The sequence below is a fragment of the Chiloscyllium punctatum genome, chromosome 1 (assembly GCF_047496795.1).
Source record: "Chiloscyllium punctatum isolate Juve2018m chromosome 1, sChiPun1.3, whole genome shotgun sequence".
Lineage (NCBI taxonomy): Eukaryota > Metazoa > Chordata > Chondrichthyes > Orectolobiformes > Hemiscylliidae > Chiloscyllium > Chiloscyllium punctatum.
The window spans coordinates 14,201,476-14,489,833 of NC_092739.1; the positions used below are offsets into that span (position 1 = coordinate 14,201,476).

The 288,358-nt window shown below is 42.5% G+C and overlaps 1 protein-coding gene across 1 annotated transcript; it reads left to right on the forward strand.

The window, feature by feature from the left end:
- The first annotated feature begins 76,086 nt into the window (after positions 1–76,086).
- LOC140482116 (uncharacterized) lies at positions 76,087–195,445 on the forward strand. The gene is made up of 6 exons (XM_072579107.1): positions 76,087–76,202; positions 82,462–82,941; positions 120,079–120,164; positions 125,921–126,014; positions 129,604–129,741; positions 191,802–195,445. Exons 1-6 carry the CDS (start codon positions 76,160–76,162, stop codon positions 191,891–191,893), a joined length of 933 nt encoding a protein of 310 aa, XP_072435208.1. The 5' UTR covers positions 76,087–76,159; the 3' UTR covers positions 191,894–195,445.
- Positions 195,446–288,358: the final 92,913 nt, after the last annotated feature.

Sequence of the window (288,358 nt, forward strand, 5' to 3'; positions counted from 1 at the left end):
GAATGTGTGAATTATGAAAATTGCTTATCCTGTCTGACGCAAGAGTGCAAAGAGAACAGTGGCCAAATCATGGCTTATAAGGGAGGTGATAGAAATTGTATTGGCAAGAAAAAAAAAATAGATCTGAGCATTGGGAACAGTTTAGAAGTGAACAAAGGGGAAATAAAGGAATTTATTAGGAAGGGAATAATACAGTGAGAAAGTAAGCTTGCTGGGAACATAACTGACTGTGTCAAAGTTCCTATAAGTATATAAAGAGATAAAGATTGGTGAAAATTAATGTAGGTCCCTTGCATTCAGAAATGGGGGAATTTGTGAATGGGAGCAAGGAAATTTGGTAAACCCTTTGCTGCACTTCCTCGATTGCAAGAACATCCATCCCCAGATAAGGAGAACAAACCTACACACAATAGACCAAGTGTGACCTCATAAATGCCCCTTATAACTTCTTTCTTCGCAACAGGGGGATAGAAATAATGTACCAGAAATTATGCGAGCACAGGATCTAGTGAGAGGAACTGAAGCAAATCTGTGTTTGTAGAGAAATGGTGTTGCATAAATTGATGGGATTGAAGGGTGATAAATGTCCAGGGCCTGATAATCTATATCCCAGCATACTTAAGGAGTATAAGTAAGGTGTATACTTAAGGAGTATACTTAAGCCCTAGAAATAAGGATGCATTTGTTCTTTGGACTCTGCAATAGTTCAAATAAATCAAAGAGTAGCTGATGTTACCCCATTGTTTTAAAAGGGGATTAGCGATAACACTGGGAATTATAGACCACTTAGCCTGACATTGGTAGTGGGGAAGATGCTAGAACCTATTATCAAAATGTTAGAGCAAAACACTTCAGCAACAGCGGTAGAATCAGTGAGCATGGATTTACAAAAGGGAAATCAGGCATGACAAGTTACTGGAATTCTTCGAGGATGTAGAAGATGACCATGGAGAGCCAGGGGATATGGTTTATTTGGACTTTCAGAAGACTTTCAACAAAGTTCCAAGACAGAGATTACTATTAAAATTCAAGTGCTTGGGATTGGGATTGTGTATTGAAATGGATAGAAAATTGGATGGCAGAGTGGAAGCAAAGATTAGGAAAAATAAGTCTTTTCCTGAATGGTAGGCAATGACTAGTGGGGTACTCTAGAGATCGCTAGTTGGATCCTAGCTATTCACTATAAATATTCATAAGTTTGAGGGAACTGAATGTAATATCTAAAAATTTGCAGGTTACACAAGGCTGGGTGGAAGGGTGAACTGTGAGGAGCATGCAGAGATGTTGCAGTATGGTTTAGACAGGCTGAGTGAGAGGGGAAAATGCATGCCAGATGCAGTATAATGAAGATAAATGTGGATAACCATTTACTTCAGTTGCAAAAACAGGAAGTCAGAGTTTTATTTGAATGGCTGTAAATTAGGATAGGGAAGTGTTCAACATGACCTGGGTGCCTTAATGCACCAGTTGCTGAAAGTGAGTGTGGAGGTGTAGCATCCAATAAAGAAGGGTAAGTATATGTTGGTCTTCACAGCAAAAGGATTTGAGTGTAGAAACAAGGATGCCGTTCTGTAATTATGGAGGGTATTTGTGAGGTCAAACCTGCGCAATTTTGTCCTCCTTATTCAAAGACTGACATTTATGATGTACAGAAAATGCAGCAAAGGTTTACCAAATTGATTGCTGGCATGGTGTGTGATGATTCTGCTCCTTTAACAAAGTTATGTTCTCTTTGGTTTTTATTTAAATTTCAGAGGTGTCATATATGCAGCGTTGTTGATTGGTCTGGCTTGGATGGGTTTTAGGGTCAATTTGATGCGAGCTGACAGATAGTGCTTCAGGCCGAATGCTTTCAAGTTTAAAAAAATGCTTGCATAACAAAAAGGGAGTGGCCAGTTCTCCCAGCTCAGCTTTCCCTTTGGTTTGGTTTAGTTTTAGCAAGCAGTCAGTTTTGAGGCCGTTGGCTAAGAATTAGCTGCGTGGAAGAAAGTGTTCTGTGCTGAATCTCTCACTCTCTCTCTCCTGCAAGACCCCTTGCTTGATTTTGCTTTTCTTTTGCCAAAGGGTATTTATGGGGGTTGTTGCAGGAACTTGGAACAGCATCATTAAGTTGGGATAGTCTGTTGGGTTTTCGGACAGGTTAAGTTATTCTATATTCTGTTCTTTTTTGTTTGTCTTTCATTCAATAATTAGATTCCCTACAGTATTGAAACAGACCATTCCGCCCACCGACCCTCCTAAGAGTAACCCACCCAGACCCATTTCCCTCTGACTAATGCACCTAACACTGTGGACAACGTAGCACGGCCAATTCACCTGGCATGCACATTTTTTTGAGACTGTGGGAGGAAACCGGTGCAACGGGAGGAAACCCACACAGACACAGAGAGAACATACAAACTCCACACAGACAGTCACCCAAGGCTGGAATCAAACCTGGGTCCCTGGCGTTGTGTACCAACCACTGAGCTACCGTGCCGCCCCAGTACTCTTGCAAATAAATTCTGTTTTGTTTAAAACTAAGTGGTTGGGCTAACTGCATCACTCCTGGAATATTTGCTTAAAGGAACTAGCAAAGTTAGGGTCCACACTATTTTCTTGGAATGTTTTGAGGGGGGGTCTGGCCTGGTCCATAACAGGTGTAACTGATATATGAGGAAAAATTGAGTTGGTTAAGATTGTATTCACTAGAATTCAGAAGAGTAAAGAAGGATGTCACAGAAACCAATAAAATTCTAACAGGACTAGACAGGTTAGATGCAGAAAGGAAGCTCCCAATGGTGGGTGAGTCTAGCACCAGGGATCGTATCTAAGGATAAACTCATAGTTTTAAGAGTGAGATGAGAAGAAATTTCTTCATGCAGAGGTTGGTAAGCCTGTGGAATTCATGTGTATAGAAAGTGGCTGTGGGCACAACATTGTGTTTTCAAGAAGGAGGTAGATATGGTCATTGCAGCTAAAGGTGTCAAGAGGTTTGGTTGATGGGATTAGGGTATTGAACTCAATGATCAGCATGACCATATTGAATGGAGGAGCAGGCTCAATGGTCCAATGGCCTACACCAGATTCTATCTTTTATGTTTCTATGTGACAAGGCTGAGCAGGATTGATTGGAATAAGAGGTTGGCTGGAAGAACAGTAACTGAACAATGGGTTACCTTCAAAAAGCAAATTGTTTGGGTAAATTCCTGTGAATGGAAAAGTTAGGACAAATTGAGAGTTCCCTGGATAACCAAGGAGGTGGAAATTAGCATTGGAAAGAAAAGCTTTTCTTATGTCAGGTGGGAGAACAGAAAATACAATCGACAGAGTCAATAGGAGTACTGAGCACGTTGGGGAGGATGGGTGAGAAAGCAAAGAGGAAAGGGACAAAAAATGATGAGAAAAAGTTATCAGCTAAAACGAAGGGAATTCCTAAAATGCTGCATTAAATCTTCAAAATTAATGAGGAAGATTAGCACTGCTGCCTCACAGCGCCAGAGACCTGGGTTCAATTCCCGCCTCAGGCGACTGACTGTGTGGAGTTTGCACATTCTCCCCGTGTCTGCGTGGGTTTCCTCCGGGTGCTCCGGTTTCCTCCCACAGTCCAAAAATGTGCAGGTCAGGTGAATTGGCCATGCTAAATTGCCCACAGTGTTAGCTAAGGGGTAAATGTAGGGGTGTGGGTGGGTTGCGCTTCAGCGGGTCGGTGTGGACTTGTTGGGCCGAAGGGCCTGTTTCCACACTGTAAGTAATCTAATCTAACCAAGATGTGTGGGATTGACTGTTAGTACTTAAAGTGGACAAGATACTGGAATTGGAAAAGGACAGCAGATCAGGCAGCATCTGAGGAGCAGGAGAATCGATGTTTCAGGCATTAGCCCTTCATCAGGAAGTCCCCTGCTCCTCGGGATGCTGCCTGACCTGCTGTGCTTTTCCAGCACCGCACTCTCGACTCTGATCTCCAGCATCTGCAGTCCTCACTTTCTCCAAGGTACCGGAATTGGATGAGACACATCCAAGGATTTCGAAGGGAGTGAGCGCACAAACATTGTAAGAATAATCCCAGCAAGTACAGTTCAGTCAGCTTCGCTTCATGGTGAGGGAATATGGGCAAGCTGTTGCTACTCATGAAGGGATGGACTTAAAGTGATCTGTAAATTAAGCAATTATGATGTTTGAAAAATCTTTTTCACATTAAGTGTTTAAGGTGTAGAATAGATTGCCTGGAAATATGGTAGGTGTGTTAGGTTCTTTTTCTTGAGATTCTTATACACTTGATGCAACTGCAATAGGCCAACTTCTGTCAAAAGCCAAAGTTTATTAAGTAATTACAAGCTTTGGCTGATTACTTAACACTCTTCACAATGCCTGCGAAGCGTGGCAAGAGAATCTCCCTGAACAAAGGAACAGTCCTTCCTTTATATAAAATCTTTACATCACAGTCAGTAATGCTCACAAGACAACCTCCAGCCACTCCCCCACAGTCACATGCCATTCAAGACACAATGCAGTGACCTGATCATCTCCAGAAACAATGTAATGTAAATAATCTTTTAATGGCAGATCTGTTGTAAATCGCTTTTCAACTACAGAGAGGAGTCAGAATTTTAATTGCAATGTTCTTATTGATTTCTGAATAGGAGATGATGGTGTAAGTCTTTTACTCTGAATAACTTGGAAATTATCATGCAAATAGCTCTGATGGCAAGGAATGGGAATGTAAATTCCTTACATTCTACCTGTAAGTCAGAGACATACCACCCTCAGACTATCCTACCCCTGGGACATACAATTTCCTGCAGGTCAGCAGAGCAAATATCTCAGATGCCGATTCAATTGAGGCATTCAAGAGGACATGGATAATTATTTGGTTAGAAATAGTTTACAGGGATATGGGGAAAAGGCTAGGTAATAGTACTTTACAGGCATGACAGGCCAATGGCCTCCTCTTGTGCCATAATAATTCTGTGATTCTGAAATATATCACAGGCTGCTGTAGGAGAGAGGGGGTTAGATTACAGGGGCTCCGACATTCATTTTTAATTCCTCCCTGGCCGTAAGAAATGTGCCAGAGGACTGGAGGATATCTGATGTGGTATTATTGTTCTAGAAGACTTGTAAGGATAAAGCAGACAACTACAGGCCCATGAGTCAAAATTCTGTGATAGGAAACCTGTTAGAAAAAAAATTGCGGAATTAAACTCCAGTTAAAAAAGCAAGGATTAATCAACAATCCTCAGCATGACTTTGTGAGGAGATAATCTTAACAAATTTGATTGAATTTTTCCAAGAGCTGACTACAGTATAGCGCAGTTGATGTCATCCATGTGGACTTCAGTAAGGCATGACAGACTGGTTAAAAAGTTCAGAGCTCATGGGGTCCAGTGACATTTGTAAAATTGGGTCCACAATTCCTTAATGGCAGGAAACAGAGGGTGATGGTGGAAGGGTGTTTAGTGATGAGAAGCTGGTATCCAGTGGCTACCACAGGGTTCAGTGGTAAGTCCTTTGCTGTTTGTTGTGGGCATGAATGAAGAATGTTTGATCATTAAGTTTGCAGACTACTCAAAAGTTGTTGTGGAGTAAAGCCTTGTTGTGCAGTACATTGGAGGACTGGTTAGATGGGTGATGAGTAGCAAATGTAATTTAATCCTGAAATGTGTTTGGTGATGTATTTTGGGAGAACTAACAAGACAAAAGAGTACACATTAAATGGTGGGAATCCAGGAAGAATAGAAGATCAGGGGGCCCTTGGTGTATATGTCCAGAGATCCTTTGAGAGAGAAGGACAGCTAGACAAGGTGGTTAAGAAGACCTATGGGACACCCCTTTATGAGTCAAGAAATTGAATACACAAGCCAAAAGGTTACAATGCAGTTAGGTCACAACTGGGCTATTATATGCAGTTCTGGTCACCACACAATGTAAAGGATGTGATTGAATGGGGGAGGTTGCAGAGGAGATTCATCAGGGTATTGCCTGGGCTGGAGCAATGCAGCTATTAATCCTTCTTGAATAGAATTGAGACTTAACTGAGACATATAAGATAATCAGAGGGTTGGATAGGGTAGACAGTGAGAGCCTTTTCCTTTGGATGGCAATGGCTAGCACGAGGGGACGTGGCTTTAAATTGAGGGGTGATAGATATAGGACAGATGTCAGAGGTAGGTTCTTTATCAAAGAGTAGTAAGGGCATAGAACACACTGCCTGCAACAGTAGTAGACTCACCAATGTTAAGGGCATTTAAATGATCATTGGATAGGCACATGGACAAGAATGGAATAGTGTAGATCAGATGGGCTTCAGATTGGTTCCACAGGTCATTGCAACATTGAGGGCTGAAGGGTCTGTACTGCGCTATAAGGTGCCATGTTCTATTTGCTAAATTTCAATGCATCAAAACCATTCTAGAATCATAAACAGCGCATCAACTATCCCAGAATCTTCAGTTATTCAATTTAGAACCGTACACTATATGCCGTCAGATTTTGGGGCTTTATGAGGTTTCAGTCCACTAAGCTTCTCCAACACATTTTCTCTGCTGAAATCAACTACCTCAGAATCCTTATTTTTTGCCCCTTGTTTACTCTCTTTTTCTTGGATATGGTTTGCATCTTCTGCTGAGAACACAGGGACAAAATATTTGCTCAAAGTTGGTCATTTTCTCATTCTGATTTAGTAGTATTTTGAGTCACACCCTATTGAATGTCTTTCCTCATTCCTCAGGATAATTCCTCCTGTCTCTGTCTCAAAGGTACTGACATTTACTTTAGCTATATTCTCTTTTTTTAAAAATACTTACAAAAGCTCTTAAAATCTGTTTCACATCCTTGACTATTGTTTCCTTTCCATTTTAATTAATCATTTTTGCTGGCCTTTTATCACCTTCCAGAATAGTTCAAACCTTTGAGAATTATGACTATTTTTTGCAACATTGTAAGACACTTTTTTGAATGTAATACTACCCTTATTCTTCTTATTACACCGCAGGTGAATTGGTTTTTGCTAAAGTTTGGATGTTTGATAGAATGTAAATGTGTTAACCATCTTTGATTTTTTAAAAAGAATGTCCACTTTATTTATGGTCAGATCTTTAATCTTTGCACCCAAACAATCTTAGCCAGCTCTCTATCAATACCATTTAATTAACGTTGTTAATCTTTGAGAGTTTTGTTTAGGACTTTCAAACTTAATTTTGAATTCAATAATTATGATCACTATTTTCCAATACATTTTTTAGCATGAGATTACAAATTGACCTCACTTAATTACACATCATTAGATCTAACATATACAGCCATAAAAATTACAGCATGGAAACAAATCTTTCAGTCAAATCATCTGTGCTGACTAAATAAATCTAGTTCCATTTATTAACACTTGGCCCATATCCCTCCAAACCCTTCCTATTCATATACCCATCCAGATGCCTTTTAAATGTTGTAATTATACCAGCCTCTACCACTTCCTCTGGCAGCTTATTCCACACACTTACCACCCATGAAAAAGTTTCCCCTTAGGTCCCTTTTATATTTTTCCCCTCTCACCCTAAACCTATGCCCTCTAGTTCTGGAGTCCCTCACCTCAGGGAAAAGACCTTATCTATTTACCCTATCAATGCCCCTCATGATTTTATAAACCTTTATAAGGTCACTCCTCAGCCTCATCTTTTATCCCTAGTTGGTTCCATCATAGATTATTCCAAGAATCAGTCACAAAAGCACCTCGATTCATCATCTAAATTAAATTTGGCAATTTGATTAATGTGGTCTATCAATATTAAAATCCTCCATGAATATTCCATTGCTTTCTTACACATTTTATAACTTCCAGTGTAATATTCCCTCCAATGGGGTGCTTACTGGTATGTGGTTGATGACTTTTTTCCAAGTGAGTTTTCTGCCCTTGTTATTTTTAATCGTCATCTATTGATTATACTCCACTGCTGTCTGAGCTGAGATTTGTTTTTCTCACTACAGTTGGCTTACTATCCTTTACAATGAGACCGACTTCTCTTCCTTTTTTATTCCATCTTTTCAAAATATTGCACACCTTAGAATGTATATCTTCCAACCTTATTCACATTGTACTATTTCTGTTATGATGATTAGATCCAAACAAATTCTCTCCCTGTGCGCCACTAGTTCATCTATGTCATAGAAAATGCTTTGTGCATCCATAAAAAAGACCCTTTACATTTTATTTTTAGTGATATTATTTGTGTGAACTGCATTTATAGCTGTATTATTACTGTTAAACTATGTTCCTTTCTGTTCCACACTGTCTTAACATAACTCATTACACTGTTCTATCATCTTTTTTTAGATTAGATTAGATTACTTACAGTGTGGAAACAGGCCCTTCGGCCCAACAAGTCCACACCGCCCCGCCGAAGCGCAACCCACCCATACCCCTACCCCTTACCTACACTACGGACAATTTAGGATGGCCAATTCACCTGACCTGCACATCTTTGGATTGTGGGAGGAAACCGGAGCACCCGGAGGAAACCCACGCAGACACGGGGAGAACGTGCAAACTCCACACAGTCAGTCGCCTGAGGCAGGAATTGAACCCGGGTCCCTGGCGCTGTGAGGCAGCAGTGCTAACCACTGTGCCACCGTGCCATCTTGATCCTTGTCTTTTGGGTTTCTAAATATCCCTTTACTTGAACGTTTCAAAATGGCATTTTATGAAGGATTGACCTGGATCCAAACTGCACACACTTTAATTTAATGACAGGTAGACTTTATGAGCACCATAGTCCTATCAGACGATGGGCTGCTCTCTCATCACAGAGAGATAAGTGGTGGTGGTTTCACCTGAAGGTTGGGAAGGAGAGTCCTTCATGATAACCTTAGACAGTGTATTGTAAACTGGCCGTCCAGCCAACTGATTAAAATGACCTCCTTCTCAATACATACCTCCTCTCCCACCAACTACTTTCATGCTGTATCTATTACAGGGAATTCCAGTTAAATTCCACCTATTACATACAAATAAACACCTGGAATGAGCTGCCAGAGGATGTGGTGGAGGCTGGTACAATTGCAACATTTAAGAGGCGTTTGGATGGGTATATGAATAGGAAGGGTTTGGAGGGATATGGGCCGGGTGCTGGCAGGTGGGACTAGATTGGGTTGGGATATCTGGTTGGCATGGACAGGTTGGACCGAAGGGTCTGCTTCCATGCTGTACATCTCTGTGACTCTGTGACTCTGTGACCACTGATGTACAATTCACACAATGTAGAGGTGCTGATGTTGGACTGGGGTGGGCAAAGTTAAAATTCACACAACACCAGGTTATAGTCCAACAGGTTTATTTGGAAGTATTAGCTTTCAGAGCGCTGCTCCTTCATCAGGTAACTTGAAAGAAAAGGGGCGGCACGATGGCTCACAGCACCTGGGTTCAATTCCAGCCTTGAGTGGAGGTCTGTGTGGAGTTTGCACATTCTCCCCACGTCTGTGTGGGTTCACTCTGGGTGCTCTGGTTTCCTCCCACAGTCCAAAGATGTGCAGGTTAGGTGAATTGGTCATGCCAAATTATCCCATAGTGTTCAGGGGTGTGTGGGTAAGGTGCATTAGTCAGGGGAAATGGAGAGTAACGGGGGAATGGGATACTCTTTGGAGGGTCTGTGTGGATCGAAGGGCCTGTTTCCACACTGTAGGGACTCTATATATTAAGTAACTAGTTACATGATGAAGAAGCAGTACTCTGAAAACTAATACTTCCAAATAAACCTGTTGGACTATCAACTGGTATTGTGTGATTTTCTACAACTATCACAACACGCTATTTTTTTAAAATCAAAGATGATTTTTGTCTTTTTTTTGTTTCATTTGTTTCCTTTATGATTTTTAAGGCCTCTGTTCCATTAAGATATCCAGTTTTGGTTTTGCTATAATCCTAACTCTTCTATGTTGTTGCATTATAGGAGGTAACTCCTTCATTAATCCTGATTTGGTGACTTGCTCAGAATCAAACTAATATTTGAACCATTCACTAAACAAATAAAATACTCAACCTAAAATTCAGACTGAAATCAGGATTATATTAATATGGTTTGTCGGCCACACAAGGATTTGCTACTTTACAGAAATGGCACAGATGGTAATAAACAGTTTTTGGGTCTTTTTTTAAAAAATTGGTGAACATCGCTGTATTTCCTACTTTGATCTAAGTTCGACTTGGCTGTATAAGGAATGTCAACCTGAGGCTACTCTCACATTAATGCATTTTACTACGATCCCAGCTTGAATGGAAGGTAGTGTTTCTAAAACAGATTAGATTTGCCCTAAAAGCAAGGACGGGAATTGATTCTTGCAGTTTAGAGTAGAGTGATCAGCAGTTGCTAATAGACACCAAATCAACACTGAGAGCTCAGACTCAAATTTTACATTCACTACATTAATATCAATGCTGTTTTGGCATTTCAGGATTAGATCTGGAGTGACTCTACTATTATGTTCCAAAAAGAGTGAAATTTAAGTACCACAGGCACAGTGAGCTCACTCAAGCATTATGCAATCACTAATATTTTACAAGTAGAAACACAGAATGCTGGAAAGCTCAGGTCTGGTAGCAAATGTGCAGAGTATAATAGAGTTAATATTTCAAGTCAATGATATTTCATCAAAACTGGAAAAAAATTAAAGATATAATAAGTGATAATGCACCTGGTTGCACTGGTAGGATGGAATGTCAGTGTTGAGTCCCAATATCACATGTTACATTTGTGAGCGCATCTTTGGAAATGGACAAATAAGGGTGCCTTTGAGTAAGTTTGCTATTATAATTCATGAAATGGTCTGCTTTTTATTAACATTATTCTAAAAACAAGGTATAAGTGCTTCAGCTAATATTGAAGAATGGTTTTCTTTGAGATAGTAATAAATAATCCTTTGATAATCTTGCATGCTTTAATATCTCTATATCTCAACCATTTTGGTTATGCTATTATTTTAGTGAGGAAGGTTTCCTCTACACATGATGAATCAGTTAAAAATGTTGACAAGGAATCCATTGGAAAGCTCCTGTAGTCTCTCTGATTTGGATGAAGAAATCAAATTAATGAATAGAACACATTCAACGTCATTGACACCTCAGGCATTATGTCCACTGCTGTCAGTAACACAGGATCCATATTCACAAATCATGACACATGCACCTGGATATGTCAGAAGAAATCTATTTTCACCATCTCTGCTTCACTTGTTACAAGCTGACTTCCAGAACATTTCAAACACAGACATCGTGTGGGGTAGTATTTCCTGCATTGCCACGGTAGTGATCTGGGAGAGTGGACTGCCCGTCCTATGCAGAGACCATCTGGTTCTTGATCAATCATTTACAAAGGTACCACAATGGGTGGATGAACTGCTGCATTGGATTATTGATTTTTCTTAAAGCATTGGAGCTCCTCAGCAACTTTCCAACAATTTGCCTTTTTTTTGGAACACCTCGATAGCATCTGCCTCCACCTCACTCTGAGGCAGTGGACTAAATGTCTTTCCTCATGTTGCCACTGCTTCTTTCACTGATAACCTTAAAATTGGTGTTCTCAATCCTCTAATAGCAGGATCAGTTTCTCCCTCTCTAATCCGTCCAGATGCTTCAAAAGGCTCCCCGCATTATTTGAAGATCCTGAATAGACTTGCATATGTTGCTTTGATCCCAAGTAGAAAATCATGGCACAAGAACAGACCACAGGTACAATGTGGCATTTGACATGATCTGTCAACACCAATGTTGGAGCTGTAATGGAACAGTTTGGTTTAGGGGATGGGTGGGTGGTCAGCAGTTTCTGGTGCACAAGTTTTCAGTTTTATTGCCAGATGTTGTCGGCGTCCATTGACCTCAGCCATGTCTTGATGTCATGATGAATTGAATTAGGTGAAGTGATGCTGGACACTTCTGGAGAGACCGATATGGACCACCCACTTGACACTTCTGACTGAAGTGCTGTATCTTCTGTAGTGGTGTGCTGCGCCCCCTTATAATTGAGGATGGGAGCTCCAGTGAGTCGTTTAATTGTCCACCATCATTCACAACAAAATGTAGCAAGAGCTTAGGGCTGATCCACTGGTTGTGGAGCTATTTAACCTTGTGCATCACTTGCTGTTTTGCATGCAGGTAATCCTGTAATGTAGCCTCACCATGTTGTCAGTGCATTTTTAGCTCCATCTGATGCTGTTCCTGATATGACATCCTGCACTCTTCATTGAACTAAGCAAAAAAAAAAATGCTTTTGTGATGGATTGGATGTTTTTAAGTCAATTATTCTAATGCTTGGCTTTGTTACAGTCACTTCATGTTTAGGTAAGATTAGTCAAGCATTTTTTGGATCTGAAGTGGGTAAAACTTCTAATTCTTCAGTGCTGAGCTGGCTATAATCAGTGCAGCATAAAATGAATATATTAAAGAACTGAAAATTCAGTTACTGTCCAATCACAAATATTTTGGTCATGTTCTGCTTTGATAATTTGATTGTATCAGCATATGTAACATTATTTGTTGTTACAGCTTTACTTAGCAGGACCTTAAACAGATTTGTAATGACTTGGCAGTAGTCTCACAAAATGAAATTGTTTTAATTGAATATTCAAACAGTTTTTTAAAAATTGTAATGAGAATGCAGTTATAATAAGACAATATCTTAGATCTGTTTTGCGACACCAATATTTACCATAAAGCCAAAATATTGTAAATATTGAGAGCTGCAAATAACAAACATTGATTTAACTCAAACAGAGCTATTTTTGTGTTTACAGCTTTCTTAAATCTGAAAGTTCACTGTTTAAACAAAATGCATTTTCATAAACACACTTTACAGAACACTGTCTTTGGTCTTTGAACTAAATCAAACCTTATTAGAATGCTATTAGCAAAAGCAGATGCTTTCCTCATTCTCCAACAATGGACAAATGATCAGGTCTACCATAGCTTACTCATTCCTTTTCATTTCCAATGGTCATTGGTGAAGGTTTTACAGAAGAAGCTGGAGATAGCCTCATTTACTACAACAAACAACTTGATTGAAGAAAATCAGAGTGAACTACAGCACTTAGAAGATAAATTTGTAAAAGTGGATCTTTAATTCTACGATCAGTGTAAAACAGCTAAACTTCATGATGGAAAAAACAGGGAAGTTAGGTGATAATCTCTTGAATACTGAACTAAGCGAGTGTGTACTTGCCATACTAAGCAGCTAGCAAAAGCTAATCCACAACTTCCAAAAAAGCTGACATTTGAAAAATGCTCCTGACATGCGAAAACAAGTAATTCCTTGAGCTTTGTAATTTGATTTGTAAGTACATTAAATTCTCCTTCACTTATATTGGAGGAAAACAAATAAAAATCCGTAGATGCCTCAAAGGGAAATCTAAATGTTGAAGGAACAAAATGGGTGGCTGACTGTGGAGTTGTGTGGGGGCAAAGACTGAGGGAGGTGTGTGGTGGGAATTCAAAGTTTTGCGCTGCAGAAAACATATCAGGGATAGAAGTTGCAACTTATCAAGGCAGTTTTAAAATGGGTTCAATGAAAGCAAATTTCAGACATGAAACCTCAATAGAATTGCACTATTTTTCAGGGATCTTGGCAGTTGCCAGCAGTTATTGGGTACCTTACCTTTATAAATGAGGTAGAGGAGGAGTGCTCACCATCGACTGTCTCTCTTGCAGAAGTTGGATTGTGACAAATACAGCAGCTCTGCTCTGCTCAGCATTGTTTAGATGCTACAGCAACTATCTTCCCCAACAGGAATTACTGAAGAGTCAAGAGCGATGTGAGTGTTTCTCCTGAATCTGTGGAACTGCACACTGCCCTCTCCAACCCCACTTTCTACAGCACACAAGCACATTGCACATTGGTGGAAGTGCCCAAAATTGATCCTTTGAAATGGTTGATTTACCCGTGGATGCCTGACAGCTCATGTAAAGTCAGTTTTAGACAAAAACTTGGATTTCCCAGCTCGTAATCGTTTTCCGTCTTTCACTTTGATACAAAGTGCTCTGGTTCGTGTGAAGTACCTTTTATGAAAAGCCATTAATGGGATAAACTGTAGGTTGAGCCCCTTGTTAGGCCACATACAGTGTACTCAACAGAGACATACCAAGTATCACCTCCAGACCGCATTTGCCTCTTAATAGCAAGTGCCTCTAAATGTGGCTTACTGGAAGACAAGCCCATCAGCAGCTCTCAGCTACGTTTGGTAGTGGAATTGAGTTAGGCAACGTGGAGGGTGATCATCACGATTATGGAGTCAGGGTGAGAACGGGTGTGACGCCTAGTTCCCTTGAGTCACGAGTGCTACTGAAAAATCCTGACCAATACTGGCTCCAGCATCCATCGGAAACAAATAGATTTGTTTCAGCAGCTCAAGTGAAATTAAGGTTGGGATGCAAATATTAGCTTTGCACATGAATCACAGAATTATTATGGGTCAGAAGGAGGCCGTTCGACCCATTGTGCACACTGCTGTTCTATTACCTATGGCCAATCTCCTGTCTTTCTGCACATCGCTACTTGCACATGCTATTTCTATGTCATAAATCATCACCAGTACCCTCCTGAGTACCTGATGATCCCCACACAGTGTGACACTGCATGGAAATAGACCCTTCAGTTTAATCAGTCCATGCTGAACATAATCCCAAACAAAACTAATCCCACCTGCCTGGTCCTGGCCCATATCCCTCTAAACCTTTCCTATTCATGTATCTGTTCCAAATGTAAATGTTGCAATTATACCCACATCCTCATCCAGTTCATTCCACAATGAGCCATCTCTTTATAAAATAAATTTGCCCCTCATGTCTTTGTTAAGACCTTAAAAGTGCATCGCCAAGTCTTGAAATCCTCCCTCTTAGGGAAAAGACAACTATCGTTAACTCTATCTATGCCCCTCATTTATAAACTTCTATCAGGTCACCTCTCAACCTCTAATGCTCCAGTGAAAGAGGTCCCAGTCTATCCAACATTTCTTTATAACTCAAATCTTCCATACCTCAGCAAGGGCTGGTGAAGGGCTCTTGCCTGAAACATCGATTCTCCTGCTCCTTGGATGCTGCTGGACCTGCTGTGCTTTTCCACACTCTCAACTCTGATCTCCAGCATCTGCAGTCCTCACTTTCTCTGAGCTGATACGCCAGCAACATCCTGCTACATCTCTCTTCTGAACTCTCTCCAGCTTAATAATATCCTTCCTATAACTGGGTGACGAGACCTGGACACAATATTCCTGAAGAGGCCTCACCAACATCCTGTATAATCTCAATACGACTTCCCAATAAACAATGATGTACCTGAAGCCCTAGGTCTCTCTGTTTTACAACACTACCCAACTCCCTGCCATTAATTGTGTAAACCTTACCCTTGTTGTCGAACCAAATGCAAAAATATTTCTTAAAAACACCTCTGTTGGGCAACAGAACAGTCTATGTTATGCATCAACTGGGGCCACCTAACGATAACTCTCACACCCAAATCACTCATTCGCTGCCCATCCATCCATCACTTTAAGCGTTCACTTCCTTCACCACGGCACCCAACAGCAACAATGCTCACATATACTGTACTGACTGAAGTGGTTTAAGAAGTTGCTTATCACCCCCACCATTAGGGCAGACTAGGGCTAGGAAGTAAACGCTAGTGATGTCCACTAGCATTTGAGGTGCAGTGGAGGGAGAGGACATACTACATTTAATGGGTTTGTCAGTGAACTCTGAAAATGATTTGGCTATCAATTGTTAATGGATAATTAGCAAAGCCAATAGGTGGCATGGATGCAGGTATAAAACGTATAAGTGTCTCTGGTTTGTTTTGCTTAGTACTGTGCTGCATGAGTGGATGAAGTACAGTGCACTGAATGGAATAACAATTGTCTCGTGACCAATTCTGCAGGTTGCACTCAGTGAATACATACAGGTTGTGTCTCATACATTCTGATTTCCCATGAGCCATTTGTACGCTGTAATTCTGCAGAGTTAAACCTTGTCCTCAATGTAACTTTGGTGGAAGACTGGGTCAAAACCCCAGAGAAAAGATGCAGGCAATTGTTTTCAGTTGACTGTGGTATTGTTTCAGGGCATCCACTAATCTTTGACAGATGGAGTTCATTATGCGGAAATGCAATTTAATTCAATATGGACTTAGGAAAGATAAAAGTGAGTGTTTTCTCAATGATGAGAAGTCAAACTGTAAAGAAACAGTATGAGTTAGGCTTCCTTCTTCAAAGGCTAATAACCAGGTGTAAACATTATGGAAAAGCTAATGATTGTTTGTTTTTAGAACAAAGAGAGTGGAATCAAAGAGGGTGGAAGTCCTGTTGCAGTTTGTCCAAAGTTTTCATTAGACCCCATTTAGAAAACCGTGCGCATTTTGGGCAACGTCAAAACATAATTTCCCCTCAGTGGATGTGGTGGTGTAGATTAACCAGAACGTGACCGGGCCTAATCTCTGAAATGAAATGTCACCCTGTGAGGAACGGTTGAGCATGTTGGGTCTCGACAGTTCGAAGAAAGCAAAGTGTTCTAATTGAAATGTACAGATCTCAACAGTCGTAGAGGTATATAGGTATTTCTTCCATAACCCCTGAATTGTGTTCCAGTGTAACCTTGCTCAATAGAAAATCGCTGAATAGAAATAACGGAGCCGATGGGAAAAGTGGGGTTAGGGGCTGACCAACAAAAAAAAATCACTCATGATCGCTCAAAAATCACCCAAAATTCGAACACAAAGTACAGCACAGCCTGAATGAAGGTTGAAAACGTATTTATTAACGAAACAAAAGTAAATTTAACACACCACATTTAAAAGCTGCTCTCTGGACAGTAGCTCTCACAGAAAGCTGCTCTCTCGGCAGCTGACATCACAGAACAGCATGAAGACCAGCACTGACACCGCGCAGGCACAGGACCATGCGGAGACCTTGGCGTGGACTCGGTGCATGTGCAGAATGGCACAAAGAGCAGCATCGACGTCTCACACGCGCAGAACATCAGCTCCTGTGCAGAATGGCATGGAGATTTCAGCAAGCACATTGGCACATGCACAGAATGAAGTGCACAAACCGATCCCCTGCTGGAATCGCACTATTGCTAATAGAGGTGAGCGTTCTCCAAAATACCGTTCCCTAGTTCTTCAGCAACATGCTGTTGAAACGCATGTTATCCCAGAAGTATCTGTACAGGATGGGTACAGGCCCTTTGGCCCAACTTGTCCATGCCGACCTGGTTTCCTAAACTGAACTAATGTTTGCTGTGTGTGACCAATTCCCCTCTAAACATTTCCTCTCCATGCACCTGTCCAAATGTCTTTTAAATGTTGCAATTGTGCCACCTCTACCACTCCCTCTGGCAGCTTGTTCCATCAACCCTCCACCCTCTGTGTTAAAAAGTTGCCTGTTTTAACTCTTTCCCCTCTCACCTGAAACCTGTGTCTCTAGTTTGGACTCCCCTACCCTGTGGAAAAGACCTTGGCCAATCAACTTATCTATACACTTCATGATTTTATAAACCTTGCAAAGTTCACCACTCAGCTTCCTAGACTCCAGGGTAAAAAGTTGCTGCCTATCCAACCTCTCTCTATAACTCAAATCTTTCAGTTTTGGTAACACCCTGATAAATTTTCTTTGCACCCTTCCTTGTTTAATAACATCCTTCCTATAGCAGGTGAACAGAATTGTATGCAGTAATCAAAATGTGGCCTTACTAATGTATTGTACAGCTATAGCATTGTCCTGCCCTGGTTTGCCTTACCTAAGTGCAAGATCTTGCATTTATCTGCATTAAACTCCATCCGCCATTCCTCAGCCCACTGGCACAGTTGAGCAAGGTCCCATTGTATTCTTTGATAATCTTCTTCACTGTCCACTATGCCACCAATTTCGATATCATCCACAAACTTACTAACCATGCCTCCTGTATTTTTATCCAAATCATTTATATAAATGATGAACAACAATGGACCCAGCTCCCTTCCTTGTAGCACACTATTGATCACAGGCCTCCAGTCTGAACAACAACCCTCTACCACTACACTCTGCATCATCGCGTCAAATTTATATCCAATTAGTTAGCTCTTCCTGGATCCTATGTGATCTAACTTTACTAACCAGTCTACCATGCACTACTTTGTTGAAGGCCTTGTTAAAGTCCATGTAGACAACATCTGCTGCTCTGCCCTTATCTATCTTCTTGATCACTTTTTCAAAAAACTCAATTAAACTTGAGAGACATAATTTCCCATGCACAAAGCCATGCTGACTATACCTAATCAGTCCTTGCCTTTCCAAATACATGTTGAACCTATCTCTTAGAATCCCCTCCAAAACTTTACCTTTCACTGACATTCTGCTCACAGGTCTGTAGTTCCCTGGCTTTTTCTTGCAGCCTTTCTTAAATAATGGCACAACATTAGCCATCTTCCAATCTCCTGGCATTTTACTGTGGCTGTTGATACAAATATCTGTGCTTAGGATCCCGTAATTGCTTCCCTTGCTTCCCACAATGTCCTTGGATGCACTTGATCAAGTCCCAGAGTATTATCTACCTTTATGCTTTTTAAGACTTGCAGCACCTCCTCTCCCATAATGTGGACTGTTTTCAAGACATCAGTATTTACTTCCCCAAGTTCCTTATCTTCCATGCTTTTCTCCCCTAATGAGAAATATTTATTCAGGATCTCATCCATTTCCTGTGATTCCATGCATAGGTGACCTCATTGATCTTTAAGGAGCTCTATTCTCTCAGTTGTTACTCTTTTGCCCTTAATATACTTGTAGAATGTCTTTGCATTCTCCTTTACCTTATCTGCCAAAGCTTTTTCATGTTCCCTTTTTACCCTGCTGATTTCCCTCAGAGAAAATATTTTCCCTTATTGAGGAATCTAGAAAGGGACAGCACAATTTCACAGTAGGGATCTCTAATTTAAGTTGAAAAAGAGAGTGGAATTTCCTCTGTCAGAGAGAGATTGAATTTGGAATTCTCTTCAATGGAAGAGAAGCTGGGTCAAATGAAATATTCTTGCTGCTCATTAAATGAAAAGGACAGGCTTAGCTGTCTCCCAAACATGAGATTTAGAGATGATGCATTTGAGATTTTTTAAAGGCGTGATCAGTTTTTGAAAGTGTGACTGAGAAAGTAAATGAGGGCAATATGGTAGGCATTGTCTACGTGGACCTTAGCAAGGCCTTTGATAAGGTATCACATGGTAGTTGTTGAGTAAAGTTAAATCTCATGGCATCCAGCAAGAGCTAGCCAATTGGATTCAAATTGGCTTGATGGTAGAATACAGAGGGTAATGGTGGAGGGTTGTTGTTCAGACTGGAGGACTGTAACCAGTGGTGTGCCATCGGGATCAATGCTGAGCCCAATGTTATTCATCATTTATATAAATGATTTGGCTGATAATCTGGGAGATATGGTTTGTAAATGTGAGGATGACGCCAAAGTTGGTGGAACAGTGGACACTTCGATCCTAGCCTCGGGTGACTGCCTGTGTGGAGTTTGCACATTCACCTCGTGCCTGTGTGGGTTTCCTCCGGGTGCTCCAGTTTCCTCCCACATTCCAAAGATGTGCAGGTTAGGTTGATTATCCATGCTGAATTACCCAGAGCATCCAAGAATGTGGAGGCTAGGTGTGTTAGCCGTGGGAAATGCAGGGTTGTAGGGATAGAGTGGCAGAGGTGGGTATGGCTGGGATGCTTTTTGGTGTGGACTTGATGGGCTGAATGGCCTCCTTCAACAGTAGGGGTTCTATGATTCTGTGGATATTTTTAATTCAATCATCCTTATGTCTAACTTTGTCAGAGTCATTTCGTGTTTAAGAATAGCCAGCCATTTTTTACATATGAAGCTGGTAAAGTTTTTAATTGCAGTAAGAGATGCCCTGCTTTCCATGGTAACAATCCTCATTGATAAACTTGACAGTGAAATCAATACAATGGTGTGAAGTTGAATTACCTATCCCACCACGTATTTCAGTAAAAATACTTGGGAAGATTGAGAGCTCCAGAGTAAGTGAATTTTTAATGAAATGATAGGTGAGAATTATTACCAAACAACCCCCCTGTTCTGACAATAATATTTCATGTGTAGAATCTAATTCTTTCAGGAGTTAATTTATGCTGGAGATTTAAAAAATACAAGAGCAACCTTTCTTGAAACTGAGTTGTTTTCTATTTTTCTTTTAATCTCACCTGTCTTTTCCAATATTTATCTTTCTTTCTATATGTGATATAAATTTAATTCATAACTCCTGCGGCCAGGTTAGGGTTTGGCTTGGACAATGGTGCAAAGTGCCTAATAATGTCAGGTGCCCATTATACACAGTACCAGACATTTAATTAAAATGCAATTAAATGTTTACATTTTACTAACTGCAATGGAACTAAATACCAATTGTTGCATATAACATGCAGCTGCTAACAAACCAGCACAGTATAGCACAGTCTGAGATAAATTTCTATCTCTATCTGTCTCAGTAAAGGTTCTTCAATTTTATTGAAGATTTCCTTGCCCTTCTCACATCGTCTACAGATTCCCTGTAGAGGGTGCCACACAAGTCCAGACATCAGATTAATTGGGTTTTCACTCAAAGGTCCTCAAACTTTGTGGGCAGCTGTCAGCATAGTGAACATTGAGTGCCGTTCCTTCGTCGCTGACCACAAAATCTGGGCAGCAGTTTCACACATTTGATGGTTTGTGGTTATGCTGACATTCAAAACTGGGAAACATCACCTTTCTGAATGCTGTTGAGCAAATATGATAGCGGTGAATCTTCAGTCTCGTGGGTCAGAAACTAATGTGGCACTATCACAGCGAAAGCATTTAAATTATTTATTGATTTTAATGTTAAATGGTGAGGTTAGCACTACAACAATTCTGCAAGTCCATATAAAATTGGATTCTAGTTGATGAGCTTGCTGTGTAATAATCTGATAGCTGCAGAGGAAAGTGCTAATTCCACTATAAATGAATGTAGTATTCTTCAGAATTGTCTGAATTAAATCTGGTTGTCAAAATAATTATGGAGGAATCCTGTTCTGTTCTGAGAATTGAACTGCCGTTTATGATTAGAAATACCTGCTTTGTGTCCTCAAGTAATCAGGTATTTTGAGCTTGATATTTCTTGATTCTGACTAACAAACTAAGCTCTTGGTTTTGGCAGGATACTATTCCATTACCTAGCTATAGTAAAAGACATGGTTATAAATTATTTTAAGATCCATAAATAAGGACATGAATATATGCATGTGTGAATGCACCTCACTGCCTTAGGTACCTGGTAACAAATAGACTCTTGTAAGATGGTTTATAGAATTGTCTAAGCTTCTGAGGTAATGTCAATTTGAAAAGGCATGAGCTCATTGTTGAAGGTCGAGGCAAATCTCTGAAAAGATTCACAATGAAGAAGGAGTGTAGGAATTTTAACATGGCTATGTCTGCAAGTAAATTGAAGATGTGAACAAATGGGCTAACAAAATAAGGGTTCGTATTGTGATGTCAAGGTTTCTGTTGGACAAAATTTATTGCCTATTTTCAGCATTTTTTTGTAGCAGTCTGTCTTTGAAAGACAAGTTGGGTCTTGTACTGCCTAACATGGTAGCGAGTACGATGTGCAGCTGAGAACATTAAAGTCAGTGCTATGGAAACAATTCGCTTTGGAATTTCAACCTATATTAAGTTTCAAAGCTGGAGAGAATCTGTTTCAGTTTGAATCTCGTCTCATTGGTGACATGGCTAATTCAATTAGCACAGCAAATTATAGGTTCAGTAATCAATTTGATCCATTCCCTTTATGATATATAAGCAGCTGTAAGCCTCTAAAAGCTTGGATCAAGTATTCATCTCAATAAATAACCCTTATTTATTATGATATGTCATACATTTAGTGGAAAAGGGTGTTAATGTTTGTTTGTCAGCCAACCAGTCACTGGGTGTAGCTCGATGAACTGTTCATTTGCTGAAGTGAAACCATACTGTTTCACACACACACACACACGCACACACACACACACGACGGTTTGTGGTTATGGCACTACTCAAGACAGTTTTCAATGGAAAGCCACATTCATGGTGGTCTACAAAGCCATCAGTAGTGCTAGACATTAGTTTACATGCCACTTTGTGGCTTGGTGATTTATAGTGCTGTTGACATAGAGTTACGTACTTTTAATTTAACCCTTTCATCAGCACATTTGGCTGCAGTTTTAATGACTGCATCACAAATTTGGTTGTAGCTTTTCTTTTAGTATAACTATTTATCATGTTCAAAACTTTTATTTGACATACTCCTCTTTCTTAAACTACCATGTTCAATACTTAGCAAAGTATTGATTTAAATATTTTAAATTTGTGAAATACTGGAATTTATACATTATGTTGCCAAATATATGCGACAAGAAAGGATTATCTTTTATTTAGGGGTAGCACGGTGGCTCAGTGGTTAGCATTGCTGCCTCACAATGTCAGGCACCCAGGTTCGATTCCAACTTTGGGCAACTGTGTGGAGTTTGCACGTTCTCCCCATGTCTGTGTTGGTTTCCTCCCACAGTCCAAAGATGTGCAGGTTAAATGGATTGGCTATGCTGAATTGCCCATAGTAACTAGGGGTGTGCAGGCTTGGCGAATTAGCTCTGGGAAATACAGGGTGACAGGAATAGGGGAGTGGGTCTGGGGTGGGATGCTCTTCAGAAGGCCAATATGGACTTGATGGGCCAATGGCCTGTTTCCAATCTGCAGGGATTCTAAGAAAACCTAAGAGTTGAGCCTCCTCATCCCAGGTCTGGCATGAGTAATGGAGAAAGTTAGAACTATACTGTGAGAATGAAAAAAAATCAGCTTCTTGACGTTGAGAGAAATAATTTTGAATTTTCCATTCAAGCCATAAATGGTGACTTCACAATCTCGACATTGAATGGCAATGATCTTATTTATCTGTGTTTATATCTCATTAAAACCCTAACTCAGATCACTTGTGTATCCCTTCCAGCTTTCGTCTCCTTCACTAACAAAGTAGACAGAGCAAGTTCCCGACAAGTAAATGCGAAAAGGTACCTGATGGCTGCAGTGCACCCAATACTTGTTATATTCATCATTCAGTTGTTTCTTTAGAAAAATGTCTTGAGATTTGCCATAGCCACCATTCTCCTCAAAGATTCAGCTGCATGAATCAACCAATCACCAGCCTCAGCACATCATCATGCTTACTCCCAGACCAACTCAGACAACACTACAGCCTTCAGCACTTCACTCTGCAGTACAGGAAAATCTTGGGCATTCATGCTTCGGCCAAATTGTTTTGCACACACAGACCCAAACATGGGGTGGCACGGTGGCTCAGTAGTCAGCACTGCTGCCTCACAGCATCAGGGACCCTGGTTCAATTCCAGCCTCGGGTGACTGTGTCTGTGTGGAGTTTGCACATTCTCCCTGTGTTTGCGTGGGTATCCTCTGGGTGCTCTGGTTTCCTCCCACAGTCCAAAGATGTGCAGGTCAGGTTTAATTGGCCATGCTAAATTGCCCGCAGTGTTAGGTGCATTAGTCAGAGGGAAATGGGTCTGGGTGGGTTACTCTTCGGAGGGTCGGTGTGGACTGGTTGGGCCAAAGGGCCTGTTTCCACACTGTAGGGAATCTAATCTAAACATGCATGTACACAGGATGCTTTTGTGCTCCCAGGGACACATACATTTTATGGTTCTTATTTGTTTTCTTAGCACTCTCTTACTTTAGCACTTAATTGCAAGTTGCCAACCTCTACCTACTCGTTATTGTTTTCTTAGTGTACTGTCACTAACTTACAGGCTAGGAGAAAGTGAGGACTGCAGATGCTGGAGACCAGAGTTGAAAAATGTGGTGCTGGAAAAACACAGCAGGCCAGGCAGCATCCGAGGAGCAGGAGAATCGAGGTTTCGGGCATACGCCCTTCTTCAGGAAAGAAGAATCCCTTCTTAAAGAAGGGCTGATGCCCGAAACGTCAATTCTCCTGCTCCTCGGGTGCTGCCTGGCCTGCTGTGTTTTTCCAGCACCACTAACTTACAGGCTGTCAGCCTCTGTGCCTTATATTACTTTTTAATGCTGAGGGAGAGGCCTGTTGTCTCTGAGAATAAAGAGCACTGGGTAGTCACACAGGAGTGGACAGTGGAGCAATGTCTTACATCAATGTCAGAGATGCAGCATGGGACAACAGTTTACAAGGTAAATACACTATATGTGCTTTGAACAAATGGCGATCTATAAAAGTTAAAGGTTCGTGAGGTTAAGTAAGACTCCAGTCAGTCAAGATGTATTACCACAGTCAGTCAAGGGACGTGTCCTATGCAAATCCAATGTTAGCTAAGGTTAGCAAGGAGCTTAGTCCGAGCAGACTATGGAAATGCATATCCTCGTAGTCCAGGGATTGGGTTATGGTCTGACACGAAGGTCAAGGGCCAGCACTCTGACGATTATAGGCAGGACAAGACAGACAGTGACATGTTCTGAATGAGTGAGTAGAGTGCAGAGGGCAGGAAAGGTTAGTCGTTTTGGAGGATGAGATGGGTAACACCATGCAATAACGAGCATTTTAGACCATGAGTCATGGTGAGAGAAGAGTGAAGTGGCAGAGATAGAGTGAAAATGAGGTCGCAGAGAGAAATGGCGGCGCTGATCCTTGAAAAATGCAAGAGGAGCTTCTTTCTACACTGCTAGGACTTCCTTCTTACCCAGGACACAGCACTGAACCACACTGTGATTTGTGCCCAGGTTGGCTGTGGCTGGTGATGTGGCCCTCCCTTCCAATGCCCCATTCACTAATGCCTCCGGATACACGGCAGCAATGCAGGACAGAGCATATCTATCCTCTGGTCCACGTGTTCATTAATAACAATGCAGCCCGACGGTGTGAGGGCCGGTTCCTGTCTTGTAGCATCTGAAGTGGTGTGCAACTCAATGTTAAATATGGTGACAGTGAGAGGAAACTTAGAAGGTCCTGGCAGCAGTGGAGCCCTTCTGTTTTCACTGACGTGACTCACTAAAAAAAGGCACCAAAGAGCCTGGCTGCAAAATTACTGAGTGAAGAGTGAAAGATTGAGGGAAAATAAATCACTCTGAGTCATGGTGGAAGGGGTACCATGAATCTCAGTTGACAAAATATTAGAAAAGGGGAAAATTCCATCCTTAAGTTTCTGCAACAACACTGAACAAGTGACCAATTTTGTAAAGTAAGGACTGCTCAGTTGGCGACGAGGCTATATGAAGATACCATGTAAATTCAAAGAACAAATGTCTCTTATTTTACGTTGTAACTTGGTTGATTGAGAATTTGATTTCCCGGCAGAAGGGAACTTTGTGTTCAATTTCCAGATTAATGTGGTCAAATGGTTCCTTGGGTTATCTGTGCCAATGTAACAGTCCCTATTATTATTCTTGGGTTTATTTATACCTATGTTTATTCATCGAATCCCGACAATGTGGAAGCAGGCCGTTTGGTTCATCAAGCCCACACCAATCTTCCGAAGAATATCCCACCTAAACCCACATTCCCCCCTCCCCCCCACCCACCCCTTCTCTATCCCTGTGACCCTGTAAATCCCATGGCTAATCCACTTAACCTGCACGTGCCTGGACGTAATGGGCACTTTAGCACGGCCAGTCCCAACCTAACACACATCTTTGGACTGTGGGAGGAAACTAACCCACCTGGAGGCGTGTGCAGAACCACACAGATACAGGAAGTATGTGCAAACTCAACACAGGTAATCGCCCCAACGGTAGAATTGAACCTGGGTAGGCAGTAGTGCTAACCATTCCCCATATTATTAACTTATGTGTATACTTTTGAATAGTACAAGAAAAGGTAACAAGTGGTAATTAAACTACCTACACATACCTTGGCAACCCAAGCCCAATTAAATTAGTTCTACTTTGCAACATTTTTTTCTGTGTTTTTAAGTCAGTGATAACTTACATGTAGGAACAAATGACATATTTGAGTGAACACATGTTTTCTGGTCTGCCTTGCTCAGCTTGTTGCTGACGCACAAGGAGATGACAAGCAACCAACTGAACTTCCACCAAATGATTAATAGCTCAGTTCATAAAACACTCGACTGACTCTAATGGGCAATGATGAATTCTAATTTTTGGATGAGGGCTGTCATTTCTCAGCCACAAAGTGAGTTCCAGGAAGATGTGAATGGCCTCACAGTGCCTGTGTTATGCTGACTGCCATCTGCACCATTGATATGCACTTAATGCAAAAGATATCATTCAAACTGTGCAATTTTTAAAATAATAGTGCCAAGGAGAGGGAGTGACTGCAGTGGGAGCAGTTTTCAACAGCTGGATGTTTCTTTTTTTGGGGGGAGCAACATGGTAACTGAATGGATAACACTGCTGCCTCACAGCAGCACAGGTTCGGGTTCGATTCTGCCCTCAGGTGACTGTGTGGATGTGGTTTCTCCAGGTGCTCTGGTTTCCTCCCATAATCCATAGTTGTACAGGCTAGGTAGACTGGTAATTGCCCGTAGTGTCCAGGCTAAGTGAAGTAGCCTTGGGAGATGCATGGTTACCAGGAGAGGGTAGAGGGGTGGGTCTGGGTGAGATGCTCTTCAGAGGGTTGAATGGCCTGCCTCCACTCTGTAGCAATCCTATGATCCTCATTTGAAAAATTGTCTATCAGTGGACAATAAGTTGATCCAGACAATGTGCAAATGTGTGACCATTTGCCAACCTGATCAAATTTGCAAACAAGCCTTTAATCGAAATCCCCAGACCTAAAACAAGTAGAGTCTTTTTAAAGAAAGAAGTTTAGATCCTACACCTGATCTGAATTCGTCAGAAGTCACACGACACCAGGTTATAGTTCAACAGGTTTATTTGGAAGAACAAGCTTTCGGAGCGCTGCTCCTTCATCAAGTGAAGTGGAGGATAGTGCAGAGGCACAGAACTTAAGGGCGGAGAGACCATTGCAAGATAATTCTGGTTAATTAAGAGTCTCTAAAAGATAGAACAGATGGTGTGAGTGGAGGCTGAATAACAAGCCTTTGCACGTGATTAAAAGTGTCAAAACGTGTGCATAAAATGTCAACAGCCAGTGAAGGGATGACCTATGATCTGATTAATTGAGTCAGAACGATAATTACAAAAAAATCACAAATAAGGTGATGCAGGAGGCAAACCAATTGTCTGGAATAACATGACGGGTATAAAAGTCACATGACGAAAGTCCATCCAAAGTAAGGAGTAATCCAAAACTGTGCAAACTAATTAAGATGGAGAGATTATAACAAGTTTTCGAGGTGATGGTGTCAAAACAGGACAGTAAGGAAGATTTTACAAACACAGAACAGTGCAGTGGGGTTACCTGTAGAGCGACACAAACTCAAGATCACAATTAAGGCCATTTTCATGGGATACTGAGCTTGGTGATCAGTTTCTGCTCAGTGATTCCGTGTTGTTGTGTATCACAAAGGCTGCCTTGGAGGCTGAATGTCCTTGCCTGCTGAAGTGTTCCCCAACTGGGAGGGAATAATCCTGTCTGGCGATTGTTGCGCGGTGTCCATTAATCCATTGTCACAGTGTCCACATGGTCTTGTTGATAGACGATGTCTCGGAGCATCCTTTCCTGCAGCGTATGAGGTAGATAAAATTTGCCACGTCACATGAGTACTTCAGGGCAACAAATGCTGGAGATCATAGCTGATCAGATGGTTTTACACTGGCCCCCTCTCAGGACTCTTTTTTCTGATAGTTGTTTTTTTTGATAACTGCTACAGTGCCACTTCAAGCTCCCTTCAGGATCTTGAAAACTCCATTCATTTTTCCTCTAATTTCCATCCCTCTACAACTTTCATTTCATCCATTTCTGACTCTTCCCTACCTTTCCTTGATCTCTCGTCTCTACTTCAGGGAATAAAGTGTCCACTGCCATCTACTAAAATGCCATGGACTCCCATAACTACCTTCACTACAACTTGGCACACCCCATGGCCTGCAAGGACTCCATCCCATTCTCCCAGTTCCAAACACATTTTCCCCTCACTCCCCCTCTCTGTATTTCGCAGGGATCGTTTCCTCTGGGACACCCTAGTCCCATTCAGCAATCACCAACACCACCCCCCTAAACCCCACCCCTCCATTGGCACCTCCTCATGTACCTGCAGAAGGCTCAACACCTGCCCCATTCACCTCCACCTTGCTCCCCATCCAAGGGCCGAAACAGGGCTTTCCAGGTGAAGCAGCATTTCGCCTCTACCTCTTCCAATCTCGTGTGTTGTATTCGCTGTACCCAATGTGGCCTACTCTACATGAGAGAGATCAAATGCAGACTGGGTGCCCGCTTTGCAGAACACCACTGTAACTGGTCACTTCACACAGCGTCCTGCTGTCGTGCCCACCTGTCTGTCCTCAGCATGCTGCAGTGTTCCAGTGAAACACAGCTCAAACTGGAGGGACAACACCTCATCTTCAAACTGGGCACTTTACAGCTTTCTGGACTTAATGTTGAGCCCAACGTTTTTAAATTGTGACCATTTCTTCCTTTTCTTTTAGCTTGTTATCATGTCATCCCATGCCCCATCCTTGCCAGTCTGGCAGGAGGCAAACCATTGTCCTGCTATTCTCATTTGCTAGTCACCTAGGCTGAACTATCTTTTATTCACCGGCATCCACTACCCCCACCCCCCCCCCCCGTCACCACCTCCACCCCCACCTACCCAAACCTATGGCATAAATGCTGTCCCCTCCACATCTTACTTCAGATCTGGTGAAGAGTCATGTAGATCCAAAGCATTAGCTTGCTCTCTCCATGGAAAGCTGCTTGACCTGCTGTGACCCTCAGTATTTCTTGTCTTCAGTACAGATTCCAGCATCTGCAATAATTTGTTCTCATGCGAGTACCTACCATGTACGTGGTGGGCGGTGTACCCATGTGTGATGGGAGTATCCGCATCGATGACCTGGCTGTGGCGGGGTTGCGTGGTGTTGTGGTTGCTGGCTGGGTAGTTTGCTATGAATGATGGGCTGTTTAAAGTTTGGCAGTTGTTTGAAGGCGACAAGTGGAGGCATAGGGATGGCCCTGGCAGAATGTCTATTGTCATCCAGGGTACGCTGAAGGCTGTGAATAACAAGGTGTAGTTCCTCCGCTTTGGGGAAGCACTGAAGGGTAATCAATCAGTCATACCCCATGACTATCTCCTGAGGAGGCCATTACGGTTTTTCGTGATGGCATGTTGGATGAGTTGAACATCATATCCTGATCTTATGAGAATGTCTTTCAGCCTCTGTAGGTGTCTGTCACCTTCCTCTTCATCTGAGCAGATCCTGTGTGTGTATTCAGGGGTTGATCGTAGGGGATGGTTTCGTTAATATGTTTACGATGGAAGTTAGAGAAGTGAAGCATTATGTGGTTATTCGTTGGCTTGCAGTAGAGTTGAATCCTGAGGTGTCCGTCCAGTCAGGGAACACTTCAGCTGTCAAGGACGTTCAGCCTCCAATCTTCGGGTAAGCGTCCTCCAAGGTGGCCTTCAAGATAGACACATCGAATACTACAGCGCAGTACAGGCCCTTCGGCCCTCAATGTTGCACTGACCTGTGAAACCAATCTGAAGCCCAGCTAACCTATTCTATTCCATTTTCATCCATATGTCTGTCCAGCGACCATTTAAATGCCCTTAAAATTAAATGTCAACAGCAATGCAGAATTCTGAGCAGAAACTGGTGGCGTAATTCTATACTCATGAAGACAACCTCAACTGTGATCCTGGGTTCATGTTGCACTACAGGTAACCCCACCACACTGCTCTGAAGCTGTAAAATCTTCCTTACTGTCCTGTTTCGACACCAGCAACTTGATAACCTGTTATGATCTCTCCACCTTAATTAGTTTGCACAGTTTTGGATTACTTGTAACTTTGGATAGACCCTTGTCATGTGACTTTAACACCTGTCATGTTATTCCAGTCAATTGGTTTGTCTCTTGCATCATCTTATTTTTTAATTTTTTTGTAAGTATTTCTCTGCCTTAATTAAATGGATCATAGGTCGTCTCTTCATTGGCTTCTCAGCTCTTGACACTTCACTCACACTGTTTGGCACTTCTGACCACCTGCAAAGACTTGTTATTCAGCCTTCACCTGCACCACTTGTACTATCTTTTAGACACTCTTAATTACCCGGAATTATCTTGCAGTGATCTCTCCACCTATAAATTCCGTGCCTGTGCACTTCCCTCCACCTCACCTGATGAAGGAAGCTGGTGATTTCAAATCAACCTGTTGGACTATAACTTGGTGTTGTGTGACCTTGACTTTGTCCGTCCCAGTCCATCATGATCTGAATTAGATTAGATTGGATTAGATTACTGACAGAGTGGAAACAGACCCTTCGGCCCAACAATTCTACACCGACCCGCCAAAGTGCAATCGACCCAAACCCATTCCCCTACATTTACCCCTTCACCTCATGCTACGGGCAATTTAGCATGGCCAATTCACCTGACCTGGACTACATGTAGAGCATGTTCCATTTCCACTTTCTGCAGGTTTTGAGCAAGCTAAACCTAATTTCAGTGGATAGGTATGGAAATTGGTAATGTATGTGGTCTGGTCTGCTATACAGCCTGCATTCAATCACTTTGAGAAGTGAAAATCCCACTAATGCATGATTATGAGGAAAAATGTAATAAGTTATCTTGAACATCTAAAAGGAAAAGATGTCAAATGAAGGCTGTGCGACTGTGCTCATTGGTACAGCACAGCGAGGCAAGGAAAGGCAAGGCCAGAGATGCACGAAACAAGCCGATAGGCAATATATGAGGGAGTACGAAGAGAGCAAGCAAATGTCTTTGAGATGCAACCTGCTCCAGTCCGCAAACTGGGTGCCTGTCACTCTGCAAAGTGGCATGGCTGCAGCTTCAATGCTTGTAGCTGGTGCGCCTTCCAATGCAAGTGAGTGCCGCTAGGTGGTAGTGCCAATGCCACGATGGCCAATATGGACTGACAGATGTCAGACACCAACGTCCGTGGAGGAGGCATGTATTCAACTGGTGCTCATGTACCATGCCCTGAGCTATGGTTTGATCACAGGCTTTGGGCAAAATCCTACAGAGGTCTAGGTGAAGTGGCCTACGGTGAGGTGCGTGGCAGAACTGGGGGATAAGTGCGGTGAGGCCCAACTTGACATTGAGAGCAAGTCTCAAAATGTGTGGCATGGAAAAGCACAGCTGGTCAGGCAGCATCTGAGGAGCAGGAGAGTCGACATTTCCAGCATAAGCTGTTCCTGATGAAGGGCTTATGCCTGAAGCATTGACTCTCCTGCTCCTCAGATGCTGCCTGGCTGGCTGTGATTTTCCAGTGCCACCTGTTTTGACTCTGACCTCCAGCATCTGCAGTCCCCATATTTTCCTAATTGACAGCAAGTCTGTCCACCTCTTATGTGTTCCGTAAGCCGTGTGACAAAATTCTCACTGGGCAACAGGGGAGAATGGCAATTGAAAAGGATTAATGTGTGTTAAGCGCCTTGCTAATGGCTCGACTCCCCTCAATAATCTTCAGACATCACTCACCAGACAAGCTGTATGTATGAAACATTAACAAGGAAACCCGAACATGTACCTGGAGGATCCAGCTCACTGCTTGCTCCATGTTACCAGTGATCAAACTGTAGGCCTTGACAAGGTACACAGACACATGCTTCCTCCATGGACATCGGCATCTGACATCTGTCAGCCCATTTTGACCATCATGGCGCTGGCATTGCAGCCCAGAGACACACACTTGCATTGGAAGGCACACCAACAACTAGCGTTGGCGCTACAGCTGGAGCACTTTGCACACACTGGCATGCATCCTACGTACAGGCTGGAGCAGGTTGCATCTCAAAGAAGCGCGCTTGTTCCCGTAATGCTCCCTCACACAGTGCTGGTCTGCCTGTTTGCCTTGCTGTGCTGTGCTGTGCCAGTTTGTACAGTCACACAACCAGGAAGCTAGGCTTACTGCTCAACAGTTTCCAGCCTAGGGGTGCGCATTTGGCTCTACAGAGGTGTTACACGCATCTCACATCTGCACCACATGCTAGCAGCTTATGGAGAAAACACACTGCATGTGCAGAAAGCAGCTCTATTTCCACCTCTGATGGTAGCCAACTCTTTGGCAGCTATACCTTTGCGCACAACGAGAGCTGAACGTTATTGTCCAGGAGAGCATCAGTTCTCTGCAGCAAACAAAGCTCCAACGTACATATTGTTCCCCTGATTGTAAGTAATGCTGTCAGCCCTGTACACAGACCTCGACCTATGAAACCTCTTCTGTGGCCAGGAATTGCTGCCAGATAGTGCAACAATGTGCTGAGTACCTGGACAGAGAGACATGAAAGCAGATCCGTGAAAACTACAGTTAGCAGCAATTATGCAGATTTTGAAAAACAAGATAGCCTTCTCCACCTGTGTTCTTAATGCATTTTCTCCTTTCTCTGCTCTCACTGCAGCCAAAGGCAGCACAGTGGCTCAGTGGTTAGCACTGCTGCCTCACAGCGCCAGGGACCCAGGTTCGATTCCAGCCTTGGGTGACTGTCTGTGTGGAGTTTGCACATTCTCCCTGTGTCTGCATGGGTTTTCTCTGGGTGCTCCGGTTTCCTCCCACAGTCCAAAGATGTGCAGGTTAGGTGAATTGGCCATGCTAGATTGCCCATAGTGTTAGGTGCATTAGTCAGAGGGAAATGGGTCTTGGGTGGGTTACTCTTCAGAGGGTCGGTGTGGACTCGTTGGGCCGAAGGACCTGTTTCCACACTGTAGGGAATCTAATCTAAAGTGCACTCCCTCGTTCTGCAGTTGGTGTGGAGGGAGACTGCTCTGATGTGGACGTCATTGGCCCCAGAGGCAAGTTGACTTTTCTCAGCTTCAATATCAACTTGGCAGGGCAAGCAAGGGGCAGAGGTGGAGAGCTTGGCTACCTCTGGAGTGTCCTGCCTGGAAACTGCTGAGAAACATGGATGGGGTTGATCTTCTGGCCAGTGCCACCAGTTTCCTTGGAAACAGGAGGAAATGGGTCTAGCGTCAATGCTCCCCATAACTCTGTGGCCATGCCTTTGGTACTGAGGACAAATGAGTGGGGCGGTGGAGTGCAGGTCTGTGTGCCTATCCGGCACCCCTTGAGGATTTGCTATACTCCTAAAGCCTCTGGGCTATGAGGGCCACCGCTTGCCACATACCTGCCTATTGCTCCTCTTTCCTTCCTGTGCATGTGGATAGAAGTCTCTGATTGCTGACCCCACAGGGTCCTCTCCTACCTGAGCCTGGTCTCAGCACTTCTTTCAGGACCAACGGTCTGGACATTTGTTACTGGACCAACTGCCCAAGCTGCCACGATGAGCACTCATCAGACTGTGCTCCCACATTCTCTAAGGCTAACGTTCCACCAAGGGGCCAGTACCCGGGTTGGTTTGGGGTGAGAGATGCAATCCTGCCAATGCAGGAGCCAGGCTTTTCTCTGCAGAAGCAATGAAGTGACTGGAGGAATCTGCAAGGCAGCAGAGAGAGAGGCATATGGCTAATAAATGAGAAGTGGCATGCAATATTTGAAACAGACAGTGGGGTGACTGTGAGAATTTCAGTGGGAAGAGAGTGGGACCAACACATCTGCTCATTCAGGATGCTGCCTGGACTGGAGGGCATGTCTTACAAGGAGAGGTTGACTAAGCTCAGACTTTTCTCTCTGGAGAGAAGGAGGAAGAGAGGTGACCTGATCGAGGTATGCAAAGTAATGAGAGACATAGATAGAGTTGATAGGCAGAGACTTTTCCCCAGGGCAGAATTGACTAGCACGAGGGGTCATAGTTTTAAGATATTAGGAGGAAAGTATAGAGGAGACATTCTTGACGCAGAGAGTTGTGAATGCATGGAATGAATTGCCAGCGGTGGTGGTGGAAGCAGAGTCATTAGGGACATTGAAGCTACTGCCGGACATGCACATGGGCAGCAGTGAAGTGCAGGGTGAGTAGGTTAGGTTTTTTATTTTACATTAGGATTAATCCTCAGTGCAACATCGTGGGCCGAAGGGCCTGTTCTGTGCTGTACTTTTCTATGTTCTATATTCTATCGGGCAGGACCTGTATAGTTCTGCATTCCTGAAGTAGTCCTAGACTTTTTCTGTCAAGTCAAAGGTTCTGTCTCCACAGGGGGATAAGGAGCTCGATGTTGGGCACACCTCCACCCATACAGACTCTCTCTGGCCTGTCATTGGCTGCATTCTCCTGTAATGAGAAAAGACAAGAGGGAAATGCATGAGATGCAAATGAGTAGCATAGGTGATACTACCGGCGTATGTGGTGGAAAGGTGGTGAGCTTGACTGTGGAGGCAAAACAAAGTGCATGCAGGGATGGGAGGTTGAAGTGGAAGAATGAGGGAGGGAAGGGTTTTTCAGGCAGTAGTGACAGCAGCATAACTTGGTGGGAATTGGGTGCAATGCCAGAGTTAGAGTGCATCTGAGGCAGCTGAGACAAATGTAGCCTTTACCTTGGCAGAGCAGCGAAGGCCATTGGTCATGTCACGCCACGTCTGGCCATTCCTCTGAATGCTGGAGATGGCACTAATCCATGCAATGACATTAGATCAGGCTAGCAGGTTGTGCTGGCGCAATGTCCTCCAGCTGTCCTCTGAGAAGGGCAATGACCCTTCTCTACACTATTCCATCCTCCAGGATTTCCAGGTTCCTGTCAGTGAATCGTGGTGCCATCATTTCCTTCTGTGACCTCTTGTGGACACATCATTCAATAAGTAGGACAGCTTAAAAACACCCGTATTTATTAGGGTACACTGTGGTGTCTCGGGTGCATAGGGTGCCAATTTTATGTTGGATATCTGCTCCATGGTGAGTTATTCCCACAAAAGCATGTGGTAATCTGACGGAAATTGGATGTGGGAGATGCCATAGGATGGGGTAAGTAGTTAGTGAAGTGCGTCGAGATTTTCCTGCTCACACTTAGCCAAAAAAGCTGCCAGTTTCATCAGTGCTTACAGCCAGTCCCAGTCAACCCAGTGTAGAGGGAGCAAACACACTTTCAAACTCACCATACATCTCTTTTTGAGCCAGGCATTTTTAAGCACTTATAAAATGTGATGAATATCCCATACCATTTTGCAAATGTATCCTTTGAACCAATGAACTAAAAATGTGAAAATTTGGGACAGGACTTTCAATGTGAAGGAAGAAAAACTCATGCCTGGATAATTTCCAGTTCTTGATCCTGTGTGTCATCTACCTCACTGACATGACCTTACTTTTATGTTGAAAGACCCAGAGGTGAACTATGTTTGGCACTGGGAGCAGAGGCTGATTCTGGAGGACAAATAGGATAGGATTTGACAGAATGGGGCAGGCAAAACACCAGGCCACTTAAGGCCAAAAGGTCAGTCATGACATTCTAACTCTGCTCTGCTCTGACAATGGCAACTTAGTGCTACTGTCAGTTAGAATTTCCCTTTCTTTCCAAAGCTCTATATCAATTGCAACCATTAGACAGCTGTGCTTCGAACAGCTCTTAGGTGAAAGTGAGGACTGCAGATGCTGGAGAGTCAGAGTCGAAGCACAATGGGTCAGGCAGTATCCGATAGGCAGGAGAGTCGATTCTCCTGCTCCTCAGATGCTGCCTGACCTGCTGTGCTTTACCAGCGGCACACTTTTCGACTTCGAACAGCTGTGCACTCTTTGTGCCCCGAATGTTTGCTCCTCTCATCGCTTCCAGCCAGATAACAAACTATTCGAGCAGTTTAACGGACGCTTAATTGGAGGCTTGCGAGTTGTCGCTTCCTCCCTAGCTTTGAAAACTGCAGTGTGGTCTGGAGGTGTTGGAAGACTGACTGCATCTGGGAGTGCTATTTCCAAAGTGCATCCACTCGGCCTTTCCCTCCCATTGGCTACTGAAAATCCAGTCCTAAATTTCTGCTGATAACAGAATGAAAGGCAGCTTAGCAATTAACTGCTATTTGGATCTACACAACGTCCACTCCATTCTGAAGGAAGGCACATACTCTTGTACCACCAAATCACAAAGTAATGTCATGTCTGTATATAGGTAACCAGCACATGAGAAATTAACCTTCAAATGGATCTGAATAAATGCAATAATTAGTCGTAATAGCAGATCGATTTAATATATAGAATATTCACTCATTTATCTTGGTACCTAAAGGGTAGCATTACATCAGGGGAAACTCTTGCTTATTGGTTACTGCATATTTCCCTCAACTTTCTGTTTTCTTTACATGTTGTCTTCAGGGAGAAGAAGCAGGGTGGTCTGATTTCAGAGGTTTATGCTGAGTGTAGTGTGACGAGCTGGCACTAGCATCAGTACAAATGCAAGAACAAAAGTTTGGGTCTGACAGAAAGTTGGAGAAGGTAAAGCATTTTGTGGAGATTGACAACTATTCATGGAAATTATCCAGATGCTGTAAGGCCATTGACAACAATTTAAAACAGATCCAGGAATCAGTGCAGTCGGATTGTTAAAGCAAGGTAAAGCAATTTTTTTTTAACTCTTTAACACACTCGATGGTACGTCTTTGAGTTTCTCCACATCAACCAAATGATATTCATTCCCAATGCAAGATACATGAGGCTCCTTTGCAACCAAATCTTCAACATCGCAAGAGTCGGGGATGACAGGATCTCAAGTTGTAAATTTTATTGTATATAAAGAAGAGTTCTATCTGTATGCAAGCAACAGAGCCATGCTATGGCAACATATAGTATTCAAAAATGTTTTGTACAAAAAAAACTAGTATATAATGTAATAATCTTCAGAAACAATAAATTGCATTTATGTAGTGCCTTATATGACATCTGGTCATTCTAATGTACTTTCAATACTTCTTAATAATGTCAGAAATGACTCTTGTGAAAGACAACATTTTGATAGTCCTGAATTCCATTGGTCTTGCAACCTAGATCCTGTGCTTTAATCCCCAGTAAGGACTTAAATCCGTAAACATCTGCCTTAGAGCTGAGTATGGTATTCACAAAGTCACACTGGCACTCTGAACCAAATTTACAAATGAGTCTGGGATGGGATCAGAGCAGGCAGGACGCGCAATTTTGCACAGCTGGCCTTGGTGACACTTTGCCAATGCAATCCTGACCCTGATCCGTTTTCAAAGGGAGTGGCTCAAGAACAATCCCATCAATTTTGGCAAATTGCTGTCAGTTACTGGGGCTTTAAAAGCCCCGTTCCCATCCTTACTGGGATTTTCAGCTGGCCCAGTGGGCATCCCGCTTTCAGGCCAACTTGGGTTGGAATGGGAGAAATGTGAGGGGGAGGGATTAAAGGCTCATACAAAACTTCCACCCCCTTCCCTCCCATTCTCTGGAGGCAGGAAAGAGATGAATGCAGCTGCTAGCTCTCTCCTGGCGGGGAAAACCTTCTGTAATCAATACTGACAAGCTATGGAATTTTAAAATGTAGCAACAAGATTTTTGGCCAAATAATCAAGGCATTAGAGCACAGGACTTCCAGGCCTGATCTAGGGCTCATGAACCTTTTCTGAATTTCCCGCAATGCCTGTTTATCTTTCCTTGAAGAAGGGACCCAAAAATGCTTAGAACATTCCAAGTCAGCTATGGAAGCACTGTATTATAGGACAGACTGAGTACTTGTTGGGATATATATGGGCTTGTACTTCTTGGAATATAGAAGAATACAAAGCAACATTATTGAAACATTAAAACATTCTTCAGGGTTGTGACAGGATAGATGCAGAAGTTTGTTTCACCTTCCAGGAGAATCTAAGATGAGAGGGCATAATCTCTGAATAAAACGTTGCATGTTTAAGATAGAAATTAGGAGGAATTTCCTCTTTTAGAAGGGAATGAGTTTCTGGAATTCTTTACCTCGGAAGGTTGTCGAGGCTGGAGCACTGCAGGCTGAGATAGACTTTAAGCTGTAAGGGAATCTAGCATTATGGGGAAAAGGTAGGAAAGTGACATTGAAGATTACCAAATCGACCATGATCTTGTGAAATGGTGGAGAAGACTCAATGGGCTGAATGGCCTACTTCATCCTTATTGGTCTTCATTGATCTCCTTTTCTGTGCTCATGGAGCAGGGGACTTGAATTGAACTTCTCCCTCTGGTGTTAGAACTCAGCGTGTAACCCACACAAACCCTGTGTCTGCATGGATTTCCTCCCACAGTCCAAAAATGTGCAGGTCAGGTGGATTGCCAATGCTAAATCGCCCATACTGTTAGGTGCAGTAGTCAGAGGGAAACGGGTTTGGATGGGTTACTCTTTGGAGGGCCAGTGTGGATTTGAAGGGCCTGTTTCCACACTGCAGGGAATCTAATCTATTCATATAGCTTAATTCGCAAGTAAACAGATTCAGCGACAGGCATAGACTTTATTTTCTCAATTATAGCCAGCATGGTGGCTCAGTGGTTAGCACTGCTGCCTCACAGTACCAGGGCCCCACGTTCAATTCCAGCCTCGGGTGACTGTCTGTGTGGAGTTTGCACATTCTCCCCTTGTCTGTGTGGGTTTCTTCCCACAGTCCAAAGATGTGCAGGTCAGGTGAATTGGCCATGTTAAATTGCCCATAGTGTTAGGTGCATTAGTCAGAGGGAAATGGGTCTGGATGGGTTGCTCTTCGGAGGGTCAGTGTCGACTTAGAGTCATAGAGATGTATAGCACGGAAACAGACCCTTCGATCCAACCTGTTCTTGCTGAACAGATATCCCAACCCAATCTAGTCTCACCTGCCAGCACCCGGCCCATATCCCTCCGAACCCTTCCTATTCATATACCCATCCAAATGTCTTTTAAATGTTGCAATTGTACCAGCCTCCACCACTTCCTCTGGCAGCTCATTCCACACACGTACCACCCTCTGTGTGAAAGACTAGACAGTGCATCCTGCTTTCTGCAGGGCACTCTCTATGGGACATTTCCCAAGGCTGCCTAGGGGTTCTGTTGGCTGGGCATCCCTTGTTAGGCTTCGACGCAAGAGAGTAACATGATCTGGGGACAGTGTCTGAGCATGAGCTACAGCGAAGGGCAGTGTCAGTTGTCCAGGGCACAGGCTGAAGAGGGTCAGAGCCAGACTACAGATGGTGAGAACAGCAGTAGGCACAAGGGGGCAGGAGTGATAATGTTTGAACAGGCCAATTAAAAACATTGAATGCTGTGAACCATTGAAAAATGCTAGTAAGCCACAGCACACAAAGAGCCACTATTTCCAGTTGCCAATTCCTGATCGAAACTCCACTAGCTTGAATATTTGAAACAAAAGATTTTACAACCCAATATGTTTGCATTTGCCAAAAGAGTTCTGAAAGCACAATTCGAAATTCCAGGGAGGAGCTAACTATTGAAGTCAAAACCTGTGTCTTCAAGCAGCGCTGATTTGTCTGGACGTCACAGAATATTCTACGTGCCAATTTTGTCAAATGAAGGTAACAACCTGGGATAACAGCATCACAATATCAGATGATTAGCAATAGGTTCTTGTCTGACAGCATTCAGGAGGAAGTTAAAATTACCTGAAATTCACAGTACATAACTTTGAAATTATACATTCTTACAAAAGAAAAGACACATCAAGATGTAAAACTGTTAGAAATCATTATAGATAGTTTTCTGGATGCATGGAATGTGTTCCTACTGATTATTGTCAACCTTCCTGTTATTCTGTGAATAATTTCCTGTTCACTATAAACACATCAGTATGACTATCCATAAAAAACTGTAACAACAATATTGAATCAGATTTGGTTTAGTGATGGATTAAATATCATTCTGGATGGTTTCATCCCTAAGGCTGATGAGATATTTTAGAGATGATCTTGGAATTAGAGAAAATTTCAAGACTCACAAATTTTACAATTGATACAGAATGACTCCTATACTTACAGATGCCATTTATGTTTGTGTCGGCGCTCACCGTGCATTTCATAAACAAATTTGAAATATGGGACTTCTTTTGAAGCGAAATGATTTAAGTTCTTTTTAGTTATGGAACTAATATTCCTTGAGCCTCTGCAATCAACAAAACACAAGTGATTTTTAGGATTCTTACAGCACAAGTTGTCTTGTTACATATCAGCTTAAAGGATTTTCATCACAGTGATCAAACACCCAGAGAAAGGCCATGCTAATGTATTGGTATTTCTATGGTTACAGTGTTTGAAGCTGACTATCTTGCTTGAACCACATTTGATGTGAGAACAGAATCAAGGGTCAGTACAATGATTAATTTTAATCATTGGAAAATTGGGAACAGCTGCAAATTGGTCGCAGTGACCACCACGCCCAGCTTTTAGATGTCTGCAGTGATTGAGACTTCATATTGAAAATGTTGCTTTAAGAAGTACTATATAGTGCTACCATTGGAGACTTTAGAGTAATATTTAAGATGCTGTAAATATAGGTAAGCTCGTTGATCCCATTCTCTGATAGAAAGAACAGCTGTGCTTAAAGCGAATGGGGGAACAGTAAATCAGAACAACAGATTTGCCCTATTTATAAATAGTGGCCCTGTCTCATTTGGGAGCAAGGGATCAGTGAATTTGTTTTGTAACCACACAGTATGAAACATTACCCTCATTAATTACATTATTCCCCAATATTTGTCTCAGTTTGTATTTTTTGGATCATTGACAGTAAATACAGCTGAATTAACCTAATGGAAAACGATTCTTTAACCCAACAAGATGAATGTTGCTACCAAGATTATTTTCTCCTGAAGAAATCATTACATCTTGATGTATCCTTTTTTTTGGAAGAATATATAATTTCTGAATGCTGTCAGACAAGAACCTATTGCTAACCATCTGATATTGTGATGCTGTTATCTCAGGTTGTCAAGAAGAAGGAAAAGATATGTTTTACACCACCTTATCACAAATTAAAACATATCTTTTCCTTCTTCAGGAAAAGGCAGATCAGACAAACAGCACGATGACCTTCGACACAGGTCAGGCAAGAGAGCAGGCCTTGACCTGACACTAATCAAAATGGGAACCAAAACTGTGAAATTGGCATCAATCTGATCTACACTAGCCATCCAACCAACTGAACCAACTAATTCCCCAAGGAGTCTAGGTTGCTGGGGCAACATGTGTCCATTTTGTAGCCTGGAACTGTGGATAATAACAGTAGAGTCTCCATTACATGGCTGTTCAGAAACTTTTCCCACTTACTACAAATGGTATTTGTCAGAAGGATTTACAAGTTGATATACAACCAATTCAACCACATTATGAACACATCTTCTGAGGTGCTAGAGCAGGACTTAAAATACTCTTATGGCACAGCGATAGTGTCCCTACCTCTGGACCAGCTGTGCCAGAGGCGTGTGATAACATCTGTAAACAGGTTAATTAGAAAATATCTCTTGGACCAGGACTTGAACCCAGAGTCTCTCGTTTGGACAGGGATACTACCCACTGCACTGTCAGACCTCTTAAAGTGAACTACAACCCAGAATAACTGCCTGCTTCTCCATCACATTATAGTTAAACATAATAAGCATCTTCCGAGATTGCGTAATAAAAGAATTTGAGCTACAGGGAGTGGTTGAATAGGCCGGGGCTATTTTCCCCGGAGCGTCAGAGGCTGAGGGGTGACATTATAGAGGTTTACAAAATCATGAGGGGTATGGAAAGGATAAATAGACAAAGTCTTTTCTCTGGGAGGGGGGAGTCCAGAACTAGAGGGCATAGGTTTAGGGTGAGAGGGGAAAGATATAAAAGAGACCGAAGGGGCAACTTTTTCACGCAGAGGTTGGTGTGTGTATGGAATGAGCTGCCAGAAGAAGTGGTGGAGGCTGGTACAATTACAACATTTAAAAGGCATCTGGATGGATATATGAATAGGAAGGGTTTGGAGGGATATGGGCCAAGTGCTGGCAGGTGGGACTAGATTGGGTTGGGATATCTGGTCGGCATGGACAGGTTGGACCGAAGGGTTTGATTCCATGCTGTACATCTCTATGACTTTAAGTGTTTGAAGATTGAGTGTACAAGCTTACTACTCAGTTTCAGAAGGCAGTGCAATGTCCATCAGCCTTCAGTTACTTCGCCCATATGATAATAGTCTGGATTTATACCAGATTCATCAGTAATTACAGTATAGACACTCTGCCAAATATTACATGTATTGGGAGCACACATTGCAAACTTATACATTTTCATCAAGTTCATTAAAGCTGATAAATGGGAAATCTTGGAAAGGGTACAGATAATTTTGTGGAATGCATTCTTAACAAATGCATCCATATGCAGAGATGTTATTTTACCCCATGTGTTTGGTGTAAGGTAGAGGCCGGGTTTGGATGGATGAAATGTTTTTACTCTGTGTTCTGTTAATACAAAAGACAGATTAATTGTTTCTAATGAATTTAGTATGGATTTGTGCCAGAGTGAACTTCTGCTGAAATATTGATACAACATTTAATCTTTTGTTGTTCAGATTTTCTAAATATGTAAACAAATTTGAACCTAAAATTGCCATTATTGCTTTCATCAGCCTTTTCATACACCAGCACCTATTGAATTTGATGATGCAGTAAATTCTCGAATTCATGCTTTGATGTTAATGTATTTGCCAATTTCTGTCATATCTCTGAATTGTCTCTTAAATCTGAAGGCAATAGTTTAGCGGCTTTGCTAAACAAGGTTGAATTTATACCATCCCAACAAAAGGTTGATCATAATTAGAAATTCTGTACAGTATGATTACAATCTCATTCTCTGAATTCCAGCCAATGCACACCTATGGAATGCAATATACTGGACCAGATTTTCCAATGTTAGTAACACTGGAGCTACCACAATTGGAGGTGTAGTGGACAGCGAAGAGGGTTACCTCACATTACAACAGGATCTTGACCAGATGGGCCAATGGGCTGAGAAGTGGCAGATGGAGTTTAATTCAGATAAATGCAAGGTGCTCCATTTTGGGAAAGCAAAACTTAGCAAGACTTATCCACTTAATGGTAAGGTCCTAGGGAGTATTGCTGAACAAAGAGACCTTGGAGTGTAGGTTCATAGCTCCTTAAAAGTGGAGTCACAGGTAGATAGGATAGTGAAGAAGGCATTTGGCCAGAGTATTGAGTACAGGAGTTGGGAGGTCATGTTGCAGCTGTACAGGATATTGGTTCGGCCACTGTTGGAATATTGTGTGCAATTCTGGTCTCCTTCCTGTCGGAAAGATGTTGTGAAACTTGACAGGGTTCAGAAAAGATTTACAAGGATGTTGCCAGGGTTGGAGGATTTGAGCTATAGGGAGAGGCTGAACAGGCTGGAGCATCGGAGGCTGAGGGGTGACTGTGTAGAGGTTTATAAAATTATGAGGGGCATGGATAGGGTAAATAGGCAAAGTCTTTAGTCCAGAAATAGCGGGCATAGATTTAGGGTGAGAGGGGAAAGATATAAAAGAGACCTAAGGAAAACCAAGTACTTACCTGATAGATCCATTACACACCCTTCCGCATCAGCACATTTAACCCAGACTGAAAGCTTACGCAGTCCAAAGACTTTGTCCAGGCACTGGGTGCAGCAAGTGGGAACAGCCAGCTGTACTTCAAAATTGTGTTTTCCTCAGTGGTGAGCTTAAACTCCGAAGACCCCAAAGTTTGTAACCTAGCAACAGGGAGGGGACGGTGGGTGGTGACAGTGCATGGGACCCCTGGAAGCCTGATTAAAGTTCCGATAATTAAAACCCTTGTTTTAGTTTCAATAGAGTTTAGTTTAGCTAATAGTATATTTAATAGTATTACTGCCCTCTGCATAATTGTTTGTGTTAACTTTACTGTTCATCTTCTCTGCATTTATTTCTTGTATTATACTTACCTTTTGTATTGTAAATAAATACAGAGATTCTTTTGCCCTGAGACACCTGTCTACTGCCTTCTTCATTTCACATTCCCTGAATAAGTCCAATCTCTAGAATCAGGAATTTGGGGGTAATGTGAGGCACCTAAAATTGGCAAAATACTGATGGCAAACCAGAATCCAACAAGGCTTTAACCCGGTAAATTTGTTTTGTTTAATTGAACATAGCCGTTGTTTTAAAAATTACAAAAGCTAATAACAATACAACACAGATTTTATTGTACAAATAAATGATGTGCAGAAAGACATTAAAACCCAAAATTACAGATTTTCTATTTGGATGTCAGAAAAGGAGAATGGAATGGAATGTACTGGTTTTATATGTGTTGAGATTTGGCATTGTATCAAATGTTATAGCATTTGGAGGGTGGAAGGGAGCAATTTAATAGATTTTGGAAAGTTTTTAACATGAAAGGGTGTTTTTGTAAGATTTTTGAGAAATGAAATATTCACCAGTGGCATTTTCCCTTATGGTGCTGATTAAAAAAATTGTCTGACAACATTTTGGGTCCCACCCTAGATGACCAAACCATCTGTTTTTGGTCAACTTTAGAATATTGCAGTGGGGAAGGCATATCATTTCATGTAAAGAAAGTAAGCTTGGAAGACATGATATGAATTTTCTGTTATCAGTCACATCAATAATGTGGCGTAGGTTTAGGAAGAAAATGCCCTGAACTTCCAGAATGTCTTGGAGAGTTAAGTATTGAGCTTGCTTTAATGTGAGTTGCTTCCCTTAGATCATATATTGTCATTTTCAGGGATTTGCTGCCACCTGGAAACCTTTTTGAGTTATTTTGGATGAATCTCTGCAGCACCACTGGATATTTCTACTTCAATGATAATGAACTATTTCTTAGTGGCAGGAATTGACCATGAAGCCATACCACGTTGTTATAGCAACATATGCAGGAGAACTGACACTGGGGTTTGTATAATACTCCATCTTAATTCCACTGTGTCCCTGAAAGAGAAAACAGTCTGTTGCTTACCCTGTGAGCTTGTGTAATTCATGTGTTCCATTATGTTTTGGATCCAGTGCCTGTGAAAATGGGAGACAAGAAAATTCAAGTTGTAACAGCCGGCCAAATTAAATGCAATCATGCACTGATCCAAGTAGACAGGTTTTGAGGCAAGCTTAAATTGAGTCAAGTGTAGACTTGTCATCATTTACAAATGAGTGTGAGACTGAGCAATGCAGTGTGGTGAATTATTTGCAAAGAGCAGGCAAATTGCAGAAATGTAGACTGGAACTTTGATGTTCGCAATTTAAATTTTAATTTAACTACATTGTTAAAAATACAATAGAAAACCATTGTCAAATTAGTAAAACGGGTTTGCCTACAAAATTCAGGAAGGCCCAATTGAGGTGTACTTTAATCGTGCATCACAATTCTCGTACCAAAGTACTGGAGATCTGAAATTTTATAAATGCATAAATGCGTTGGAACCAAAATGTTAATTCTGCTTCTATCTTCACAGACGCTGCTAGACCTGCTAAGTTTCTACACTATCTTCAGATATTATATTAAGCCATACATCTTGCTTCTGATGTCGGCAGCTTGCAAGCTTTATGCTGCCAGCCCATTTACATTTGATATTCAGGACTCTGAGCTGATGCAAACCACCCCAAAACACCTCAGCCTTTCCCAAGCTCTCCATAGCTACTGAAAACCAATCGGACACCTAACTGGCCAGAGTCAGACTTTCAGATCCTTCCTGATCAAGATTGATAAGACTTTCGTCAGGCCATACTTGGAGTATTGCATTCAATTCTGGTCACCTCATTACAGGAAGGATGTGGAGGCTTTGGAGAGGATGCAGAAGAGGTTTAATAGGATGCTGCCTGGATTAGGGGGTATGAGCTCTCAGGAGAGGCTAGAAAAACTCAGGTTGTTTTCTCTGGAGCGGTGGAGGCTGAGGGGAGGCTTGATAGAAGTCTATAAAATGATGAGGTGCATAGATAGGGTTGATGGTCAGAATCTTTTTCCCAGAGTTGAAACATTTAAAACTAGGGGGGCATACATTTAAGGTGAGGGGGGGAAAGTTCGAAGGAGATGTGAGGGACACGTTTTGTACACTGAGAGTGGGAGTAGTCTGGAACGTGCTGCCAGGGGTGTTGATGGAGGCAGATATGATTATGGTGTTTAAGAGAATTTTAGATAAGCCGGTGGATATGCAAGGAATGGAGGGATATGGACCAAGGGCAGGTAGAAGGGATTAGTTTAATTTGGGGTCATGTCTGACACAACATAGTGGGCAGAGGGATCGGTTCCTGTGTGGTATTGTTCGATGTTCTCTGGTGGATGATTCACCTCCACAAGCTGCTGGTCGAACACAGGCCATAGTATTCCAGTGACAGAGCTGCTGCCAGGACTGGGTGTCATTCCTAATACTGCAGAAGGATTTGGAGGAGGCTGCAGAACCTAATTAAATACAGTAGGGGGGGAGAGGGTAAAGTCAAGGTGGGTAGTATCCCATGGGGCCAGGTCATGGCACCGATGACCTTCATTCATTACACTGTGCTACAGCAGTAGAAAGGCTCCATCTCCAGGCAAGCCGGCCCCACCCTGTGCCAACTCACCTCCGAAATACTTCCTCGAGTATTTTGCTTTTGACAAAGTCTTGTGATTCTTAAAAGGTCCTTCTCTGGCCATTTAATGGAGGGCCAACTCCAACTTTTCCTTCCTTCGAGGTAATTCAGAAGAATCGGGCAGGCAAAGTTCTGTCCACCCCGCACCATCTTGAACGTGCCCACTGCCTCACAGCCATTATTTAATTAATCATTCACTTCAGCCAAACTTGCACATTAAAGAAACATCCTCTTCCCTTTTTATCATCTTCTTTCACCTCAAGAAATAATGAAAATAACAACTTGTTTCTCTCCCTTCTGTTAACGTATCTCATCATAAGACCATTAGAATTACAGCAAGGTATGCTACTAAGGCCATCCAAGCGTACTTTGCCATTAAATGAGGTCTTTATTGGTCTGACTGAGGCCTTACTCCACTTTCTGGCTGGTCTTTAAAATTCTTGACTCCCCTTGCAATCAAAAACTTAACTTGGACCTTAATGTATTAATTGATCCCTTCACTAGTTTCAATGGAAGAGGATTGGAAACACTAATAAGCTTCTCAGGGAAGAAATGTCTCACCTTAGGTGGGACACATTTTACTTTTAAACCATGTTTCCTTGTTCTAGATTTCCCCGGAATGGAAACATGCTTCCATCTAATTACCCTGACCAGTTCCCTCAGAAACTTCAAATCAAAGCAGGATACTGTGGATGCTAGAAATTTGGACTCCAAACGTTAACTCTGTTTGTCTTTCCACAGATGGTGCCAGACCAGCTGTTTTTATTCCCCTCAGGATCTTTTTTTAAAAGTTTACTTGTGGGTTGTGGGTATTGCTGGCTGGGCCCAGCATTTATTACCCCACCCCTAGTTGCCCTTGAGAATGTGGGGCTGAGTTGCCTTCTTGAACCACTGCAGTCCATCTGTTGTGGGTTGGCCCATAATGCCTTGAGGGAAGGAATTCAAGGATTTTGACTAGTGACAGTGAAAGAATAGCAATACATTTCCAATCAGTGACTTGGAGGGGAACTTACAGGTGACGGTGTTCCCAAGATTCCACTGGTCTTATCCTTCTGGATGAAGTGGCTGTGAGTTTTGAAGGTATTATCTAAGGATATTTGGTGATTTTCTGCAATGCATCATGTAGATAGTACACACTGTTGCAATTGAGTGTCATTGGTGGAGGGGGTGGATACCTATGGGTATAGTGGCAATCAAGTGGGCTGCTTTGTCCTGGACGGTGTCAAGCTTCTTGAATGTTGTTGGAGCTGCCTCCATCTAAGTAGGTGAAAAGTTTTCCAAATTTCTGACTTATGCCTTGTAGATGTTGGACAGGCTTTGGGGAGTCAGGAGGTGAGTTATTTGCCACAGTATTCCAAGTCTCTGACCTGCTGTTGTAATGACTGTGTTTATGTGATGAGTCCAGTTAAGTTTCTGGTTAATGGTAACCTCCAGGATATTGATATTGGTGGATTCGGTGATGCTAACACAATTAACCGTCAAGAGGTGGTGATTAGATTGTCTATGATTGGAGATGATCAGAGCTCGGCATTTGTGTGGCACGGATGGTACTTGCCACTTGTCAGAGTCGAAAGGGGTGGTGCTGGAAAAAGCACAGCAGGTCAGGCAGCATCCGAGGAGCAGGAGAGTCAATGTTTCAGGCATAAGCCCTTCATCAGGAATGTGGAGGGGAAGGGGGATGAGAGATAAATAGGGGCATGGGGTGGGGATGGGAGGAAGGTAGGTGGGAAGGTGATAGGTGGATGCAGGTGAAAAAGGGTAATTGTGATAGGTCAGTGGGGAGGGTGAAGCCAATAGCCCAAGTCTGGATATTGTCCAGGTCTTGTTGCATTTAAACATGGACGGCTTTAGTATCCTAGGTGCCGCAAATTGTGCTGAACATTGTGCAATCATCTGCGAATGACCCCACTTCTGACCTTATGATGGAGGAAATGTTATTGATGAAGCAACTGAAGATGGTTGAACCAAGGATACTATGCTGAAGAACTCTTGTGATGATCTCTTGCAACCGCAACCATCTTGTCCGTGGGGTATGATTCCAACCAGCGTACAGTTTACCCCCTTACCTGTTGATTCCAATTTTGCTTGAACGTCTTGATGCCACAGTCAGTTGAATGTCGCCTTGATGTCAAGGGCTGTCGCTTTGACCCCACCTCTGGAGTTTAGCTCTTTTGTCCATGTTTGGGCCAAGGCTGTAATGAGGTCAGGAGCTGAGTGACCCTGGCAGAACCCAAACTTGACACCAGTGAGCAGGTTATTGCTGAGGCAGGTGCTGCTTGACTGATGATCAAGAGTAGACCGATGGGGGCGGTAATTGGCCGGGTTTGGATCTGTCCTGCTTTTTACGTACAGGACACACCTGGGCAACTTTCAGCATTGTCGGGTAGATGCTCGTGTTGTCACTGAGGCTGAAAGATGGAAAAGAAGGGTGTGATCCCTCCTGGTCCCAGTCACAATGATAGACAGCTGCCTGGACAGTAAAGGCAGTCAATGGAGTAAAGGGCGTTTAGGCTGGGATTTCAAGCTGTGAGTAGGACGGGGTCTTGGCCACTGCCTTTTTCAAAGCCCCTGTGTCCCCTCAATCTTACCTTGTTAAACGTCATGACAGGTTAAATCCCAAGAATCAAGGAGGGTCAGATATGTAAAGCTTCTTCCAGTTCAGCAGTCTGCATGGAGCCATGGTCTCATCGGCAGGACTCTGCTCCCACCCTGATACCACCTCGGCCAGCCTGGCGTAAATCTGACTTTGTTTCCTCGGAGTAGAGTAGGCAGAGCAACTGTGTGCGAAACCGCGCTTTAACGAGCTTGATAACTGACAGTTTCAAAATGGCAGCCAGGCTCCCGCTTTCTGTCCCCACTCACCTTTCCTAATATTGCAGAGTGTGATGACAACAGGTTGGCATCCAAACGTCATCACATCATATTTGATGTAAGTTCAGGAGGGAGGAAAGTGTGGGATTGAGGGGAAGCCTACCCAGTTTCTGGCCATTAATCCAGTCCTTGGAGTGTTTGGAATGATTAGCTTAGATGCATCCAAGGGAAATCAGGAAAATGTTCAGAGAAGGTTTTTACACACTCAGTGGGATTTGAACTCAGGCCTCCTGGCTTGGAGATAAGGATGCTACCTCTATACTATGAGAGCCCCAAGGACAAAGGGCAAATTGATTTCTGGTTGGAATAGGTTTGTAGAGAACAGATACACTACAGTGGATTACTAGAGCCCAATGCCTGTGAATCCACTACACCATCAAAACAATGGCCTCACTTGGGAAAACAAAGCTTCCTTCATTGTAAGAATCTTTTCCTTTAATAATTAAAGGGAAAGGGCAGACCTCAGTGATGGATATGTCCACTTGGATCTGAACCTCTCAGTGGACTGCACTTCCTCTTTAACAGTGGAGAGGAAATGGGGCTGTGGGGGTGTGGGTTTAATTTTCTGCTGCTTGTTGTCTCTCAGAAACCTTTGTGTTAGCCTCATGGTGCTGTATGGAGTGTGGACAGATCTGACAAGTCGTCATAGGTGGCTGCTGTCCCTCATTCATGTCCTCACGGTGGTGGTGATGGTGGGCTAGGTCATGAGTATATTCTGGGGAATGCGCATGGTCATCCTAGCCAGTAAGTGGAAGCTGTTTGTCACCAATTCCCCTCTCTGATCTTTCTGGCCCTACAGTTGCCGAGGGAAGGGGGTTCATGGTGGAACTTGAGGGGCAGTGTTGAGCCGGGGTGGAGTTGCTGTTATCAGATTATTATATGGTTACACCCCCTTTCTTTATCAGAGAGGGATCTAGATCAAGCTCCCAATTCGCTCTCACTTAATCTTGTAGGCTGCACAATTCAATCCAAGGTGTAGGAAGTGTCTTAAATGATTAAATCACATCCACATAATTATCCAAAACTGTGCTTTGCTTTTCCCAATGTTGAATCTCCCATGACCGTACCTTTCCTGAGCTTTTCCCCAAATCCTTTTCTAATATCTGCACTCTACTAACTCTGGCATCATTCCCAATTTTAATCCATTGCTGTCCCTTTCGGCTGGTCTGTCTGGTTTGTTGAGACTTGTCGCCATTCATACAAATGAATGGTTTGCTTGGTCATTTCAGAGAGTAGTTGAGAGTCAACTACATTGCCGTGGGTCTGGAGTCACATATAGGCTTGACCAGATGAGGATGGTAGACTTGGACGGCTCAGTGGTTAGCACTGCTGCATCACGGCGCCAGGGACCCGTGTTCGACTCCCGCCTCGGGCAACTGTCTGTATGGAGCTTGTACATTCTCCTGTGTCTGTGTGGACTTCCTCTGGGTGCTCTGGTTTCTTCCCACAGTCCAACGATGTGTAGGTTAGGTGAATTGGCCATTCTAAATTGTCCATAGTGTTCAAGGATGTGTAGGTTAGGTGCGTCAGTTAGGGGAATGGGTCTGGGTGGGTTATTCTTCAGAGGGTCAGAGTGGACTTGTTGGGCCAAAGAGCCTGCTTCTACACTGTAGGGATTCTAATTCTAATTTCTTTCCCTGAAGGACATTTGTAAGCCAAATTTTTTTTTTGGTCAATGAACAAGGGTTGCATGGTCATCAATCAATTTTAAATTCCAGATTTTTAAATTGAATTCAAATTCCATCATCAGCCATGGTGAGATTCGGACCTGGGTCCGCAGAGCACGAGCTCAGTTTCTCAATTAATAGTCTAGTGATGATGCAGCAACCTTTGTTTTAATTGGCACTTCATGAACTGGCACTCTTGATAAATCGGCAAAAATTATATACCTCAAATACCACAAACTTTTCTGAATTATCATGATCTCGGCGATGTCTGAGCAATTACAGGTGGCACATGAGAAGACTCCCCTCTGGTAAGTTTTATTTAAGGCAAAGTTGCATTATTATTTAAGTGACTTATGCTGTAAATCACATAAAACAGCGATGCGTATACCCTCTGCGTTACGTTTCTATTACTTAATGTGTGATTTTACACTGATTACGTGGCCCTTTTGATCAACTGGAATATTTGATCAATTAGCACATTCCTGATCCCATGGGTGCCAGTTAATAAAATGTTTGCTGTATCACTAGGCCATTACCGCTGCCATTATATGTTTCAATTGTCAGCAGTCACATGACACCATCACAAGCTATCGGAGCGCTGCTCCTTCGTCAGGTGAAGCTTTCATCAGGAGTGCTCCGAAAGCTTGTGATGTCAAATAAACCTGTTGGACTATAACATGGTGTCATGCGACCTCTGACTTTGTCTGTCCCAATTCAATACTGGCGCATTACGTTTCAATAGGACCACCCTTCATTTTAAAAAGCTCCATTAGGACAGGTTCAATCATCGCAACTTTTCCTCGTGGAAACCCCTTCTTCCCTGGAATCGGCCTTGTGAAACTTCTTTGATCTGCTTCCAATGTAAATTAATGTCTTTGTAACTAAGGAGATCAAACCAGTACCCAGCACTCCAAGTGTGGTTTCACCAATGTGTTTTATGGTTGTCATAAGAGTTTCCTACATCCCCTTACCCCTTGCGATAAAAGCCAACATGCCATTTCCTTTCTGGATTATTTGCGTATCTGCATGCAAGGTTTCACTGGCCATTTGTAAAGAAACACATTCTCCTCTGTATTGTAGCATTCTGCAATATCTCATCATTTAAATTAAATGTTGCTCTTCTAAACTTCCTGCCAAATTGGATCTGATCTTTGCATGGTCAACAAATCTGGCTGCAATACCGAACGGTCCTTCATTCAAGTCATTTACATCAATCAATTTTGAGGGACCAGCACTGATCCACATGGCACTCCACTAATGATAACTTATCAATCTGAAAATACCCATTTATCCTGCTCCCTGTTTCCTACAACTGAATCATTTTTGTATTCATACAGTGGTTAGCACTGCTGCCTATCAGTGCTGGGGATACAAATTTGTTTCTGGACTTCGGTGACTTTCAAGGATGCCTACCATGAAGAAGTTCTCCTCCTCTCTCCACAACTCCACCCCTCTCCCATTTACTTCTCAGCCCCCCATCCCACAAGTCTCATTCCTAATGAAGGGCTTATGCCCAAAATGTCGATTCTTCTGCTCCTCGGATGCTGCCAGACCTGCTGTGCTTTTCCAGCACTCCACTCTCAACTTAGGTGACTGTGTGTGTGGGTTTCCACTGGGTGCTCTGGTTTAGGTGGGTTGGCCATGCTAAATTGCCTCATAGTATTCAGGGATTAGCCATGGTAAATGCAAGGTTACAGGATAGGGGACAGGATCTGTGTGGGATGCTCTTTGGAGGGTCATGCAGTTTCAGTGGACTGGACTTCAGGGTTTCTATGATTCTAATGATTCTATGATTGGTGTTCGAGGCAAGGCACTAGCATGGATAGAAGATTGTCAATCTGGCAGAAAGCAAAGAGTGGGGATATCAGCGTTGTTCTCAGGTTGGCAGCCTGTCACTAGTGGTGTTCCACAAGGGTCAGTGTTGGGACCATAACTTTTCATTTGATACATTAATGACGTAGATGAAGGAACTGAGGTGTTCTGGTTAAATTTTCAAACAACACAAAGATAGGTAGAGGGACAGGTGGCATTAAGGAGATGGGAAGGCTGCAGAAGGATTTGGACAGTTCAGGAGAGAGGGCAAAGAAGTAGCAGATGGACTACACCATGGGAAAGTGTGAGGTCATGGTGGGAAGAATAGAGACATAAACTATTTTCTAAATGGGGAGAAAATTCAGAAATCTGAAGTGCAAAGAGACTGAGGAGTCCTAGTCCAGGATTCTCGCAAGGTTACATTGCAGGTTGAGTCAGTGGTTAGGAAGGCAAGTACAATGTTGGCATTTATTTCAAGAGGACAAGAATATAAAAGGGCTGTACTTCTGAGACTTTATAAAACTCTGTCCAGACCACATTTGGAGTATTGTGAGCAATTTTAGGTGTAATACTTCAAGATGGAAATACTGGCCCTGGACCATGTTCAGAGGACGTTCATGAGAATGGTGCCAGGAATGAAAAGCTTAACATATGAGAATGTTTGAGGACTGTGGGTTTATACTCGATGGAGTTTACAAGGATGAGGGGGGATCTAATTGAAACTTACAGAACATTGAATGGCCTGGACAAAGTAAATGTTGGGAAGATGTTTCCCATTGATAGGAGAGACAAGGACCCGAGGGCACAGCCTCAGAGTAAGGGGAAGACCTTTTAAAATGGAGAGAAGGAGAAACTTCTCCAGCCAGAGAGTGGGGAATCTATGGAATTCATTGCCACAGAAGGCTGTGGAGGCCAGGTCATTGAGTATATTTAAGACAGAAATAGATAGATTCTTGATTGTCAGGGGGATCAAGGGTTACAGGGAGAAAGCGGGAGAATGAGGTTGAGAAACTTATCAGCCATGATTGAATGGCAGAGCAGATGTGACGGGCTGAATGGCCTAATTTCTGCTCCTATGTCTTATGGTCTAATACTTTACTATGAACAGTAAACTTTTATGTTGCATCGTATTGAATGTGTTTTTAAAATTCAAATCTCTCCTATATCCACCATTAGTTGCGCGCTCCAAGAAGTCCATTAAATTTATTTTACAAAATTCCGCTTTCATGTTGACTCTGCCTGATGTATTCTGATTTTCTAAATATCCTGCAAGCATTTCCTCAATAATGGATCTTCGCATTTTTCCAAATGACATGATAAACTAGCAGATGTATACTTTGCTGTTTTAGGTCTGCCCTTTATTGAATTTTGATATCATATACAGTTTTTCCAATCCAGATGGACCTTTCCAGAATCTAGGGAATGTGAAAAGATTACATCCAGAGCATCCATAATCTTTGCAGTCACATCATTGAAGATCCCAGGATGCAGGCCAGGTAGTCCAGGAAATCTGTCAGCCTCTGGTCTGATTACTTTTTCTCTAGCGGTGGTGATGGTTTAAGATGTCCCCTTCCCCTTGGCCTGTGCTTTTCTTCCATTCATGGGATGCATTCTGTTTCTCCCACCGTGAAGGTACAAAAACATCCCAAGTCTTAATTGATAAAACTTGACTCCGTTATGAATTCTGTCTTAATGGCAAGCTTTCACCTTCTTTGTGATTTCCACTCCCTGTCTTTCAGTGAGAGGAGTAAGAGGATCAGACAGAGGAGCAGAAATCGGCTGTTCAGGTCTGCACTGCCATTCAATGAGGTCATGGCCGATTTGATAATTCTGCCACTCTACTTTCCTGCCTTTTGTCCGTAACTGATTAAAAATCTGTCTATCTCAGCTTTGAACGCACTTGTCACTGAGCCTCAGCAGCCCTCAGTGGTAAAGATTTCCACCGATTCATAACCTCACAATCTTAGGGGGATATCGAAAGATTGTGATTGATAAATTTCTACTTTGTTCCTCTGAACTTGTAACTTTCAAATATTGTCATCTCTTCAGCCTTCCTACTGCAATGTATTATATCACGTTTGTCTGTATTGAACTTCAGCTACCAATTATGTGCTCAACTCTGCAAGTTTGTCAGTGTACTCCTGCAATTAAATTGAGTCTTCCTCAGTATTGACAAGACCCTCCAATGTAATTTTTGCGTGCAAATTTAGATGAGTGTTTTGCTTACAAAGTCAGGACGTTTCCCTTTAATCACACAGTTCTCAGTCATGTCTGTAGCTCTTCAGATAACAAAGCTGTCTGAGAGGGAAAATAAAAGCAAAACATTATTCTGGATGCTGAAAATCTGAAACAAAACCAGAAATTGCTGGAGAAACTCAGCAGATCCAATAAAGCGGTTCATGCTACCAGTCAACAAGACCTGAACCTTTCCCAGCTTGAGTTAATAAATGTCAAGTAATATTCACACAACATTAGTCCCAGGTAACGATTACCTCCAACAAGACTGGATCTAACCATCCCTCACCATCACCATTCTGGGAGTTACCACGAACCAGAAAATTAACTGGATCAGTCATAAAAATATTGTGACCACAAGGATGCAAGTCAGAGACCAGACGTTTTAGGGTGGGTAATGGAACGCCGGACTCACCTAAGTCTGCCCATCATTTACAGTGTACTGTACAATTGAGGAGTGTGATGGAATATTGCCCACTTGCCTGGATGAGACCAACAACACTCAAGAAGCTCGACACCATCTGGGACAAAGCAACTTGTTTCATTGACACTGCATTTGCCACTTCAAGCATTCAGTCCTCCACTACCGATCACCGGGGCAGCAATGTGCAGCCTCTGCAGCAACTAACCAAGACATCTGCAACAGCAGCTGCTAACCCATGACCACTGTCACCTTGAAGAACAAGGACAGGATGCACATGGGAACACCCCTCACCCATAAGTTCCCCTTCAAGTCCCATATCATCCTGATTTGAACTATACCATCTTTCCTTGGCTGTCAGTGGGTCAAAAATGTGGATTTTTTTTTTCCCAATCAGTACTGTGGGTGTAACTACACCATGTGGATTGGAAATGTTCAGGAAATGGCTCATGGGCAAATTAAAGACATAGTGTATTCCAATGGTTGGATTCTAAAAATGTCAAGAATAAACTTCAGGATAACTCAAAAATTCAACTTCACCAATAATACTATTAGATGTCCAAACATTTGTATTAATTGTAATATTTAACAATGCATTCAGTAATATATAATCGAATTAGATTTATACACCAACTGAAAAGAATACCTTGTAATTTCATTCCAGGATATTGTCTGACATCTAATGTATTATTATTTAACTCAGCTTCTCCATCTGAGATATCATGTTGGAATTGAATTAAATGCTTCAGATTGGTGGTTTCAGTGTTTTATAGAATAATGTGACTTGTGATGATTTGTGAACTGCACTGATGTGTGTCAGGGTATTGGTTTTGGTGTTAGAACTGGTCTTGGATTTGGTAGGGTCAGGCTGTGGCTGGAAATTTGATCGGGAGGGTGTCAGGTTGATGTGGGAGGTAGATGCTACAGCTGGCAGGGTTAGGTTGGGTTTGGGAGTGAGGCTGGGGTGGGGAAGGTGGGGAGTGATGGGGAGGAGTTGGGACTGTGAGTGAGTATTGGTTCTGAGGGGTTTGGTGTAGTGTGTAGTTGGCAGGGGTCAGTTTCATAAGTTTCACAGTTGCCAGGGAGTGAGAATACACTTTTAAACTTCCAACCTTTCCCAGGTACCTATTAAGCTTTAGTGAGCTGAAACTCTCTGAATTCTCTGACTCTGAGGGACTTTTTAGGAATATTCCAGATACAAGGGACTTGACCATCAGAAGCTCCAGTTTCCTGGGTAATTCCCACAGAGTCAGCTGCGTCAGAAATTCTGCATGGTCCCACCGTCTAACTCCTGTCTACTCTGCTTCATCACCTCTCTGATTATCACAGTATCTGGGCAGATGTTTGAGCTGTACTCCGCTCCACAAAGTCTAATGATGTCATGCAGCTGGTGTGAGGCACCATAGTCAGACGGAGGCCATGCGTCTTTTCAACCAGTTTGTTAGTAACAGTAAATATGCCTAAGACTTAATGTATCCCATACATAGTTACTGAGACATAATAAATGAAAACTTGTTATCTAAGTCAAGCATCTCTTCTGCCTAGATTTGCTTATGGTATATCCTGCATGACAGACAACTGAACAGGCCATTCATTTGCAAAGAAAGGAGGATTGGTGCTAGCTCTCTACCCCAACCATTAACCACCAGGAGTAGGTCCCTGAGCTCCATATCACAGCATTCAAAACAAATGCAGATTTAAATCTGGTATTTTTTTTTGGGTTTCTCAACAACTTTGGTGCAACCCAAGGCATAGGTCCATTCTGAGTTTTCTCAATAATTTCGAGGTCGAGTGGAAACTGAAGTGCTTTCTCTGGGTGCTATCTTTCCAGGTCCTGTCTGACACGGGCATTGGTGAGAAATTTGGGAGATTCATGTGAGATGTTGAGTGAGGCCTTTTAGAGTCGTAGAGTAATAGAGATGTGCAGCACAGAAACAGACCCTTCGGTCCAACTCGTCCATGCTAACCAGATATCCCAACCCAATCTCTTCCCATTTTCCAGGACTTGGCCCATATCCTTCTACACCCTTCCTATTCATATACCCACCCAGATGCCTTTTAAATCTTGGAATTGTACTAGCCTCCACCACTTCGTCTGTCAGCTCATTCCACACACGCACCACCCTCTGTGTGAAAACGTTGCCCCTCAGGTCTCTTTTATTTCTTTCCCCTCTCACCCTAAACCTATGCCCTCTAGTTCTGGACTCCCACACCCCAGGGAAAGTACTTTTTCTATTTACCCTATCCATGCCCCTCATGATTTTATAAACCACTGAAAGGTCACTCCTCAGCCTCCGACCTCCAGGGAAAACAGCTCCAGCCCATTCAGCCTCTCCCTTTAGCTCAAATCTTCCAACCCTGGCAACATCCTTGTAAATCTTTTCTGAACCCTTTCAAGTTTCACAACATCTTTCCGATAGGAAGGAGCCCAGAATTGCATACAATATTCTAAAAGTGGCCTAACCAATGGCATGTACAGCCGCAACATGACCTCCCAACTCATATACTCAATTCTCTGTCTAATAAAAGAAAGCATACCAAATGTCTTCTTCACTATCCTATCTACCTGCAACTCTACTTTCAAGGAGCTATGAACCTGCACTCCAAGGTCTCTTTGTTCAGCAACACGCTCCATGTCCTTACTATTAAGTGTACAAGTCCTGCTCTGTTTTACTTTCCCAAAAGGCAGCACCTCGCATTCATTTAAATTGAACTCCATCTGCCACTCAGAGATTCATAGAGTCATAGAGATGTACAGCACAGAAACAGACCCTTCAATCCAACCCGTCCATGCCGACCAGATATCCCAACCCAATCTAGTCCCACCTGCCAGCACCCGGCCCATATCCCTCCAAACCCTTCCTATTCATATACCCATCCAAATGCCTCTTAAATGTTGCAATTGTACCAGCCTCCACCACTTTCTCTGGCAGCTCATTCCATACCTGTACCAACCTCTGTGTAAAATGTTGCCCCTTAGGTCTCTTTTATATCTTTCCCCTCTCACCCTAAACTTATGCCGTCTAGTTCTGGACTCCCTGACCCCAGGGAAAAGACTTTGCCTATTTACCCTATCCATGCCCCTTATAATTTTGTAAACCTCTATAAGGTCACCTCTCAGCCTCCGACATTCCAGGGAAAACAGCCCCACTCTGTTCAGCCTCTCCCTATAGCTCAAATCCTCCAACCCTGGCAACATCCTTGTAAATCTTTCCTGAACCCTTTCAAGTTTCACAACATCTTTCCGATAGGAAGGAGACCAGAATTGCACACAATATTCCAACATTGGCCTAACCAATGTCCTGTACAGCTGCAATATGACCTCCCAACTCGTGTACTCAACTGTGAACAAAATACTGTGTTCAAATTGTATTGAACACAGTTCTGTGTGTTCAATAGACTGTGAACAAAATACTGCATTGGGGGCTGGGGAAACGGAAGTCTTGGAGGAGGTGGAGGGCATGGGTGGTGTCTCGAATGTATGTGGGGAGTTCCTGGACTAGGGGGGATAGGACAGTGTCAAGGTAGGTAGAGATGAGTTCAGTGGGGCAGGAGCATGCTAAGACAATGGGTCGGCCAGGTTGGTCAGGCTTGTGGATCTTGGGAAGGAGGTAAAAGTGGGCAGTGCATGGTTCCCGGACTAAGAGGTTGGAAGCTGTGGGTGGGAGATCTCCTGAGGTGATGAGGTTCTGTATAGTCTGGGAAACGATGGTTTGGTGATGGGGGGTGGGGTCATGGTCGAGGGGGTAGTAGGAAGAGGTGTCCTCGAGTTGGCGTTTGGCCCTGCCCACAAAGCGGGGCACCAACTTCCTCTTATCATCCATGTCCCGCACAAATGTCACATCTGGTGCAGCTCTGGACTGACAGTGATTGTCCGGTGCACAATGAACTTCTAGAGATCGTGCCAGGAATGCTGAGACATTCCAGCGGTGGTATGTTGATCCAGCAAGTGTGAATGGGAGAGTTAGGCTAGCATCAGACAAGTGGAGCGCCAAGAGGCCTGATAGGTAGTTAATGAGGCGTGTTTGGGACGATTGCATGATAAAACATGTTAGGCCTTGTGGAGAAAAGCGCTCCATGAAACCTGATGAAAATGACACTTAACCAAAATATGTGAAGAATTATCCCTCTGTCTTCTTCCTGACATGAAATGGTATTGGTTGCCATCGATGCATGACTGGGTGCACGTTTGGTTCTTCATGTAGCTTGTTTGTAATAACATTCAGTTGACTGGTACCAGTACAATTCAAGAATGTTATTGGAATGTGTGGGGATTATGTTCCATTACTACAATCATTTAGATCTGTTGTTGTGTAGAAAGTGATAAGCATATTACATTCTCCAAATCTGACAGTCAATACAGCATTCATTGTCGTGTTGTTCAATGATGCTGGCATTTCAAATGTCTTGAGTGCTTTCATTGTTTCACTACTGTTTGTAAGAGGGAATTTTCTTTCTCCCCGGTTTTGTAGAGAATGGGGAAATCTTGAAGATTGTTGAATGCTTTGTCTCGCTTGACAACGATGATGCTGTTGTATCTATGAGGGTATCGACAATCAACGAGTTAATAGTGACTGTCATGCATGGTTGGTTGCTGTGTTGAAAAGACAACACAAAACTTAGGATCTGCTACCTCCTACGTGAGCTACGTCCCCTCACCTTTTGTTGCAAAGCACCCTTTTGATGGTGTTGGTCTTTGCTGTTCAGTTTGCTTATGAGCAATAAATACAAGCAACTGGATTGAGATTTCCAGAGGTTTTACACTGATTGCCAGTTAGCAGCACATCCTGTCTGCCTGCTGTGGGTAGGCACCATCACAATGGAAACTTCAGCTGGACAAGTTGCAATTGTGAGAATGCTGCTGTCTTACTGGCCCATGAGAAATAAACACTGCTCACAGGAGTTGAATTTCGAGTGAGGTAGTTAATTTTGGCAGCCTCGACTTCATTAGCCCTTGATTGCAGAATATAAGAGTGACCTTGCTAACCTATAGGAGCTCCTATAGCTTTCTGTCTTTCTCAAGTGCTTGTTAGTGCAGATAACTCAAGATATAACCTTTCATAATTTGTTTTTTTGGATTTCCCCTGAAAACGTCCAATATCACTGATGTCACAGTCATTGGCATTGCAATATTGGTTCACCATAAATCTGCATTATGCATCAGAAAACAATCGCATTTTCTTTTCACCTATCTGCCAAATCCATACTGGGTCTGCCCCGTACTGTTTAAAAAAAAGTTGTATCCTGTAACTTTCTTTACCACGAACAATGTTGTTTGTGTTTTTTCGTCATTTTTAGCTTGTGCAGATGTAAATGTCTCAACGATGTTTGTAATACTTCACCACCATAGTCAAGAAAAAAGGCCTTTTCTTTTCCTGTATCTGTGATTGTAAAACCAGTCACTAAGCCGTTGCAATATTGTAGCTGCTTTAGCTATTATGGGCATACAAGCAATGGCACTGAAGCAACAGTAGGTTAGGCATAGAGTAGTGTATTATAGCATAGATTCCAGACCACACAAGCACGTTAAAACAGCTACGTGACATCATGGTACATTACATTTCAAATTAAGTTTCACCAACTCACCTTCAGATATGCTCTCTTTGTCATGGAGTCAGCGTAGGTGTGTTAAGTCAATCAGCTGTGTAACTTGTCCAGTAAGGGTTCCATCAGGCAGATGCTGCATGGATTCAGAAAGGGAAAGTCGTGTTTGACAAACTTACAGGAGTCCTTTGACGATGTAACGAGCGCGGTGGGTGGAGGGGAACAGGTGGATGTTGTATGCTTGGATTTGCAGAAGGTGTTTGATAAGGTGCTACATAAAAGACTCAGCCATAAGATAAGAATGCACGGAGTTGTGGGGAAGGTACTAGCATGGATAGAGGATTGGTTAACCAATAGAAAACAGAGAGTTGGGATAAATGAGCGTTTCTCTGGTTGGAGATCAGTGGTGAGCAGGGTGCTGCAGGGGTCGGTAATGGGCCTGCAACTGTTCATGATATATATATATAAATGATGTGGAAGAGGAGACCGAGCGTAACGTATCCGAGTTTGCTGATGACACTAAACTGAGTGGAAAGGCAAACTGTACAGAGGATGTGGAGGGTCTGCAGAGAGGTTTAGACAGGTTAGGTGAGTGGGCAAGGGTCTGACAGATGGAGTACAATGTTGGTAAATGTGAGTTTATCCACTTTGGAAGTAAAAAGAGTGGGTCAGAGTATGATTTAAATGGTGAAAGATTGCAGCTTGCTGTTGTGCTGAGGAAGTTAGGAGGACAAATGGAATATTGGCTTTCATTGCTGGAGGGACTGAATTTAAGAGCAGGGAGATTCTGCTGCAATTGTACAAGGTGTTGGTGAGGCTGCATCTGGAGTATTGTGCGCAGTTCTAGTCTCCTTACTTGAGGGAGGATACCCTGGCAGAGGTTGATTCCTGAGGTGAGGGGGTCATACTATGAACCAGTATTTGCTAGAATTTAGAAGAATGAGAGGGGATAGAAAGATACAAAATTATGAAAGGGACAGATAAGATAGAAGCAGGCAAGTTGTTTCCGCTGGTGGGTGAGACTAGGACTAGGGGACATGGCCTCAAGATTAGAGACAGTAGATTTAGAACAGAGTTGAGGAGGAACTGTTTTTCCCAGAGAGCAGTGAATCTATGGAATTCTGTGCCCAAGGAAGCAGTAGAGGCAGCTTCTTTAAATATATTCAAGAGACAGTTGGATGGGATTTTGCATGGTAGGGGAATAAGGGTTATGGGGATAATGCAGGTAGGAGAAGCTGAGAAGATGGATATTAGATTCGATAGATCAGCCATGATCTTAATGAATGGTGGAGCAGGCTCGACGGGCCAAATGGCCTACACCTACTTCTGTCACAATGAAACTATGAAAGTATGAAACATCAATAAGCACCGAACTCAGTCTATGTAAATCAGAAAATGAAAGGATGAGAGAAAAGTATAATCACAACAGAAACAGCACTAAGTAAACTGATGGAGCTATGAGCTGTAAAGTCTCTGGTTCCAGATGGAATTCATCCAAGAGTGTTAAAAGAGATGACTGATAAGACAATGGATGTGTTTAAGTGAAACTTGTTTGATTTAAGTAAAGTTCCATCGGATTAGAAAGTAGAAAATAAAATCCTTCTATTCAAGAAAGGAAAACCGGAAACTTCTTTTTCAGTAGCAGGGGCAGTAAGAGCGAGGACCGGGGGCTGCTGGGAAGGTAAATGAATCCTTTAATAATTTACCTCATGAATAGGTGGAGCGCACACTGAGCAGGAGCGGACATGGGACTGCTGAGTAAGTGAGGTAATATATTTGGGTGGTTGCGTTACCCGAAACACTATTTAGCTAGTGTCTCCCCCCATCCTCCTCCTCTAACCAAAGAAAAAGTTCTGTGCACCAAATCGATGAGATTACTAGATTGTTTTAACAGTCTCCTTGGGAACTCAGAACAGTGGGAATAGATGTTAGGGCAGTTGCATACTCCTCCTGCAGGACGTAGGAGGTAAGGGTCACCACTAGCGTCCCCACTGACTTCACCTGCGGGAGGTGCACCCAACTCCAGCTCCTCGGAAACCGCGTCAGGGAACTGGGCCGGAGCTGGATGAACTTCGGATCATTCGGGAGGCAGAGGGGGTCACACCTCAGGTAGAGGTAAAAGGTAGATGGGTTACAATCGGGGAGGAAAGGGAATAGGCAGATAGTGTAGGCATCCCCTGTGGCTGTTCCTCTCAATAATAAGTATACTGTTTTGAAGACTGTTTGGAAGTGGTGACCTACTAAGGGAAAGCCATATTGGCCAGATCTCTGGCACTGAGCCTGGCTCTGTCACTCAGAAGGGAAGGGGGAGAATAGAAAAGTGGTAGTAGAAGGGGACTCAATAGTTAGAGAACAGACAGGAGATTCTGTGGTTGTGAATGGGACTCCTGGAAGGTATGTTACCTCCCAGGTGCCAGGGTCCGGGATGTCTCTCATCGAGTCTACAAGATCCTGAAGGGAGAGGGTCAGCAACCAGAAGACATGGTCCACATTGGCACCAATGACATAGCCAGGAAAAGGGATGTGGGTTTAAAAAGTGATTTCAGGGAGTTAGGTTGGTTAGTGAAAAAGCAGGACAAGCAGAGTGTAATCTCAGGATTACTACCAGTGCCACATGCTAGTGAGGTGAGGAACAAGGAGAGAGTGCAGCTATTCACATGGCTACAGGGCTGGTGCAGGATGGAGGGCTTCAGATACATAGATCATTGGGGTACTTTCTGGGGAAGGTGGACCCTGTATATGAAGGACAGGTCGCACTTAAACTGGAGGGGAACCAATGTCCTGGGCGGGAGATTTGCTAGAGCAATTCGGGAGGATTTAAACTAGATTGGCTGGGATTGGGAACCAGAGCTACAGATCAGAGGAGAGACTAGTTGTTGAATTGGCAGAAATAGAATGCAGAGAGTCTGTCAGGAAGGATACACAGTTGATAGAGTAAAGGGATGGATTAAAGTGTGTCTGTTTCAATGCAAGGAGCGTCAGGGATAAGCTTGCAGCATGGATCAGTACTTGGAAATACGATGCTGTGGCCATAACAGAGACATGGATTTCACAAGGGCAGGAATGGTTGCTGGATGTTCCAGGAAGAACAGGGAAGGGAATAAAACAGGAGGTGGGGGGGGTAGCATTGTTAAATAGAGAGTGCATCACAGCTGCAGAAAAGAAGGTTATTGAGGAGGGTTTGTCTACTGAGTCAGTATGGGTGGAAGTCAGTAACAAGAAAGCAGCAGTTACTTTATTGGGTATTTTCTGTAGACCCCCCCCCAATAGCAGTAGAGAGATGGAAGAACAGATTGAACAGCAAATTTTGGAGCGGTGCAGACATAACAGAGTTGTTGTTATGGGTGACGTCAGCTTCTCCAATATTGATTGGAACCTCATTATTTGAGATGGTTTGGATGGAGCTGATTTTGTCAGGTCTGTCCAGTAAGGATTCCTGACTTAAAATGTAGATGGGATGACCAGGGGGAGGTCATATTGGATTTGGTGCTATGCAACGAGCCAGGCCAGGTGTCAAATCTTTTGGTTGGGAGAGCATTTCGGTGACAGTGACCACAACTGTCTCACCTTTACCATAGCCATGGAGAGGGATAGGAGCAGACAGTATGGGAAGGTGTTTAATTGTATTTAACGGGGGGAGGGGAAATCATACTGCTATTAAGGTGGAGCTACGGAGTATAAATTGGGAACAATTATTCTGCAGGAATGAACAACAGAAATCTAAAATTATGAGGGGCATGAATAGGGTAAATAGACAAAGTCTTTTCCTTGGGGTGGGGGAGTCCAGAACTAGAGGGCATAGGTTTAGGTTGAGAGGGGAAAGATATAAAAGAGACCTGAGGGGTAACTTTTTCACGCAGAGGGTGGTACGTGTATGGAATGAGCTGCCAGAGGAAGTGGTGGAGGCTGATACAATTGCAGCATTTAAAAGGCATCTGGATGGGTTTATGAATAGGAAGGGTTTGGAGGGATATGGGATTGGTACTGGCAGGTGGGACTAGATTGGGTTGGGATATCTGGTGAGCATGGATGAGTTGGACCGAAGGGTCTGCTTCTGTGCTGTACATGTTTATGGCTCTATGACTTGAAATGTGAAGGCTGCTAAGGAGCACTTGTTGTGCACTTTGGATAACTTTGTCCCACTGAGACAGACAAGGAATGATAAGGAGAAAGACCCTTGGTTGACAAGAGAAGAGAAGCTTCTCATCAAGAGGAAGTAGGAAGCTTACTTAAGGTTGAGGGAGCAAGGATCTGGCACAGGCTTTAGAGGATTACAGGGTAACTAGGAAAGAACTCAAAAATGGACTGAGGAGAGCTAGGACAGGGCATGAAAAAGCCTTGGCAGGAAGGATTAGGGAAAACCCAAAGGCATTCTACACTTAGGTGAGGAATAAGAGAATGATCAGAGAGAGGGTAGAGCCGATCAGGGATAGTGGAGGGAACTTGTGCCTGGAGTCTGTAGAGGTAGGGGAGGCCCTAAATGAGTTTTTTGCTTTAGTATTCACTCGAGAGAGGGACTTTGTTGATAGTGAGAACACCATGGACCAGGCTAATAGGCTTGAACAGATTATTATTAAAAAAGTGGATGTGCTGGAAATTCTGGGAAGCATCAAGATAGTTAAGACCCCAGGGCCAGACCAGATATATTCAAGGTTACTACAGGAAGCAAGGAGTGAGATTGCCACACCTCTGTCGATGATTTTTGCATCCTCACTCTCCAGCAGAGTAGTACCGGATGATTGGAAGGAGGCGAATGTTGTTCCTTTGTTCAAGAAAGGGAATAGGGAAGTCCCTGGGAATTACAGACCAGTCAGTCTTATGTCTGTGGTAAGCAAGGCACTGGAAAGGATTCTGAGAGGTCGGGTTTATGACTATTTGGAAAAACATAGGTTGATTAAAGATAGTCAACATGGCTTTGTGAGGGACAGGTCATGCCTCACAAGCCTTACTGAGTTCTTTGAGGATGTGACAAGACAAATTGCGGGTGGCATGGTGGCTCAGTGGTTAGCACTGCTGCCTCACAGTGCCAGGGACCCAGGATCGATTCCTACCTCGGGTGACTGTCTGTGTGGAGTTTGCACATTCTCCCTGTCTGTGTGGGTTTCCTCCGGGTGCTCCGGTTTCCTCTCATAATCCAAAGATGTTCAGGTCAGGTGAATTAGTCATACTAAATTGCCCATAGTGTGAGGCACATTAGTCAGATGTAAATATAGGGTAGGGGAATGGGTTTGGGTGGGTTACTCTTTGGAGGGTTGGTCTGACATGTTGGACTGTAGGGAATTTCCATATTGTGGGGAAGCTAACCTAATCTAATCTAAAATTAACGAAGGTCAAACAGTGGATATGGTGTATGTGGATTTCAGGAAGGCATTTGATAAGGTTTCCTTCAGTAGGTTCTTTCAGAAAGTTAGGATGTATGACTTACAGGGAAATTTGGCTGCCTGGATACAGAATTAGCTGACTGAAAGAAGACAGTGAGTGGTAGTGGATGGAAAGTATTCTGCCTGGAGGTCGGTGACCAGTGATGTCCAACAGGGATCTGTTCTTGGGCCTCTGTTCTTTGTAGTTTTTATAAATGACTTGGATGAAGAAGTGGAAGGGTGGGTTAGTAAGTTTGCCAACGACACCAAGGTCAGTGATGTTGTAGATAGTGTCAAGGGCTGTTGTAGGCTACAACAAGACATTGACAGGATGCAGAGTGAGGCTGAGAAGTGGCAGATAGAGTTCAACCTGGATAAATGCGAAGTGATTCATTTTTATTCTGAATACACAGTTAAAGACAGGATTCTTGGCAGTGTGGAGAAACAGAGAGATCTTGGGGTCCACGAACAGGGATCCCTCAAAGTTGCCACCTGAGTTGATATGATTATTAAGAAGGCTCATGGTGTTTTGACTTTCATTAACGGGGGGATTGAGTTTAAGAGCCTCAAGGTTTTACTGCAGCTCTATAAAACTATGGTTAGACCACACTTGGAATATTGTGTCCAGTTCTAGTCGCCTCATTATAGGAAGAATGTAGATGTTTTAAAGATGGTGCAGAGGAGATTTACCAGGATGCTGCCTGGATTATAGGGCTTGTTTTATGAAGAGAGGTTGAGTAAGCTAGGGCTTTCCAAACTGGAGAGAAGAAGGAAGAGAGGTGACTTGATCGAGATGTACACGGTAATGAGAGGCATAGATAGAGCAGATAGACAGAGACTTTTCCCCAAGGCAGAAATGACTGTCACGAGCAGTCATAATTTTAAGGTGATTGGAGGAAGGTTTAGGGGAGATGTCAGAGGGAGGTTCTTTACACAGAGAGTGGTGGGTGTGTGGAATGCACTGCCAGCGGTGGTAGTAGAGTCAGAGACATTAGGGACATTTAAGTGACTGCTGGACAGGCACATGGATGGCAGTAAATTGAGGGGTGCGTAGGTTAGGTTGATCTTAGATTAAAATAAGTGCTTGACACAACATTGTGGACTGAAGGGCCTGTACTGTGCTGTACTGTTCTATGTTCTTTAGGGCAGTGAGCTTGACATCTGTCTCGGGGAAGGTGTTAGAATTAATCATTAAAGTGTCTGTAGCTGCAAACTTTGAAAAACCCAATGTGGTCAAGAAGATTCAGCATGCTTTCGGCAAAGGGAAATCATTTTGAACCTATTGTTAGACTTCTTTGAAGGAGTGGATGCTGGGAGATGTACTGCACTTGGATTTCTTCAAGGCTTTTGACTGGAGCAGGCATTAAAGGTCATTGTGCATAATAAAAATTCAAGCTGTCGTGGGTGACATAGTAATCTGAATAGAAGCTTAGCTGGCTAACAGGAAGCAGAGAGTATGTATGAGTGGGTCTTTGTCAGACTGGTAGCCTGTGACAAGCGGATTCTACAGTAGTCTATGCTGGGGTCTCGACATTTTGCAATTTACGTCAATGACTTAGATGAGGGGAGTGAAGGCGTGATGGCTAAATCCACAGATAACACAAAGATAGGTAGGAAAATGGAAGATGGCTTTGCAGAATTATAATCATATCATAATATAATAATTGCAGGTTGTGTCAGTGGGTGTAAATCTCGCAGGTAGACTATAATTTGGAAATTGCTCATTTTGACAAGAAGAAAAAGCAGATTATTGCTTAAACAGAGATCGACTGCCTAAATCCGAGGTACAGAGGGATTTAGGTATCTCTCATAAGTCACAGAAAGTTAGTCTGCATGTTCAGCATTGCAATCAAGAAAGTTAATGGGATTCTAACCCTTATTATGGGAAGAGTTGAATACAAAATTAATATTGCATTTCAGTTATACAGGGCATTGTTAAACCCACATCTTGGATTTTGTATGTAGTTACAGAATATAGAACATTACAGCGCAGTACAGGCCCTTCTACCCTTAATGTTGTGCCGACCTATGAAACCAAATTGAACCCCATCTAACCTACACTATTCCATATTCATTCATATGCCTATCCAAAGATAATTTAAATGCCCTTAGAGTTGGGCACTACTACTATTGCAGGCAGGTCATTCCATGCCCCTACTAGTATCTGAGTAAAGAAACTACCTCTGACATCTGTCCTGATCTATCACCCCTCAACTTAAATCTCTGTCCCCTTGTGCTAGCCATCAACATTCAAGGAAAAAGGCTCTCATTGTCCAACTTATCTAATCCTCTAATTATCTTATGTGTCTCAATTAAGTCACCTATCAACCTTCTCTCTAACGAAAACAGCCTCAAGTCCCTCAGCCTTTCCTCATAAGACTTTCACTCCATACCAGGTAACATCCTGGTAAACCTCCTCTGCACCCTTTCCAAAGCTTCCACATCCTTCCTGTAATGCAGTGACCAGAACTGTATGCAATACTCTAAGTGCGGCCGCACCAGAGTTTTGTACAGCTACAGCATGACCTCATGCCTCCAATACTCAATCCTGCTATCAACAAAAGCTAACACACCGTATACCTTCTTAACAACCTTACCAACCTGGGTGGCAACTCTCAGGGATCTATGAACATGGACACCGAGATCTCTCTACTCATCTACACTCCCAAGAATCTTACCATTAGCCCAGTACTCTTTATTCTCATTGCTCCTTCCAGAGTGAACCACCTCACACTTTTCTGCACTAAATTCTATTTGCCATCTCTCTGCCTAGCTCTGCAGCTTACCTATGCCCCTCTGTAACCTGTAACATCCTTCGGCACTATCCACAACTCCACCGACCTTAGTGTCATCCGCAGATTTGCTAACCCATCCTTTTACGCCCTCATCCAGGTCATTTATAAAAATGACAAACAGCAGTGGCCCCAAAGCAGATCATTGCAGTGCACCACTAGTAATTGAACTCCAGGATGAATATTTCCCATCAACCTTTCAGCTAGCCAATTTCTGATGCAAATCACTAAATCACCCTCAATCCCATGCCTCCATATTTTCTGCAATACCTTACCATGGAGGACCTTATCAAATGCCTTACTGAAATCCATATACACCACATCAACTGCTTTACCCTCATCCACCTGTTTGGTCACCTTCTCAAAGAACTCAATAAGGTTTGTGAGGCAAAACTGTGTTGACTATCTCTAATCAACTTAGTCCTTTCCAGATGATTATAAATCCTATCTCTTATAAAGTTTTCCGACACTTTACCCACAGCCGAAGTAAAGCTCATTGGTCTATAATTACCAGGGCTGTTTCTACTCCCCTTCTTGAACAAGGGAACCACATTTGCGATCCTCCAGTGTTCTGGTACTATTACTGTAGACAATGATGACATAAAGATCAAAGCCAAAGACTCTGCCATCTCCTCCCTGGCTTCCCAGAGAATGCTAGGATAAGTACCATCCATCCCAAGGGACTTATCTATTTTCACTCTTTCCAGAATTGCTAACACCTCCCCCTTGCGAACCTCAATCCTGTCTACTCTAGTAGCCGTATTTCAGTATTCTCCTCGGCAACGTTGTCTTTTTCCTGTGTGAAATATGGTCTCCTTATTTAAGGAAGCTTGCAAGCGCATTGGAAGAAGTTTAAAGATGTTTTATTAGACTAATTCTTGGAGTGAGTGGCTTGTTTTATGAGGAAAGGTTAGACAAACCTTGCTTGTTTTCACTCGTGTTTAGAGAATAAGAAATGACTTGATTGAGTTGTATAAGATCCTGACGCTTTTCACAAGGTTGATATAGAAAACATGTTTTCCCTTATGGATTATTCCAGAACTAAGAGTCACTGTTTTAAATTAGGGGATGCCTTTTGAGGACAGAGATGAGGAGACTTATTTTGTCTGAGTGTTATGGGACTTTGGAACTCTTTGCCTGAGAAGATGGTGAAAGCACATTGGATATTTTTAAGGCAGAGGTTCAGCAAGGGAATCAAATAATTTCAGGAGTAGAGAGGAATATAGAAATTAAGTCGAAACAGATCAATCATGATCTTATTGAATGGTGGAGCAGGTTCAAGAAGCCAAATCATCCATATCTGTTCCTATCAAGTCTATGTAATTCTGCAATATTAAAGAAATATTACTGGTTATTATTGTTAATAAACTTCAAGATATCTGTTGAGTTTCTCTGAGTTTTTCTTTCTTTTTCTTTCAGATCTCCAGCATCAGCAGTATTTTGCTTCAACTTGAGTTTACATCATGTTGCCAATAACCAGGTGAAATGATCAACCAGTTCCTAGGCAGTTGTCAAGCCAAATGTAACGAATGTGAATTCATTGAGGCTAACGTGGCTGTTGGCATTTGGAATTGATCAAAGACCCTTCCGAATGAACCTAAGGAAGTTAAGGTCAGATATGGCCGCAAGAGTCCTACCAAAGCATAGGGCTACCCTCCCATTAGAGAGAGCTGATTGGTGGTGAGGGTCACCACCTCTCCGATGAGGGGAGAAGTGGAGAAGGAGGGTCATCCATTATTACCTTAACTGGGGTGGGAATTGAATGTGGAAGAATATACTTTGATGCTGTATGAAAAGAAGGATAAAAGCTTGAAGCAGTTTGAGCAGGCCAGCAGGATGTGGAAGTGCTTGACTCTGTATCAACTATTACAGCTGTCCACAGATTGAATGGGACATCCAAATCTTGTATTAGGTGCATCCTGTCTCACCCACCTAGACAGTACCCAGAATTAAATGTCATATGAAAGTTAGGTTTTACACAAGAACATTGGACTAAAATGTGTAAAAAAAAATTCAGTCACCCACAGAAACCCAAGGTCCAACACGACGCACCACAGCATCATGTGAAGAAGAGACAACCAAGGAAAAATACCAAAGAAGCTTCCAGAGTTCTCTCCATGGCATACAAGCTTGTTAACAAATCCTCAGGAAGTAGCCACAAGGTTCTAGCTTGTACACCCCAGTCAGACAGTAAACATGGTAAACCTGACATACACAGACACCGTCAGAAAAGTTAAATGAAGCCTTTACCTCCATCCAAATGATTACATCCTAAAACGAGTGAACAACATGCACTATATATCTAAATCAACACTGGTCTAATGCAAATTCATCCTTTAATGAATCTTAAACAAGATGTTTTCCAGAGGCTGACACGTCATGATTTAATTCACGCTACATTTCCTGCAGTATGGAAACAGGCCTTTCGGCCCAACAAGCCCACACCAACCCTCCAAAGAGTAACCCTCCCAGACCCATTCGCCTAGCCTATATTTACTCCTGCCTAATGCACCTCACATTATGGGCAATTTAGCATGGCCAATTCACCTGACCTGCTCATCTTTGGATTGTGGGGGAAACCCAACGCAGACACGGGGACAATGCGCAAACTCCACACAGACAGAGGTAGGAATCAAACCCGGGTCCCTGGTGCTGTGAGGCAGCAGTGCTAACCACTGGGCCACCAAAGAAAAGCTAGCTACTTTCAACAGATCTAGATAGCTGTGTGCTTTGGCATTGCCTACAATAAGTTGCAAATGTCAGTGAGCACTCCCTTATTGAAATGCAGATATCAGAAGTAATACTCCTCAGTGAGGCTGAGACAGAAGAGTTGTTTCCTTCCTCCTCCCTCTTTGAGCAGCTGCCTTCCTTTGAACTGTCTCAATTCAGTCTTCTTATTATGTAGCAAGTCAAGGTCATTTCAGGCTGTAACAATCACTGCCCTGGGAACTAATGACTGGGAACAAGAAGTGTGTCTTAGACTGTGAAAGCAGAATCAATGCCTTCAATGTGTACCATATACAGGGGAGATAATGGCCTAATAATAGAGTAGGCATACTTAAAAGTGAAATGACAACCTGGTGAATCAATAAAACAGGACAATTTGCATGCCATATAAGGTGAAAGGCATGTGATTGACCGAGGTAAGCGATGTCAAAACCAACAGATCAGATCTAAGCTCTGTAGTCTTGCAATATCCAGTTGTGAATAATGGTAAACAATCAAACAACTCATTGGAGGATGAGATTTTAACAATATCTCCATTGTTAATCATAGAAGAACCCAGCCCATTAGTACAAAAGATAAAGCTGAACCAATCTTCAGCTAGAAGCACCAAGTGGTTGATCCATCTTGGCTTCCAGAGATACCCAACATCACAGACAACAGTCTGCAGCTAATTTGATTCGCTTCCCATATCATCAAGAGATTGTTGGAGCCGCTGCTTACTGCAAAAGCTATGGGCTCTGTCAACATTCCAGTAATTGTACTGAAGGGTCTTGCTACACAAACTTATCGCCCAGCTGTTCCAGTACAGCTACAACACTGGCATCTACCTGACAATGTGGAAAATTGTCTAGATATGTCCTGCAAACAAAAAGCAGGACAAAACCAATCCAGTCAATTACTGTCCCATCAGTCTATACTCAATCATCAGTTAAGTGATGGAAGATGTCACTATCCATATCTTTGCACAGGATGTACTCAGCAATAATGTCCAGTTTGGATTCTGCCAGGGCCATTCAGCTCCTGACTTCATTGCAGCCTTGGTTCAAACATGGACAAAGGAGCTGAATTCCAGAGCGAGGATGACAGCCCTTGATATCAAGGCCACTTTCAATCCATTGTGCCATCAAAAGGGTCCTGAGCAAAATTGAAACAAATGAGAATCAGCAGGTGGACTCACCAGTGGTTGGAGACATACCGGACCCATCGGAAAATGGTTTCGGATATTGGAGGTCAGTCATCTCAGTCCAGGACATCTCTGCAGGTGTTCCTCAGAGGAGTGTCCAAGGTCTAACTATATTCAACTGCTTTATCAATGACTTTCCTTCTATCATAAGGTCAGAAGTGAAGATATTCACTGAAGATCGTACAATTCCACACCATTTGCAACTCCTCAAATACTGATGCAGTCCATGTCCAAATACAACAAGACAATATTTAGGCTTGGGCTGTCAAGTGGCAAGTAACATTCACACCACACAAATGCCAGGCAATGACCATCTTCATTAAGAGACAATCGAATCACCAACCCTTGACACTCAATGGTATTACCATCACTAAATCCCCCACTATCAACATACCATTGATGAGAAACTGAACTGGACTTGCCATGTAAATACATTGGCCATGAGTATACGTCAGAGGCTAAGAATACTGCAGCAAATAATTCACCTCCTGACTCCTCCAAGATTTGGCCATCATCTACAAGACACAAGTCAGGAGAGTGATGGAATACCGTCCACTTACCTGGATGGGTGCAGCTCCAATAAAACTCAAGAAGCTTGACACCATCAAGTGTCAAAGCAGACTGCTTGATTAGCACCACACTCACAAGCATCACTCCACGTCAATGTTCAGCAACAGCAGTGTATAGTATCTACAAGAATCACTGCGGAAGTTTACAGGCAAAACAGGCTTAGATGTGGACCCCCTCGCAGATACAGGTCCAGTGCTGGTCGGAGGAGGCAGAGGATCAACTCCGATGCTGTGTGGAATCAGCTGATTGGGCCGTATTCAAACAGGCCGCAGGTACCTTGGGCGAGTACACCACCACCCTCACAGAGTTTATCAGCAAGTGTGTGGAGGACTGCATACTAAGGAAGTCAGTCCAGGTGTTCCCCAACAGGAAACCCTGGATTAATCAGGACATACCGAACCTGCTTAAAAGGATCAGGAGACCCACTCAAATATAAGGAATCGAAGTATGACCTTCGCAGAGCCATTAAGACAGCCAAGGACCAATACTGATCCAAACTAGAGACCCAGACAGACACCCGGCGACTATGGCAAGGACTGAATGACATCACAGATTCTAAAAAGAGACAGTGCAAGATAGCAGGCGATGACACATCCCTCCCAGATTGACTCAACGCTTTCTATAGCGCTTTGAGCAGAATTTCAGCAGAGAGGTAACACCTATTCTGACAAGTCCTGACAAACCTATCACAACAGTCCAACTGATTTAGGGTGAGTGGGGAAAGATATAAAAGAGACCTAAGGGGCAACATTTTTACACAGAGGGTGGTATGTGTATAGAATGAGCTGCCAGAGGATGTGGTGGAGGCTGGTATAATTGCAACATTTCAGAGGCATTTGGATGGGTATATGAGTAGGAAGGATTTGGAGGGATATGGGCCGGGTGCTGGCAGGTGGGACTAGATAGAGTTGGGATATCTGGTCGGCATGGACGGGTTGGACCGAAGGGTCAGTTTCTGTGCTGTACATCTCTATGACTCTAATTACTAAAGATCCTTAGAAGGACTTTCCCAACCCACAACTAATTCCATCCACAAGGACAAGGGCAATAGATACATAGGTATATACTACCAGCTGCAATTACCTCTCCATTTTATTCACCGTCCTGGCTTGGAAATCTATTGCCGTTCCTTCTGTGTTGCTGGGTCAAAATTCTGGACTTCCCTCTCTAACTGTATTGTGAATCTACCTCCAGTAGATGGGCTTCAGCAGTTCAAGAAGGCAACTCACTACTCCCTTCTGAAGGGTAATCAGGAATTGGCAATAAATGCTGGTGAGCCAGTGTTGCCCACATCCCACCACTGAATAAATTTTAAAAAAACACAACTCCCCGTAGATTTCACTAAGTTTAAATAACAGTATAAACATCAAAACACTCCTGCTAACAAAGCAGCAACAGCTAATAGAAATCAGTCAGAAAGTAACTTGAAAACAGTTGATGGTCTCTTTGAATTGCGCTGCTTGGTTCTTCATACTGAATTCATGTTCAGCTGGCTGCAAAATGTCATTGCTAGTTTCAAATGAGCAGTAAACACTCACAACCGCCCTACTGGCGGTTCCAGAGACTGACACAGATGTATTCACGAGAGAAAGTTGTTCATGTGCATCCGACCAGTACATCGTAAAACCATGACCTACATTTTAACTCAGAGGGTGAGGTAAAATATCTTGTCTCATTAATTCAGCAACATCGTGGCGAGTGACAACACAATATCGAGTCACTATGGATGAGCTTAGTCAGCAGTTAACTTGCATTAAAATGTACCTGGATGTGCTTAATTTTGACACAGAGCAAAAATGAATGTAAAATATTGATCGATTGATTTAATTGTCACACATACTTGTTACACGTATTCGTGAAAAGTGTTGCAAAATGTCGCCACTCTCTGGCACCATCTTAAAACACCGAAAATAAATCAAGGCATAGAATGGAAAGGTACAAGATAAGGAAATGAAATTAAGACTTCAACTTTACAGTTGTTCTGGTGAAATGCAGAATATGGGCCTGGATTTTAGGCTGCGCCACCCTAATGTTGAGACCAACATCAGCATGATGCAGTTTGGCAGCCTCGAGTCCCTTTGCCACACTGCTGCCACGGTAACAGAGTTGCATTTCTTCAGTGCCATCTTGCTGCTGCTGATCTCAGCAATGTAAAGTTCAATGTTACTCAAGTCAGGATTTATTGAGAAAGAAAACATGTAAAATTTGTGAAATGAAGTTCATTTTGAGACATTGAGTAGCAGTGGAACAAAGGTGCAGAATATATATTTCTGAGTGAATATTATGGTACCAGGCAGTTAAGATCCTGTTGTGGTTTTTGGTGAACAGCAATGCAGAGCTAATTAACATCGAGATAACCTTTGCAGTGTTCTAGTTGGCTGTTTTTAGCAATAAAAGGAAATGAGGCAAGCAAGGATAAAAGAGGTTAGTTGACATGTTTTAATCTACTTTAAAGTCTTAACGGTGCTCAAAGGCCACTTTTATTTGTTTCGTGACTTAAGTAGCTGCCTACAAAAAATTCAAACGGACAAAATAATCATGGCATATCTGACATTTCTTTCCAAACTACTCATCACTATTGGTAAGTTAATTCTCTTTCTTTTAAATTTATTACATTATTATTTCCTTGATGTCAAGTAAAGGAATCTCTGTGGGTTTTTTTTTTAAACTGAGCTAGTTTTGATGTTGTAATGTGCAATTCTTTGATTATTTGCTAAGTGTTATGCTCCTTATTGGTGCTCCTTGTGCAACACCATTGTGAGCACATGACCTTCTGAACTAAAGTGTGATATTGGCATTCTTTCTAACTTCCATGCCTATTACTATTCAAGAACTAACCAAATAGTTCTAATTTGTAGCTGACTTCAAGATTCTTGCATCCATTATAGTACAATAAAGTATAGTCTGGTTTCCTCCCACAGTCCAAAGATGTGCAGGTTAGGTGAATTGGCCATGCTAAATTGCCCGTAGTGTTAGGTGCAGGGGTAAATGTAGGGGAATGGATCTGGGTAGATTGCTCTTTGGAGGGTCGGTGTGGACTTGTTGGTCCGAAGGGCCTGTTTCCACACTGTAAATAATCTAATAATTACTTTGCTCAAATGTTTGGCTTAAAAATGATAAACTAAGAGGGACGCTCCAAAACACACATGATTTTTTAGATTACTTACAGTGTGGAAACAGGCCCTTCAGCCCAACAAGTCCACACCGCCCCGCCGAAGCGCAACCCACCCGTACCCCTACATCTACCCCTTATCTCACACTATGGGCAATTTAGCATGGCCAATTCACCTGACCTGCACATCTTTGGACTGTGGGAGGAAACCGGAGCACCCGGAGGAAACCCACGCAGACACGGGGAGAATGTTCAAACTCCACACAGTCAGTCGCCTGAGGCGGGAATTGAACCCGGGTCTCTGGCACTGTGAGTGCTAACCACTGTGCCACCGTGCCACCCACGATCATCTTGATCATCATGAGCATCTTGAATTCATTTAACCACTTAAGCCCTTGAATGATATTCAAATGTTACTAGTTTTTTTCTGCTTTTAATGCCCATAATGGATTAAAGGTGATAAATGACTTCGTAACTGGAGGACATGTGTTATTCAGTGAAATTTGTCGTTCCAGAGAAAACTGTACTGTAAACCAAGATTTGTAACACCTTTGTGGTTTTTTTAATATCAGAAATCATGGTAAATTCAGTATGCAATCAATATGCATAATTTGAATTGTATTTTGGTCGCAGCCTCAGGTTTTGCCTTGATTATTCAGTAGTGGGTATTATGCCCCTCATTGATGTTATTTTGTGCTGTAGATCTGTAGATCAGGAATTGTGTTCATTTTTGGAAAGACAGATTCCAAAAGCAGTAATTCTGAGGCCCAGCTACCAGTGAAGGCAGTTTTTAAATCTGTTAATATTAAGAAGTAATGAGCCCTGGATAGTGGATGCATCTCCTTTTGGGACACACACACACACGGTTAGCGAAAAGGTGCATCTCATCTTTTTTCAAAACTACGAACTTACTGGAAGGCAGAAATGTCTTATCATGCCAATTTCTTCTTTTGGCTAAACTTGAAACTGCCTGAAGATCTGACCAAAAACTCCATGCTATATTGTCAGCTAATATACATGTTGTTAACGCAAGTTTCTAGTATATCCTTAAATGCAATTGTTTTCAGATTGATAATCATTTTACGGTCCGAAATCCTGCTGCTAAAGATAACACTTCTGGCACCTCCATATCCTCCGATAACAAAATGCAAACTGTTCAAAGCATTTTGGGCTATACCCTTGTTTATGTCTTCAACAAACTAAAGCCTGAGAATTTTTTTTCAAATTTTTTCTGGAAATGTTTTAGCTAAGATTGTCGCAATAATATTATTTTCGATGTGGCTCAAATGAGCTGGGGCACGTGCATGATTTTTAGCAGCAAGATGTTATTGCCATATAATTAAATAATATCGAAAATTATTTGATTAAACAAAATGAATCTATTTGATTAGACTCTGGATCAGATTTTCGTTAGATATACTGCCAATTACATGTGGAAACAATATTTTTCAATATGTTTGAGTGAATAACCAAGAAATCTGAGGTTTCTTTTGAACTGCACATCCTGTTTATTTCTTTAAAAACAATCAAAGAATACATGTCCGCAATACAGTAAAGGAAGGCCAAGTGCTTGCTTTATTCAGTATGAAATGCCAATTCTTGTAAAATAATCTAACACATCAGGTTAAGAGGGTGTCACATCATTAATACTTCATTTACAAAACCTAATGATTACAAAGAATTGTCACAATCTTCTGTTTTGTTCACTTTTGCCCTTTATCAATAAATCTATGTTTTATTCAAACACGAGCGCTGAGGTCTCATGAGATGCTTTTATTTGCAGTCCATCAACTATTTGTCCATTTCCAATAATACCTTCTCTGCCAGCTCTGTCCTATTTCGAAAGCAAGTCAATATTTGGAAGTGTTAATGCGGAAACATACCCCTCAGCCGAACTAGTCTGTGTGAAACAAAGAAAAAGCGTCACTGAACTCGAAACATTGACTCTGTGTTTTTCTCCATAGATGCTGCTGGACCTATTGAGTTTCTAGGTCAAGATTAAATTGGTGCTGGAAAAGCACAGCAGGTCAAGCAGCATCCGTGGAGCAAGAGAGTCGATGTTTTGGGAGAGAGTCCTTCAGTTTCTTCCAGCAATTTCTGACTTTGTTTCCGACCTTCAGTATGGGCAGTTCTTTGTTTTATTTTAACATTTAATCGTCTCACCTCTTTTATCAAAATACATTACCTCATGCTTTTCTGTAGAAAATTCCATCTGCTACTGAAAATATCAATTCTGTCAGCCTCTCCATGCCCTACTACAGTCAGTTGATATGAGTCTTACTCTTTGCTACCCTTCCAAATTCACATCTCGGGCAAAATATTAAAAGATTACTCTGCACTCCAATATTCATGTTGCAGATCTGCTTCAGTGGGCGTTGATAAATCTACATAATGAACTTACCTCCATAGAGATATGTATGAAATTTCTCTTATTCATACATGACGGCAGAATGCTGTCTTTCCATGTTGCCATGTCCAGCCTCAGCCAAGGTGAGAGCCCTGGATGTCCATAGTATTGGCTTTTCTCCTTGTACTGGCTATTCCCAGTCCTTTTATAGTAGTATCTACCTGCAGAATGACACATTTCTTTCTGTGAGAAAGTGAGGACTGCAGATGCTGGAGATCAGAGCTGAAAATGTGCTGCTGGAAAAGCACAGCAGGTCAGGCAGCATCCAAGGAACAGGAGAACCGACGTTTCGGGCATAAGCCCTTCTTCAGGAATCCTGAAGAAGGACTCATGCCCGAAATGTTGATTCTCCTGTTCCTTGGATGCTGCCTGACCTGCTGCGCTTTTCCAGCAACACATTTTCAGCCCACATTTCTTTCTGTCATAATATGACAGAATTATCTCCTGGTATATTACCTTTCTGTGTTTTTCAAAATCCTTGTTGTATACTTTCTCAAGTAAGTCCAATAAAATGGGTATCATGATTTCCCTTTTATAAAATCATGTTGACTCTATTTGATTATTTTGAATTTTAATATTCCCTGCCATAATATCATAAATAATAGTTTGAAACATCTTTCCTATTACAGATGTTAAGCTAACTAATTAATTGTTTACTGCTTTCTGTCTCTGTCCCTTTTTGAATAAAGGTGTTGCATTTACTATCTCCTCCAATCTAGGGAATTTTATCAGACAATTATTTTAAAACTCTACGCTAAAGTCCATCAGGATCTAGGGGTGTATAAGCCCACAACTCCATCATTTTGCTCAATATCACCTCCCTGGTGGTTGTAATTTTCTTGGATTCCTTCCTCCCTTCCATTTCTTGGTTTATAACTAATTGTGGGATGTTTTTTATAACTTCAAGCATAAAGCATGATGCAAAATGTCTGTGCAATTAACGAGACTTCTTTTTATTTTTCTTTATTAATTCCCCAGACAAAAATTCACTTTGTAAATTTTTCTTTTTGAAATATCTGTAGACACTCTTACTATCTATCTTTATATTTCTAGCTAGCTTTCTTATATTCTAATATTTGTCCCCTTATTAATCCTCTGTTGATTGTTATTTAATATTCTGTTCAATATTTAGTTCTGCCATCTGTCTTTGGACAATTATATAACTTCTCTTTACGTTTGATACGAACTTTAACATTTCTCGTGAACCACAGGTGGCGGCTCGAACATTTCCTGCTTTTACTTGTGCCTCCACCTTGGACCCAGATATCATATGTTGTTCCTTTATATTCTGTGTGTGTCATCACTAATTCTTACTGGAATATATCCTGCCTTACTTTAAGGCCCAGAGGTAGATATAGGAACTTGTACCATCCAAAGGGTTTGGGGAATAGCACCAGCAGTGGGTATCTCACATCCCGTTTTATACTTCTGGCATTAATCTTTCTGAAAACGTTCACTCCCTGACAGTCCTGGTGTGATCTATTCCAGTGTTTGAATAGGGAGATGATCCCCCTTTTTTGTCTTGAATAAGATCTTTGGAATTCAGGTAAATTCCCGGCCCCATCCATGTGGCTTCCCTTCATCATGTTGTAATCTACTCGATCTGTTGTTTCGAATTCTGGAGGTCGCCTGCTATGTTTTCCATTCCTTGGAATTCTCTTCCAAGCTTTTCCTTCAGTTCTAATGCATTTTACATGGGAATAAATCACTGAACTCATTGCTCAGTCAGTATGATTGTCCTCAAAACGATCAACGCATCCAACCATTTTATCGAAACATTCTGGGTTCATTTGCAACAGATCTTCTCTGCAGCTGAGGTACTTTTCAATTTGTTAGCAATCTTCAACTCTCAGTAAAATTTACCTCATGATTTGCTGAGATAACTTGCATCTCTCTTCAACTGTTCAGCCCCAGGATAGCAGGAACACTGGTTTCAGTAATGCAGAATATCTCATAAGCATCTTTTCCTTTGTGGATCACCCTGATTTGAGTTGCTCCTCTTTATCAAATCAGTTCCTCAATATCCAGCTGGCATCATATAGTTTAGATTCAGGACACCTTTCCTTGGATAATTATTTTTTTCTGACAAATGTTCAGAAAAGAACTTGCAGTATTGTCTGAGGAGGGTTGACCTTACTCTGTGCCCCAGTATCAAGCTTCACCCACTCCCACTGAAGTGGGCTTTTTTTTTTCTCGCTATCGTCCTGATCTGAACAGTTGTGAGAATTTCTTTTCTCCAGGAACAGTCACAGTCATATTCAGACACTAATATAATTTCAATGTCTAGTGTCGAGAGTACAGTGCTGGAAAAACACAGCAGCTCAGGCAGCATCCGAGGAATAGGAGAACCGACGTTTTGGGCAAAAAGTTCTTGATGAAGGGCTTTTGTCCGAAACGTCGATGCTCCTGCTCCTGGGATGCTGCCTGACCTGCTGTGCTTTTCCAGCACACTCTCGAATCTAATCTCCAGCATCTGCAATTTTCACCTTTGCCTGATTCCTATGTCTACCCTGTTCTCAAATCCACTGGCATCTTCCAGGTTACAGGATTTTCCCTGTATCTCCAGCTCTGGTGATTTGTCTGTTACCCTCTTCCCTTTGTTCTACTTATACTTTCCCAGTAATTGGCCTTTCCATCAACTCTGCTGATCTGAGGCTATGTGAAGTACATCTTTCTGTCTGTGAGTTCACGTGGTCATCCATAGCTTCAGTACATCTTTCTCGTTAAGCAAAAAAAAAAAAAAATTGAAAGAACTACAAATGCTGGAAATCAGAAACAAAAACAGTAATTGTTGGAAAAACTCAGCAGGTCTGGCAGCATTTATTTCAAGAAAGCAGAGTTAATGTTTTGGGTCCAATGACCCTGCTGAGTTTCTCCAGAAATTTCTGTTTTCATTTGAAATAAATGAGAATTGGCATTCACTTGTTCCTCCCATGGTGGTCATTCATTAATGGACAATGAATCGCCATTCTATTGTTGGAAGCTGTTTTAGTAGAGAGCATCATAAACCCAAATGGTCCTTACCCAATGTCTACATATATGTACAGGAGTCACTTGATAACACTTCTAACAATCCAAGGTCAATTCGAGTTGCCAAATTCGCAGTCTACTTAAAATCAGCTCTTGCATCATGGACTAGAAAGTGGCATTGGTCTGAATGGTTTAGTTTCTCAGCATGTAGGGTCTGTTACCATGCTGTGTGACTCTGTATGGTGACATGTAAGTAATTGGTAATCGGGTCAGCTCACGGCAGAAATTATATTCTTGGTCTGAAGAGCTGTTCGAATAAATGGCAAGCTAATTAGTTTTCTTTTATTAAAGGTATCCTGGATGTGGTAACTGATGGTGAAGCCATAACCTCAAGTCAAACAAATGTAACAGAGTTTTTTCACTCTGCTTCAGTATCTGATCCTGAAATGAATTTCAGCACAGTTTCACCCAGTGGAGAGACTTCGAATCCTAAAGGGACATTGGATCTTGGAATCATAAAAGCTTCTGACTACCATGCATCTGTAACTACTGAAATATCAAGTAATCTAAATACTAGTGACAGTCAAAGTCTTAATCAAACAGAAGAATATGGCAACAACTCCTTCCCAGTTGACAGCTCCAGTGCCAGAACCACAGTCCTATCTAGCTCAACAGTGTCACAAAAAATACCAGTAAATCAAATGCCAGACAAAGACGTGTCTTCAGCAGCCACCATGACTTCGATTGTCAGCACTTCAGGTTTCAAAGGAAGCAGCTCTCTTTCACCTTATAGCACTTCAGCTATTCCTGATAGAGCAGCAAACATTTTGGGTAAGTCCTTTCCACATTGTACCAATTAACGTTGCACTAAGACCATGGATCAGTGAAAAGAAAAGCAACCAATGGAAATCAAATCTAAAACAAAAATATGTCTGAACAGAATTTTGTGTTGCAATTCCAGAAAGATTGTCAGATCTGACCCTGGGGTGGGGCTCAGTTATCCACTCATGTTGATTATTATGATGGGTCAATGGAGAGAAGATGAACAGAAGCAGTTTGCATGCAACTTTATGAGTGATGCTGTTTTTTGCTGCTATAGTTAGGCACCACCTATTTTAACATTGCAGAGCATAGTCATGCCAATATGCCTGAAAGGGCTTGATAAAGGATGTTGAAATATTTTTATGGCTTGGATAAGCATTCCTTCCCGTGATGCCGGAGCAATGTTCCAACCTGCTTACTCACCTTCCACTGCTGCCGACCACACATTGTTCTGATTTTCTCTTTGAGTTTGGAACTGTCAGCCAACTCCAGCAATGGGCACCAGGCTTTCTTCCTCCCAGTTGTAGGTCGTGCTGCAAAGGCACAGGCAGCATACCGGTCCAAACAAGTGGAAACCTGACCATCGAAAGAGTTTGATCTCTGCGTGGGGACATTGAGCAAGCATCTTAGTTTTTCTTCCCACTACATCTCACATCAAAATCACCGATCCTCAAACAAATTCTTCATCACATAATTATGAAAGTGTAAACAAAACCAGTCTCTGTGGTGCAAATAGTCAGCGTGTTCGGCTGTTAACCACCCAGGGACACACCTGTCACTGTTCTAGGGTGACACGGTGGCTCAGTGGTTAGCACTGCTGCCTCACAGCACCAGGGACCTGGGTTCGATTCCAGCCTGGGGTAACCGTCTGTGTGGAGTTTGCACATTCTCCCCATGTCTGCGTGGGTTTCCTCTGGGTGCTCTGGTGTCCTCTCACAGTCCAAAGCTGTACAGGTTAGGCCGAATTGGCCATGCTAAGTTGCCCGTGTTGTTAGGTGCATTAGTCAGGGATAAATGTAGGGGACTGGGTCTGGATTGGTTACTCTTTGCAGGGTCAGTGTGGACTTGTTGGGCTGAATGGCCTGTTTCCACACAGTAGGGAATCTAATCTAAAATATACGGAGGAGCTAAGTTCATGCTGTCACTGATATCTGTTGGAGTTGGAATTCCATGGAGGTTCTCCCAATTGCCTGCCTTAAGTTTAAAGGAAAAACAGCAAGCATCAAAGAAACAGCATGACCAATGTGCCAAGGGATTTCCACTGATGTTTCATTGAGATTATAATGGGTGGTCAAGAGAAATTCCTACGTAAATGCTAAACCTCAAGGGTACCTCATTGGTAGGCCGTAAACCAGGACCATCCTTCAAACAATGAAATTTACCATTTCTATTAGTTTCAAGAGCTTCCAACTCTTGAATTAATACAGAAACATAGAAAATAGGACAAGGAGCAGGCTGTTCAGCCAACTGAACCTGCTCTGCCATTTAATATGATCATGCTGATCCTCTATCTCATTGCCATAGTCCTGCTCTCTCCCGAAATCCCTTAATGCAGTTAGGAAACTGTTCCTTTCTTATTTATTTTCAGTGACTTGCCCTCCACAGTCTTACGTGGAAAAGACATCCATAGGTTCATGACATGCTCAGTAAAGGCATTCCTCTTCATATAGAATTAGTAGGATAATACGTCAGACTCTCTTTGAATATTTTATGCACCATCAGTTAAATCAAAGCTGACCCTGATAGGGTTTGGAAGATGCCATAATCCAATTTGACCCTGTTTTTAAAGTTAATCAAGCTGATGTATGAATGTTTATGGTTGTTGGAAAGAAAATAATATCTAAGACTGCAGGTGTACTGTAGTTTCAGTGTAATGTCCTCAAAAGTACAGTGTTATCTTACTTCACAGGAATCATGAGTTTAAGTGTTCCTTTTGAATGTTTAAAAATGCCAAGGTGGATTGCTGCTAATTCCTGATGGCAGAAAATAGCTTTCTACTCTGTCAACTCTTCAATTGTTAAAAGTTACATCTACAGCAAAGGCTGGGAATCAGCACTTTGTCCGGACTGATTGCACATTGAATGGAGCTCTGTTTTCTCTCATTCAACACCAGTGCAACTGAACCACATAAACATGGTTCCTCACTCAAATTACTATGAGAAGGGTAATTGGTCTGTAGTAGTGAAATCAGAGCTTAAAAGAAAAGCATAAACTTAAATTTTATGCTCATTAACCATTTTAGGAACCAATTTTTTAAAATTGCTATAAGACACTGATTACATTTTGTAACCATGTTACTTCAATCTAAATTATGTAGAATAACAGATACAATGTGATAAAAATTAACAGATAACAAGCTTTACTGTAGTAATAGACAAAAGATGAATATATCACATATCATATGAATATATTAATGTATTTAAACTCATAGGACTTCTGATTATATTCTGTTTTATGCGAAGTAATTACTGTTGAAGTGCTTATACCACAGAGAAAGGAAGAAAAGCTTTAAAAGAAGGCAAACCAGTTCACAGTAAATTCTAAGCTGAACTGTACTGAATTAATTTGATGTCATGCATATACATATAAATCAATGCACAAGGAGAAAAAATGTGATTTAATTGAACAGAATTGTTCCGTAATGTGTATTGAGTACGTCAGTGGATATTTGTTTTGGTTTAGTATCCAGTACCTTAGCAGCAATACATCATCAGTCAGATGCCATTCACATTGGCAAAACTGTCTCACAGACATTTAAATTGATGACAGTTCCAGCCAGCATGGAACTGTACTTAATACCAGTGGACACACATGCTTGAACCATGATCTCACGTTGAAATGTTCTAACAGTTGCCCATTATGATCTCATGTCCTTTTGGGTATAGGTCTCCTTCTCTCGGAAACACTGGGCATTGCATTCTTACTGTTGTGAGGTCATCGACTACAAGACTATTTTGGTCCAGGAAACATACCCACGTTTTGATCCTCAGCCCATATCCTTAGATGTAGTCCTCTAATCTAGCACATACCGGCCCCCCTCTCCCAATAACCAGGTCCTTCTGTGACTCTCATATGCTTCCTTTGTGGAAGTGAAGGACGAGCTAAGCTTCCTCTTGCCATTATTGGCCAAAGTATTCCAGATGCTGGTAAAACGAAATGCAAAATAAACAAAATAGGGAAGTTATGATTAATGTCTACCAAATTGTGCTTTGATGAATACATTTCTTCCATTGCCTTGGTCTGCATAATGAACATACTGTAGAAGAAAATATCACATATTTCAGTTGAATTATACACTTTACAAATATGTGTTTCTGGCATCAAAAGAGAAAATGCTGGAAAATCTCAGCAGGTCTGGCAGCTGAGATTTAAAAATCACTGCTATTGAAATTATATCATGTTAAAATAAAGAGTTTTTAAATTCTCCTTGGTTGCTGGATACAATAGAAAACATTTCTCTTCTTTAATGTTCTAATAATTAGAATTAAATGAAACTTCCCTATCTAACAACATTCATGCCAGTTATAGATACTGGTCAAATAACCACTCAGGGAGCTATTTACTTAATATGCAATTTACTTGACCATCCTTAATCTTGAGGTCTAATCAAGTACAGTCAGAACTTGTCATTACTCATTAAATCTTGAACTGAACTCGACTATTCCCTATTTCTAATTACCAGAAGGAATCCAGCAGTGCAATTTGGGAAAAAAAACTTTCAATTTCTCTAACCCTCCCTACCTTACCCCATACTTCACTGTTAGCAGCAAACCTAAGAAGTAACACAACAATGATTTGAGGAATGGCTCTGCACTAATTCTATCTTGTGGGGGAATCTTTTCTCTGATTGTTCGCTCCCATTATGGGACTTGTCCTTTGAGTTTTGGGACTTTCAGGAGCAAATTTGCTCCCTACCCCTATCTCAAACCTCACCCCCATGTAACTTGAGTGTTGAGTAGAACGCTTCATTTCACTAACGAGCAAATAGAATACTAATTTTAGCATGCACAGATTACTTGGAATGGAAGTTGGCGTCTCGAAAGGCAACAAAATTTCTGGTGGCTTTCTTTGTCCTTGCTACTTGAGAGGTTTACATCAATGAATGGAAGCATTCTTAGATTAATTAAAAGGACAGACCTGAATAAAGCTTCTGGTGAATCTCTAAAGGTTTAGAGAAACAACGTCAATCGACTATTGAAATTCAGCAAAACCATCATTGTTGGGTGAGGAGATCATCATCGGCACGTAAAAACAGGAGTTTTTCTCAGTTGGAACATTGTGGCCATATCAAGGAAAGTCTACATTGATTGAACACAAGAGCAAAGCAGATAAGAACACATGGAATGGGAGATAAGAACACTTACTCAGACCGACTGTAATTTGATATGATCAGGGTTGATCTTCTACCTCAATTTCACTTGACCTTTCGCTCCCCAAATACATGATTCACTAAGAGACGAAAGCTCAATTTCTTTACAGCTTTATATAAACCCAACGATGAAGCATCCAAAACTCTCGTTGGTATGCACTCCAGTGGTGGCCTCTCATTGAAAGCAATAGTTCCTCATTTTAGTCCTAAAGTTCCCTTATTCTAATACTCTGTTGCTATGTTCTAGATTCCCCAGCCAGCAGAAACCATCGAGGAGAAGGTGAGGACTGCAATTGCTGGAGATCAGAGTCGAGAGTGTGTTGCTGGAAAAGCACAGCAGGTCTGGCAGCATCCGACGAGCAGGGGAATCAATGTTTCAGGCCTAATGAAAGGCTTCTGTCCGAAATGTCGATTTTCCTGCTCCACGGATGCTGCCTGACCTGCTGTGCTTTTCCAGCACCACACTCTCAAGCAGAAACCATCTCTCAGTTTCTACCAACTCCAGACCCTTTAGCATCTTGTCTGGTTCAATGAAACCACCTCTCATTCCCAGAAGACATTGACTTAATTTATTCAACATTCCTTCACATGATAACCCCCTTCATCCCAGGAATCAATCAAAGTAAATATTGCCTTCAAGAGAATGATATCCTCCCTTAGATGTGGATACTAAAATTCCACACAGTATTCCAATATCACCAAAGCTGTGTACAACTATAGCAAGACTTACTCACTCTTGTAGTCCAAGTCCCTTGCAATGAAGGTCATGTGTTGTTTGCATTCCTAATTGCTTGCTGTACCTGCATGCTACCTATTTATTTTTCCTATATTAGCACACTCAAGTATCTCTGAACATTAACAATTAGTAGTGTCACGCTGTTAAAAACACATTGTTGTATCCATTCTTGCCATCAAAATGAATAACTTCCTCTCACTCACAGGCAGACCTTCAGCCTTTAGAGAGGCAGTAATAATTATAATATTCTGAAATCAGCCCCATGAGAGAGTGCAACATGATAAGGATTAGAAAAGACAGAATCTGGAAGGAGCTGTGTAAGAGATGCCGTCTAAGGCCAAATTTCTATGATGAGTTAATGAAGCGACCCAGAACAGCAAGGGTCAGACATGAGCAGTCACATCATCTGAGCTGGTACAACAGAGAGTCTTCTGACATACTGCAGCAGTGCGTCTTCTGAGATGGTACAATGGAGCTTGATTTCTGAAAGTCAGAGTGAGAACGTTCAGAGAGATGGCATCAGGAGCAAGACTGTGTCAGTAGGATTTTAACTTATTGTTGAAATGTAGACTTTACTCTGGAGTGTTACCTAACCATCTTGATGAAACATGAAGTTGGTGGGGTTTAACTTGAAAAAGAAGTTCACAAGGAGAATGTTGTAATACTTATGAAGAATGGGTTGGAGAAGCAAGCAATGTTATCTTATATTAAAGAGAGATTGGTACTGATGTCATTTGATTTTTTTATATAAATGAAATAAGATGGTATCTGCTATGGCCCACGTCAGTTGGATATGAATGAAATGATTTTGTTATTGCATCATTGCTGCTGATTTTGCTTGGGGATAGTCCCTGAACTCTTATTTTTCAGATGTTGTGAGTTACCTAAATTATGTTGTCTATGTGTAAAAATAAATCTGATATGTGATTACATCCATTCTATGCAATGAACTTTTATTTGACACTGATGATGGTCATGGTGTTCTGTTGTTACAATAATAATCACACAATGTTATGTTATTCTTAGTCGTGAACTTGATGAGTCGTAGATTGTGGAATGGTTGTCTGCACAGCTCACTCTCAAGTGAAAATAATGGTCATAGTCAGACACTAATATATTTATTCAGAACTGTTGACATATAGATCTGCCACAGATAAACCGCACTCTGATCTGACTCATAGTTAAAATAAAACTTGCACTGCGAGTTTATATCTGCTAACAGGATGATACTGCAGACTTATACATGTCTGCCAAAAGTAAGCTGTATGGCAATGAAATGAGTAAAAGAGAAAAGTGCTCATCTTTCTTAAAAGTTAATTAAAGTTTCTAACATTAAGAAGAGACTGTTGGCACCAGCTACCTAAATTTCTTCTCTTTTCAAAATACAGAATAATTTTCCTGTTTCTTGTGTTCAGCAAATTACTTGAAATTTCAGACCCATCTTAAACTCTAGGTCCCCAATTCATCACAAGCAGCTCATAAAAGTAATACAATTTTGAGAGTTGCTATCAACGACAAAAAGGACTCCGCAATTTGAGTCTGAAGTTAACATACATTATGCTGCTCAGAACAGCTATAGTACTCAGTGTCCTCTTGATTTCTGTCTGCCATTTTTACCAGCTCAAGGCTCATATGGCTGTCATGGTACAAATTTTGTTGACTCTGCCAGGAATAATTGATTTTCTGTCATGAAGCCACTTGAGATTGCTTCGTGAATGGATGCATAATGCAGAAGAAAAAGTCTTTAAATTAAGCTGATTAACTTTACCACTCCCATCGAGTTAGTTCATATGGCACTCAAATCATGACTTCTCTCAGTTGCTCCTGCTCTGTTGTTATTAATTAAGAAAATGGTTTTCTGTTTATGTTAAGGTGGCAGTGTAGGAAAGTCCCTGAGAAAGTTGGCCCACTTACATTTCAAAACTATTTTCTTCCTTGCTCTTTCCCTTGGATTTTATTTCCCCACAACGTTCCATCACTTGAATGACCAACAGCTCTCAGGCCTCCTCAGGTACAACTGCAAAACACATTTATTTGGATGCTCATGAAAGACAACTCAAATGTTTTTTTTTCTCTCTGTCTCATGAAGGATTGCTCACATACACCATTTAAGTTTAACATATGAGCAATGATTACATTAAAGCAAATCCACACTAATACCACCCGCAGTGATAACCACAAGGGACAGATCATTACTTTTAGTCATTTTTCAAAATAAATAGTCACTGAATAAACAAATTGCCCTCTGTGCATGAAAGCTTTGTAGCTGAACCAAAGCTTAGCCATTTGATAACACAAAGATTATTCTTTCAACCAGCCAATTGTTTCCAATCATGGACGTAGGATGCTATGTAAGAATAAAGTTGCTATAGTCTTACCCGAACTTAAGGTTGCTCTCTCATTGGAGAGAGAAAACTTGTGGAATTTAACCTAATGGTCACAACACCTTCAGTGAGGAGAGAGATTTAGAAGTGGAATTGTTCATGGTAACCTCAGCTGGTGTTGGAACTCACCCCATGCTATTAACATCACTAACTAGTTGTCCAGCCAACTGAACTAAACCAACCCACATGCAAACAGATAGACAAGACATATGAACTAAAAAAAGAAGCTGGATTAGCCCACACATCCTCTCAAGCTTGCTCCACTGAGTATGATTTGATTTAATTTATTATTGTCACACGTATTGAGATATAATGAAAGGTCTTGATTTGCATGCTATCTAGACAAATCACAATTGGATAAATACATCAGGGTAATAGAACCAAATGCAAAATATAGTGCTGCAGTTGCAGAGAGGGTGCAGAGGAAGATCAACTTTAATGATAACAATGGGGAAGAAGCTGTTCTTAAACCTTGGTAGTTTTTTTCAAACTTTTGTATCTTTTGCCCGATGGAAGATGGTGTAAGAGAGTATAATTGGGTTGGGAGAGATCTTTCATTATGTTGGTTCCTTTCTTAAGGGAAGTATGGACGGAGTCAATGAATGGAAGGCTGGTTTGCCTAATGAACTGGGCTGTGATCACAACCATCTGTAATTTATTGCTGTCTTGGGCAGAGCAGATCTGAGATCTTTGCAAACAGGGCATCCAACTGTGTGCCTCTTTTGTCAATCAGATTGAAGGATTCTTAATTACTACTGCGAAATATATGAAAACAAAGTAAGTTAGAATGTATAGTTGAATGCTTCTTCAATATTTAAGAAAGAAACCTTAACAAAATAGGGAAGTGTTAAGCCAGGGATAGAGAAAAAACACATAAAGAAAAAGAGAGACAGAAATTGACACTCTCCTCTGTGGCAAAGAATGAAACACCTGAAGGCCCCACAGCAGGAAGTAGCACGTCTGCTCAGGACTGGAGAGGAAGTTACAGTGTCATCATGGAACTAATGACAGTCAAGACAAAGAAAGGTCTATGAGAAACTAGGAACCAACTTTTCTTTTGTTGTTAGTTAATTTTGCCACAGTGTTTAACACCAAGTCGAGTATAGTTTGAATGAATAAGTGTCCCCCCTAAGAAAAGTTAATGCTTAAAGCGTTGTCATTTAGGAGTAATTAAAATTTCTCAGACTATGAAAAATTCATTTGCATCAGAATGGACAAGGGCCAGCGTTAACTGACAAGTTTAGTTAGTATCCATCAAGTAAAAGCAGCAACTTGGTACATTTATTGCTTGGAAGCTGAATCTCCTAGCGAGGTACTCGATAATCGCTGTGAGGAACTGGCAAATGTGGAGAACAATTTTCTTCTATTTGTGAAATTCCTAGAAGTTGCTGTCCAACTTAATCCACAGTAAATCTGATAGTCTCGTCATTATTTTTAACACAAAGGTCAGGCCAGTAAGTTTTTTAGGATTTTGAATCAGATTAGTTCCTTGTGCTCAGATCCAAAGGTCACCCTGACTTCTGAACTTTGTTGCCCTGTTGATCCAATTTTGTATGTCATGTAATGGTTAAATTACAAGTTCAGGGGTTAAAAGATGCACTGTTTTTAGTTCATGCAAAACATCACAAGCCATCTCAAGACCTCTTACACTTTGCAAAACGGTAAACACTCTGATTCCATGGTTTTGGCTACACGTTATGGAATAGGATTATTAATAATAACAGATAAGCCACAGCAAAGATAATACTGCAGCTTTTTTTTTGATATATAGAATTGCGCTTTCCCTTTGGTTTCCAAAAAATAAACAAATGCAATATTTTGCTATCTCTACTGATACTAAACCTGCAACTGGGCAGTGCTAAGGGTTACTTGAGTCAAAAAAAGTCTTGATTTTCTAAATGGCCATCGTGATCTTTGCAAATGAATCAGATAAGGAACGATTATGCCTATGTTATTTCTCATATTAAAGGGAATGTGTACTTATTTCACAGTGATTACACTTACAGGAAATAATGCACCAATCCAGTGCTCACTCATTTAACTCAATGAAAACCATTCACCTATAAAGTCAAAATTTGGTCAGCACTGAATCAGATTATGGAGGTTTACATTGTCACGTGTGGTCAAAGCACTTCCATTTGGTTGTCACATGGCAGTCAGGTATAAGTTGCACTCAAATTTACATTGATTTTTCCTCAAAGTATTTGCATCATTAAAGCAAAATATTCCTGTGCCATAGGCCAAAGTTTTTTAATAAATAATTTATTACTTTTTTCTTAAAACACTTGAAATATTTAAGAGGACAAACCTGGTGCAGTTTTATTAATGTAACTGCAAATTGTTTTTATCACAAAAACTGTATTTTATATGTCATAGTCTTGTCTATCATCTCTGACTAAATCCAGCATGACTTAATGCAAAATCTAGGTCAGAAATATGCAGTCCAGCTCAACAGAGTTCCATCTCACCACTGTAACCCACACCTACATTGGACTATGAAATAGAGCTGCATTAAATTACACAGGCTACAGATTTTGGTCCTCATTTGGCACATATACTGTTAATCTAGAGGACTTCCTGCTTTTATATATGCTGTGGTTAAAAAGGCTGACCGCCAACTTAAGACTTTTTTAACCTTGGTTTTTCTTTTGCCTGAACATCCTTGCTTCTTTGGACAGTTAATGCCCTCTAATGCAGGAAATGTCTTAGGTTTAGCTGAGCATCCATTCATAGCGATATTGGCAACAACCACGTACTAGACTGAGTCCAAAATGTTTATGCAAAATGTTGCAAGACTTTGGGATTTTCTACTCTGGAGGGTTGTGAATATGGTGAAAATAGTCAAAGCAGAGATAGAATGGATTTTTGCCTATTGGGCATTTGGAGAGTATTATGAGCAGCTAGGAAAGTGAAGTTGAAGACACAGCTCAATCGTGATCATGTTGAATAGTGGGTCTGGCTTGATGGACTGTATGATCTTCTCAAGCTCCTGTTATTGCTCTTACATTCTTCCTCAACATATTATACAGGAGCAGAGGTTGTTTTCTCAGTAGGTTCCTGAAGCTTTGATTTGATTTGATTTGATTTATTGTTGTCGCGTGTACCTAAGTACAGTGAAAAGTTTTCCTTTGCGTGCAGCAGAGTCAGATCATGACATGCACGACATACAGATCACAGGGTGATTTCATAGAATGAGACATACAGAGTCATGACTACACAGGAGGTACACAAAAACAAGATCAACATTAGATTTGAAGTTTGAGGGGTCCATTCAGCAGTCTGATAACAGCGAGAAAGAAGCTGTTCTTGAACTGTTGGTACATGTATTTAAGCTTTTGTAACTTCGGTCTGAGGGAAGAGGTTGGAAGAGATTATAACCGTGGTGGGAGAGGTCTCCAATAATGTTGGCTGCTTTTCCGTGGCATAAAGAAGTGTAGGTGGAGTCAGTGAATGGGAACTTGACTCGCATGATGGTCTGTGATGTGTTCACAACTTTCTGTAGTTTCTTCTGGTCCTAGGCAGAACAGTTGCCATACCAGACCGTGATGTACCCAGATGGTATGCTGTCTATGGTGCATCTATAAAAGTTGGTGAGGGTCCTCATGGACGAGCTGAATTTCCTTCGACTCCTGAGGAAGAAGAGGTAATGTTAAGCCTTCTTGACTGTCGCATCTACATGGGTGGTCCAGGATAGATTGTTGGTTATAATCACTCCCAGGAACTTGACGCTTTCGACCCTCTCCACTTCAGCTCCAGGGCCATGTCCTCCTCCTTTCTTCCTGTAATTGATAATCAGTTCTTTCATTTTGCTGACATTGAGGGAGAGATTGTTATCTTTGCACTATAACACCAAACATTCTATCTCCTTCCTGTATTCTGTCTCATCATTATTTAATATCTGGCCTATAATGGTGGTGTTGTCAGCAAACTTGTAGGTAGCATTTGGATGAAATTTGGCCATGGGTATACAGAGAGTACAGTAAGGGCCTGAGAACCCACCTTTATGGGGTGCCGGTGTTGAGGGTTATCATGGAGAAGGTGCTGTTATCTAACTTCACTGATTGCTGGCTATGGGTGAGGAAGCTGAGGATCCAATTGCAGAGGGTGAAGCAGAGACCTCGGTCTTGGAGTTTGGAGATTAGTTTTGTCAGGATTATGGTGTTGAAGGTGGAGCTGTAATTAATGAGTATTAGCCTGACATAGGTTATAATCTAGATGTTCTAGGGATGAGTGATGGGCTAGGGAAATGGTGTCTGCCCTGGATCTGTTGAGCTAGTAGGCAAATTGCAAGGGTTCAAGATAGGTTGGGAGGCTGGAATTGATATAGGCCAAGACTAGTCTGTCATAGCACTTCATAATTATGGAGATCAGACCTGCAGGGTTGTAGTCACTGAGGCACGCTGCTTTGGTTTTTTTGGTATTGGGATGATAGTGGTCCTCTTGAAGCAGGTGGGGTCTTCAGGTTGTAGCAAGGACAGGTTATAGGTGAAAGATGTCAGTGAGTACCAGCTGATCTGCATAGGATCTGAGTGCATGACCGGGGACTCCAACTGGGCCAGTCGCTTTCCTTGCGTTCCCTCTCAGGAAGGCCAATCTGTCTGTAGCAGTGACTGAGGGAACAGATGTGCTGGGGCTGTTGGGACAGGTGACACCATCCCACTGGCATTCGGCTTGAACCAAGTGTAAAAAGTGTTGAACGCATCAGGGGGGATGAGTTTTTGTCTGTTATTCTGTTCTGCTTCATTTTGTATCCTGTTGTGTCATGTAGATCTTGCCGCAGTTGACAGGTGTCCGTGTAGTTAGGTTGGGTGTCTAACTTGGCCCGGTATTGCCTCTTGGCATCTCCAAAGGCCTTGCAGAGGTTGTATGTGGATTTCCTGTAAAGGTCTGGGTCATTGGATTTGAACACCACATGCTTGGTCTCCAGTAGGCAGTGGATTTCCCAGTTCATCCATGGCTTCCGATTGGAGAATATATGGATTGACTTCTTTGGCACGCAATTGTCTACGCGATTGCTAATAAAGTCTGTGACATTGGTGGTGTACTCAGCTAGGTTGTCCACTGAGCTCTTGAAAATGGCCCAATCCACTGATTCCAAGCAAGCTCTTCTGCTGCCTCAGACCAGTCTTGTACTTCTTTGTGTGCTGGGTCCTCACGTTTCAACTTCTGCTCATAAGCGTAGTGATCTGACTTTCCAAAGTGCGGATGGGGTATGGAGCCGTATGCACCTTTGACGATTGTGTAGCAATGATGTTCGGCCCCCTGATGGAATAAGAGACATGTTGATGGAATCTTGATAGCATCTTCATCTGACTGAAGGGCTTTGATGGAAAATGGCTTGACCTCAAGAAGGTGCATTGTGTAATACATCAGTTTGATGAAAGCTTTTAACAATTGGCAGGTGACATATCAAAGGCTCAAATTAATATCAATAAGCTGTCATTTCCTAACGTGAAAACAAATTTTGCCGATATGAACATTATCGGTATGCACAATAAATCAGGTTTCAGCAACTCCGCAGATAATATTGGTTACTTGCCCTTTCCACAGGCTCTGAAAGGAAAGCCGCTATTGCTTGAGATGAAAGTAATAAAGAGTAGATGAAACTTCAATGTTGCACGAACTGATGAATTCTTGACTATAAATCCTAAGGTCCTGGGTTTATGTCCCCTTCCAACATTTGAGTGCACAAAAACCAAGATTGATAACACGGTATAGAAAATGCTGTCTGTTATCTTTCAAATAAGATGTTCAACTGAATCCCCAGTTACGCCTTCAGGTGAATGTAAAAAACGCTAAATCACTGTTTTGAAGAAGACCATTTAGACTGCTTTTTAACCTGTCAAACCTGCTCAGATATTTAATAAGAAAATGACTGATCTGCTTGTTCTCAAAATTCCACGCTCTGCATTTACCCATGACACCCTTTGAGATCCTAATCTAACAAGGATCCATCTCCAGTTTAAGAAATATTCAATGACTTTATCTCCTCCAGAGAGTTCTGAAGTTGGACATTCTCTGAGAGAAGAAACGTTCCCTTAGCTCCACCCTGAAAGGGTAATCCCTAATTTTGCAACAGTGTGTCCCTTAGTTCTGGACTTACCCACAAGTGTCAACATTCACCTTGTCAAGGTCATTCGTTGAATACATAAGATTTAAACAAACCACCGCACTTCCTCCCCCCATTCATTGAACCCGAGTGAACACAAACCTGGCCTATCCAATTTTTCCTCATAAAACAACCCATTCCTTCCAGCTACCAATCTAGCCAACCTCCTCTGAACCATTTCCAAATAAGGAGACAAGACTATAGACAGAGTTCAATACCTGCTCACTAACCTGTTGTAGCTGATGCCTTCGGAAATCTCTGAACCTTGAATATCAGCAGTTAAAGTATTACTTGAATATCTATCCCTCAATCAATATCAGAAAAGATGATTATCTGGTCATTGTCATATTAATAACCACATGCATAATTTTAAATGAAGTGTTAATGAAATGTGGCTGTAAGTTGGTGATGCTGATCCAAATGACAAAAAGAGAATTTTTTTATGTTTCCTTTTGTGACCTCTGGCATTATCAAAATATTTTGCAGCTATTGAAGTATTTATGAAGTGTAGTTACTGTTGACAAGTACAACTACCAATTTGCACGCATCAAGATTCCACAAACGTAGAAACATTGGAGCAAGTGTAGGCCATTCAGCCCTTTAACGCTGCTTTGCCATTCTAGATCATGGCTGACCACCAATCCCAATGCCGCTCATTCACTACCCTCCGATGTCATTAGTATATTAAAATCTATCGATTTCTGTTTTGAAAATACTCAGTAATCGAACTCCCGTATCCCTCTGAGGTAGAGACTTCTAAAGATTGGCTGCTCTTTGAAAGAAAAAATGCTTCCTCATCTCAGACCGAGATAGTTTGCAATTTTGTAAATGTTAATGAGATGATGTCTCATTGGTCTAACCCTTAGAGGACACAGGTCCAGTCTCCGCAATTTGTCCTCATCCTGAACTTAGTCTGGTGAAGCCTTAAAATAAAATAAATGATCTGGCTTGAACATTTAGTATTGACCAGGAGACCAGCAGAATCATTTCTTTTTGAATGGTGCCGTGGGACTTTAACATTCAAGGGTAGTGTCATTTGAATATTTCCACCTTCCTCAAGACTGCCAGATATTGGTATCATACCCAAAGACTATTTTAAAGACATTTATGAGCTACTCCCAGTTCAGTTCAACTGGAAACAGATGTTATTGAAGTTTCATCGAGCTTATAATCCTGTCTCACCTGAGCTATGTCATGGATAACATTAGTTTCTTCTTCCTCACTGCCCCTCAGAAAACTGCTCCCGCTCCCCCAGGATCCTTGTGATTGCCCCATTGCCTGTTTCAGGTGTATAGAACACAGCCATGGATGATGTGTTCAAGGCTTTGGAGTGGGGTTTAAATCCAAAACTGCCTGAAGTGAGAATTCTTCAAGAGGAATCTGATGCAGTATACCACAAGATAAAGCCTGTGGGCTGAATCTGGTTTTTTTTTTGTTGCCTAAGTTTGAGTTGTGGTCAAAGGTTTGCAGGATGCTTCGCTGCAAGGCCCAACAAGTTTTCTGATTGCATGTTATCAAACTTGCCTCATTACCCACCCTGGCCAAATGAATCATAGAATCCGACAGTGTGGAAACAGACCATTTGGCCCAAGTCCATACCGCCCCTCTGAAAAGTACCCCACCCAGACCCATTACTCTGCATTTCCCCTGACTAATGCACCTAATCTACACATCCCTGAACACTATGGACGATTTAGCATGGCCAATGCACCGAACCTGCGCATCTTGAACTGTGGGAGGAAACCAGAGCACCCAGAGGAAACCCACACAGACACGGGGGAGAATGTGCAAACTCCACACAGACAGTTGCCTGAGGTTGGAATCAAACCTGGTGCTGTGAGGCAGCAGTGCTAGCCACTGTGCCACCCCTGTCTGTTTCATCTGATTTCTGCCCATCTTACCAATGGCCATTCCCAGAACAGTGCACCACTCAGTGGATATCTGCTGAAACATCAGTGCTCCTTGGAGTGCATCATCTTTGAATGACCACTGTGGACCTCGACAATATTGGCAATCCAGCCTTGCCTTCACCAATAGAGCAATGGCACAGTAGGCGGTAAATATAGACTGGCCATGGCACATAACTAGTATGGCTTACACTCCTTTGTACATTCAGCTCCATTCCGTCACTCTAGTTGCTGTTTAACCACCAGGCCACAAAGACTTCCTATCTGTAACTACATCCCATCTGTGTCAACGCTACCCCACTCTTCCATAGGGGAACATCACCACAAGGCAAGCAATAGGACAAGTACGTAGACAAATGTGATTTTTTATTTATATGAAGTAAAAAAGGAACACACAAAGGCAACAGAAGCTAACCGTCACCCCCACAATGCCAAGAGATTTTGGCGTCACGCCCAAATATTGTTTTACAGACAGTTGTACGCTGCATCCAGTTCAGCTTACAAGAAATGAATGTCATTGACATTTCGCCTGGCTTGTAGTGCCTGCCTCACCCCAGCTTGTCATGGGTAACATCAGCTTGATCCTCCTCACTGTCCTCCTCCTTCTCCTGCTCCTCAATAAACTGCTCCTGAGCTCTCACTTTCCCTGCATCCAGGCCATTGCCCCATTGTCTGTTCCAGTTGGGTAGAGCACAGCACAGCACGGATGGTGCAACACACTCTGTTTGGACTGTACTGGAGGCCCTCCCTCCCCAAACCCAGCCTGAGCAGCCCTTTACCTTGCTCCACAACTGCCCTGGTTGAGGCATGGGAGTAATTATACCTGTGTTCTGCACCAGTCAGGGAATTGTGTAATGGTTTTGTGAACCACAGTTGTTATTGGCAGTCCTCCTCCCGAGTAACCAGCTTTGTCAGGCTCTTGAATCATTAAACACACCAGGTACATGGGACTGCTGCAGAATATAGAAATCATGGCAGCTGCCAGGGTAGCAGACAGACATCTTGAGGCAGTGGTAACAGATCATCTGAACATTAATCAAATGAAACTTCTTCCCGTTGATGAATCCCACTCCCAGTGCCACATATGTGCGTTCAATGGCACTGTGCACCTGGGAGATACCAGTTATTGTCTGAAATCCAACACCTTGGCTACAGAACTGCCCACATCATGGGAGAATCCCATGAGCTCACACAAGTTGCATTGGTCACTGTCCTGATGCACTTGTGAGTACATGACTGAAAGATCCAGCACAGGTCATCCATCACTCCCTGGAAGGAACCAGTTGCACAGCAGTTTAATGCCACAATTACCTTCACAGCCACTGGGAGAGGACAGTCTCTCATTCCTCAGTTTGTCTGAGTTGGGTGTTCCACAATTCCTGATGAAGGGCTTTTGCCCGAAAAGTCGATGCTCCTGCTCCTCGGATGCTGCCTGACCGGCTGTGCTTTTCCAGCACCACACTCTCGACTTTGATTTCCAGCATCTGGAGTCCGGGGTTGGAAAACCTGTGGAGTTGCTTGGGGAGGTGATTATAAATGCAGTAGACTAATATGTCCAAATGAAAGGTACCAAGTTCAAAAGCAGTCACGCTATATTTAAATAACAATCAGCTCCTAAGAAGGACTAAAGGAAACAATGAAGAAAACTGGTTCTGAATTAAGCCAGATTCTGGATTAGTGGTGCTGGAAGAGCACAGCAGTTCAGGCAGCATCCGAGGAGAAGGAGAAATCAAGCTAGAGTCAACCCCAAATGTGTAAATCCTTTTGTGTAAAAAGAGCATTGAAGTGAGAATTAAAAATTGGTGCTGGTGGGAGAAATTTAGCTACATGAGGAGGAGAAGATAAGGCACTGTGGCTCAGTGGTTAGCACTGATGCCTCACAGTTCCAGGGTCCCAGGTTCGATTCCAGCCTCGGGCGACTATCTGAGTGGTGTTTGCACATTCTCCCAGTGTCTGTGTGGGTTTCCTTCGGGTGCTCTGGTTTCCTCCCACAATTAACAGATGTGCAGGTCAGGCCATGCTAAATTTCCCCATAGCGTTAGTCAGAGAGAAATGGGTCTGGGTGGGTTACTCTTCGGAGGGTCGGTGTGGACTGGTTGGGCCGAAGGGCCTGTTTCCGCGCCGTAGGGAATCTAAGTCTAATGGGGAGGCGCTAAAATTGACATCAATTGAAGGCGTGGGAATTGCAAAAGTGCAAAATAAAGTTTCTGCCTCAGTGTTGACTAAGGATAGAAAGGTAAACTATAAAGAAATCTATAGTTTATTGCAGAGCCATGTTGTCACACAGCACAAGTTGCGGCTGTGTGGTTGAAAACTGAGTGACCTTCCTTTTTACCTTCTTGACTTTGTGACAACCAGCATAGTTATCAAATGGGTGTGCAAACTGAAGGTAAATAAATCTCCAGAAATGTATCTAAGAACTCCAAAGGAAATCGGAAAGGTAGATACCAGCACTCTGGGTCACATTTTACTGAGATTATGGAAGGCTAGACAGTTGTCTAGACTTGAGAAAGATCCATTCTGCAACTTAGAAAAAAGGCAGCAAAAGTGAGCCGGGAAGTTCCGCAGCTTGACATCTTATGGTGGGCAAACGTGTGGAAATTGTTATTGACAGTAACAACAACAACTGGGATTTCTATGGTGCCTTTCAAGAAACAAAAGGTATCATTGTGTCATTATCAAGTGAAGGGAGGGGGAAGCAGTTAGATTGGATAGCTAGTTTATAATGTAGAATGATGTGAACATCTCAGGTTCAATTCCAGCATCACCCTGGGGATATCATGAAGGACTCTCCTTCTCAATGTCTCCCCTCACCTGAGCTGAGGTTAACTCACCACCAGTCATCTCTGTAATGAGGCAGTAGCCCTCTGGTGTGGTAACTTCATCATAATTTTATTAAAGATGAAGATGGTGTAATATTGCAAACCAATCAGGTGATGAAGGGTGAACGTGGAGCTATATTTCCATCAACTTGAGTTTGCAGAGGTACATATTGTACACAAAGTCTCAGCTGACAACTGTAGTTTCAGCCTAATCCTTTCAATAGGGGACAAATGAATCTTCAATGAAAGTCGGGCTGTCCGACTACACAATTAACATATCAGCAACTGATGAGATGCTGACTGGGGCAGTCTTATAACAGTCAAATCCTGAGCTGAGGGATGGGTGAAGGCTTCAGCAGCAGATGAGCTGAAACAATGGCAGGAAGAGACTCTGTTACAAGCAGGTGTAATGGATCTTGGTGTTTTTTTTTTAACATTTGTTCAGCGGATGTGCACACTTCTGGATACGTCTGTATTTATTTCGATCTTGAGCTGTCATTGGTCGTAATGAGGCTCCTCCTTGAATTGCTGCAGTCTTTGGGTGGTATGTGCAGAGTCAAATTGCTATTAGGAAGTGAGTTCCAGGATTTGGATTCAGTGACAGTGAATGCATGGCATTACATTTCCAAATTAGGAAAGTGCGTGGCTTGGTAGGGAATTTGCAGTGGTGGTGTTCCCATATATCTGTTACCATTGCCCTTCCAGGTGGTAAGACACCAGAGAGTTGGTCGGCACTGTCGAGAAGTCTGGGTGGATAACTGGATTTGTTGTCAACATAAATGATAGAAACGGAATGCTTTGATTGTGGAGTAAGGAGTTAACTATAACCCTTACTTTTAGAATAGCTACTGAGCATGTGCTTAAAGAGCTATGTCAGAGTGACATCAGATCACATGGAACTGCAAGCAGAGTCTGTAAGGCTCCAGAAGATGTGTTATCTTACCAGCACTCGAACAGGGTTAAGTTTTGTAAAGTCTCTTAATGATCACTCACCTGCTCATGATATTACCACAATAACGAGTCAACAAGTCCATTACTAGTGTCTTACGCAGCTGGAAAGGTGGGAGATGGAAAACTGCTTGGGCATTGGTCTTGCAGTTCTTAGGTGCTTTATACCAGCAAGGAATTGTGGTGCGTGCTGCAAGAAAAAGTTTGGCAGTCATAATCTGAGAACTAAACAATGTAGTGGACCTATTATACCTGTGGTTCTACACACAGAAACACAGCAGCTTAGGGTGTGGTTCAGCTCCACTGAGCAGGTCACCATGTACAAACTGTTTCCTGGACAGACACCCACAGGAATTCTATTTATCTGTTCTTGCTAATATTTTCCAACCAGCAAAGGAACACATTGATATAAACTTTTGATTAACTCACGTTAACAGCCACATTCAGGAATTTTAGCAGTAGGGTGAAGTTATTTATGTCTATTTCGTGGGCAGTTGTGTGGTATATAGATTTTATTACCATGAGTAGGCAAGTTCGTGGTTTCTTGATGTTTTTTAATCTTCCACCAAAAACAGGAAGCTCTGCATCGACATTTGTACCAACCAGTCTGCCCCTCAGTACTAACTTTTTAAAAATGTAAAGCTTATTAGTACATCTCAGACGTCGAAATAAAAATCAAGAATTATATTCAAAGCCATTTTCAATATTTGAACTGACAAGTTAAAATGGGCTACATTCTTTGCTTCTTGTCCTCATTCTGTATTTTTACCTCACATTTTGAGGTTTCACTGCTTCATGGTTCATGTTGTAGGTATAAATTCAGACTTTTATTTTAACTTGATCTTTTGTCATGATTGTTGGAGGATACTCTTCTTGCATGCTTGATACAGGAAACGTCTGAGTTTTAACTAAGCTCCCCGTTATGACGGCAGCGCATTGATTAGGAAATTGCCCAATGATAGGTCCTTCCTCACAATTTCGTGTCATTAAGTCATGGAACATTAAAGGCTGGATTCTTGTGCCAACCATATTAATGATAAAATGGGGTAAAGCTCCCTTTGTTCTGTGTCAGCCGTAGTGATTTAAAGCCAGCGAACAATGGACAAAGGTGGATGACATCAATTCTCCATTCATTTTGCCGTGCCTGACTACAGCTAAACAGTAGGAGAAAGTGAGGACTGCAGATGCTGGAGATCAGAGCTGAAAAAAATGTGTTGCTGGAAAAGCGCAGCAGGTCAGGCGGCATCCAAGGAGCAGGAGAATCGACATTTCGGGCATCAGCCCTTCTTCGAAACGTCGATTCTCCTGCTCCTTGGATGCTGCCTGACCTGCTGCGCTTTTCCAGCAACACATTTTACAGCTAGATACTTCAGTTTTACTTAAATTTGGCAACAGAAGCTGAGCAAATAGACCATCCAGATCATAACCATGCCAATAAAATGCCTCAAATTAACTCCCACAGCTAACTTCCTGCCCCAGTTGATATAGGCACAGGGTGCCATCTTAGATCACCATGCTCCATCCAAATTTGTACCTTTTTACAGAGATTCTCCACTCAGCTTTATCCCTGGCACTATCTTCCTCATATCCCTCAAATCAATGTGTCGTTCTCCGTTGCCAATCTGAACCTCTTTTCCTATCTCTGCCCCTCAGTTCAAGCTGCTATTCTTTTCTCTCCAGTTTCATCCCCCAGTTCAACATCACGTTCTTCTGTCCATTCAATTCTGTTTAAACTCTTTGCACCTATCCCCATCTGTGCTGGCAAATGGGTGTGGTAGCTTAATGATTGTAATGCTGAACTAGTACTCAAGAGGCTTGGTCCAATAATCTGGAGTCCAATGGCTAGGGTTTCACCAGCCCTCTGGCAAAATGCTGGGAGGGGGGAAGAGTTATAATATTGCAGTGAGGTGCGAGAAACCCAATGCCTGTAGGTTGCAATGAGACATTACAAAAGATGGCTAGCCTTGGGAGGACCCCATGCTGAAATATGACAAGAAGGTAATTACATCCATTAAATAAGGATTAATGAATATTTGACCAGCATTTTAAAATTTTACATCAGGCGCAAAGGATCAACTTATTCCTGGAGTAAATGACTTGATTTATGAAGAAATTCTGAGGAACTTATGCCTTTTTCTGTTGGATTTTTAGAAAAATGAAAGGATCTAATGAAAAGTATAAGAATTGAGGGACATGATTGTGTGGATACACAGAAGATAGTTCCTCTTATGGGAGAAATTTATGAAGGGAACATTAATTAAAAAGTAAGAGGTCTCACTTTCAAGATGGAATTGCAGACAGAGAAGTTGAGTTGAAATGAAAAGCAGATGAGTCAGGTCAGCCACGGTGTTATTGACGGGCCAAATGGCCTATTCCTGCTCTTAGCTTCTATATTGCTATCAATAATCTGATGAGGTATAAGCAGATGATGTTAGAAATCTCACAATGGCAGGTTATAGTCCAACAGGTTTAAATGGAAACACTAACTTTCAGAGCACTGCTCCTTCATCAACCACCCGACGGAGGAGAGGTGCTCTGAAAGCCCGTGGACTATAACCTGGTGTTGTGTGATTGTTAACTTTGTACACCCGAGTCCAACACCGGCATCTCCATATCATGAGCAGATGATGAACTTGTGGGAAAGCAGAACTGACTTCAGAGAGTGGCTGGTGAATGATAATGCAGTTAAACATCATGGCCGACTGGAACGGCAAGTGGGGGCACAGGAGGGTGTACTGCTTGATGGCCATCTTGGCTTCAGAGTAATTACAGGGAGCTACGATGGGGGCATTCACTCAAGGCCTTCTGTGAGGTAGAATATCACAGAAAGAGAGACAGAACTGCAATCAGTGAGCACCAGAGCTGGTCCATGCTAATTGTCAAAAGTATTCTTTCACGGGACATGAGTATTGCTGGCTAGCTCAGCACAGTTTTCCATCCTTAATTGCCCTTAATAGTGAGCAGTTTTCTTGAACTGCTGCAGTCTGTCTAGTGCAGGTACATCACAGTGCTGTTCAGAAAGGAGTGCCACATTTTTGAACCAGCAGCAATGAAGGAAAGGTGATATAGTTCCAACTCAGGATGGTGGGGGGGCGGGGGGGGGGGGTGGTGAGACTAGGAGGGGAAGTGCAACTTGTGGTATTCTCATGCAGTTGCTGTAGCCATCCCAGGTGGTACATGTCAGGAGTTTGGAAGATGAAAGAGCCTCAGTGATTTGATAGAGTACATCCTGTAGTTGATACACACTGCTGTCACTGTGTAGAGCAGTTGGTGTCAAGCTTTTTGAGTGCGATTGGAGTTGTATCATTTCACGTGCAGTGTTCAGCCCACCTGGTTTATCATAGTGCCAGAGTCTACCAGGGATTTGGTATTAAATAAAATAAAGTGGAAGGTGACTTGGAGTCATAGAGATGTACTGCACAGAAACAGATCCTTCGGTCCAAGCTGTCCATGCCGACCAGATATCCCAACCCAATCTAGTCCCACCTGCCAATACCCAGCCTATATCCCTCCAAACCCTTCCTATTAATATACCCAGCCAGATGCCTTTTAGATGTTGTAATTGTACCAGCCTCCACCACTTCCTCTGGCAGCTCATTCCACACAAGTACCACCCCCTACTTGAAAAAGTTGCCCCTTAGGTCTCTTTTATATCATTACTCTCTCACCCTAAACCTATGCCCTCTAGTTCTGGACACCCCGACCCCAGGGAAAAGACTTTGTCTATTTATCCTACCCATGCCCCTCACGATTTTATAAACCTCTATAAGGTCACCCCTCAGCCTTTGACGCTCCAAGGAAAACAGCCTCAGCCTGTTCAGCCTCTCCCTATAGCTCAAATCCTCCAACCCTGGCAACATCCTTGTAAATCTTTTCCAAACCTTTCAAGTTTCACAATATCTTTCCGATAGGAAGAAGACCAGAATTGCTCACAGTATTCCAACAGTGGCCTAACCCATGTCCTGTACAGCTGCAACATGACCTCCCAACTCCTGTACTCAATACCCTGACCAATAAAGGAAAGCATACCAAACGCCTTCTTCACTATCCTATCTACCTGCGACTCCACTTTCAAGGAGCTATGAACCTGCACTCCAAGGACATGTGTTCAACATAAACACCAGCATGGACTAACAGAGCATGTTCCTATCTTGTAAATCTAAGTCATTCCACAATATTCTTCAGTAGCAGAATATGTGCAATGAAGCAGTTTGAGATGTCCAGATCTTGTGAAAAGCTCTATATAAATGCAATAACTTTACTTTTAAAAATCCTGTGCAATTTTATAAAATGCATCTACTCATGACAATTGTCTTCCTTGCTTGTTCCCCAGTGATGCAAGTGGCCAATAAGAGGAGACGGGGAAACAAAAAAAAACAAGCTATTTTATGAATGGGCAGTAACTGCCCAGTCTTCAAGGCCTCCTGAGTCTAGGGGCACATCAAGATAAATGACATGTGTTGCATTGCACTACTGAAAAAGCAGGCCAGTGTTTCAAATTTAGTGCAAATTTGCCTTCTGGTTAGGTTTAGGATTTGGGTTAGGGTTCAAGCCACAGCCACAGCCACAGAGAAATAAAATTAACCCCACTGTCTCTTTTCAAATACTGAGTAAATTTGACTATAGTTCAGCCCTGCTGAGAGAATGGTTCTCTCACTGTTGTCACTACTCTTATAAAGTAAATATTACAGCTTGCTGCCAGCTGGTAACAATGGAAAGTCCCTCAGAATGTGTCACTCATTCTCACATGCAGGTGCAGCACCTGTCTGTGTTTAGATTGCATTGTCATCTTCAGTTCCCTTGTGTTTTGTTAGCAGGAAAACGTGCAATAAACCGAAATGCAACAATTTTAAAGGAGGTGCAGAGACCGAGCGGTGCGCATACAGAAAACAAAATGAAGGTACCAGGACATACTGAAAACTTTTTAAATTACATATATGAGGGAGAAGTTGAGTATCGTCACCATCACTAGTGATGGAGCTGAAAATAAGTCCCGTGGCCCTGATTGCTTATATCCTAGGACCCTAAAAGAATTGGCTACAGAGATTGTTGGTTGTAATTTTCCAAAAATCCTTGGATTCTGGAGGAAGAGTGGAAAACTGCCTTTGTGACAGCCCTATTCAAAAAGGGAGGGACACAAAAAAATGAACAACTAAAGGTCAATTAGCTTCACGTCTATTGCTGGATAATGGTGGAACCAATTGTTAAAGAAATAATAATAGAATATTTGAAGTTCATAATCTAATCAAGCAGAGTCAGCATGGATTCGTGAGAGGGAAATCATGCTGACTAATTCATTAGAGTTTCTGAAGGGAGTCTCAACCAGAGTAGATAGAGATGAACCATTAGATGTGCTGTACTTGGACTTCCAAAAGCCATTTGACAAGGTACCCCACAAGAAGTTAAGCCCTAAGATAAGACTCTATGGTGTTGGAGGTAGTGTATTGGTGTGGATAGAGAATTGGCTCGTACGCTGGAAATAGTAAGTGAGGATTAAGGGTTCCTTTCCAGGTTGGCAACTGGGTTTCCACAGGGATTAGTGATGGGACTCTAACTGTTACAATGTATATTGATAACTTGGAGGGAAGTCGCAGACATACTGCAGCCAAATTTGCAAACAACACAAGAAATGGTTGGAAAGACATGTTGCTAAGAAACAGTTGTACAGAGATATATCAATAGGTTAAGGAAGTGGGCAAAAAAAGGGAGTATATTGTGCCAAAATGTGAAGTCGTTCATTCTAGAAAGGAGAACAACAGAACAGAATATTGTTCATTTGCAGATAAAGCTGCAGAAAGCTACAATACAAAAGGACTTGGGCTCCCTAGTGCCCAAAATGGAAAGTTAGCAGACAGATACAGCAGGTAATCAGGAAGGGTCATGGAAGGTTGGCCCTTATTTCAAGAGAGTTGGAGTGTAAGAGTAGGGAAGTCTTATTTGAACTATATAAGGAGTTGGTGAGACCACATCTGGAGGACTGTGAGCAGGTCCTTTCATTGTAGGCAGCTCAGGGAAGGGTAATGAGGCTGGTCCCTGGCATGTTTAATGAACAAAGGTGAAACAAATTGGGAACTCTACTCACTGGAGTTTTGAAGAATGAGTCATGAACTCATTGAAACATATAGAATTCCTAAGGCTTGGAGGGGGGTTCCTTGGACCAGACAGCACAGTCTCAGAGTAAAGCAATGTCAATTTAAGACTGAGAGAAGGAAGCATCGTTCTCTTACAGGTCTTTGTAACATCTTGCCACAGAGAGCTGTGATCTATAGATTCCCTACAGTGTGGAAACAGGCCCTTCGACCCAACAAGTCCACACCGACCCTCCGAAGAGTATCCCACCCAAACCCATTCCCCTACCCTATTACTGTACATTTGCCCCTGACTAATGTACCTAACCTACACATCACCAAACACTATGGGCAATTTAGCATGGCCAATTCACCTAACCTGCCCATCTTTGGATGTTGGGAGGAAACCGGAGCACCTGGAGGAAACCCACACAGACACGGGGAGAATGTGCAAACTCCACACAGACAGTCACCCGAGGCTGGAATTGAACCTGGGTCCCTAGTGCTGCGAGGCAGCAGTTCTAGCCACTGAGCCACTGTGCCCCCCCCCTCCCCATATTTCTAAGGTTGAGATAGATAGATTTGTGATCAGTAGGGGAATCAAGGGTTGTGGGGAAATGCAAGAAAGTGGATATGAAGAATTTTGGATCAGCCGTGATCCTGCTGAATGGCAAATCAGATTCGCAGGACTTCGAAGGACTAAACAATTCTAGTCCTGTTCCTATTTCTTATGTTCTTATATGGGATCTTACTTTATTAATATCATGATAGAATGCAAAAGTAAGGACATTATCCTCAACTTATGAAACACTAGCTAAGCCTCAGCTAGAGTAGTGTTTTCAATTCTGGGCACTGCCCTGTATAAAAGATATCAATCCTTTGGAGAAGGGTGAAGTGATTTATTGGATTTATTGGAACGGTACTGGGACTCAGGCATATCAGTTATATGGAGGAATTCCGTAGACTGGTGTTATTCTCTTTCAAACAGAGAAAGGTGATTTTCATGGAGGTTTTCCAAATCATGCAAGTATTGTGATCAAATAGATCATGAAATAATTTCAGTAGAATAAGGATTTGTAAGCAGAGTTTGTAGATTTAGGAATTTGGAAAAGAACCGTTAGGAATTAGTGCAGGCGATATTATTTTGCACAGTAATTTGTCGTGATTGAGGATTTAATCCCTGAAAAAGTGGATGAAGTAGATTCAACATTGAAATACTTGAAGAGACCACGGGGAAGATCATGGGGAAGCATATGGCACTGGTATTACCTGCATAGGTTTCCCAACAATTCAACACAAGCACAGCTGCCTGAATGCTCTCCATCTCTGCACATAATTCTATGATTCTATAAAGATTCGTATTGACTTTTATTTATTTATTTATTTCTACATGATGAGGCTACCAATGAAATGTAGGTATTTAATTTGGGGGTGTCACATTTCTGTACGAAATTGACACTCCCCACACACATGTTGTGTGATTTACTTGCAGCACATGTATGGGACTATGATTTACTTTCTATACCGGATTGGGAATGATCTCAGAACCCAGTTGATTTTGACCCTGCCTGTCCACCGGAAGCTGGATAGCAGATGGTTACATTGGCTGATAAAAGCAAAATGCTGCGTATGCTGGAAAAGTCTGAAGTTAAAACAGAAAATCCTGGAGAAACTCAGCAGGTAGGGCAGCATCAGTTCTGAAGGAAAGTCTTATTGAACCTGAACGGATGACTCTGTTTCTTTCTCCACAGATGCTGGTAGCCCTGCCAAATTTCTCCAGCACTTTCTGATTTGATTTAAAATGGCTTCAAGGCTGACTTAAATCTTTTTTTCTAAGTTATACTTTCAGTGGCTCTTTGAGCCTGTACGAGGGAGATCTCTCAGAAGGAGTTGGGGACCTTCTATACATTTGCAGATATATTGATAATTATTTCATTGTAGCTTGACTGCAATTTTAACTTCAAGCAAAACTGGCAACAGATCAAGAGCAGCGCAGAAATATCGTTCTTTGGAGCCCAGCAACGCCTTCTCTGCTCCAGGTTTCCTTTTCCTTTCTCTTTCTCTCTCTCTCTTTTGGTTTCTCTTTCTTCATCTCTCTCTCCACGAACTTCTTACCTGAATTCTCGGGAGCGCTTAATTGTGCTTCTCATAGGATTGTCCAGCCTATTGAATTCCAGGCCTGTTTGCCCATCAGCTGGCACTTCCTGATGGATTCTGTGGAAAGGTTGATGCAGATGAGGACTGAAAGTTAAAATCTCCCCTGCTTCAAGCTGCAAAATTCCTGACAGCTTGGCATTCATCACCCTCACAATGACAATAAATTATGATTTATCCATCTCCATACCCAGCACATGCCAATATTTGGGTCAGCACAATGGCTCAGTGGTTAGCACTGCTGCTTCAGGGTCCCAGGTTTGATTCCTGCCTCAGGTGACTGTGTCTGTGTGGAGTTTGTGCATTCTCCCTGTGTCTGCGTGGGTTTCCTCCGACAATCCAGAGATGTACAGGTCAGGTGGATTGGCCATAGTGTTCAGGATGTGTAGGTTAAGTGCATTAGTCAGGGGTAAACATAGGGGAATGGGTTTGAGTGGGTTACTCTTTGGAGGGTCAGTGCAGACTTGTTGGGCTGAAGGGCCAACAAGTTCTGTTCCCACACTATAGGGATTCCATGATTTTCGGAATGTAAGAGAAGAATTGTGCTAATAATACTGCGGTGACAAAATAAATTATGATTTTTATGTAACTGAATTATTCTTATTTGACTTCCTTTTGTATTTGTTCACTTAAGTAAAATAGTGATTTCATGCTTGATAGTGTAGTAGACTGAACCCTCTTGAACTGTGTAGGTAATTTGTTTTTGTGACTTTTGTATTTGACTTTTTCTTGAAAATGAAAGTTTGGATCTAAAATCGGAATAGTACTTCAAGCTCTTCCCCAGCAGGTGGCAGTCATAGCCCACTTGCTGGTGGAAATGAAAGTTGAAAATTAACCTCACTCACGAAAAAGGCTCAGCAAAATCTATAGAATAGTACAGCATATGAACAGCCCTTGGCCTACCATGCCTGTGCCAATCTGTGCCATTCTAAACTAATCGCGTCTGCCTGCACATACCCCTCTATTTCCTGCGTGTTCATGTTTCTGACTAAGTGGTTCTTAAAGATCGCTATCATCTCTGCCTCTGCTACTTCCTCTAGCAGCACGTTCCAGGCACGTACCACGCTGGGTTTAAAAAGCGTTCCTCACACATCTTTGTTAAACATTTCCCCTCCCCCCTTTAACCTATGCCCCCTAGTATTTGGCATTTCCATCCTGGAAAAACATCCCTGACCATCCACACTATCCATGCCTCTCATATACTTCTGTCAGGTCATTCCTCAGCCCCCGATGATCTCATGAAAACAATCCAAGTTTGTCCAATCTCTCCTTATAGCGATTAAACTCCAACCAGGCAACATCCTGATAAACCGCTTGTGCATCCTCTCTAAAGCCTCCAGGTGCTTCCTACAGGATGTTGACCAGAACTGCACACAATACTCTGATGTGACCTAACTAAAGTTTTATACAGCCCCACCACGACCAGCCAACATTTATACTCAATACCCAGACTGATGAAGGCAGGAATGCCACACGCCTCCCTGACCACTTTAACCAGTTGGGTTGTCACTTTCAGGGAGCTATAGACTTGCCCCCCAAGATCCCTTGATATCAATGCTCTTTCGGGTCCTGTTATTTACTGGATACTGTCCTCTTTCATCTGACCTCTCAAAACGCATAACCTCACAACTATTTGGATTTAACTTCACTTGCCATTTCTCTACCTGACTTTCCTATCTGTCTATATCCTGTTAATAACCTTCCTTGCTATCCATAACTCCACTAATTTTCATGTCATCTGCAAACTTACTAATCAGGCTACCTACATTTACACCCAAATCATTCATATTTATTATAAACAACAAAGGCCCCAGCACCAATCCTAATGGAACACCACTGGTTATAGACCTCCAGTCAGAAAAACACCCACCACTGTTTCTATGACTGAGCCAATTTTATATCTAACTTGCTAACTCCCTACGGATGCCATGTGACTTAAACTACTGGACCACCCTACCATGAGGGATCTTGTCAAATGCTTTCATTAAATCCATGTGGACAACATCTGTTGCCGTACCAAGAATCATCTTCATCACTTCCTCAAAACACTCAATCGAATTTGTGAGACAAGAATTCTCCTTCTGATTTTCATTAATGCATCTACTTTATTAAGTTGATTAAGACAACCACCTGATGAGGGAACGGCGCTCTGGAAGCCCGTGCAGCCAAATGAACCTGTTGGACTATAACCTGGCCTTGTGTGATTTTTAACTTTGTCCACCTCAGTCCAACACCGGCTCCACAAATCAAGACTTTACGAATGGTTGATGAAAAACAAATCGACATTAACTTCCTGTTTGCATCCTGCAAGGAGTGTTGGCTCTTCGGCTTCCTGCATGAAGGTAGCAAGTTAAAAACATTCGGGTGTAAATGGAATTCTCAAACTGACACGATGGGATTTGAATTCACCCGGGTGGGATTTTCCTCTTCCTGGAGTGGGAAGAGCAACAAGGAGAATGATGGAAAAATAAGAGAGAAGAAAAATAATTAGAATCTTAATGTCAAGAGAAAGGTTTCTATTATTTCCAATGGTACATTCAGTCCAATATTCCAGAACTTAATGTGATTCAGAATGAGTCCTGGTATCTCTACCAATCTCCTTGTGGGTCACATTGCTTCCTTGTAGTACATGGTCTTTGGTGTTCGGTTGCAGACTGTGACTTTTTGTAACTTGCGTGGCAGTTTAGCATAGAGGGAGAGGCAGCTGGTTTGTTACGGGTGAGAACTGAGCAACCAAGAGGGTAGACATGTCTCTGCTTTGGAGGGTCAGTCCCTGCTTTCCAATTGGGTTTGACTTACCTTGTCATCCCTTAGGGGAATGGCCCAATTCTCCAGTCCATCGAAATCATTAAAGGCTATGTTTTCTATGTCAGCAGTCAATGCAAAGTTAAATTCACAGGCAAGAAGTTGTAAACTCAGGCCTTTTGTTAATTAGGTGTTCAATGGAAGTAATCTTTGGGCATCTGTTTCAAAGTAAATCATTTGGTAATGCAATGGTGGAGCATAGTCTCCCCAGTGTCTGTCCACCAACTGCAAAGTACTAGTCAAGAATGCGATGGAATACCCTATTTGTCCAAATGGGTGCAGCTCCAATAACATAGAAGAAGCTTGACACCATCCAGGACAAAGCTGCCTACTTGATTAACACCACATTCACATCCACTCCCTCCACTACCAACACTCAGGAGCAGCAATATATCTTATCTTCAGACATTTTCAGAAATTTACCAAAGCTTTCCACATAACATCTTCTAGAAAGACAGACGTTCCAGATACATTAAAACACCGTGACTTGTCAGATCCTCTCCAAGCCGCTCATCATCCTGTCTTCGAAGTTTGGGGTAGTAGGGTGGCTCAGTGGTTAGCACTGCTGCCTTATAACACCAGGGTCAATGGTTCGATTCCAGCCTCGGGTGACTGTCTGTGTGGAGTTTGCACACTCTCCTCGTGTCTGTGTGGGTTTCCTCCCATAGTCCAAAGATGTTCAGGTTAGGTGAATCGGCCGTGCTAAATTGCCCGTAGTATTAGGTGAATCATTCAGAGGGAAATGGGTCAGGGTGGGTCAATCTTCGGAGGGTTGGTGTGGACTGGTTGGGCCGAAGAGTCTGTTTCCACACTGTAGGGAATTTTCAGCCCTCCAAGTTGCGCCAACCTGTGAAACCAATCTGAAGCCCATCTAACCGACACTATTCCATTATCATCCATATGTCTATCCAATGATCATTTAAATGCCCTTAAAGTTGGCGAGTCTACTACTGTTGCAAGCAGTGCATTCCATGCCTCTAATACTCTCTGAGTAAATAAACTACCTCTGATATCTGTCCTATGTCTATCACCCCTCAATTTAAAGCAATGTCCTCTCATTCTAGTCATTGCCATCAGAGGAAAAAGCATGTTCACCCTATCTAACCCTCTGATTATCTTATATGTCTCAATTAAGTTACCTCTCCACCTTCTTCTCTCTAATAAAAACAGCCTCTACTCCCTCAGCCTTTCCTAATAAGACCTTCCCTCCATACCAGGCAACATCCTAGTAAATCCCCTCTGCACCCTTTCCAAAGCTTCCACATCCTTCCTATAATGTACAGCTGCAGCATGATCTCATGGCTCTGAAACTCAACTCCTCTATCAATAAAAGTTAACACACTGTATGCCTTCTTAACAACCTTATCAACTTGGGGGGCAACTTTCAGGGATCTATGCACATGAACACTGAGATCTCTCTGTTCATCTACACAACCAAGAATCTTACCTTTAGCCCAGTACTCTGTATTCCTGTGACTCCTTCCAAAGTGAATCACCTCACACTTTTCCTCATTAAACTTCATTTGCCACCTCTCAGCCCAGTTCTGCAGCTTATCTATGTCCCTCTGTAACCTGCAACATCCTTCAGCTCTATCCGTAACTCTACCAACCTTAGTGCCATCCGTAAATTTACTAACCCAACCTTCCAAACCATCATTCAGATTATTTATAAAAGTGACAAACAGCAGTGGCCACAAAACAGATCCTTGCAGTACACCACTAGTAACTGAACTCCAGGCTGAACATTTCCCGCACCAATCAACCCCACCGCCCTGTGGCCCAACATTTCAACTCCCCCTCCCACTCTGCCGAGGGCATGCAGACCTTAGGCCTCCTTTACTGCCGCTCCTCACCACCCAACACCTGGAGGAAGAATGCCTTGGAACCCTTCAACCCCTGGGCATCAATGTGGACTTCACCGGTTTCCTCGTTTTCCCTCCCCCCACTTTACCCTGGTTCCAACCATCCATCTCAGCAATGTCCCCATGACCTGTCCTACCTGCCAATCTCCCTTCCCTCCAATCAGCCCCACCCTTCTCTCTGACCTATTGCCTCCATCTCCACCCCCATTCACCTATTGTACTCTTTGCTACCTTCTCCCCAACCCCCCCCCCCCTCCCCCCACCATTTATTTCTCCACCCTGGAGGCTCCCTGCCTCTATTCCTGATGAAGGGCTTTTGCCTGAAACATCACTTTTCCTGCTCCTCGGATGCTGCCTGACCTGCTGTGCTTTTCCAGCACCACTCTAATCTAAGCACTGGTTTCCATCATCTACAGTCCTCACTTTTGCCCTAAACATTTCCCACCAACCACCACCCTCTGTCTTCTTACAGCTAGCCAATTTCTGATCCAAACCGCTAAATCACCCTCAATCCCATGCCTCCGTATTTTCTGCAGTAGCCTACCATGGGGAACCTTATCAAACACCTTACTGAAATCTATACACACCACATCAACTGCTTTACCCTCATCTATCTGTTTAGTCACCTTCTCAAAGAACTCAATAAGGTTTGTGGGGCATGACCTACCCTTCACAAAACTGTGTTGACTATCCCTAATTAACTTACTCCTTTCCAGATGTGTATAAATCCTATCTCTTATAACCTTTTCCAACAGTTTACCCACAACTGAAGGAAAGATCACTGGTCTATAATTTCCAGGATTGTCTATACACACCTTCTTGAACAAGGGGACTACATTTGCTATCCTCCAGTCTTCTGGCACTATTCCTGTTGACAATGATGACATAAAGATCAAAGCCAAACACTCTGCAATCTTCTCCCTAACTTCCCAGAGAATCCTGGGATAAATCCCATCAGTCCCAGGGGACTTATCTATTTTCACACTTTCCAGAACTGCTAACACTTACTCCTTGTGAACCTCAATCCCGTATAGTCTAGTAGTCTGTATCTCAGTATTCTCCTCGACATCATTGTCTTTTTCCAGTGTGAATACTGATGAAAAATATTCATTTAGCCCTTCCCCATTTCCTCTGACTCCACAAACAACTTCCCACCACTATCCTTGATTGGCTCTAATCTTACCCCAGTCATTCTTTTATTCCTGATATACCTATAGAAAGCCTTAGCATTTTCATTGATCCTATCTGTCAATGACATCTCATATCTCCTCCTTGCTCTTCTTTGCTCTCTCTTTAGGTCTTTCCTGGCAAACCTGTAACTCTCAAGCACCCTAACTGAGCCTTCACATCTCATCCTAACATAAACCTTCTTCTTCCTCTTGAAAAGAGATTCAATTTCTTTAGTAAACTACGGTTCCCTTGCTTGACAACTATCTCCTTGCCTGACAGGTACATGCTAATCAAGGACACACAGTAACTCTTCCTTGAGCAAACTCCATATTTCAATTGTGCCCATCCCCTGTAGTTTCCTTCCCCATCCTATCCATCCTAAATCTTGCCTAATCACATCATAATTGCCTTTTCTCCAGCTGTACCTCTTGCCCTGCGGTATATACCTGTCCCTTTCCATCGTTAAAGTAAACATGACCGAATTGTGGTCACTGTCACAACATGCTCACCTACCTCCAAATCTAACATCGGGCCAGGCTCATTACCTAGTAACAAATCAAATGTGGCCTTGCCTCTTGTTGGCCTGTCTACATACTGTGTCAGGAAGCCGTCCTGCTCACATTGGACAAAAACTGACCCATCTATAGTACTTGTACTATAGTGTTCCCAGTCAATATTTGGAAAATTTAAGTCCCCCATGACAACTACCCTGTCTCTCTCACTCCTGTTGAGAATCATCTTTGCTATCCTTTCTTCTACATCTCTGGAACTATTCCGAGGCCTATAGAGAACTCCCAACAGGATGACCTCTCCTTTCCTGTTTCTATACTCAGCCCATACTACCTCAGTAGATGAGTCCTCAAACCTCCTTTCTGCCACCGTAATCCTGTCCTTGACTAACAATGCCACACCTCTTTTACCACCTTCCCTGTTCTTACTGAAACATCTAAATCCTGGAACCTGCAACAACCATTCCTGTCCCTGCTCTATCCATGTCTCTGAAGACCCAGGTACCAACCCACGCTGCAAGTTTACCCACCTCATTCTGGATGCTCCTGACATTGAAGTAGACACAATTCATACCAACTTCTTGCCAGTGCCCTCTTGCGACCTTAAAACCTTAGGTTCAGGCAACAAGTCTGGCCCAGCCACCAAAGCCTACTTTTCCCAATTAAAAAGAGAGAAAATGACTTCATTACTGCAACATTGAGAGAATTCATAGCTTTGTTGCAAAACATGGAATGCCCTAATGATTTTGATCATTTATATCTTGTCTTTTTGAATACTTTTGAACTCTAAAAGTATAATAACGGGAATTGCTCATTCTATCCAGGATCACACTTGCCCAGGAAACGAAAATATTTTTTGCCTCCGAACCATGACTTGTGGATGTATGGCATATGTCCAGATATCCTCTAAGGCACTCTAGGCTGTGGATGAGTCAGTAAAAACCGTGGCAGTGGGGGACTTGCTTTAATTGAGCTCAGTTCGCCTTGCCCAGAGCAGTAGGCTAGGATTCACACTTGATTTGCTATCCATATATCCCTGCTGGGAAATTGGAACACGTGGGCATTAGGTATGGACAATGTTTAGTTTTCTAAGCAATGTTCAATAATATCCAGGACAATGCAGCTAGGGAGGCACAATGGCACAGTGGTTAGCACTGCTGCCTCACGGTCCTAGGTTCGATTCCAGCCTTGGGAGACTGTCTGTGGGGAGTTTGCACATTCTCCTCATGTCTGTGTGGGAGTGCTCTGGTTTCTGCCCACAGTATTAGGTATGTTAATCAGAGGGAAATGGGTCTGGGTGGGTTACTCTTTAGATGGTCGGGTTGGGCTGATGGGAGCGTTGTTACTGTTATTGGAAAAGACCATTGCAACCCATACTTCACTCCCACTGGGACTCCTGTTTCTGAGATTGTGAAATCATCACAAAGTTAAAAAAAAGACTGAATTGAACTGGAGTAATCGCGATGCTGGAATTGTTCTTCTTAGTCTAAACATCAATTTCTTTAGCACTGCTCCTTCTGCCTCTGCCATTTCAAAACATTTGTTTCAATTTTTTTTCTGTCCTTGATCATTACAGTGTTTGTTGTGTCAGTGGAAACATAAACTGTCCGGTTGATTGTTTTGCTAATTTAACTTCTGTTTGTAACTATAAATAATGTAATAGGTTCCTTCTTCTCTGCTCTGTTATCCTCCATTATTCACAATCCATGATGGTAGCCTCTGCTGCAGCATTGGTACATTGATGACTGCATTGGCGCCACCACGTGCTCCCGCGAGGAGGTTGAGCAGTTCATCATCTTCACCCACACATTCCACCCTGACCTTAAATTCACCTGGACCATCTCTGACACCTCCCTCCCCTTCCTGGACCTCTCCATCTCCATTAATGACAACCGACTTGACACTGACATTTTTTACAAACCCACCGACTCCCACAGCTACCTGGATTACATCTCTTCCCACCCTATCTCTTGCAAAAAATGCCATCCCGTATTCCCAATTCCTCCCAGGAGGACCAGTTCCACCACAGAACACGCCAGATGGCCTCCTTCTTTAGAGACTGCAATTTCCCTTCCCACGTGGTTAAAGATGCCCTCCAACGCATCTCGTCTACATCCCGCACCTCCGCCCTCAGACCCCACCCCTCCAACCGTAACAAAGACAGAACGTCCCTGGTGCTCACCTTCCACCCTACCAACCTTCGCATAAACCAAATCATCCGCCGCCATTTCCACCACCACCAGGGATATATTTCCCTCCCCACCCCTTTCCACCTTCCGCAAAGACCGTTCCCTCCGTGACTACCTGGTCAGGTCCACGCCCCCCTACAACCCACCCTCCCATCCTGGCTCTTGCCCCTGCCACCGCAGGAACTGTAAAACCTGTGCCCTCACCTCCTCCCTCACCTCTATCCAAGGCCCTAAAGGAGCCTTCCACATCCATCAAAGTTTTACTTGCACATCCACTAATATCATTTATTGTATCCGTTGTTCCCGATGTGGTCTCCTCTACATTGGGGAGACTGGACGCCTCCTAGCAGAGTGCTTTAGGGAACATCTCCGAGACACCCGCACCAATCAGCCACACCGCCCCATGGCCCAACATTTCAACTCCCCCTCCCACTCTGCCGAGGACATGGAGGTCCTGGGCCTCCTTCTCTGCCGCTCCCTCACCGCCAGACGCCTGGAGGAAGAACGTCTCATCTTCTGCCTCGGAACACTTCAACCCCAGGGCATCAATGTGGACTTCAACAGTTTCCTCATTTCCCCTTCCCCCACCTCACCCTAGTTCCAAACTTCCAGCTCAGCACTGTCCCCATGACTTGTCCTACCTGCCTATCTCCTTTTCCACCTATCCACTCCACCCTCTCCTCCCTGATCTATCACCTTCATCCCCTCCCCCACTCACCCATTGTACTCTATGCTACTCTCTCCCCACCCCCACCCTCCTCTAGCTTATCTCTCCACGCTTCAGGCTCACTGCCTTTATTCCTGATGAAGGGCTGTTGCCCGAAACGTCGATTTCGAAGCTCCCTCGATGCTGTCTGAACTACTGTGCTCTTCCAGCACCAACTAATCCAGAATCTGCTGCAGCATTGTCTTGAACTCCAGAATTGATGAGTTCCAGAAGGAAGCATTTGGTCTATCGTACCTGCACTGGTGTGATTTTCCCAAATGAGCTATATGATTTCTTCTTTCTAGATTTGCTAATTTAATGCCAGTTTGTACAGAATTATTGGCAATGTTATGCAGTGTCCATTGTATTTGATTTGCCCTTAATCTCTTTATTTTTCTTTTGTTTTAGGAAATGTCTTACTTTCTATCCTGATCATTGCTTTGATTGTATTTCTCATTAGCATGCTGGTATTTTACCTGCACAGAAAGAAACGTGTAAGTATTCTCTCTATTCACACGAGTAAATTTATTCTATTGAAAGGGTAACTCATACGCCTAAAGGGATTATGATTTGCATTATGTTATTTAATTAACTGGACAAGTATTTTGTTTACATGAACAAGAGAACCGTCACAGGTTTTAAAGAATCTTCTTGAGTTATCGGCCTAAAGGCAGATGCTGGGCAGTTATTTTTGCGAGAAATAGAGCAATCAGGTCGATCCTTGAGTTTGCCTCAACCAAAATGAGGATTGAACCTGAATGCCAATTGACTGATTAACCACAAGGGGCAGCCTAGTTTCACCCCATTATGTTTCTTACCTGCATTGCTACCAAGAGCAGTGGAAACAGCCTGGTGGTGTTGCTGCTCGGCTAGTAGTCCAGGAACCTGGGAAATATGGTGCTGACTTGACTTCAAATCCTGACGAAGGGCTTTTGCCCGCAACGTCAATTTTCCTGCTCCTCGGATGCTGCCTGACCTGCTGTGTTTTTCCAGCGCCACTCTAATCTAAACTCTGGTATCCAGCATCTGCCGTCCTCAGTTTTGCCTTCAAATCCCACCGCGTCGGGCGGTGGAGTTTGAATCTTTGAAAATGTCTGGAAATGAGAGCCTAATGATGGCCATGCAGCCATTGACATAAAATCTACTTCCAGCAAGAAATGCGTTAATAGGACAAACTTAAAGGCTTTGTATCTTAATGCACGAAGCATTTCGAATAAAACAAAAAAAAATGGAAGGTGCACGTTGAGGGAAATGAATACAATCCTATAGCCATTACAGAAACATTGTTAAAAGCAGATCAAAACTGGGAAGTTAACATTCAGGGTTATTTGACCTTTTGGAGAGATGGCAGGGCGGGAAGAGGTGGTGGGATAGCACTGTGTATGAGAAATTAAATGAGAACAGTTGTGAGAGATGTGTTAAGCTCAGGTGGTGAGGATTTCATTCAGGCAGAGGGAACAAAACAGCAAGGGAATAAAGAAATTGGTAGGAGCAGTGTATAGATTCTCAAACAGCAGTCACGCTGTAGGAAAGGCTATAAACCAACAAGTAACAGGAGCATGTAAAAATAATGCAGCAATGATTATAGGTTGCTTTAATCTTCATATTAATTGGGTCAAGCAAATGGGAAAGGATGACTATGACAAGAATTCACAGTATAAATTATGGATAATTTCCCAGAGCCTCTATGTTATGGAGCCAACTAGGGAGTAGGCGTTCATGGACCTACAATGGGGAACAAGGCAGGTTTAAGAAATGACCCCCAAGCGAAAAAACCCATAATATGTAATTTAATATTCAATCTGAGAGTGAGAAACTTGGGTAGAAACAACCATGTCTAACTTAAATAAAGGGAATTGCAATGAAATGAGGAAAGCGTTGGGTTAAGTGAAAAGCACAAGTAGATTAGCAAGAGTGACGGTCAGCAAGCAATGCCAATATTTAAGGAGACAATCCATGACTTTCGGCAAAAATATGTCCGGTAAGGAGAAAAGATTGTAAGAGAGGGATAAACCAACCAAAGCTGGCTCAGGAAGATTAGGAGAATATTAAGCTGAAAGAAGAAGCATAGAAGAATGTAAAAATGATAGCCTGGAAGATTGGGAAAAATTAAGAATCCAGAAAAGGAGGAATAAAAACATAACTAAGACGGAGAAAATAAGCTGCAAGTGCAAACTAACAAGGAATATGAAAAAATTAACAGTAAGCGCTTCTTTATAAGCACTTAATATAAGGGCTTATTGTAAGAGCTAGGGACCCGGGTTTGATCCCAGCCTTGAGTGGGTTTCCTCTGGTTTCCTCCCACAGTCCAAAGATGTGCAGGTTAGGTGAATTGGCCATAATGTTCAGGGATGTGTAGGGTAGGTGCATTTGTCACGGGTAAATATAGGAGAATGAGTCTGGAAGGTTGGTGAGTACTTGTTGGGCCAAAGGGCCAGTTTCCACACTGTAAGGATTCTATGATCTTGACTGTATTTTATGATCTAGGAGTGTTGGCCCTTAATGGAGTGATGGACAATAAAAAAAGAAAAGCCTTACTGTAACTATACAAGGTAATGGTGGGACTACATCTGGAGTCCATTGATGTAGTCTCACCATTACCTTGCATAGCTACAGAACCATTAGTAGTTTGGACCCCTTATTTAAACATTGATAACATATCATTGCAGGTAGTTCAAAGAAAGTTAACAAAGATGATCTCAGGTATTGAGGAATTGCTTTGTGTGCAAGGGCTCCACAGGTTGGGACTCTACTAACTGGCATTGAAAAGACTGAGAAGTAATCTCATTGAAGCATATAGAAATCTTAAGAGGCTTCATAGAGTAAATGCAGAGAGGATAATTCCTGTCTCGGAGAGTCTAGGGCCAGAGCACACAGTCTCAGAATATAGAGTCGCCAACTTAAGACTGAGATGAGGAGTCCCAGGAATAATTGCATAATGAATGAGGGTGTAATTTGTGAAACATTGTATTTCCTTAATATTTACTATGTCACACGTCTCAGTTTCAGACAGCCATGACTAATGAATGGTTGCCTTTGTATCATGAAGAACTATTCCTGGAATCCAAAGAATGATGTCATTTTCCTGGCCCTGTTAAATGAGCAATTTCCTAAGTTCCCACTCTTCCAGGTTTCAATGATGACAAAACACCAGCATGCTGACCACATCCCAGAGGAGCATGTGTGTGTCGGGATACGAGATGTCTCTTTCCCAAGCAGCATTGAAAACATCATCCCAGGCCACTATTGTCACTCTGCTCAAATGTCACATCTAGATGGAAAGCAGGGCTTACAGAGGGAAAGACACAAGGTCTCTATGTACCAAAATGCCCTTGTAATGCAGGAAAGTAATTGTGGCTCAGGAGGAGCTATAAGTGAAGGAAAGTATAAAAAGGGAGAAATAGAATTTGTTTTCTTGCGATAAATTTCTCAATCCAACCTCCTGCTCAGATTTGTTCAGATCATACGTGACGCATATTGGCTAGTTCAGGGAACTTCAGTTACAACATTTAATTCTGATCATATTGACGTAGGTCTCAGAATAAGCAAAATGAGGCAAGATATGACACCTCAAGTTTAGATCCAGGTTTATATAAACTTCTTATCCTCTGAGGAAATTGAAGTCAATAAGTTTTAAAAGTATAGAATTTTTTTTAGATTAGATTACTTATAGTGTGGAAACAGGCCCTTTGGCCCAACAAGTCCACACCGACCCTCCGAAGAGCAACCCACTCCCCTACATTTATCCCTTCACCTAACACTATGGACAACATAGCAAGGCGAATTCACCCAACTTGCACATCTTTAGACTGTGGGAGGAAACTGGAGCCCCCAGAGGAAACTCATGCAGACACGGGGAGAATGTGCAAACTCCACACGGACGGTTGCGCGAGGCAGGGATTTGAACCCGAGTCTCTGGCGCTGTGAGGCAGCAGTGCTGACTGCTGTGCCACCGTGCCGCCCAAATTTGCTTTGACATGCTTTGGAATTCAAACATTATAAAAGAAAAAAATTGCATTTGTATAACACCATACATGATGCGACAATACTTTTGAAGTGTGGTCACTATTATAATGTTGGGGAACTTGGGGGGTTGGTTTGCAATGTACAGCCTAATAGAACCGGGTGACCACTTTGCGGAACACCTACATTCTGCCTATAAAAGTGATCCCAAGCTACCAGTTACCTGCCATTTCAAGACACCACCATGTTTCCTGGCCAACGGCCCTGTCTTGGGCCTGCTGGAGTGCTCCAGTAAGGGTAGTTCAAACTGAAAGAACGGTATCTCATCTTCTACTAGGGAGAGAGTGCAGCTTTCAGGACTCAATTTTGGAGTTTGAACACCAGCTTCCATGTCCTTTACCCATCCCCACACCTCATATCCTGCTATGACACATACTGGTTTCAGTATAGTCAATCCATTTTCACCTACTCGTTGTGCGCGTTATCAGCTTTTCTTCTTACATGGCTTATTATCAACTATCAGTTTGTCTGTGATTTAGTTTGGTTGAAGAACACAGAGACAATATGAAATTAAAGGTGAATTCTAAAGAGATGTACAGGAACAGATGGGTTTAGGGGTATACGTGCATCCCAATCATAATCTTCTTGAACAGCTTCAAAATAGGCTGAAGGGACTGCTCCTAGTCATAGAGTCATAGAGATGTACAGCACAGAAACAGACTCTGAAGTCCAACTTGTCCATGCCAACCAGATATCCCAACCTAATCTAGTCCCATTTGCCAGCACTTGACCCATATCCCTCTAAACCCTTCCTCTTCATATACCCATCCAGGTGCCTTTTAAATGTTGTAGTTGTAGCAGCTGGGTGGCAGCTGTCAGGCAGCAGGGTGGCACCGTGGCTCAGTGGTTAGCACTGCTACCTCACAGCGCCAGGTACCCAGGAACAATCCTAGCCTCAGGTGACTGTCTGTGTGGAGTTTACATGTTCTCCCAGTGTCTGCGCAGGTTTCCTCCAGGTGCTCTGGTTCTCCCCCCCCCCCCCCCCACCCCAGCCAAAAGGTGTGCAGGTCAGGTGAATTGGCCATGCTAAATTGCCCATAGTGTTAGGTGCATTAGTCAGGGGTAAATACTGGATGGGGGATGGGTTACTTTTCAGTGGGACGGTGTGAACTTGTTGGGCTGAAGGGCCTGTTTCCATACTGTAGAGAATCTAATGCTAAAAAAATCTAACCAGCCTCCACCACTTCCTCTAGCAACTCATTCCATGCACGCACCACCCTCTGTGTGAAAAAGTTGCCCTTTAGGTCCCTTTTATATCTTTCCCCTCTCACCTTAAACCTACGCCCTCTAGTTCGGGACTCCCTCACCCCGTGGAAAAGACTTTGCTTATTTCCCCTATCAATGCCCCTTTTGATTTTATAAACCTCTATAAGGTCACCCCTCAACCTCTGGAGCTCCAGGGAAAACAGCATCAGCTTCTCTCTGTAGCTCAAACCCTCCAACCCTGGCAACATCCTTGTAAATCTTTTCTGAACCCTTTCAAGTTTCACAACGTCTGTCCTATAGGAGGGAGACCAGAATTGCACGCAATATTCCAAAAGTGGCCTAACCAAAGTCCTGCACAGCCGCAACATGATCTCTCAACTCCTATACTCAATGCTGTTCCTGTTTCTAATGATCTTATGATTTAAAATAATTGCAAAAGAACAGGAAGCAACTTATTTAAAGGATGATTTACAAACTTGTGGGCAGAACACTGGCATGAGTCTAATTGCTTAGCTTTTTCAATGAACTGTCAACCCTTCTGTGGTCCAAATGGAAACTTTGTGTGCTTGTGATTGTCGATACGTTTTGCGTATAAACAAAGCTTATGAGTTCTCACTGTATGCACGGAAAGACACCTGCAAACAGAGAAATCTGATATAGCTCAACTCTAAATTTCCACAGGGGATTTACCTACTTGATATGTGTGATATTTGATAACAATTATCTGTACTGTAAGTGTCACTTCTGATGGGATTGAACACATTGTAGAAATTTCAGTTCTCTTAAATTCTGTTTGTCATTCTTTGACAGGAATATTCTTGATGGTTTGAAAATTAACATGGCATTACTAACATCAATGTTAGGTGATTATTTGGACCTAACAGTGGCACTAAAGTAATTGGCAAGATCCTCTGGGAAATGTTTTAAATTGTATACCTGATAATAGGCTTGTCTTATTCTAGTCTGTATTGACAATGACAAGACTGGCACTGACATTATTATTTTACTTTGCGTTTTGCAGAGATATTCCTTTGACCTCTTCCACAAAACTGCTGAAGATGCTGACATTCCCTTGAGTGGTCCAATTAGACAAGGTGCCTTTGAAGTATTTCCAGGTATCTCAATGAACTTTATGTCAGTTTTACAAAGGATTATTTTGAGCATAGGCCTCTCACGTTTCTGATGTTTCAATACCAAGTTCCCAATGTTTGTAAAAGATGATTTTTCCTGCTTGGTTTTGTAACCTTCAAACGGTGGTCTTTCTCAAGGGGAGGAGCTGAATGTTTATAAGTTACTACCAATCTAGAGAAAACCCCTCTGGATAATTAGCTTCCTAGTTGCTTCAGCTTGCGCCAAATTAAACAACCTGTCACAAGGAAAACTTGGTGCAGTGCCTAGCAAGGAGTGAGCCAGGTTATGAGGATGTGGGACAATTAATGAATAAATGCAAAGCATTGCATAGACGTCATTCCCAATTATTGGGTCAAAAGACAGGACTCTGTGAAGGTAGGCTGGGGTTCAGACTGTTTGAGATTGGCACTTTAGCCAAGCTAAGAAGTCTATTGGATAGTAAATTAGTTTGTTAAATACTATTTATTTAAGAGATGAATTATTCATTCCTCTCTTAATTGTTAAAGCCCTATTTACTTCTGGTAAATAGACATATGCCATTTTAATTAGTAATTATGGTATTCCACAAATCAAAATCTACTTGCCAATCAATGACTTGGCCACACTTAATATGGACTGGGGCCAAATGGCCCTGATTCTTGGTGAGAGTGGTGTAGTAATTTTAAACATCATTCTCAACAATGTATGTTGTGCTATTCATAGTGAGGCTGAAAGGCACTCACCGAATGAAAATATGTGAAAAGAACAGAATTGTTATCATGGGTAATTTTAACTTCTGCAGTCCTGAATGAGACTCCCGTAGTGTCAAGATTAGAGTGGTGCTGGAAAAGCACAGCAGGTCAGGCAGCATCCAAGGAGCAGGAAAATTGACGTTTCGGGCAAAAACCCTTCAACAGGAATGAGGGACTTCCTTAGGGCCAGGGCTCAGATGGGGCAGAATTTGTTCGAAGCATCCAGGCGGGTTTCTGAAACAACGTATAGATGGTGGAATTAGGGAAGGGTTTGTACTAGACCTTGTGTTGGGAAATGAGCCTGGCCAGGCGATTGACATTTCAGTGGGGAGCATTTTGGGAACAGTGATCATAATTCCATAAGTTTTAAGGTAGTTATGGATAACGGCAACACTGGACCTCAAGTGAAAGTGCTAAATTAAGGGAAGACTAATTACAATAGTATGAGGCAGTATTGAGTGGATAAACTGAATTGTCAAGCATCTCTGAATATAGAATTCATTCATTACACTTCTAATCTATTTCAATATTTAATGCCATGTAATGTAGTACAAAGTTACACAATTAAACAGTGATTTTCTTTCATGAAATCAAGTCGGTAAATACACCTGTCTGATTCGCATTATATTTAAAGTATCATCAGACATCTAAAGTGTTGACTGAACTATGATTTTATTTCTCAAACAATTTGAACTTCCTTCCACTTTCTTTTTTTTTCACAACTTAGCAAATAGCCTCAACAGATTCTCATTAAATCATACCCGATATCTCTGAGCAAGATTTTCACTTTGGCATCAAAACTCAGATCATTCAGCTTCGCAATTCTGAAGCTATAATCAAAGGGAATTAAGACTGTTCTAAAGATTGTCAGGATCAATATGAGACAATTTTGTGTTGGCACTCCCTATTCTCTCACTGTCAAAACCTTAGAAACAATGAGTATAACACTGGTTCCCTGGGACCTTTACATTTCCTTCACCAAAGTTACAATGAAGGTTTGGCAGAGGATGTGTAGTAATTGGTGTGTAGGTAGAAGTCAGGCAAAGAGTTAAACGGAGGATCTACTTTACAGCTTTAATTTAGAGATACAGTCATTTAACAGCTGCACCTGCTGTGCAAGACTGAGTGCTGAAGGAAACATGTTGGTAAAGTGAGATGTTTGCTGAAAATGTGTTGCTGAAAAAGCGCAGCAGGTCAGGCAGCATCCAAGGAGCAGGAGAATCGACGTTTCGGGCATGAGCCCTTCTTCAAGAAACTGAAGAAGGGCTCATGCCTGAAGTGTCGATTCTCCTGCTCCTTGGATGCTGCCTGACCTGCTGCGCTTTTCCAGCAACACATTTTCAGCTCTGATCTCCAGCATCTGCAGTCCTCACTTTCTCCTCAAAGTGAGATGTTTGACAGACACATCAAACACAGGCTGATTACAGCAATTGCAGTTGTTCGTTTTTGTTACTTTGTTCACCTCAGCACTCAAAAAGCGATTCTCATCTAGATTAGATTATGATTAGATTCCTTACAGTGTGGAAACAGGCCCTTCAGCCCAACAAGTGCACACCGACCCTCTGAAGAGTAACCCACCCAGACCCGTTTCCCTCTGTCTAATGCACTTCACACTATGGACAATTTAGCATGGCCAATTCACCCTAACTTGCACATCTTTTTGGATTGTGGGAGGAAACCAGAGCACCTTGCTGTTCAGCCTTCATTGTTGCATGAAGCCACGTACAGTTGAGTCATTATTGTGAAACTAAATTAATGCACCGCACTGGGAACTGGTTGCAAAGTGAATGCCCTCACCATTCTATTTTCAGTAAAAGTTAGCAGTTAGAAATTCCAGCCCATTGAATCATTGGCCTGAAATTCCCATGGTAGGGAGAACATAATCTAATTTCTACCTAGCAGGTCCCCCCGCAAAAAAAGGAGACTATCTTCTGGTTCTGCAGAGGTCCCAAGTGTCTAGGCCGGTCCTTTAAACGTTGCTCCTTCTTGCAATCCTTTACTTTTTGCATCTGGGCGAGTGGTGTTCACCAGGAAATACTAACAGGAAAAGGCAAGGTAGATAAAGATAAACTGTTTCCACTGGTTGGGGATTCCGGAACTAGGGTCGTAGTCTCAAAACTAGAGCCGAACTGTTCAGGAGAGATGTTAGGAAGCACTACTCCACACAAAGGGTAGTAGATGTTTGGAGTTCTCTTCCGCAAGTGGCAGTCGGTGTTAGTTTTAACAGGTGCATGGAGTTAGGCCACAGATCAGCCAGAATGGCGGAAAAGGGCTCAAATAGAATGGCTTAATCCTGTTCCTGTGTGAAAGAAAATTTACATTCTTGAAAAACCTCAGTTGAAATCACTCTAAACTCCCTTTTAATTAGCACTAAGGCCCCAAAAGTTAGTACAAGGAATTGAACCCCAAAGAAATTTCTAGTGAATAAACAAAAATAAGTAAAGAGAATTTGCTTTTTTGCCAGTTGGAATTTTTAAAGAGTTCAAGTCGAGGTTAAAAAAGTGAATTCGCTTGGATTGAGGAGGACACCAACAATGTGTTTTTGCGGATTTTGACAGATCACATCACCACTGCAAAGGTCTCCTCCTTGCGTTTCAAGTGCGATCCAGCCAGGATGAGGTCAGGTGGGATTTCCCACCTTCGGTTGCACCGGCAAAGTGGGCCCAAGGAATTTCCAGACTTGTGTCTCCCTTTTGTGTCCATTTTTCTCCATTTCTTCGCCTGCCAAGCCCACGACTTCTACCTTCTAATTTGATGCTCAAGAAACGGAAGAATGCTTGTAGGTACAGAACAATCAAGGCTCATATCTCCATTTGTCATCAAGATTTTTTTATATTTCCAGACAAAGAAGACAACACTGATGTTCAGGTGACCAAAGATATGGACAATCACGATAAGACTCCAGCAGACATCTTGAACCTGCCTGAGGAAGTTAATGAAAAACAAAGCAACTGTGAAAATGAAATAAATCACAGCCCAGGTAAATACCATTGGACATTATGAGTAGCATTATCATTTATGCTGATTGATAGAACCATGTTCAACGCCAGTTCAGAAAATGAAATGTATTTAATCATCAACTCTGCAGGTGGAAATTATTATACCATTCTGGTTGTTTCTTGTTTTCTGTCATTTTTATCTGAAGTCTATCTGTACCACCTCTGAGGTATCTGCTGATTAGATTAGATTAGATTACTTACAGTGTGGAAACAGGCCCTTCGGCCCAACAAGTCGACACCGCCCCGCCGAAGCGCAACCCGCCCATACCCCTACATCTACCCCTTACCTAACACTACGGGTAATTTAGCATGGCCAATTCACCTGACCTGCACATCTTTGGACTGTGGGAGGAAACTGGAGCACCCGGAGGAAACCCATGCAGACACGGGGAGAATGTGCAAACTCCACACAGAGAGTCGCCTGAGGCGGGAATTGAACCCGGGTCTCTGGCACTGTGAGGCAGCAGTGCTAACCACTGTGCCACCGTGCCACCCACAACAATCAGGAGAATCCCTGTGGAAATTCTAGCCCCATATTTATTGAATATGGAACAATTTGCAACCTCTTTTGGTGACCTGAATGAAGGAACATTGTGCATGGTGGCCAACTTAGTTAATGGTACAAATAAAGATGGGAAAGGGCAGCATGGTGGCTCAGTGGTTAGCCCTGTAGCCTCACAGCACCAGGGACACAGGTTAGATTCCACCCTCCGTTGACAGTCTTTGTGGAGTTTGCACATTCTCCTTGTGTCTGCTTGGGTTTCCGCTCGGTGCTTTGGTCTCCTTCCACAGTCTAAAGATGTGTAGGTTTGGTGGATTGGCCATGCCAAATTGCCCATAGTGTTCAGGGAGATGCAGACTAGATGGATTAGTCATGGGAAATACTGGGTTACAGTGTTACGACATGGGGTAAACCTCCTGCTTAATTTAAAATCAGCAACACAGAAAAGATTTATCTTGTGCAGTAATCTGTAAAGACTTGAGTGGCCAAGATATATATAAAGTAAAACTTAACAACTGTATTGCTAAAGGTATAACAGAGAATAATTAACTCACCACTATTTACAATTTTTTTGCCTAATCTATCTTTTATCTTCCCTTCTATAATACTAGTCCAATAAAACTCCCAATTAAGATTTACAAAACAACACTTCTTATCTCAAAACCAGGCAGCTGTAGGTTCTTGTATTCGGATCTTCCTGTGTCTTCTTTTCTCCTTGTTAGGAATTTCTGCATCACAAGTTACTGATCGAAAAGGGACTTTTAAGAGAGTATTTTTTAAGCAGTCTGTTACATGCTAGGATTGGCAGTTCTCCCCTCAAATATTCAATTTGGCCCAGTCCTATACCACAGACCATCGGATTGTGTCATTGGCTTTTAAGATTCTCAATATCCTCAATTCAAACCTGATTGGAAGTTGGTATTTTTTCGGGGTATAATTTAAACTGATTGGATGAATTCAAATTTGTTTTTGTCTCCAAAGTTGTTCAACTCAGTGTTACAATGTTTCCTCAGTGAGAAGACTTGGTGTTGTGTCTGGTAGTTCTGCTGTTTTTAACTCTTTTCAAGGTACACCCACATCTTCATAACAACAGAGATAGAGTAGGGGGATGAGTCTTTTAGAGTCATGTAGATGTACAACATGGAAACAAACCCTTCAGTCCAACCCATCCATGCTGACCAGATATTCCAACCCAATCTAGTCCCACCTGCCAGCACCCGGTCCATATCCCTCCAAACCCTTCCTATTCATAAACTCATCCAAATGCCTCTTAAATGTTGCAATAGTACCAGCCTCCATCACTTCCTCTGGCAGCTCATTCCATACTCATATCACACTCTGTGTGAAACAGTTGCCCTTTAGGTCTCTTTTATATCTTTCCCCTCTCACCTTAAACCTATGTCCTCTAGATTTGGACTCCCCAACCCCAGAGAAAAGACTTTGCCTATTTACCCTATCCATGCATCTCATAAATCTCTATAAGGTCACCCCTCAGCCTCCGACCCTCCAGGGAAAACAGCCCCAGCCTGTTCAACCTCTCCCTATAGCTCAAATCCTCCAACCCTGGCAACATTCTTGTAAATCTTTTCTGAACCCTTTCAAGTTTCACAACATCTTTCCGATAGGAAGGAGACCAGAATTGCATGCAATATTCCAACAGTGGCCGAACCAATGTCCTGTACAGCCATAACATGACCTCCCAACTTCTGTACTCAATACTCTGACCAATAAAGGAAAGCATACGAAACGCCTTCTTCACTATCCTATCTACCGGCAACTCTACTTTCAAGGAGCTGTGAACCTGCACTCCAAGGTCTCTTTGTTCAGCAACACTCCCTACGACCTTACCATTAAGTGTATAAGTCCTGCTAAGATTTGCTTTCTCAAAATGCAGCACCTCACATTTATCTGAATTAAACTCCATCTGCCACTTTTCAGCCCATTGGCCCATCTGGTCCAGATCCTGTTGTAATCTGAGGTAACCCTCTTCACTGTCCACTTTGGAGGTCCAGTGTAGACTTGATGGTCTGAATGGACTGCTTCCACACTGTAGGGATTCTATAATTCTATGAAAGTACGCTATAGGGGAGACACAAAATGATATATAGTGTTGGTTATTACATGTCACTGCTGGGAATCCTTTTGGTAGTGGGGTATGTAAAAACGGTAGGCTGTCCAACCCAATAGTTAAGGTTTAATTGATCCTATTAAAAATTAGCATTGGTAGGCAGGTGGCTGCAGATGGCTGATATTGTTTTGCAATTTTTTAACAATGTACACTCTTCAGAAGGCGATCATTATGCATAATGTCTTCCCTGCTTGAAGCTTAAGAATCAAGTCCATTTCCCTGAGGTAGCCCTTCCTATTACATGCCTGCATTCAACGATCCACTTGGGCCTTTATCCTTCATTGCAACCTCCAGTATGGAGTTCTGATACCACTGGAACTGAGCTGCCAGCCATTCTAATTAACTGAATGGCTCATACAACTACTGACAGGCAGCAGTTTCACTATCCGCTAAGTGAGCCCACTAAATGAGCCCATGCGCAGCACATTGTGGCTGTGGTCAGGCTGCCTCAGAGTCTGTGAGTTGACTAGAGTGAGTTTCCTCCAGGTGTGTGCCATGCTTTGGCATTCATTCACAAATGGAGTATTTTTACTTGTGCTGATAAATAGAATCATCATGTAGGAAGTTCAATGTCAGTTCAGAAAATTAAATGCTACCTTAATAATCATCTCTGCGTGTGGAAATGATTATATTCTTCTGGTATCCTTATCCTTCTATAGTTTGGGAAAACAGGAGGTTATCCGCTGTGGAAGGAAGAATAGAAAGCCAAAACATAAACATAAATCAGCGAGAGAGATTAGTGTGGCAGAATGGTCTGGGTGACCTCTAACAACGAATCATCAAAACCTAGCGTACAGGTACAGCAATTATATAGAAAGCAATTGGAATGTTGGTTCATATTGCAAAAGAGATGGAGAATAAAAACAGGAAAGTCTTATGGCAAATGTACAGAGGGTTGGTCAGAGCACAATACCGATCGATCCAGAGTAAGAACAGTCAACTGGCAGACAGCTAGGTTCAGTGGCACAAGGACAGAGCTAAGCTGGGCTGGGTTGGTAAGACAGTACTTGAACACTGGGGTGTCTTTGAATGGTTTGAGCGCAGTCAAGGTATAATCCTTTAAAAGAGAAATGTAGAACAAGTCTGAAACTCTCTGGGTGATAAATGAGATGTTAATTAATTTAAAGAAGAAAAAATGTTAACTAATAAAAAATATAATGGAGGAGCAAGCTGAAGTGTGTTGAGAAGTAGATATGAAAAGCAAAGATGGATTATGAGAAGAAACTGGCGGCTAACATAAAAGAAAATCCCCAAATTTTTATCAGTTGTAAAAGGTCGTAAAAGGAGGAGGACGTCTGATTAGAGACAATAAAGAGGATTGACACATAAAGGCAAGCTGCATGGATAACGTGTTAGATGAATACTTTGAAATTTGTCTTTACCAATGAGGCAGATGCTCCCTAGGTTATGGTGGCCGAAGAGGAAAGTCAGTCATTAGAAAGGTTTAATATTGAAAAGGAGGAGGTATTGGCTAAGCTGTTAGTACTTACAATTGATAAGGGGCGGCACGGTGGCTCAGTGGTTAGCACTGTTGCCTCACAGCGCCAGGGACCCAGGTTCGATTCCAGCCTCGGGCAACTGTCTGTGTGGAGTTTGCACATTCTCCCCGTGTCTGCGTGGGTTTCCTCTGGGTGCTCAGTTTCCTCCCACAGTCTAAAGATGTGCAGGTTAGGTGAATTGGCTATGCTAAATTGCCCATAGTGTTAGGTGCATTAGTCAGAGGGAAGTGGGTCTGGGTGGGTTACTCTTCGGCGGGTCGGTGTGGACTGGTTGGGCCGAAGGGCCTGTTTCTATGCTGTAGGGAATCTAATTTAATAAGGCAATTATGCTCCAAGGGATATTGAAGGAAGTGAGAATGAAAATTTCCAAGGCAATATCTATAAATGTTTAAAGTTCTCTGGACTAAGATTGATGCTGAAGGATTTCTAGGAAATGGGATTAGGGGAGTTAGGTGCTTGATGAGCTGTGTAGACCCAATGGCCTGAAGATCCTCTTTCTGTGTTGTAACACTCTATGACATTATGCTTGAAGAATTGCAAATATTATGCCCTTCCTCAAAAATGTTGATAAAGATTGTCCCAGCAATTGCAGACCAGTCATTTTAATTTCCTGACTGGGGTAATGTCAAGAAATAATAATCACATGGAAAATGTGGGTTGGTTCAAAAGAGTCAGCATGGATTTGTTGAGGGAAAATGTGTTTTGATAACTCGCTGGAGTTTTTTTTGAAAAGGCAAATAAGAGGGTTGATGAGGGCAAGGCTATTGATATGAACTTCCAAAAGGCGATCAATACAGTGCCACACAACAGACGTGCGATAAAATTACAGCTCATAGAAGAAAAATGACAGTAGCAACATGAATACAAAATTGGCTGAGAGATAGAAAGCAGAGAATAATAGTTAATAGGTATATGTTGGGCTGGAAGAAAGTTGTTAGTGGAGTTTTCAGGAGATGGCATTGCAATCGTTGCTTGCCCTGATTATATATAAATGCTCTGTATCGCGGACGGGGGAGGACAATTTGTGGATGACACAAAACATAGAAGAACTGTTAACAGTGAGGTGGGCAGTGCAGAACTTCAAAAGGTCATATTGTTGGAATGGACAGGTGAGGTTCATTGTGAAGAAATGGGAGGTGACGCACTATTGTAACAGAACATGGAGATAACTGTATAAAATAATGCTCAAAAAGCTAGCTAAGACTATGAAGGCAGGAATGCTGCAAGCATCCAGGTAGTCTCAGAGTGAGTGAGCTCTGGAGATGTAACTTTGTCTCATCCATGGGCTGTCCTTGAGTGCACTGTGTCCTTGCAACAATATGACAATAATAAATGCCGGTGCATTGAAGTTTGGAAGTGTGCTGCAAGTGCTTAGAAATGCTCTGTGAGAGTTCTTAAAATATGGTCCATGTAGGATGTGGGCTGCCTATGACTGATGGCCTTGGAGCATGCTGGAGATTTTGGTGCCCAGTGACAAACACAAAGATTATTTGGAGCATATGGTGAATTAAACCCACGAAGAATATGTTTTCTCGACAATTTTGGCAAAATTTGGTAAAGTCACAACTGGCAATGGGGTTGGCTATTTACAAGCCATTATTGTTCAGGGATGTTAGGTGCATGAGGTTAGATTAGGTGCATTAGTCAGGGGTAAATATAGGGTAGGGGAACAGGTCTGGGTGGGTTACACTTCGGAAGGTCAGTGTGGACTTGTTGGGCCGAAGGGCCTGCTTCCACACTGGAGGGATTCTAATTCTAATTTGGATTAGAAACTAGCTTTCTGTAAGAAGGCAACAAATGGTGGTTGATGGAAAGTATTCAGCCTGGGGTCTGGTTACTAGTGATGTGCCACAAGGATCTGTTTTGGGACCACTGCTGTTAGTCATTTTTATAAATGACTTGGATGCAGGCATAGGTGGATGGGTTAGTAAGTTTGCAGATGACACTAAAATCGGTGGAGTGGTGGACAGTGTGGAAGAATGTGGCAGGTTGCAGGGAGACTTAGATAAACTGCAGAATTGGGCTGAGAGGTGGCAAATGGAGTTCAATTCAAATAAGTGTGAGGTGATTCACTTTGGGAAGAATAACAGGAAGGCAGAAAACTGGGTCAATGGAAATATTCTTGGTAATGTGGATGTGCAGAGGGATCATGGTGACCATGTACATTGATTCCTGAATGTTGCTACTCAGTTTGATACTGCTGTTAAGAAGGCATACAGTGTGTGAGGTTTTATTGATAGCAGGATTGAGTTCTGGAGTTGTAATGTTATGCTTCAATTGTACAAAACGCTAGTGCAGCCTCACTTGGAGTATTGTGTGCAGTTCTGATCACCCCATTACAAGAAGGATGTGGAAGCATTGGAAAAGGTGCAGAGGAGATTTACCAGGATGTTGCCTGGTCTGGAGGGAAGGTCCTATGAGGAAAGGCTGGGGTTCTTGGGTCTGTTCTCATTGGAGAGAAGAAGGCTAAGAGGGGATTTAATAGAGACATACAAGATGATCAGAGGATTAGATAGGGTAGACAGTGAGAGTCTTTTTCCTCGATGATGATGTCAGCTTGTATGAGGGGGCATAACTACAAATTGAGGGATGATAGATTTAAAACAGACGTCAGAGACGGTGCTTTACTCAGAGAGTAGTAAGGATATGGAATGCCCTGCCAGCCAATGTAGTTAACTGAGCCACATTAGGGGCATTTAAACAGTCCTTGGATAAGCACATGGATGATGATGGGATCGTGTAGATTAGTTCACAGGTCGGCGCAACATCGAGGGCTGAAGGTCCTGTTCTGCGCTGTATTGATCTATGTTCTATGTTCACTTGGAAACTTGCCACAGTCCAGCAAGTATCTTTTTAAGCTGCTTGAGAAAAGTATAAAAGATGCAGCAATATTATCTAGATGTCACACCAAAAATTCCGACCCGACCACACGTTTCACCATAGCCTGTGAGAGAAGGAGAAAATTATTCTCTCAGAATGTCATTGCTCTTCAGAATTCTTTAGTTCAGGCAGTAGTGGTGACTGACTCATTTAATATATTCATACCTGAATTAGATAAAATTTTGATCTCCAAAGATAGTAAAGCATAATTGAGGCTGTAGTAAAGATGGAACATATTTAATTAGCCAATGGTCTTCTCCTACAGCTCTATCTTCTTTTTCTACAATAATTTGGAAATAGAGCAGTACATATTATAGAAAGGTTAGAAGGAATACAGAGGGGATTGGAAGAGAGTCGATCATTTAAAAACCTGGACATTCAGTGTACGCTCTGCTGTGGGGATGCATCAGAAGCTACCTTTACTATTATGGTGACGTTTGTAATATCAGCGTGGGTTAGATTTTGGGCATGGTGCCTGGAAATTGGAGCTTTTTGCCCTCGTTCACTACTCAAGAGAATTTAATTAGGACAAATTTCTCACATTGTACGAATGTTGTCAACACTGGTTTGCAACGATGCTGACCCACTCATTCTAAAAGTTAGCTCACAATTACAAGATGATGAAATAAAATCACAACCAGCTGTGTGATAGCCATTGATAAATCAGTCATGGTAATGAGGTTGAAATTCAGACAAATGTGATTATTTTTAGTTATTAAAGCTGTGTGTTTGCATTTGATCCCACTTATCAATTGTGACATGCTGTTCCAATAATGAAAAGCATTGGAGCCGAATTTTCTCTCTCAATGTCTTGTCCAGGAACTTAGTATAGAGTAGTGTGACTTATCATAAATTTAAGCAGAAGTTTCTTTAAGATTCTTTTTAAAGCATAAAAGTATTCTAATAGAATCTGCTGCAGCTTATGTCTGAACTGCTGCCATCTCGAACTCTACACACCAGAGCATGGGCAAGGAATGATTGGCTTTTTGAACTCTGCATTTAACTAAAATCGATCACACTGAGAATTATATCTTAAGTCAACCCAAAACCAAGGGTTGGATCGTTATTGAGTTGCAAACTACATTTAAAAATTTCATAATTCCTGCGCTCATTCCTAGCATGTGAATTTTAAGGAGTGGGTGGGAGTGGGTAGAATGTAAAGTGTAAAGGCTAGTGGGCCTGCGATCAGTCTGTTATGTTTGTGCTAACTCTTTGGAGGAGCAATTCACCTCGTGCCACTTCCCTGCCCTCTTCCCATAGCTTCCTGTAGGCTTTTAGTCCAGGTTTATCAGTAACCTTTTTGTTTTTGTATACTATGATCCTATTGATAAAACTTTATTAACTGTTCTCTCCACTTTTCCTATGACTTTATGATTTATACCCTTTTACACTTTCCCTCGGCTCTCTCTCTTTAGAGTTGTACCCATTATTTTATATTGTCTCTCTATCAAAATGATTCACTTCATACTTTTCGGCATTAAATTTCATTTATCATTGATCTGCTGGTTCCATCGCTAGTCTATATCATTGGGCAGTTTAACACTGTCCTCGTGTGGATCTAAATATTTCCTACCATCTGCTAATTTTGAAGGAGAGCCCTCTAATACCAATGTCAAGATCATTGAAATACATTACGAAGAGCAAGAGTCTTACCATCAACATCTTGGGAATCCCATGGTAAACTTTTCTTCTGTCCAAACATAATTAACCACTACTGACTGTTTTCTGAGCTATTTTCTATCAATGCTTCTATTGTCCTTGTTATTGTGTGATCACTAAATGCACACTAAAGTTTGTTAGGTGACATTTTATTAAATGGTTATTGGAAGTTCATGTACACTGTATAAACAGTATAGTACACTACTACTATCCTCATCAACTCAGTCATGAAAGAATTAAGCAAGTTAGTTAAACACGGTTTTACGATAACAAGTCCATGCTGACTTCCATTAATTAGCCTGAGTTTGCTTCAGTGATTCTTAATTTTTTTCCAAAATTATCATTTCCAGAAATTTCCCCATCTCCAAGGTTAAACCAACAGCCACTCACTTGCTGAAGTGTTTTGAACAAGGGTGTGATATTTGCAATTTTTCAGTCCTCCAATGCCTATCTGCGTCTAAGAAAAGCTGTATTATTATGATCAGTGTATCTGCAACTTTTACCCAAACTCCTTTAGTATCCTTAAACGTGTCTGATCATGTTCCGATGCTTAACTAACTGTAAATACAGCCAGTTCTTCCAAAACCTCATCCTTGGCAATTTTATCCCTCCCGCATGCCTGAACTAGCTACTCTTTCACTAGGATATGAGTAGCATCCTCTTCCTTGGTAAAGATTTCATTTACTACCATAAATATGTACCCTTTCCCCATGCATTAATTCATTGTTTGTTCCTAATAGTGCCACTCCATATTTTACCACAGTTTTACAATGTATATGCTAACGTGGATTCATTTTTCAGGTTGGTCACCAGTCTCTTCTCATACTCTGCCTTTGCTTCTCTTATCTGCTTTCTCAATCCACCCCTTTGTTTCTCTTTCCAGTTTTTATGGAACAAATTCAATCTTATCAGAATGAACTTGGTTTTGGCTTTCTCTCAATTAATTGTTCTTACTCTGGACTGTTCCTTGTTGTTTTCCTGAGCCCCTACTGACATTTGAATTACTTGACATATCTCGCCTCCAAGGAATAGATCTACCATTGCTTCGTTTCTCACTGGATTAGATGCACACTGCTGTGGAGAATCCTCCTAAGCACACTCTATGAATCGCTACCCTTCTCTTTCTTTACTATCCCAGTTTACATTAGAATAATTAAAATCCCCCATTTGGTTTTGAATTCTTGCACTTCTCTAAAATGTCTTTGCCAGTTTGAAATTAATCTCACTCTAGCAAGCTTATTTAGAACATAGAACAGTTCAACGGATACATAAGAAAACACTTTTTACACATAAACATACCATACACTAACGCCTCAGAAAGTACTGTGGCATTGTGTTTAATTGATTATAATATGCACTTTAGTCTGTGCTAATAATGTCTGGATTAATCTGGATTAAGAACATACTTTGGTTTAAATTCAAGACACAATTCAGAGAAGCTCACGTTCAACATACAGAAAAGGAATGGTTGTATACCGTTGCTTGCTGTTCTCCTATAATGCTGTAGTTGCATTCCAGTGAAACCTCACTTAATAGAAAATCACTTAATATAAATAATGGGGTCAACGGGAAAAGTGGGAAAGGGGCAGACTAGCAAAAAATATCATTCGCGATCGTTCAAAAATCACCTAAAAGTCGAACATAAAGTATGGCATAGCCTGAATGAAGGTTGAAATCGTATTTATTATAGAGTCATAGAGTCATTGAGATGTACAGCATGGAAACAGACCCTTCGATCTAACCTGTCCATGCCGACCAGATATCCCAACCCAGTTTAATCCCACCTGCCAGCACCCAGCCCATATCCCTCCAAACCCTTCCTAGTCATATACCCATCCAGTTGCCTCTTAAATGTTGCAAATGAACCAGTCTACGAAACAAAAGTAAATTTAACATGTTACATTTAAAAAATGTAAGAAAGCTGCTGTCTGTGCAGTAGCTCTCACAGAAAGCTGCTCTGACAGCAGCTGACGTTGTGCATGTGCAATATGGCCCAGAGACTTTGATGCATGTGTGAAACAGTGGTCAAGAATGGTGCTGACATCACTCATGCGCAGATAGCACGGAGATATTGGCGCAGAATCAAGCGCGCAAATCGATCGTGGTTGGAATTACACTATTGTGAACAGAGGTCAAAAAGACCGTTCCCTAATTCTTCAGTGATGTTATAGCCACAATGCACTGCTGAAACATACAAAACCCCAGGTCTAACTCTATAGGCATTTTGATATTTAAATATCTTAGTAGTTTGTTTAATGTCATGCAAGGTTCTGCTCTTGGAACAAGAAACTAGTAATAGAGGGTTGAAATAACCTTTTTATATTAATTATGAGATGTTGATATTGCTGTTTATTGCCCATGCCTAATTGGCCAGAGGAAATTACAAGTCAAATACATTCCTGCGGGTCTGGAGTCACATGTAGGCCAGACTGGGGCAGAATGGCTGGTTTCTTTCCCAAAAAGACATTAATGACCAAGTTTTATGTGGTTACCACCGGGCTGGCTTTTTGTTTTGTATTTTTATTGAATTAAAATTTCCACCAAATTTCAAAACTAGAAGAAATTCAGAGTGAACGAGTCTAATTTGTAAGTTTGTGGATGATACGAAGATTGGTGGAGTTATGGGTCGTGAGGAGGTTTGTCAGAAGATACAGCAGGATATAGAGGCATGGACAGAAAAATTGCAGATGGAGTTTAATCCGGACAAATGTGAGAAGCTGCATTTTCAAAGGTCAAGTATAGGTGGAAATTACACAGTGAATGGCAGAACCCTTCGGAGTATTAATATGCAGAGTGATCGGTGTGTGCCAGTCCACACATCACTGAAGGTAACAGCACAGGTAGATAAGGTGGTTAAAAAAATCTATGGCATGTTTGCCTTCATTGGAAGGGGCATTGAATATAAGGATAGGGAATGGGGACAGATTTAAGTTGAAGAGAAATAAATGTATTGTGAAGTATAATTTCAACAAAGAAAGTATATTTAAGAGGGAAATCAGGAGGGCAAAAGAGGGACATGAGATAGCTTTGGAAAATAGAATTAAGGAGAATCCAAAGGGGTTTAACAAATATATTAAGGACAAAAGGGTAACTAGGGATAGAATAGGGCCCCACAAAGATCAGCAAGGCGGCCTTTGTGTGGAGCCACAGAAAATGGGGGAGATACTAAATGAATATTTTGCATCAGTATTTACTGTGGAAAAAGATATGGAAGATACAGACTGTAGGGAAATAGATGGTGACATCTTGCAAAATGTCCAGATTACAGAGGAGGAAGTGCTGGATGTCTTGAAATGGTTAAAGGTGGATAAATCCCCAGGACCTGATCAGGTGTACCCGAGAACTCTGTGGGAAGTTAAAGAAGTGATTGCTGGGCCTCTTGCTGAGATATTTGTATCGTCTATAGTCACAGGTGAGGTGCTGGAAGACTGGAGGTTGACAAACGTGGTGCCACTGTTTAAGAAGGGTGGTAAGGACAAGCCAGGGAACTATAGACCAGTGAGCCTGACCTTGGTGATGGGCAAGTTGTTGGAGGGAATCCTGAGGGACAGGATGTACATGTATTTGGAAAGGCAAGGACTGATTTGCAATCGTCAACATGGCTTTGTGCGTGGAAAATCATGTCTCACAAACTTGATTAAGTTTTTTGATGAAGTAACAAAGAAGATTGATGAGGGCAGAGCAGTAGATGTGAATCTATATAGACTTCAGTAAGGCGTTCGATAAGGTTCCCCATGGGAGACTGATTAGCAAGGTTAGATCTCATGGAATACAGGGAGAACTAGCCATTTGGATACAGAACTGGCTCAAAGGTAGAAGACAGAGGGTGGTGGTGGAGGATTGTTTTTCAGACTGGAGGCCTGTGACCAGTGGAGTGCCACAAGGATTGGTGCTGGGCCCTCTACTTTTTGTCATTTACATAAATGATTTGGATGTGAGCATAAGAGGTACAGTTAGTAAGTTTGCAGATGACAGCAAAATTGGAGGTGTACTGGACTGCGAAGAGGGTTACCTCAGATTACAACAGGATCTGGACCAGATGGGCCAGTGGGCTGAGAAGTGGCAGATGGAGTTTAATTCAGATAAATACGAGGTGCTGCATTTTGGGAAAGCAAATCCTAGCAGGACTTATACACTTAATGGCAAGGTCCTAGGGAGTGTTGCTGAACAAAGAGATCTTGGGGTGCAGGTTCATATCTCCTTGAAAGTGGAGTCGCAGGTAGATAGGATAGTGAAGAAGGCATTTGGTATGCTTTCTTTTATTGGTCAGAGTATTGAGTACAGGCATTGGGAGGTCATGTTGCGGCTGTACAGGACATTGGTTAGGCCACTGTTGGAATATTGCGAGCAATTCTAGTCTCCTTCCTATCGGAAAGATGCTGTGAAACTTGAAAAGGTTCAGAAAAGATTTACAAGGATGTTGCCAGGGTTAGAGGATTTGAGCTACCGGGAGAGGCTGAACAGGCTGGGCCCGTTTTCCCTGGAGTGTCAGAAGTTGAGGGGTGACCTTTTAGAGGTTTACAAAATTATGAGGGGCATGGATCGGATAAATAGGCAAAGTCTTTTCCCTGGGGTCGGGGAGTCCAGAACTAGAGGCCATAGGTTTAGGGTGAGGGGGAAAGATATAAAAGAGACCCAGGGGACAACGTTTTCAGGCAGAAGGTGGTACGTGCATGGAATGAGCTGCCAGAGGATGTGGTGGAGGCTGGTACAATTGCAACATTTAAGAGGAATTTGGATGGGTATATGAATAGGAAGGGTTTGCAGGGATATGGGCCGGGTGCTGGCAGGTGGGACTAGATTGGGTGGAGATATCTGGTTGGCATGGCCGGGTTGGACCGAAGGGTCTGCTTCCATGTTGGACATCTCTATGACTCTATGACTCTAAATGCAGACTTTGTAGAAAAGAATTTGCAGTCATAAAACTCTCAATGAAGGAGCCATGAAGACTAGGAGTGCAGGTACATTGAACTTTAAAACAGGATTGCCGTTGAAAAAATCTAAATCTAAAATCAGAAAATTGGGTTCTGGAATGATATTTGAGGCCATTGAATAGTAAAACAAAGATGCAATAATGATACCAAAATCAGTTTACCTTACCATCTAGAAACAATCTAGAAACAATGCTGAATCCAGAAAAATAGTCAACTGCTGCTTCACTGGGATGGGATCAGCAACGAGACAGTCTTGATATAGGACTGATTTCACTATAGACTAATCAAGAGAATGAAATATAGAAATTCAAGGAAAGCACAGTGAAAATGCCAAGAAATGTCAAATTCTATGCAGATCTACCTGCTAACCTGATGTATACATCATATATAGATGTAAAGTTAAAGCCAGCTGTGGCACATCCAAACGACCAAGGCTTGTCAGTTTGTGGTTTGATGCATGTCAGACAGATGAATCCACATCAAAAGCAAAACCAAAGTATCATGACCACCAGAGGTTCTTGGAAGGCACTCTCATACTTGAATGTGAAATTTCAACACTGGTTTTCCAAGCGCTTTTCAATTTAACTGTATAACGGATGTGTCCTGTGGTCGCATGTCTGTGTGTGTGCGTGTGTGTGTTTGTAATCAGATAAGAAAGAAGTCAAACTGAATTAAGGCGGGACAGTTTGTTCTTTGGTATTGCTGAAAATGTGTTGCTGGAATTCCTGAAGAAGGGCTCATGCCCGAAACGTCGATTCTCCTGTTCCTTGGATGCTGCCTGACCTGCTGCGCTTTTCCAGCAACACATTTCCAGCTCTGATCTCCAGCATCTGCAGTCCTCACTTTCTCCTGTTCTTTTGTATTGTCAATGCTATTGTAGAACTTTTTTTATTGTTTCACATAAAGTAAAGTTTCAGAAAAAGTTCAAAAAATGTCAAATGCTTGTAAAACATGTAATTCCATTTAACTGTTTTGCAGCTGTGATTTCCTTGTCTGAATTATGCCCACCATACATGCCTTGAAATGTGTAATAAAATAGCCCAGATTTTATGTTTTTGCATGTTTTTCATTTGGTGAGCAGTGTTCATTTCTGGAACCAGGTACAGCAAGTAATTTGAAAGACAAACGAATTGCTGTTTATTGCAAAGGGAATAGAATATAAAAGCAGCTATGTTTTGCTTCAGTTATGCAGAACTCGCTGAAACCTTCATTGTGTTGCTTACAGCACTGGTCTCCGATGCATGAGTAGAATTTAATGGCCCTGCTTTCCAAACTGTAAGCAGCTGCAATGGAGGTCACGTGACTATGGCAAATCATAGTGTACCTCGAAATTTGTTTTGCTAAACTCCTCCCTTTTCATTACAAAGGTACCATTTGCAACATCCTACCCAATGTATATGGTCAATAAAGAAAATTACCACTCGTGAATAAAAACCTTCATTCTGGTCAGTCTAATTTCATCGGTCTCTCTGCATGAAGAATAGGATTTTCCCGAACAGGAAGTCAGTCACGGTTGCAGGTTTAAATGCTCTCGAAGTGTCTGTTTTTTTTATTATCAGCTCAAAGAAACCCCAAAAGTGAGTTGAAAAAAATACACATGCAGATGCTTTCACTTTCACCAGCAGATCTGCTGTGACATTTAGTTGTACTCTTTGTTTCAGGTGTGGAATGGCTTCTCCTTCTAAAACTATAAATAACTACAACAAACAACTATGGAAAGCCACAATGTACAGTGTACCTGCACTTGCATTTCTCCAGATGGACTTCACCAGTTTCCTCATTTCCCCTCCCCTCACCTTATCCCAGTTCTAACCTTCCAACTCGGCATCAGCCTCATGACCTGTCCTGCCTGTCCATCTTCCTTCCCATCTATCCGCCCAGTCCACCACAACATGGAGTGATGTTTCTCATAACTTCCATTCTTCATCTCATTAGTTATGCAACTGTGCTCTGGGATCCCTTTCTCAGGGAGAGGTGGAAGTTCTCACCTTCGTGCCTCTGGTGCCATATTGAAAGGCAGTTGCACACCAATTCACACATTGCAAGCCAGGAATTGGGCTTCATTCAACTAATATCAGTAAGGACGCCGTCCAGAGGAAATGAAACTTTGCTCCCCACATTGCAGGCAAGTATCCGGAGGCATTGTTGGACAGAGTGGTGGAGAGGACAGTAATAGGTTTTCCAACTAATCACCACATCACCAGACTAAGCCAACTGGACTCAGAGTGCAACTTGTACCTCAGAAGAGAAAGGAGACCGAACAGTGCAGGAAGAAGGTCAATGGTCTTCTTTGCTCTGTAAGGTTAAGTCTCACCACCTTCTTCCTGCTATCAGCACTCACTCTAACTCTGCCACTGGACACACCTATGATTAGGAATATAACTTTCAGTATTGTGTGCACTATGTCCATTCAATGGTTCTTACCTGCCTTATCCTTTCAAACTATTAGGCCTTCCTGTCCTCTTTGCTTCTCTATACTCACTCACTTGGAGATACCTCATTGCCTCACTTGGTCTTGCATAATCACCGACTGCTCCTTCATCATACACAATCCCTCCCTTTGTCTCATTGAATGAATAACTGCCCCATGCCCACCCAAGCTTGATGTCTCCACAGCACCCTGACTGTACTCCCCAGACAGATTAACAAGGCCTTTGACTGACTTTGGAAGTACATCTTGATTGATCATTGCCTTCCTTCGTCCCGAAGAACGACTTCCTATTGACCTTTTCACACGGCTGTCTCCTTGCCGCACCTGCAGCATGTTGCTTGCATTAACTGTTGGCATGTGTTCAGGTGAGACATTGCTGTAACACTGTACATACAGTGGCAATCCACCCCTTTAGTTGTTCAGTGCTCTCCATCATGACACACTGCCTGCCCCTTCCTCTGCATTAAAAATCCATGCAGGCCTCAAAGATCAGCAGCCTGTAACTGAGCACTAACGACCCTGTGTGCTAAGAGAGCAACATAAAGTCCTCACTCTGATTTACATGATCACAGAATTACGGCAGTCTTATGGGGCCGAAGGAGGAAATTCAGCCCATCATGTCTGTATTAGCTCTTCAATGAGCATCATTACCAACAGCCAGTCTCCTGCCTTTCCCCCTACCCCTGCACATTATTTCTTTACAAATAATAATCCATTATTACCCTTTTGAACGCCTCAATTGAACCTGCCTCCACCACACTGCCAGGCAGTGCATTCCATACCTTAACCCCATGCTGTATAAAAAGACTTTTTCACCTCAGATTTGCTTCTTTTCCAAGTCATTACAAATCTATGCTGTCAAATACTTGATCCTTTTATGAGCAGGAACAGACTCCCCCATCCTTTTCCTATCTAGCTCCTTCATGTTTTCAAAACCATCTATCAGATCTCCTCTCAGCCTGCTTCACTCCAATTGGAAGATTCCAATCTCCTCCAACTTATCCTCACAACTGAAAATTCACATCCTTGGCATTATTCTTGTAAGTTACATCTGCATTCTTTCCAATGCCTTCACTTTTACCTATAGTCTGACCCCAGAACAGTACTTAAGCAGAATTCTAACTCATATCTTGTGTAAGTTCAACATCACCTCCTTGCTCTTGTATTCTATGTCCCGATTGATAAAGTCAAGAACACTTTATGCTTTATCAACTGCTCTCTCCAACTGTGCTGTCACCTTCAATGATCTGTGTCAATGTACACCAGGTCCCTCTGCTCCTGTTTCCTCTTTAGAATGGGAGCCATTACTTTGAATTGCTGTTCAATGTTCTCACCTCACATTTCTGTGCATTGAACCTCATCTGCCACCTATCTGCCCATTCCACCAAGTTGTTTATGGCACTTTGGGATTCTACACTGCCTCAGAGTTTACAAGTTTTGTGTCATCTGCAAACTTTGCAATTGCCCCCAGCACACCAAGATTGTGATCATTCGCACTTGGCAGGAAAGGTTATTTATTTATTATTGTAAAAGAAATCATAACTGCAGCAATGAGGGAGATTGTCAGAGAAGAATTTTCCAGTAAGGCTATTTGGATAGTTTAGAAGCAAAAAAGGGACAATTACCTTGCTGGGATTGTACTACAGGCCCCTCAACAGTCAGAGGGAGATAAAAGAGCAGGTATGTAAGCAAATCACAGTACGGTGTGAGAGAAACAGGGTCATTTGTGTAGTTGTAAGGGATTTCAACTTTCCTAACATTAACTGGGCCTTAGTGTGAAAAGATCAGATGGGATGGACTTTTTATAGCACATCCAGGAGAGCTTTGTGTGCCAGTACATAGGTAGTTCCACCAGAGTTGGGGCAGTGCTAGATTGAATCCTAGTGAACAAAACTGTTCAAGTGGTTCAAGTCTCAGAGGATGAGAATTTCGGTGATCATGACAATAACTCTGTAAGTTCCAAAATCAGCATGAAAAGGGATAGGACTCCAGAAATTAAGTGTCTAAATTGGAGAATGGCCAATTTTAATGTCATTTGAAAAGATCTGGCAAACATAGTGGCCCTTTATGGTACAGGAATTGTGTCCTTACCTCTGTACTTGGAGGCCGAGGTTCAAGTCTCACTTCGTTCCTGACGAAGGGCTTTTGCCTGAAATGTTGATTCCCCTGCTCCTCGGATGCTGCCTGACCTGCTGTGCTTTTCCAGCACCACTCTAATCTAGACTCTGATCTCCAGCGTCTGCAGTCCTCACTTTTGTCAAGTCTCACTTGCCCCAGGGCTGCGTAACAACACCTGAGAACAGGTTGATTAGAAAAGTAGGTTGAGTAAAAAGAAAACAAGGCCCTGTATAAATGCAGCAGCATATCCTTGCTCCTGTACTCAAAACCTCTCACAATGAAGGCCAGCATGCCATTTGCTTTCTTTACCACCTGCTGTATCTGCATGCTTGTCTTCAACACCCAGGTCCCACTGCACGCTCCTCTCTCCCAATTTACTGCCATTCAGGTAGTAGTCTGCCTTCAGGACTGCAGGATGTAGCTGGTAGCTTACCCACATGGCATGCCCTCCCCTCTTGATCCCTGACACCAATGGAATATGAACAGCGCTGGGTTGAGATCCTTAACTGGCTCTTAATGAGCCACTTTAGGCTCAAGTCACTTGACCTTTGGGTTGGAAGGCCATCCTCACTCCTACCTGTCGTGTGATAATTGGGGCAAATTGGGAAGATGATGTTCTCCCTCCCCCACTACATCCCACCACCATTTTACGGCTCCTGCTCCCACTGTTTGTGGTAATTCAGCCATATTCTTTGAGCTCTGCTGTAAGCTGTGCTGAGGCACATTATACAATTCACTGCATTGGTCGTAACTTTCACATTTTGTGACGTATTTTGAGTGCCCGCTTTTTGTATCAGTGCTGGATTGAACAAGAATTTTGGTGTTTAAAACCCTTTCTCCAATGTTAAAGTAGACTAGGAAGGTCAGTTATGCTTATCAATTCTTTCTTGGCTTCCATGATTAAAAGAATGCAAGAACTGGGGTTTTTCGATGTTCCTGATGGTGTGGGATGCTGTATGTCAGAAACAAAAACAGAAATTGCTGGAAAAGCTTAGCAGATCTGGCAGCATTTGTGGAGAGATAAACAGAGTTAACATTTCTGGTCCAGTAACCCTTCACAGAACATAGAACAAAGACCATTACAGCGCAGTCAAGAGTGTGGTGCTGGAAAAGCACAGCAGGTCAGGCAGCATCCAAGGAGCAAGAGAATTGATGTTTCAGGCAAAATCCCTTCATCAGGAAAGCGCAGTACAGATCCTTTGGCCCTCTATGTTATGGCGACTGGTGAAACCAATCTGAAGCCCACCCAACCTACACTACTCAATTATCATCCATATGTTTATCCAGTGTCCATTTAAATGTTCTTGAAGTTGGTGAGTCTACTACTGTTACAGGTAGTGCGTTCCACGCTCCCTACTACTCTCTGAGTAAAGAACCTATCTCTGACATCTGTGCTTTATCTATCACTGCTCAATTTAAAGTTCTATCCCCTCATGCTAGCCATCACTATCTGAGGAAAAAGACTCACTGTCCACCCTATCTAACCTTCTGATTATCTTATATGTCTCAATTAAGTTACCTCTCAACCTTCCCTCTAACGACAACAGCCTCAAGTCCCTCGGCCTTTCCTCATAAGACCTTCCCTCCATATCAGGCAACATCCTGGTGAATCTCCTCTGAACCCTTTCCAAAGCTTTCACGTCCTTCCTATAATGTGGTGAGCAGAACTGTATGCATTACCCAAGTGCGGCTGCACCAGAGTTTTGTACAGCGGCAACATGACCTCACAGCTCTGAAACTCAATCCCTCTACCAATAAAAGCTAACACACTGTATGCCTTCTTAACAACCCTATCAACCTGGGGGGCAACTTTCAGGGGTCTATGCACATGGTGACCGAGATTTCTCTGCTCATCCACACTACCAAGCATCTTACCATTAGCGCAGTACTCTTTATTCCTGTTACTCCTTCCAAAGTGAATCACCTCAGACTTTTCACATTAAACTGCATTTGCCACCTCTCAGCCGAGCTCTGCAGCTTATCTATATCCCTCTATAACCTGCAACATCCTTCGGCACTATCCACAATTTCAACTTTAGTGTCATCTGCAAATTTAGTAAACCCATCTTTCTATGCCCTCGTCCAGGTCATTTATAAAAATGACAAACAGCAGTAGCCCCAAAACAGATCCTTGCGATACACCATTAGTAAGTGAACTCCAGGATGAACATTTCCCGTCAACCACCACCCTCTGTCTTCTTTCAGCTAGCCAATTTCTGATCCAGAAATCACTCTCAATCTCATGCCTCTGTATTTCCTGCAATAGCTTACCGTGGGGAACCTTATCAAATGCTTTACTGAAATCCATATACACCACATCACCCGCTTTACCCTGATCCATCTGTTTGGTCACCTTCTCATAGAACTCAATAAGATTTGTGAGGCACAACCTATCCTTTATAAAACTGTTTTGACTATCCCTAATCAACTTATTCCTCTCTAGATGATTACAAATCCTATCTCTTATAACTCTTTCCAACACTTTACCCACAACCAAAGTAAAGCTCACTGGTCTATGATTTCCAGGGTTGTCTTTAGTCCCTTTCTCAAACAAGGGGACAACATTTGCTATCCTCTAGTCTTCTGGCACTAGTCCTGTAGACAATGATGACATAAAGACCAAAGCCAAAAGCTCTGCAATCTCCTCCCAGGCTTCCCAGAGAATCCTGGGATAAATCTCATCTGGCCCAGGGCCCTTACCTATTTTCACACTTCCCAGAATTGCTGCGTAAAATACCAATTCTTGATTTCATTGTAAAACGTTCAACAAACTTTTCTCATTGTCTGTTTGATCTCCACTGAGATTTCTTTTATGCCTGCATTTATCCTTGTTGAGAGTGTGGCGCTGGAAAAGCACGGCAGGTCAGGCAGCATCCGAGGAGCAGGAAAGCCGACGATTCCTGCTCCTTGGATGCCTCCTGACCCTCTGTGCTTTTCCATCACTGCACTCTCAACTCTTATCTCTCGTTTTTGCAGTCCTCACTTTCACCTGGCATTTATCCTTGGCCAACTGTCAGTGCAGGAAGGGATATGTTCAATTCATCAGCCAACTTTCTTATCCATTATTCTATTTGTCTACCTCCTTGGATTTGAAGACATTGATTACCCTGCTGCAGTTAATGGCCTTGCCTCCATGCTTTTCCTCTGACTACTTTCTCGCTGTTGATTGGACATGAGCTCAATTCAAAACGCCATTTCATTCATTCACACAATGGTATTGACCCGTTTGCTTGGCGTGGAGGGACCAGATGCTGAAGCTGGATTGGGAACATTGGGTGGAGCTGACATTATAGAAGTTGGCTCAGAACTACACGAGGGAGGAGATGGGAGGGGGAAGTGGGGGGATTATTGGTGGAGCAGCTTTCTTGAAAAGTTTAATTTTAACTTGGAGCAATATCAATTTAATAGATACGAGTCAGATGAGGTCACAGGCACAAGTGACGTACCTTTAAGAATCAGTGAGATGCATTGAGACAAGTTTGAAAAGTAAGGACCAGAAAGTGTTGGTGCTGGCTGCATCAAGATATTACCATCAGATCTGTTCGGCAGCATTTCAGACATTAATGCTAAAATATCTTTGGGTGGCACAGTAGTTAACACTGCTGCCTCATAGCGTCAGAGGCCTGGGTTCAATTCCCGCCTTAGGCAATTCTCTGTGTGGAGTTTGCACATTCTCCCTGTGTCTGCGTGGGCTTCCTCTGGGTGCTCCGGTTTCCTCCCACAATCCAAAAATGCGCAGGTCAGGTGAATTGGCCACGCTAAATTGCCCGTCGTGTTACGTGAAGGGGTAAATGTTGGGGAATGGGTCAGGTTGCTTTGCTCTTCGGAGGGTCAGTGTGGACTTGTTGGGCCGAAAGGCCTGTTTCCACCCTGTAAGTAATCTAATCTAACAGCCAAACTCAATCCATGATGAAACAAAGAGAAGGTTACAATGATAACTTAATTTAAAATTGCGAGCTCAGGATTTCCTGTGACTAACAGTCTTCTCAAACTAAGACAAACAATGTCATTGTTCAAAGCGTGTCTTGATATCTGAATGCTTGGGTTTTGAAATGCAAAGTGTCAGCTTACTTCCTTTTCTTCATCTGTCTGGGGAGAGAAAAGCATAAGCACACAATACCCTTAAAGCGAAAAGCTGAGGTTGGAAGCAGAAAGTTAGTGCAGCTTGACAGCAGGATTGTCTAGAAAATGTCCTGTTTTCTCAATATTGTACACTTTTATATTTAACAATTACAATTTATTTTCTAGAAGGAGGTGTTGCCAAATAAAAGAGAAAAACTCCAGTGCACCTCACCTTTTTTCTGATCCTGTGCTCAAAAATAGAGCCGAACTCTCTCCAAATCCAGTGCCCAAATACAACCTCACTCAACCCTGATGAAGTCCTTGATATACCTTGGCACTCTGCTAATCCGATATCCAGGTACAGTCTAATCCTCTTCTGATCCCATGTCCAAGTACAATCATTCCCTTTCCTGATCCAGTGCCCAACTACATCTTAAACCTTTCCGGATCCGGTGTTCACATATAGCCTCTCTCCTTTGTGATCCTGTGTCCAAGTACAAACTAACCCTTTCTTGACCTAATGCACAAATATACCATCACCTTTTTTTATATATTCACTCGTGAGACATAGGTGATGCTCACTGGCCAGTATTTATTGGTCATCCCTAGTTGCCCTTGAGAATGTGATGGTGAGCTGCCTTCTTGAACCGCTGCAATCTGTGCGCTGTGGGTAGACCCACAATGTCCTTGAGAAAGAAATTCCAGTATTTGGACCCTGCGACACTGAAGGAACAGCGATATATTTCCAAGTTAGGATGGTGAGTGGCTTGGAGGGGAACTTGTAGGTGATGGTGTTCCCATGTATCTGCTGTCCTTGTCCTTCTAATGGAAGTCACCGTAGGTTTGAAAGGTGCGGCCTGAGGATCTTTGGTGCATCTTGTAGATCGTGCGCACTGCTGCTGTTGAGCTTTGGTGATAGAGGGAGTGAATGTGGTGCCAATCAAGCAGACTGCTTTGTCCTGGATGGTGTCGAACGTCTTGAGTGTTCTTGGAAGCACAGTCATCCAGACAGGGGCGGAGTATTCCACCACACTCCGACTTGTGCTTCGTAGATGGTGGACAGGCTTTGAGAACTCAGACTAATGGGCACATATTTAAGGTGAGAGGAGAGAGTTAAAAAAAGCCACGAGGACAAATGTTTTACACAGTGATTGGTTTGCATATGGAATGAACTTCCTGAGCAAATGGTGGATATGGGTACAATTGCAACGTTAAAAAGACATTTGGGTAAGTCCATGAATAAGAAAGATTTGGAGGTATACAGGCCAAGATCAGGCAGTTTGGGATTACGTTTGGCATGGACTGGTTGGACCGAAAGATCAGTTTCCGTGCTGTATGACTCTGTGATTCTATGACTCAGGAGGTGAGTTACTTGCCACAGTATTCCTTGCTGCTGGCCTGCTCTTGTAGCTCTGTATTTATATGAATAAATATGCTGACTTAAAATGTGACACTTGCCATATTCAGGTCTTCCAGTACCCAGGCCTGAAGCAGGCATTAATTCACTTGCATATGCAATATTGGGCCTAACAATCACTTCAGGACCCTACTACAACCCTGCGCAACATGTAAATAAAAAAAACTCTTCACCAAATCATTGTCCCAATCACCATTGTTCTCGTCTTACGATCCCTGATCTCCAATTTCTAGATTCTGACCTCTTCTGTAATCCTTCTCATCCAATTCTAAATCTCTACAAATGACCACCATTTAATATCCCAAGTCACCGATATCTCTATGCACCTCAGTCTTTCGATCCCTTTCTGATTGGGGTGGCACGGTGGCTCAGTGATTAGCACTGCTGCCACACAGCACCAGGGACCCAGCTTTGGATTCCAGCCTCGGGTGACTGTCTGTGGGGAGTTTGCACATTCTCCCCTTGTCTGTGTGGGTCCCCTCTGGGTACTCTGGTTTCCCGCCACAGTCCAAAGATGTGCAGGTTAGGTAAATTGGCCATAGTGTTCAGGGATGTGCAGGTTAGGTGCATTAGTCAGGGGAAATGTAGGGCAATGGGTTTGGGTTGGGATACCCTTCAGAGGGGCGGTGTGGGCTTGTTAGGCTAAAGGGCCTGTTTCCACACTGTAGGAATTCTAATTGAATACAAACATATGACCAAAGAACAAGAGCAGACAACTCAGCCCTTGGAACCTGCTCCACCTTTTGATACTATCATTGCTGAGCTAATTTCAATCTCAATTCTGCATTCCTGCATATCCCTGATCATCTTTCATCCCCGTGATAATCAAGAATCAATCAACCTCTGCCTTAAAAAAAAACTAAATATTTTACAACCACAGTCATTCGAAGATGGGAATTCCAAAAGCTCACAAATCTCTGAGAGTTTTTTTCCCTCATTTCTGTTTTAAATGGATGCCCCCTTATATTTAAACTATGACCAGTAGTGCTAGAGGAAAAATCTTTTCACATCCACCCGGTGAAGTCCTCTCATGATCTTATATGTTTAAATTAAGTCAATCTGACTGTTCTAAACTCTAGAGGATACAGGCCTAGCCTGTCTAGCTTTTCCTCGGATCTCTAGGATTCCAGCCCCTGTTGTCCACTAACTAGCATCAGGTGATTGCAACCATGAAAGGAAATTAAAGATTAATCATGAACAACACTGTACTTACATGGAGTTAAGCCTGTGCTTTACATCTGATTGAGCAACTCATTTATTTGACTGATCCTTCTCACCATGAAGTATCCATCCCCCCAAAATGCCCCTGGGGTGCTGATTAGTTCAGGGGGCTGGATAACCAGCTTGTAGTGTAGAGTGATGCCAAGGATGTAGGTTCAATTCCCACACTGGCTGTAATTCCTTTAAAAAATTATTTTGTGATAGAGTTGGCTGAAAGGCCGGTTTGCAATGCAGTGATGCCAATGGTGTGAGTTCAATTCCTGCGCTGGCTGAGGTAACCGTGACAGTCTCCTTGGAATGCCCTGCCTGACAATATAGTTAACATGGCCACATTAAGGAGATTTATACAATCCTTGATAAGTACATGGATGATGATGATGGGATAGTGTAGGGGGATGGACTTAGAGTAGTTCACAAAGGGCCTGTTTTGCACTGTGTTGTTCTATGTTCTATGCTCTTTCAGGGGGGGTCAATTTGACCACTTCAGCTGCCCAGCTAAGTGCCTTTCTTCACCTTTGCACAAGCTGTTGTCAGTTCTGTTACACATAAAATACATGAGGGAGTTGATGATGTGGTGATAATGTTAGTGGATTAGTAAGATACAGCCTTGGACTAATACTATTGACAATTGCTTCAAATCCCACCATTGCAGATGGTGAGATTTGAATTCAATAAAAAGCTGGCCAACGGTGGCCATGTAACTATTGTCAATTGTTGTAAAGACCCATCCGGCCCACCAATGCCCCTTTTCCTGCCGTCTTTTCCTGGTCTGGCTGACAAGTGATTCGAGACTCACAGCTATATGTTTGACTCTTAACTGCCCTCTGAAATGGTCTTGCAAAACACTCAGTTGTATCAAGTCACTATAAAGTGTAAAGAAAGGAATGGAACTGGAGAGATCATTCTGCATTAACGCTGGGGGTAACAATGGCAAAAACTGCCTGTCAATTCTGCAAAGTCTTCCTTACTAACAACTAAGAGCTAGTGCCAAATCTGCGAGGGCTGAAGACTATCAAGAAACAGCCTGACGCAATTATATTTGGGAATCATACCTTACAGACAATGTGTAAGCCAACATGATCACAACCCTTGGGTTTTGTGCTGTCACCAATGGCAGGACAAACCCAGGATTACACTGTGCTATACAGTCAGCCAGTTGCCCAAATCATTGGCTCCAGACCTCAGGAAGTCTCATGGTATCAGAACAAAGAAAGGCAAGTAAAGTGCCGGCTAATTGCCATCCAATGCTCCCCTTAGTTGCTAAATTAGTATCCCTCCATGTGTCTTGAAGGAAATATTGAGGTATCAAAGTATACTTAGGGTAACAGATTTCAATGTCCATCATGAAGAATGGCTTGGGAATACCACAACTAAATGTGCGGGCCAAGTTCTAAAAAACATAAATACTAAACCATGTAGAAGGATCCATGATGTGGGAACTAAGAAAAGGAAAATAAAACATATGTGACCATGACACAGCCGTGATTGTCCATGAGAATATTGGTGGGGTTGACCACTGCACAGTCAATGTGCAACGGTAGGCTTGTCTACACATTGATGATACCTTCCACCATGTTGTGTGGCACTATGGTTGTGCTAAATGGAATAAACTTTGAACATATCCAGCAACTCAAAACCAGAACACAGGCAAAGCATTGTAGGCAATCTTTACTTGCAGAACTGTGTTCAACCAACTTTGTAACCTCATAGACTGGTATATCTCCATTTTGCCATTGCCATTAAGCCAGGGATTAACCCTGGTTCAATGAAGACTGCAGAAGGACATGCCAGGAGTAGCAACTGGAATATCTGAAAATCATGAAGGGCTTTTGCCTGAAATGTCGATTTTGAAGCTACTTGGATGCTGCCTGAACTGCTGTGCTCTTCCAGCAGCACTAATCCAGTATCTGGTTTCCAGCATCTGCAGTCATTGTTTTTACCTATTTGAAAGTCAAGTGCAGCTACAGCCCAGGAATACTTTCACATCAAACAGTGGAAGTGACATGTAATGGAAAGGGCTGAGCAGTCCCAAAACCAAATGGTCAGAACTAAACTCTGCACTTGCATCACATCCAGTCGTGATTGGCGGTGAATAATTAAACTACCAGGAGGATGATACTTCACAACTATTCCCAACCTCAAAAATGGGGAACTTAGCACTTCAGTGGAAAAGACAAGGCTGAAGCATTGGCATCAGCCTTCAGTCAGAAGTGCCAATTGGATGATCTCTCTTGTCCCCCACTGATGTGGGAAAATTAGTAAACAGTGAAATTCACAACTAATCTTGGAGGAACCCCTTTGGAGAGGTCGCAGCACAGAAACAGATCAGTGAATATTTTTAAGTGAGGCCTACAGTGAGTTGAGTCAGTTCATCCTTGATTACCTGTTTTATTGAGATACGTCTCTTGGTTAAACTTGAAAATATAAGCTATAGGTATTAAGTTAGCCTGGAGCAGTGCTTTGTAGAGAAATAAGGCGGTGTTATTTTCAAGGATGTTGCCAGGGTTGGAGGATTTGAGCTATAGGGAGAGGTTGAATAGGCTGGGGCTGTTTTCCCTGGAGCGTCGGAGGCTGAGGGGTGACCTTATAGAGGTTTATAAAATCATGGGGGGCATGAATAGGGTAAATAGACAAAGTTTCTTCCCTGGGGTGGTGAGTCCAGAACAAGAGGGCATAGGTTTAGAGTGAGAGGAGAAATATATAAAAACCTGAGGGGCAATTTGCTCACGCAGAGGACAGTACGTGTATGGAATGAGCTGCCAAAGGAAGTGGTGGAGGCTGGTACAATTGCAACATTTGAAAGGCATCTGGATGGGTATATGAATAGGAAGGGTTTGGAGGGGTATGGGCCGGGTGCTGGTAGGTGGGATTAGATTGGTTTGGGATATCTGGTCGGCATGGATGGGTTGGACCAAAAGGTCTGTTTCCATGCTGTACATCTCTATGACTCCAAGTCCCAGAATCATATGTCCCAATATTCTACCATTCAATTCAATCCACCTAATATTAAGAAATGGCTAGAAGCATTGGGTACTGCAAAAGCAGTGGATATTGACTTTTAGCAATAAGACCAAAAGCAAATTCTCCAGAACAGATACAACACTGGTATCCACCCTGTAATGTGGAAAATTGACCCAAGTATGTTCTATATACAAAAAGCAGGACAAATCCAACCCAGCCAATTATCACCCAATCATCAGCAAAATGGCATCAACAATGGCAGCACATGTAAAGGAAAAACCTGCTCAATTATGTTCAATTTGAGTTCTGCCAGAACCACTCAGCACCTTATCTGATTACAGCATTGGTCCAAATGTGGATAAGAGGTGAACTCCAGAGAGCAAGTGAGGGTTACCGTCCTTGATATCAAGCTGTTTTGACTAAGTGTGGCTTCAAGGGGCTATAATAAGACTGAAATCAATGGGCATCATGGGAAAAGTCACCACTGGCATGAAAGGAAGGTGGCTATGCTTGTTGGAGGTCAATCATCTCACTCTCAAAGATATTGTCCCAGAAGCCTCTTGGGAGGCTTACTATTCTTAGCTGCTTCATCAATGATCTTCCTGACATCATGAAGTCAAAAGTGGAGCTGTTCACTGATATTTGCACAATACTCAGCGATATTCAGCACTTATGGGAAACTGAAACAGTCTGTGTCCAAATGCAGCAAGATCTGGACAATATCTGACAATATCTCTCAAGATCTGGGCAATATCTGACAAGATATCTGACAATATCTGACCAAAATCTTGACAATATCTGACCAAGATCTGGACAATATCTGACAAGACCTGGACAATATCTGAACTTGGACTGATAAGTGGTGAGTAACAGTCACACTGCACAAGTGCCAGACATTGACAATCTTCAACCAATCACAATGTAATCATTGCCACTTGATCTTCAATGGCGTCATCGTCGCTGAATCCCAGACTGTCAACTGGATTAACCATATAAACACTGTGGCTACAACAGCAGGCCAAAGGTTGGGCATCAGGTGGTGCATAGCTCATCTCCTATCTTTTCAAAGCCTGTCCACTTTCTACAAGGCACAAGTCAGGAGTGTGATGGAATTCTTTCTATGTACCTGGGTAGATGCAGCTCCAACAACACTCAGGAGGGTCAACCACCACCCAGGATAAAACAGCCTGCTTGATTCAGCCCCTTTGTTGCTGGTGCACAATGGTATCAATTTTACCATCTCCAAAGAAGCATTGCCGCAACTCACCAAAATCATTTAACAGCACCTTTCAAACCCTGAATTCAGAACCCTGAATCTGGAAAGACAAGAGCCAGAGAAACATGGAAACAGCCCTGCTGCAATTTTCCCTCCAAGCCACACACCATCCTGATTTGGAAATATAATGCTGTTCCTTCACTGTCACGAGGATAACTTCCTGGGACTCCCTCCCTGTGCCCACGCACAGTGGCAGCACTAGAGGGCAGCTCACCACGATACTTTCCAGGCAAAATGTGGTCCCTGCAGATGCTGGAGATTAGAGTCTAGATTAGAGTGTTTCTGGAAAAGCACTGCAAGCCAGGCAGCATCCGAGGAGCGGGAAAATCGACTTTTCGGGCAAAAGTCCTTCATCAGTAACGTCGATTTTCCTGCTCCTCAGATGTTGCCTGACCTGCTGTGCTTTTCCAGCACTAATCTAATCTTGACACTATGCTTTCCGGGGCAATAAATGCTGGCCTTTCCATTCACACATACATCCCATGAATGTGTGAATCTAATATATCCCCCCACAGCAATGCAGAGGTGACACTAAAGTTTATTTACAGTGCATTGAAATATCTTAAAACTCACAGGGTTTTATGTGCATGTTCATAGATTTGGCTTCTCAGGTTTTTCTGGAAGCTTCTATTCACTTTTAACCAAAGAACAAAGAACAAAGAAAACTACAGCACAGGAACAGGCCCTCAGCCATCCAAGACTGTGCCGATCCAGCTCCTCTATCCAAACATGTCGCCTATTTTCTAAGGGTCTGTATCCCCCTGCTCCCTGCCCATTCATGTATCTGTCTGGATACATCTTAAATGCAACTATTGTGCCCGCTTGTACCACCCCTGCTGGCAACGCATTCCAGGCACCCACCACCTTCTGCGTAAAGAACTTTCCATGCATATTTCCCTTAAACATTTCCCCTCTCACCTTGAACCTGTGACCCCCAGTAATTGAGTCCCCCACCTTGGGAAAAAGCTTCTTGCTATTCACCCTGTCTATACCTCTCATGATTTTGTTGACCTCAATCAAGTGCCCCCTCAACCTCTGTCCAGCACCCTCCATTCTAGACAACATCCTGGTGAACCTCCTCGGCACCCTCTCCAAAGTATCCACATCCTTTTGGCAATGTGGCGACCAAAACTGTACGCAGTATTCCAAATGTGGCCGAACCAAAGTCCTATACAACTGTAACATGACCTGCCAACTCTTGTACTCAGTACCCCATCCGATGAAGGAAAACATGCCATATGCCATCTTGACCTCCCTATTGACAAATAAGCTGGTACAGTGGCTCAATTGTTAGCACTGCTGCCTCACAGCGCCAGGGACCCGGGTTTGATTCCACCCTTGAGCGACAGTCTGTTTAGAGTTTGCACATTCTCTCCGTGTCTGCGTGGGTTTTCTCTCACACTCCAAAGATGTGCAGGTTAGGTGAATTGACCAAGTTACATTGCCAACAGTGTTTGGGGTAAATACAGAGTAATAGGGTAGGGGAATGACTGTGGGTGGGTTACTCTTCAGAGGTTCAGTGTGGACTTGTTGGGCTGAAAGGCCTATTTCCACACTGTAGGGATGCTATGATTCTATTAACTTTACCCCCGTCCCCCATCCCCCTCCACATGCATGATCCTCCTGTGATCTTGCCGAAACAACACTTCCCCAATAACCATGGGCACAACTCTCTTCTCTCTGACCATCCCGATTGAACTCCTACCTCAATCACACTCTTCCAACAGCCCAGGGATCCCCCCGAACAACTATAAAACTAGCATGCCCCACAATGTCACCTTCTCTGGATCAGGTTTAACCCACCCGGCAAATAAACCTGTCAGTCAGGCTGTTGGTCAAGCTAAAATCAGGCTGGACTCTGGGCAGGGTGCCAATGACATGCCGTGTGGTTTTAAGTCGGTTTTAAGAGTTTCCTGATCATAATTTCCTCTGAAGTCCACATTGACGCCATGGGGTTGGAGGGTCCCGAGGTGGAAAATGAGGTGTTCTTCCTCCAGGCGTCGGGAGGTGAGGGTTCTTCCTCCAGGCATGGACTTCACCAGTTTCCACATTTCCCCTTCTCCCACCTTATCCCAGTTCCAACCTTCCAACTCAGCACCACCCTCATGACTTGTCCTACCTGCCCATCTTCCTTCCCACTATCTGCTCCACCCTCCACTCTGATCCATCACCTTTACCCCCACCTCCATCTGCTTATCATACTCTCAGCTACCATCCCGCCCATTTATCTCTCCACCCCCTCAGCTCACAAGCCTCATTCCTGGTGAAGGGCTCTTCCCCGAAACGTCAATTCTCGAGCTCTTTCATAAAGCCCCAGCCTTAGTCATAAACTTCCTGAGGGGAACACCTCGGGCTGGATTTTCAATCACCTATGGGGGTAACTTTGAGCACTTTTAGTTCATGAAAATTGCCCACTACATCACTGGTTCCTGAAATGCAGTGATGTGATAAGTCTTTCAAAGGCAGGGGATGTGTGGGGAGCTCACAAACCCCATTCCTGCAGTTAGTTGCTTATTGAATTTATTGTAAAACAGGTTAGGGAATATGGGGAGGAGCAGTCAGTCAGTTTCACAAGTTCAGCACAGGGAATAGGAAGGGTTCAGAACCTATTTGCGTATACCTGCCTGGTATTTTTTCAGTTTATTCATCTACATGATTTGGGTCACCTGAATTTAATACCCATCCCTAATTATCAGCGGGCTCAGAGTCAACTAGATTTCTGTGGGTCTGGATTCATATGTAGGCCAGACCAATTAGGATAGCAGATTTCCTTTCCTAAAAGGTATTTAGTGAACCAGATGGTTATCCAAACATTGACAGTGAGCAGCCTGAGAGAGAGTGTGTGTGTGTGTGTGTGTGTGTGTCTGTATGTGCGTGTGTGTGTGTGCGTGTGTGCGTGCATGTGTATGTGTGTGTATGTGCGTGTGTGTGTATGTGCGTGTGTGTGTATGTGCGTGTGTGCGTGTGTGCGTGTGTGTGTGTGTGTGTATGTGTGTGCGTGTGTGTATGTGTGTGTGTTTGTGTGTGTGTGTGTGTGTGTGCGTGTGTGTGTGTATGTGTGTGTGTGTGTGTGCATGTGTGTGTGTGTGTATGTGTGTGTGTGTGTGTGCATATGTGTGCGTGCGTGTGTGTGTGTGTGTGTGTGTGTATGTGTGTGTGTGTGTGTGTGCGTGTGTGCTTGTGTGTGTGTGTGTGTGTGTGTGTATGTGTGTGTGTGTGTGTGCGTGTGTGCTTGTGTGTGTGTGTGCGTGTGTGCTTGTGTGCGTGTGTGTGTGTGTGTGTGTGTGTGTGTGTGTGTGTGTATAGTATAGTTGGGTCACCTATAGTGTGATATGAACCTGAGGTCCCAGTTGAGGCCATCCTCATGGGTTCTGAACCCTTGAGCAAGCATGGGCCATTTTACTATACGCAGATTACTTGCACAACTTTGGACCATAAGGAGGAAACCAGAGCACCCAAAGGAAACCCACATAGACACGGGGAGAATGTGCAAACTCCACAGACAGTCGCCTGATCGTAGAACCAAACCCAGATCTCTGGTGCTGTAAGGCTGTGCTAACCAGTGAGCCACCATGTTCAGTGGGTTAAATTTGATTCCCTTGTTCCTGATGAAGGGCTTTTGCCCGAAACGTCGAATCTCCAACTCCTCAGATGCTGCCTAACCGGCTGTGCTTTTCCAGCATCACACTCTCAACTCTAAACTTGATAAAATTCAGCCTGTGTCATTCTGAGGTTTGATAAAGGCAGCTTTTGTGTTTTGTCTTTCTGTAAGAGTGGCGGGGAAGTTTGTAGTAATATTTAGAAAGATAGTGAGTGAACAATGGGAAGAGTCCACTCAACAGATTCACTGGCAATGAAAGAATTCTTAGTGTTTTTGATTGAAAGTAATGGCAAGAGATCAAAATTAATCAGACATTTGCATTGCATTTATCGATACTAGGTTATGTGAGGAGTTCTTCTATGGTAATATGTACTGCATTTTGATTGCACACAATTTACAGCACATAAACTATTTTGCCAACTGCTAGTACTGATCTTTATATTCCATGAACCACTTCACACCTTAAATCATCAGCTGTTGACAAATTATCCTTTCTTTCAACCTCATATATCTACCTAGCCACCTCTTAAGTCAGAAAATAGGAATAGAAATAAGCCATCCTGTCTCTCAAACATGTTTCAGCTTTTAATTTGATCAGCATCTCAACTCGACTACCCTCTTTGGTTTTTAACACTCAATACTCTTTGCCGAACAAAAATCTAGTGAAACTCAGTTTTGAAGTTTTCAATTGTTGTGTCCTAAACAAGCTTTCTGGGAATGAGCCCTTGCAGACTTCCACTACTCTTTGTGTGAAGATGAGAATTCTGACATCACCCCTGAACATTCAGCTTGAGCTTGTTATGCCTTCCTTTATCTACATCTTGAAAAATGCGTGAATCAACTACATATACCTCAATTGTATCATTCCTTAGAGTCACAGAGGTATTCAGCACAGAAACAGACCCTGCGGTCTAACTCATCCATGCCGACCAGATATACCAACCTAATCTAGACCCATTTGCCAGCATTTGGCCTATATCCCTCTAAACTCTTCTTATTCATATGTGCATCTAGATGCCTTTTTAATGCTGTAATTGTACCAGCCTCCATCACTTCCTCAGGCAGCTCATTCCATGCATGCACCAACTTCTGAGTGAAAATGTTGCCCCTTTTAAATCTTTTCCCTCTCCCCTTAAACCTATGCCATCTAGTTTTGGACTCCCACACCCCAGGGAAAAGACCTTGTCTATTTACCCTATGCACGCCCCTCACAATAGACCTCTATAAGGTCAGTCCTCAACCTCCAATGCTCCAGGAAAAATAGCCCCAGCCTATTCAGCCTCTCACAATAGCTCAAGCCCTCCAACCCTGGCAATATCCATGAAAATCTTTTCTGAATCCTTTCCAGCTTCACAACATCCTTCCTTTAGGAGAGAAACCAGCATTGCACACAATATTCGAATTGTGGCCTAACCAATGTCTTGTAGAGTTGTAACATGACCTCCCAACTCCTGTACTCAATATCTGACCAATAAAGGGAAGTATACCAAATGCCTTCTTCACTATCCTATCTACCTGTGACTCTGCTTTCAATTAATTATGAACCTGCACTCCAAGGTCTCTTTGTTTAGCAACACTCCCCAGACCCTTACCGTTAAGAATATAAATCCTCCTCTGATTGGCCTATCTAAAATGTAGCAACTCACATTTATCAAAATTTTAAACTCCATCTGCCACTCCTCAGCCCATTGGCCCATCTGATCAAGATCCCGTTGTACTCTGAGGTAACCTTCTTCACTGTCCACTACACCTCCAATTTTGGTGTCATCTGCAAACTTGCTAACCACACCTCCTATGTTCACATTTATATAAATGCAATGGACCTAGCACCGATCCTTGTGGTGCATCGTTGGTCACAGGCCACCATTCTAAAAAGGAGCCCTCCACCACCCCCTCTGGTATTTACCTTCGAGCCAGTTCTGTACCTAAATAGCTAGTTCTCCCTCTATTCTGTGTGATCTAATCTTGCTCATCAGTCTACCATGAGGAACCTTGTTGAACACTTGACTGAAGTTCATATAGATCACGTCCACTGCTCTGTCTTCATCAATCGTCTTCATACAAAATCTCCAACTTATCCCAATAATTTCTTCTTTAACTATAATATTTGTTGTATTGTTTTCTACCTTATATGTGCCAGTGTGATGGCTTTGAAGGTTCTCTCTGTCAAACATAAGTTTGACTGGTGAAGGTACTCAGTGTTGTTGCCCTTTGATATTGCATTGAGAATCCAACTTTGTTTCCTGGCATTAATGGATTTAACAGTACAAACCATGCACTCCACAAGACCAGTTAATTAGGAGCATGGGGCACTGACATAATGTAATTACTAGGAGAATCGATGCTTCGGGCATGAACCCTTCTTCAGGAATCATTCCTGAAGAAGGGCTCATGCCCGGAACGTCGATTCTCCTGTTCCTTGGATGCTGCCTGACCTGCTGCGCTTTTCCAGCAACACATTTTCAGCTCTGATCTCCAGCATCTGCAGTCCTCACTTTCTCCTCGAAGATTTTAACCTACTGCGAATCCTCTTGCAAGGATGCCTTCCTTGAAGAAGCTCTCTTCCTCCCTCTACAAGGATTTCAGTGAGTCCCTCTCTCACTGCACACCCCAGGTCAGCTCCTCGGCCCAGGAGCTCTTCAGCCACATTCCTGAAGAAGGGCTCATGCCCAAAACGTCGATTCTCCTGCTCCTTGGATGCTGCCTGACCTGCTGCGCTTTTCCAGCACCACATTATCAGCTCTGATCTAGGGCAGCTGCAGTCCTCACTTTCTCCCCTAATGTAATTAATACCCTACTTTAGACACATGTCTTGAAATAGCTTGCATGTATCCTGAGGATCATTATTGATCCAATTTGTTTTGGAGTTCCAAACAATACATTGGCAATAGCTACATGCGTTGCATTGTGTTGCTCTCAAATTACCATCAGAAACCTATAAAATCAGTCCACAACTGGTAGAAAATCAACTTAAACATTAAATTGGTTTTGTGGCAGTTCTAATCCATGAGTGTGATGGAGTTTCATGAGATATCAATTCCTTCTTCTGCAGGCTAGACTGATGTGTCTTGCACATTTAAACTATCTTCTTTGTGTCCCTCCTGATCCCTGAACTGTATACAGTTTTTCACGTTAGATGTCTAGTGTGCTCAGTGTCCATACACGTCTGGTATAGTTACGATAGAATATCTGGTCAGAATGGTTCAGGTCAACCCTTCAATATTATATGCTGGAACTTGTCAACTTGTCAACCCTTCAATATTATATGCTGGAATAATCTTATTAATCTTGGTAGGGTCAAAATGGTCTTACAGTTTACTCATCCTCTTGACTAGTATCAAGCCAACCTGTGATTATGGTTATCCATTAAGCAATGAGGTCCTTGGATGTCTCATTTTGGAATTGCTGACATTTCAAAATTCATCAAATTGGTATGCAGTGTATCTTCAAATTCTGTGAATTGATTTCAAAATGTAATGGAATGCCTGCATTATTTATTGATTCATCAACATTTAATGTCTCTTTTAAATAAAATAAAAATTATGCTACATGAATTCAGAAAGATAAAACAAACCACAATTATCGATCTTATGCTCTAACATCTGACATAACATGAGGTACAAATGGATGGTGGATGTGACCATGACAGATCCGATATATTTATTAACAACGCACCCAGCTTGGTCTAGCAAATCATTGTGAGTCATTAGAATTGTGTTTACACTCTAGCCCCAATTTTTGTCGAGGATTGTTAGAAGAAATTCTGTTTATACGAGTCTAATCTTTAGAAATGGTCACCCCTATTTCCTTTGAAAGAATTTGTCACCATCACTTTCTACTGTGTTGCCTTCTGTCATCCAGCCTATGAATGGCCATTTGCATCAGACAGGGCACAGCTGAAAGAACGTATCTTTCATCCTCTTCTGGGTTTCCAATATGTTGACTTGTATAAATGGAAATTTGGATATGTAACAGCATGGAAGTGCCTTTTAAAATTACCCGTCAAACGAAAGTTTGGTTGATGAAGGTACTCAGTGGTGTTTCCATTAAATGTAGTATTTAGAATCTAGCTTTACTTCAAGGTGGGTAACAATCAAGGACTTAAAAATATGAACCATGCACTCCACTAGACTGTTGATTAGGATTATGTAAAGGAGTAAAATTTTTCTTGGACCCAGGTTAATTGTACAGTAGCAAATCCGAACCTAGCCCTTCCTCGGAAAATTAGAGGGCTGCGATGGAGGTTTCCGGAAGTTGCATCCTGGCTGACGTTTACAAACCTGGAACTTTTGGGACAATAGGTGGAAAGTGAATTTTGAACAGATATCTCTCCAGAATCGTAGGCCAAATTACAGCCTCTTGTGCCGAAATTTCTGAGCTCTTGTGATGCTGATTATTGTATAAGCCACTTCTATCTAAAGGGAGAATGAGTGAATTGTTAATCCATGGGTTTGTGTTCACCTCTGCACAACCTGGCAGCAGATCTGTCTTTGGTTAGTGTTTTCTTCAGAGATAATTTATGAATATTTGTATAATAATTAATGCTTACTACGTTATGAATGCAGCCCCATTTATAGCACCACTGATAACATTGTTGTGTAATGACACAGAAAGCAATAATACATTGCAGGGACCAGGGATATAAATTATTTAGGTGCTACATCCTACACACACAAAGTTTTATGGATCACTGAACCGCAGTCATTTATAACATAAGAAAGCTATTTCACTAATTACTCCATATGACATTCTGATGAGAGGCTTCTAATAATAGGCAAAATTAGCATATTTCTTGAAAAATGCCAAAGAACATAATATTTTGCTTTCTTCTTCTCTTCTTTCAGTGCTACAAAGTAAAGGGCAGGTAGATGATCTCGGATCGAGTTATTAAAATGTCTAACCTAGAGACCTGAAGTGAGATATCGCTTGGTTTTTTTTCATTTCCCTAACATAGATACTGTATATCAAAGTCTCTAACTCAAATAGGTTAGAGACTTTTATATATCTATGTTACGGAAATGAAAGATGCAGGTTCCTGCGAAGGTTAGAAGCACTTGGTTGCTGCCTATTAACATGAACTCTGCCTGATCCCCACAATGTGTAGAAATCTGTAAAATAGTTGCTGTAACTCAATTGCCTTGGCCCTAATCTTGGCATCCCATCCATAAAGCTCTCCACCTCTCATGTTTTGCCTGTAAGCCACTGCTCAAATACCCTAATACCTCCTCATTTGGCTTAGTATTGCAATTTGTTTACAATACTTCCTGGAAATCCTTGGAGCATCTTATTAGATTAATAGTACTACATAATTATAAATTGTTGCATGACCTCTGCAAGTTGCTCCAGATTTTTTTAGCTTCTGAAACCATTTTTTTTGTACAGGAAAAGCTTATTGGCAATCGCAGAGCCACTGCATTATGGCATTTAGTAACAGATGCAGGCTTGTATCACATGAGTTCTTCATTGACTCTAATTTGCAACTTATGATGCTGAGTATGATTCAAAGGGACATTGTTGACCTTAAGTCATGAGAAGGCAGTAAATATTGTTGATTAAAACACCATTTTATAAATGGAAGGTGCATGAAGTCAGCATGGGATTTGGATTTACTTTCCTATTAATGGTCAGAGTAGAACTAAGATGGTGGACAATCCCAGGAATCACATGTGCTGTCCCTAAATAGACGCTTGCCATTTCGGTAGCTCCACTGAAGTAGGATTTTGTAAACCCAGGAGCATGCGACCTAAAATACGCAGAGTAAATGGGCAAACCTGAACTTTGTGCGTTTCTTTGGATAGCCAGGAGGTAGGGAACCACAGAGGTCGGTATACCATCACCAAATCGCTCTTCATTTACATGTGCACGGTAACTGACACTGGTTTGGCTTCCTCAGAGTTGAGAGTGTGGTGCTGGAAAAGCCATACACAATTCCTGATGAAGGGCTTATGCCTGAAACATCGACTCTCCTGCTCCTCGGATGCTGCCTGACCTGCTGTGCTTTTCCAGCACCACACTCTCAACTCTGATCTACAGCATCTGCAATCCTCACTTTCTCCCTTGGCTTCCTCAGAGCCAGGTCTCAGTCTGAGCAAAACCTCTGACATTCCTCTTTATATCTGTCAGCCCGGACTCCCCAATTGGGGCTCTTAACCTATTCAGTGAGGTCTACCTGGCTGACCGCATGACAATCACTACATCCCTCACCCTCCATATCCAGAGATGTAGGTCCATTTTTTATTTTGTAGCCTCTCCTGTGCCATTTTCGCATCCGGTCTGGTTCCTCTGACTCAACCTCAGATATGAGTGGTACGTACCACACTGTAGCTCGCCTCATGCGCACAGAGTGTCTCCAAAGAAATTCATCCTCTTCTTCAGGAGATAAAGGCATTGAGGCTGTGAGAGCCTCCGTGTCTATTATTGTGGGGAGCAAGCATGAATGTCCACAGCAAAAGTCACCACCAGATACTGGCTGAACTCCACCAGGGTCTAACATATTGGTACAATTCTTAAGAGTGTTAATTGTAACATACTTTTGGGAAGTCTCAAATAAACACAATTGCAATTAAGCATGCCTCATGTCCAGCTTTGAGAAAGATAGTCCTCCTGCCAGGTTTGCATGTATGTCCTCTATCCATGAGATTGGAGACTTATCCAGCTGCAAAAAGTGGTTTACCATTTGTTTAAAATCCCCACAAGGGCGAAACGACCCATCAGGCTTCACATTGCTACAACCAATGTTGCCCATCCCACAAACTGGACTGCTTTGATGATGCCTTCGCTTTCCAGCCTTCAGGTTTCTGCCTCTACTTTTGCCCATAAGGCAAACGGCACTGGGCGGGCCCTACAAAATTGTCAAATTGCTTCCCAGTCAACATGCAAGATGGCCATAGCTCCTTTGACAGTCCCTAGACCTTCCTGAAAAACCTCTGTGTATTTAGTTAGGACTTTACTCAGGCAGCCATTTTTCAATTTAAAAATGTTGAGCCAATCAAGGTGAATCATTCTCAACCAATTTCACCCCATCAGGCTTGGGTCCAAGCCTTTTACTACAATCACTGATATCTGAAGTAGTCGCTTCTCATACAAACCTGGAACCAAAGTTGAATATTTAATCTATAAAGGTCCCCCTGGTGTAGGTTCTCAGTCTTACACAAACTTAAGGGTTGCAGTCCAGAGTGAACTTTGTTAACGACTAGTTCTGCGATCACTGAAATGGCCGTCCTGATATCGACGTCTATTAGAATCATTTAACCAGATGTTTATTTTGATTAGCTCTGATTTGGGCATTGCAAAGTAATTTACCTTTCCCAAACCAGAAGTAGGTGGACCTTCCAGGGTGTGTACTCTCCTAGACATCAGCCTCTGAGTTATCTTACTCAATTCAGGCTGGGTGGGACCCTTTTGCTGCCTTGAGTCCACATATCAAGCCAGGCAGCATCAGGAGGTGGAGAAGTCGATGTTTGAAGTGGAACCCTTCCTCACATTGACTTCTCCACCTCCTGATGCTGCCTGGATTGCTGAGTTCTTCCAGCCTCCTGTTTGGATTCCAGCATCTGCGGTTTGTTTGTCCCTCATTGAATTCGCATGTCAGCAGAAACTACAATTGCTTGCCGGCCCAGATCCTGAAGAAAATTTTAACCATTTGACCAAGGCCTGGTTTGTTTTGGGGTTTTGCTGTGTGCTGACCCAGGGTTCCTCTGTTCAGGGTATCTCCTGAGGAAGGTGATGCAATTGCCTTTACAAAAGAAGTGTCCCTCCCAGCTCAGTCGGTCTGGCAAGGGTGACAGCTTCAATTGCATTCCACTTGCTGCAATTTCTCATGACAAAACCAATTGTAGCGCCTGTTTGAAGTCTATGCAGGCTTCAGCTAGAAGGCGTTTTTACATGGTAATTCATTAATTCCACACACAAAATGGTCTCTCAGCATTTTATTAAGAGTTAAACCAAAGCCACATGCTATGCCAGTTGCCTTAACCTCGTCAAAAATCATGACATGGATTCCCAGGTTCTCGAACTGCCGAGTAAAATTGCTAAGTGTCTCAGAATAAGAGGAAGTAATATTGGGTTCGTAATATTCCTTCACTAAGTCCATCACCTCTCGAACGGTTTTAGCATCTGGTGCGTCAGGAAACATTAGGTTCCTAATAACTGAAAAAGCTGTGGGAGAATTACTCATTGCAATTCGTCTGCCACAATGTCATTGCCCAAAAAAACCTCGCCCTTTCCACATACTGAGCCCAGTCTTCGATGGCAGGATCAGATGAGTCGAGCTCCCCAAATAATAGCACGATGCCAGAAATGCTCACCCAATTCAAAGACAACTGTTGTGAGTGAATTTCTTAAGGAGTATTTTTTTCTCTCGCATTGCCACTGAAATAAATTCACAGAGGCCAGTATCCTGTCACCAAGTGACCCTTTATTGAGATGTGCATCGTGCTTGACATTGGTTCGGCTCCCTCAGAGCCAGCTCTCAAAATGAGAATAACCTCTGACAGTCCTGCCTGTCTATTGTTTTCTTTTCTTAAATGCTCCTGTTTATTTATTTATTTATTCTTTTCGAGTGGCCAGTGAAACACACATGTTCTTTCTCTTTTTTTTATTATTAACCCCCACACTACTGCCTAACTGCGGTAGTGCTTATTTTTTCCCCAGCACCCATGGTGTACGTGTGCAAGTGTGAGACACAGTGAGAGACACAAAGTGCATGGATCTTTATTCAATTTCCACCACCAGGGAGATAGGAAAACACCCGAGTGGCCAGTGACAAGCACTGCCCTTCACATCAAAGTGCAATGCTGTGTGATCAAAACAGTGAAGGGGAGGGTAGGGACGAAATCAAAATAGAGTTGGAGGGGGAAATAATGCACTCCACTCCCTGTGGTGCCCACCTCTCCCTGAACAACTCCAGGGTGTTGGTGGACACCGCGTGCTCCTTCTCCAAGGACACCTGGGCCCTAACATAACCGCGGAAGAGGGGCAGGTATTCGGCCCTAACAACCCCCTCCACGGCCCGCTGCCTGGACCTGTTGATGGCCAGTTTGGCCAGGTGCAGGAACAGACCCACGAGGAGGTCTTCAGACCTGCCCTCCCTCCTCCGTATCGGGTGCCCGAAGATCAGGAGCGTGGGATTGAAGTGCAACCAAAAGCAGAGGAGGAGGTTTTTAAGAAAATCAAAAAGGGAGTGCAAATGCCCACACCCAATATATACATGGTCCACGGACTCCACAGCGCCACAGAACAAGCAGTTGGGCTGGGAGTCCGTGAACCACCGCAATCTGCGGTTGCAGGGGACTGCTGCGTGCAGCACCCTCCACCCCAGATCCCCGAGAGAAAGGGGGAGGACTCCCGCGTAGAGAGCCCTCCACTGGGGATCCCCACCGCCCGGTGGCAAATGGGCACGCCAAGGCATGTCTGGACGGTGGATGAGGGAGAAGAGGTGGACGGTGTGCAGCAGCAGTCTATATAGGGCCCGCCTTTTTAACCACCTGGAAAGGAATGAAATTAAAATTCTGGAGGCGGCTCAGGTTGTGGGGCATAGGCTCCCGCGGGAATGCTCCTGTTTATAGCTCCCACCCAGGGCTCCCTGACTGGACCAAGTGAACAGCCCCAATCAGGGAACGTGTGTTCTGTGAACTCCAGCTGGCTGACCTTGTTACAATTACTGCAGGAACTGTTTTGAATGCTTTTCTGAAACACTTTTTTTGAGGAGGTCAGATGTGCTTTGGATGAGGGAAGTTGCCACTTGGAACAGTTAAATAGGAACATTGTAGGTACAGCATGGTGGATCAGTGGTTAGCACTGCTGCCTCACAGCACCACGGTCCCACGTTCAATTCCAGCTTGGTGACTGTCTGTGTGGAGTTTGCACATTCTCCTGGTGTCTGTGTGGGTTTCCTCTCACAGTCCAAAGATATGCAGGTTAGGGTGAATTGGCCCTGCCATAGTGCTAGGTGCATTAGACAGAAGGCAATGGGTCTGGGTGGGTTACTCTTTGGAGGGTCAGTGTGGGCTGAAGGGCCTGTTGCCACACTGTAGGAAATCTCTTCTATGAAGAATGCTGTCTTTCCAGTCGACTCTGTTTCAGTTTTTCTGAAATCAATTGAACTTGAGACTGAGTTTTAGGAGATGGAAGAAATTTTACTTTCCATTGACTTTTTTTGCCAATAGGTGCAAGTCCTTGTTTTAAAAATAACACACAACAGAATTTTCATTACTCACACAAAAAAGATTCCACATTTTAGAAGCTTTTAATAAGTAGATGTATCGGAGTTTCTTCTTGTCTGCACTGTACAATTACAGACCCAACAGCGCGATCAAGGACTAACATATCTACCCACTGTGAAGCAATTATGGAACAAAGCTCCACAAATTTGTGTGACATCACTAAAAGTTGATATTTTCTCTTGGAATGCAAATTTTAACTGGACGTAACCTTACTCAATTTAAAAGTTTTCATCTTTGATTAGAGTTCATTGTGAATGTACTTCCATCTTTCTTGTTGATCTCTGATGCTCGTATGGCCCTTTCTGGAGGACGATATTTCTGATGGATATGTAAAACCAAATCAAATCTGTATTCAAAAGACTGCAGTTTTAGCTATAGTACTCAGAGAAAGCAGTGATCTTTTTCCTCAAATGTATTTGTTTTTCAGTTTAATGGAGATGATATTTGTAATGAACAACCTTTATACATGTGTGAAGTCACTATTATGTTTCCTGCTCCTTGTTAATGATGCAATTGTCCTTCTAATTCAGTTCCATCCTTTCTCCTGCTCCATTCTCTTTCCTTTCAGATAGAGTCATAGAGATGCACAGCATGGAAACAAACTTTCAGTCCAACCCGTCCATGCCGACCAGATATCCCAACCCAATCTAGTCCCGCCTGCCAGCACCCAGCCCATATCCCTCCAAACCTTTCCTATTCATATACCCATCCAAATGCCTCTTAAATGTTGTAATTGTACCAGCCTCCACCACTTCCTCTGGCAGCTCATTCCATACACGTGCCACCCTCTGTGTGAAAATGTTGTCCCTTAGGTCTCTTTTATATCTTTCCCCTCTCACCCTAAACCTATGCCCTCTAGTTCTGGACTCCCCCACCGCAAGGAAGAGACTTTGTCTATTTATCCTATCTATGCCCCTCAGGATTTTATAAACCTTTATAAGGTCACCCCTCAGCCTCTGCTGCTCCAGGGAAAACAGCCCTAGCCTGTTCAGCCTCTCCCTATAGCTCAAATCCTCCAACTCTGGCAACATCCTTGTAAATCTTTTCTGAACCTTTTCAAGTTTTACAGCATCTTTCCAATAGGAAGGAGACCAAAATTGCATGCGATATTCCAACAATGGCTTAACCAATGTCCTGTGCAACTGCAACATGACCTCCCAACTCCTGTACTCAATACTCTGACCAATAAAGGAAAGCATACCAAATGCCTACTTCACCATCCCATCTACCTGCAACTCCACTTTCAAGGAGCTATGAACCTGCACTCCAAGGTCTCTTTGTTCAGCAACACTCCCTAGGACTTTACCATTAAATGTATAAGTCCTGCTAAGATTTGCTTTCCCAAAACGCAGCACCTCCAATTTATCCAAATTAAACTCCATCTGCTACTTCTCAGCCCAGTGGCCCATCTGGTCCAGATTCTGTTGTAATCTGACGTAACCTTCTTCGCTGTCCACTACACCTACAATTTTGGTGTAATCTGCAAACTAACTAACTATACCTCTTATGCTCACATCCAAATCATTTAATTAAGTGATGAATAGTAGTAAACCCAGCATCAATCCTTGCGGCACTCCACTTGTCACAGGCCTCCAGTCTGAAAAACAAGGCTCCACCACCATCCACTGTCTTTTATCTTTGAGCCAGTCTGTATCCAAATGGCTAGTTCTCCCTGTATTCCATGAGATCTAACCTTGCTAAACTAGTCTCCCATGGGGAACTTTGTCAAACTTCTTACTGAAGTCCATATAGATCACATCCACTACTCTGCCCTCATCTATCCTCTTTGTTAGTTCTTCAAAAAACTCAATCAAGTTTGTGAGACATGATTTCCCACGCACAAAGCCATGCTGACTATCCCTAATCAGTCCTTGCCTTTTCAAATACATGTAAATCCTGTCCCTCAGGATTCCTTCCAACAACTTGCCCACCAGCAATGTCAGGCTCATTGGTCTATAGATCCCTGGCTTGTCCTTACTACCCTTCTTAAACAGTGGTACCACGTTTGCCAACCTCCAGTCTCCTGGCACTTCAGCTGTGACTATCGATGATACAAATATCTCAGCAAGAGGCCTAGCAACCAGTTCCCTAGCTTCCTACAGAGTTCTAGGGTACATCTGATCAGGTTCTGGGGATTTATCCACTTTTTTGTGTTTCAAGACATCCAGCACTTCCTCCTGTGTAATATGGACATTTTTCAAAATGTCACCATCTGTTCCCCTACAGTCTATACCTTCCATATCCTTTTCCATAGTAAACACTGATGCAAAATACTCATTTAGTATCTCTCCCATCTCCTGTGGGTCCACACAAAGGCCGCCTTGCTGATCTTTGAGGAGCCCTATTCTCTCCCTAGTTACCCTTTTGTCCTTAATGTATATGGTCAATGTAATTCAATTACTGGAAATTGTAAGTTAATGGGACTGTTGGCTCCGCACACTTACTTAGGCATGCGTTCGGTTTGAATGTATCACCAAAGCATATAAGCATGTAAGCTTCATCACATACTTATGGGACAAGTCTGAAACACAAACACTCACAACTCCTGGGCCTCATCTTCATAATTCCACCTAGCCACCCATCCCAAATTGTCAGTGGGTTCATGGACAGGACAGTGCCGATCTGCACTAAGGGCCGGAAGGCAGGATATAGCGAGTGGGTTTCAGCACGGATGGCAGCTCCTGTTCTTCCTGGCTCTATGAAAGGGTCTCTTATAGTGTACTTACATTCAGAGAGCTGTTGTATCTGCAGAACAACTGACTGAGAGGTGATTGTCACCTCCCTGTTCAAGCGCTGCAGAAAATGTAATCAAGGCATCTTTGATTCAACGGGATCCAAATTCGCATCAACTAATAAAGACAGCCACCTATTTTAGGCGGATTTCCCATCTGCTGCAAACAATTGCATGTTGACCAGGAATGGAAACCCTCCTTCTGTACTTACTCTTGACCAATCAGCACTGTTCTATCCATTGGCTTGAACAGGAAAACAGTGTGAGCGAGCGCAGGTAGAAGTGAAACTACTTTGACATAATGCCCTAGGATGTAATCTCTTGAGATTTAATTTCCCATTGCTCTGCTCTCTGAAAATAGGATACAAAATCATAAACACCTGGGCAAGATAGATTACATCCATATGTTTTAACAGAATTTGGGAAGAGACAGGATATGCTGATTGAAGAAGTGGTAGATGGCTAAGGAATTACTGAATTTTACAAGGGACATAGAACATGTCCAGGACCACATAGACCAATCAACTTATCATGGTGAAAAATTAATGGTCTCCATACTAAAGGAACTACTAGAGTTTTTTATTGAGTGGATACAGTAAGACTGTTCCCTATAAGAGGAACAGCACAATTAGATTAACCTTCAACATAAGTGGTGTTTCACAGGGATTACTGCTGGAACAATGATTGCTCAGAATTTATATTCATAATTTAGACTTAAGAATTTAAAAAACAATTTGTGAATATGCAATGGGGGGGGGGGTTGCATTTTTGATTAAGGTGAGTATCACAGCAGTGATCAGAGATTAAATAACTGAAGCTTTGCGGGTGGAACTAAGAAATAAGAAGGTGACTTTATTGGAATTGTATTATAGACAAGCAAATAGTCAATGGGAATTAGAGGAACAAATATGCAGAGGATTGGCATAGTTTCATAGTTTCATTGTGATAGAAGTAGGTGTAGGCCATTTGGCCCATCAAGCCTACTCTGCCATTCATTAAGATCATGGCTGATCTATCCATCTTCTCAGCTCCTCCTACCTGCATTATCCCCATAACCCTTATTGCCCTACCATGCAAAATCCCATCCAACTGTCTCTTGAATATATTTAAAGAAGCTGCCTCTACTGCTTCCTTGGGCACAGAATTCCATAGATTCACTGGTCTCTGGGAAAAACAGTTCCTCCTCAACTCTGTTCTAAATCTACTGTCTCTAATCTTGAGGCCATTTCCCCTAGTCCTAGTCTCACCCACCAGCGGAAACAACTTGCCTGCTTGTATCTTATCTATCCCTTTCATAATTTTATATCTTTCTATGAGATCCCCTCTTATTCTTCTAAATTTTAGCAAATTCTGGCTCATAGGGTAACCCCCTGATCTCAGGAATCAATCTGAATGTCCTATGCCATTATGTCCTTCTTCAAGTAAGGAGACCAGAACTGTGCACAATACTCCAGGTGCGACTTCACCAACACCTTGTACAATTGCAGCAGAGTCTCCCTGCTCTTAAATTCAATATTCCATTTGCCTTCCTGATTACCTGTTGCATCTGCAAATCAACTTTTAGCAATTCATGTACGAGCACTCCTAAATCCCTCAGCACAACAGCAAGCTGAAATCTTTCACTAGTTAAATACTGTGACCTATTATTTTTACTTCCAAAGTATTTTTACCAATGTTGTACTCAATCTGCCAGACCCTTGCCCACTCACTCAATCTATCTAAATTTCCCTGTAACTTAGACTGGGACTGCCAGAGCGTTAAGGGCTTAGATGAGGGGAGTTTGTTAAGTGCATTCAGGCAAGATTACTGAAGCAGTAGATAGAGGGTCCTACATGGGAAAGGGCAAAATGCGACCTATTCTTGGGAAATAGGTACAGGTGGCTAAGGTAACAGTGGGGGAGCACTTTGAGACCAGTGACCATAGTTTTGTAATTTGAAAATAGTTATGGAGAGGGACAAAACTGGTCCTCAGTTTCAAGTTCTGAAGATGGGGCAAGGCAAACTTTGATGGAATTAGACAGGAGCTTGTGGGGGTTGATTGGAGTAGTTGGTTTACAGGAAAAGGGATCTCCGGCAAGTGGGAGGCCTTTAAAAGTCAGATAGCTAGAGCTCAAGGTCGATATGTTTCTGTGAGGGTGAAATGCAAGGTTGGCACGAATAGGATGACAAGAGATAATGAGGCTTTGACTAGAAAATAAGGAGGTATGCTTCAGATACAGGCAGTTGGGATCAAGGGAATCCCTGGAGACATATAGGAGATTACAGGAGTTTATTGAAGATGGAAATGAAGAAGGCAAAAAGAGGGCACGAGATAGCCTTAGCTGAGAAGATTAGGGTGAATCCAAAGAGATTCTTTAAGTATATTAAAGGAAAAAGTATAACCAGAGAAAGAATAGGACCACTCAAGGACCAAAGTGGACATATATGTGCAGAACTGCAGGAGATGGGCAAGGTCCTCATAGAAATATTTCACCTCTGTGTTTACTATGGAGAAAGACATGAAGACTTGGGAACTTGGGGAAGTTAGTGGTGATATCTTGGAGGCAGTTCATATCACAGTAGGAGAGGTGTTGTATGTATTAGAATGTATGCAGGTGGATAAATCTCCTGGTCCTGACCAGATATGCCCAAGAGCACTGCAAGAGGCTAGAGAAGAAATTGTGGGGGCTTTGGCTGATATTTTTGAGTCACTGTTAGCCACGGGTGAGGTCCCAAAAGACTAGAGGGTAGTGAATGTTTTGCCCTTATTCAAGAAGAGCTACAAAGAGAAGCCTGGGAACTACAGACCAGTAAGCCTAACATCTGTGGTGGGTAAGTTACTTGAGAAGATTCTGAGAGATAAGATATACATGCATTTGGAAAGACAGGGTTTGATTAGGAGTAGTCAGCATGGCTTTGTGAGTGGGAGGTCATGCTTCACAAATTTGTTAGAGTTTTTTGATGAAGTGACTAGGAAGATTGACGAGGGAGGGCAATAGATGTAGTCTATATGGATATCAGTAAAGCCTACATTATAGGCTGCTTTGGAAGGTTAGATCGCATGGAATCCAGGGAGAGCTGGCAAATTAGATTCACAATTGGCTTGATGGTAAGAAGCAGAGGGTCATAGTGGATGGATGCTTGTTGAACTGGAGGCCTGTGACTATGGAGTGCCTCAGGGCTCAGTGCAGGGCCCAATACTGTTTGTTATCTATATCAATGATTTGGATGAGAATGTATAAGGCATGATTAGTAAGTTTGCAGATGACACTAAAATAGGAGGTATCGTGGACAGTGAGCAAAATTATCAGAAATTGCAGCAGGACCTTGATCAGCTGGGGAAGTGGGCCGAGAAATGGAGGTAATTTGGATAAGTGTGAGGGATTCTCTTTTGGAAAGTCAAATCAAGGTAGGAGTGTCATGGTGAATGGTAAGGCCTTAAGGAGTGTAGTGGAACAGAGGGATCTTGGAGTTCAGGTGTACACTTGTCTGAACATGGAGTACCAGGTAGACAGGGCAATGAAGGCGGCTTTTGGCACACTGGCCTTCATCAGTCAGGGCGTTGAGTATAGAAGTTGGGAAGTTATGTTGCAGTTATACAGGTCATTGGTGAGGCCGCACTTGGAGTATTGGGTTCAGTTTTGGTCACCTTGCTATAGGAAGGATGTTATTAAACTGGAAAGAGTGTAGAAGAAATTTACAAGGATGTTGCCTGGACTAAATGGTCTGAATTATAGGGAGAGGTTGGACAAGCTAGGACTTTTTTCTTGAGAGCGTCAGAGACTGAGAGGGGGATCTTATAGAGGTGTGTAAGATCATGAGAGGCATGGATAAGGTAAATGCACTCAGTCTTTTTCCCTGGGTTGGGGAATCAAGGACTAGAGGGCATCAGTTTAAGGTTAGAGGGGAAAAATATAAAAGGGAAGCTGAGGGGCAACTTTTTTATGTCATATAGAATGAGCTGCCAGTGGAAGTGGTTGAGGCGGGTACATTAACAACATTTTCAAAGGTATTTTGATAAATACATGAATAGGAAAGGTTTAGAAGTGTATAAATGCCAAGTGCAGGGAAATAGGGTTAGCGTGAACGGACATTTTGTTTGACATAGACCAGTTTAGGCCGAAGGGCCTGTATCCATGTTGTAGGATTCCAAAACTCTGCAAATTGACACTAAACTGGAGGGGAATAAATTGCAGCAGAGGGAGTACAGAAGAGATTTACAAGGATGTTACCAGGGTTGGGAGGAATTGCAGCTGGGAGGAAAGAGTGAACTGAAACAGACTTGCTTGAGGTTTACATGGTTGTGAGTGGTCTGGATAGAATGGACAGGAAGGGCCTATTTTCCTCAACAGAACGGTCAGTGACTTGGAGGAATAGGCTTAAAATGATTGGCAGAAGGATTACAGGGGCTGTGAGGAAGATAATCTTTCTGCCATAGGTGATTTGGGGGCTGGAACTGGCCAAAAACATAGAGGAGGCAGAAACACTTTAAAAGTATCTGGATTTACACTTGAAGTCTTGAAACCTCGAGTAAAATGGACCAAGCTCTGAAAAATGGAATTACGATGGATCCTTCATTCTTTGTTAGGCAATGACCTGATAGGAAAAGTGGCTTCCTTGTGTGTCATAAATATTTCTAAATATTCTAACTATCTGAAGAAAAAGAATGGACAAGGGTGTGGGGAGAAGGCAGGAGAGAGTATCTATGTGAAGATCACCTTAAAAGGGCTAGCAGGGACACTTGGATCAAATGGCCCGCTTCTGTTCTATAACAATTCTATGGGCTGAGATAAAAGGTAACCCAACCACCCTGTGGCTGAACACTTTAACTCCCCCTCCCACTCTGCCAAGGACATGCAGGTCCTTTGCCTCCTCTATTGCCAGACCCTGGCCACACAACGCCTGGAGGAAGAGTGCCTCATCTTCCGCCTAGGAACCCTCCAACCACAACGGATGAACTCAGATTTCTCCTGTTTCCTCATTTCCCCTCCCCCCACCTTATCTCAGTCCCAACCCCCGGATTCAGCACCGCCCTCTTGACCTGCAATCTTCTTCCCGACATCTCCGCCCCCACCCCCTCTCCGGCCTATCACCCTCACCCTCACCCTCACCTCCTTCCACCTATCGTATTCCCAGCGCCTCTCCCCCAATTCCACCCCCCCCGCCCACCCTACCTTTTATCTCAGCCCGCTTGGCACACCAACCTCATTCCTGAAGAAGGGCTTATGCCCGAAACGTCGATTCTCCTGCTCCTCGGATGCTGCCTGACCTGTTGCGCTTTTCCAGCACCACACTTTTCAACTCTGCTCTCCAGCATCTGCAGTCCTCATTTTCTCCTGTAACAATTCTATGTCATGATTCCAACTTCCATGAGGACATTGACAAACTAGTGAGTGAACATATAATTATGTGAAGGAAGCTATCTTTTTAAATGGTTCCGTCTATTTGCGTAGCTCTGTTTCGAAGGCAGAATGTGTCAGGAAGACAGGTTGGGTATTCTGAGTTTCCAGGTTTCTTTGGATAGCTCTTCATGAAGCAAGAGAGCTCAGCAAGAGGTGGCAGTGTATCTGCATGATGTCTGCAATATGAAAAGAGGGACCAAGTGATTGGATGAATTCAACCATGGGATCTGAGGCAGGAGTGGAGAGAAAGAGTCTCTGCAGAAAATAATGCAAAGATAAAGACTTGGGTGAGCAATGCCAGTTATAAACTTCCAGCAGCTGGGAAGATGGGACTTCCAGAAGCCTGAGTTAGTGAATGCTTGGTGTAGCTGGAGATCTGGTGTTCAGAGAAGCATGGGCCTCTGATGTTTAAAGACCAGGAACTTAGAAAAAGCCTAGGAACATGGTGGCTCAGTGGTTAGCGCTGATGCCCCAGGGACCCAGGTTCGATTCCAGCCTCAGGTGACTGTTTGTGTAGAGTTTGCACATTCTCCCCATGTTTGTGTGGGTTTCCTTCCACAGTACAAAGGTTAGGTGAATTGGCCATGCTAAATTACTCACAGTGTTCAGAGGTGTGTGGGTTAGGTGCATTAGTCAGGGGGACAATTGGGTCTGGGTGGGGTTACCTTTTGAGGGTTGGTATGGACTTGTTGGGCCGAAGGACCTGTTTTCACACTGAAGGGATTCTAAACCATTGTTGCGCAGTACAGCGTCAGAGCTGGGGTCAGGGAAATGGTCAGAAGTGATGATTGTTCAGTGTAGCTGGGGCATAGAAAGAGTTCAGGAATGGTGTCACAGTGGTTAGCACTGCTGCCTCACAGCACCAGAGACCCGGATTCAATTCCCACCTCAGGCAACTGTCTGTGTGGAGTTTACACATTCTCCCCATGTCTGCGTGTGTTTCCTCCGGGTGCTCCGGTTTCCGCCCACAGTCCAAAGATGTGCAGGTTAGGTGAATTGGCCGTGCTAAATTGCCTGTAGTGTTAGGTGAAGGGATAAGTGTAGGAGAATGGGTCTGGGTGGGCAGCTCTTCGGAGGGTCGGTGTGGACTTGTTGGGCTGAAGGGCCTGTTTCCACACTGTAAATAATCTCACCTAAATATAATCTAATCTAGTGCAGTTTTATTGAAGCTGAAAACGTGCCTATTCAGTGCAACTAGAAGCCAGAGTACTAGCAATGGTGCCTTGAAATCAGTTGTTAGCTCAGTAAACCTGAAGAGGCAATCTGCTCCATGAGGCTGGGAGGTGAGCAGGAATTGTCTTCTCAACGCAACTCAAGAGCTGGATGGTTCCACAATTATATAAAACCTTGTAAATGCAAGGCCCCCAGAATTGGGGGAAAATGATTGAGCAACCAAAATGTAAAAACCCCTTGTGACTTGCAGTGATCACTAATGTCTGGGTAGGCTGGTAAGAATATTTTTGATTATGTTTGCTAATTAACGGGCAATGTATAGTCTATATTTGATCACAGTTTACATCAAAACATATAAAAATAGTGCAGAAGTTAGTTATTTGGTCTTTCGAGCCTGCACCACCATTCAATATAATCATGGCTCTTTATGCAATCTCAAAATCCCATTCCCACTTTCTCTCCACATCCCTGGATCCCTTTAGCCGCAAAGGCCAGGTCCACCTCCTTCTTGAATATATCCAATGAATTGGCCCCAACAGCTTCCTGTGGGAGGGAATTCCACAGGTTCACAACTCCCTGAGTGAAGAAACTCTTCCTCATCTCAGTCCTGAATGGCTTACCCCTTATATTTAGACTGTGAGACCCCTTAATTGTGGGTAAATGGTAGGGGCACCGATGTCCTGGGTGGGAGATTTGCTAGAGCGCTTCAGTAGGGTTTAAACCAGTTTGGCAGAGGGAAGGGAATCTGAACTAAAGATCAGAGGAGTCTGTCAGGAAGGACACACAGTTGGTAGGGCAAAGGGATGGGTTAAAGTGTGTCTGTTTCAATGCGAGAAGGGTCAGGCATAAGAGTGATGAACTTAGAGCATGGATCAATTCTTGGAACTACGATGTTGTGGCCATAACGGAGACATGGATTTCACAGGGACACGAATAGTTGCTGGATGTTCCAGGGTTTAAATCTTTTAAAAAGGGGCGTGGGGGTGGGAAAGGGTGGGAGGGGGGTTTTGGGAGAGATGGGAAAGTAGCATTGTTAAATAGAGGGTGCATCACAGCTGCAGAAAAGGAGGTTATTGAGGAGGGTTTGTCTACTGAGTCAGTATGGATGGAAGTCAGTAACAAGAAAGCAGCAGTCACTTTATTGGGTGTTTTCTATAACCCAATGTCAACATCCCCAATTGGAATCTCCTTAGTGCAGATGAACTGGACAGAGGTGATTTTGCCAGGTGTGTCCAGGAAGGATTCCTGACTCAATATGTAGTTAGGCCAACTAGGGGGGAGGCCATGTTGGATTTGGTGCTAGGCAACAAGCTAGGCCAAGTGTCAGGTCTCTTGGTGGGAGAGCATTTCGGTGACAGTGATCACAACTGCCTCACCTTTACCATGACCATGGAGAGGGATAGGAACAGACAATATGGGAAGGTATTTAATTGTGGGGGGGGAAATCATACTGCTATTAGGCAGGAGCTGTGGAGTATAAATTAGAACTATTGTTCTACAGGAAATGCACAAGAGAAATGTGGAGACTGTTTAAGGAGCACTTGTTGCGAGCGTTGGATAACTTTGTCCAAATGAGCCAGGCAAGGAATGGTAAGGTGAAGGAGCCTTGGATGATAAGAGAAGCTTCTCGTCAAGGGGAAGAAGGAAGCTTACTTAAGGTTGTGGAAGCAAAGATATGGTACAGCTTTAGAGGACTACAGGGTAGCTAGGAAAGAACTCCAAGATGGACTGAGGAGGGCTGGGAGGGGGCATGAAAAAGCCTTGGCAGGAAAGATTCGGGAAAACACAAAGGCATTCTACACTTAGGTGAGGAATAAGAGAATGATCAAAGAGGGGGTAAGGCCGATCAGGGATAGTGGAGGGAACTTGTGCCTGGAGTCTGTATAGGTAGGGGTGTTTTTTGCTTCAGTATTCACTCGAGACAGGGACCTTGTTGATACTGAGAACATGGTGGACCAGATTAATAGGCTTGAACAGACTGATATTAAGAAAGTGGACGTGCTGGAAATATTGGGAAGCATCAAGACAGGTAAGCCCCCAGGGGTAGACCAGATATATCTGAGGTTACTACGGGAAGCAAGGAACAAGATTGCAAATTAGAGGAGGCAACAGAGCAATGAATTGGCAGCCGCACAATCCACACAAGTGGCCAAACAGTTAAGCACCAGACACTTGACCCACCTCTGCTCAATCAATGACAATAAGTGGCATTGCCAAGCACCTACGTGTCAATAACCTTTCTTTTCCAAAACTTTAATTCAGCTGCAACATCACACTATGATATTTGATCAATAAAATGTCAAGGGTTGTAGGCATGGGTAGAGTTTAGGCTACAATGACATCAGGTATGAATAAAACAGCAGATGACAGATATCCAAAGCAAAACAGCATTTGCTGATGAAACTCAGCAGGTCAGGCAGCATTTGTAGGAAGAAAGCAAAGTTAACACTCCGAATCCAGTGATTCTTCAAAAGCTGAGGCCTGTTGAGTTTTGCAAGCAATTTCTGCTTATGTTTGGAATTAGATCTTTTTGAATGGTGGAGTGCACTGGAGGGGCCAAATGGTTTGCTCCTGTTCCTATTTCTGACCCTTTAACCTTACTCACAGTGGTACTTCTGACAGGTGAGTGCTAACATACTCCAGACAATTTGCATTTCCCATTCACCAATTTGAAAACGTGATTATTCCATTCTCCTAGCCAACTTAAAAAACCCTTCAATAAGCTTAACAGCAAAAAGAATGGAGGTGAGCAGGTTTCCACACTCCTGACTCATTCTGAAAATTGCGTGGCATTCTGGAGGTGTCAAAGGATGAACACACCATCCAAGCGAATTCTTTTCAAGGTATGCGTTCGTCCAGCCTTGTCCCAGAACTGTTTACAAATCCAGTTCAAATGTGAAGGACAATGGGTAGGGCCATGATTGATTCAGACTGTGATGCCCTCATTGTTAAATAGACCACTGACACTCATTGGAGAGACCTGCATGCAAATAAAGGCGATTTGGTCAAAACACACTTGGCACCAAAAAAACCCAGGGCAGTTCAGTGGCGCAGTGGTTAGCACTGCTGCCTCACAACACCAGGGGCTCAGGTTTGATCCCTGCCTCGAGTGACCGTCTGTATGGAATTTGTGTGTTCTTCCTGCGTCTGCCTGGATTTCCTCCCACAGTGCAAAGCGGTGTTGGCCATGCTGAAGTGTCCATAGTGTTAGGTGCATTAGTCAGGAGTAAATTTAGGATAGGGGAATGGGTGGGTTACTCTTCAGAGAGTCAGTGTGGACTTGTTGGGCCAAATGTCCTGTTTCCATACTGTAGGGAATCTAATCTACTTTTGAGAAAAACACACCCAACAGAATAGTCACTGCAAGGTAGAAGAGTGGTTTAAATTATAAAATAGAATTGGAATTAGATTTGCCAGCAGTACTGAGGTTATACTTTCATCAGACAGACTGCAGTGGTTCACCACCACCTTCCCAAAGACGACTGGGGACAGGTAATTAATGTTGGCTGAGCCAATGACACTCGTATCCTGAGCACGAATCAATTCAATTGTATTGTTTGGTTCTGTAATGTTGTACTGAATATATTTACATCAGAGTAATTGATATTTATGGAGTAATTTAGGCCTATGGGAAATGGCAATGAATGGAATGCTTCAATCAGATTACAGTTCTGCAACATATATCTTCTATTCTTTGCACTACTTTCTTAAACTGTGAAAAAAAAATTACTGTCATCTTTTATAGATGAACTTTGCCCCTACCCTGAACAGACATTTAAAACAGGAACAAATTTATGCACATACTCCCCAACAAATCATCAAATTGCAACAAGTTGCTCCTATTGCAATCTGTAAAATTATGTTAGTCCTGTTTAAAATACAGATAGAAGAAAAGGTGATGTCTGCAAAACTCTCCTTAGTCTGTTTTCTTTTCAAAGAAGACAGAGGGTGATGGTGGAGGGTTGTTTTTCAGACTGGAGGCCTGTGACCAGTGGAGTGCCACCAGGATCGGTGCTGGGCCCTCTACTTTTTGTCATTTACATAAATGATTTGGATGCGAGCATAAGAGGTACAGTTAGTAAGTTTGCAGATGACACCAAAATTGGAGGTGTAGTGGACAGCGAAGAGGTTTACCTCAGATTACAACAGGATCTGGACTAGATGGGCCAAAAGACTGAGAAATGGCAGATGGAGTTTAATTCAGGTAAATGCGAGGTGCTGCATTTTGGGAAAGCAAATCTTAGCAGGACTTATACACTTAATGGTAAGATCCTAGGGAGTGTTGCTGAACAAAGAGACCTTGGGGTGCAGGTTCATAGCTCCTTGAGAGTGGACTCGCAGGTAGATAGGGTAGTGAAGAAGGTGTTTAGTATGCTTTCCTTCGTTGGTCAGAGTATTGAGTACAGCAGTTGGGAGGTAAAAACAATAACTGCAGATGCTGAAAACTAAATACTGGATTAGTGGTGCTGGAAGAGCACAGCAGTTCAGGCAGCATCCAAGGAGCAGCGAAATCGACGTTTCGGGCAAAAGCCCTTCATCAGGAAGGTCATGTTGTGGCTGTACAGGACATTCGTTAGGCCACTGTTGGAATATTGCTTGCAATTCTGGTCTCCTTCCTATCAGAAAGATGTTGTGAAACTTGAAAAGGTTCAAAAAAGATTTACGAGGATACTGCCAAGGTTAGAGAATTTGAGTGTTAGGGAGAGGCTGAACAGGCTGGGGCTGTTTTCCCTGGAGTGTCGGAGGTTGAGGGGTGACCTTAGAGAGGTTTATAAAATCATGAGGGGCATGCATAGGATAAATAGACAAAGTCTTTTCCCTGGGGTAGGAGAGTCCAGAACTAGAGGGCATAGAGGGGAACGATATAAAAGAGACCTATGGGGCAGCTTTTTCACGCAGAGGGTGGTAGGTGTATGGAATGAGCTGCCAGAGGAAGTGGTGGAGGCTGGTACAATTGCAACATTTAAAAGGCATTTGGATGGGTATATGACTGGGAAGGGTTTGGAGGGATATGGGCCGGGTACTGGCAGGTGGGACTAGATTGGGCTGGGATTGGTCGGCATGGACAGGTTGGACCGAAGGGTCTGCTTCCTTGCTGTACATCTCTATGACTCCATGACTCTCAGGAGCTAGCGAGGGGATTGTAAATTTATAAATATCATCCTCTGGTCATTAAATGTAAGGGCAAACTGATGTCCTCCTGGCAGAATACTGACCTCCTGAGCCAAAGTTGACATTGTTTGCTTGGATCTGTTGATAGTTACTCCATACAGAAGCCCTAGTTATAAACTGGCATTTTAGTTTTAGTGACAAACATTGCATGTCTGGGTGAAGAATATGATACAAGATACTTCTTTACAGATGAGATGCTTGCATATTCCAGGTGGCATTGTTTTGCCTTCTCTTGGCTTACTGAAAGACCTATAATTTGTTTTCTCTGAGATTTGCATAGGTATTTCAGGCATGTAGCACTCCTGGTCTGAGAATTCAAAGGTAGCATTTTGAATTACAGGTATATGCTGTTTAGCCGCTGACTAACACAGTGTGCTTTACAACTGGTTTCTACTTCTGATTTGGAGATGCCGGTGTTGGACTGGGGTGTGCAAAGTTAAAAATCACACAATACCTGTTTATAGTCTGACAGGTTTAATTGGAAGCACTAGCTTTCTGAACGCTGCTCCTTCATCAGGTGGTTGTGGAGAATAAGATTATAAGACATAGAATTTATAGCAAAAGTTTACAGTGTGATGCAACTGAAATGATAAATTGAAAAAGACCTGGATTGTTTGTTAAGTCTCTCATCTTTTAGAATGACCATGTTGGTTTTAGTTCTCTCATAAGAATTCTCATCAGAACTGAAACCAACATGGTCATTCTAAATGATGAGAGACTTAACAATCCAGGTCCTTTTCAATATATCATTTGAGTTGCATTACACTGTAAACTTTTGCAATAAATTCTGTGTCTTATGATCTTATAGTCTGTAATCACCTGATGAAGGAGCAGCACTCTGAAAGCTAGTGCTTCCAATTAAACCTGTTGGACTATAACCTGGTGTTGTGTGGTTTCTACTTCATGCACTTTTGCAAGGATTCGCTCCTCCAGGTAGTCTTTAGAAATCTTAACGTACATTGGCTGAATAAAGGCCCACATTTTTAAAAAAAAATCATAACCGGGAAGTAACTTAAATTTGTAGTTCTTTGCTATCTGAGGTCTTCGTAAGTCGAGATGGATGAAGTTCAACTTTAGTAGGTAGTGCAAGTGGAGTACAATGCCGCATAATGGATCAACTGCGCTCATTTATGCTTTATGATTTTTAAAGTCCATCGCCATCAGTTTGGACCATGCTAAAGCTGAATTCCATTTCCAAGATAGACAACTGTGACTTGTGGATTACATCAGGCCCACAAAATCTCATCATTCAATCTTCACAACAACTCAAGTGAACACTTGTATTGCATTTCCTGTGCCTGAAGACATGCACAAGCATTTGTGGTAAATCTTAATAACATAAAGTTATTTTAATACTATTAACCTTAATTAATTAATTGATTAATAACATTACATATGGCTCCAAGGCTCCATGATGCATACTTATTAGGTTCACAGAGACAAACTCACCTCAATAACACTCTGGCACATAAAAAATGGATTCATTGTTCAGGATGGTTAATAATTAGACATATCACGAAATGATTCTGTTTTACCCAGAGTGTTTGGTGTTACTAAAGCTCCAACATTTGAAAACAGTGACAAAATTGTCAAATGATTTGAAAACGATCTTAAACTCACACAGGTTAGTTGTTATTTACCATTGCTGTAATTTCAGGTACCTCTCAACTATTTTCCTTCTTTTGAGATGTTGAGAACCAATCCAACATGTTCGGTTCTCATTGGAACAACTTTAGCAACTTGCAATTTGATCAGGATTCAATAAGGAAGAAATGTGCTTAAATGCCCTTCAAGTAACTATTGGGAAGACTGAAGTCATCTTTTTTGGATCCCACTCCATACTCTTCCCTAGTTATTGACTCCATCCATGTTCCTGTTAACTGAGTTTAAGATAATCTTTGCACAACCTTAGGCTTACATTTGACCCTAAAATGAGATCTTGTCTTCAAACTCCTATCATCGCTAATATATTCCTACTTCTATAATTGTGCAAATTTGTCCCTGTCTCAATTTATCTGAGACTGGAACCTACAACTATGTCTTTGTTAACTCTACACGTAAATGGATTCCTGTCCCTAACCTATATGTGCTTGTTGATTGGCCTTTGTTGAACTCATGTCTTGGTTTTAAAATTCTCATCCTTCCTTTCAAGTCCCTCTATAGCCTTACCCCACTCTATCTCTTCTGCCACATTCATTGTAAATGTATTGTTAGTAAAGCCATAATGTGGTTTCTTTATTAAAAGATTAAACTATCTAAATAGAGTTAACTGGAAGGGTACATTTATGTCTCTGACTTCTCTGTCTGTTGCTGCATTCTTGGCACAATCATGGGACTAGTGCATCATATCCTATTTGAAATTAAGTAATAGAATGATAGAATTTTACAGCACAGAAGGAGGCCACTCGACCCACTGTGTCTGTACCAGTTCCCAATGAACTACCCAGTTAGTGCTATTCTCCAGCCCTATTACCACTTTCAAAAATGATTAACAGCAGTTTAAGATTTATGCCCTTAAAGGTGCAGGTGCATCGTGTCACAACATCTGTAATTTCTTTCAGCTGTACAATCCTCTAGCAGTGTCCCTGCAGCGTCAGAGGCTGAGGGGTGACCTTATAGAGGTTTACAAAATTATGAGGGGCACAGATAGGATAAATAGACAAAGTCTTTTCCCTGGGGTGGGGAATCCAGAACTAGAGGGCATAGGTTTAGGGTGAGAAGGGAAAGATATAAAAGAGATCTACGGGGTAACTTTTTCATGCAGAGGGTGGTACATGTATGGAATGAGCTGCCAGAGGAAGTGGTGGAGGCTGGTACAATTGCAACATTTAAAAGGCATTTGGATCAGTATATGAATAGGAAGGGTTTGGAGGGATATGGGCCGGATACTGGCAGGTGGGACTGGATTGGGTTGGGATATCTGGTCGGCATGGACGGGTTGGACTGAAGTGTCTGTTTCCGTGCTGTACATCTCTATGACTTTATGACTCTATATCTGTTGGCCTCTTGAGCATCCCTAATTTAAATTCTTTTACCATTGCCGGTTGTGCTTTCAACTGTTTAGGCCCCAAGCTCTAGATTACAGTACTAGCTGGAGAATAGCACTAATGGGGTAGTTCTTTTGGGAACCGGTACAGAAACAGTCAGGCAAATGGGGCGGCATGGTGGCTAACACTGCTGCCTCACAGCTCCAGGGACCCGGGTTCGATTCCAATCTCGAGCGACTGCCTGTATGGAGTTTGCACATTCTCCTCGTGTCTGCGTGGGCTTCCTCCAGGTACTCCAGTTTCCTGCCACAATCCGAAGATGTGCAGGTCAGGTGACTTGGCCATTTTAAATTGCCCCTAGTGTCCAGGTGCATTAATCAGGGGTAAACATAGAGTAGGGGAATGGGTTACATAGGGTGGGTTACTCCTCGGAGGGTCGGTGTGGACTTGTTGGGCCGAAGGGTCAGTTTCCACACTGTAGGGATTCTATTAAAAAAATTATACTCCCTGCATCCCTCTGCCTCACATTTCTCCATTAAGACACTTCTTAAAATCTACCTCTCTTACCAAGCTTTTAGTGGCCTGATGTAATATTATATAATGTGGTTTTATAACTCATCTGTAAAGTACCTTTGAATTTATTAGAAGTTGCTTCTGTTGTTGTGCCAAGACATGGAAATTGACTGTATATTTTAAAACCCAAGCAAAAGTTGAAAGGAAGAGGAAATTGAAAACGTAAAGAGGTCAACATTATTCACTGCACCATGTTGGGATATCTATGAAAGGACTGAGGAGCATACAAACCAGGACAACAGATTTTATGAAAAATGATCAAAAGGTATCTTGCTGATGCCTTTTGATCACCAGCTGCCTCTGGTGGTAAGGACTGGCACATGCAGCTCATCAGTAATGAACAAATGAATCCAGTCAACCACATTGCTGTGGTACTGCATAGTACTACACCAATCCTGAGGTGTAACATTTTGGGAAAGACAAATATGAATGTTACATTTAGTGGAGAAAAATGGACAGTGACGGGGAGAAGACCAGATGTACTGAGGAACGACTTGGTTCAGGAAAGTCATCTGTATAATGGGGAGGGGATCAAAAATGGGAAGTTATGTTGCAGGTGTAACGGGATGTTGGTGAGGCCGCACTTGGAGTATTGTGTTCAGTTTTGGTCACCTTGCCATATAGTTCTGTCAATGAAGTTTCTAATCAGTCAAACTTCATATGCAGGGAAGACCAAGCTGGTATAACTCCTGAACATAATTGTCGAAACATAGATTTCTGATCTTATGTTCACATTGGGAAGTCTCACCACACATTGCTTTGCTTAGGTGATTGAGTGCAATCCTAGTGAGTGAGACAATTTACCATGAACACAATGTAAATATCTTTAACATGATTGTGCAGGACAAAAAAGGTCTCTCTGATTGCTTTGGATGTCAAATAATCACCTGAAACTGGAGAAGACTGGGCAGTGTACAATGTTTGGTCAAATTGGAGCTTGTCTAATTATCATCTTTTAAATAAATTTGTAAATAACATCCTCTCTTTTCTAATCCTAGCTTGTAATGCAATACCATCTCACACTGTTAACTGGGTAATTAAAGCAATGCTAACTCATTTCAATCTGGACATTAATTTTCATATACTTTATTTTCATCTGTTTTGTTTTCCAGCAGACCATGACCAGGAGAACACAGGCAGCTTTGATGACTGGTCCTTCAAAACCCCAGGCTCAGAATTCACTGATATTGACTTGATGAACTGAGTCATTTCTGAGTGATTTACATGTTCCCATCAGAATACCTCTCGAAAATCAATGAATTCATGTTCCTCTGATGCAAATTGTTACACGAACTGATAATGTTAACTCCACTGATCCCTTGAGGATTTGCTTTTAGTCTAATGCTGCAAGCATGTGTTAGAATCTGGCATGAGTAAAATAATGTATGATATTCCTGTACAGAAGTATAATACATACAAACTTGACGCAAAATGTTCTTCACAGAAATGTTTGCGAAATTCTAGGGTCACCTGTATAATGGGGAGATATTTCTGTTCTAGTGTCTTGATGGATCGGGTGAGGAAAATTGGGGAAGTGATTCTAGACTGAAAGCCGTGTCAATTTTAGGTCATTTAATGAATACTCTTAAGTTTATTTTTAAACTATTATTTTAACCAGATCCTTCTATGCTGATGAACAGAGCTGTAATATCTTATCCAGTTGTGCATTTCCCCTGGCCCTTATAGAGTTTGGCTGCCCTACATCACTCCTAAGTCTGGAGTCAGCCATGTGCATGGTAGTTCATGATCTCCACGCCTGGTTTACCTTCCCCTCACTCTAAATATTTGCTCCTCCATTTCCATACTGTATAGGTGATGCTGATGACATTTGTAGAGTTATAGAGACGTACAACACAGAAACAGACAATTTGGTCCAACTCACCCACGCCGACCAGATATCCTAAATTAATCTAAGGATAGAAGAGGACGAATCCCATTTGCCAGAACTTAGTCCATATCCCTCTAAATCCTTCCTATTCATGAACCCATCCAGATGTCTTTTGAATATTGTAATTGTACTGGCCTCCCATATAAAATCCTGGTGGGACTGGACAGGCTAGGTACGAGAAGAATGTTCCCAATTATCCAGAACTAACGTCCTCCAGCAGCTCATTCCATATGCTCACCACCCTTTGCGATAAAGTTGCCCCTTAGGTCCTTTGTAAATCTCTCACCCAGAAAACAGCCCCAGCCTATTCAGCCTCTCCCTGCAGCTTAAACCCTCCAACCTTGGCAACATCCTTGTAAATCTTTTCTGAACCCTTTCAAGTTTTGCAATATCCTTCCTATAGGAGGGAGACCAGAATTGCACACAATATTCCAACAGTGGCCTAACCAATGTTCTGTACAGTCACAATATGAGCTCCCAACTCCTATTCTCAATGCTCTGACCAATAAAGGAAAGCATACTAAACACCTTCTTCACTGTCCTGTCTATGTGAGACCCCACTTTCAAGGTACTATGAACCTGCACTCCAAGGTCTGTTTGTTCAGCAACACCCCCCTAGGACCTTACATTTAAATGTGTATGTCCTGCCTTGGTTTGCCTTTCCAAAATGCAGCATCTCACATTTATCCAAATTAAACTCCATCTGCCCCTCGGCTCATTGGACCATCTGATCAAGATCCTGTTATATTCTGACATAACCTTCTCCACTGTGCAGTTTCATTTGTTGCTGATAAATGTTCTCAGCATTTATCTTGTAGAAACTCTTAAGAATTTAACATGTTTCAATGTGTTCACCTCCCATTTTTCTAAATTCCAGTGGGTAGACTCCCAACCTGTTTAGCCTTTGAAACACAGAAACACGAAAACATAGAAAACAGATGCAGGAGTAAGCCATTCGGCCCTTCGAGCCTGCACCACCATTCAATATGATCATGGCTGATCATGCAATCTCAGTATGCCAATCCCACCCTCTCCCATACCCCTTGATCCCTTTCGTCACAAGGGCCACATCCAGCTCCCTCTTGAATATATCTAATGAACCGGGTCCACAGCTTCCTGTGGGAGAGAATTCCACAGGTTCACAACTCCCTGAGTGAAGAAATTCTTTCTCATCTCAGTCCTGAATGGCTTCCTCCTTATTCTTACACTATGACCCCTAGTTCTGGATATTGGGAACATTCTTCCTGCATCTATCCTGTCCAGTCCCATCAGGATTTTATATATTTCTATGGGATCCTACCTCATTCTTCTAAAGTCTGAGAGTACAAGCTCAGCTGATCCAGTTTTTCCTCATATGTCAGTCCTGCCATCCCGGGAATCAGTCTGGTGAACTCTCGCTGGACTCCCTCGACAGCAAGAATGTCCTTCCTTACATGAGAAGACCAAAACCGCACACAGTACTCAAGGTGTGGCCTCACCAGGGCCCTGTGTAACTGCAGCAAGACATTCTTACTCCCTGATACTCAATTCATCTCACTCTGAAGGCCAGTATGCCATTAGCTTTCCTCACCATCTGCAGCACCTGTATGCCAACTTTCAGTGACTGTTCCACCCAGGCCTCATTGCACCTCACCTTTTCCTAAACTATCACCATTCCGATAATAATCTGCCTTCCTGTTTTTGGTCATAAGCCAATTCCTCCATACCGTGGATCATCCTCGTGAATCTGCTCTGAAGTGCCGCCAATGAAATGCTATTTTTCTTTAAATAAAAAGACCAAAGCTGTTCACTGTGCTCCTGACATGGTCTCACCAGCACCTTGTATGGTTTCAGTGAAACTTCCCTACTCTTATAGTCCAACCCCCTTGAAATAATTCCTTAGGCCTTCCAGATGCCCTGTTGCTAGATTTTCATGTTTCATGTACAAGTATGCTCAAATCCCTTTGTGATGTAGCTTTCTGCAGCTTTTTTTCAATTTATATAATATTCTGCCCTTTAGTCCTCCCTAGGAAAATGCATTTGCTCAAGGTCTACTCCGTTTACTATCATTTTGCACACTTATTTAACCTATGAATATTTCTCTGTATACTGTTTGTGTCCCTTTTCACAACCTTCCTATCCAACTATCATTATTTCATCTGCAAATCTGGCTACAGCACACTTGCTTCTTACCTCCAAGTCATTAATACATATTGTAAGCAGTTGTACAGTCCTAGCACTGATCCCCATGGAACCCCACTGGTTCATGGATCAAATCCCACTTGATCATGAGTAGCCAACCTGAACAAGAGTCCCTTATCTCCACTTGCTTGAGGACTGGGAACTGATTTAGTTTTGAATTGGCCGATCAAGGGAGGACTGATGTTGGCTACCAACCACAGAGAATGCCATAAAAAGAAAGAGGAAACAAAATAAGAAGTGGTTTTTGTATGCCTTTTGAAAGCAGGAGGCACTGTCGCTTTGGAAGATGTTGGCCTTTTGTTTTGGTTTTGCCTTAACTGGTTAATCTCCAGTTATTAACCTGTTGAAAGTCCTGAGAAAAGAATCCCAGTCTATAAGCACAAAGAAAATGACCTCCAGATATCTGCGGAAGCTGTTTGCATTGACTAGTGACTTTAGAGTTCAAGTAAGATAAACAGTCGTATGTGCCATAATACAATCCATCAGATTTCATGAAGACTTGGTATTCATTGTTAAAGTGGTTATCGACTGGCAAATTACAATTTTATTTTTTAAATTATCCCTTAATTTTGTCTGTATCTCTGTCAGAATGTGAGTGGATTGGTGATCAAAGAAGATTGGGATTCGACCTTAGATTTAATTAGATCGCTTTTTAGTTCATCTGTGTTCTGCTCAATTTACGTCATTAATAATAAATTGCCAATTTTTGTTACTGCCTTGGTGTTCAATGTCTGTTATTTGTAAAGTCTGGTGAGGAACAAATTATGCAATTTTTAGAGTCATTGAATGTTTTAATTTCACTGTGCTGCGAATCCAGAGTCAGCAAGTCTGATTTGCTTTGGTTTGTTTTGGCGAAAGAATTGAGAAATTTGGCTGAATCGTAAGCTGTGTTTTACTTATTTATAAATCATCTTTGGCCGGAATGTTCCTAGCCCTGAACAATGTAAACATAGAAAGATAGAAAATAGGTGCAGGAGTAGGCCATTCAGCCCTTCAAGCCTGCACCACCATTCAATGTGATCATGTGATCAGGGTCAGAGGTGGGGGTAAAAGAGGGGGAGGTGTGGCATTGCTTGTCAAAGATAGTATTACAGCGGTGGAAAGGACGATGGATGAAGACTCGCCATCTGAGGTAGTTTGGGCTGAGGTTAGAAATAGGAAAGGTGAAGTCACCCCGTTAGGAGTTTTCTACAGGCCTCCCAATAGTCCCAGAGATGTAGAAGAAAGGATTGCGAGGGTGATTCAGGAAAAGAGTGAAAGTAATAGGGTGGTTGTTATGGGGGCTTTAACTTTCCAGATATTGACTGGGAAAGCTATAGCTCGAGTACATTAGATGGGTCGGTGTTTGTCCAATGTGTGCAGGAGGGTTTCCTGACACAATATGTAGACAGGCCAACAAGAGGTGAGGCCAGACTGGATTTGGTTCTGGGTAACAAACCAGGCCAGGTGTTAGAATTGGAGGTAGGTGAGCACTTTGGGGACAGTGACCACAATTCGGTGACTTTTACTCTAGTGATAGAGAAGGATAAGTGTGCACTGCAGGGCAAGAGTTATAGCTGGGGGCAGGGAAATTATGATGCGGTGAGGCATGACTTAGGATGCGTGGCTTGGAAACATAGGCTTCAAGGCAAGGGCGTAATTGATATGTGGAGCTTGTTCAAGGAGCAACTATTGAGTGTCCTGAATAAGTATGTACCTGTCAGGCTGGGAGGAAAGGGTCGTGTGAGGGAGCCGTGGTTTAATAAGGAATTGGAATCCCTTGTTAAAGGGAAGAGGGCGGCCTATGTAAAGATGAGGCGTGAAGGTTCAATTGGGGTGATTGAGAGTTATAAGGTAGCCAGGAAGGATCTAAAGAGAGAGCTAAGAGCAGCAAGGAGGGGACATGAAAAGTCCTTGGTTGGTAGGATAAGGGAAAACCCAAATGCTCTCTATAGGTATGTCAGGAATAAAAGAATGACTAGGGTAGGAATAGGTCCAGTCAAGGATAGTAGTGGGAAGTTGTGTGTGGAGGCTGAAGAGATTGGGGAGACACTGAATGAATACTTTTCATCAGTATTCACTCAGGAACATGGACATTGTTGCCGATGTGAATATTGAGTCACAATTAATTAGAATGGATGGCTTTGAGGTATGTAGGGAAGAGGTGTTGGAAATTCTGGAAAGGGTGAAAATAGATAAGTCCCCTGGGCCTGATGGCATTTATCCCAGGATTCTCTGGGAAGCAAGGGAGGAGATTGCAGAGCCATTGGCCTTGAATTTTATGTCCTCATTGTCTACAGGAATAGTGCCAGAAGACTGGTGGATAGCAAATGTGGTTCCCTTGTTCAAGAAGGGGAGTAGGGATAACCCTAGTAACTATAGGCCGGTGAGTCTCACTTCTGTTGTGGGCAAAGTCTTAGAGAGAATTGTAAGGGATAGGATTTATGAACATCTGGATAGGAATAATGTGATCAAGGATAGTCAGCATGGTTTTGTGAAGGGGAGGTCATGCCTCACAAACCTTATTGAATTCTTTGAGAAGGTGACTAAGGAGGTGGACGAGGGTAAAGCGGTAGATGTGGTGTATATGGATTTTAGTAAGGCGTTTGATAAGGTTCCCCATGGTAGGCTACTGCAAAAAATATGGAAGTATGGCATTGAGGGTGAGTTGGAGGTTTGGATTAGGAATTGGCAGGCTGGAAGAAGACAGAGGGTAGTAGTTAATGGTAAAGATTCATCTTGGAGTGCAGTTACTAGCGGTGTTCCGCAAGGATCTGTTTTGGGACCATTGCTGTTTGTCATTTTTATAAATGACCTGGAGGAGGGGCTAGAAGGTTGGGTGAGCAAGTTTGCAGATGATATGAAAGTCGGTGGAGTTGTTGGCAGTGAGGAAGGATGTAGCAGGTTACAGCAGGATATAGATAAGCTGCAGAGCTGGGCAGAAAGGTGGCAAATGGATTTCAATGTAGTTAAGTGTGAAGTGATTCACTTTGGTAAGAGTAACAAGAAGATGGGGTACTGGGCTAATGGTCGGATACTTGGTAGTGTGGATGAGCAGAGGGATCTTGGTGTCCATGTATACAGATCTCTGAAAGTTGCCACCCAGATAAATAGTGCTGTGAAGAAGGCATATGGCGTACTGGCTTTTATTGGTAGAGGAATTAAGTTCCGGAGTCCTGAGGTCATGTTGCAGTTGTATAAGACTCTGGCGCGGCCGCATCTGGAGTATTGTGTGCAGTTTTGGTCGCCATACTATAGGAAGGATGTGGAGGCACTGGAACGGGCGCAGAGGAGGTTTACCAGGATGTTGCCTAGTTTGTTAGGAAGATCGTATGAGGAAAGGCTGAGGCACTTGGGGCTGTTTTCATTGGAGAAAAGAAGGTTTAGGAGTGACTTGATAGAGGTGTCCAAGATGATTAGGGGTTTAGATAGGGTTGACCATGAGAACCTTTTTCCACGTATGGAGTCAGCTATTACGAGGGGGCATAGCTTTAAATTAAGGGGTGGTAGGTATAGGACAGATGTTAGGGGTAGATTCTTTACTCAGCGAGTCGTGAGTTCATGGAATGCCCTGCCAGTAGCAGTGGTGGACTCTCCCTCTTTATGGGCATTTAAACGGGCATTGGATAGGCATATGGAGGATAGTGGGCTAGTGTAGGTTAGGTGGGCTTGGATCGGCGCAACATCGAGGGCCAAAGGGCCTGTACTGCGCTGTATTTTTCTATGTTCTATGTTCTATGGTTAATCATGCAACCTCAGTATCCCATTCCTGCGTTCTCTCCAAACCCCTTGATCCCTTTAGCCTCAAGTGCCATGTCTAGCTCCCTCTTGAATGTATCTAATGAACTGGCCCCAACAGCTTCCTGTGGGCGTGTCATGGAAATTAAATTGACTCGACTCAACTATAAGCAAGAGCAAAGAAAAAGAACTTCATTATTTTTTAACCTCTGCATGCAGAGGGACCAATACACTTGGCAAAAATACCTTGTGTAAGGGCGCTTGAGTATAATTCAGATACCCTTCTTATACCATTCTTATCACACTATCAAGGACAAAGACTGGGAAGACTTGAGTTGTTATTTTTTTTCATTCCCTTGTTGTGGACATACTGTTCTTATGTGTTCCTTTGGCTTGAATGTTTACAAAGTTCAAATAAAGGGAAGCTGTCTCCCCAACTTGTTTGCCAAGTTCGGCACAGTATTAAATTTAGAAAAGCATTTCAGATTTCACAGTAAATGTTAAATTTGTTAATTTTCCACTACAGGGAAAGAATTCCACAACTCTCTGAGTGAAGAAATTCTTCCTCATCTCAGTCCTGAATGGCTTCCTCCTTATTCTTAGACTGACATGTACACATGTAGGCAACTATGATTACAATGGGAAAAAAAGTGAGATTTTAAAAAGGACTGTCAGTGTTGAGAAAAAAAAGTCTGATTTTCTACCAAAGGTTTTAACGAGATGAGAATCTGATTATCGAGTGGTGAGAGGGCACTTTGCATGAAATAGCTTCTCATTGTTACCAATTCTCCCCTCATTTATCTGCAATCTCACGAGAAACGAGATGGTGACAACTCCCGACGTGATAGGGTCAGACTGGGTATTTGGTGGCTTCAGCCTGTATCCCGTTCCTCATCCTGGCCAGCATTCCTCAATATTTCCAGTCACATTCCGTGGGCAACAAATGCCTGCAACCTTCATCCACAAATGTTGGCATTGGACATGTACCAGTGCCACTTTCAGCATGGCTTAGCTCTGGTTTATTTACAATTGGAGTCACAATGTCAATACCACACAGCAGAGCGCACCAACTGCTTTCATTGCAGTCCTGCTAATGGCTCTTTGCATGCAGGGACAGGACTTCATTTCACGTATCGAAACAGGGTGCATCGTCAGGCTCTTAGCATGTTCACTTACCGGTGCTTACTCGGATGCTCACAACATGTTTGCATTGCTTCCCTTTTTGCGCAGGAACTTGAATACAATCATTCGACTACTTGGGGTGGTCAAGGTCAGGTCTGCAGAGGAGAAGGTGGGGCACAGTCATTTCTGCAGCTCCGGTAAGACCAGTCCAGGGCTCGGCAGTAAGTCAGCTGGGGAGTTGCACAGAGATAATTCAGGATTCTGATCACTCACCATCGAAGGCAATCACCCCTGACCCCAATTCAGGGGTAAGCCACAGTCAGTCTCAGGGGTCTGTTCAGTGAGTGGTTTATCAGGGACCACTGCTCTGATGAGCCAATATGCTGGGATAGTATGCTAGGTTGCAGAAAAGTAAGAATTGTGACAAAGGTAGTTCATGTAAAGGTGGGAGATGATAGTACATTAGAGGACACAAGTTATTTGTTGGAATCCTCCATGCTGCCCCCTGTCAAGGACTGTTATCATTCATATGTGAATGCTGACTGGTGAAACTGATTTCACCAGTTTCCTCATTTCCCCTCCCCCCGCCTTATCCCAGTTCCAACCTTCCAGCTCAGCACCATACCCATGACCTGTCCCACCTGTCAATCTTCCTTCCCACATACCTGCACCACCTTGCCCTCCGACCAATCACTTTTAACCCCCACCTCCATCCACCTATAGCACTCACAGCAAACTGCCCCCAGCCACACCCCCCTCCCATTTATCTCTGCACCTCCGAGGCTCCCAGCCTCATTCCCGATGAAGGGCTTTTGCCCGAAACGTTAATTCTCCTGCTCCTCGGATGCTGCCTGACCTGCTGTACTTTTCCAGCATCACACTCTTGACTCTACTCTCCAGCATCTACAGTCCTCACTTTCATCTGTCCTACTCTTGGTGTCTCTCAAGCTGATAGCTGTGCTAAATTTTTATCCAACTGACTCCTTCCAAAGATCTGTGCGGGATCTCTCAGTCTTCAATCCATAAATGGATCCAAATCATTATCAATGCAATTTGTGCCAGATCACATCACTTTGTCACATTTCCCTGTGATGAGAGAAAGTGAGGATTGTAGATGCTGGAGATCAGAGTCAAAAAGTGTGGCGCTGGAAAAGCACAGCAGGTCAGGCAGCATCCGAGGAGCTCAAAACATTGACTGTCCTGCTCTTCAATACAGCCTGGTCTGCTGTGCTTTTCCAGCACCATACTTTCCCTGTGATGAGGTCAGTGCTGCAGCTCGGGCAGTTGGCTTTATCGATGTAGCTTCCCCTAGACGCACAACGCAAATTTTACACATGATGGATTGAGAGCACCATATCATAATGAAGTAGATTTCACCAATAGAAAAAGCTTCCATTCGGTAAATGTATAGGACATCTGTGATCATGAGTACCACATCTTAGAAGTCTGCACCAAATACCTTGCAAGCCGACATCCTTGACATCTCTGCAGTTGTATTTCAAGGACCGGAAGCTTTCCAAAGATGGTTTCTGGGAAACAAAGGTCACCCTCTCTGCAACACCACGAATGAGTTAAGATTAGTGCGGTGCTGGAGAAGCACAGCAGGTCAGGCAGCATCCGAGGAGCAGGGAAATCGATGTCTCAGGCAAAAGCCCTTCATCAGGAATCAGGCTTTCGCCAGAAACGGCAATTGTTCCAGCTCCTCGAATGCTATCTGACCTGCCGTGCTTTTCCAGCACCACTTCAATCTTGACTCTAATCTCCAGCATCTGCAGTACAATTCCGCCTAACACCATTAATGACTCCATTACACAATCCCCCTGATTGAGGCCAAGGGTAGATACAAAGCTGTTCATTCTTCTAGCATGATCATATGACAGCAGACTTCATGCCTCCAGGGATGATTTATCTGATGCAATACTTTTTACCATATCTTAGTACATGAGACAATAATAAGTCAAATCAAATCCTCAAGATGAGATTTCGAAGGCTGGAACAGACTGGATTTTGGGGGAAGTCTGCAGTACAGTCCAGACTCTATCACCACAAATTATGTTTGCGGCTGGCAATGTCTGACCAGGTATACAGCTAGGCTTTAAATATGGCAGTCATGGCACAAATCCCAGTAGGTTTCAATGATGATGAGTGCTTCTAGTGAGTGAGTGTAGGTTAGTGCGAGAGCAGCTCTGTCGAGGTGTGGTGCATACTTAATGGGGTGAACAGCGGAGAATTGTGCTAAACAACACACTGGAGCTCAATGAGAGAAGCTCTCCAACAAACTACCCAAAATTGACACTTAGATTGATATTTTATAAACTTCAACTGAATACCTGTCATGAATCTTGCGTAAAATCACTGAAAAATGTGAATCCCTATGGTTATGGATAAATGAACAGTCCCTAAAAAGGACCTGAACCATGTATTAAAATCAAAGCTGAGTTCATACCAAAAGAGTTTTGGAATGAGGGATGGAAATAAGTATTTTCTGAAAATAAATGTGCAGCAATCAATCAGAATTTCCTTTTTAAATGTTAATGGATTTTAAACTTTTAGTCTTGAGCACTCTGAAGGGAAAGCTACTGCCTGCATCCCACACAGTACCTCCTTTGTTTTATGTACAAGTCAATGCGCTGAGATGCGATTGATGACTGGTTTCATCTCGCTGACATGCATCAACCAGATAGGAGCGGGAAGGTAGAATAAATGGATATGTGTATGTGCAGTAACATTGATCAAGAGAAAATCACTTGGTAATTAGAGTGGGCTGAATATCTAGTTTAATGCCCAATGGGGAGAAAAAGACATGTCAAGGTTCTTTTCACTGATGGCTATCACAGGGCACTCTTTAATTGCAAAGAACCTGATTGTGTTACTGTGCTGAATTATGTTTTATGTTACAGCTAACACTTCTAGATATGCCTGTGGTTGTAATTTTTTTCACTTAATATTAAATGGTCCTGTAATGGATGTCATCTAGGATATACTTTGCAAAATTACAGTTGGTTCTACTATAACGCATGTTTCTTCAATGTGAATTGGCTTTAACACAATTGAAGAATTTACACTGTTATTTGTAGAACATGAACTTTCTGTACTAACTATAATATGATTCCAGCCACATTGGTTTAAATTGTGCAACTATTGTGCGACTTCTATTTCATGCAAGTTCGCATGAAAACTGAACTATCCTGTTATATCAGAACTGATTGTACTTAGAAAAGAAATCAGATTAATGGATAATGGCATTTTGTATAACAATCGTAAAATTTCCAGGCTCTGGAGATTCAGTGAGAGTGACTTTTTTTGAGAGTCGACCTGAAGATGTGAACTTTCTCCTTTGTGTGAACCATCTACCAGGAGGTGGAGGGACCACTTCAGTAGCAAGTAAGCGAGACTAAATGCAGGACCATGCTCCTCAGCTACAGGAAATGGCGATGGGAAGGTCTGGGCCACTGGAACATCCAATGGGGAAGCTTCTCGGAGTCTTTTGTGTAGTTCCTCCATGTTGCGGTGTCTGCTGGCACCACTCCTGCCTCTCTGAAAAGGAAGAGCATCTGAAGTGAGATTGCAGTTCTCTTATCACTTTGCCATTCACACTTACAGCCAGCAGGCAGATGTGCGTGCATGTCCTCTGATTGGGCAGTCAGCAATCTCTTCATGGAGACAGCCAGAGGCACAAATGCTAGAGTTAGCAATCTACTAACAGCATTGGACAAGTCCCTCACCCTTTTATCCAGTTTAACTGCAGCCTCTGACAAATTCAGCCGCTGCTCCCGTGCCTGGTTGTACTTTGGCCAAACCATTAATGACCCAGGCCCATCTCTTGCTTAGGGCTGACTAGATACCTGTCTCTGTCATTCCTCGAAGTGCCAGAGACCTGGAGTGCTTTCTACTTGACTAGCTGCAGAGATGTACCAGTGAAATGATTACTCGAGTGTGTGTCGCTATCTAACCTCGATAGAGTCCCCACTGAGGTGAAAATCTTGGGTGGGAGGGTGCTGGAGCATCCTTTGAGAGTTAATGGCATCCTCCTCAGAGGTGGAGGTGGAACAGAGGGTCTGTGGCACTGACCAAGTTTTGCCTGACCTTTGCTAGAGTCACTTAGTACCTGCATTACTGAGATAAAAGCTTGGACTAGTTAAAGATGAACCAGCCTTGGTGGAAATAAGAGATGAGCAAATCACAATGCCCACTGCAGTCTTTCCATTGGCACATGCACCAGCGTGAGTTGTAGTTAATGAGCATTGGTGAGAGGTGAGCGCAGTGCAGAGCTAGCATGAGTGCGAGGTAGCAGAGAGTATACAGACTATTATTCACCTTCTTCCTGCACTGTTGTGTACTGTGTTTGTTCTAGGCCACAGCACTGACTCAGACCACCAATTCAGTGCAGGCTGGCTGAGTCTGTCCCTTTTGACATTCTGCACCATCGTTGTCTTCCCATCCTCAAGCATCTCCAGGTATGTATCAGTGAAGCGAGGGACCAGCTTCCCTTTCTGAGCCTTTACCTTTGCGATACAGGTTGAGCATTGTGGGAGGCTGGCTTGCAGCATCTGAAATGATCTTCAGCTGGATCTAAATATGTTCCCAACAGTACAAACAGTCCAAAGGTCCCAGCAATCCATCCCCTACTGTGTAAGGGAGGCAGGCTGCGTAAATAATTCAGTTAAAAGGAAAGGATTTTGTGGGAAAAGAAGCTCTTGTCCATGGTGGAGTGGAGCCAAGAATCTCACCTGATTCAATATGGAAAACAGGAAAGGTTCAGTGCAATATATTTCTCAACAAAGATGAACTTTCACCATCAACTATTGGCAGGAACAGGATACTGATTGTGGATGATCAGCCTTGATCATAATAGGTGGTGCTGGCTTGAAGGGCCGAATAGCCTACTCCTGCACCCATTGTCTATTGTCTATAACTGAATCAAAGACAATATATTTTGGGTAATGAATTTACGGCAATATTTTTCCTTTGATGTCGGTACAAATCAAGGTCCTTTTTAGCACTGCTCGTTATTTGTACAAAAATCTGTTTGTGCCTTTATGAATTCACTATAAATCTACGTGCAATGTCATTTGAAAGAAGGCAGAGCATAAATGGCCAATTCGCTCAGAATGACGAGATACTTCAGCTGTAAGACATTGCCCAAGCATCCTGAAAACGATTTGCAATCACAATAATAAGCTGATCTCGGAAAGACATTCTCCAGGAATAAGCAAACAATTGAGTGGTCGAAGAGATTTTGAAATAAATGATGCATTGTCATTATCAGGCTGCATTTCAGCCCTTTAAAAATACAGGGGGACCTTGATTATCCGAATGTCAATTATCCGAATATCGGATTATCCGAAGGAGATCTCGAGGTCCCGATAGAAACATTACATCAAAGAGGTGTTTCCAACACTGACTGCATCTTTTGTTTATAATGATTAAAAACACCGCACTAAGGGATGGGGGTGGGGGAGGGGTGATGGGAGCTGGGGAGTGGTGGTGGGCTGCTGCCTCGTCTCCTGAACGGGGAGTGGACTTAACTGAAAACCCCGAGGAAAGGCATTGAATCAATTAACCGAATAATCAATTATCTGAACGAAATTGTGCCCGCCCATCTCATTCAGATAATCGAGGTTCCTCTGTATTCAGAATATATTAGGGGACATTTAGGTTTCCAGTATCGGAAGCTTAAATAGATGGCCGTGATTTGTTTGATCTGCAATTCACACTATTTGTCGATAAAAACCCAAATAGATTGTTTTGTAGGGAATTTTCACTGATTGTTTCATTTGCTTACTACAGGTCATTCTGCAATAACGCATGTTTTGTCAATGCAGGTTCGCTGTAACACTAATTGGTGATGCTGTTTCTAAAGTGTGAACTTTTAAAATGTGTGTTGGCTGTAACGTGATTGCATCGCCAACACTTTAAGCGCTGTTTCTTAAGTGCTATTTTTCTATAATGTGGGGTTGCAAACATCACATTATAGGAGAATTGACTATATTAAACATGGACACATAATCATTGACAAATTCACAGATTATACTTTTAAAAAATGTTTGCGCATTAAAAAATATGGTATTTGATTTTCCAGGGTAGCACTCTCACTGTCCAGCTTCAAGCCTTACTCTGAGTCTTGTGCACAAAAGTCAAAGCCGAGATTCTCTGATGTAGGGAGCATGCATTATCCAAGTGCTGGACGATGAAAGGACTTCAGTCTAAGGCATTCTCTTATTTGAATAGATGTAAAAGATTCCATGGCAATAAAAATAAAATGCAGGAGGAGTTAATTTGGTTGTCCTGGACAATATTTGTTCCTCAGTCAAAAGCAGATTATGTGATCACTATTACCATATTGTTTGTGAGAGTTTACAGAGCACAGGGCAGCTAACATGTTTAGCACATTTCAATATGTGCTTTGGGCATCTAATTGTCATAAACAGTGCTACAGGTGGCTCAGTGGTTAGCACTGCTGCCTCACTGCACCAGGATCCCCTGTTCAATTCCAGCCTCGAGTGACTGTCTGTGTGGTGTTTGCACATTCCCCCTCTGTATCTGCATGGGTTTGCTCCGGTTTCTCCCACAGTACAAAAATGTGCAGGTAAGGCGAATTTGCCATGCTAAATTGTCCATAGTGTTAGGCGAATTAGTCAGAGGGAAATGGGTCTGGGATGGGTTGCTCTTTGAAGGGTGGGTATGGACTGGTTGGGCCGAAGGGCCACTGTAGGGAATCTAATAAATGCAAGTCTGTCTTTTACCTTTCTAGCCTACTTCAATTGTCAGTTGCCTTCTTTATTTTGAAGTCACAGGAGTAAGTGGGAAAGAATTACATAGTTTATCAGGAAGCAACAATAAAGCAATCATATCCTTGACTTTTATAAGCCTGTGGTTTGTGAAGTGGACAAACGATTGGGTTCCTGCAAACAACTGAATATGGTCAGGATACTGTGGGATCATCTTGACTTTAAATGATAAACCCAGTTCTTAATTTTTGTTTCAGTTGCTGTCAGCGGAAGTAAAATTTGGAAGGATGTTTAATGCATGGTCCTGTTAATAACATGTATTTTACAGCACTACCCGAAGTCAAAATGATTTTTAGTGATTTCAATAGTGAGGTTGTTGGATGTCCAACCAAAAATTCATAAAAATATTTGGTACAGTCGTATTAACAGAGCAGGGAGGAAAAGATGTTTCAACAGAAGTTCATTTTAAAGTAAGAGGTCATAGGCTTTATAGAATGGTTTTTGTAGGACAATCACGTCTTAAAATGGAAAAACATCTCAAATAGTTTCACAAAGGTGGAGAATTAGTCTAAAATGGATATCAGACGTCCTCAGCCCACTGGTCTCGGATGCTGCCTGGCCTGCTGTGCTTTTCTAGCACCACACTCGCGACTAAGTTTAATGAGATCTGAGGCCTAATTTTCATAAGGCTTCAAGCTTTGTTCCTGCTTGAGAATTATTCCCTGTGTTCAGGTTACACTGGTGGTCAGCACTGTGCAATTTCCTCCTTGGAGATGACGGTTTACAAATAAGGTGACAAATAAGAACAACCAAACAATAAAGAAGTTAGCAACCTAACGTATTACTATTATTGCAAAATAAGCTTTTCAGGCTTCATCTGCTTGATGGAAAGTTGCAACATTTTGTGCAAAATTGAATCTACATCTCTGGTTGGTATTTCACACAATTGCATGCCTCAAGACTGTCAAGGCACTGAAATAGAGGAGAAGGCTATCTTGAATCATCTAAGATCAGTGCATTGTCTAGATTCTCATTTCAGAGTACCAATATAACCTGAATGTGAGACATGGCAAAAACCAGAGTCAACGGTTGTGCTTTTAACTGACAAGACAAACGTTTGTTTGGATATTTGGTGACAGCTCAAGTATGTGTTTGACAGAAATGGTTTGTGGAGCTTCTCATTTGACCTCTCCTAAAATGGATGACTCTTCACCCACCCTATCTTTTCTAACCTTGCTATGAATGATTGGCAATAATCTACTAGAGTTCGAGCTCACCAAAATCTCTATCTGGTAAAATTCAATGTCTAACATTATCATAGTCAGACGTAAGTGAAGAGATCCAATAATTCATGTTTAGTTATTTTTATGACACAGAAAAAAAAGTTTTTTTTGCTGCAAAACTGGAAACTATAGAGGAGAATGTAAAGAGAACTGAAGGCCAGCTCTGGGGACTGTCTGTCATTCCAGGTGGATTGCCTGATCAAGTTCAGCTTCCAGGCCACACATTTTTATGCAATCTGTCCAGACTTGCAAATGTACAACTCAGTAAAAGTATCGAGATAATAATGAAAAAACAATTATGAAAATATTATTTTTCAGTTTTTAAAAAGTGCACTTTGTTTATCATTTGCAAGATTTTCATATTAGGCTCTTGCCTTACATGAATGAAAACGACTGAGATGTTTTCAAGCACATCAATCTATTAGGCAGAAGCTTTGATTGTGTAAAAGCAGCAGCATGATAATTAGAGCGATTTAGATTTAATTTATGATGTTGTGCTCTGTGTTCTTAGACAAAGTACATCATTTACTTTTTCTTCTGGCATTTCATTTGATGGGGAAGTGCCGATTTCCCCATGACCACAAACATCAAAATGATAAAGTATTTATGTAAATATAATTAGTGTAAATACAATTAGAATTATTCATTCAGCTAAGTGCAAATGCTAGAAAGGTAGTCTTGTGGATGAATAATGAGGATGTTCTGGATAGGAAACATACAAAGATGCTTTCCTCTTACTTGGTTTTAGAGACAACAGATTTGTAAGTGCAGATTAGACAATAAAGTTGACATTCTACATTCAAACAGGTTTTTATACCTAGATTTTGTTTCTACTTACATCGGTGTTCTTAATGCAGGAAACTTGTCATTATAAAGAATAATCCATTATGATTCCCTTGAATAATAAAATTGTTTGGTTCTAGATGATATCTGATTAATGTGACTGTGCTGTCAAAGACTGAGTATTCAGAAAGGTAAAAACAAGGACTGCAGATGCTGGAAACCAGAGTCTAGATTAGTGTGGTGCTGGAAAAGCACAGCAGGTCAGGCAGCATCCAAGGACCAAGAACCTAAATGTCGATTTTCCTGCCCCTCGGATGCTGCCTGACCTGCTGTGCTTTTCCAGCACCACTCTAATCTAGACTCTGAGTACTCAGAAAGCCTGGCACCTTTTTCGAACAGGTCATACAGATAAATAATTTATTACGTCGGAGTTTTAAGGGGTAACGGAGTTTCTTAGTTTGATGAGATTCAAAAAAAACTTACAAAGAAGCTATTCATTAAACTAAAAATATCTACATGCAATCACTTATGAATTAAAAGCAAATTTACATGCTATAACGTAAAGGAGAACGCAATGTGGCATTGTTAAAATCAAGGCAAGTGTTACGTAATTTAAACAGTCAGTAACAATTCTAAACCATGCTCACTCCTTTTACAAACACAGAGCTGCCTAATATGACAATAATTGGTATTTCAAGAAGTTACTTCTCTGCCAACTGCAACTAAACCTTGACAAAAATGAACACAAGTATTATTGATCTGGTAATGACTTTGGGGTGATTAGTAAAACGTACACTAGTCCTTGCCAACCATGTTCCCAAACTGAACTAGTCCCACTTATCTGCATTTGGCCCATATTCCTCCAAACCTTTCCTGTTCATGTACTTACCCAAACGTTTTTAAAATGTTATAACTGTATCTGCACCCACCACTTCCTCTGGCAATTCATTCCACACACGAACGAATATCTATGCAAAAATGTTGCCCATTCATGTCCTTTTTAAAATTTTCACCTCTCACCTAAAAATATGCCCCCTCGTTTTGGATTTCCCCACCCTCATGAAAAAAACCTTTGCTATTCACCTTTTCTATGCCCCGCATGATTTTACAAACCTCTGTAAAGGTCACCCTACTATCGGAAGGATATTATTAAATTGCAGAAGGTTCAGTCAAGGGTTACCAAGATGTTGTCAGGAATGGAGGGTTTGAATTCAAAAAGTAGTCTGGACAGGCTGGGATTTTTCTCATTGGACTGTAGGAGGTTGAGAAGAGGTCTCATGTATGTCCTTTCCAGCCACAACATGAGCAAAACACGACTGTTGCCTTTCTCTTTTTTGTGATGATTGATCATAACCATGGATTAGTTAGCAGCATACTGAATGATCAAAAGATGCAATGTTTGACTTAATTTTATTTTAAAGAGAATGTATAAGAAAAACACAGGCTGCCAATTCTGAGCAATGTAATTTCCGACTGTATGGCTCTGGGTGGCTGAAAAGGCCTGTGCGAATTATCACCAGCATAGAGGGAGATCATTAAAGATCACGCTTGATGGGTATCAAATAAATTTTAAAGAAAAGAACTTCAAAGGGAGAGGTGCACTCCAAGCTGAACTGCTCGTGAAAGGGAAGTCTTCAGGGCATGGTGCTGCACATACAGAAAGCTTTGGTGTTGACTGTAAGTTTTTGGGGTGGTCCAGTTTGAATTTCATTCGGGCTGCAGCAGGAAGCAGAGAGGGTGCAGAGGAGGAGGAGAAGCTGCTCCAGAGAGAGGAGGAAGATGGGGAGAATGGATCTTAGCAGAAAGCCTTATAGAGCCAACATCTTCATTTCCACTGAACCAAATAATCATGCAGAAGGTGCGAGGAGAACTCTGTCACTTGTTGATCTGGTGCCCCTATAGTGGAGAAGGAGGCCATTTGGCCCATCGCTGACCCTCCAAAGAGCATCCCATCCTGTCCCCATAATCCCATATTTCGCATGACTAATACATCTGGCCTACACATCCCTGTACAGTATGGATAATTTGGCATGGCCATTTCACCTAACGTACATGCCTTTGGAGTGTGGGAGGAAACTGGAGCATCCAGTGGAAACCCCTGCAGACATGGGGGAAACATGCAAACACCATACAGACAGTCATGATGGTGGCTGTCAGCCTGAAGTTCTTCATATCAAGATCCTTCCAGGCTGGAACAGGCAACAGATGTATAATCTCCCCATTTCCCTGTCCATTTGTACTTCACTGAGGTGATGGATGTTCTTTGTATGAGTTGTGTTGTCTCTGAAGAAAGGGAAGTAAACAGCAAGTTAAAGCCTGAATAACCTTTCTCCCTATGGTGCCACAACTGTATGGATATGGTTTTATGGGCACAGTGTCTTATTGCTGAGATTTGCATTACTGTTGAGATCTGCCACAAATACAAGATCTTGCTTTCACTCAATGGGGAGGTAATATGTGACCACGCCCAGTATATCATATTTGTTAATGCCTACCCTGCTGACAGCAGTCACGGTGCTTTCATTCTGCATTCCTCTTCCCTTCCCTCAATTCTTCAGCCACCATGTCAAACCAGAGAGTACCTAATTGCCTTTCCCTTTAAACCTGGGTTTAATTGTTTAAATCTGACTCCATTTTGCAATGCAACAACATATGGCCATTTTGCATAATAATGAAAACTATCTTGCTGTTAGAAAGATTAAGAAATGTTCAGGTAGAACGTTTGGTGCTGAAGCAATGATTTCACTGCCTTGTGTGCTCTGGAAGAATCCTCCAGTAGCTGCCAGAATGGGTCACCTGTCTGCTACATCTTGCATTTACTATTGGAACCCTTACCACCAGGGTTATACTGAGCTCCTCAAGAGGGGGAACAGAAAAGACAGCTAGGCTATCCTTGAGCACTTCACTTGACACCAGTCCCTATGAACACAAACCCAAATTTACCTTCAACAAAAGTCCCCGAACCATCTCGGTGTGACAGAGCATCATCCCACCCTCCTGGCCACAGTACCGAAGTCAAACACTTCATTTGCAACTTCTCTTACAAGCCACGCACCGTCCAGACTCTGATATATATCATTGTTCCTTTTAGTGTCACTGGGTCAAAATCCTTATCTACTTATGGCACGTGAACTGCAATGGTTTAAGGAGGAAGCTCACCATCGCCTACACAAGGGCAACTAGAGTTGGGCAATAAGTGCTGGTCCAGCCACATCCCATGAACGAATTACAAAAAAAAATTGTACTAACAAAACACTCAAGATTTCAAGTAAAATCCAACAGTTCGCTCATGTGCATTCCCTTGGTGCCTATCTGGCAGGTGGTTTTATCTGACATGGTGCTCCCATACCATGTTGCTGAAGTGGTTAGAGCATGTTGACTTACACTAGTAGTACAGATTGCAGCATGAACTTGAGTAGCTGTGGGTTTGGACTGCACACTTCTGCGTGGGCAGCAGAGGTCTGGGCTGCCTACCTGATAAGCAAAGGCAAGTGCATTGGTAATGTGACACCGAGATGAAAGCAGGTTTGTGTTCAACATGACCATGCCCAAACCTCTTCATGGGCAGCACCACTGCAATCCTGGTAGTCTGCTGGAGTACAGCTTGCTGGACTGCTGTGAGACCCTGCAATTCCCTTTGAATACTGGCATTCACAACGGTGATGACAACAGTCATAGCCTGCAGAAGGCTGAGAGTGCATCACCTTAATGAGCTTCCACTAAACCAATCAGATACTGGGTGGCATCTCCTTGTGCTACAAAAGAAGCTGAGACATTGGCCAAAAGACTGGCATCATGGTCATCCCCGTGTTCTCATTTTCATCTCAAAGACAAGGAATCCAAACTCTGTGGGATGCCCTGGGCCAAATTTCTTCCAGTTCCCTGCATAATCTGTGACAGGAACAGCGGGCTTTACAGCAAACCAGCCATTGCACCAAGCGTTCTGCTGTGCACATGCTCTTTCATTGCCTCACCTAATCAAAGTCCTCGTTTGATTCTTCTGTAGCACGACCCATGCGTGTTTCCTTGTAGCTGGTAGAGTGCCTGCACATTCTGAAGTGCATTTGTACCTATACCCTGCCTCTATGATCCTCTCTAAAGTATGTACAGAGCCAATATCTGAGCTGCTAACTGTAGATTCATTGTTGGTGTGCGTTCTCATCACACCCTGTCGCAGTTCTTGTTTGTTGAAGAGAAGGAAAGCACAACAATGGAGTTTTAGTGAGGGGAAAGAGGCAAAGTGGGGAGAGGTGCATTTGTACCATTTATGCGTCTTATGAAACTGAAAAAGTCTGAGGGATGAGGGGAAAATGGTTTGTGAGTTATGTGGTTACAAACCATCATCTCCACCTCTAGCCATGGTCATTTTGAGGTCTGCTCCAATGAGTGAGGGCAGACTGACAAACCAGCCTCCTATAATTTAGCTGGTGCTTATGGAATTGTGTTCCAAGACACTACATTAAACTTCATTGCAATTTGCTTGCATTCCCTTCTCAGTGCTTGACTGAAAGTTCTCCTATTCCCCTTTGGGAAGTGGACTTCTACCTTGTTCTCCATCTTCTTTTTCTTCTTGTTAAGGGTAGACAGCTTACAGCTCTGGACTGATAAGTGGTAAGTAACGTTCACACCACACAATGCCCTCTCCCATGTGAGAGTTTTACCAACCTGCCTTGACATTCAACAATGTTACCATTACTGAATTGAGAGTGTGGTTCTGGAAAAGCACAGCAGGTCAAGCAGAGTCGAGGAGTGACTCTGAGGAGAGTCGAGAGAGTGGTGCTGGAGAAGGTGCTCTGACCTCCAGCATCTGCAGTCCTCACTTTCTCTTACCATCATTGAATACCCACTGTCAACATCCTGGGGTTTTTGTTTTCCATAAACTAAACTGAACCAGCCATTTAAATACTATGACCAACGAATAGGTCCTGACTCTCCAAAGTATTTCCAACATCTGAGACAGCGCTGTGATGGAAATTCCCCACTTGACTGGATGAATACAACTCCAACAATACTCAAGTATCTCAATACTTTCCAGGCCCAAGTATCTTGTTTGATCAGCATGCCAACCACCACCTCAAACATTAGCAGCCTCCACTATAGTGACAGAAGTATGCAGCACCCACAAGATTTACTGCAGCCACTCAAAGATGTCCCTTTGATAGAATCTTACATTCTCTGATCTACAGGACGACACGAGCAACAGATTGGCAACCTGATCTGAAAGTTTCTATCCAAGCCACACAGCATCCTGGCTTAGAATCATATCACTCACCATTCTTTGACTGTCAAGGAGTCAAAAGCCTGGAACTCCCTCCTTAAGAGCCTCTGAGTTTGCAGACACTGTATGGTTTACAGCAGTTTAAGAGGCAGCTCATCAGCACTTGCCCAAAGGTAATTTATGGATGGCCAATAAAAGCTAGCCTGGTCAGCAATAGCTCAGATTAGATTCCCTACAGTATGGAAACAAGCCCTTCAGCCCAACAAGTCCACACCAACCCTCCAACGAGGAACCCACCCAGACCCAGTCCCCCAGCCTAGATTTAACCCCTAACTAATGCACCTAGAACTATGGGCAATTTAGCTTGGCCAATTCACCTAACCTGCACATCTTTGGACTGGGGGAGGAAACCAGAACACCCAGAGGAAACCCACACAGACAGTCACCCAAGGCTGGGATTGAACCTGGGTCTCCAGTACTGTGAGGCAGCAGTGCTAACCACTGAGCCACCATGCCACCTGATGAATGCATTTTTTTAAAAAACACGTCCAACTCAGATGGAGTTTAATTTAGATAAATGCGAGGTGCTGCATTTTGGGAAAGCAAGTCGTAGCAGGACTTATACACTTAATGGTAAGGTCCTAGGGAGTGTTGCTGAACAAAGAGACCTTGGAGTGCAGGTTCACAGCTTCTTGAAAGTGGAGTCGCAGGTGTATAGGATAGTGAGGAAGGCATTTGGTCAGAGTATTGAGTACAGGAGTTTGGGAGGACATGTTGCAGCTGTACAGGACGTTGGTTAGTCCACTTTTGGAATATTGTGTGCAATTCTGGTCTCCTTCCTATTGGAAGGATGTTGTGAAACTTGAAATGGTTCAGAAAAGATTTACAAGGATGTTGCCAGGGTTGGAGGATTTGAGCTACAGGGAGAGGCTGAACAGGCTGGGGCTGTTTTCCCTGGAGCATCGGAGGCTGAGGCATGACCTCATAGAGGTTTATAAAATCATGAGGGGCATAGATAGGGTAAATTGGCAAAGTCTTTTCCCTGGGGTCAGGGAGTCCAGAACTAGAGGGCATAGGTTTAGGGTGAGAGGGGAATGATATAAAAGAGACCAAAGGGGCAACATTTTCACACAGAGGGTGGTACATGTATGGAATAAGCTGCCAGAGGATGTGGTGGAGGCTCATACAATAAATTTAAAAGGCATCTGGATGGGTATATGAATAGGAAGGGTTTGGAGGGATATGTGTTAAGTGCTGGCAATTGGAATGAGATTAGATTGGGATATCTGGTCGGCATGGACGAGTGGGACCGAAGGGTCTATTTCCATGCTGTACATCTCTATGACTCTGTGACTATGACTCCTACCTTAGAACAAAGAAAGTGCAAGATTGATGAGTAATTTCAATGTAACACCTTTACCTTGAGAGCAGCAACTTCACTGATTGATCATTGGGGCGATGAGGTCAGTTGATCTATGAACTCCTTCATCTCCTGCATTATTGGAATTCCTGGGAAGTTTTTAGGAGGCACAGCTTGAAGTCAGGTTGTGGGCCAGGAGCATCAACTGGAGGGAAAGGATTGAGCACTTTTTTTCAAAATGAATCCTCTACAAAGCTCTTGATAATGCATTCTCCAGATTCTCCATCTCTGATCTGTGCCAGTAAATTGAATCTCAAATCTGGGGAGACCCAGGTCTTTCAGGGTTATGAATAAACAAATTACAGTCGTGAGCTACTTGCCAACTGGGTACATTTTGGTTCCATCAGGAGCTATACTGGAAACAGTGACAGACGACGTAAAAAGCAGAAAGAATCTTGACAAATGGCTTACCGGTCACTCAAACAACACCCAAGATTTTGTGCACTTTTGCTTTTCCCTCTCTCCATTCCAGCCCTTGTGTCTTTATGTTTTCAGGTACCCAAGATTTGCCACGTGGCCAGGTAAGGTGCATGAAGCTGATATCTTACAGAAAGAACTAGCTGCTGGAGAAGAGATAGAGATTCACACTGTACGGACCAGAGGGGGCAGGATCCCAAAGGTTGCAACCAGGGCTGCTGTTTTATTTCACAGCATATCATTTTGAATTCACATTGCCTGAAAAATAGTCAGAACTCTTCCTTCAAGTTTGTAATGATCTTTGTGTCGGAGGCAGAGTACTCGTGGATATTTGCGATTTTCCTTCCGTAGCTACCTGGATTACACCTCTTCCCACCCTATCTCTTGCAAAAATGCCATCCCGTATTCCCAATTTCTCCGTAGATTATAACCAGACATTTCAGCAAAATGTAAATGACAATTTTCATAAACATTGAGGAAAGGTTCAATGCTGAAAGTTTCACTCTGTGATTCGAGCACTGTAAGTAACATTTTACTACCAGAACGGAGTCTGCATTTCTCGGACTCCAGGGATTTGGCATCACTGGATTCTGTCCCCCTGGTCTCTCTGCAGCTTATTTGTGTCCAATGACTCATCACTTACAGATCCCACTTCTATCCTACTGTCTAGAGTAGATGCTGTACTCATACCTGACCTGATGACTTGGATATCGGATTTTTATTTTGGGAAGGGGTGAGGGAATATTGGGGCATGTGTGCTGGCCTTATTCGTCAAGGATATTTCATCTCTTCGACTTCTCGGTCATCGGTTCCAAACCTGATGCAGCCAAACAGAAACAGAGTGTTCAGAAACTGCGTGTCAGAAATGGAGGTTGAGCAACAGAGATTAGTAATAGAGTGTCAAAAAAATTGAATGAGAAACACAGCATCAGAAACAGATTTTAAATTTTGGGAACCCTCACAAAAAGTTTATATTATACCTTGTCGGTAAAAAGAAAATCACATTTAAGGACTTTGTGCATGCAGTTCTGCTTGCCAGTTTGTCTGTTTTGGGTTTGTGCACAGCTTTCACTGAGGGTTCAATGCAATGGCTTCTTCATAAGGTACAATGAATTTCTTGATGTTAAATAAACTAACTCCTGGAATTAATCGATCCCTGATAATCAGCTGATTATTAGATCATTGTCATTAACATGACACGATGAACAGCAGTTGAAAACATTATGATAGTAAGACCTATCATCACCTTTGAAACAAATGGCTGAGAATGTTAAAGTATGAGCAAAAGCTGCAATGTTCAATCTGCAGCGTTAGAGAGAGTCAAAACTACAGCTTGCTGGAAAGCCATCAAATCCCCTTTGAGAGATTAACCCACCTGAGAAAGGCAAATAATCAGAGTGCTTGCTGGATCGATTGTACGGAAAAGCAAGTCAAAAGGTATATTGTGGGAATATTCACAAAATACCTTTGTTTAAAATGAAACTCAGCAGATCTTCCACCTGAAGCAGAGTCACAGAGTCACAGAGTCATAGAGAGATACAGCACAGAAACAGACCCTTCGCTCCAACCCGTCCATGCTGACCAGATATCCCAACCCAATCTAGTCCCACCTGCCAGGACCCGGCCCATATCCCTCCAAACCCTTCCTATTCATATACCCTCCAGATGCCTTTTAAATGCTGTTATTGTGCTAGCCTCCACCACTTCCTTTGGCAGCTCATTCCATACACACACCACCCTCTGTGTAAAAAATTTGCCCCTTCTGTATTTTTCCCCTCTCTCCCTAAATCTATGCTCTCTAGTTCTGAACTCGCCCACCCCAGGTAAGAGACTTTGTCTATTTATCCTATCCATGCCCTCATGATCATATAAACCTCTATAAGGTCACCCCTCAGTCACCGATGCTCCAGGGAAAACAGCCTATTTATCCTCTCCCTATAGCTCAAATCCTCCGACCCTGGCAACATCCTTATAAATCTTTTGTGAACACTTTCAATTTTCACAACATCTTTCCGATAGGATGGAGACTAGAATGATGCACAATTTTTCAATTCTGGCCTAACCAATGTCCTGTACAGCCACAACATGACCTCCCAACTCCTGTACGCATACTCTGACCAATAAAGGAAAGCATACCAAACGCCTTCTTCACTATCCTATCTACCTGCGACTCCACTTTCAAGGAGCTATGAACCTGCACTCCAAGGTCTCTTTGTTCAGCAATACTCCCCAGGACCTTACCATTAAGTGTATAAATCCTGCTCTGATTTGCTTTTCCAAAATGCAGCGCCTCACATTTATCTGAATTAAACTCCATCTGCCACTCTTCAGCCCATTGGCCCATCTGATCAAGATCCCGTTACTCTGAGGTAACCTTCTTCGCTGTCCACTACACTTCCAATTTTGGTGTCATCTGCAAACTTACTAACTGTACCTCTTATGCTCACATCCAAATCATTTATATAAATGACAAAAAGTAGAGGGCCCACCACCGAACCTTGTGGCACTCCACTGGTCACAGGCCTCCAGTCTGAAAAACTACCCTCCACCACCACCCTCTGTCTTCTATCTTTCAGATAGTTCTGTATCCAAATGGATAGTTCTCCCTGTATTCCAGGTGATCTAACCTTGCGAACCAGTCTACTATGAGGAACCTTGTTGAACATCTTACTGAATTCCATATAGATCATGTCCACCGCTCTGCCCTCTTCAATCCTCTTTATTATTTCTTCAAAAAACTCAATCAAGTTTGTGAGACATGATGTCCCACTCACAAAGCCATGATGACTATCCGTTTTCAGTCTTTGCCTTTCCAAATACATGTACATCCTGTCCCTCGGGATTCCTTCCAATAACTTGCCCACCACCGAGGTCAGGCTCACCGGTCTATAGTTCCCTGGTTTGTCTTTACCACCCTTCTTAAACAGTGGTCCCACGTTTGCCAACCTCTGTCTTCTGGCACCTCTCCTGTGATTATCAATGATACAAATATCTCAGTGAGAGGCCCAGCAATCACTTCCCTAGCTTCCCACAGAGTTCTAGTGTACACCTGATCAGATTCTAGGGATTTATGCATTTCACGATATCCAGTTTCCCACATTCTATATCTTCCATGTCCTTCTCCACAGTTAACACTCATGCAAAATACTCATTTAGCACCTCCCCCTTCTCCTGCAGTTCCACACAAAGGCTGCCTTGCTAATCTTTGAGGGGCCCTATTCTATCCCTAGTTACCATCCTATATTATTATATTTATAAAATCCCTTTGGATTTGCCTTAACCGTATTTGCCAAAAATATCTCATGTCCTCTTTCTGTCCTCCTGATTTCCCTCTTAAGTATACACCTACTGCCTTTATATTCTTCTAAGGATTCACTCAATCTCTGCTGTCTATACCGAATATATGTTTTCTTCTTTTTCTTTCAAAATGTTTAAATAGCATTCAGAGCTGTGCTGTATATAGTCAGCGGTCTGATGCAGAAAAACAATCCATTAAGATTGCTTTGAAATTGATAATGAAGGTATGCAGAGATCTAATGGTGGCTCGGTGGTTAGCACTGCTGCCTCACAGCACCAGGGACCCGGGTTCGATTCCAGCCTCGGGCGACTGTCTGTGTGGAGTTTGCACGTTCTCCCTGTGTCTGCGTGGGTTTGCTCCAGTTTCCTCCCACAATCCAAAGATGTGCAGGTCAGATGAATTGGCCATGCTAAATTGCCCACAGTGTTAGGTGCATTAGTCAGAGGGAAATGGGTCTGGGTGGGTTACTCTTCGGAGGTTCGGTGTGGACTTGTTGGACCGAAGGGCCTGTTTCCACACTGTAGGTAATCTATTCTAATGAATTAGGATTATGAGGCAAAAGATATGGACCACATTAGAAGATCATTTCAGAGTCAAGCTAAACTTCCATTTTCATCAATCAGAATTTATATCACCGGGACAGAAATCAATAAAATCTACAGGCCACTGTGTGAGCAGATGCAGAGAACAGGGCTCACTACATTATTTTCCAGCTGGGGAACAAGTGATAGAATTGCTGAGTTGACAATTATGGTCTTCCCAATAGAAGCTTTCCAAAAGGATTTATTCAACAAATCAAAGACTTACAGCATCAAAGAGTCACTAAAGGATGTGCATAAGCGTGTGTAGCCCCTCACAGTGTGATAAAGCATACAGGTTCTAAATACAAACCTAATAGTTGACATAATCAGTAGAACATATAAACATAGCATAACATGCAGAAGGTGTGACCCTCTGCACATACTAAGAAGAGACTAAGCTTTCATTTAATTTCTTAAGGCATGTTACACAGGAGTTCATCAAGCAGGAGGCTGGAAGAGCACAGCAAACCAGGCAGCATCAACAGATGGAGAAGTCAATGTTTCGGGTAGAAACCTTCTTCAATCCTAAAGAAAGGTTATACCTGAAATGTTGACTTCTCCATCTTCCTAAGGCTGCCTGGCCTGCTGTGTTCTTCCAGCCTCCTGCCTGTCTCCTTTGGAATCCAGTATCTGCAGTTTGTTTGCATCAGCACAGAGATTCATTGGCAAAGGTGGAGAACTAAACCCAATACTGATGCAGCGAAAAAAGGCTGTGTGTGGATCCAAACAGACCACAAGAATATCTTCAAACTTCAATAAAGATCTTTGGTATCCCACCAGATATTTATATATATCTCATCAGAACCTGATGAAGTAGTGATGAGACAATAAATGATGATTACACATTTTGTGCTGTTAATCCCATGGAAAATATTGATGTCTTCACACCATCTAATACATTTACAAAATATAAATTTACCTGATGTTGGAAAATTGGTGATTATTCATTATCGGGTCACACCTTCTGCATGTTATGCTATGGATCTGGGTGGGTTGCGCTTCAGCGGGTCGGTGTGGACTTGTTGGGCCAAAGGGCCTGTTTCCACACTGCAAGTAATCTAATCAATTGGCACAAGTTGACATGGGCCATACGCTAATATAATATAGTGGTGAATTCCAAAATTATTGCTCACAGACATGGCAAAACCTATGAACGGAAACTTGCAAATGTCAACTTGCAGCATGCAACAATTCACCATTCCCATGGACAAGATCTATAGTATCAGACAGCAAATACAATCAATCCATATGAGCATCATACGTGAACACTACTGAACATGTAATGCCAAGTATACCAGCATGCCGTGATCTTGCACTAGTCACAATCAATGACAGAACTGACGCTGCTGCAGATTTTTTAAGAAACAAGAATATGAAGGAAGAATTAAATCCTTTGCTTCCTCCTGAATTCACGAAGCTAAAATCTCAGCTCTTTGCTGTGAAGGGAAAACGGAAAGTTCAGGAACAAAAAGCTGAATTACCAGCTCGTGATAGATCCAGACTTGAGAATATCATCTCTGAGATGATGAAGACTTCAGGGAACACTTTTGCTCAGCTCTCAAAAATGAACAAAGAGCGAAGAGAGAAAGAAAGGAAGTGACAATAGACAATAGGCAACAATGCAGGAGTAGGCCATTCTGCCCTTCGAGCCTGCACCGCCATTCAATATGATCATGGCTGATCATCCTTAATCAGTATCCTGTTCCTGCCTAATCTCCATAACCCTTGATTCCACTATCCTTGAGAGCTCTATCCAACTCTTTCTTAAATGAATCCAGAGACTGGGCCTCCACTGCCCTCTGGGGCAGAGCATTCCACACAGCCACCACTCTCTGCATGAAGAAGTTTCCCCTCATCTCTGTCCTAAATGGTCTACCCCGTATTTTTAAGCTGTGTCCTCTGGTTCGGCACTCGACCATCAGCAGGAACATGTTTCCTGCCTCCAGAGTGTCCAATCCTTTAATAATCTGATATATCTCAATCAGATCCCCTCTCAGTCTTCTAAACTCAAAGGTATACAAGCCCAGTCGCTTCAGTCTTTCAGTGTAAGGTAATCCCGCCATTCCAGGAATTGACCTCGTGAACCTACGCTGCATTCCCTCAATAGCCAGAATGTCTTTCCTCAAATTTGGAGACCAGAACTGCACACAGTACTCCAGGTGTGGTCTCACCAGGGCCCTGTACAGCTGCAGAAGAACTTCTTTGCTTCTATACCCAGTCCCTCTTGTTATGAAGGCCAGCATGCTATTAGCCTACTTCACTACCTGCTGTACCTGCATGCTTACCTTCATTGACTGGTGTACAAGAACAGCCAGATGTCTCTGTACTGCCCCTTTACCTAAATTGATTCCATTGAGGTAGTAATCTGCCTTCCTGTTCTTGCCACCAAAGTGGATAACCAGACATTTATCCACATTAAACTGCATCTGCCATGCATCTGCCCACTCACCTAACTTGTCCAGGTCACCCTGTAATCTCCTAACATCCTCATCACATTTCACCCTACCACCCAGCTTTGTATCATCAGCAAATTTGCTAATGTTATTGCTGATACCATCTTCTATATCATTAACATATATTGTAAAAAGCTGCGGTCCCAGCACGGATCCCTGTGGTACCCCACTGGTCACTACCTGCCATTCCGAAATGGAGCCGTTTATCACTGCCCTTTGTTTCCTATCAGCCAACCAATTTTCAATCCAATCTAGTACTTTGCCCCCAATACCATGCGCCCTAACTTTACTCACTAACCTCCTATGTGGGACTTTATCAAAAGCTTTCTGAAAGTCCAGGTACACTACATCTACTGGATCTCCCTTGTCCATCTTCAGAGTTACATCCTCAATAAATTCCAGAAGATTAGTCAAGCATGATTTCCCCTTCATAAATCCATGCTGATTCTGACCTACCTAGTTACTACTATCCAGATGTGTCGTAATTTCATCCTTTATAATAGACTCCAGCATCTTTCCTACCACTGTGGTCAGACTAACTGGTCTATAATTTCCTGCTTTCTCTCTCCCACCTTTCCTAAAAAGTGGTATAACATTAGCCACCCTCCAATCCGCAAGAACTGATCCCGAATCTATCGAACTCTGGAAAATAATCACCAACGCATCCATGATTTCTTGAGCCACCTCCTTCAGTACCCTGGGATGTAGACCATCAGGCCCCGGGGACTTATCAACCTTCAGACCTAACAGTCTCTCCAACACCAATTCCTGGCAAATATAAATTCCCTTAAGTTCAGGTCCTTCAGCCACTGTTACGTCAGGGAGATTGCTTGTGTCTTCCCCAGTGAACACAGATCTGAAGTACCAATTCAATTCTTCTGCCATTTCTTTGTTTCCCGTAATATATTCCCCTGTTTCTGTCTTCAAGGGCCCAATTTTAGTCTTAACCATTTTTTTGCCTTTCACATACCTAGAAAAACTTTTACTATCCTCCTTTATATTATTGGCCAGTTTACCTTCATACCTCATTTTTTCTCTGTGTATTTCCTTCTTAGTAATCCTCTGTTGTTCTTTAAAAGCTTCCCAGTCCTCCGATTTCCCACTTATCTTTGCTATGTTATACTTTTTCTCTTTTAACTTTATATGTTTCTTAACTTCCCTCGTCAGCCACGGCCACCCATGCCTCCTCCTGGGATCTTTCTTCCTTTTTGGAATGAACTGATCCTGCATCTTCTGCATTATACACAGAAATATCCGCCATTGTTCCTCCACGGTCATCCCTGCTAAGGTATTGCACCATTGAACTTTGTTCAGCTCCTCCCTCATAGCTTCATAGTTCCCTTTATTCAAAAGAAGTACTATTACTTCCGATTGTACCCTCTCCCTCTCAAATTGCAGATTGAAGCTTATTGTATTATGGTCACTACTTCCCAATGGCTCCTTCACTTCGAGGTCCCTGATCAATTCTGGTTCGTTACACAATACCAGATCCAGAATTGCCTTCTCCCTGGTCGGCTCCAGCACCAGCTATTCTAAGAATCTATCTCTGAGGCACTCCACAAAGTCTCTTTCTTTGAGGTCCAATACCATCCTGATTCTCCCAGTCTACCTGCATGTTGAAATCCCCCATAACAACTGTAGTAACATCTTTGAGACAGGCCAATTTTAGCTCCTGATTCAACTTACATCCAACATCCAGACTACCGTTTGGGGGCCTGTAGATAACTCCGAAGACGTTCTTTTTACCCTTAGTATTTCTCAGCTCTATCCACACTGATTCTACATCCCCTGATTCTAGGTCCCCCCGCACAAGGGACTGAATATCATCCCTTACCAACATGGCCACCCCACCCCCTCTGCCCGTCAGTCTGTCCTTACGATAGTGGAATGAAATGCAAGCTCTACATTAACAAACCAATTAAAGAATTGATGGTTTCCAGAAAAATCTAGATCCACTCACATATAAAATAGATTAGGTTCAGCAGGAACAGCTACAGAACATAGAACATTACAACGCAGCACAGGCCCTTCAGCCCTCGATGTTGCGCTAACCTGTGGAATGAATATGAAGCCCATCTAACCTACACTATTCCATTTTCATCCATAATGTTTATCCAAATGAGGATCTGAAATCTGAACACAGGCTGAGGTAACTAGTTGTTGTCAAGATCTACTACTTAATGCATGCGTTTACTAACTTAGGTGGCAATAAAATGGCTTCTTAATGCAAAAACATAACAAAATGGCTTCTCGGCTGCAAATTGACAATTCTGCTAAAAGCTGCATAAAATGGCTTTTAACCCTGCTAAAGCTGCATAACTGACTTCACCACAGTCTGTCTCAACAAAGATTAGCAGACTATGCTTCCTTTACAGCATAAAAACAACTAGACTAGATAAGACACTACTGGCCATCCTAACTGACCTTCAAGTGCAATTGCAAAAACTCAGTTCATGAGATAAGAATGGCTTAAGTTTTGGAAAACAAGGTTGGTTCCCAGGAGATATCATTGCATTAAGTTGCTGTCAATAAAACCATTTCGTTAAATTGATTGGTAATTGTTTGAATGAACTGTACGATTGTGATCTGTACCTCACTTTAAGAAAAGTATAAAAAATGTCTTTGTTTTAAGCCCTGTGCGCAATTCCTCTGAAGAACATGGAAGTGTTTAACCTCTGTGTTACTAGATGATCTGTGTCCGGCTGTGAGTAATAAAGTGTGAAGCCTTAAAGGACCAGACCGATTGCTCGTGTTTATTGACCGATAGTGGAACAGAGAGACCACCCCCTCCCACGGCTCCCCCTCCAGCATTTCACCATTCCCCCGCCCCCACCTCCCACCCCACCCCATCCGGGGTCCAGACCTTCAACCCCTCAGCCTCTGACATTCCAGGGAAAACAGCCCCAGCCTGTTCAGCCTCTCCCTATAGCTCACATCCTCCAACCCTGGCAACATCCTTGTAAATCTTTTCTGAACCCTTTCAAGTTTCACAACACCCTTCCGATAGGATAGAGGCCAGAATTGCACACAAGTTTTTATCATGGAAGGAGGTAAGTTTTTAAATTCCTTTAAGAGAATAATCTCACTAAGAACCATATAGCTGGTTTCAGCTTTTAATGCTTCTATCAACCTGTCAATATTATTTTGCTCAACCCTTTTGAAAACAATACAGGTTTGCCCCAGCTATTTCCCGAAATCCTGGAACCTTTGTTGATACACTTCAGGCACTAACTCATATTGAGCTAATACAGTTTTCTTTCCATCATCAAAATCTCAAGAAATCTCTTCCAATACTGAAGTATAAATTTCCTGTGCTTACCCTGTCAACTTCCTCTGCGTGGACAATGCAGAAAGTGGCCCAAGCCATTTTTCCATCGACTTTCTCAAGTTATGTGAGGAATGCCTCCATATTCGTTTCCTCAAAATTTGGTTAGGCCTGTGCAAACTTAAACCTTTCCTGACTGGAATTCAAATTATGCCTCAGATTCTTCCCAAGAGTGGCATTAACATTTGACATCTGTTTCAACCGCAACATTCTCGGTTGATATTTATGCACTCTTATTTTTTTCCTCTCTCTTGTACTTCTAATTTCACCTTACTCAGTTCCATTTCTTGTCTTCATAATTCCATCTCACTTTCCTTGGTACTTTTTCTGCTTTTCTCTCATCTTTTTTTCTGTCGTCTCTAGTTTCTTCCTTTTTCAGCATGCTCAAATTGCTTTGACTGTATCTGAGTATTACTCGATTCTGGTGTTCCACTTCTCAGAGTAAGTGGTGGTCTGTGTTGTGTTTCCTGAAAACCAAAGTGCCCTCCAGTACTCCACTTATTGTTAAAGAACAGATTTGAGACAGCCCAGGATAATGCCTTGTGGACTTAAACCTAGAAGCCTCTCTTGGTTCATCCCTGAGATTGTACTCTTTGGGAGCTTGGAATAAAAAATCCTTTTACAGACAGTTTAGTTTAATTTTAGTCATCACCTTTATTTACCAATAGCATCACTCTTACAACATAACACTGGTACCTATAAACCAGACTAACTAGGTTCTAATAACCTAGGAGAGTAGGGTACCGCTCTTTCTTCAAGAGCCCTCGCAGGCTACTCTGTCTTACTGTCACAAACAGGCTTCCTTTATACAAAAACTTTACAAAAAACACTGCATAACAGTAAAAGACAATAATTTGTAAGGAAGGAAAGTTAATTGATAGGTCTATGTGCACGTGACTGATCACTCCTCCAGGCCTTGAGCTAGCCATCAGGTGGGAAAAACAAATCCAGCCAAGTTAGGCAACTGCTGGCGAGCTAGGTTCCTATAAAGAAGTACCAGCCTTAATTAAGTGGGAGATGTCATAAGGTAACCTTGCACAGCTTGCATGTCTGATGTCATTGCTTTGCAAAATGGCTTCTTAGCAAGGAGGGCAAACTTTTTACCACAAAATGGCTTTCCAACAGATTGTCTCAGGTTCTCTTCAATGTTAGGTTTAGAATAATTTTAAGCTGGGAGCAGACTCCTGCTTTTTATCTTAAGCACAGAATCATTCTATACCTGACGCTAAAATGTTACCGTAAGGTTGCATTTAAACTTCATTAGTATCAAATTAAACATGTTTCTTTTCAGAGTTGCGATTCAAATTCAAAGAAGACATAAGATCTGATTAGTTAGAATTGACAGTGGGGCAGTTGGTAAGGTCTGTAAAATGGTCTGCAAGAACAACAAGTAAGTTAAGGCTTCATCAATGTGAGAAACAAAGCTCACACACTTCAATAATTTCAGTCCGAGACAAGATCTGAATCAATAGTGTCATTTATTTTACACTTGCAAGTGGGTGTGATGTCCCGTGTCTAAGAGGCAGAAGACATACACACACTAAATTCAATTCATACATAACATTTATATGATTTGATGTCTATTGTTTTACATTGCTCCTCCCCTGCTTACATCGTCCACTTCCCTAAGACCGGCCCCCATTACCCCTGTTTATCTCTTGCCTTATCCGGCCTTGTCTGTGACAAAATACTTATTCCTGGCCTCACAAGGCTGTTTGACCTCATCCTGCTGTAGGTCATTGTTAGGCCTATCCTTTCTTCATCATTATCTACCCCCTTCATCTGTGCCTTTCCCGAGGCCATTCTGATCCCTATGACCCTTTTTATTGGGGTTTGTTCCTGTGTTTTTGTAAAAGTGGGAAGCACATGTTTATATCTACTGTTTGTACAGGCGTATCTAGCTTAACTTCATCCCCTCACAACATCTTATCTACTTGCCCATAATGTCTACCTTCTGACATACAGTTTTAGCTAATACAAAAACAATTATATATTTCCTCCACATCGTTTCCATTCTTGTTGACTCAGCTCTTGGCTAAAACAATTACACACTGGTGTGAGTTCATTTTATTTTGTAAGATGGAATTGCAGAATTGCAGAAGTAACATTATATCCCACAATTTCCCCCTTTTCTTTAATTACCATTTGTTATCTTCTGCATTTTTCTTTTAGGGGCACCTGTTTCATCAAGGCTGTTTCAATCAGTCTTTGGGTGAGCCCTCGTATACAGGGTATGATCATTTTTATTAATTGTTACCCACCAAAAGAGAGCTGACACAAAGCCTGCTGCAATCTGGTTACGAGCCTTAAATTCATCCGGTACTCCCCTAGGGACTCCTACCGAATCAAGATAAATCCTGTCATCGAAAGAAGTGTCTAACAGTAATCTCTTACCCCTTCCCTTTTTCCCTCCTTTCTTTTCCTTCTCAAATGCCAGGGTAAATGGAATTGCCAATTGTACAATTGCACATATCCCTCTCCAATCTGGAGATAGCGTGGGTCTCAATATTTTGCCTCCACAGTCCCACCACAGATCCGCTCGGGGAACCTTTAATGCTGAGTAGTTCCCTCCCTTCTCCGTTTCGGTTACATTCTTAATCTCTGTACATAATTTCAGCTCCCCCAAATCTTTCGACTGACTTATACCTCGTCTACGCACACACGAGGTGTGATTTCCAACTGCGGCAGAAAACGGGGGGGAACTTTTGCATCTTTCTTCTCCAAGGGAGGGAACATCAGTGATAGGGAGGTACAATTCCTATCATTCCACGCAGTCTCATCCTGATACAGGGCTATCATACATTTCATGCCCTTCCTGTCTCGCTTCCACCCGAGCGGAAAGGGAACCACCGGGGCCACTGGCCGACCGGAGGCACATGCATAACAATTGCTTTTGTTCAGACTTTTTACAGTATACTTTACCCATTCAACCCAGGCATTTGCATCCCCGCACCCAGTTTCTATTTCAATGGTCTGTTTCAAGTCCTTTACCTCTATAAATTTTACTACTTTAGGATCATCGGGAGGGGTGAAAGATTGTATCTTATTACCCAGTAGTTCTACCCGTTTTCCCTGTCCTACGCTAATTCAAAAACAATAGCCCAAGAAATCCTTCCCATTTGCTTTCATTTCTATCCCAAATGTTTCATTTCATTGTATCTCATAGGTGCCCCACCCCCACCCCCACCCCCCCCCACCAGGATTGTTTCGTGCCATGTGGTTTTCCTTATCGTTAGGTATATTGGGTTACACTTTTTATCGGGACAATCACGAGGGGGTCGGAAGGGGGTCTGGTGCACTGTGACGAGACCACTATACTAAGTACCATCCCCAAGGCTATCCCCATAGGACTTAAGATGTATCTCAGAGCTGCGGTACTGTCTCTGATTATCTACATCCCCACAATTTACTAAGCTGCATACATCAGCGTCTATTACTTGTGGATTCTCAGACTTGGGGACCGTTAATAATACAAATAAAAATGATATTTGACGAAATCCCAATACTAATAGGGCTAGCATCATATCTCTAGCAGCATTCCCAGTCTTCTAAACATCATGCTGAAGCACAAAAAGACTTAATATACAATCTTCCAGAAATAATCCCGCACTCGCGTCGCCACTGTATAATCAGTTACTCAAAGTCTCTTTAGCCTGAGTTTCAGCGAATCTTGCGTTAATTCGGCTGTCCAGACTTCTTTCTCCACGGGAGGGTCCACTGGCCCTTCGATCCGAGTGTAATGAGTCCAGCCTTTCTCCGCTGTCCTTATTGCCATTTCGGTAGTCAAAAGAGCCTGGTACAGCCCTTCCCAGTCCGGCTGTAATTTAGTCTCTGTCCATGATTTTACTAAGATTCAATCGCCCGGCCGGATGGGATGAACGGTGAATTCAAGGGGTGGAGTCTGTGCCAATACACCCTGTTTCCTGAGGAAAAACAAAGAGGAGGACAAGCCCAGTATATACTTCTTTAAAAACAAATCTTTAGTTTCGGGAATTGGCAATTCTCCATTCGTTCCCAATTAAGGTAATCCAAATAAGATTTCATAGGGGGATAGTCCCAAATCTTTCCTTGGGGCTGTTCGTACTCGCAAGAGAGCTATAGGTAAACATTTGGTCCAAGGGAGTCTGGTTTCTATGATCAATTTAGAGAGCTGTCGTTTGAGTGTTTGGTTCATTCTCTCAACCCTTCCCGATGATGGCGGGTGCCACGGAGTATGGAACTCCCAGGAAATTCCCAACCCTTTCATTACCCCCCTGTAACACTTTAGAAGTAAAGTGTGTTCCTTGATCGGAATCAATATGGTTCACGAGCCCATATCGGGGAATTATGTGCTCTAATATTGTTTTAGACACCCCACTCGCAGTGGCGGTAGCTAGGGGGTATGCCTCAACCCAACCAGATAAATGATCTACTATGACCAACATATATTTTAGTCTGCCTACCCTGGGGAGTTCAGTATAATCTACTTGTATACTCTGGAAAGGTCTCAGTCCTGGGTCTCTTCCCCCTGGGGTCTGTTTTCTCAAGACTTTCTTATTTACCTTTCTGCATATGATACATCCCTCACATATTTGTTTAGCAATTGTATATATTCCTTTACATCCATATTCCCTAAGAACCAAATCACACATTGCTTGTACTCCCCAATGGCTGCCTTGGTGTAGGACAGCCATAATGTCTCGCACCATCATTTTGTTCAACATTCTCCTTCCATCAGGTAACCTCCAATGCCCGTCTGCTGTTTTTACAGTCCCTAAATCTCTCAATTCTTTTTCTCCGCTTTCAGTAAATATAGGAGCTTCCTGAGGACCTGGGACAGTAGGTATTAGGGAATGAATCACCACTTCTTGTGGGTTCAGGGCTGCTTCCCTCGCCACTTCAGCAGCTAATCTATTTCCCCTAACCTCTGGTTTATTTCCTTTCTGATGACCATTTACATGCACTACCGCTATTTCTCGGGGAAGTAATAGGGACTCCAAGACGCGTTTAATCAATTCTTCATGTACTAATTCCTTCCCCCACCTCTGGGTTAATACTCCCAAAACCACTCCCTTATCCACGGTAGCAAAGAGGTGGAAAGGTTTATCTAGGGAAGGTAAGGCTAACACAGGGGCATGGATCAGATCTCTTTTGTCTCATCATCCCAACTTAGACATTTGGGTTCCCCCTCTAATAGTTTGAGATATAATTTCTTAGTCTTCAGTGCATAGGAATCAATCCACAATCTGCAATAACCCGTTAGACCTAAAAATTTGCATAACTCCCTTTTAGTGCTGGGCAGTGGCATCCCCAATATTCCCTCTATCCGTTCCGGGCTTATCTTTCGCTTTCTCTCACTAACTAAATGTCCCAAGTATTTCACTTCTTGCTCCACATATTGTGGTTTGTTTTTAGATACCCTCAGTCCCTGCTGACCCAGGAAATTCAATAATTTGTTAGTGGCTTCTACTACTCTTTCTCTTCTTTTTCCTGTTACTAAGAGGTCGTCTACATACTGCAACAGGGTAGTCCCCTTGGGGCTGCTAAATTTCTCCAATACTTGTTCTAACATCTGTCCAAATAAATCTGGGGATTCCATAAACCCCTGGGGAAGCACAGTACACCGGTATTGCTGTTTCTGTCCTGTCTTAGGGTCTTCCCACTCAAAGGCAAACAAATTCCTACTTTCCTCTGCCAAGGGACAGGCCCAAAAGGCATCCTTTAAATCTATCACACTAAACCATTTGTGGTCATGAGGGATCTTACTTAATAACGTAGAGGGGTTTGGCACCACTGGGTGCCTGATCTGTACTATTCGATTTAATGTTCTCAAATCCTGCACCAATCGGTAAGTTCCATCAGATTTCCACACTGGTAGTATTGGGGTATTATAAGGAGACATACGTGGCTCCAACAGTCCATCTCTAATCAGTCCCTCAATTACTGGCTGCAGTCCTCGTTTACCTTCTATGGAAATGGGATATTGTCGCTCACAAAGTCCCCTTTCCTTCTTTTAAAAAATTTACTTCAAGGGGAGGGATCTGTAGTTTTCCACAATTCCCTTCCCTAGCCCATACAATAGGGTCTATCTCTCTCTCCACATCCTCTGCCAACATTGCCTTTTGTACAACTAATTCTTTTTCCTGAATTCCAATCCCCAGTCCTAAGAGGATAATTAAATCTCTCCCTAGTAAGTTACTTCCTATATCAGGGATATACAACAGTTCCCCTTTGACCCTATCCTTAGGACCTTCTATCATCATAGGTTCAAATACTGGAACAGTAAATCCCTCCCCTTTAACCCCTGAAACAGTAATTGGCCGTGTCGACATTTCTACTTTCTTTGGTTTAAAATTCAGCGATGACCGTGCTGCCCCCGTATCTACTAGGAAGACTACCTCTTCCCTATAGGGTCCCACCTTCAGGTTTATCAAGGGTTCCTGGTGGGCCCCCGGGGGCAGGAACCCCTGACACCCCTATTCTTCATCAAAATTCATAAGCGGAATTGCCCTCTCTTCCCTTTTCAGAGCCAGACATTCCCACTTAAAGTGCCCTATCTTTCCGCAATAATAGCATCCTGCCTGTGGAGACCTCCAGCTCTGCCCCTGTCACTCGAACCCTCTATCAAACGCTCCCCCTTGTCCTCTCTGTCCGACATGCTGCCACCCGCCGCTCCGGTTGCTCAATATTGGTTCCACTCTTTTCTTAACTACCTCATCAACCGTAGCTACCATCATTTTCACCTTCTGTTTCTGTCTCTCATCCTCTCTCTTTACAAACACTTTCTGTGCCTCTCTTAACAATTCATCTAATGGCTTTTCACTCCACCCTTCTATCTTCTGTATCTTTCTCTGTATATCTGGCCATGCCTTTGTCACAAAATGTACTTTCAAAAGACCCTGTGCCACTGGGTCCTCAGGGTTCATTCCAGAATATTTCCGCATTGAGTCTCTTAATCTTTCCAAGAAAGCTGAGGGAGTCTCATCTGTCTCCTGTCTAACTTCAAAGGCTTTAGTCAAATTCTGTGACTTCGGAACTGCCTCTTTTATTCCTTTTAGAATCAGGTCTTTCAATTCCCTCATTTCTTCTCTATGCTCCAGATTTTGGTTTTCCCACTGGGGGTCTCTGAGGGGAAACTTCACCTCTCCCTGTCCAGCATCCCCATCTCCAATGGGGTGTTCCCTGTCCCATATTTTAATGGCTGCTCCCCATATAAGTCCCCTTTCTTCCCCAGTAAATAATATATTCAAAATAGACATTAACTCAGCCCAGGTATACAGACTGGGCCCCAAAAATTGATCAGTTTGTTCAGACAACCCTACCGGATCCTCAACCAGGACCTTCATTTTTTTTTTAAATGTTCTGACCTCCCCACTGCTGAGGGGGACACTTACAAACCCAATCTCTTTGTCCCCTATTGGTACCTCCCGAAGGGGATAAGTTGTTATGTTCTTCCCTTTTTTTTTTCTTTTTTTTTTAATGAAATATTGCAATATTTCTAGCTCCCCATAACTTCAAACACCAATTCATCAATTCATGCTTGACTAACTTTAAAGCCTGTTCCAAACTTGTAAATATATTTATATATTCACATTCATTTATTCAGTATTTAATATTCAAAATGTAAAATGCATACAGTTCTCAATTTTGAAATCCACTGTAATCACCCAGTTTTAGTCCCTTAATTTAAATCCAAAATTAGTTTTCTTAAGTAGTCCTGACCAATCATTGCTCAATTACAATACTATAGGTCGTGAAATAATCAGAGCTGCCTTAAAATTATTTGTCTATTCAAGTTTGAAGAAAAAACTTCTAATGCATGAACAATGGCCGAATCCAAGGTCACAGATATTAACCACAGGATCTTGTTTTTACTACAATCTAATGTTGAACTGAAACTTCAACTGTCCTCCATAAATCGCTTTCATGTAAAGATAAAAGAGATTAGTTAGAAACTGATAGTAAGGCAGTCATGACCTGTAAGAAGAACAGGAGTTATCATTCTTTTTTTTTTCATAATCTCTATAGAATCCTTAACCTTAAAATAAATCATGTTAAGTTTCCATAATAAGAATCAGATTCAAAACAGTCCCGGAACTCAAGCTCCAGGGAATAAAACGCAAACATTCAATCACCAACAAACAAATGTGCATTCAAACCAAATCACAAAGGGTTAAACTTTCGACCAGCTGTACAGCTCTCTTCATTCTCTCTCTCTCTCTCTCTCTCTCTCTCACTCATTGACAAATAAATTCAGATATTTACAAACCCAGTCTTTGTCCGACCTGAATTTTGGCCAAAAGAGGCGGGACGAAGAATGGATTCCTTAGTCCATATGAAGCAACAATATTTAATCATCTTTTTCCCCTGTACAAGTATTATTTTGCCAATTCCACAACATCCTCCCCAAAGAACTTTCTGGAGGTATGTTGTAAGGGACCCCGCCTCCAATTCCATTGCTTTTTCCTTCTTTTGTTTTCCCGGAGGCTTTTTCCTTACCCACGGCACAACCCATATTGAGTTCCTTCGTTAGTCCCTTATTAACTACTAAAACTCAATCCCGGCCACCAAGGCAATACTTAAAAGTCAGGTTTCTTACCTTGGTCTGTGCACAGAGTTGCCTGGCCCCTTTGTGCCGTATTGTCTATCGAGCTCCTATCACTGTCTGATTCAGATGTCTCTCTTGTGGGATTCGTACCAGTCGCCCAAGGGAGCAGACCAAACCAGGACACGAGACCGCTCCTCAATGGGGAACGGGACGTGTCTTCCCAGTGTCCAAGGCCAGCCACTCCCCCCGGTGATGGAAGAAAATCCCGGACGAGCCCCCAATTGTGAGAAACAAAGCTCACACACTTCAATAATTTCAGTCCGAGACAAGATCTGAATCAATAGTGTCATTTATTTTACACTTGCAAGTGGGTGTGATGTCCCGTGTCTAAGAGGCAGAAGACATACACACACTAAATTCAATTCATACATAACATTTATATGATTTGATGTCTATTGTTTTACATTGCTCCTCCCCTGCTTACATCGTCCACTTCCCTAAGACCGGCCCCCATTACCCCTGTTTATCTCTTGCCTTATCCGGCCTTGTCTGTGACAAAATACTTATTCCTGGCCTCACAAGGCTGTTTGACCTCATCCTGCTGTAGGTCATTGTTAGGCCTATCCTTTCTTCATCATTATCTACCCCCTTCATCTGTGCCTTTCCCGAGGCCATTCTAATCCCTATGACCCTTTTTATTGGGGTTTGTTCCTGTGTTTTTGTAAAAGTGGGAAGCACATGTTTATATCTACTGTTTGTACAGGCGTATCTAGCTTAACTTCATCCCCTCACAACATCTTATCTACTTGCCCATAATGTCTACCTTCTGACATACAGTTTTAGCTAATACAAAAACAATTATATATTTCCTCCACATCGTTTCCATTCTTGTTGACTCAGCTCTTGGCTAAAACAATTACACACTGGTGTGAGTTCATTTTATTTTGTAAGATGGAATTGCAGAATTGCAGAAGTAACATTATATCCCACAATCAACATTACTTTTTACAGCGTTTGCATTTCATAACCAGTAGCGGCTACTCAAAATCATCATAAATTCTCAAAAATGCAATTAGGTTCAATCCATAGCAAGTAAGCACAAAGAGTTAATTTTCTACTGGCTTTTGCAGTCCTAGCACTAAAATGGTCTCTCTCTCTCTCTCTCTCTCTGTCTCTCTCTCTCCTTAGTGTCCTTTTGAACTCTCGAGTCAGGGACTTGTAACAGAAAAGATGTTTTTCCTTCTGTGTCTGTCTAGCTTGCAAGGGGGAGTAAGAATCCATTATAATTGACAGGACCTGACGAGGCTTTTGACGATACTGAGTTTCATTTCGAGGTCAGAATCAAACATTGTCATTAATTTTACAAGGGAACATTCATGAATGTTCTCGTTTGGTGTCCTGTTTACACCGATTCACTAATGTTAAGGCAAATGTTCTTAATTGCCTTTGAGCATCTTGTTATCACTTGGTGAGAACAGATGTTTTTATTGCCTGCATACTTTGGATTCTCCCTTTTTGTTCTGAGCCTCTCTGCTTGTCTATTTTCCAGTGTGCAGCAAATGTGTTCTATAATGCAACATTACATTTCAGTCTAAATGTTTAAGGACAAGTTTTAAAGCTATAAACTTTCTCATTATTTCGGCCTTCTTAGCTCTGCCAAGCAATGCTACCTTCAACGTAGCTACAGAGTCAATCAATGTGGTCTTTGAAATTTTCCTTAAGCCTGCTAGCACAACTCTTCTACCTGCAGAAAATCATTTGTCATTTCCAGTGCCACATTTTAAATGTGTTGCAGAACCTGATGTTTCCCTTCACCTGTGTTATTTACCAAAACCACAATCAGACCCTCCTCGTCTCTGGGTTTGAATCAATCTAACTCAGACAAGGCATCAAACTTTGTCATATCTGCTGAAGTAACAACACTGGATATCAAACTCCATGCTCCCTGGAGTCACAAAAGTTAAAGATTTTAAATAGTATGCAAATAATCCCTAATTTATCTGATTTTCAGATCCAGGTTGGCAGAAAGCATGGACCAAGATTCTGTACTTAAAAATAATTACTTTTTATTACAAAGAATTACACTCTAGTTACGGATAAGCAATTTTGAACTGTCAGCATATAATTCTCCTAATTAAAACTGCAAACTTCCTATTACATAAATGGGGAAAAGGGGGTATTGTGGATAAATGGAAAGACTGGATAAGCAGTTGAGTGGTCCCTGTTCACAGTGTTGTTGAGATGATTCTTTTACTGGTCAGAATGATGCTACTCAGTCTTCCTTCTCTGGAGGCTTTCACTGGGTTTGCAGGAGGCACTGGGGGTTGGTTCATAAATAATAAAGATCTCTGGCGTATTAATTAAAAACAATGACTTCTAGCACTTCTGGAGGCTAAAAATACTGAGTTAACATAAGTTGGCTTTCATTTGGCTGTAAGTAGCTTTTTACTGCAGAGAATAGAGACAATTGTCAGAATTCTCTGCATATTTTTGCTGCCCTTTTAGTTACCAGTGGACTAATCACATAGTTATTGGCATGCAGAAGACATCCATCATCAATCACTGGTCACTACTTCACAGACCAATTAGTTACTTGCTGACAACCACAGCTGTATTTGCATACAACCTCTTCGCTCCAGCTCTCTGCAACTATGTTGTAACAACTGTTTCCAGACCTGCTGAGCTGTGTATTAACATTCACTAAGAGTGCCAGGTTACATGCAGCAATCCTCCGGCAATCACAGGTTTTAGAACATTTCTTTTCTCATTTCTGTCCTCAAATTTTTAAAAATTGAAATATAAAATCACATGGTCTTTACAAGTAGGTCAACATAAATGCCAGATAAAAAGATAAAGTTGCAATAGTTTTCCCTAACTGTGGGGCTGATCACTCATGAGAGAGATCTACCTGGTGGGGTTTAATGTGAGAGCGACTGTGCCTGAGGTGAGGAGGGAGGTTGAGAAGGCAAATTCTTCATGGTGATCTCAGCTGGTGTCGGAATTGAACTCATGATCTTGGCATCATTTTGCATTGCAAAGTAGATATCCGGCCAACTGGGCTACAAACACTGGTGTGCCCTGTGTAAAGGTTTGTGAACAGGTGCAAAGGTTTACCAACATGGTAATCCAAAATTGAAGCCCTCAAATGTAAGGTTAAGCTTATATGATGGTGGTACACTCGTGTTGAAAGGACAAATTACTCTGTGGCCCCATTACAACAGCATGAATGTGGGCCTGGAGTTCCAAATCATTGATGGCAAGCAAATGCTACTCATTTCAACCGAAGCAAGCCTAACTCTTGGACTGATAACTCTCAATGTGCCAGAGAGATTTGCAACATCATACAACAAACTAAGCTACTGACCATAAAATGCACCTTAATGAGAGCAATGATATGTTCACTGGATGAGGAAGTCTTCCAGGAGAATACATTCTCAAGGCAATTGGGAATGCAAGATCAATTCAAAATCTGCCGAGCTAAGTTCCAGCTGCCCTTAATGCTAGCCTGAAAAACTCAATTAAAACACTGGAAAAGAAAGGAGTAATCATGAAAGTGATGATTCTTATAGAATGGATTAGCAGCATAGTCGCAGTGAAACAACGTGGAAAATTGAGAATGCATTGAGCCAAAGAATCTAAATGTTGAAGACATGAGATAACATGACATGACAATCATTGAAGGGCTTTTGCCACAAATTGCAAAGGCAAAAATCTTCACCACCCCAGATGTGAAGGGTGGTAACTGATAAATGGAGTTAAATGAAAGCAACAGCTTTCTAACTACATTCTGTATGTCCTTCAGGAAATAGAGATGGTTGCACATGTTATTTGGCATTTCCACTGCTCCACAAGGATATCAATGCAGACAACATGAAGTAGTCAGTGATCTTCTCAGAGTGGAAGTTTGAGTTAATCTGCTCGTTTATGGATTCACAGTGGAAGAAACCATGCAGACCATAAGCCAAAGCTGATGTGACTGCTTGACAGAGCTCGCCAGTTCAACTTGACCAGTTCACCAAGAAAAAATTACAATTAAAGATACCAAAGGCAAGTAAACTGGCCAAGTACTAACAGCTACTGATGTTTTCCTGGATTGTGACGGGTGAGGGCTGTAACAGTGATGTAGCGATGAACAAGTGTAAAAACAGTGCAATGGTTTGTTCAATTGGGCAACTATTTGTCAAAATCCTTGCTCAATTTTTTGTCGAAATGTGAACCATTGTGCTAACTCAGAACCAGAGATGTGCAGTGAAAGTGGATACAGAACAAGAAGCAGCATTCACGAAAATCATGCCAACCCCTAGGGATGGCAATGGCAATGCTGTAATATGATGATATAAATGATGATGCCACCCTGCACTCTGATGTCAGTGAGACAGAACATGAAACAAACCTAATGCGAAGAGGTTAACCAGTGTATTTACATTCTATGGAGTTAACACAAATAAAAACTCATTGTTCCTGGATCAAGAAAAAGTGAGAATCATATCATAGAACCCCTACAGTGGGGAAGCAGGTCATTTAGCCCATTCCTCCCTTTCTGAAGAGCATCCCACCCAGCTGCCCCCATCCCTGTAAACCTGCATTCCCCACGGATAATCCACCTAACCTACACATCTTTGGGGAGAACGTGCAAACTCCACAAAGCCAGTCACTCGAGACTGGAATCGAACCCAGGTCCCTGGTGCTGTGAGTTAGCAGTGCTAACCACTGAGCCAACATGCCGTGCTTAGACATTGCCTTTGCCTGCAAACATTTTCATCCATACTGACTTGGAAGAGACAACATGTTAAGTTCAACTACAAATCACTTTGAAGGATTTTCCTCAAACTGTTCCTATCTGCTCCAAAGCATCAGCAAAGAATTTTATTTTCAGTTATAGAGACATCACCTGGATGTGACAAGCAAGCAGGGAAACAGTTATGCATTGTTGACAGCCTTCCTGATAAGTGAAGTGGAAGAAACTACCAAAGAGTGTGAAATCTTCCAGATTCAGTGTGAAACAGCAGCATGACATACACTGGAAGTCATCACCCCGGCAAAGACACTGAATATAACAGATAATCAAGCAAGCTATCCAACAAGTTGCAAATTTCTAGTTCATAGAATCAGAAAGTCATGGAGATGTACAGAATAGAAACAAACCTTTCAACTTATCCATGCTGGCCAGATATCCTAAACTAATCTAATCCCATTTGCCAGTACTTGGCCCATATCCCTCTAAACCCTTCCTATTCATATACCCATTGATATGTCTTTTAAATGTTGTAATTATACCAACCTCCACCACTTCGCCTGGCAGCTCATTCCACACACTCACCACCTGCTGCATGAAACATTTGCCCTTTAAGTCCCTTTTAAATCTTTCCCCTCTCACCCTGAACCAACGCTGTTTCGCTCTGAATTCCCCAACCCCAGGGAAAAGACTTTGCCTACATACCCTATCCATGCCTCTCATGATTTTATAAACCTCTATAAGGTCGCCGCTCAGCCTCTGACACTCCAGGGAAAACAGCCCCAGCCTGTTCAGCTTTTCCCTACAGCTCAAATCCTCCAACCCTGGCAACATCCTTGTAAATCTTTTCTGAACCCTTTCAAGTTTCACAACATCCTTCCGATAGGAGGGAGACCAGAACTGCATGCAATATTCCAAAAGTGGCCTAACCAATTTCCTGTACAGCCGCAACATGACCTCCCAACCCCGAAACTCAACAATCTAACCAATAAAGGAAAACATCTTAAATGCCTTCTTTGCTATCCTGTCTATCTAGAACTATCTAGAACCTTCAACATATTGTCTAGCTATCACCATTTTTAACAGCTAACAGCTAAAAAAAAAGTTTTGTGATTTACACATGAAAGAAGTGAAACTATCACTGTATTCTAACAGATGAAAGGCTTAACAGACAATCAATTTTTCAATGTATAATTTCAGTTACATCACACTTTAAATTTTTGCTATAAATTCTGTGTTAGGATTGAGCCCTCCACTATCACCTGATGAAGGAGCGTCGCTCCGAAAGCTAGTGTGCTTCCAATTAAACCTGTTGGACTATAACCTGGTGTTGTGTGATTTTTAACTTTGTCCACCGGCATCTCCAAATCATGACTACTATCGACACCACTAACCGCCGGCTTAAAGTGGAGAGGATCTCCAAGAAGATCGCACATATCGACACAGACATCAACTTTCTACAGGAATGCAGGCAAGCAGGAAAGATCCCGAAAGGATTACGGATCACGAACCTACTTAGGTCGACCTACAACACAGACTACGCAGAGAGACTTTGCTACCGCACCTCTCGTAAACTTCTCGATCATCTCATGCACCAACTCTACAGCAGGCACCACAACCTTGAAATTCAGATGGAGTCCACACTCACAGCCTGCACTCAGGATACATCAGTACAATTACGCGACATTGCCAAACAGACAAGGCAACAAAACTACACCACGTACATGCACGCCAAGAACAAAAAACTGGAGAAACTTGGCATTCTCACCAGTAATAGCAAAGCCCGCCCTGGAACCACAGTAGATAACTTTATCATTGTGGGGAAGTCTATTATCAACTTATCGGACCACACCCTTCGACCGGAAGAGATTGAAGTCCTGAGCAGGGGTCTCAACTTCTGCCCCACCACCAAAATGGACCCGTTGGTTCTGGCAGCAGACAAGGAGGAGTTTATCAGATGAATGAGACTCCGGGAATTCTTTCAAGGTGCTAGCAGTGATCCCACTGAGCTCACTGATGAACTAGAACAGTCATCACAGAGATCTGTAGAGGAGCAACCAAAGAAGGTGTCAACTTGGACCCCACCAGAGGGCCGCTGCCCTGGGCTTGATATGTAGGCTCAAACTGTCAGGAAATATATAAATGCCAGATTCATCAGCTGTACCCACAAGGTAGAGCAAAACATCACCCATTCACAACGCAATTCCATCCAGACTCTCAAAACCAACCACAACATTGTCATCAAACCAGCAGATAAAGGAGGAGCCATTGTCATTCAGATTACTGCAAGGAAGTTACCGACAACTGAACAACCAGGAACACTACAGGCAACTACCAGCTGATCCGACCAAAGAACACACCCGTGAATTAAACACACTGATCAGAACTTTGGATCCAGTCCTTCAGAGTTCCCTACGCGCCCTCATCCCACGTATTTCTCGTGTAGGCGACTTCTACTGCTTTCCAAAGGTACACAAAGCCAACTCACTGGGACGTCCCATCGTGTCGAGCAATGGGACCCTGTGTGAGAATCTCTCCGGCTATGTGGAAGGCATCTTGAAACCTATTGTACAGGGGATCTCCAGCTTCTGTCGCGACACTACGGATTTCTTACAGAAACTCAGCACCCATGGACCAGTCGAACCGGGAACATTCCTCGTTTCCGCACTCTACACCAGCATCCCGCACAAGGATGGCACGCGGCAACAGCCTCAGTACTCAACACCAACAACTGCCAGTCTCCAAACACCATCCTACAACTCATCCACTTTATCCTCAATCATAACGTCTTCACCTTTGACAACCAATTCTTCATCCAGACACACGGAACAGCCATGGGGACCAAATTTGCACCCCAATATGCCAACATTTTTATGCACAGGTTCGGACAAGATTTCTTCTCTATGCAGGATCTCCAACCGACATTGTACACCAGGTACATTGATGACATTTTCTTCCTCTGGACCCATGGCTAGGAGTCACTGATAAAACTACACAGTGACATCAACAAGTTTCATCCCACCATCAAACTCACCATGGACTACTCTCGACTATCTGTCTCATTCTTGGACACGTGCGTCTCCATCAAGGACAGACACCTGAGCACCACACTCTACTGTAAACCCACAGACAACCTCACAATGCTACACTTCTCCAGCTTCCACCCAAAACATATTAAAACAGCCATCCGCTATGGACAAGCCCTACGCATACACCGGATCTGCTCAGATGAGGAGGAAGTACTCAAGGATGCCCTCACAAGAACGGGGTACGATGCCCAACTCATCGATCGCCAGTTCCGACGTGCCACAGCAAGGAACCGTAATGACCTCCTCAGGAGACAGACACGTGCTGTAACTGACAGGGTACCCTTCATTGTTCAGTACTTCCCAGGAGCTGAAAAATTATGCCATGTTCTTCGTGACCTGCAACACATTATCAATGAGGATGAGCACCTCACCAAGACCTTCCCCACACCTCCACTACTTGCCTTTAAACAACGGCCAAACCTCAAACAGATCATTGTTCGTAGCAAACTGCCCGGCTCTCAGGACAACTCCATACAACCCTGTCATGGTGGACGCTGCAAGACGTGTCAGATTGTGGACATACATACCACTATTACGTGTGGGGACACCTCCCACCTTGTACATGGCAGGGACTCATGTGACTCAGCCAACGTTGTCTATCTTATACATTGCAGGCAAGGATGCCCGGAGTCATGGTACATTGGGGAAACTGAGCAAAGGCTATGACAACGGATGAATGGGCACCGCACAACAATCAACAGACAGGAGGGTTTCCTCCCAGTCGGGGAACACTTCAGTGGGCCAGGACATTCAGCATCGGACCTTCGGGTGACCATCCTCCAAGGTGGACTTTGGGACAGGCAGCAGAGGAAAGTGGCCGAGCAGAGGCTGATAGCTAAGTTCGGTTCCCATAGGGAGGGCCTCAACAGGGACCTTGGGTTCATGTCACATTACAGGTGACCACCATTGCACTACACACACACAGACACACACACACAGATACTCCTACACACACACACTCTCTCACACACACACAGGCACTCCTACACACGCATACACATGGACACACATACACACAGACGCGCACACAGACACCCACACACACCCTTACAGACACACACACTCCCACACTCACACCCCCTCACAGACTTAAGACACTCTGCACTCACTACACACACACACATACACTTTCTCACACTCACAACCCCCACCCCAGACAGACACACACACACAGACAGACAAAGACCCACATGCACACACATATATTTTGTGGGGTGAATTTATACTTGCAGAGTTACATTGCACTTTGCTCAAAAACTGCATACATTCATGTAGAACTCTGAGCTCAAAAACTGCATGAATTTATGTAAAACTCTGTTATCTTACTTTTTAGATTAGAATCAATCTAAACATCAGGTCATAGACAGAGAACACGGGGGGCTAACACCTTCAACATACTGTCTAGCTATCACCATTGTTAACAGCTAACCTGCGAATGCAACTTTTAAAAAAAAAGGTTTTGTGATTTACACATGAAAGAAGTGAAACTATCACTGTATTCTAACAGATGAAAGGCTTAACAGACAATCAATTTCTCAATGTATAATTTCAGTTACATCACACTGTAAATTTTTGCTCTCCATTCTGTGTTAGGATTGAGCCCTCCACAACCACCTGATGAAGGAGCGTCGCTCCGAAAGCTAGTGTGCTTCCAATTAAACCTGTTGGACTTTGTCCTGGTGTTGTGTGATTTTTAACTTTGTACACCCCACTCCAACACCGGCATCTTCAAATCATATCTGGAACTCCACTTTCAAGGAAGTATGAGCATGCACTCCAAGGTCTCTTTGTTTTGCAACACTCCCCAGGAACTGACTATTAAGTATTTAAGTCCTTTGCCTTTCCAAAATACAGCACCTCACAATTATCTAAATTGAACTCCATCTGCCAGACCTCGGCCCATTGTCTATTTGATCACGATCTTTTATTTCAAGAAACTGCAATAAAAGGATTGCAGAGAGCATCAAGGACGTGAACATGCTATAAGAACATAACGGGGATAAAGAGAAGAATTGTCAGCCAATATGACACGTTGTCTCAAGGCAATAAGGAGTTGAATTAAGGGAATCTGGGGTGCATGCATGTGATCTGTTAGCCAAGTATGCAAAATGACATTAAGGACCACATTTAGACAGTGCAGTGCTGGTCATGGTGATGAAGCTAAAACAAGCTGGAGAGCAACTGATGACACATGACATCCCAGACAGATAATGAATGAAGCTGGCAACAAATCTGTCACAGCTGACTATTATTCTTACGATTGGAAAGTGGATTAGTTGACTACAATGATTGTCAAAAACCTAAAAGCACTTGTCAACTGCTATAACATTTCTAACATTATGATGAGCAATAACAGCCTTCAGTTCACAAGTGAAGAGTTCCAGAAAGGATTGGCAAGTTCAACATCACACGTTGTCTCCTGACTATTCCAGTTCAATGGAAAGGCCAATGAGTCAGTGGAAATTATCAAAAAAAGTATAACAACGAAGCAAATCCTGCAAAGATGTAATCCTTCAGTGCAGAAACACACCTCCTAAAAGGCGTGGAGAGTAGTCCAATACAACATTAATATGCCACACACAAGGGACTCTTCCAAAAGCAAAAACACTACTGAAGCCAAACGTAAAACCGATGTGAGTGAAACATATCTAGGTGAAATGGCAGAAAACCAAATTTAATTTTGATGGAAAATCCCTAGGCTTTTTATAAAGTGCAAGAGGATAGCTGGAAAAGGGTAGGTCCACTCAAGGACAAAGGAGGGGCTTTACGCCTGGTGCTGAAGGATGTGGATGAGATCCTTAATGAATACTTTGCACCGGTATTCACAAAGGAGAAGGATATGGTGGATGGTGAGTCTAGAGAAGCCTATGTTAATATTCTAGGCATGTCAATATAAAAATGGAAGTGCTGCTGGGTGTTTTGAAGAGCATTAAGTTGAAAAGACATCAGAACCTGATGGGATCTATCCCAGAATACTGAAGGAGGTGAGGGAAGATTTGCTGGGGAGTTGTTCAGAATCCTTAGTCACAGGCAAGATCCCAGAGGGGTGGAGAATAGCCAACGTTGTTCCTTTGTCTACGAAGAGCAACAGGGATAATTCAGGAAATTACAGGCTTGTGAGTTTTATGTCCATGGTAGGGAAATAATTGGAAAAGATTATTAAGCACAAAATTTATTCACATTTGGAAAAATATGGACTTAATAGTGACAAGCAACATGACTTTGAGTGCGGGAGGTCATGTATTACAAACTTGATTGAGTTTTTTGAGCAAGTGTTAAAGATGATTGATGAGGACAGAGCGGTGGATGTTATCTATATAGGCTTTAGCAAGGTGTTGACAAGGTTCCTCATGGCAGGCTGATACAGAAGGGCATGTATCACAGGATCCATGGAGTTAGGGCTAGTCATGACAGAACAGCATAAAATGGCCGACGGTAGCCCCCAACAAGCTTTGCAGGATATGACTGACAGAAGTTAGCGAGTGTGGCAAAGACTTGGCTGAAATTCTTAGCAATCTTTAATAAGATTGGATGTGCAAATGTAGCTGCTATCCTAGATAAGAACATTTCACACCAATTAGTTGTTTCTTTTAAGTATTTTTTTCTATACAAAATGTTATAATATTAAGAATAGGTTTTAGTCAAGTTGCTTTAAGATAATCATAGATACAGATTTTGACGTAGTTATAACTTTTATATTTTTATATATATAATATAAAATGTATAACTACTTTGTAATCTATATCTATGGTTACATATATATAAAATCACTAAAATCATTAGAAGGAAAGGTTTAAAAACTAATTATAATTAATAGAAGCGCCTTCTCTTATCTTCCAGCAAGGACAGCAACGAGCAGAGTTTGTCACATACATTAAAATACAGTGCATTCCCTGTTGTGGCAAAACGTAAATGTCTCTGGCTGTGTTTCAACCTGGTATGAGACAACAGATTAAAATAAACTATAACTGTCATAATTGGAAGACAAGTTTGTCAAGTAGGAAAAAATCTATCCAAATTTGAATTGAACTGAACTGAATTTATTGTCACCTGTACCGAGGCACAGTGAAAAGCTTTGTCTTGTGAACAATACAGGCAGATCATAGAGTTAAGTAGCACAGATAAGGTAAATAATAGGTTAAAAGTAGCAAAAACAAAAACACAGGTGCAGGCGAATGTGAAGAGTTTGATGATCCATTCAGTGTTCTAACAGCAGTAGGGTAGAAACTGTTTTGAAACCGGCTGGTGCGTGTGTTCAGGCTTCTGTACCTTCTGCCCGATGGTAGAGGTTGTAGAAAAACATTGCCAGGGTGTGATGGATCTTTGAGAATGCTGGCGGCCTTTCCTTGACAGCGGGCCTGGTAGATGGATTCGATAGATGGGAGGTTGGCCTTTGTGATTGTCGCGGCCGAGTTCACCACTCTCTGTAACCGTCTCTGATCTTGAATGGTACAGTTGCCATACCAGATAGTGACACATCCAGACAGAATGCCCTTGATGGTGCACCTATAAAAGTTGGCAAGGGTATTCGCGGTCATGCCAAATTTCCTCAGCTGCCTGAGGAAGAAGAGACGTTGTTGGGCCTTTGTAACCAGTGCATCCACATGAAGAGTTCAGGAAAGCTTGTTATAGATGAGCACACCCAGTTAGTATTTCTTACACACTAGAATTGCTCAAGCAGACCACAACAGCAAGTAATTACTAAGATAGAGTGGTGTACGAAAAGCCCAGTTATGGTTGGACAATCAACATTACTTATTCAAGAGCATACAGGGGGAGGGAGTATGTGCCACCATGTTAAACTAACATGAAAATGTATTAAAATAAATGATTTGGAGGAGCCAGTTTTGGACTGGGGTGTACAAAGTTAAAAATCACATAACACCAGGTTATAGTCCAACAGGTTTATTTGGAAGCACTAGCTTTCGGAGCGCTGCTCCTTCATCAGACAGCTGTGGAGCATAAGATCTGAAGACACAGAATTTATAGCAAAAGTTTACAATGTATGCAACTGAAATTATATGTTGTGAAAGACCTGGATTTTTTGTTAAGTCCCTCATCTTTTAGAATGACAGTGTTGGCTTCAGTTCTTTCATGTGTAAATCGTAAAACTTTTTTAAGATTTACATTCTCAAGTGAACTTTAACAACTGGTGTCATGTCGGCCCAGATAATGTATTAAAGGTGTGAGGTGCCCTGTGTGAGACAGTCTCTGCCACAATGATCAGACTGATTCCAATCTAAAAAAAAGGATTTACAGAATCTTACATGGATTCATGCAGTTTTTGAGCACAGTAAAATGTAATTCTGCAAGAACAAATTCATATGTATATGTGTGCATGTGGGTGTATGGGGGAGTGCCGATAGGGGTTATCAGTGTCTGTGAGAGAGTGTGTGTATATGTGTGAGTGTGAGTGTGAAGGGATATAAATCTGTGAGAGGGTGCATGTGTGAGTGTGGGGTTGTATGCGTGAGCATATGAGGGGGTCTTCATGAGTGTGTGTGTCTGTAGGAGTGTGTGTGTGTGTGTAGGAGTGTCTCTGTATGTGCATGTGTGTGTGTGTGTCTGTAGAGTGCAATGGGGTCACCTGTAGTGTGACATGAACCTAGGGTCCTGGTTGAGGCCATCCCCACGGGTACCGAACTTGGTTATCAGCCTCTGCTCGGCCACTTTGTGTTGTTGCCTGTCCCAAAGTCTGCCTTGGAAGACGGTCACCTGAAGGTCTGAGGTCAAATGTCCCGGGCCACTGAAGTGTTCTCCGACTGGGAAGGAACGCTCCTGAGCAGTGATTGTTGTGCGGTGCTCATTCATCAAGCCATAGCCTCTGCTTGATCTCGTCAATGTACCATGCCTCATAGCATCCTTGCCTATAGCGTATGAGATAGACAACATTGGTTGAGTCACATGAGTACCTGCCACATACATAGTGGGAGGTATCCCCACATGTCATGGTGGTATCCATGTCAACATTCTGACACGGCTTACAGCGTCTACCCTGACAGGGTTGTATGGTGCTGCCCTAAAAACCGGGCCATTTGAGGTCTGGTGGTTGTTTAAAGGCAAGCAGTGGAGATGTGGGGAAGGTCTTGGAGAGGTGCTCATCCTCATTGATAATGTGTTGCAGGTCACGAAGAACATGGCATAGTTTTTCAGCTCCTGGGACATACTGGACAACGAAGGATACCCTGTCAGTTGTAGCTCGTGTCTGTCTCCTGAGGAGATCATCACGGCTTCTCACGCATCAGAACTGGCAGTCGATGGGTTGAGCATTGTACCCCGTTTTTAAGAGGGCATCGTTGAGTACTTCCAGGTGCCCGTCACATTCCTCCTCATCTGAACAGATCCTGTGTGTGTGTAGGGCCTGTCCGTAGGGGATGGCTGTTTTAATATGTTTAGGGTGGAAGCTGAGAAGTGTGACATCATGAGGTTATCCGTGGGTTTGCGGTAGAGTGAGGTGCTGAGGTGCCTACCTTTGATGATGCATGTGTCCAAGAATGAGACAGATGGTAGAGAGTACTCCGTGGTGAGTTTGATGGTGGGATGAAACTTGTTGATATCACTGTGTAGTTGTTTCAGTGACTCCTCTCCATAGGTCCAAAGGAAGACAATGTCATCAATGTACCTGGTACATAGTGTTGGTTGGAAGTCCTGTGTAGAGAAGTCTTGTTTGAACCTGTGCATAAAGATGTTGGAATATTGGGGTGCAAAGTTGATCCACATGGCTGTTCATATGGAGAAGTTGTTGTCAAGGGTGAAAATATTATGGTCAAAGATAAAGCGGATGAGTTATAGCACAGTGCTCGGAGATTGGCAGTTGTTGGTGTTGAGTACTGAGGCTGTTGCAGCGATGCCATCATTGTGGGGGATGCTGGTGTAGAGTGCTGACATGTCCATTGTGACAAGGAATGTTCTCGGTTTGACTGGTCCGTGGGTGCTGAGTTCATGTAAGAAATCTGCAGTGTTGTGACAGAAGCTGGGGTCCCCTGTACTTTGGGTTTCAAGATGCCTTCGACATAGCCAGAGAGATTCTCACATAGGGTCCCATTGCCCGTCACGATGGGACATCCCAGTGTGTTAGCTTTGTGTATCTTCGGAAGGCAGTAGAAGTTGCCTATGTGAGAAGTACGTGGGATAAGGGCGCATAGAGAACTCTGAAGGACTGGATCCAAAGTCCTGATCAATGTGTTTAACTCATAGGCATGCTCTTTGGTTGGATTGGCTGGTATTTGCCTGTAGTGTTCTTACTTGTTCAGTTGTTGGTACACTTCCTCGCAGTAATCTGTTCTATTCTTAATGACAATGGCTACTCCTTTATCTGCTGGTTTGATGACTATGTTGTGATTGGTTTTGAGAACATGGATGGCATTGTGTTGTGAATGCATATGTTCTGCTCTACCTTGTGGGTGTAGCTGATGAATATGGCATTTATATATTTCCTGATGGTTTGAGCATACATGTCAAGCCCAGGGCAGTGGGGTCCAAGTTGACTCCTTCTTTGGATCTCTACGGATCCCTGTGATGACTGATCTGGTTCCTCGGTGGGCTCATTGGGATCACTGCTAGCAATTTGAAACTATTCCCGGAGTTTCATTCATCTGATGAATTCTTCTGTGTCTGCTGCAAGAACCATGGGGTCCATTTTGGTGATGGGGCAGATATTGAGACCACTGCTAAGAACTTTGATGCCTTCTGGTTGAAGGATATGATCTGATAAGTTGATGATCGACTTCCCCGCAGTGATAATGTTTTCCACTGTGGTGCCGGGGTGGGCTTGGCTACTGCTGGAGGTGATGCCAAGGTTCCCCAGTTTCTTGTTTTTGGTTTGCATGTACATGGTTTAGTTTTGTCGCCTTGCCTGTTTGACAATGTCCCGTCACTGTACCACTGTATCCTGAGTGCAGGCTGAGAGTGTGGACTCGACCTTAATTTCAAGGTTGTGGCACCTGCTGTAGTTGACCCACTCAAGTCGACCGACAACGCATTCTACACGGGGAGACTTTACCACCGCACCTCTCGCAAACTCCTCAATCATCTTGCGCATTAATTCTACAGCACCAACTCTCAGCCTGCACTCAGTTCTGGGACATCGCCAAGTTCAAAATCCAACAAAGAATTGGAGTTATGCCAAGATTGGGGAACATGGGGACAACTTAGCAAATGTGTTTGTTCTGGAAACTCTGAGAATTGCTAACCTGCTTGACATATTTGTCAAAACATCATCTCATGAGAGCAAGAAGAAAGCTCAAGAAGGTGCATGTACCCCTCATTGACCATAGGATGACCAATAGACACTCTCATGGCTGACTGCCAATGCGGAATTAGGTTTTATAAAAAATATAAATAGTCTTTCGCCCTTAACATTTTGCATTCCTCGCTCCATCCCCTTCACCTTTCGATGATTTCACCCTAATTGCTGGCATTCTTTCCCTGTATTTTTTTATGACCTGCTGAGGGGGTTGGGAATTATGATCATGATTTGAGGGGTCACCTACCATGACCATACCACTGATGAATAACCAGCTGGAGACAGAAACAACATGTTATGTTGTTTGATGAGGGCAGAGCGATGGACGTTATCTGTATGGAGTTCAGTAGGGCATTCAAAAAGGTTCCTCATGGGAGATTGATTAGCAAGGGTAGATCTCATGGAGTACAGGGAGAACTAGCCATTTGGATACAGAACTGACTCAAAGGTAGAAGACAGAGGGTGGTTTTTCATTCTGGAGGCCATGTCATTTGGTTTTAAAACCCTAATGCCTACTAGCCCACTGAGGGGTGGAGGTGTGTGCGTGTGTGTGTGTGTGTGTGTGTGTGTGTGTGTTTGCGTGCATGTGCACATTGGTGTTGTAAAATTCTACCGACATGTTACTTTCTCAGACAATAGCAATGAATCACTTTTTGGCTGAGAAATTGCACATCAACAAACCTAGATCACTAGAGTTTGATTCATTGTGAAGCCCCAAAGTGCAGGAACTGAGTTCTTGAGGAACTTCTAAAAATTGAAACATTCAGGCAACAGCCTGGGTACTTCAAAGAAAACCACAACTTTTACACTATTGTGTGCATGCTGTTGTAATATTATTAAGTTTCAATCAAATAAAGCATTACCTATGTTTATATTTGAATGGAGATAACTATTACCATCAAAGGTCAAATGACTCTCAGTGTGAAAAAAGGTATCTTGACCGAGGGAGAGTGAAAATGAAACAAAAAGATGGCATTCCAACAGAGCCCAACTAATTTTCAGTCATGCAAATCTGCTTCGAAGGGATTTGTAGAGTCATAGAGCTGTACAGCACAGAAACAGACCCTTCGGTCCAACTCATCCATGCTGACCAGATATCCTAACCTAATCTAGTCCCATTTGCCAGCACTTGGCCCATATCCCTCCAAACTTTTCCTATTCATATGCCCATCCAGATGCCTTTTACATGTTGCAATTGTACCAGCCTCCACCACTTCCTCTGGCAGCTCATTCCATACATGAAAAAGGTGTTCCCTTTCACCCTGAACCTATGCCCTCTAGTTCTGGACTACTTCACCCCAAGGAAAAGACCTTGTCTATTTATGCTATCCATGTACCCACCAAGACTTTATAAACCTCTATAAGGTCACCCCTCAGCCTCCGACACTCCAGGAAAAACAGCCCCAGATTATTTAGCCTTGCCCTATAGCTCAAATCCTCCAACCCTGGCAGCATCCTTGTAAATTTTTTTTGAACCCTTTCATGTTTCACAACATCCTTCCAATAGAAAGGAGACCAGAATTGCACACAATATTTCAAAAGTTCCATGTCCTGTACAGCAGTAACATGACCTCCCAACTCTAAACTCAACTCTGACCAACGTGCACTCCAATGTTTCTTTGTTCAGCAACACTCCCTAGAACCTTACCATTAAGTGTATAAGTCCTGCTAAGATTTGCTTTTCCAAAATGCAGCACCTCACATTCATCTAAATTAAACTCCATCTGCCACTCCTCAGCCCATTGGCCCATCTGGTCAAGATCCTGTTGTAATCCGAGGTAATCTTCTTTGCCGTCCTCTATACTTCCAATTTTGGTGTCATCTGCAATCTTACTAACTGTACGCTTATGTTCACATCCAAATCATTTATATAAATGAAGAAAAGTAGTGGACCCAGCAGCTAACCTCGTGGCACTCCACTGGTCACAGGCCTCCAGTCTGAAAAACAACCCTCCACCACCACCCTCTGTCTTCTACCTTTGAGCCAGTTCTGTATCCAAATGGTTACTTCTCCTTGTATTCCATGAGATCTAACCTTGCTAACCAGCCTCCCATGGGGAACCTTGTCGAATGCCTTACTGAAGTCCATATAGATCACATCTACCCCTCTGCCCTTACCGTCCCTTTTTGTTGCTTCTTCATTGGATGCCACTTCAAAAAAGGCAGTGCAGCCTGTTTGGGATCAGCTATCAGTCATGGAGACTATTAGAATGTAATCCAGCTCAGAAACTGTCTGACAGGATCCAGATGTATTCAGATTCTGCAACCATTCATGATCGAATAACATTAACGCTTATGTGATCATTGGTGGTGGCTGACAGTGGCTAACATGTATAATTGGCCCCCTTGGAACTCCTGTAATTTATGTACTCTCTTCACTGGAACAATCTACCTACAGCAAGAGGAAGAAACCAAAAAAAGATTATCAGGAGGATTCCTTGGCTTGTCATAAAATGACAGACCGAGCAGTTATTAAATTATTAAAGGATTGGAACTCTGGAGGCAGGAAGCACGTTTCCGCTGATAGGTGAGCCCAAAACCAGAGGATATGGTTTAAAAGTAAGGGGTAGGCCATTTAGAACAGAGTTGAAGAGAAACTTCTTCACCCAGAGAGTGGTGGGTGTGTGGAATGCTCTGCCCCAGAAGGCTGTGGAGGCCAGGTCTCTGGATACTTTCAAGAAAGAGATGGAAAGAGCTCTTAAGGATAGTGGAATCAAGGGTTATGGGGATAAGGCAGGAATAGGATACTGATTGTGGATGATAGGCCATGATCATAATGAATGGTGGTGCTGGCTCGAAGGGCCAAATGGCCTACTCCTGCGCCCATTGTCTATTGCCCATTTCTCCACATCTGACTAAGCTGATTTAAAATCCCTCTGAAGATACTGGAATGCATATGAAAATGAGGGTTGACATATGCAATACCAGCCATAGTAGGTACATCAATGCTGCCAATGTTATTTCTCATTAAGAACATAATAAAATGCCTTAGGGTATGATTACGTCTTCAGGGTGTCCCAGAACACATCAGTCAGTGAAGTATTCACTTTTGTTATATATAACAATTTTCATGATATTCAGTTAAATACAAATCATTGTGTTGCCGTGATTCGTACCTCTAAAATATATATTCCCTCCGATTAGCACAAATGTGAAGAGTAATTGATGATGAGCAGTTTTAATTGTTATTATATTCATAGGTGCAGATTAGTAGTTTCTGGTATATTTCAATATTTTCTGTTTTCTAGATCTAGGTAAAAACAATGACTGCAGATGCTGGAAACCAGATTCTGGATTAGTGGTGCTGGAAGAGCACAGCAGTTCAGGCAGCATCCGAGGAGCAGTAAAATCGACATTTCAGGCAAAAGCCCTTCTGTTTTCTAAATCTGCCTATCGAAAGCTTTTTGCATGCAGATTAATCTCTAATTTTGCCAACCCAACAATAAGAATACCATATATACTCAAGTAAATGTTGATCTCATGTAAAAGACCCCTATTTTGGTGGAAAAATTTGGAATTTGCCATATGTCTTGTATAAAAGTCAACCCTAGTTCTTCACAGATAACAGATCAACATTTGTGAATCAAGGTATTACCCTGTACATCAATGTTACAATGAGGAAATGAATCCTTTTTCACGCTATGATATGCCTTAATGTACAATTCACACCAATTTGGCGCGCAAGTTAAAGACGCATCAGGTCAGAGTCAGGTGACAACCTCCCTTTGTGTGCAGCTCAACAGAGCTCAGTTCTCCTGTAGCACTCAAGGAACACGGTAATTCATTGTGATTTTTCTCTTTATTCATTTAGAGATCAATGGTGTTTCTGCTAATGCTGCGGTATTTTAGACTGTCGCATGAATTTCAGCCCCTCACAAGTAGTATCCATGTAATATTCGACCTCATAAATTAAACCTTAAAAAATAGTCTAAAAAATTTGACTTCTGCACGAACATATACAGTAATTATTTTTGTACGTTGTAGCGGTATATTCATTAGCATTGAACTGCTAGATTGTTCTCTGCCTTTTTTAATTCCTGTCTAATCCCGTTCCATCCTAACCCTCCCTAACCATTGGAAATCAGACAGGAGACCAGTTTAAAGTATGTGTGTATTTATCTACCTGCAAATGACCCCTAGGACTCCACAGGATGATGAGGCAAATAGGAGTTCCCACTTTCAAAGGGATGCCATAACATTTTAACTGGTTCCAAGTTGAAAGATTACTATAGCTTCACTGTCAGGCTTGGGCAGGGGGTGGGAAGGGTGAAGCACTCATTGGAATTGACCCGAAAAATCACAGCCCCTTCTGTTTCTGATTCCCTCTTCCCTGCCATTAAAGAAGCCTGAATACTTGAGTAAAGAAAGGATATCTTTTTTAAAAAGTTGCTAACTCTAAACTGACCTCCTGAAGACCAATCAGTGACCTTTACATTAGTAAATTAGTCAGACCTCTCTAACAGAGTAACAAAGCATTTCTTTCACTCAATGCAAAGTAAACATGTGAGTTAGGAATAGGGGTAGGCCACTCTGCCCTTCCAGCTCGCTCCTCCGTCAACAAGATCATGGTTGATCTATTAATCCCCATTTCCATAAACCCCAATAACTTTTCTCAACCTTGTTTATCAAGAATCTTTCTTCCCCTCACTTAAACATATTTGAAGACAGTGCTTCCAATATTTTCAAGGGAGTTCCAAAGAGACAGAACATTCCAGAAGAAAAAGGTTCTCCTCATCTGTACTAGGCGTGAGGCCATTTATTTTTAAACCATGACCCAATGATCTGGAGCAGAAACACAAACTGATGGAAAATCTCAGCAGGTCTGGCAGCATCTTTGAAGAGAAATCAGAGTTAACATTTCAGGTCCAGAGACCCTTCTTCAAAACTGATGATAGCTGGGAAAATTTTGTTTTTTTTTTGATGCAGAAGATAGGGTCGGGGGAGAGGTGAGGAGTAAATGATGGATGGAGATAGAGTCCAAAGAGAGAGAAGGAGAAATAAAGGAGTGGATAACCATTAGCCTGGGAGAATGAATGGCTACCGTTGAGGACTATTAGTGGCTAACAATGGATGGTGTGATCATGTTACAGTAAGGCCTGTTGTGTGGGGTTTTGGAGTAAGGACATGGGAGAAAGTACCTAAAATTGTTGAACTTGATATTGAGTCCAGAAGGCTGTAGAGTTTCTGAGTGCTGTTCTTCCAGCTTGCGCTGTGCTTCAGTGGAGCACTGCAGCAAAATAAAGACAGAGGTTGGCCAGGGAACCAACTGGTGTGTTGAAACAGCAGGCAACTGGAAGCTCAGGATAGAATATAGGTTTTCTGCGAAGTGGTCACCCAGTTCTTGCTTTATTTCCCCAATGTGGAGAAGACCACATTGTGAACAGCGTTCTGGACTCATCAACAAGAAGGAATATCTTTCCTATCTTGCCAGGATCTTTTATGTTTTAATCAAGTCACCTCTTACTCTTGTAAACACATCTTTAAAAAAACCGCCTGTTCAAGCTTTCCTTCACAGATGACCTGACAATCCAGTTATTACTCAAGTGGCACTTTTCTGAACTGCTTATAACAATACTTGCATATTTCATTATAGAAAGGAGACAGATGCTGGACACAATATTTGAGATGCGGTCTCACCAATGCACGTAATAAAGGAAACAAAGTCCTGCTTTTGAATACAATTCCCCTCCTAATCAACATTGAGTTTTTCCTGTTAGATTTCTTATTGTACATCTACAAGCTTTCTACGATTCATATACTAGGATACTCAGATTCCTCTGCATTTCAGAGCTTTGCAATCTCACCATTTAGATAATATGCTGCTTTTATAGTCTTTCAGCCAAAATGGCAAATTTCACATTATCCCACATTGCACACCATTTGTTCAATCTTTGTTAACTCACTTAACCCATGTATGTCCATCTATAGTGTTTAGATTAGAGTGGTGCTGGAAAAGCACAGTGGGTCAGGCAGCATCCAAGAAACAGGAAAATTGACGTTTCGGGCAAAAGCCCTTCATCAGGAATGAAGGGCTTTTGCCCAAAATGTCGATTTTCCTGCTCCTCGGATGCTGCCTGACCTGCTGTGCTTTTCCAGCACCACTCTAATCTAAACCCTGGTTTCCAGCACTTTTGCCGATCCACCTAAAGTATCCTTAGGTCATATTCACATCTTACTTTGCCATGTATCTTTTTGTGAGAAACAAGTTGTGTTGTTATCTCTGGAGCAGTGGAGGCTGAGGGGAGACTTGATAGAAGTCTATAACATTATGAGATGCATAGATCAGGTGGATGGTCAGAATCTTTATCCCAGAGTTGAAATATCAAATATCAGGAGGCATGCATTTAAGATGAGAGAGGGAAAGTTCAAAGGAGATGTGAGGGGCAATTGTTTTACACGGAATGGGAGGAGGCTGGAGCGTGCTGTCAGGAGTGGTGGTGGAGGCAGATGCATTCAAGGTTTTTAAGGGGCTTTTAGATAAGTACATGAATATGTAAGAATTGAGGCATATGGATCACTGGCAGGTAGAAGCAATTAGTTTAATTTGACGTCATGTTCAGCACAGCATTGTGGCCCAAAGGGTCCGTTCCTGTGCTGTTCTACGTCCTAACTGTATCAGTCATTGCAGTTAATCCTTCATCCACATCATTTATATAAGTTGTAAAATGTTAAGGCCCCAGCTCTGATGATACCTTGCTAGCCATTTATGCCTGCTCTGTTTCCTGTTGACTTCCCAATCTTCTATGCATGTCAAGATATCATCTCCTCCACCAAGAGTTTTACTTTCAGCAAAATCCTTTCCTGTGGCACTTTAGAAACGCCTTCTGGAAGTTTAAGTACGGTACGTTCAGTGTTTCCCCTTCAATAATTTTGGAATAAACAGTTTTATGAAGCCCAATGCTGTGGTAATGCAAGTTGGTCTCCTGCATGTGAATGAAGGTGTGGATTTAAGCCCAATCCTTGATTTAACTATTTTCGATAAGAGTGCTTTGGAATAAGGTGACTTGGTTATCGGCAAAGAGGGACAGGACCCTTGCTGATACATGCTGTAGAACTTTGTGTTTACTTAGTCCTCCTTAGTCTCGCTGATGACACCACCATAGTTGGTTGAATCTCAGATGGTGATGAAACAGACTACAGACAGGAGGCTGAAGACCTGGAAAAATGGTGCACTGAGAACAACCGAGCTCTCAGTGCCTGCAAAACCAAGGAACTCATTATTGACTTTCGGTGGGATGTTACTCATGTCCCCCTACACATTAACAGCACAGAGGTGGAACGAGTGGAGAGTATCAAGCTCCTGGGAGTGGTCATCCACAACAAGCTTTCTTGGAATCTTCATGTGGACACACTGGTTACAAAGGTACAACAACGTCTCTTCTTCCTCAGGCAGCTGAGGAAATTGGGCATGATGGCGAATACCCTTGCCAACCTTTATAGGTGTGCCATCGAGAGCATTCTGACTGAATGTATCACTACCTGGTATGGCAACTGTAAAATTCAAGATCGGAGACGGTTACAGGGAGTGTTGAACTCAGCCTGGACAATCACAAAGGCCAACGTCCCATCTATCAAATCCATCTACCAGGCCCACTGTCAAGGAAAGGCCGCCAGCATTCTCAAAGATCCATCACACCTGGCAATGTTTTTCTACACCCTCTACCATTGGGGAGAAGGTACAGAAGCCTGAACACATGCACCAGCAGGTTTTGAAACAGTTTCTACCCTACTGTTGTTAGAATACTGAATGAACTCACAAAATCTTAACATTTGGATATACCTGTGTTTTTGTTTTTGCCACTGTTTATCTATTATTTACTATCTATGCTATTTAACTCTGTGATCAGCCTGTACTGCTTGCAAGACAAAACTTTTCACTGTGCCTCAGGACACATGACAAAAAATTCAATTCAATTCAAATCTATGGTCACGGCTTTACAACACCTGAAGTAACTGTTTGTTATTGCTGTTGTTGTATGACATTTGAATTGATTTAATAGATTTATTATTTGGATTTGCAGCCTTAATTCATTACTCAAATTTGTACTCCGTCAGTGGGCAAGACTGCTGCAAGATCTTGGTTGACATGTCTCATTCCTAGGCATAACCTACTGGGTTGCTCTAACTGTTTGCCCAGGAATAAGACATGTCAACCAAGACCTTGTGGCAGTCTTGCCCACTGACGGAGTACAAATTTAATGAGGGGAAAGGAAAGCAAGAAGCAATGGGCAGGACAATATGAATACCATCGAGGTTTCATCTCATTTCTTTGGGAACATTGACAACAGCAACTGCAGAGAAGCCTGTGGCCCAGACCCCACTATGATGGTTTCCGTCAAATGAGTCAATGATGTGGAGTCCGAAGATAAGAAGAAAAAAAATAAAGGAGAAAATCAGTAAGAATTGTAGTGGTCTGTATTGTTCTTCCACCACTCATAAAATTGACGATCATGATCAATGGATTATTCATTCTTAATCCTTGAGAGATTTGAAAAGAATGGAATGCAGAAGGATGGGCATATGAACTACCAAGTATGAACTGCCTATCCAAATGTTAGCTCTCAATTGCCCATGAAATATAGTCACTGAATTATAGTCATTCTTTTGGAGTAGAATAAGGGCGGCTTAGTGCCTAGCACTATTGCTTCACAGTGCCATGGACCTGGATTGATTCCTACTCCTATTTTTCTGGAGTTTGCACATTCTCCCCATGTCTGTCTGGGTTTCCTCTGGGTGTTCCGATTTCTTCCCACAGAGCAAGGATGTGCAAGTTAGATGGATTGGCCATGCTTAATTATCCATACTGTTCAGGGATGTGCAGGCTAGGTGGATTAGCCATGGGAAATGCAGGGTTACAGGGATGGGGTAGTGGGGGTGGGTCTGGGTTGGTTGCTCTTCAGAGGGTCAGTGTGCACTCAATGGTTGAATGGCCTGCTCTCACACAATAGGGATTTTATGATAAAACCTGGCGGCCAAATTGTGCTCAGCAAGCTCCCATAGCCTGCAGGGTAAGAATGATCAAATCATTTTCTTTTGAATATTAGTTTCAGGTGGACTGGATTAAAAAGCACCTCAGTGAGTTTCCCTTTCTTTTATCTTTACATTTCATCTGTAATAGGAGTTATGGAGCCAAATGATAATTTTGAATTAACAAGAGATCACATTGATAGAGAGATGAAAACACAGCTGTATTTTGCTGCTGGTATTGATTCTCCGCTGCAAGTTTGAGTGTAATGGTGGTGAAGTAGCCCATCAGAAGTCAATGTGTAGGACATGTCCATTGAAGAAAAAGGATATTTAGTGTGGGATAGGTCTGGGAGGTCAAAGATCCCCTTGTAGTGACTGCTCATAAATACATCTGTTGCTGACACCGCAGACAAAATTGCAATAACATGGTTCACCGATGTTATAGGTTCCTGCCCTGGATCTCTTAACTGGGGTGACATTAAGGATGGATGACAATGCACACATTCCAGTGGACAAGCCACAGCACTTACTACGGTGCAAATTTATTAAGGAATTAGCTGGATGGTCTGCACTTCTCATGCACTTGAAAGAAAGATAGGCCATTGATCATTTTTGCCACACACTAAGCAGAAAGTCTTTTGATCTAAATTGTAACCTATTGTGGAAGTAAAGGGAATAATTCTCCTCTTGAAGGGTGTTTGTACAGAACGTAAATCAAAACACTCTCAAACTCCATTGTTTACTCCCTTTCATTCATTCATTCCCTCATTCCATGATGACTGTTTTCATTTCTGAATAGCTCCTAAAGTCTGTGGTCTTATTCTATATAATAAACATTAATTTAATCATCTTAAATCTATTCACACCAGTATGCTGTCAGGACCTCAGCCAACCTGAGAGACTTTGCTATTCGATATTATGACTCCATTTGCCATCTTGACATGCAGTACTCTATATTTCAGCACAACTGTGTATAATTTCTTGAAATATTGTCAGTGATGTTTAATTTTGGAATCCTGAAGCACAGTTGCCAGGGTGTGTCAAATTTCCTGTGATGGCATTTGTTTCTGCGTCCTTTTGTATTATGTGCGTTGCATTTCTTTGTTTTTGTCCAGAAGCAGTTAAGATTTCAAATTAATCCGAGGCACTGCAAAAACTTTAAGATGTTATTTTAGTGATTAGTAGAAAGTTGGATTGATTCAGTACATTTCAAACATACATAAAACGTTCATCTCTGAACGTGAACTCTGATGTCAGTTCGGCAACTTAACATTGTTGCTGTTGGCATTCTGTTGGTGTTCAAAGTGTTTTTGGTTAAGATGATTGTGCTTCCCTGCTGACACCTTCCTGACACCATTCTAACAGGCCTCAAGTCTCCTAACTCATAAAGTTGGTAAAATTCAGCCCCTGTTTTATGATTGAGGTGGGGGTACTGATGGTAGGCCTTTAAAGCAAGAAGTACGTAACCATTGATCTGTAACACCCAGGGATTGTCATTTGTCATCAGATGAGCACTTTCACTCATTTGGTCCGCCAGAAATTGAATGAAGAAGCAGGTGAATTATTTCAGCAGTGATCCAAGCACAATGCAGTGCAACAAATACACAAGGCCGCTCATCACCAGTTTCTACAGACCATTTGGGGATGGGCAATAAATGCTGGTCTCACCAGTTGTGCCCACTACCCATGAATATTTATATAAAAAAACATGAAGGTACACTTACTATTTTTTGCTTTCGGGGATGTGATACTTTGATTATCCCATTCAGTATTTCACTGATCAACCCAACATTTCGTTACCAGGCAAAACATTACTTTCTCCAGCCTGGGTGAAAATCTGTCTGTTCTCTCGAGCCTCTGAATTCATGGCTCAAATGCAGATCATGCTAACCCGGATTATTTTTGTCACTGTGTTACTTTTTTTTTCCCCTTCTTTGTTCTTTGATTCTCGGGAAGCCAAGCAAAGTGATTGAGATCTTAAGAGAATTGGGGTCAGATCTCAAAGTTATGTAAAGCTGAATCTACACCAACAGGAAAACTGTAAATTGGTTCCTATGGCCTGCTGAAAAGCTGGGATTAGTCGAATTGCTTTTGAAAAATCTTGCCACAAAAATAGAAGATTGGAATCTGACTTTGAGACTGATTTAAGAGAACAAAGGTTACTTTCCATGGGTGAAGAAATCATTTAAAGTTTGGAATTTTTTACCTCCCTCTTTTATCAGGTAATTGAACCAATTAATTTGTCACAATTCTGTACAGATATTTGATTATTTCAGGATGCGTCCAATGCTGAAAACCAAATGAAAAATTAACTAGGGCAAAGCATGTGAATTTGCACCAAGTTTATTTTTGAGGATTGTCATAGCATTTCTGATGTCATTTCAGCTTGAAGTAGCATTTGTGCACACTTTTAAAAGTCTTGCTTTAACAAGAAAACTAATCCTATATTGACAAACAAATGAAACGTTCTGTACTCTTTCTTGTTTATTCTGAAGGTGACAGTTATGATGTGTACAATTAAAGCAAAATATTCCTGGACATTCGAGATGGGTTGGACAAACTCAGGAGGTCTGGTAGCATCTGCGGAGAGAAAGAGTTAACATTTTGAATGCAATGACTCTTGTCAGGAAGTGACACTTATGTTATGACAGTTATTCCACTATTTCTTTTTATGCTTGAAGTGTTGTCAATGGTTCTTTTCTCTCTCCGTGTAATAGTTTAAAAGTTTGTCAAAAATATAATCATAAGAAAAATGCAAATTGTTACGAATTAATCTGTTATTGAATTTGTTATTTTGTCAATGAAATCAAAGATCAGCTAAATGGCTCATCTGCATTTGCAAGAATAGAATGAAAAATGTTAACCAGGGCTTGATGCATTTAGAGTGGCAATGAAAATGTTCATTTTGTAACATACCAATCAAATAATTCATTATCTGTAAATTCCATTTTAACAGCTGATATTGATGACGTGCAGACCTTGAATGTTTTGCATGAAGGTGACAATGCAACAAGTGATATTTTGTACTTCTCCATTGAAATTGCTGGTAGGACTTTGTTTATAATATTGTTAATATAAAAAATCTTCAACACATTAGTCTTACTTTAGTTCTGTTAATGGTGCTATTATGAATTAATAAAGCTACTTTCTTGAATATTATGTGTACTGCAATTTATAATGACACTGTAGTGTCTTCAATATTGCTAATATATATGACATTTTAAGAATATGCATGAAAATTGGTACCTTAATTTAAATACCAATAATCACAGTGATATTTGGTTCCGTTCAGTTCATTTGGATAGGGAGCTTTAAGCAAATGAGGAAATATTAAATTATTTTATTCCCTTTTTCTGTTGATTTACTGTGAATTTTCATTTACAAACCAAATAAAGAAATTACAATTGGGTAGGTACTATGGAAATGAGAACACAGTATAATCTTATTAACTATCGGGCAAAATTGATCTCTGCACTTTTGCAAAGGATCATAAATAGATGTGTTTTTCAAAAAATATTTCCATTATTGTCTAGATGGAGATTGAACACAATAAAATGCTTGAATTGCAGACTGATCTTTAGATTATCAACATCAGAAATATGCAAATATATTCCAACATTAGCCTAAGTTACTTCTCACAGTTAAACCCCCCAAACTGAAGACATTAAAATCAAAGAAATAGACAAAGAGCAAATTTTAAAAGCCCATGTTTCGTCATCCTTGAACTATCCGAGCATCACCATCATAGCTGACAGTCTCGAAGTGATTTGCATTCTTTGTAAATAGCTTGATGGTTTTGTTACAAAATAAATATTTTCTTCATGATTCAATTTGTTTGAAAGAACAGAGGCACTAATAAGTCTCAAATGAGTCTAGTTGTTTTCCCCTTGTTTCCAGGATGGGGACGGTTATGGTTTCAGAATGCACTCCATGGTTTGAGCATGTTTGACTGGACTTTGAGGCCAGTGTCACCACTCACTGTTCACTGCCTTTGCACTTGCCAATGTCACACTAGCAGTATCACCGGATGGCGTAGTTTAACATCCCATACCAGGCATTGGTCTGCTCAGGGTAAACAACTATGTGTCTCATTGACCTATCAGATGCAAGAATTGTTAATAAGTATCTGAACTGGAAGTGTCTGTTAGAATATTGAATTCTGAAAGAACAAGCCTCAAGCTTTTAACTTGCAGAAGGGTTTTGGCTGTAATGGAGACTCTCACCCATAACAAATTCTCACTTTTTCGCATGAGTTTCATTCATATATGTAAGGTAAGTACAGCAACCTCACACTGTTCAATACATTTGAGTGTTGAATCAGGTAACAAGGCTTGTTATCAGGAGAACTTGCCAAACAGCAATTTCCCAATTTGGGGATTTTTTCCCCTGCAAATGTATAGTGAACCGAAGGTGTTTTTCAAATGTCTCCAAAATGAAGGTGTGTGCATTTAATCGCACCACCGTTTTTATTGCAGACTTGAGCCCATTATCTAGGCTGACATTTTAGTGCTATACTAAGGGAATGCTGCATTGTCAGGTGGGATGGTATTTGCTCTGGCAAAGTTCATGTGATCTGATCCCACTGTTTGTCGAAAAGTACTCTTGATATGTTTCCGAATGTTCCTGCTGCAACCAATACCATCAAAGATACATTAATTAGTTTTCCATTTAATTTTATTTACAGTTATTTGGTTACATCAAACTTGACTATTGCTGATATCTCTTCTTTTCAGCAATCCATTTTTATGTGTGGATCACTGTTGCATTTGATTAGACTAGATTCCATACAGTATAGAAACAGCCCCTTTGACCCAACAAGTCCACACTGACCCTCCATACAGTACTTCACCCAGACCCATTCCTGATATTTACCCAGATTAATGCACCAAACACTTTGGGCAACTTAGCATGGCCAATTCATCTGACCTGCGCATCTTTGGATTGTGGGAGGAAACTGGAGCACCCAGTGTAAACCCACACAGACACGGGGAGAATGTGCAAACTCCACACAGACATTTGCCCGAGGCAGAATTTGAACCCGGGTCCCTGGTGCTGCGAGGCAGCAGAGCTAACCACTGAGCCACCGTGACACATGTTTGCGACGTAACACGAGTACATTCCAAGTAATCCTTTGCATTCTGTGCTTTGGGGTGTTTTTGAGAGATGCATTTTGCAATATGAATGTCAGTTCTTATTTGATTTGTGTTCACCAGTGTGTCTTGTATGTTGCTGAAAATGGGCACAACACACTAAAAGACAGTCCAGAAATGACTGTGCTGAAACTCAGGTGACCAATTCCACACTTTCTGACGGAAGATACTGCCTGTCTTCCCATCTAATACTAGCACTCACTGTGTGGTGTTTCGGCTATTCATAATTTAGAATAGGATTTTGAAGCACTGTTTGATTTTTGGGGAATGTTTCAGTTTTTCAGTTGCATGATTTCATTATTGGTTAAAAACAATGCAGGATGCAAAAAAGGAAATATTTTGAAATACATTGACACTGTTGTTTTTTAATCTGTATAGTTTTACATCATTCCTTTGACACCGAAACCAAAACTATAGCAACCAAGAAAAATACCATAATTGAGGAGATACATTCAGTCAATTTGACAGGAGCCTGCTAAATAGAGTAATTGTAAGGAAGTTGTCAGCAGTCCTGAGGGTTATTGGGATCAGGATGGCATGGTGGCTCAGTGGTTAGCACTGTTGCCCCACAGCGCCAGAGACACAGGTTCAATTCCTGCCTCGGGCCACTGTCTGTGTGGAGTTTGCACATTCTCCCCGTGTCTGCGTGGGTTTCCTCCCACTCTTCAAAGATGTGTAGGTTAGGTGAATTGGGCATGCTAAATTACCTGTAGTGTTAGGTGCAGGGGAATAGGTCTGGGCGGGTTGCTCTTTGTTGGGTCGGAGGGCCTGTATCCACACTGTAAATAATCTTTTAAAAAATTCTAATTCCTTCTACAGTTTAACTGCTTGAGACTTTCACAACAGAGACCAAATGGCATTGTAAGTTGGTTCAGCAGCAGTCAGCAGTGTCGTAATCTTACAAATACAGCTTCAACATGAGTTGGAGTGATTCAGATAGAACCTACTGTTGATAATGATACACATTCTCTTGAAATTCTTCTGGCTGGCCATTTTAGTGAAGGTTTAATAATAGACAGTGCAACATTTATATGTGTCTGTGTGAATCAGTTCCGCATTAATATTGCTGACAATACACTCGACCATTTAGAATGGCTACAATATCTCAGTGGACCCAACTAGGCAGAATCAGTTCCAGCAACAGGTTGCGTCAAAGCATTCATGGCCACCCTGCCATGCTTGGGTGCAGTGGTAAATGTGTGTGACAGTAGACTTCTCCCGGTAGAGGTTATGAAATTTCTGCAAGTGACACTCCCTTAGATGTCCAGTGCTCCAGAATTCTCAACTTGTGCTGCTGCATTGTGAGAGGCCTTCTATTATTTGTAGTGTGGTTATGTCAGCTCTGACCTGGTAAGTCTTGAGAGGCTGTACTGAAACATGGATCTCTGCTGATAATAGGACACCCCTCACTTCCAACTTCCCAAGTAGTCAGCAAATGTAATAGCCTAATGTTTTATTTAATGTAGAAAATCGACCAAAGCATTCACTTTACTGGACATAACCAATGCTATCAGGAGATTGCAATGAAGTCTGGCCACATCTAAGCTGTGAACAAGAAATATGCCAGTGAGATAATATCTAAAAGAAACCAGGGTTGTACAAGGTATTCCGATAAGTCCGGCAATAGTTGAACTTTAGCCCACAGGACCAAGGGAGTGTGAAGTGTATGCAATATGTTTTCTTTGAGATCAGATAGCTTTAGGAACACATAAACAAGAATAGATCAATCAGACTATCAAGCCTGCTGTCCCATTCAAGGAGATTGTGGCTAACCTGCACCTCACATCTGTTTCTCTAGCTTTGCTAATGCCCTTAATGAATATAAAATTTAAAATATCTGTTAAAAAGCATCCACTTTCTGTTGAGGGAGAGAATTCCAGACTTCTGAAGTCCTTTCTGTGAAAACGTTAAACGTGTTCCAATTAGGAACTCTCCACGTTAAGGTTTAAAATGTTCTGGAGAGTGTTCCACATAGCACAGGACTCAGCATTATGGTAATTTGTAACAGTGTAAATTTTATTTGACAAAAATGCAAAATGAATATATAACTGCTAAAAGAATAATCACTGGATAGAATTTAGGGCAAAATGGTTCTGCTGTGCAGATAAAAGGAAAGCAAAATCTGAGTATACATTGTGGCCTTAACACAAACTTCTTGCTACAGAAGAAAATTAGGGGGATAAAGACTGAACTAATTTCCATAAAGGTGACATTTTTGTTCATTAACAATGAATGGCCAATAGTTAACATCTTGGGTCTTGTGCATTGATCCTGAAAATGTTGGATTTTTGTGAAAGTAATGGAATAAGCAAAAATAAACAACGAAAGCTTGAGTTGAGTTGTAGAGAAACTAAGATTTCTGTAACATTTTGCTAAAAAGTGACAAAATAGACACTGAGCATTCCCTGGCTGTGATCCCTGCAGTTACAACAGATCATGCACGTTAGTACTCTCTAATACTCATCTCATCAGATTTTATAGGGTCAGCATGCCATTTTGTGTGGATTGCTGATACCATTTGCCACTTCTTCCAGAAGCCTGACCAAAATCAGAAATGGTTGCACAATCTCGCCCTTTCTTGGTAATAAATAAAATTGAAAAATATCCCACCAGTCCCGACTCAAATCTTCTGTGTGGTCCACCTATATGTTTATTTTTCACTCTACTGTGAGTATTTCGGTCTCACGGTAGGCTTTTGACAAGCAGAGTCTGAGCAACTTCAAATTTGGGAATCCAGCCAGTCAAATTTATGTCAGGAAAGTTGTAAGGGATAGGTAAGGTTTTCCCATTTCCAAGGTGTGCGGAATCCTTCCACGGTCCTCCCAGGTGCCCAGAGTTGCAGCAGAGGGATGCCAGAAGCACAGCACAATTCTGCCCCCATTCTCTTCAAATTATTTTGAGACAATTTTCTGCTTCAGAATCTGAACCGCAGAGAGAGTTTTTTTTTGGAAATAGGTAGGGATCAAGAATACTTGATGCATTACAGAAACAAGTCGATGTCGTTTTGAATATATACCTAGATTAGAGTCTTGGTATTTGTATCTGGCTGACACAGTTTGGATAAAATCTCCTTTCATTCCTTTTCTTCTCTTCTTTTCCCTCCCTCCCCCTACCACACTGACGCTCTCAGCAACAGCTGGTTCAGGTCCAAAATCAAATAAGTCTGAATAATCTTCATTTAGTTTTTTGTGAGTTCCTATAAATGCGTTTACCAGTCACAGCTGTTGTAAAATAAAGAAGACAAAATTTGAGTTGCTGTCTTTGTGATGGAGTATAAATTGCGTTGACTTTGAGGTTGTGATAAGTGATGCATTCCAAGAGGAATAATTCATTACTTTCGTTGGATGCCTGGGAACAAGAATAATTGAAATTCAGGGGATACAATTTGTATGTCATGCATTTAAATATTTTACAGTTTTTGCCGATGTAAGGTATAATTCTTTTTACTTGGACAAGATGATTCTTTTATCTCTTTCAGATCAGTGTTTTTTTTATATTTGTTCTCAACTCTTAAATGGTTCTAAGTGATGGGTACAACAAGATTATGGGCTGAATGTTATGGGGTGCCATGGTTCACACTCCTCTCAGCTAATAAGTTGATGATTGGCAGAGGATCCACTGCAATCCTGGTGGCTGCCCTACCCTGCACCAATTTCATAGTGGGAGTAGGTGGGTCTTCCACCCCTATCTTGGACAGATGTCATGGCTTCAAGAGTTGGTGGCCAATTAGATGATCTGGCCACATCAAAAATACAAGGTGGGACCAGGACAATGGTAGTGGAAGGAAAAGTGATATTGAGGGGGAATGCATCACCCAGCATCATACTGGGCAGACATAGTTGCTACACCTCTCACAAGGATTGGGTGTTTCCCGTCATTGGTAAAGTACCAACAGGATGAGGCTAATTATTGGCTACTTAAGGACATCAATATGCCCAACTGCAGGTGGGTTGTCTGATATCTCTCCTGTCCCCATCCAATTTCAGATAGATTGGGACAGGCAACAGAAAGGGCTCTCTGTTGGTTACTGTGTGGTTTCCTCCCTTCAAACAGACCAACGTGTCCTGAAGGACCAGGCTGGGATGCGAAGGTGGGGACCAGGTCTAACAGCATTTCGCCAGGCCAGGACAAGTGAGTTTGGGGTCAGGTACAGGCTGGGTAAGGCAAGGCCGAACGGACAAATGGGGAGTGGGTCAAGCATGGCAGGACAAAGTCAGGACAGGACAGAGGGTCGATTGTTTTCATTCTTAATTCATTGGGAACTACTGCCTGGGCAAGCATTTGTTGTCCATTCTGACATGACATTGAGAAGGTTGTGGTGAGCTGCTGCCTTGACTTGCTGCAGTCTGTTTGTTGTGGATGTTGTTAAATTTGAGAGGGTGCAGAAAATATATGACAAGGGTGATGCCAGGGTTGGAGGATTCGAGCTATAGGGAGAGGCTGAATAGGCTGGGGCTGTTTTCCCTGGAGCGTTGGACTCTGAGGAGTGACCTTATAGAGGTTTATAAAATCATGAGGGGCAAGGATACGGTAAACAGACAGAGAGTGCAAAATTAGACGACATTGGTTTAAGGTGAGAGGGGAAAGATTTAAAGTGGACCTGAGGGGTCCTTTATCATGCAGCGGGTGGTGTGTAAATAGAATGAGCTGCGAGAGCAAGTGTGGAGGCTGGTACAATTACAATATTTAAAAGGCATCTGGATGGGTATATGAATAGGAAGGGTTTAAAGGGATATGGGCCAAGTGCTGGCAAATGGGAATCTATCACATTGGGATATCTGGTGGGCATGGACAAATGGGAGTGAAGGGTCTGTTTCCGTGCTGTACATCTCTATGACTGTGTTTACATTCCCTATTACCTGTTGAACTTGGATGATAGCTTGTTGTGATTCACGATGATTCCCAAAGCCCTCTGTTCCGTGGGGTTTTGCAGTCATTGACCGTTTAACTACTATTCAGTTCATATATTCTTCCTGTCGAAATACAAAACCTCACAGTTTCCCATGTTATATTCCATCTGCCAAGTTTCTCCCTGATCATGTTACCTATCTCCATTGCTCTGAAGTCTGTATGTGCCACCCTCACCACTTGCTACCTCAGCTATGTTTGTGACGTCCTCAAATTTGCTCAAATACAGGTCATTAATATATATGGCCAATAATTGCAGCATCACTTTCATGACCCTTCAGAATTTTGTGCATTTGAATTTGATCAGCTGTCTTATCAGCTGCCTTCTGCATTTTAATTATTTAACCAACCTCCATCCTTGGCTCTGTTGGCAATAGATGTTATATAGAGCAAAATTGATGAATGAGCACAACTAGAGGTCAATCCTATTGCTCATTTTTCGCGGCTATTTTAATCTTTCAGAATAAAGTAGCTTTCTTCTGGCAGTATCACGTCTTTTGAAGAACTTATTACAATTGATCAAAAAAAAGTAAGCTTTGCTAGCTGCCGTAAAGGGTCAGAAGGCGTCCATCATAGTTAATGTTGCTGATTTTATGGTAGCAATGTACATAATAAAGCTATCATTTCAAAGCAATAACAAGTAAGAGTATATAGGCATGCCAGATGTTGGCAGCAATTGACCTTGACAACTAGTTTTCCCACTGGGAAAGGACATGCACTTAACACATCAGTAGGACATATCGAACTGCACAGTAATAGATACAAAAAGAGCATCTGGCCTGCTCTTGTTAATAACTCTGAAAGAGGCAATTAAAGTCCATGCCAGTTTGTCCTTGCAGACAACGTGGCAGGAAGAGGACAAGGGAGATTAATTAGAGCAATTTGTCTGCTCGAGAAGCTTTTATACAATGATTGCCAACAGCTGGCATAGTTTGAAGATATCTTGTTTGGTGTGGATGAATTGTGGAGAAGTTGTAGCCAATAAAGCTTAGTCAATCTAAGATTCAAACAAAGTACAAGCACAAATTAATGTAACATATCTGACAATATCACTGGTAGCCAAAAAACATGTTTATTGAGTTAATAGCCTTTTACGTACACTGAAGGTATCAAGAACATGGAACAAAGAACATAACAGCGCAGTACAGGCCCTCGATGTTGCACCAATCTGTGAAACCAATCTGAAACCCATCTTACCTCCTTTATTCCATGATCATCCAAATGCTTATCAAATGACCATTTAAATGCCCTTAAAGTTGGCGAGTCTACTACTGTTGCAGACAGTGTGTTTCCACGCCCCTAATACTCTTTGAGTAAAGAACCTACCTCTGACATCTGTCCTATAACTATCACCCCTCAACTTAAAGCTCTGTCCCCTCATCGAATGGGTAGCCATCTGCATTGGGAATCTTAAAAGTTTGTAAAATGAAAACTCGCTGCGTAATAACAAGATGAGAAGTGCTCCTGTGAGAACTCGACAGGCACAAGAATATTGTCTTAAAATCCATTTTAGTTAATGTTCATGTACTTCTTAACTTGGTAACCTAGTTTGGTGATCTCATCCTGCTGAATTCAGATTCCTCATTGAAATGTGAGGGAATAAAAACACTGATATCCAGGAAATCTGGTCGACAGGCATTTCTGAACACTTTGGTTTCAGTCATACCAGGACAGCAATCAAAACGTAAACAGCAGAATAAATATGACCAACCACAGCAAAAGTCGCACACTAGGATGAGTTCAATAGCTACTGTGTGACTCGGAATAAACAGTTAACCTTTGTGCAATCATTTTACTGTCTGAGCAGTTGTGGGAGGGATTGCGGGAGTGGGATCAGAAATTGTAATTTGCACACTGTTGTTATCAGGGGGATTTTTCTGGCCATTTTTGGCATTAAAGCTGTGTGTATTCCTTGACGCATTTAACAAAACAGACAAATTTAAAACGTTTTGTCTGCAATCCATTTACTCATGGAGGCACGGCCTCAAATACAAGTCATATTCTTTGCGAAACAACTATCCTCCCCAATTTGATAGGTTGGCCTGTGTTTTGGGTCCCAAAGGGATGGGAACGTTTTTGACTCTACAAAAACCCGATCTCGGAGAAAGTGCCCCGAAAGTGGGGATTTTTGTCATGGCCACTGCTCCTATTGGGTGTTTGGAGCCTGCCTGATGTGGAGCCATGCTGGGGTAGAGGCCAGTCTAGTGATCTGCCACATAGAACTATGAAGGAAATAATCCACTTAAAGAAAGAGCTCTGTGACCTCACTTCCTCGACCCTCCACTTACTCTCCATTCCATATCCGTGCCAACCCATGGCCCCACCCATCCCCGTGGTCTTTCACCTCCTTCATACCAATGTTTACTTCTACTGACCCATCATTGGCCTTAATAGCTTTTATGTGAACTTTATGTCAATTGATGACAACCCATGCACATTACCTTTTGCACAATGATCATTCTGCTGATAAATTAGCCTTAGATAGAATTTGTAGCACCACTTTACCCAAAGTTAGACAATCAGACCCGTGCTGAGAATGACGAGTTCACAATTTAAATAAAAACCATCAATTGATTAAAAACCCACTTGCTTTACTTAACTTCTTTTAGACCGCTTGTAAAAACAAGCATTTGTATTTGTAGTCCCACATCAAGTACACTGTAACCACTTGGAACTGTCAATCAAACTGTGAACTAATTGTGAAATGCCTGTGGTAATACTAGGTTGTGAAATTAGCCATCAGGCAGTGAGAACCATCAGGTGCATATCAAGGGACAATATAAAATAGAAACATTGACTGATTTTAAATGCTGCAGTTTTTTTCCAAATATTTAAAGGGGAGGAATTTTAAACGCTTAGATAATTCCCTTCGACAATTCTATTGACAGGTCCCATTGACAGTGCCAATACGCTTGACAATTTCTTTGATTTTATTCACTTTTTATGGGCATTGATGTCTTCTTTTAACAATCTTAAAGAAAATCTTATCTTTCTCAGAGGGCAAGTTATCTCTCCCAAAGGAACAAGACCTTTCTCAAAGGTGTTCCCAGACCATATTCAAAATGAGGTTTGTTTTGGAAACTTAAAACACATCCCTCAAAGAATTCTGGCAACCTTATACCTTGTTCTATTAGATCTAAGTAAATAAGTTCTGTTTTGGATGTCCCATTGGCAAAAAAGTCAGGTCTGACTGAGACTGCTGCACCTCAACACCTGAGTGAGCTGCAACTATACAGACTAGAACCTCCCTCGCAATTGGGAAGTGATGTAGGCAGGGGGATAGATTTCCAACTTCAGCCATCCTCCACCGTTTTTATTAACTCAGGTCCAGGAGTCCACTTATAGAGAACAGACTCTACAAACACGGTGATTATCGTTATGAGAAATGCCCAGGAAGGCCATTATCCCCAGGTTCCCCTTCATGTCACACTTCATCCTGACTTCGAACTAATACATCATTCTCTTCGTCCTGCTGGGTCAAAATCCTGTAACTCCCTCACAGTGCTGTCAGTGTACCTAAACGCTAAGGGACAGTCAGGATTCAAGAAGACCACTCACCACGATCTTCTGAGGAGTATTTTGGGATGGGCAATAAATGCATTCCCAGCCAATGACGCCTATGTTCCATGAATGAATCAATTAAAACACACCTGTAAATGTGTGCTGTAGAGTCAATGTCGTGTAACAGCATGTTCAAACATCTTAAGCTCACTCTGCGATTTCTATCTTGCAGGGCAGCAAGGTGGCTCAGTGGTTAGCGCTGCTGCCTCACAGCGCAGGGACCTCGGTGTGATTCCATCTTTGTCTGTGTGGAGTCTGCATAATATCCCTGTGCCTGCTTGGGTTTCCGTCAAGTGCTCTGGTTTCTTTCCCTGGTCCAAAGATGTGCAAGCTAGGTGGATTAGCCATGGGAAGTGCAGGTTTACAGGTAAAGGGTAGGGGGCTGGACCTGGGTGGCCTGCTCTTGGAGGGCCAGTGTGGACTCAATGGGCTGAATGGCCTGCTTCCACACTGTAGCATTTGTATGATTTGTTGAAATCATGACTAAACTATATCTTAACTTCACCCACCAACCTCCATATTTCTTATTGTCTCAGTAAACATTGTCTCCAACTTGGACTTAATCTTTTGAATTAAGTGAACTTCTGCTCCTATTAGGAATAATCTGTTGCTCCCTTCCAAAAAGAATATTGAAGAACATGACATTGCATTTATTTTGAATGATGTTAACAGAAAAACTAACTCATCACAGATCACGAATAACCAGCACCAAGGAGCTTTCTGGTTAGTTTCTCCATATCATATGATTTGAACAACAGGACTGCAGTTTGTGAGATACTTAACATCCATTTGTTGACTTTTAAGGGAGGCAGGAGAAGAAAGTATTTTTCCTAAATGTAGGGGATTAGGGGGTAAAACAAGAGGGAGTTCATGATAGAATAATCACACAGGGTCTCTGGATTGGTTTGTTAACTTTTCCTTTCTCTATTCTGTGTAAGAGATCAAAAGAACTAAATAAGCAGGACATTCAGTAATGTCATCCTGCTTGTCACATTTGATTAAAAACTTCCATGGAAGGTAGATATAACAAAATTCTAAAGAGGTGTCCCATGCCTTGAATACTTTGCTTCTGACTTCCTGGTCATGCAGGAAGAAGATGTTACTCAATCTCTCTGGAGGAATGATTTGGAGATACGATGCCCAACTCATCGACCGCCAGTTCCGACGTGCCACAGCAAGGAACCGTAATGACCTCCTCAGGAGACAGACACGTGCTGCAACCGAAAGGGTACCCTTCGTTGTTCAGTATTTCCCAGGAGCTGAAAAATTACGCCATGTTCTTCGTGACCTGCAACACATTATCAATGAGGATGAGCACCTCACCAAGACCTTCCCCACACCTCCACTACTTGCTTTTAAACAACCGCCAAACCTCAAACAGACCATTGTTCGTAGCAAGCTGGCCGGCTCCCAGGACAACTCCATACAACCCTGTCACGGTGGACGCTGCAAGACGTGTCAGAGTGTGGACATAGATACCACCATTACGCGTGGGGACACCTCCCACCTTGTACATGGCAGGTACTCATGTGACTCAGCCAACATTGTCTATCTTATACGTTGCAGACAAGGATGCCCGGAGGCATGGTACATTGGGGAAACCGAGCAAAGGCTACGACAACGGATGGATGGGCACCGCACAACAATCAACAGACAGGAGGGTTCCCTCCCAGTTGGGGAACACTTCAGTGGTCCAGGACATTCAGCCTTGGACCTTCAGGTGACCATCCTCCAAGGTGGACTTCAGGACAGGCAGCAGAGGAAAGTGGTCGAGCAGAGGCCGATAGCTAAGTTCGGTATCCATAGGGAGGGCCTCAACCGGGACCTTGGGTTCATGTCACATTACAGGTGACCACCATTGCACTACACATACACACAGATACTCCTACACACACACACTCTCACATACACATGGACACAGGTACACACAGACACGCACACAGACACCCACACACACCCTTACAGACACACACACTCCCACACTCACACATGCACCCCCTCATAGACTTAAGACACTCGGCACTCACTACACACACACATACACTTTCTCACACTCACAACCCCCAACCCAGACAGACACACACACACACACTTTCTCACACTCACAACCCCCAACCCAGACAGACACACACACACACACACTTTCTCACACTCACAACCCCCAACCCAGACAGACACACACACACACACACAAAGACCCACATGCACACATATATTTTGTGGGGTGAATTTGTACTTGCAGAGTTACATTGCACTTTGCTCAAAAGGTGCACGCATTTATGTTAAACTCCGTTATCTCACTTTTTAGATTAGAATCCATCTAAACATCGTGGCATAGACAGAGAACACAGGGGGCCAACACCTTCAACATATTGTCTAGCTATCACCATTGTTAACAGCTAACCCGAGAATGCAACTTTTAAAAAAAGAGGGTTTTGTGATTTACACATGAAAGAAGTGAAACTATCACAGTATTCTAACAGATGAAAGGCTTAACAATCAATTTTTCAATGTATAATTTCAGTTACATACACTGTAACTTTTTGCTATAAATTCTGTGTGTTAGGATTGAGCCCTCCACTACCACCTGATGAAGGAGCGTCACTCCGAAAGCTAGCGTGCTTCCAATTAAACCTGTTGGACTATAACCTGGTGTTGTGTGATTTTTAACTATGTTAAGTACAACAGCGAAGAAGCCAATTCAATCAAAATCAGCCAGATGAAGAATTTCACAAGTATGCTGAAGGACTGAAACAATTGCTAATCAGTTCTGCTTTGTTTGTATACACTGTGTGTACTGTTTCCTTTCAAAATGACAATAGAGAATTATAATCTAGTCAAGGAAATTAAATGCTTGTAATGCTGCTACCAGGAGATAAATGGAACATAAAATAGTAATTATATCAACATTCAAAATTGAAAATAGTTTGAACATGTGATTTCCCATTTTAATTCTGCTTTGATGACATGCTGAAATGTCTCTGAAGTATAGAGGGTTTTTACATTGTCTTTCCCAGTCATCAATAAGTTAAAAATCACACAACCCCAGGTTATAGTCCAACAGGTTTATTTGGAAGCACTAGCTTTCGGAGCGCTGCTCCTTCATCAGGTGCTGATGACAGGTCCTGATCACAATCACCTGATGAAGGAGTGTCGCTCCGAAAACTAGTGCTTCCAAATAAACCTGTTGGACTATAACCTGGTGTTGTGGGATTTTTAACTTTGTACACCCCAGTCCAACACCGGCATCTCCGAATCATGATCAATAAGTTATGTTACATCAGGGAACTTACCATTAATATACATCAGACATTTGAAGCTTTCTTATTGGCACATTAGAACACAAATTTCTGAACTGAATTATGATTGAACATACATACTGGGTATGGATTCAAGTATGATTATGGGGATGTGATGGAATAGTGATGTTATTGCTAGACTATAAATCTAGAGACCTTGGTAATGTTCTGGAGAGTCAGGTTTGAATCTCGCCATTGCAGATGGTGGAATTTTGATTCAATAAACATCTGGAATTAGGAGTAATGACCATGAAACCATTGTCAATTGTCAGGAAAAGCCCATCTGGCTTATCCTTTAGGGAAGGAGATCTGCCATCCTGACTTGGTCTGGTCTAAATGTGATTCCAGAGCCAGATGTAATTGAAACTGAACTGCATTCTGGACAATCAGAGATGGATAATAAATGCTGTCCTAGCCAGTGATGCCCACATTCCATGAACAGATAGGAAACGTGATTATTCTGTTGCGGACTTCCCTCCTGCACTGCATGTTGATCCCCTCCTTGAGAGAGTAAGAATTGTTTTCTCCTACCTCTCTTCAAACCAAGACTTCATGTCTTGATGTGTGAAGCATTTGCAGCAAGTTAGATAATTAGCAGCACAAATAAAAATAATTATGCGCGGCACTTTTGATATATGGAGACATGGTTTTGTGGTGACCAAGGATGACAACTGAATATTCAGAGATATTCAACATTTAGAAACCGCAGACAAAAAGGGAAATGTTATGGTGCAGCATTGTTAATAAAAGGAGAAATCAATGCAACAATCAAGATGGATATTGGCTCATAAAAGCATGATAGGGGAATCTTTATGGGTGGAGATAAGAAACTCCAAGGGGCAGGAAAGATTATTGGGAGTTATCTGTAGACCCCCCCCTCCACCTAATGTAGATATAAAGGTAGGTATTAAACTAGAAATCCAAGATGCATGCAATAAAGATATAACTGTGTTCATGGGTGACTTTAATTTACATATAAATTGGATAAACTAAGTTAGCAATGAGACTGTGGAGGAGGATTTCCTTGAGTGTGTAAGTGATTTATGTTTAGACTAATACTACTGGGAAACCAACCAGTGAACAAGCTATTCTAGACTGCATGCTATGTGATAAGAAAAGATTAACTTGCAGTTTGGGGAACCTTACTAAAAGGGTTATTGTCTGTCCTTATGTAGCAGGTTGTGCAAGTGACAGGCAGGTGCAGCAAGCTCTTAGGGAGAGCGTTTTAGCCTTCATTGCAAGGAGTACCAATATCTTACTGTAGATATACAGGGTATTGGTAAGACCACACTTGGAATATTGCATAAAGTTTTGGTCTTCCTATTTAAGGGAGAATACAGTTCCCATTGAAAATGCAGCAGAACTTTACCAGAGCTCTCTTACGGGGAGAGATTGGTTCATATGGGCTATCTTCACTTTTTGAAGTTTTGAAGCTGAGAGGAGATCTGATTGAAATATTTTTTTAACAATCTAACAGGGCTGAAGGTTTTGGTGCAGAGAGGATTTTCCCCTTATTCGGAGTCTAGAACCACTGGTCAGTCTAACAATGTGAGACAGGCCATTTAGGACTCAGATGAAAACTTCCTTCACTCAAAAGGTAGTGAACCTGAGGCATTCTGCACACAGAAGGCTATGGAGGCCAAATCACCGAATATATTCAAGACAGAGATAGATGCATTTTCAGACTTTAAAGGCATCAAGGAGGAAAGGGGAAATGTGGCAATATGGCATTGAGATGGAGGATCAGCCTTGGTAATAGTGAACGATAGAGCAGGTTCAAAGGCCAAATAGCTTGTACCTGCTCCTCATGTGTATGCTCCTGTGAAACAATTATTAAATATTTCCATAAATCTGATTAATTTCAAAAACTAATTGTAATACTGAATATATTGTTTTGTTGCTGGGTGTGGTTGTCATGCTTGGTTTTGATGGTTAAGGCATCCATGCTTATTCTTAGATCAAATCTATGCTGAAAGATTATTTAACCTGATGTAGTCAATGTAAATTAGTTGAATATTCTTTGTGTTCTTTTGTGGGATGTGGGCATTTTTGGTGAGGTCGGCATTTACTACTCTTCTGTAATTCAGGAAGTGGTGATTAGCTGTCTTCTTAAACTGCTGCAGTCCACATAGTAATGTGGGGACAGTACATCCACAGCGCTAGGAGAACTCAGGGAGGAATGGTATCATGGTTCAAAGTCAAGGTGGTGTATGGCTTAATCGGGAACTTGCAGATAGTGATCATTCCACGTCTCTGCGGCGAATGTCTTTCTAAGAGGCAGAGGTCGTGGATTTGTAAGGTGCTGTTTAAGTAGACTTGATGAGTTGACACAGTGCATATTTTATGTGGTGCACACTGCTGCCATTGTGTCAGTGGTGAAGTGAGTGAATGCTGAAGGTGGCAAATTGGATCGGCCAAGTGGGCTACTTCATCCTAGACGTTGTCAGGCTTCCTGAGTGTTGCTGGTGCTGCAATCATCCAACCAAGTGGAAAGTGTTCCATCACACTCCTGATTTGTGCCTTGGAGATATTGGGCAGGCTTTAGGAAGAAGAAGGATGAGTTGTCACTGCAAAACTCCAAGACTCTCCAAGACTGCTGTCATCACTGAGTCTATAAGCTGGTTAGGTAAAATTTTGGATAGATGGTAATGCCTAGGATGTTGAGGGTGCAGGATTCAATGATAGTAACGCCGTTGAACATCTAGGGACAATGGCTAAATTCCTCGTCGTAGGAGATGTCATCGCCTGCTGCTTGTGTGTCATAAATATTACCAGCCATTTATCACAGCTCCTCTTACACCCAACCTCCATTCCTGAAGAAGGGTTATACCTGAAACATTGACCTCTCCACCTCCTGATGCTCCCTGGCTTGTTGTGTTCTTCCAGCCTCTTGTCTATCTACCTTGGATTCTAGCATCTGCAGCTTTCTTGTCTCTAACTAGTTATCAGCCTTAGCTTGACTGTTGAATCTTGCTGCATTTGGGATCCTGAACAGCTTCAGTGCCTGTCTTGATGGATGTGTTTGTAAGTTTTCAAGTTTTATTTCCCCAAATTTGTAGAATTATATAACGGTAAGCGGTTTTTAAGCCCAGAAGGAAACATACCCTAAAACAAAGCAAAGAACTGCAGATGGCTGAAATCTGAAACAAATGTCAACAGAAATTGCTGGAGAAACTCACCAGGTCTGGCAGCATTTGTGGAGAGAAAGCAGAGTTCCTGTTTCAAATCCAGTGACCCTTCTTCAGAACTGACAGCAGCTAGGGTAAGGTGATACTTGTGTTGATATTTATGTGGGTGTTTGTGGAAGTGGGGTGGGAGGCTGCTTGAGGTGGAGGGTAAGGATTGAGTGGTCAGGTGGAAAGGGAGCTTGGAGAGAGAGAGAGAGAGAGAGATAAAAAAAAGGTGGTCAGACAAAGAAGTAGTTGCGAACAAGCCAAGGAAGACGAGAAGCTAGATAAGTGACAATGGGTAGCTATGAGTTGAAAATGGGTCGGTTGTACTGAAAGCAACCCATTTCATGAAAAGACCTGGGATCCCAAATGCAGCAAGTAATGGACATGGAAGGAGGTGTTTGTGCTCTAACATTGTTAAACACAATATTGGGTTCTGAAGAATGTGAGATCCCCAAGTGGGAGGTAAGAAGTTGTTCTTCCAACTTGCATTGAGCTTTCCTGGATAACTGCAGAACATCTTAGACAGAAACTGTTGGCATGGGAATATGATGGCGTATTCAAGTGGTTGGCAACTAGAAGCTTGGGGTCTTTTTTATCGAGAGATTGTACATGTTCCACAAAGTGATCACCCAGTCTGTGATTCGGCTCCCCTATGTACCGCAGACTGCATTGTGGCAGGAAATGTATCCTAATGGCTAAAATATTGGCATTATCCATTTGCTGCTTGAAAATTCTGAGTCAATAAAAGATTGAAAGAAGTTTGACATTGACTCAAATAGAAAGATGTGCCAGAATTCTTTTACCAGAATTCAGTCGCTATCTCAATTTGTGAACCCAGACAAAAATGGCAGCACATCTCTGTTTGAAAGCTGCAGCATTGCAAACATAATCATGAGGGATTGAAAATTCTCAGGTGATGTCCCATGGTTAATGTCATATCAACACTAGATAATATTGTAATCTCGGTGTCAACATCACTGAGTAAGCAGGGAGCCTAAGATAAAAAGATGAAATTTAAATAAGATTTAGCTAAGTTTGTCTGAATGTAGGGAGTTTAAGTAGTTTAGTAAATTTGCTTCTTTGTGCCCCATGGTTGGCCAGGTTAAGCTGCTGGAGATTTCTCATCCATCTCTTCCTGAACCATGCAAATCCCATCTAGGGACCTTGGCATTGATGTGCAACTAGGTTCAAAGTGCCTGCACTTTCAGACACACATTTTGTCTTTTCACAGTTTGGTGGGTCTCCCATATAATCAGAAAATAGAACAGAGAACAGTGAAGCACAGCACAGACCCTTCAACCCTCAATGTTGTGCTGACCTTTTCTCCTACTCTAAGATCAAACTAACCTAAATACCCTTTATTTTACCATCATTCATGTGCCTATCCAAGAGTTGCTTGGATATCCCTAATGTATCTGACTCTACTACCACTGCTGGCAGTGCATTCCATGCACACTCCACTCTCTGTGTAAATTACCTACTTCAGACCTCTTCCTTAAACCTTTCTCCAATCACCTTAAAATTATGCCCCCTCATGATAGCTATTTCCGCCCTGGGAAAAAGTCTCTGGCTATCCACCCTGTTTATGCCTCTCATCATCATGTATACCTCTATCAAATCACCTCTCATCCTTCTCTGCTCCAATGAGAAAAGTCCAAGCCTTCTCAACCTTTCTTCATAAGACATGCCCACCATTCCAGGTAGCATCCTGGCAAATCTCCTCTGCACCCTCTCTAAAGCTTCCACATTCTTTTTACAAGGTGACAATCAGAACTGAACACAACATTCCAAGTGTGGCCTAATCCGGGCTTTATAGAGTTGCAGAATAACCTTGCAGCTCTTAAAACTTAATCCCTCTGTTATTGAAAGCCAACACACCATACATCTTCTCAACAACTCTATCAACTTGAGTGGCAACTTTGAGGGATCTATGGACCTGAACCACAAGATCCCTCTGTTCCTCCACACTGCCAAGAATCCTGCCTTTAATCCTGTAATCTGCATTCAAATTTGACCTTCCAAAATGAATCACCTCACTTTTGTCCAGGTTGAATTACATCCACCACTTCTAAGCCCAACTCTACATCCTGTCAATGTCATGTTGCAACCTACAACAACTCTCCACACTATCCACAACTCCACCAAACTTCGTGCCATCCACAAATTTACTAATCCACCCTTTCACTTTCTCATCCAATTCATTTATAAAAATCACAAAGAGCAGAAGTCCCAGAACAGATCCCTGCAGAACATCACTTGTTACTGAGCTCTGGGCTGAATACATTCCAGCTACTATCACCTCTGTCTTCTATGGGCCAGCCAATTCTGTATCCAGACAGCCATGCCTTCTTGCTTTCTGAATGACCCCACCAAGGGGAACCTTATCAAATGCCTTGCCATATCCATATACACCACATCCACTGCTCTACCTTCATCAATGTGCTTTTTCACATCCTCAAAGAATTCAATAAAGCTTATGAAGCATGACCTGCCCCTCACAAAACCACGCTGACTACCTCTAATCAAACTATGCTTTTCCAAGTAATCATAAATCCTGCGTCTCAGAATCCTCTCCAATAATTTGCTCACCACCGACATAAGACTGACTGGTCTGTAATTCCCAGGGTTATCCCTATTCCCTTTCTTGAACAAGAGAATAACATTTGCCATCCTCCAATCATCTGGTACCACTCGAGTGACAGTGAGCATGAAACGATCACCATCAAAGGTGCAAGAATCTCTTACCTCACTTCCCGTTATTACCTTGGGGATATCTCATCTAGTTCAGTGGACTTACCTATCCTCATGCTTTTCTAGTGTATCCTCCTCCTCAACATCAACCTGTTTGAGCATATCAGCCTGTTTCACGCTGTCCTCACAAAAGTCAAGGTCCCTCTCACTGTTGGATACTGAAGCAAAGTATTCATTCAGTACCTCCCCTACCTCCTTTGACTCCAGGCACAAGTTTCCTTAGCTACCTCTGATTGACCCTCCCCTTCACTCTGGCCATCCTCTTGTCCCTCAAATAAGTGTAGAATGCCTGGGAGATTTCCTTAATCCTACCCACCGAGGCTTTTTCATGCCCCCTTCTAGATCTCCTAAGTCCATTCTTCAGTTCCTTCTTGGCTACCTGTAACCCTCTAGAGGCCTGTCTGAACGTTGCTTCTTCAAACTTAAGTAAGCATCCTTCTTTCTCTTGACTAGATATTCCTCATCTCTTGTTATCTAAGCATCCTTCACCCTACCATCCCTTTCTTGCCTCAGTGGGACAAACCTATCCAACACTCGCAGCAAGTGCTCCCATTTCTGTCACCCATTTCCCTGACAATATCTGTTCCCAACTTATGCTCCACAGCTCCTGCCTAACTGTATTGTAATTACCCCTTCCTCAATTAAATACTTTCCCACATAGTCTGCTCCAATCCTTCTCCATGTCTATAATAAAGGTCAGGGTGTTGTGATCACTATCACCAAAATGTTGTCCCACTGAGAGACCTGACAACTGACCTGGGTCATTGCCAAGCACTAAATCCAATATGGCCTCCCCTCTAGTTGGCCTACTTACATATTGAGTCAGGAATCCTTCCTGGACACACCTGACAAAATCCGCTCCATCTAATCTATTTGCACGAAGGAGGTTCCAATCAACATTGGGCAAGTTGAAGTCACCATCACAACAATCCTGTTACTTCTGCACCTTTCCAAAATCTGCCTCTCAATCTGCTCCCCTGCATCATTGCTATTGGGGGGGTCTATAGAACACTCCCAACAAAGTGACTGCTCCTTCCCTGTTTCTGACTTCCACCCATAATGACTCAGTTGACAAACTCTCCTCGATGAACTCCCTTTCTGCAGCTGTGATACTATCCCTGATTGGCAATACCACTCCCCCACCTCTTTTACTTCCCTTCCTATTCCTTTTGAAACATCAAAGCCCTGGAACATCCAAAACCATTCCTGCCCCTGTGATTTCCAAGTCTCTGTAATGGCCACAGCATCAGAGCTCCAAGTACTGATCCATGCTCGAAGTTCCTCACCCTTATTCCTGACAATCCTTGTGTTAAAACAGACACATTAAACCCATCACACTGGCTGCAATTTTGCCCTACCAGCTGTCTATCCTTCCTCATAGACTCTCTGCACACTGTATCTGCCAGTTCACTAGCTACCTATAACTCCATACCTCCAGTTCCTATCCCCCTGCCAAACTAGTTAAAACCCTCTTGAAGATCTCTAGCAAACCTCCCGTCCATGCCTTATGAGAGAATGAGGCCTTCAAGTAAAAACAGTAATGAAGAGCCTCAAAACTACATGTTATTGAAGATTGTCATGTTATTATGAAATATGAAAATCGTTCTTATAGTGTGGATGATCTAAACTTAGGGTGAACACCAGATATTTCAAAAAAATTCTCTCAAAGTGTATCCAAGAGGTGTTGTGATGATTCAGTGGATGGAATTTTTATACTGGTAAGTTCATCCGATTACTCTTTCAAAGTTCTTCTCCTCATAAGTACCAAATTGTTCCTCACGAGTATCTTTCTGCATTAAAAAATTGACTGTTCCATGTTTGTCTTATTCTGATCTGTGCTGTGCTACTTTAAGCCTATTTTCAAAATGTGCTATCCAAGATGGCTTTACTGTGTTTGGCTCTGGCATAGAGGAAGGGTGTACAGGAGGAAAGGTGCATATATTGTTATGATTAGAGTCTGGGGGATCCGAATAAGTTTTCCAATTCGTCATAATTCCTAACGGAATATCCCAATCTCAAACTTCCATTTGAAGTGAAAAGAACTGGCTCCCCTTCTTTATTCACCCACGCCCTTTGTTTGTTGCAACAAGTGTAATGTAAAGGTAACCCCTTCCCTTGTGGATAGTTTTTATCTAGACCCAAGTTAACTTCTGCTTTAAAAGGAGCCAATTTAATTAGGCTTTCTCGAATTAAGTAGTAAATGTCAATAACTAAATGTAAAGTCGCCACAGTCCGACTGAAGATTGGGACACAGACACACTTTAACCTCTGACCTTTAATGCATTGTCTGAGCTGAGATGGCACCTCTTGTTAGAAAAGCTGAAGCTATCATGAGAATATAACCTGAAAGGAGTTCTAGGATTTACACATTAAAGAACTGAAACTAACATATCCCATTCTAAAACATGAAAGACTTAACTTAAATTTGTTCAATATAGCATTCTCGCTCCATGACACTGTAACCGTTTTGCTATAAATTCTGTGTCTTATGATCCTGCTCCAGTGCTACCTGATGAAGAGGCAGTGCCTCAAAAGCTAGTGCTTCCAAATAATCTTGTTGGTCTATAACCTGGTGTTGTGTGATTTTTAACTTTGTCCACCCCAGTCCAACACCAGCACCTCCACATCATAACCATAGAAACCAATGCTAAAAGACCTCCAAAGGCAATTGGGTTTACGAAATACTTTACAATTTAGTCAACCTGAATGGTTTGTTTAATGGTGCTGTAAATCCTGTAGCTGCAAGGAGGCATTTATCTTACTGAAAGAAATGGCAGCCATGAGAGGTTGTGAATAGTTAAGTTTCTTCACTGGTATTTATGGAATTTCACAGTCAATTTCAAAACAGTGTAGACTTACACCAATCTATTTTGATAACATTTGTGACCAGATCTTGCATTGTCCTTCATTTATTCTGATGACCAGAGTACTTTTCGTTTTCACAGTGCAGAAACAATTTACTTGCTCCACCAGCAGAGGTCACAAATAGAATCACAGGGCATCCGAATTAATGCTCTGTGTGCACGGCACTTTGACATGTTAATTAGTTTAATCTAATTTCAAATCAGGGTTTGTTGTTTCACGGTGGACAGAGAAGTTTACAGCCAGCTGCACGAGGGATAGAACTGAGAACAGTGTCAGTCTCAAGCATGCATGGTTCTAACTTGGAGGGGGTAAGGGATAAGACATCATTGTGAGCACAGATAAAATAGGTCAAATTGCCCACTTCCCTGCTTTCTGATTGAACAGGCTGGATTTAAAGTTGGGAGTGTTGTGGGGAGAGCGGGGGCTGCATTGCAGTGATGGTAGTGTCTGGGGAGAGAAAGGGTCACTATCCCAGGTGGAAGAATCTGGAGCAAGTTCATCGCCATTGGACGAGCTCACCCTGACTGGTTGTCCGGCTATAATTTGGCTTGAGGCAGCCCATATGCCTCTATTGGGGAAGAAGTCTCACCTCTAAAATCCTGCCTGGCCAATCAAATGGTCAACTACTGTCTTGTCTTGGATTGCCACTGAGAGCGGTGGCCACTGCTGGAATTGCAACAGATCATAAAGAAAGCTTTCAGTGATGGCTCCTGAATGAAGTTATATCCTGGATCTTGCTGAGTTGCGCTGGCAGGCGACAATGTGGAGAACAGCAGATGTCAAAAGACAGGGAAGCACGGCAGATGTCGAAGTTGCCACCAGCCTTAATGTTTTTGACTCTGGTCATTCCAGGATGTGCAGGAGATTTTTACGCAGTTTTACTATGGCTGTCCAGGAATGTGTTCCACAGGTGACGAATGTCATATAGTCATAGAGACGTACAGCACGGAAACAGACCCTTCGGTCCAACCCGTCCATGCCAACCAGATATCCCAACCCAATCTAGTCCCACCTGCCAGCACCTGGCCCATATCCCTCCAAACCCTTCCTATTCATATACCCATCCAAATGCCTCTTAAATGTTGCAATTGTACCAGCCTCCACCACTTCCTCTGGCAGCTCATTCTCTCTCTCTCTCTCTTTCCTGCACAGACCTCACCATGTGCTTCCTTTGTCTGTCCTTCTCCCTTTTAAAACTTATATTTACCAGAACTGAAAAACACGTGCACCTTTCAACTGAATGGGGCCAGTTTTGTATGAGTTTTGTGGAAATGGCAGGTTTTTCATGACTCCAGGGAAACAGATCCTTAAGACTAACATCCTTTCATTGCAGGAATCAATTCAGTCAATCTCCATGAACTGTCCTCCCTTGTACCCTCCTTGAATAAGAAATCCAAAACTGTATGAAGACGGTGCATATTCTGTAAGGTGGTAGCAAGACTGGGTCGAATCTGAATGATGTGAGTCAGTGGTGAATTGGTTGAGGTGGTTATCTTGACATTGAGACCCGCTCTCCAAAGCTGACCCATTTTGCTCATTGTAAGATTCTCACCAGGGAACGGTGCGTACACATTTGATGATTGATAGTGTCTATTAAAAGGTAGTTAACAGCTGGAATTCACCACAAATTGCAATCTTGCCAAACACGCCAAACAAAGAAAACTCAACATGGAAACCAGAGCAGGTTCAACTTGCTGCTTGCTCCAGGAGATGCATGTTGACCACAAACAAGCTGTGGAGCAGGGCATGATCCACCAGCGCCCAGCCACATTTCCACCATGAAAATTGGCATTCTATTTTCAGGGCGGCATTGCCACCAACATGGGATCCTCCAATGTACTGGCACCTGTCCTGCAAGGGTATTCTGGTCGAGGAGGGCAACCAGCAGTGCATGGCTGCACTGGGTACAGTTACTGCACAAGGGAAGGAAGCCATTGCATTGTTTTACCAGGCTGCCCACCAGGGCTGCTTCCTTGCTCTTTCAGCAGCGTGCGCCTGGTGCCTCCTGACATGTTCCCAGCATGCATAGCTTTCCCTGGCCTGTTGCGCAATGTTTTGCAGCAGCAATTGGCACAGTCAGATAGTCACACATGTGGCCGGGATATGCAGTGATTTGCAGTAAAGGGTGAAAACCTTTGGAAATTCTGGACACAATATAGCATTCTAAACAAACTATTTACGCCAGGTGTCATGGTCTACAAACAAAGTTTTCCAGCCATCACCAACATGTACACTGATTCCCTCCTTTCCTCCCATTGGACCACAGTGAACTCCCCATCTCTGCAGCCTCCTGACTTGAGACTGTCAAGTGGTCTGAGAGTTGCTCCTCCTTGACTAGGTGTGTCCTGGCAGCCCCCTTCCTCTTTGTGAAGAGGCAGCATGTAAACTATGGTCAAAATCTCTATCGCACTCTCGTCTTATCTTTGGGTGCAATTGAGTGCAGGTGTTGGTGACTCTCCAGTAATCCCTGAGGCTGCATTATAGCCACTAACAGTCCATGGAGGCAGACAGACAGTCATAAAACTGGCTGCACTGCAGCAGCATCTGAGCATGACAAGTAGGGAGTCAATGCAGTATCTGGATTGCTAAAGTTTCTCAATAATGAGGGCCAATGTGTCCTAAATGTCTTCCTGCTGCTGCAGAAGCTGCTCTTCCCTGTGGTCTGCAAGAAATTCATCATGTGTGAGACAACAGAATCATCTCCTGCCACAAGCTCTGTACTGCCTGGTCTCCATCAGTGACCAACTGCCAATGCCGTGGGACATTGTCCCTTAGTAAACATCATAGAGCCTAGTGAGGTCTTATTGACTATCCTGCTGAGGGGTCCAGGAGCCTGTGGAAATAATGCTACCTCCAATGCTTCCCACGATTACCTAGAAAGTTCAAGGTACTCTCTTCAGTGTGACAAGTGCTAGTTCTTGTGAGGATCGATCAAACTGTAAGATATAAGAGGCAAAAGACACTGTACACACTCATTATTTGTGACATTTGTTGTTTTCCAATCGCTTGAGCTTTTCCAGAATCGGTAAGGAAGTTTGCTAGACTACAACTAATCCATTATTGACGCTTTGGTGCATATCCCTATCTCTAACTCAGAAGAGCACAATGGAGTCAAGTCCCGTCATAATATGTCTGACTAGGTTGATTAAAAATATCTGCAAACAATTCTGTAACTTTGCAAACACTTAAGATGTTAGGACGAAAGCTGTCAGATCAAGGAAACCTGTCAGCCTTTAGTTTTCTTAATACTTTTAATTTTTGTTGATGTTTGTTTTAATTTCTTCCCTCCCATTTGTTTACCTGAATTTCTATGATTATTAGGATGTTAGCAAGTTTTGAGAAGGTTTGTAGCTCAGGTTGAGGTTCTGGATGTAGGTTTGCTCGCTGAGCTGAAAGGTTCATTTTCAGACATTCCGTCACCATACTAGGTAACATTATCAGTGAGCCTCTGGATGAAGCACTGGTGGTACAGCTCGCTTTCTATTTATGTGTTTAGGCTTCCTTGGGTTGGTGGTGTCATTTCCTGTGGTGACGTCATTTCCTGTGGTGATGTCATTTGAAATGGCAGAAAATGAGATCACCAACCCAAGGAAACCTAAACACATAAATAGAAAGTGGGCCAGTGTTTCATCTGGAGGCTCACTGATGATGTTACCTAGTATGGTAACAAAAAGTCTGAAAATGAACCTTTCAGCTCAGTGAGCAAACCTACATCCTTTATTGGGATACTTTTCATGTCTACTGTGAAGGCGAATATAAAGTACAGGTTATTTGCGTAAATTATTTGGAAGTTCCTTATTTCCCATTGTAAATTCCCCACTCTCATCCTCTAATGGATCAATGTGTTGTTTAGTTGGTGTAACTTTGTAGATACTTGCAGATACTCGTAGGGGGAGGTGGTGTGTAGTGGCCTTACCACTAGACTAATAATTCAGAGGCCTAGGCCATGTTCTGGGGATCAGGTTTGAATTCTGATGTGGCA

Bases quoted from the DNA above. Each gene is read 5' to 3' on its own strand.
- LOC140482116 (XM_072579107.1), top strand. From the start codon at position 76,160: ATGGCATATCTGACATTTCTTTCCAAACTACTCATCACTATTG. The intron at 126,015-129,603 runs GTATCTCAATGA...TTATATTTCCAG, and splicing joins TGCCTTTGAAGTATTTCCAG to ACAAAGAAGACAACACTGAT. The intron at 129,742-191,801 runs GTAAATACCATT...TTTGTTTTCCAG, and splicing joins TGAAATAAATCACAGCCCAG to CAGACCATGACCAGGAGAAC.